The 212,551-nt window shown below is 53.9% G+C and overlaps 3 protein-coding genes across 3 annotated transcripts; 2 read left to right on the top strand and 1 right to left on the bottom strand.

The window, feature by feature from the left end:
• Positions 1-13,743: 13,743 nt before the first annotated feature.
• On the top strand, positions 13,744-83,475 carry PPP2R5C (protein phosphatase 2 regulatory subunit B'gamma; the record flags this gene model as incomplete). Its single annotated transcript, XM_084240816.1, is given in 15 exon segments — positions 13,744-13,837; positions 35,022-35,221; positions 58,695-58,805; positions 60,032-60,333; positions 63,415-63,474; positions 65,075-65,183; positions 65,686-65,739; positions 70,072-70,242; positions 71,392-71,519; positions 72,823-72,924; positions 74,036-74,108; positions 78,042-78,164; positions 81,415-81,464; positions 81,466-81,487; positions 83,344-83,475. Coding segments are annotated over 15 exon segments (1,731 nt in total).
• A 15,317-nt stretch (positions 83,476-98,792) lies between these two features.
• DYNC1H1 (dynein cytoplasmic 1 heavy chain 1) lies at positions 98,793-160,152 on the top strand (the record flags this gene model as incomplete). The annotated part of the gene is made up of 78 exons (XM_084239855.1): positions 98,793-99,048; positions 106,058-106,145; positions 108,247-108,420; positions 108,659-108,914; positions 109,579-109,765; positions 111,246-111,517; positions 111,609-111,836; positions 115,716-116,792; positions 117,197-117,376; positions 118,344-118,493; positions 120,213-120,359; positions 122,410-122,550; positions 122,813-122,989; positions 123,130-123,240; positions 123,318-123,437; positions 123,824-124,063; positions 125,307-125,462; positions 125,583-125,696; positions 125,907-126,017; positions 126,095-126,304; positions 126,429-126,575; positions 126,718-126,884; positions 126,974-127,147; positions 127,614-127,779; positions 127,861-128,049; positions 128,130-128,324; positions 128,932-129,214; positions 129,430-129,530; positions 132,947-133,106; positions 134,047-134,290; positions 134,751-134,934; positions 135,096-135,308; positions 135,772-136,010; positions 136,143-136,299; positions 138,569-138,796; positions 139,246-139,476; positions 139,670-139,810; positions 140,002-140,235; positions 140,324-140,530; positions 140,616-140,737; positions 141,086-141,251; positions 141,838-142,001; positions 143,828-143,957; positions 145,157-145,290; positions 145,752-145,866; positions 145,959-146,120; positions 146,210-146,424; positions 146,502-146,706; positions 147,566-147,739; positions 147,834-147,953; positions 148,084-148,204; positions 149,145-149,340; positions 149,565-149,682; positions 149,766-149,981; positions 150,594-150,806; positions 150,926-151,053; positions 152,701-152,854; positions 153,232-153,378; positions 153,464-153,614; positions 153,731-153,984; positions 154,061-154,195; positions 154,282-154,376; positions 154,538-154,712; positions 154,866-154,941; positions 155,448-155,608; positions 155,769-155,880; positions 155,979-156,039; positions 156,123-156,246; positions 156,344-156,457; positions 157,018-157,188; positions 157,301-157,518; positions 157,607-157,710; positions 158,184-158,395; positions 158,623-158,776; positions 159,060-159,202; positions 159,321-159,489; positions 159,639-159,766; positions 159,898-160,152. The coding sequence occupies 78 exons, from the start codon at positions 98,793-98,795 to the stop codon at positions 160,024-160,026; spliced, it is 13,941 nt and encodes a 4,646-aa protein (XP_084095981.1). The 3' UTR covers positions 160,027-160,152.
• Positions 160,153-179,721: 19,569 nt separating this feature from the next.
• Positions 179,722-184,799, bottom strand: HSP90AA1 (heat shock protein 90 alpha family class A member 1). The gene is made up of 11 exons (XM_084241104.1): positions 184,685-184,799; positions 184,254-184,415; positions 183,775-184,141; positions 183,323-183,456; positions 182,713-183,033; positions 182,420-182,585; positions 182,038-182,228; positions 181,788-181,935; positions 181,339-181,607; positions 180,430-180,763; positions 179,722-179,937 (listed from the first exon to the last, which is right to left on the bottom strand). Exons 2-11 carry the CDS (start codon positions 184,413-184,415, stop codon positions 179,828-179,830), a joined length of 2,202 nt encoding a protein of 733 aa, XP_084097230.1. The 5' UTR covers positions 184,685-184,799; the 3' UTR covers positions 179,722-179,827.
• Between the last annotated feature and the right edge of the window lie 27,752 nt (positions 184,800-212,551).

Below are 212,551 nucleotides of genomic sequence, written 5' to 3'. Positions count from 1 at the left end.
CAGGGAGGCAGGGTGAACCCCCAGAGGCCCATTCTCCACCTTTGGCAGTCCTTCCTACGTGGCCAGTGTGGTTTTATACAAACACACATACTCACACTCTCCTTTCCTCACATGTGGTTATTTTGAAGCAAATCTCAGTCTCTCATCTTGTTTGTAAATCTCGGCCGTGCTGTGTCCTTCAACAGACCTGCCCGGCACACCCGAGGCAGCTGCCCTCCCTCCTCATACCTGCCGTCCCGGGGCCAGTGCGCAGCTCCTGTGTGGTCCTAACTCCCCGCTGGTCTGGAGGGGCCCCTTGAGTTTGAGTGGGCATGTGTATGAAGGGTGTGGCTACCAACTGAGGCCAGATTCCCCAGGGGACATTGGGCAACCTGTGGGTTGACACTCCTGGGGGCGCGGGACCTGCGGGCGGAGTGGGCCAGGCTGGGCGTGCTGCTCCACCCCTGCACAGGCCTGCACTCCAGGTCCGCAGGGCTGCAGGTGGGAACTGCCGTCATTTCCCCCAGTTCTGTGTCTTGTGGTTACACCCCTGAAGGTTAGCGCAGTCCCCTCTCCCCGGCATTGCCAGGAAACAGGTGGTTAGACCTCAAGGCTTGTCCGGTCACGGACAAGCAGCCTCCCTTGCCACAGGCTCTCCCCACCTGCTTCCCCTCAGCCCTGCTCACCTCTCCCCACCTTCCCCAGGTGCTCTTTCTAGAACCCCAGTGGGCACGGGGGTCTTCCTGACCAGGGGCTGGCGACCTGCTAGAGAAGGCTTGCAGACAGTAACCAGGAAAACCAGAGAACAAGTGTTGGTGAGAGTCACGGAAGAAGAAAAGGGTCAGCATGGAGAAGAGGGAAGAGGCGGCACCAAATGCCATCTGCCTGGACCAGGTTGCCCTCTGGGCACTCAGGCTAGGGGCACATCCAGCTCATCCTGTCCTCAAGCCCGGAGGCTCCTTGGTGGCTGTCAGCGAGATCCCTGCACTCCAGGGCTGTTGCCTAGCCCCTATCCTGTCCATCTCAGAGCAGGCAAGTGGGAGAGGATTCTCCCCACCCCTTCAGCCTCCACTGTTCCCCTCGGCTCTTGTCGTCCACTTGGCCTGCAGGCCCATGCCATGGTCCCCCACGACTCTCCCTTGGCTTCCAGCTACCCTTCAGACTCTCACTAAGACTAGCGGGCTCTGAGGCAGCTCCAGCCTCACTGGGCTGCAGCCGCCTTTCTTGGGGGCATCCAGCCTTGGGGAATTCGTGGAAGACAGGCGTTATAGTGGGGTTTAGGGAAGCAGGGTTCATGCATTCATGATCAGGTGGGAAGAGTGACAATGCCCCAGTCAGAGCCCAGGAAACCCCTGGCTTTTTGAGGAAGAAGCTGCAGACTGATGAAACGGAGCCCCGCCCTCCTGGCTCAGACACCACCTGCTGGGCTGTGTCTGGCCTCTTGGGAAGTCTGCCCAGCCCCCTGAAGCACCTTATTAGAAAGCAAGCAGCTCTTGTTTCTTAGTGAAAGTTGCGCTCAGGTATGAGCATGTGAATGGGGGGCTTGGGTTGGTGCTCGGGGAACCCTGCATGCCTGAGGAGGCCTGGCCCGGTTGTTTTCTGGACCAGGTGGGCAGTGGGCGCTGGCCCTGTGGGCAGACCCGAGGATCTGCCGGTGCCCTGTCTGCGGGTGGCTAGCTGACAGGCGGGCGAGCACAGCCTGTCTAAGGCCCGTGAGGCTCCGGGGTTCTGCTCAGCCGCTTCTACTCCAGCTGCTGCTGCTCTGCTTGCAAGTCGGCGCAGAGGGTAGGCGTGTGTGTGGTCGGTGCCATGCACAGGGGTGCACCCAGGTGGTGATGAGAGAGCACAAGCGGAGATGCCAGAGCCGAGGTTCTGGCAGCCTTCACTGAGGGCGAGGGCTGTGGTGGGGCAATCCCAAGTTCTCTGAGGTAGCCGCCGTGTTCGTGTCCTGTGCCTCCAAATTTAGTGGCTTAAAAGAACACAAACTTATGTCTGTAATCTGGGGGCCACAGTCTAAAGGGAGGCTGTGGCTGCACCATGTGGGCAGGCTGGTTCCTTTGGAGCCTCTGCAAGAAAGTGCCTTTCCAGCTTCTGGACGCCACACACTCCTTGGCTGGGGCTCTCCCTGCTGCTCCAGGCCAGCTCCAACTCCAGGCTCTGCGGCCTTGGCCTGTGCTGTCGAGACCCGCACTGCTGCAGCATCCTAATGCCCCTGTTGTCGGCCCTGCGCAGGGCCCCGAATCTCTTCACTTCAGGGAATTAAGGAACCGGCAGGCTCCGGCACTAGGACGTGACCACCTCTGGGTCGCTGCTGAGCTGACAGCATCGGCCTGTTTGGTGGATATTTATAAGTCAGAAGTTTGGTGGAAAACATGAGGTGTGTCTGTGTCCAGCGTTTTGTGGGGCGTGCTGTCTGGAACCGGGGAGAACAGGAGTCAACGTCACGTGGAGACTGGCCTGGAGTGAAAGGGGTGTGTTTTCTCCATCCTCTACTTGGGCCGTGGCGACGACTGCTCGGCATATTCACGTGTGTGTTTTTATTTGGAAGCAGAGTCCCAGCAGGAAGAACAGCCTCGCTGCGCCCCCGCCCGCAGTGTCCAGTAAGATAAAAGTGCCGCTGGCCCAGCCCATCTTGAAGAAGGAGAAGCGGCAGAACTCCTCCCGGTTCAGCATCAGCAATAACAGAGAGCTCCAGAAGCTGCCGTCCTTGAAAGGTAACCGCTCAGTTTGCCTCTTAGTGTTGGATTTCCGCTCGGGGAGGTGGCACTGCGGTGGCGAGCCTGCGGCGTCTCTCCTCCCTCACTGAGATGCCTGGGTTGCCTCAGCTTACCCAGCTGACGGTGTCAGCGCCAGCGCCACTCAAGATAAGATCTGATCGTGAGTGTGATACAGGTATACACTGAAAAGAAAGAGGGAAGCCTTGAAATCAGTCTTGTTAGTTGTCATTATGTAGTCAGTCGTGCATGGTCCCCCCTCTCCTCGCTCCATCCACGACTGGGAAGCAGTCACCATGCGGAGCCTGGGCCTAGCAGAACCATGACCTGGTCCTTCACTGACGTCCTCCATGGGCGGCCGGGTGATCTCACCAGGTGTTCACTGGAGTCCAGTCAGGAGATGACGCTCCATGCATCATCCCCCGCAACAGAACAGACGCCCCTTTCCTTCTGCAGGTGTTCAACCCCTGAGTCTCCAGTTGGAGATTTTGAAATTGAAGGAAAATAGGGTAAGGACCCTAAAGTCAAGTGGGATCCCTGAAAACTTTGTTTGCTAAATTAACACTAGTTTTACTAAATAAAGAAAACGTCATATGTTTTTGTGCCTTACGGTCATCACCACAGTCTTTGAGGTGAGCCGTCAGGGTGAGTGAACTCAGGCGGAGCCCTGCCGCCCACGCAGGGGGCCAGGCACAGGTGGCTGTGCCTGCGGGCCGGGAGGCTCGGGTCCAGGGAGGCACTACTGCCCCTGGCTCACGGGAGCCCAGCCCACCGCTTGCTGCTGCCTCGGGCTTGAGCTTGGCCTTCAGTCGGCGAAGCTTTGTGGCAGGCGGCACACACCCGGGCATTCTGATGGGCCTGTCTCCCCTTCCCCCCTTTCCTCCACCTGGAGTGGCAGTGCCTTCCAGGCGCACTGCCCACCGTCTCCTAGGCCCTGCTTAGGGCCGCAGGGCTTGGCATCAGACAAACCAAGCCCCACTCTGCCGGAGCCCACATCCCAGGCCGAAGGTGCAGTGGGTGAGTGAAGGGAGGTGCATGGGGCCCCTCCTGCCAGCACCCCGGTGGCCACTGGGTGGGCCAGGCTTCTCTTAACCATTGCTGAGCCCCCAACAGCTCCCCCAGCATGGCTCCCTCCCCTGAGGGTGAGTGCCCCAGGCCCCACCACATCCATGATCTCCTCCTTCATCTCCTCCCAGGTGGCCACGCGGCCTCCCTCCAGGTCTGAGCCTATTCCCAACCTCGTCCCTTCCCTCCTTAGCCCTGGTGAGGGTGCCACCTGCTCACCTCGGGGGGGGGGGGGGGGTGAGCATTGTGAGAAGTGTGAGACACTCAATGTGAGTGTGAGAAGAAGTGTGAGACACTGAGAAGTATCTCGTCCATGCCTGGGGAGCAGCACGTGCCTTGGTCACCCCGGCTCTTCTGAAGTATCCTTAGATGCTTTGTGTAGTTCAGAAAAAAGGAGGAATTGGCTGGAATTATACTGCAGTTATGTATTAGTTTGGGCAGACTGACCCCTTCGTGACACTTCCCATCTGCGAGGCTGATACAGCTCCTTTATTTTCCTCAGTCTTGTTTTCTGGCTTTTTTATAAGATTGTATTTTCTTACAAGTCTCTGCCTTTCCACTAAATTTATTCCTCAGTATGTCGTTTCTCTCACTCTTGTGACTGGGTTATGTATTTTCCATATCTGCTTCGAATTAGCTCTTGTTAATCTAATGAAAAGCTGTCTGTTTTTTAAGACTTTCTTATGCTCTCACTCACCGCACTACCACTCGCAGTCACTTTCTTACCGGAGTCGAGTCTTGCCATTTTTCTTCTGAGACTTTTATCTCTCTGCTAGCGTTTATGCCAGTACATCTCGGTATTTTCATTGTATGATGTCACTAGGCAAAACCAGTAAAATGGCACAGCAGGCCTCCCCGTTTTCTCCGTTTCAGTGAAAGGTGTGGCATTTCCTCAGCTAATGTGAGAACGGCCCTTGGGTTCGGGTAGACAGCCCCGCCTGCTCTGGCCTGGTTCTTTGCTGCCCCAGCTCTGCCCCCTTGTACAGGGCTGTGCCGTATCAGGCACCTGCGCTCTCCCCTCATGGTGAAATAGCACGTGTGCCAAGTGCAGCAGTCGCTGCTGGCCAGACAGGTGGTCGTGGGCCCTGCCTGCTGGGCGAGCTCAGCGCGGTCAGTCTGCGCTGCTCTGCACGAGGCCTGCAGTGGGCACTGCTGGGCTTTCCCCCTTGGTTGGGCTTCCCCCTTCTATCTGGTGCGCTCTGCTGGGGGGCGCAGTTCTCTCTGCTGGCAGAGAACTCTGGAGGCCCTCGGGGTCCAGCAGTCGGCAGGGGCAGAATGACATGCATCTCATCCGCGGTGGGGCTGAGGCTGGCCCAGCGGGCCAGTGCTGGTCCCAGGGGTGGGTCTGAGGCCTCCTTCTGCGCAGGGTCTGCTCATAGGTGTGTTCTGCCCAAGCCTTTTCTTTCCTACGTCTCTACTGGTGAGGGCTCCTTTGAGGTCAGTTTTTCTCTTGATTATTTTGTTTGTTTGCACTATCATTCATTTCCGCTTTGATCGGTAATCAACCTATTTTATTTGTTCTTGTATTTTGTCCTTTTCTCATTAAGTTCAATACAGAGTTACTGTCAGTTTGTTTTAATAATAGAAGAATTTAAAGCCCTGTATTCCTCAGAGTAGAACTTCAGTTCTAGCCATAGATTTTTTTGCTTTTTTTTAAATGATGAACTTTTTAAAGGAATTTTATTGACAGATAATTTGCATATATAAAGTTCACTTGTTTGGAACTGGAAACTTAATTTTAATAAATGTATAAAGTCATACCTATATAACCACAATCCAGTTTTAGACTTTTATCCCCCCCCAAAAAACATCATTTGCACCCATTTCCCAGCCCACCCCCAACCCCCAGCTCCTGCGGCTCCAGGTGCTTCGTCCCAGCCTCGGTGGGTGTTGAGTGGGATGGTGGGTGCGTGCTTGCTCACATCTGGGGCTTTCGCTTGGTAGGGTGATTTGGAAGTTCTTCCACCTGGAGGAGTTCATTTCTTTTTCATGCCAAACAATACTCTGTTCTGAGAACGTCCCACACGTTGTTCACACAGTCACGGGTAGATGGACGTTTGAGCTGGTTTTTGGTGCCTGCTGCTCTGACCAGTCGTGTAAAGTCTCTGTCTGAGCAGGGGTTTTCCTCTTTTGGGTAGACGCCTCAGAGCAGAATCACTGACTTACACGGTAAGTTGAGCTTTTTCCAGAAGCTGCTGAATTCCTTCTGAAGCGCCTTGCTCCACCTCCCTCTCACACCAGCCCTGCCCGAAGGTGCCGGTGCTGGGTCTCGCCCACCCTTGTTACATCTGTGCTCGCAGCCTTCCTGGCGGTTTGTGGGGCGTCTCCTTAGGGGCCTCCTGTGTCTCTCACACGACTGCAGAAGAGCCGGGGTTGCAGAACGGCCACCATTGCCCGGTGCGTCCCCATGCACGGCAGCAGGGGCAGCTCAGGCAAGGGCTGCCAGCGAGCCTGCATTGGGGCCCAGCCCAGCCTCTGCCCAGGCCCAGGACACATGCATTTCCCCAAGGAATGACAAGGGCTTGCCAGGTTCCTTCCTATGCCTTCGGTGTCACCAGAACCTGGCAGGCCAGATAGGCCCGGTGTGCTCTAGAGGTTTTCTCAGAGCAGAGCAGGGCTGAGGCCTGGCTGGGGCATTAAAGGTTTTCCCGTCCAGCTGTTGGGGGGATCAAGCCAGCTTGGGCCTCTGTCCCTCCACTTCTCTCCGCCTACCCTTCGTGGGGAGAAGCCGCCCCACCCCATCGTCATCACCCACAGGACTCACTCAGCATCAGGTTGCAGCGGGCAGCAGCACTCCCTGGCAGCCTCTGAACACAGCCGAGTGCTCGGTGCCTTTCCTGCAGGAGCCTATTAAACTGTACGCAAAGCCCGATTTTTTTTTTTTTTAAAGATTTATTTATTTATTTATACAAGCACTGGGCACAGTCAAAAGCACTGGAGGGTGAGAGAACCCACCAGAGCCAGAGTGGGGAACAGAACAGGCAGACTGATGAAATACACTGCTGAGGGGAGCAGCGGGCAGCAGGAGAGGTCTGTGCACCATGTGGGACCCTCACCGGTGGCCAGGGATTGAACCGGCACTACAGAAGGCGCGGACAGCTTTGCAGCCCAGCGCTCAACCGCTGCGCCACCAAGGGAGGCCCCAAAGCCCGATTTTTTAGGTGAGATTTCTCACAGGGCATCACTCCTGCCCTTCAGGCTTCTGGCTGTGGAAGGGGCGTGGGCACATGCCCTTGGGGCGCCGCATGCTCTGCTCTCCCAGAAGCCTCAGGCACTGCACCGACCAGCCTGTTGGGTGTGCCTGCAGGGCTGCCGGGGAGAGGACAGGCAAGGCCTTTGGCTGAGTTTAGAAATGAACATTTGAAAGTTTTTTTCAGAATTTCTACCTCAATTCAAACCAGTGGGCTCATGTTTACAAGAAGTTTGTTTTTAAATAAAGAGCACACAGCCCGGGAGCAACCGAAGAGCAAAGCCTCGTCCCTGGCGCCTGCGTCTTTGCGGTGCGACACGCACATCTTCGTGCCACTTGGTGGGAGGGCACCGAGGTCTGTGATCTGCCTGCCCATTTTTGGTCTGGAAGGCTTGCTGGGACCAGGAAGGCAGCTGCCCTGGGAATGAGCTCTACCGTTCACCGCGGCCACGCACAGGAAGGGAGCAAGGAGCAGGGGTCCTAGTGAGGCTGGTCACAGGTGGCAGTGGGGACTGGGGGCTGGAAAGGGGTTGTGTGTCCAGGGGGGTGTTGGTACCCAGCAGTTGGCAGCATGTCCCGCTTAGCTGCTACAGGGAAGGGGTTAACACATAGGTACACTTGGACCAGACGTTACTGCCAGCTCATCCTTGGTTCGCACTGGCTGAGTGCCAGGCGCAGTAGAGGGGCTGGGCCCAGAGGAAGAGGACTTCCCGGAGGGGCGAGCAAGTGGAGACCCCTTGGGTGGCCCCACTACACCCCGCACTGCCATCGAGGGATCGTGTGTCTCTGATACTCTTGTTCCTTGACGTAGCATCTCACCCCAGTCCTGCTTGGGCCCCACTGCCTCCTCCTGAGTGCCACACTGCCCCTAGGGTGGCACCTGTGCATTTCCCTGACACCCGGGGAGGGGGAGTTCATTGGCGCCCACTTGACCAGGTATCCCAAGCGGCCTCTGTCCAGTGCTGACTGGCCCCACCCCCAGAGAAGATGACAGCCAGCCCTGCACCACTGACCTGGCTGCCCTGTGTGCCTCCTCTGGCTCACCTTGCTCCTCAGTGCAGGTGCCAGAGAGCTGGTGGGACACGGGGAGGGGTGCGTGGACCAGAGCCATGAACAGGTTAGTCCATCACTGGCTCCTTCAGACAGGGAGTCAACAGCCTCTAGTTTGTTGGTTCAGTTTGTTGGGCCCGATTCAGGCTGATTTTTGTTTGTGTGCTTTTATGTACATGATTTCATTGATGCCCCACAATCTGTCTTTTGTGTCATAGTTTTTCCCATCACGACCCTTTGTTCTTAGCCTTTGCCTGAGAGGCAGCCTTCATTAAGGGATTCTCCCTGCAGAGCTTATTCTAGATGTCTTCTTAAAAATTGTTACTTTAAATTGCCATGAAAGTAGCATGTTTATCTTAGCAATATTGAACATCCCTGAGAAGTTTCTGAAAGAAGAAATGCCCGTGACCATAAGCACTCAGCAGTGGCTACTCTTGACGTTTGCTGAGTATTTCTTGTTATGCTCACGCTGCTTCTGGAAAACTACATACTGCCCTCTTCATTTATATTTTCGTTTCATAAATGTATTTTGATGCATGTATTTCATGTGGGATAATCCCTTTGACATTAAGGTAGTTTTTGGCATTGTAAACTCATAAATAAAAATGTGATGCTCTCAAAAAGAACATGTCCCTGTTAGGCATAAACTTAACCAAAGAGATAAAAGACTGATAACACTGAAAACTATAAAATTCTGCTCAAAGAAATTAAAGAAGTTATCAATAAATGGAACAGTATGCTCATGGAGTCAAAGACTTAAACTGTTAAGAAATTCCCAAGGCCATCTGTACATTCAGTGCAATCCCTGTCAAAATCCTAATGAAATTGTTTTCCCTTCTGCTTCGCCCGCTGCTCCCCTCAGCAGTATCTTCGGTCCGTCTGCCTGTTCTGCTCCCCACTCTGTCTCTGGTGAATCCTCTCACCCTCCCGCGCCTCTAACCTGTACCCTGGCTCTTGTATAAATAAATAAATCTTTAAAAAAAAAAAAAAAAAAGAAAGAAATTGTTTTCCAGAAAAAAAGAAATCCATTCTAAAATTCACATGGACTGTGAAAGGACCCTTGATAGCCAAAGCGATCTTGAAGAAGACAACCAAAATCAGAAATCGTGGATTTCCTGGTTTTAAATTGACTGCAAAGCTGCAGTACTCAAAACACCATGGTACTGGTATACAAGCCAACAGATTATGGAGAAGAATTTCTGTAACTCAAGACCCACGTGCATGAGCGCCAGAGGACAGCTTCACACTAGATCTGTAGGGATTTCCTGGAGATGACACCAGCTCAGGCAGCAAAAGTCAGTTGATCTCATCAGAACTTAAAAATATCTCTGCATCAAGGACAAAATCAGCAGAGGAAAAAGACAGCCCAGAGAATGGGAAACAAATCTGCAACTCATATCTGACAAGGATTCACATGCAGAACATGGAAGGAGCTCCTCCAACATAACAAGTAAACAAGCACCCCAATTTAAAAAGGAGTGAAGGTGGGCCTCCCTGGTGGCGCAGTGGTTGAGCGCTGGGTTGCGAAGCTGCCCGCGGCCTCTGAGGCGCCGGTTCAATCCCCGGCTGCTCCCCGGCCACCAGAGGAGGGTCCCACATGGCGCGTAGACCTCTCCTGCCGCCCGCTGCTCCCCTCAGCAGTGTACTTCGGTCCTTCTGCCTGCTCTGCTCCCTGCTCTGGCTCTGGTGAATTCTCTCACCCTCCCGCGCTTCTGACTGTACCCAGTGCATGTGTAAACAAAACAAACAAACAAACAAACAAATAAATAAACATGCCTCTATTAAAAAAAAAAAAGATTAAAAAAAAAAAAAAAAAAAAAAAAAAAAAAAAAAAAAATTTAAAAAATTTAAAAAGGAGTGAAGGAACAGAGTAGATATTGCTTCAATGACAATATACCAGTGGTCAGTAAGCCCATGCAAACATGTTCATGTCACCAGTCATGGGAAAATGCAAATGGAAACCACAGCAAGAGACCACCTCACCCTGTTAGGACATTGGTTATCCAGCAACCAGAGGGCAACAAGTTGGCAAGGATGTGGAAAATCTTGGACACCTCATGCCCCATGGGAATGTGATGATGCAACCACTGTAGAAAACAGCATGGCAGTTCCTCAGAAAATTAAAAATAGAATCCCCACATTGTTCCGCAATTCCACTTCTGGGCATATTCTCAGAAGACCTGAAAGCAGGGACTCAGATACTGCGCACCTCCCCCCGCCCCAACTTCAGCATGGCTTTACTCACCGCAGCCAGAAGGCAGAAGTTCCCCAAGTGCCCATCAACAGAGTGGACAAAGCAACATGGTCTGTACTGGAGTGGAATATTACTCAGCCTTGAAAAGGACAGAAATCCTGACACAGGCTGCAACATAACTGAACATGAAGGACACTGTGCTGAGTGAAATAAGCCAATCACAAAAAGTCTAATACCACTGATTACAATTCTGTGAGGTCCCTAAAGCTGTCACATTCAAGGAGACAGAAAGTAGACGGGCTAGGGGAGGCAAGGGTAGAGGAGGGGGTGTCTAACGGAACAGTGTCAGCTTTGCAAGATGAAAGGGGCTCCGGCGCCGATGTTGGGGTAGCTTTCCCAGTAGTGTGGATGAGCTTGATGCCACTGAGCTGAGCCCTAAAAATGGCCAACATGGTCAATTTTATATTATGTATATTTTAGCTCACTTTAAAAAAATAAATATTTTTAATGCGATGCTCACTCGCAGCTGCTACATTTTTAGAATGGGTTCCCGGAAGCACGATTACTTAAGCAAAGAATCGACACATATTGCCAGGTTCTTTTCCGAAAGGCTCGCATGGTTGGTAGGTTGGCTAGCAAAGCTCCACGTCTTCTCCAATATTGAGCAGTTGCCATTTTTTTTTTAAATGATTGTGGAATTGACCGGAGAAAAAAGACCTTTCCATGCAGTTACTGATCAGTTACAATTGTCTTGTGAACTGAACCATTTAAATAGTAGAAGCTCTTGTTTTTTCCTAATCAGTTATGATATCAACTTATACTTGTGGCATTTGTACTTGCTTTGCTTTTCTGGAAGGAAAATACAGAAATTTGTAAATCTTTAAACGTGAGCAGTATCCCTCAGAGGTTCATTCAGTATTTTTAAATATCCTTTTTTAGCTTGAAAATTTATATTCCCGTTCCTTTTCTTCTAACACTCTGGCAGGGGGAGGCTCCTTGGATTTTTCTATTTAACGACTTAACTAACCATCTCAGCCAGCTTTTATTTTGGTCTCAGGTGAAGACTAGAACTGATTTTTCCCCACATACACCCAGTCACGTACACCCAGCTAGCAAATCTTCCACCCCTTTCCACTGGTTCAAGACGGTTCTTCACCGCGACCCTCACCTGTTAGAAGTGTGTGTTGGCTTGGGGCTGCACTTGGCGCCGTCGGCCTCCTGAGCTGTCAGTGGCCTAAACTCACAAGCTCTGTCGTCCGCAGGAGGAGCCCTTCTTGTTAGAAGTTTTCTTCTTACCTTTCATTCTTCCAGGTGAACTGAGAATCATTTTGTCAAGTGCCCAGAAAAATAGGGAGGCTTGTCTGCATTTTGACTAGAATTGTTTTAGATCTATAAACCAACTTGGGGGAAAATTAACATCTGCTTATTTCTAGTACTTATGCTTCCAGTTGAGAAATAGACCTTATCTTTAATGTGTTCAGGTCTTTTATTTCTCTCCCCGTGTTGCTTATTTGTTTATACTTTAAGGGTTTTTTCCCTCAGTGATTTCCAAATTACAGTCTTTGCATTCTTTAAAGAACTACTTTATATGCATAAGGCTTCAAAAGCGTGGGGGGAATCACACCTAAAGTTGAGATCCTTTGACCTGAGATCATCAGGAAAGATACATCAGCAGGCGTCTTCGCTTTTTCTTTGGCTTCTAGTCTGTTTCATATAAAGATTCCGGCTTTCCCCCTTATTGCTGCTTTCCAGCTTGGCAGCACCGTCTCGGGAAGGGCACATTTCCCTGTCCCAGGAGAAACACAGAATTGCCTGAGAGCAGAGCACTCTCTATCTGAAAGCACAGGTCTGTGGTCAGCACCTGCTGCTGGGCCCCATGCAGGCCCCCTGCCCGCCGCATGCCTAGTTGCACTGAGTCGATCTGTGTCCCTCCTGAGGGGGCAACCCCCAGGAGAGCCACCCCGTCCGGAGCTGACCCAACCCAAGGGTCATCAGCCAGAACCTGATGCTCAAGACAGACCGGAAGCCAGGGCTGGTGCACAGCAGCAGTCTCATGTGGGCACCCCCTCAGGAAGGGGAGCCCCTTGGCCTGTTACAGATGTGTGTTCCCCCCCAACCCCAGCCTCCAGCCCTGCAGGACCCGCGCATGTAGGGAGGGTTCCGGGTCACTTTCATTTTCTTAATGGCTATTTTAAGAATTACATTCCTGCTAGTAAGGGAGGACTCACCAAGCACCCCGGTTCTGTGCTAGTGGTTCGCTCGTTCCCTGAAATGTGCAGGGTGCCAGGCCCACAGATGAGCTGCTGACCCCAGTGGCTTTGGTGGTTCCTGCTATTGTGAATCATCTTTCCCAACCAAAGGGCTTTTGCTTTTGCTCCTAAGTGGGGCAAATGGAGAGGGGGAGTTTTGTGAAGAATTATGAAGATGGACATGGTTTGGACAAGTCTAGATGTGTGTGTGAAGGAGTGAGGAGATTTTTCATGCACTTCAATCTTTGGTAGCTGTGGACACTGCTGAGGTGGGAAGGGGCCGCACCTCCAGGCACTCCAGCGCAGAACCCGCCTCTCCTGGGGCAGCTGCGTTCCTTTCCCTTCTCTAAAGCTAAGAGGTTGAGATCTGAGTAATAGTCTTAGTCCCCATAAAATGTAGTTTTTAATTTTTTTAACTTGAAACAAAATACCTGAACTTAAATATCAAATGTTTTCATCTGTGAAATGCAAAAATAAACACTGCATTTCACTTGATAGCTTTTTTAAAACTCGCCCCTTGCCAGGTGCTGTGAGTACCTTTAATCAGTAGCACTTTCTGTCTATTGAAGATAAAGCAGCTTTCCTCGCAGTATTATGTTTCAGCAAAGGTTTTCCAAGAAAAAGCCTGCATGTGGCATGCCGTGAGAGCCTGACTGGTAGAGGACGGTAGCCGGAGTCCACACTAGAGAATCAGTCGTGGACTATTTGAATAGTTATTTGCCTTTTAAAATAATAAATAAAACTGGGTTGCCCAACAGCTAAATATGATGCATATGTTGAGGTCACTGGAACTGGAAGGTGAGGCTGCCCATGTTGGGGCACGATGCCTGAGAGGGGTCCACGTCGCGAGAGGCTGACATATGCAGCTGGCGTGGAGCATCCGCACACTTGGGGGGCAGCCCCCAGGCTCACTGCTGCTGCCTGGTGGGGCTTTGGCGTCATCCTGTCGTCCCCCCTCCCAGTGGGAGCGTCCAGGGGCTTCACCCTGAGGTGCTAGGCCCTGAGCCCCAGCCCGCCCGCCCTTCCCTGACACGTCCCGCCCCTCCCCACCTGCCCCTCCGACCCCCCGCGCGCCGGCCCTCCCCCTCCCCCGCCGACCCTCCGGGTCCCCGCCGGCCCGGCCCTCCCTTCCCCTCCCCTCCCCCGCCGGCCTCCGGGTTTGAAGCCGCCGCTCGGGCCAATGGGCGCCGCCGACGTCACGCGCAGCCGCCCGCCCGCCGCAGCGCTCGGGGAGCCTCTTTTAACTAAAATGGAGGCTGGTTTCTCGCCTTGAGGAGCGCGCCGCTCTCCGCGGACGGCTAGATGTTGACATGTAACAAGGCGGGCAGCAGGATGGTGGTGGACGCGGCCAGCTCCAACGGGCCCTTCCCGCCCGCGGCCCTGCTGCACATCCGAGGTAAGCGCCCGCCGGCGCGCCATTGTGCTTCCGACGGGGCCGGGCCGCGGGCGCCCTGCCCGGCCCGGCGCGCCGGCCCCGGCCCCGGCCCCGATGCCGGCCCCGGCCCCACCCCGCCGCGGCCCGGGGCCGGTCCGCGCCCGCCCCGCCGCCCGCCAGCTGGAAGCGGCGCCCGCCCCGCCGCCCCCTCCCCGCGCTGACGTCAGAGGACGTGACGTCACGCGGCGCGGGCCGGCGGGGGGCCCGGGCGGCCGGGGGTCGCGGGGCCGGGGGGCCGGGCGCCCCCGCCCTGCCCGGGGCGGCCGGCGGGGCGAGGGCGCGCGGGCTCTGGCGGGGCGGCCTCAGCGCGAGCGGCAACAAGTTTGCAAACTGCGGGGATCACTTCTGGGAACCGAGGGCCTCGCGGCCCGGCTGCCCCTCCCCGTAGTCGGGCTTTGACAGGCTTGTTCCGTAGAGTTTTTGTCATAATGGGGTGAAGCAGAACATGGACGCTGAGTTTCGTCAGGTACAAACGCATCATCTCGCAGCTCTGCCCCAGCCGTCAGGCGCGCCTTCCCGGCCGCCGGGCCAGGGTGGGAGCCGGCTCTGCAGGTGACTAAGTGCATGACTAAAATGCCCGACAAGATTCTTCAGATCCTAGGGTGTACCCGGGGAGACAAAAGCCCGAGCACCCGGGTCTGTTGGAACAAAATGGGGCTTGCTTCTCTCCGTGGCCTCATTACCGAAACTGGGGACAACGAATGCCCGCAGTGACCAGCCTGCAGGTCGTGCACCCAGGAAACAGCACATGTTGGCCCCTGGCGCCTCAATATTCCAGCCCCTGCCGAGGAGCAGAAAGACCCCAATTAGTTCTTACACAGCACTGGTTAGCAGGAGAGCCCTTTCCTGCGTATAAAAATGTATATTTTTATACTTTCAAGGTGTCTTTTTCTGAACTAAGAGTTGTTTTGGCTTGTGAGTTTCCAGGTTTATTGACACTTCATGCACTTGTTAATTGTCAAGCTAGGACTCTATTCTGATAGGTCTTTGGTTTTATGTCTTTTATTGCGCTGCCATTTTTTTTAAATGTCAAGACCTTATGACCCCTTTGGATTTTTTTTTTTTTTTTTTTTTTGCTGTGGGTTGAGTGGTTGGTGGTTTGCCACCCAGTCAGGGAGGGGAAAGGTAATGCAGGGTATTAACCTGCCAAAGACCCGAGTTTTTAAGAAGGAGTAACCTTTAGGGGCCTAAAACTAACTTCTGATTCATACAGAGTACTTTTGAATTTCAAGACTTGGCAAATGCTTGATTTACTCACCAGGGGCTCTTAGAGCCTGAAGGACAATGTGAAGCTTAGCAAAACTGGTTTTATTTAGATTGGCTTGTAGATTCCTGACCAGCTTCACCTCCAGTCAGCAGCTCTGCAGCGTGTGGCTGACTCGCCCAAGAGCGCGTTGGTGGAGAGACCCAGGCCGGGCAGGTGAGGGTGCACGCCCTCCCAGCAGGGACACATCCCAGCCCAGGCCCAGAGGTGTGAGGGTGGCCCCAGCCGCTTTCAGCCCCAGCAGGTGTTGTGTTTCCTTCAGAAGCTTTTCTTAAAAAACCTCATTTGAAAATAAAAATCGTGACTGTTAGAACCTTTGACCACAGGATTACAGTAGTGGTTTTTCACAAAGTCCGTCTGTTTCAGTGGTCTCTTTTGTATGACAGTTGGGTGCCCGGAGTGCATGTCTTCATTCATTTCACCAGCCCCTGCCCAGCCCCTGCCCCCACCTGCCCAGCACTGTCCTGACTGGGCACCTGGAGCAGGTGGGTCCCGGCCGCCTCCCATGGAGTCTGCAGTGGACACTGTCCACCACCAGAGCAACTCGGAGCCCCGGCTGGCTTGACAGCTATTTTCTACTACCGGTCTAGAGTCTGTGATTGATGAGTGAACTGGCATGTTCTGAAGAAGTTCAAGTGTGGGAAGGACTTTCGTTTGAAACTTAGTGCGAGCTTTTCTGTCTGTGGAAGGCCAGCGTCATGGAACTTGATGGCTGTAAATTTAGCTCGATGACTTAAATCCTGCACTTGCAGCGCTGTCCAAGAGAGCCGTCTGCTGTGGAGGGGATGTTCCCTGTGCTGTCCGCTGCTGGCCCAGCCTCTGTGGCCACTGAGCACTTCTCGTGTGGCTGAGCACCGAAGACCTGGGGTTCTAGGTCTGTAGCGTCGGGCAGCGGGGTTCAGGCTGGGAGGGACAGGCATTTTAGACCAGAGCTGGGAGTAAATATTTGGGATGGCAAAGGCAAAGGCAAAGGCAGCCATGGTCAGCAAGTAAAGGACAAGTCATGACCGCCTCGGGTTAAGTCTCTTTAGAAAGCAGGTAGCAGCCAGACCTGGCCCAGGGGCACTTTGCCCACCCCTGTTCAGACTTGTCCTATGAGTGGGCTTCACAGCAGCTTTCCCTCCTCTCCGTGGCTTGGGTGTGGGCACTAGCTCCCCACCGCCCACCCCCGCCACAGAGAGCTCTCAAGCAGGTGCAGCCAAGCCCAAAAGATGTTAATGGCAGAGCAGGGAGCAAAAACTTGTCTTTTCCTAAACCCATTTTCTTCCTGGGAAATGGAGGACTGATCTCAAAAAGTCTCCCACAAGTACTTCCTGAGTCACAGTTCGCAGTTTGCCTTCCTGATTAGAAACGCGCAGGTGCTGGAGGATATGAGTTCACACCCCTGCCTGGGGGTACCATTTGCCCCCACTGCTTGGTGGTGGCATTTACCATCACCCACACATGGTGAAGCTGGCCGGCTGGGACTACTCAGTGAGGCCCCGAATAAGACTGTCTGCCCCCCCTCCAAATCCTCTGTGCCCCCGGTCCTCTGTGCCCCCAGTGCTCTGGGCGCCTAATCCTCTGGACCCCCCAGTGTTGTGGGTGCCCGGCCTTCCAGGCCCCCCAGTCCTCAGGGCACTAGCGGGCAGACTTTGCCCTCACCTCCCAGCCTGCAGACTGTGGCTGTCTGCAGGGTGGAGCTGGACACCTGCCCTGGAAGCTGCTCCTGTGATCCTCTGAGCAGAGGAGTTTCTTTTGTGTTTCTGAGGGTGGGCGTGTCACCAGAGTAAGGGGAGGGAGCCCGTGCCCCTTTCTGTTCATTTCTCTTCTCTCAAACTTGGGCATGACATTTGCAGAGGCTCTTGTCTGGCAGCAAAAGTTAAACTCCTAGAATTTTTTTTCATTGAAACGTGTGATCAGCAAAGAAGGGACAAATAAAGGGGGAAGTTAATAGCCCAGGACAGGGCGTGTGCTTTTGAGACCCAGGAAGAGGACAGGCCTGCGCACTGCACCGGGTGGAGCTGCTCCATCCTGCCTCAGGCCACTCCATCCTGTCTTGGGCTGGCACTGGTCTTCTGCCCACAGGGCTGACTGGGGTGGACCCCCTGGGCCTAGTGCTGGAGCCTGGTGCCAGCCCAACAGGGCCTGGGGTTCTCCTCTGGTGCCCTGCCTGCCAGCCCAGGCTCCAGAGCTACAGCTGGGGACTGCCCCACAGGCGAGGCATCTGTGCAGGTGGCCCCACAGGTCTGGAAGAGGAGGGAACCCTTTGCCTTGAGCCAGGGTGGCCAGCATCCGAGCCAGGAGCAGAGACAGTGGGCTCCAGGGCTCTCTAGAGGCCACAGCTGCCTCCTGACTGAGCTCAGCGCTGCCAGGGAGAGGAGTGTCGCTGTCCAGACTCAGGTGTGGTTTGAGGGCGCTGGTTGGCCACACGTGCACATTTCTGGTGTGGGAGAACGTGCCCCTTTCTTGAGCCTCCCCGAGCTGGGTCCACCTTTCCATTCCTTCCAGGCTTCCAGGGCCTCTCAGCAAGGTGCTCCCGCCGCGGTGAAGATGGAGCTGTTGCCCCAGCCACTCTGGCAGTGACTGGGCGTCTGTTGCCTTCCCCACCATCAGTCAGAGGTCGGGATAGGTTGCAGGAGGACTGGCTGAAGCCAGGGCCCTGGGCTCACTCTGTGCTGCCTCCCCTTCCCTTCAGGGGACCCCGGAGAACTCGGAAAAGTCTTGAAAAGACTTCAGCTGAAGGTGATAGGCCCAAGTAAAGTCTAGTTTTGTTTTAGGCTTAAGTTGTCGCAGAGTTACTGATGGGAAGTTATCACCGAGTGAGTCCAAAATCAACCCCCTTCTAGTGCTGCTTTTTAACCGCGGGGTTGGAAGAAGTGAATGCTGTGAATGAATCCCTGTTGGATCGTTACTCTAAAAAACAAAACAGAGCCTGTGGAGACTTTCCTGAGGCCGCTGGAAAGCACTGACCCGGGTGCCAGGGGTGCTGTGGGGTCTCTGCAGCCCTCTGTGTGCAGGAAGGTGCCGCAGCCTGGGGGTGTCCAGTTCTTGTGCCAGGCAGGGTGACTCCTCGGGGGCAGGTCCTTCTGCCCCGCCCACCCGAATGAACTGACCAGGTAAGGGAAGGTTGGCCCCTCAGCACCAGCCTGCAGGTCTCTTTCTTGATAACTCCCTGTGGCTGCTCCATCTTACCAAACGGTTCTTTTGGGGTGGATACCTTTTTGGATGTTTATTGTCATTTTTTATTGGTCTTAAATTGTAACAGCCTTTACGGCACATTCAAAGTTAAAACTCAGGTTCCCTCAGCTCGAGTCTAGCTGGCAGGCACTTCGTGGGCAGGGATCTGAAACCCCTGAGAGGTCTCCGCCCTACTCTGCCCACCATCACTCCCTCTGGAACCCAGCCTGTGGCAGCTGCTTGCGCCTGGGGCCTGGAAAGGGGAGGGAGTGGGAGGAAGCGGACCTGCCTCTGTGGGCTTGGGAGGTTCCATGAGTGACTGTAGCTGCCGTGGTGGCAGGAGCAGGTGTGCATAGTGTGGCCCGCGTCTCACTGGGATGCGTGGGGGCTCCACGCTGGTGTGTGAACCACGACCTGCGTGTGCTCTGGAGGCGGAGCTACCCTGCTTGTCCACTTGACGCTCACCTCTCTGCCTCTCAGCCACTTGCCAGGCCTTGCCCCCCACCCCGTGCAGTTGGCTTGTCACTTCTCCCCACCTCGAGAAGCTAGCGTGCGTGACCCTGGGGTGGGTGCTGGGTTGTGTGTGTGGGTTGTGTGTGTGGGTTGTGTGTAAAGTAGCAGCCGCGAAGACTGTGCCCAGGTGGTCTCCAGGCCTCCAGTCAGAGTGGTCTTCCTTATGTAGCCCCTTCCCTTCACCTGGGGCCCAGCAGTCAGCATTTGCAGCCTTTGCTCCCTCTCCCCATTTCTAACTCTTGAAAGAAAGTTCTAGCATGACGCTCATAAGGCATTCTATTTCTAGAAGTTGGGGATATTATTATCTGTGATTGGCTTCACATGTCTTCCCTTTAGTTATTTTTACTTTGTTACCCTTTTTTTGTTTTTAATGTATTTTTTTTAGTTTTTGTTTCTTTTTTTAATTTGTGGTGTTATTTTGTTGTTGTTTCTTTTCTCCTTTAAATGTGAATGCAGCTCTTGGTGCTTTCAGCACTTTAACTTCCAAAAATTCAAGAAGCTAGTATCAGATCGCGTTACATTAAACTCCACCGAATTCCTTTTTGACGCTGGGATTTTTAAATCGAGATAGTATTTGTGGGATAGTATCGAGATAGTATTAAGTGGGATCGCAACTGTAAACTCAAAATCTTAGTGTTCAAAGGTTTAATATTATGTCAGCTATAGTCTCAATGACAAACCTCGATGTGTGAAGTTCTAATATCGTGGGATTTTCAACAGAAGGTGGGCTGGTCGCGTTGTCTGGTTAGGTTCTCTGGCTGTGGTCGCCGATGGACATGAACCGTCTCTACCCGCCCGGGCTCGAGTCAGCCGCCATGATGCGCGCCGGTGCTGTCTGCACGGCCTGTGTGTCTGCAGCAGCAAGCTGGTGGCTGCCCTCTCCGCGCAGTAGAACACTCGCAGGAGAGAAGCGTGTCCCCAACTTCACAGCACGGGGTCCATGGGCCCTGCAGTCGCCCAGAGACTGTCCTTGTGAGTCTGCCTCTCTTTCCCTGTCATGGGGCCACTGTGGGCAGCCGCAGGGTGCGAGCCTCCTGCACAGAGCCAGGCCTTGTGGCCACTGCTGCTGGCTGGTCTGACGGAAAGCAGCCTTGTGAGTGAGGCATGTTGGTCCCCTGCTCTCTCGCCCTTGCTCGTCTACCTCTCGACCCGGCTGGGAGATGCCAGTTCCGTGCCAGAGCAGACCTGCTGAGGGGAAGCGGCACCTCTGTCTCTGGGAGCAGTGTGGTCACCGGAGAGGACAGGAGGCAGGCAACCTGGCTTACTGAGCCAGAGGTGTTCCAGACAGCTCTCTTTGCCGCTCAGCTCCCCTTCTGGCGTGGGGCAGGGAACCTGAACCCCCCCCCCTTCCCATGAACGTGGCACTCGTAATGCCTTCAGCGAATGTGAGCACAACTCGAAGAAGATACCCCACGTGTGGAGGGCTGTGGGGACCCCCTCTTCCCATGCATGCCCGCACACCCGAGCAGTGCACTCAGCGAGGCAGCTGGCGGCCCCCCCTGTCTTCAGGGAGGTCAGACATCGGAGAGAAAAGCCAAAGGTGACAGTGCCATTGCTCCTGCTCATTTGGGGGGAAAATAGTCATTCTCGTGATGCTGATGACTGTGAGATGAGCCTGCTGTCATTTTAAATGAATTAAAAAGTAGGCGCCATCACCTGCAGCCTGGGGACACAGAGCGTTCACCCCCCTTCTCTGACCTGCAGGCCCTCGCAGCACCATTCACACCTGGGCCATCTCTCCCACTGGAGGTGTCATTGGCCCTGCTTTCTGTCTGTTCTCTTCTTCCTCTAAAAAAACAAGTAGAAAATGCCGCGTTAGCTAGTCAGTGAGCAGTGGCGTCAACAGCCTCTTGGGCCACAGTGGGGCCATGGGGCCGCAGGCCGCCGTCTCTGGAGCCCGCGCTCCCTTCCACCTCTGTCCGCTTCCTTTGTTCTTTTTCTATTTTTTTTCTTTGTTTTTTTTTTAATTTTTTTTTTTTGTTTCCTTTGCTCTTTCTCTAATCTTTTTTCAAAAGCTGATGCGCATCCAGCCAGCTTTACTCTTTTTTTTTTTTCTTTTTTTTTTTCTTTTTTTTTTTTCTTTTTTTTTTTCTTTTTTTTTTTCTTTTTTTTTTTCTTTTTTTTTTTCTTTTTTTTTTTTCTTTTTTTTTTCTTTTTTTTTTTTCTTTTTTTTTTTTCTTTTTTTTTTTCTTTTTTTTTTTTCTTTTTTTTTTTTCTTTTTTTTTTTACAAATAAAGCTAAATTTTCTCCCTGGCCTTATCCACCAAATCAGGTGTTCTGGATTCTGCCCTGTGTTCCCACATGTTCACACGGCCTGTGAGCAGACTGTGGCATAAATGACACTGTTTAGTCACAGAGACTATGGGGTTTTTTTCTTTATTGCTTAGAAAATATTGACATGAGAGCAGTTTTAGAAGCTTAGGCATTGGACAAGTTCTCAGTATCTGGACAACTGTCTAGTCTGCGTTCAGAGCGCCTGTGGGTACTCGCGTCACCCTGTGTCCCGCTGCTGTCTGTGCTGAGCACTCAGCATGGGCTCCTGCCACTGGCACCCCCTTCGGGACGAGGCGGCATCTAGAGGTGGTGGGGCCGGGCGCCGGGGCCATCCTGACAATGCTGCCACGCTGCACCCGCTTCACAGGTGTGACAAGTGGTTGCCAGCTGCGTGGCTGCCGGGAGACCCGTGTGTTGCCTGTTGGGGCCAGGCCCTTCCTGTTGCACCAGCTGCCTGAAAGTGGGCTTGCCTCTTGGGCTTGACAGCCTCACTGGCTCTTCTGTGCCTGCTTTTTATTTTTTTTATTTTTTTATTTTAAAGATTTATTTATTTATTTATTTATTTATACACGCACTGGGTACAGTCAGAAGCATGGGAGGGCGAAAGAATTCACCAGAGCGGGGAACAGAACAGGCAGAGTGACGAAATACACTGCTGAGAGGAGCAGCGGGCGGCAGGAGAGGTCTGCACACCATGTGGGACCCTCACCCGGTGGCCGGGAATCGAACCAGCGCTGCAGAGGCTGCGGGCAGCTTCTCAGCCCAGTGCTCAACTGCTGCACCACCAGAGGAGGCCCTGTGCCTGCTTATAAAACATCTTACTAGATGTTGTTGATTTAGCTGGCCAGGCCTTCGCCCCTCCTCCACACCCCTTCCGCATCGGGCCCCATCGTACAAGCGTCTAGAGCTGTCAGGCCCGGTCTTCCCGACTGGGTCCTGAATTAGTACCTAAACCTTCTAGGACCTGTGGATCCTTCATGGTTTTAAATGCATTTGATTAAATTACTTATTTTTAAGGGAATTAAGGGAAAGGAGTAGGTTCCCATCCCAATCCAATATTCCTAAGGACAAAAAGCACATCATGAGAACAAGCAATTTCCTCCTTGTATTTCACCCTCCGTTCGGAGAGACGCTGTGTGGGTGGAGAGTGGGAGTGACTGTCCAGGGAGCTGTGGTTTGTTTTTTTTTTTTTAAGAACCTCATCAGTGCAGCTGCTTCTTTTTCTTTGCAGTAGAGGCATAAATGTCTTATTGAAAAGGTGTTATCTTAATCTTAAAGTTTAACTTAAATTTATACTTTAAGTCAAAGTTAAAGATGATGTCCCAAAATTTCTAGATCTACCTTCCTGCTTTCAAGAGCTCTTCTTACTTCATTTCTTTGCAGGTGAGGCCTTCTGGTGTTGGAACGCACCTTTTCGGAGGCACATAGACTTTCTTCTGTAGGGTGAAACTTTTTTTCCCCAATCGTGCGCAACCACTGTTTGCAAATCCTGCATTTGATTTTTGTGTCAGTTAAATGTAAACTTTCAAAATATTGATCTTAATCTTTGGTGTTAATTTTGATATGAGCTGCAGTTACCAGTGGCCAGTAAAATGGACAGCAACTGTCCTGCCTGCCAGACTGGAAAGGCACCGTGCGGGGCGTTTGTGTACAGCAGACTGTACCCCGTGGGGCCAGTGCCTTCCTACGGTCTTGCTGTTTGCTGTCACGTAAGAGTTTCAACATTTGCTCATGTGAGCCTTTTCTCTATTTTGAAAATGTAAGAGAGCCTTGAAGTGAAATGTTAGCTAAACTTGGAGGGGCAGGGAACCAAATAATTTTTAATATCATGCTTCACATTTAAATGTTAAAAAGCATGTTCATCAAGTGTTCTTTGGCAGGAAACAGGGACTTACCAGCCTTCACTGCAGCCTCCACAGGTCAGAGGGCTGGCCCAGCACCCCTGCTCGTGCCACTGCTTGGGACTCATCTGGGGTCCTAGGCGGTGCCTCATTCATTCTTCCCGAGGGTTTCAGAACTATGGATCCTGAGGAAGCCTTCAGAAGGCCAGTCTACAGGGCACTGCGGCCCTCCCCTTGCACGGCTGGGCCTGCCCCGAATGGGGGGACTGTCGTTGTTTGTCATTAGTGCCCCGGGACCTTCTTCATCTTCAAAGCTCCTTGCAAGTGCTTATTAACTGTCTCTGTCCTAGGAGGTGGTGCACGGGTGTTATTAGTCCCGTTTTTACAGTGTGGAAACCGAAGCAGAGCAGTGCCCGGGGTTCCAGAGGCACTGGTGGCAGACTGGACGGGCCTCGGGTGCTCTGACGCAGCTCTGCTGTTGGTGTGCGTGGGGCTGCACTGGCAGGTCCCTTTATCGCCCAGATCTGCCTGCCCGTCCTCTGCTCTGGCTTGCTGACAGAGGTGGAGCGTGCCGCTGGAACCAGGTTAGTTGGTCTTATGGTATCATCTAGAAAAGCAAGAGATGCAGATTCTGGGTCATGGAGGTAAGGCTATACCTCGGGGGTTTGTGGTCAGGGTTGAAATGAACTCAGTGGGGCCTTAAACTGGGCTTGAGGGCCTGGCCTGCCTTGAGGGCGTCACGTTGAAGCTGCTTTTTCAGCAGAGCTGGCGAGAATCTTTCAGCACTGACCAGAAATGTGCTGCTGGTTAAGATTCCTCGTGAGTGATTCTTAGAATTTAGTACCATCGCCACAGATCGCCTTCCCCGTGGCACCGGGCGGGCTTGGCGGGGAGGGGCTTTGTTCATCTGAAAACTGCCTATTTGGGCACAAACATTTGTCCCAGGGAAGCAGAAGTGACCAGGACCATTTGTTGATGGTGGGTGCAGCGCAGGGATGTTTATCCTGCAGTAAGGTGAAGGTGCGGGAGTTCGTGTTTCTGCTCTCTGCAGAGCTCTGCCCGCGTTTCCTTCCTCATGCTTCGCTTCAGGCACTCGCATGCTGTCATTGCTGTGGCGCTGGTCACATGGCAGCAGCCTTTGTTGTGCCAAATAAGGTTAAAATTAAAACTAAAATATTGTACTTAATTATGTTCATTTCAAAAAGAAGGAAAGCTCTATGGAATATACCAGACACAGAAGGAGGAACGAACTCTAGCTTTGACTTTCTATCTCAGGCCTTCCTATGACTTTGTTTCATCCCTTTGACAAATTTTCAGAAACGCCTACACTGGTGGTAGGCGGTGGGGCGGTAAGGAGGAGATAGCCCCCAGGGACAGGGGCCGAGTCCCACTAGGCAGCTGCCAGGTGGGTCCTTGGTGGCCCCAGAGAGCCCTGGTCTGGTGGGAGAAGCAGGAAAGAATCCCGGGAAGGGCTGATGTAGTGAGCGGTAGTGTCTCTCCCTGGACAGCCGACAGCGTCAGAGAGCTGTGGTTACAGGTTGCCAGGCAGTGGTGCCGCCTGCCACCCTGGTCACTCAACAGGGTGGGGGCGGGTGGACGGCAGGTGCAGCCAGCTCAGACTGCTGTGGTGGTCCCACAGTGAAGCCCAAAGAGAGCTGAGAGGCCGTGAGCGATGCCACTGGTGGAGGTTGGGGGTCACCAGGGGTGTCTGAACCAAGTGGAGATGCCCTCTAATTACAAAGTTAAAGAAAAGTAAGGGGCTGCCTTAAAAGTGGGGTGGGGACATAAACTCCTTCCTGATTCTCACTGCCAGACCAGTGGTCGGTCTCTTCCTGTGTTTGAGGTGAATGTCCTGCTTTCAGCCACTGTGGCCTGATCATTCGATTGTAAAGGCCGGGTCACTGCCTTGGGCTTGAGATTGGCCAAGTCCTCCTCCGCGCATGCATGCTCTCGGCATTCTGGCTGCAGTGGGGGGACAGGCGGGTCATTGCTGACTGCCTGGCAAGAAGGACCTCGCTCGGGTGGTGTGGTTCTGCCCAGCTGACCTGTCGCACTTGGGTTTGTGTCTTCAGTGAGCCAGTTTCACTGTATTCGGAGCACTGTCGCCGTGGGTGACTGGTGGCTGCTTCTCATGCGTGAATTGGTCAAAACCAGGTCAGCAGGTCAGCATGTGCAGTGTTGTGGTCGTGGCGGTGGGAGGGTTTCAGAAACCTCTGGAGCAGGAGGAAGGTGGAGGAAGGCGAGGGGATGTCTAGTGGCTCTGGTTTTCCTGGTGGTGCAGGTGGGGAGGCCCCTGAAGAAAACCCAGGGAGAGCCAGAAGGTGGAATACAGGGTGCCAGCCGAGCTAAGGTCGGGCGTGGCCAGTGTGGCCCTCTGACCAGGCCCCAGCAGAGGCCTTGGCAGTCTAGGGACCAGCCCTTTCCCACCAGGTATGTGCCAGACCTGCAGGTTTTTTCTCCCAGTCTGGGTTGCCTCCACGCTCTTGAAGTATCATTTGCAACACAAGAGTTTTTTAATTAATTTGGTTGACGGCCACTGTCCCTAATTTGCCCTTTGCTGCTCATGGGTTTGGTGTCATAGCTGAGAAACCATTTCCTAACACAGAGATTCACTCCTGTGTTCTTCTGTGAGTGTCATAGATTGAGCATCTATGTTCGGTCCGTGGTCCATTTCAAGTTCAGTTTCATGCTTGGTGGCAGGCCCAGCTCCCGCGTCATTCTTCTGCGTGTCGGGATCCAGCTTCCCATCGCCACTGGTTGAGGAGGCCGCTGTCCCTGCAGAACCGACCCGGCGCGCTCTGGACAAACAGCGCAGAAAATGCGTGCGCTTCCGACGCTGCTTCCTCGGACAGTGTGTCTGCGCCGTGGCCTTGACTGCTGTAGCTGAGTCAAAAATGTTAAAACTGGGAGGTGCGAGTCTTCCAGGTTGTTGTTCTTTCTCCAAGTAGTTTTGGTGTCCAGGGCCAGCTCATCAGTGCTTCTGCCACTTCCCGCAGCAGAACAGTGCTGCCCAGGCTCTCCTGGCCGCCCCCCCAATCCAGGGGGAACCTGAGGCCTTGGCCCGTGGGGTCTACTAAGTACCCCCAAAATGAAATGCCCAGATTTCTCATAAAAAGCTACTTGATGGGCCTCCCAGGTGGCGCAGCGGTTGAGCGCTGGGTTGCGAAGCTGCCCGCGGCCTCTGCGGCGCCGGTTCGATCCCCGGCTGCTCCCCGGCCACCGGAGGAGGGTCCCACATGGCGTGCAGACCTCTCCTGCCGCCCGCTGCTCCCCTCAGCAGTGTGCTTCGGTCCTTCTGCCTGCTCTGCTCCCCGCTCTGGCTCTGGTGAATTCTCTCACCCTCCCGGCTTCTGACTGTACCCAGTGCATGTATAAACCAAACAAACAAACAAACAAATAGATAAATAAATAAGACATGCCTCTAGAAAATTAAAAAAAAAAAAAAAAAGCTACTTGAATTTTGTTTTCTGTTCTACAGGTATTACAGTTTGATATAAATGTTTAACCTGATTTAGCTGCATTTGCAAAACTGCTATTTCAAGAAGCATATCTTGTTTATCCTGTGGTTTCATGTACCCCCAGAACACATACCGCAGGTTAAAAGGCCAGATTGGGGACCAGCCTGCCTGCTAGAGTGCTTGTCTTTGTAAAGCCATGTCTGCGACAGCTGCCAGCCTCTGAGACCCCAGGAGATTGTCCGTGGGGCGGGGTGGCTGTCCCTAGTGGGCTGCACCCTTCCCTGCCGTAGAGATCCCACCCCGGAGTTCAGATCTGGTCCGTCTTCACCTTCAGAGGTTCAATTCTTACGGGATGAAATCCATTTTGTTGTGTACATTTTTTTTCAATCGTGTTCTTGGCCAGGGGCACGTGTCCCCTTTGTGTGCCAGAGGCGGCCCAGAGTCAGGGTTTCCCAAGCACCTGTGCTGCCCTGTGAAGGGCTGTTCCTTGTCTGAGGAGGACGGTGATGTCGCGTGGGCATTGGGTAAAGTAAGATTCTCCAGTTTGCAGGACTAGCCTTTATTCCAAGGTCACCCTTTTGATCTCAGAATCCCTTTCCCTCCGGAATATTTTTTTTTTTTTTTAAGATTTATTTAGGGGCCTTCCTGCTGGCGCAGGTAGTTGAGCGCCATGCTGTGAAGCTGTCCGCAACCTCTGCAGAACAGATTCAATCCTGGCTGGCTGGCGGGAATCCCACATGGCGAAGCAGACCTCTCCTGTCTCGCCCGCTGCTCCCCTCAGCAGTATATTTCGTCAGTCTGCCTGTTCTGTTCCCCTCTCTGTCTCTGGTGAATCCTCTCACCCTCCCACGCATCTGGCCTGTACCCCAGTTCTTGTATCAAAATAAATCTTTAAAAATATATATTTATTTATTTATGCATACAAGATCTGGGGCACAGGCCAGAGATGCAGGGAGGGGGAGGGGAGTGAAAGGATTCACCAGAGACAGAGTGGGGAACAGAACAGGCATTGACCAAAGTACACTGCTGAGGGGAGCAGCCGACGAGTCAGGAAAGGTCTGCTGCGCCATGTGGGTAGCTCCCTGGCTGGCCAGGGATCAAACTCGTGCTACATCGGCTGCGGACAGCTTCATAGTGCAGTGCTTGCGCCTCCAAGGAGGGCCCCCCAGAATCTTTTTTTAATGTCTACATGGGTTGTGAAGGGCCGGAAATGCATGTCAGTGTGCAAGGCTGTGGGAAGTCTTACTGGTGTGCAAAACCCTAAGTCTGGAACATCATTTTTAAGCACAAACCTTGTGGGCATTTATAATTACAACATGACATTTCAGATAATTTGTGTAACTTAAAAGTACATTTTTTATTTGAATTGTCCAGAATAGACAAGTCTGTTGGGACCGAAAGTAGATTGGAGGTTTCCAGGGACTGGGGGAGTGGGGAAGGGGAAGTGATTACTTAGAGGGTACAGCATGCTCCTCTGGAATATGAAAAAGTTTGGAAACTAGAGTTGGCAGGATTGCACAACATCATGAACACACCAAATGCCGCTGAGCTGTCCATGTAAAATGGCTAATTGTACACTGCGTGGCTTTTCCCTCGGCCTCTTTAAGAAGCCCATTTTATTCTGTGGTGTAATTATACGTATAAGACTAGGAGGTGGGAGGGGAGTGTTTTCCCAGGTTATATAAATCCAGGTGAGCACACTGAGCTTGCATACACGCGTGCACAGGAAGGCATATATTATGTTTGCATCTCTATGCATAATCATCAGACTGATTAGGTAAATAAGTGTTCTGCTCCGGATCGCAGATAAGTATGTTAAACACTCCACTGAGACTCAAAAACATTCTTGGTTCTCGTCTCAGAAACAAAATGCATTCACCATGTTCTGTAAGCTCTTACCCTAGAGAGCTAGAGTTTGAAATCTCCTTCGGGAGAAGCCCGCAGTGCTCTGCTGGCCGGCCTGGTCAAGTCATGGCAGCAGCCTTGCGGGAGGCAGCCAAGCGGGGTCTGTCTGCAAACCTTCCTAGAGGAGAAAGACCCTGCATTGTTTCTGGATGAGTGAGAATCCCTACAGTGAGTGCTGAGTGCAGCCTTCTTGTAGACTTCCTCTCAACTTCCAGGCCCACAGCAGATGTCGGGTTGGGGCCCCTCTTGGATTTGAGGTTCAGTGTCGACCTGACCCCTCACTGCTGCTCAGGATTCTTCGTTTCCTGAAGTCACCAAACTCGTCACCTTAACTTCAGTTAATACCCCGATGGTGCTTCGCTTTTAACGGAACATTAAATCTCCTGTGCTCTGTAAGATTGGATTGTTTAAGAAAGATGATTTTTCCACTTAAGTTTGGCTCTGTTTGTAAATGCTTGTTCACTCATGGACCCTGATCACAAGGGACAGGCAGACTTGAACGCACAGGTGGTAGAGTGCGAGGATGTTGACGTGTGCCTCTCCCATCCCCACCCCATTACCCTTCCGTGGGGCCTTCCAGTTACATTTCTTCACTAGGGAGCAGCTCCGTGCCGGTGTTGATGCTGCTGGTGGTGTTACTGGTGGGGGTGGAGGGGAGGTGGAGGTGGTGATAGTGGTGTTACTGGTGGTGGAAATGGTGGTGGTGGTGATAGTGATGGAGGTAGCAGTGGTGATGGTGGAGGTGGAGATAGAGGTGATGATGGAAGTGGAGGTGATGGTGGTCGTGGAGGCAGAGGTGATGGTGATGGAGGTGTCATTGACGGCGCCGTTTCCTTGTTTGCAGTATTGAATTGTGTTCTAGAAACTGAGCCCCAGTCTAGTGCCCACAGTGGCCAACAAAGAGTTGTTTCTGTTTAGTTCACGCAACCTTGTAAGCACTAGAACTGGAATTAGGACATATGTGGTGTTAGCTGAATCCCAGATTCTATGACTGTCATTTTTGTAAAGATAAAATCTGCTTTATTCTGCCCCATTCTCCAAGTAGCAGATCTTAATTAGAAAGGTTTAGGATTCAAAGAAAAAACGAAGTGTGATCCCTGAAACTGCGCTGTTTCTCCTGCTCGTTCTCTGAGACTCAGTATACCATACGTCCCGGAAGAGAGAGAACTTCTGCATCCCTAATTCTGTTTCCTGTTATAAAACTAATGTTTTACGCCCCTTGTGGCATGTATTTCAAGTAAGTCCATTGTCCAAGTAGAATTGTGTCAGATTTAGGTACTAGCAAAGGATAATCTGTGTCAGATCTGTACAGATTTGCATTGTGGTTTAGTAAGTTTTGACCTGATTTGTCCCTGCTTTGAGGCTGAGGACAGCTTGGGGTCAGCCCCCATTAGAGCAAATTGGGGCAACAGAAAACTCACCTGGAGCGGGGCTCCAAGCGGGACAGACTTCGGTCTTTGCCCAAAACATATGTCGAAGACATGAATCATTTCTAGCATAAGTATTTAGATTTAACCTACATGTGTCATTCTATTAAAAGAAAAAGGGTTTCTGTTCAGTTAGGTCAAATTACAGCTCCCATATCAGATACTTGCATTTAAAGGTGTCAGTGGAAAATTCAGGTCTATAAAGCAAGGACTGCGAAGACAGGAGAGCCTGCCCTTGGCGAGCGCAGGGTCTGCAGCTGACTGGGACGGGCAGGAAGGGCACAGCAGCAGGTGGAGGGAGAGCACGGCAGAGGTGCGGTGCTGGGAGAGACCACCAGCCCAACGGCAGGATCCTGGCAGCCGGGGTGGGCTTGGGGTCGGTGGGAGGCCGGACCCTGGTGGGGCCTTTCTGTAAATGTGTCCATTCAGCAAACACAGCTGAGCACCTTTGTGTCCCATACCTGCCTAGGACACACAGGAGGAAATAAAGAGGTGAAAAATCTGTGCAGGTACCAGCAGTGTGGTGCATGCGTGGACAGCAGCGGTGAGGGGAGCTGGTCAGCCCGGGGGACGGGCAGTGGCCCAGCCGGGGGAGAGGCGCGTGGTAGTTTTATGTCACTAATGAAGCTCCTTGGCCCTTCCTCTTGGCATCTGTGGTTCCCTAATGCATGAGGCCTGCTTCCCTTTGTGTCTCAGACATTAGTTATTTACATTGGAGTCTTCAAGAAAGAATTTGATAGGTTATAAAATAACTGGGCACTCCAGACTTTGCACTTTGTTGAGCAGTAAGTCATCAGCATGGACGTCTGTAATAAGGAAGTGGGTGGGCTCTGGATCCTGGCTTTGCTTCGTGCTGTGAGGTGGCCTAGGCCTCTGGGTATACTGGGCGCCCAGCCCCGGTGGCATAGCGGGGGCCTCATGCCATCAGAGTGGGCTGTTGTTTGCTGCATCACTGCGAGCCACAAATTGTAGGAATGTGTAACTGGTGTGTCAAATGCATGAGTTGCTACTGCTCAGGACAGGACTTAGTAAAAAGTTTATCCATTTCAAGAAAAACACCAGTGAAGAGTAGCACAGATCAGCCAAAGCAGGCCCGGCTCATGGTCCCAAGGTTGGGCCCGGGTGGCCCTGGGCATTCATCTCCACATCCTCCTCTTCGTCCTGAAGAGCCCGCGCTGTCTGCTGTGCTTGCCCCAACCCAGGTATCAGCGTGGAGCTGGACTTCGAAGACAGTGCGGAATCTGGGGGAAGGGTATCCACGCCCGTCTTGGCGTGGGCCCTCACTCCCCCATCGTTCTCGGCACATCTCTTGGGTACAGCTCCAGTGACTCTCTTCACCTCCCGAGTAGCGTTTCTTCATCTGCAGAGTGGAACAGTGGCATCCCCCGACCCCAAGGCCTGGCTGTGGTATTGGGTGGCACCGGGTGAGCCCTGGCACTCCGCGGGGAACACACTGAATCAGCAGAGCAGTGCTGGCGGCAGCTGCCCTGGCACCCCATTCTCCCCAGGCCAAATTCAGGTCCCAGTTAGTGGAAACTCCTTGCTGGCAGCTTCATTTCCAGGAGAAAGGCCACGTATGACTCAGCTAAAACCTTGCCAGGTCACGCGGTTTTCTCAGAGGCCCCCAGTGCCCAGCATGGGGTCCGGGCATTGCCAGAGCTGCCCTCGTCTGACCCCTGGCCACTACTGCAGGCCAGCTGGTGTGGGGGTCCAGTCTGTGTGAGCAGGCGGCGGCCCCGCCCTGACAACACGTGTCAGCCTGGCGTGGGCTGACTGGAGCACATGTTCTAAGAAGACAGGGTCAGCTCGGTGTTCCCTCGACTCCCCGAATTGTCAATGGTTTTACAGGGGCACAGTCGCCCCAGTTGTCTGCTTTCAGGATGTGGCTCGATACTGACCCGGAAGCCGCCGCCATGGGTGAGCCCTGCTCTCGCTCCCACTGCTTCCTGGCTCGGCCTGTCTGGGCCGGAGACCTGCCTGCCTTCCCTGGGTTTCCTTCTGGGGCACAGGGCGAGGGCGCAGGTCTGCAGGCTCAATCTGACTGCGCACCCCTGCACCTCCTGGCCTGTCGGGCAGAGCGGAGCCTGCGCCGTGCTGCTGTGGGCTTGTCCTGAGTCTGCTCTCCGCCCCATCAGGCTTTGGTCCTTTGCAGCGTCGTCGAATATGAAGGCTCCAAGTGGGCTCTTCTGTGGTTGGCCAGCCTTGGCCCAGTCAGGACAGATCCTGGCCGTGAGAAGGGCCACCTCAGGCTGGAGGGGCTACCCTAGACCTCGTGCGTCTCCACAGTGGCTTGTGAGGTCAGGGAGGCACCAGCCAGGCCGAGCCCCCTGTCAGCAGCAGGAAGAGTCTCCTAAAGGGCTCTGACCTTTCTAACAGGAGCCAGAGAAAGACAGTGCCAGGATGGGGCCCGGCGTACAGCTCCCTGCCAGCTGCCCCCCACGGGCGTACTCTGTGGCTCAGGCCAGGTTCCAGGAGAAGTCACCCCCCAGCCTCCGTGTCTTTGTATGAGACTTCATGACCCACCCTGGCCAGCGCCGAGGGCTCTCACACTGAGCCCAGGGTGCTGGAGACACTCACACACGGACTTAGGCAGTAAGACACTAATTTGGCCTTATCAGGAATCTGGATGGGATTAGAGGAGAGAATCTCTATTACATGCTGGGAAAACCAGAAGCTAAACCTCTAATTGACTGCCCTGTCTTCTCCCAAGATGACTTTGCCAACAGCGATGAGAAGTCGTCGCGTCATTGGAGGCTCGCTTTCTGAAATCCCACGCTCCGTGGCAGGTGACAGAGAGCCTCAGAGAAAGGCGCCCCGCCTGGCAGGCCCTGCTTCCCTTTCTCGCCAGATGCCTGGAGAAGCTCTGCTTTTGGGGCATTTTCAAACCAATCAGAGTTGGGGGAAAATCCAGCCCCTGTCTCTGGGCGCTCCAGTTCCAGTGATGGCCTAATCATCCCAGAACTGGTCCTTAGAGCTGGGGGGCGGGGGGGCTTCTGGCCTGGCCATCTAAGGAAGGCAGCTGCAGAAACGGCGATGTTGTGTGGTGCGGAATGGGAAGAGGGGGACTGGGCCTCGGGGTGGCCCTCGGCCCAACGCTGTGGGCCCGACCCTGATACATTCCTAAGCCACGGCCATTCTGGCTTGGGGCACGCTCTCCTGTCCACTGCGTGGCCAACAGAATGAAGCAGATGGGAAAGGTGAAGATTTGGATTTTGGGCCTTACAGGAAGGCCCCATCCCGGCTGGGCTGTTGGGGGGCTGCTTTGTGCTCCCTGTTCCCGGCGCTATTGGGGATGGACACAGGCCTCGTCTGAGTCTCTGCATTTGGGACCATGGATCCTGGGACCCAGCTTGTCTTCGTGAGCCTCAAGGTCTCGGAAGTGCCACTTCTGTGGAGGTTTCTGAGGCTTCCTGGGGAAGTAACACAGCCTTGTGCCCTGGAACCCTGACCACACTTATCTTAGGAAGCGCAGGCAGCGTGGGGGCCAGGGCGCCTGCTAGGCTCCTGGAAGGCAGAACAGTGGCAAAGCCAGACAGCCCCTCTAGGGGCTTGCCCCAGGGCCTCCGAGCCACCCACTGGATAGGGAACTTGCCTGTCCTGCCATATCGCCGCCCCGTGCAGTTTGTGGCAGGACTCTGTCCCAGGAGGTCCTTGAGGGACCACAGGGTGAAAATAGTGCGAAGACCAGTCAGATAAATGCAGGGGGAAAGGAGGTCTTCAGAATTGCTTAGAGTCTCAATCCCCCCAGGCAAAAATAAACAGGCGGCTGAGCCTCCCAGCTGGAAATACCTACTGTGCTCTGCCAGTGAGGCCTAGGCCAGTCGGAGTGGGGGCGGGGCGGCCGCCACTGACCTCCCTCCTGCCTGCCCGGCTGCTCCTGACCCCAGTCTCGGCTCCGAGGCTCACACACACATACCTGCCCTTAGTTTCTGTGATGTTCAGTTGTTATTGTGACCACAACGTTCTGTTGTTATGGAAGTATCTCGAGGACTCTACCTCAAGGATCTGGACATAGTTCTGCTCCAGTAGCTGCTAAATGAGTTTATCTCCCCCCAGTATCTCACTGTTAACAGTCTCTCTGGGTGTTGGATATATTTTTCTCAGCAAAACTTAACATTATTTCCATAATGTAGGAAGTTATGTCGCCCTCTTTACACACTGTGTATAGATATGACAGACGTGGTTCTTCTGCCTTTGACTTTAAATCCTGGGTCCTGTGGAGGTTCAGGTCTCGGGGCCCTGCTGCCAGCCCCGGTCACATCCTCCCTGGGGGCCTCCTGCACTGGGCTGAGGGCCAGGGACCAGCAACAGGACAGAGCCGAGGCTCAGGGTTTCCAACTTAACGTGAAAGTTGCAATGAGAACCCCCTGCCCAGAAGGCGCCAGTGGAAACCATCGCAATTCAGTAAATGGTGCTAAATGCAAAGGGAGCCCAGGGTCATCTGGTGGGTCACTTTGGGGGTTTAGTGGGTGCTTGTGCACCTCCCCACTCTTCTGAGGCCCCCCACTAAAGCAGGGGTCCTGGCACTCGGGCTGAACAACAGAGGCAACGAGGAGTTCCCCGTGGTCCCGCGGCGACCGTAGTGAGCACATGGCATCTCATCTCAGCACCCCACACCCGCCCTCAGAGGCTCCCTCAGTGCCCACACCTCTCAGAGTTCTGGAAAGCCTCCAGGTCCACCACTTTCCAGCCCTGCAGGGCATGTGTGCTGTGTGCGTGGAGCTGCCAGCGCTGCGCTGGGCCAGGTGACGCGTGCTCGCTCTGTGCCTTTGGTCATAGGTCACCTGCTGACTGCGCAGGTGAGGGATGATGGTGCTTTGGGCAGCCAGGGTGAGTGTGACTTGGGGATGGAGGGGGCACAGTGAGGTGGGTCTGCTGTGTGTGTGAATGACAGCTCGCCTTGGCAAGGTCACGCTGGGGCCTGGTGCTCTTTGCATGCCTATGCTCCCTTGTGGTCCTTGCAGGCCACAGTGGCGGCCTGAGGAAGCTCCTTTTAGCGCCCCTCCCTGCCTCTTCCTATTACATCACCAGCGGGAGTATCCGAGTCCAGGGCCTTGTCCCAAGGCCCATGTGGCCCAAACAGCATTTGCTGAGTGATGCATTCAGTGGGGTCTCTTGGACAGCACCTGATGGGGCAGAGGGCAAGGTGTGGCCACCCCACCAGGCCGCACGAGGTCAGAGCACCGACAGACTGGGCCTCGCTGTCTGAGGACGGACCTCTGCTCACTGCTGCCCCGAACTTCTGTTAGTGGAAAGGGCGACTTGGAGTCTTGTGATCAGTGACCTCTGCTCTCTGCTTTTCAGATGTTCCTCCTGCCGATCAAGAGAAGCTTTTCATCCAGAAGCTGCGTCAGTGTTGCGTCCTCTTCGACTTTGTTTCCGATCCGCTGAGCGACCTGAAGTGGAAGGAGGTGAAGCGCGCGGCCCTGAGTGAGATGGTGGAGTACATCACCCACAGCCGCAGCGTGGTCACGGAGCCCGTCTACCCGGAGGTGGTGCACATGGTGAGCGCAGTGGCCTCCACACAGCCCTGCACACGTGGGGCCAGGCGTCTCTGGGGCTGCCCGAGGCTGCGGCAGCCATGGGCGCTCCTGGGACCGCGTGCCCTGTGTTAGCGCACTTAATCCTCACGGCGCCTGCGGGCAGACAGGCTTAGTGCCCAGCATCTGTTCATCTTAAATGTTTCATGTTTCTTCTAATGTTGAACACGAGCACATGTAGCACATGCAAAACTGAGATATGACACTTGTCTGCATGTGTGCAGGACAATTCTGGCGATGGGGCAGAGCCCAGCCTGCCAGCCAGACACCCAGCCCTAGTGGTGGCAGCGCGGCGGCAGCTGCACTCACCCCAGAGCTGCAGTCCTCTGTGGGCTCACTCTCCCAGCTCGGCTCCAGGTCCCGCCCTGCTGCCGCTGCCAGAGGCATCTCACACCATGTTGTCACCGAAACCTTGTTCATCGTTCCCTACGGCGACTCCGGGTCTGTTGGGTCTTGTGGCCACCTTAGCACTTGTGCTCCCAGTCCTGGGTCTAGCCTCAGTCCCGGGCTTCGTTTCCCTGCCCCTCACATCCCTGGTTTTCCCCAGAATCGCGCCTCAGAGTTTGTTGGCTGTGTCTGACTGGCCTGTTGACCTGAAGTCTGCTCGTGGCTTCCTGTCGTGTGTGCACTTTGGAAAAGGAAAGTGAGGGGTTCTCAGGACTTGTCGCCTCATAAGCTGAGGTCAGCTCCAGTGTGCTCTTTGACCTTCAGGCTCAGCACTAGCAGCCTGGAACCAGCGGGCTGCCAGGCTGCGCTGCTCCCCATCGCCGCGGGGCCACAGGCCCAGCTTAGCCGTGCGCGGCCACGGCAGCGGGCAGGCCTGTCCCCTCTCTTTCATCTCACCCGCCTTGCTCTGGAAGGCTCCCAAGCCCCAGAATCACAAGACAGAGCCTGTAATGTCTTTGGTCCTTTCCCAGCACTTTTTACACCCGCTTGGATCTTTTTGTGCTGCAGGGTGAGGATGTAATTTAACTTCCTTCCAAAATAGTTGAAAAAATCATTTCTGCTATATCATGTATTGAATATTCTGTTTTCCCCACTGATTTTTCCCCCCACTGATTTTAAATGTTTCATTTTTTTTTATTTTCAAGCTGTGTGCATCAGTGCAGCACGTTGCACTCCCTGTGTAGGTTTACTGTATATTAATATCCATGTTTCAGACTCCTTGGCAGCCAGCCGTCCCCAGTCTGCCTCTTCACCGAGGGAAGGCTCATGCAGAGCATCCGGGGCCGCCAGGGTCTGGGGGCCTGGTCCAGAGCATGGCCAAGGTTCTGGACTCGGCTCTCATTTGCTTCTCATGGTAGCAGTGCACGGCCAGGTCCACAGAAGACAGAGAGCCCCAGAGACCCCTTTTGGCCAGGCCTCGCCGCCCCTCTCCCTGGTACCGCCGTCTCTGCGTCAACTCCCATCCCGACGACTCTGTCCAGGGCATCAGCAGCTTGCTCTCTGATGCTCTTGACACACACCTTCTGAGTGTCCGCAGCAGCCGGCGAGCAAGTTCAGTCGCCAGCCAGGCTCTGCCCACCCAAGGCTGCCCTCTTGGCAGGGGCAGGCCTGGTGTGCGCCCACCAGTGCAGCACTTGAGCAGATAGGAGGCTGTGAAGGGCGGGCCACAGGGGAGTGGACAGCATGCAAGGCATCGCAGGCAGGCAGGAGGCACAGACTATCCCAACGTGAGTTTCTGCTCCGTCAGAGGCAGAGGGGTAGGGCCCTTTAGGCTTGGGGTTCTCTTTGTAGTTGTTCTGCTGGCAGGTCAGGGAATTGCCAGAAGCCACATGGAAAGGAGTGTGGTGGGGCGGCCTTAGCAGTGGCTCTGACCTCTCAACAGAACTGGACCCCATCCCTGGACGCATCTGGGCCCACAGTGGCCGGTGGGAAGACCTGGCCTAGGTAGTTCCACTTGGACGTGATGCTCTGCGCCCAGTGCCCCGGGGTGCTCGCCACCCAAGCCGCCAGCTTGGCATTTTCTCTCAGCGTTCTTCAAAGACGTGCGTTTCTGTGCCGAAGAATCCAGCACCCTGCAGATGTTGTGCTGCTGATGCTCCTTCTTTCAATATATTACCTGTTAGACAGGCTGGGCAGCTCTGTGGTTCATAACAGCTGTGTCCAGAAATAATTCACATTCTGTACAACTCACCCACTCAGAATGGACAGTTCCATCATTATATGTTATGAGGCGTGGGTTTCCATCACCACATCTCGAGTGATAGCATGTTCATCCCCCAGAAAGAAGCCCGATAATCCCATACCCACGGACGGCCACTGCCCACTTCCTGGCCTGCCCAGCCCCACTCACCTGCTTCTCTGTCCTGCCTGCTCTGGGGTTGAAATGGTATCATGGGGGCCGACTCCTTCCATTCAGCATCACATTCCAGGTTTGTCTGCGTACCAGCACATGTCAGTACTGTGTATCCCTGAGCAGATCCCCATGTTGCGTGGCTCTCTACCCCCCACTTCCCACTGTCCTTTGGCAGCGTGTGCACCTTCTGCTCCCTGGCAGTCGTGAATCACGCTGCCAGCATTCACAGCGTCTGTGCGGACACGTGTTTTTGCTTCTCTTGAGCATCTAGAAGTGAACAGCTGGGTCTCAGTCAGCTCTGCTCTTGAGGTTTTGAAGGCCCTCCAGGCGGTTTCAAGAAGCAGCTTGCCTTGGGACAGCCACAGCTGCCAGCCTCAGGGCCCTGTCTTCACTCCGACCTTTGTCACATCCCTCTGTGGTGCCGCCTCCGGTGGGTGTGAGGGTGTCTGGTGCCCGTGGGGCAGCCTGCCCTACACCATGCACCTTGCACAATGCCCCCGGTGCTTGATGTGGCAGAGCCTAGCAGAGCAGCTGCCTGCCCTCTCGTTAAAGCAGAACAGCTGGGGTTCAGCGGGATGAGGACGGAAGGGAGCAGCACCCAGCAGGGAAGCTCTGACCTCTAGATTCTCAGGCCTGAGTTATGTAAGCACCATTATCTCTTAATTTCCACCGTATTTTAAATATAACTAGCCGTCTGCTTTTTTCCATTAAATTATCTAGGTAGCCTGACTCTTAGAGTCAAGCCACTGAGTGCAAAACCAAGGCATCATGTGGGCGCCTATCTTAGAGGAGTGCCCTGGGCTCGACGACAGAGCCCAGGCTGGTTATTCAGAGCAGTCCTTTGCAATCATTTTCTCAAAAACTGGAGAAAATGAGAATGTCAGGTTAAGGAAAATAACTGACAGCCTTCAGGGATTTGTGGCCGGCGGTGGGGGCGCCAGCCCTCCTGTTGATGGCGGCAGTGAGTGGACGGGGCTTAATGCACAGTAGCAGGCGTCTGCACTGGAAGGTCAGCACCGTCCAGGGACCAGCCTCTTCCAGGGGGGAGCAGTTTCTGGTGCCACCGGACCACCCCAGAGCAGGAGCACACACACCGTGCAGATACCGGGCTGAGCAGGCAGCGCCCCCAGGGATTCAGGCTCCACTTGCCGGTCTCGGTGCAGCATCAGGAAGCCACAGCCGCCCGCAAAGGCTGTTTGCTCCCTCCCTTTCCAGTGCCACTGCAGGGCTGCTGTGCGGGGCCTGCATCCCCCCGAGGGGATGGTAACGAGAGTTGCCAGAGTACAGAGTGGTGCCACTCCTGCTGGGTGTGGTTTTGTTTTGAGAAATGTTATTTGAGTTATTTTATGAAATAATATTGTTTTTAAAAATTAGTTATTTTTAATAAATGTCCTTTATTAAAATACAGTGAACTTAATGAATTAACATTTTTTAATTTCTTTGGCTTAATTTCCAATATAGTCAGTACAAATAGATGTTAACTCTCATAAACAAAAGCCATTCTGGATCCTCAATAATTTTTAGGTGTTTACAGGTGTCCAGTGACCAGAAAGCCCGAGAACCGCTTTTCCCAAAGAGCTGCTCGAAGGCCATGGCCTCGCTCCGTCAGGGGCTTGTTGGAAAGGCCTGGTCTGGGGCCACAGCCGCCTTCACCCCTGCCCAGGTCATACTTAACGTGCCAGAGGGTCAAGGGTAAATGCTTGGAGTCACCTTCCTGCACTGAGCTGAAAGCCCATGGGCACTGGCGCCTTCCCGGTGGGCGCTCCTGAGATGGCACCGCCATGGCCGGTGCACGTCCACTGCATGCCCAGTTGTGTGCAGAGACAAGGACGCAGACAGGCCTTTGTCCTGGGTGGGCATGACCCACACGCCGCAAGAGGAGCTGGCCGCGAACAAGCCACATCTGTGTGTGGTGGCTGAGTAGGGACAGTGGCCCTCAAGAGGCTGGCTTGTCAGGAGGGACTGGTCAGGCTGTGACAAGTAGCCACCCTGGGGTGGCTGGGTTGTGTGGCTTTTCCCTTGTCACGTTCCATTCTTATCATTGCAGAAGAAGTTTTTAATGGTCATGTACCATGTTTGTCATAGACAAGCCCTGAGGGCAACAGCTTGTCGCCTGACACTTACCCACCTGCTGCAGCGCGAGCCAGGCACTTGCGAGGCTTCGTTCAAGCCAGCATTCTCTAGTGAGGGCTGAGGGGCTTTTCTGGGTCCTTGGGGACAGTCTCCCCAGAGCCGGCATGCGTGCCCTGTGCCCAGTGACTTGGGACACCGCCCTGTTCTTGTGCCTGTCCCTACTGAGGGCGTGGGATAGTGCTGCTGTGGCAGCCAAGACGGCCTTTTTGAGGGAGAGGACGGGATGCCTGACACTCGGGTAGGCATGAGAGTCAGGGAGCCTCGGTGGGCTGCACCTTTACTTCAAGTAACGCTTCAGACCTGGCAGTCCCCTTCGCTGGAGCTCTCACTGGCCTAGCACATCAGTCCTTGGGGAGGAGAGCACAGACTGTCACAGGTGCAGCTTCCGGCCATGCGGAGGTGGCTCGCAGGAGCGCAGCCCGCGCGACTTGAGAGCGCGACTTGAGAGCTCATCCCTTCGTCTTGTTTGATGTTTTAAATTGTGAAAGCAGAGTGAGAGGCATCAACAAAGAAAGCCCCTCCCCACTTCTACCTACACTTCCAAACAGCCAGCTTCTGTGTATGTTTGTTTTTCCAAAAAGCTTCAGAGAAGCTGGGGTGACTGAGGTGTCCGCTGTCCAGATGGTGATGTCTCCACAGATGTCACATTGTTGAAATATGCACTTAATTTTTCTTAAAGATTTATTTACACATGTGTACAAGAGCTGGGGTGCAGGCCAGACATGTGGGAGTGAGAGGACTCTGCAGAGACAAGAGTGGCGAGCAGAATAGGCGGATCCACTGAAACCTACTGCTGAGAGGAGCAGCGGGAAGACAGGAGAGGTCTGCTGTGCCCTGTGGGTCAGCTCCCTGGTGGGGGATCGAACTCAGGCCACAGTGATTGGCACTAGCTTGATAGTGCTGAGACATAACCCCTTGCACCACCAGGGAGGCCCAAAACATGCACTTTAAATCACGCCTCAGTGGTGCTGGTTTGTTTTGTTTTGTTTTCCTAAGCTGACAGGTATTTCTATTCAGAGGGCACAATGGAGAAATTACTTCAAAGCAAAGAACTTTGTGAATGAGGTTTGGAAAATTATGACCTACTGAATATCTTTCCCCATCATTTTTAATTAATTTTGAATTTGCAGACAGCAGAATTCACCCTTTGCTTACCAAGCCTCTATGAGACATGTGGCTACCACCATGGTGAAAACCTCAGACCGTTTCATGCCCCACAACTTCCGCTCCATGGTACCCCCAGCTGGGCCCCTGCGCCCCTGGATGCACCAGCCATTGGCTGTAGTCGCCGTGGACACCTAGGTGTCCCCCTGTTCCCTTAGGGAGGTGTCAGAGCCGCCTGTGGTTGGCCCCGGTTCAGGTTTTGAAATAAAGCTGCTACCAGCGTTCGCTCAGAGCTTGAGGACAGGGGTTTTTGTTTGGTCCCTGTAGGCACACCCGTTGGGCAAGTTTCCTAAAGCCCCGTACCCAACAGGCTCTGCCCCCGCAGCGCCCGAGGGCCCCTGCACCTCTGCCCCGAGCATCCATTCAGGTGAGATGCGCAGAGGAGTTCCATCTTGTCTACCATCGGCGTGTCCTCCTCGGGAAGCGCCTGTCCATGTCATTGCCCATTTTAAGCTGGGTTATCTGTGTTCCTGTTACTGAGTCTGTGGCTCCTGTGCACGCTCTGGCCCGCGTGGTGTGTGAACATTTTCTCTGTGGCTTATCTTTTCTGACAGTGTCTCTGCTAGTTGTTTGCTGAGATGAAGTGTAATTTACAAGGGTTTCTTTGAAGAATGCTGCTTTTGGTGTCATGCCTAAGAAGCCTTTGCCCCCCACCTCCATTCAGGTCTCTGACCCGTGGCCGAGTATCAATTCTCGGTACGTGGGTCTCTGTCCTCACACCCTGCTCGCTAGAAGCCACTTGCTAAAAATGCTGACCATCTCCCCTGGGCTGCCCGGGCACCTTGGTGGGCACCGGCTGGCCTGTCTGGGCCTGAGCCTGGACTGCAGGCTCCATGCACCAGCACCACACTGTCCTTGTCGCTTCATGCTGATTTTGAGGTGAGCAGGGGTCCCAGGCCTGCTCTGTCTCAGGACCATGCGGCTCTTGTGTCAGCGCCCGGACCTGCAGGGGCGTCGGGCCTGGGGATGGCTGTTGCCTTAGCAGCCTCTCCACCCATGAGCACAGCATCGTGGCTCCTTCACTTCCACTCTGTTATATTTTTTAGAGCCTATGCCTGTATTTTTAGACTCATAAGTTTAAATTACTTCCATGTCTGGTGCTGTTGTAACTAGAGCCGTTTGTGTATTTTTTACTCCTAATTGTTTATTGTCTCTCCTTGCAGTTGTCAGGTTTTGCTTCGCACTGTTTTTGCATCAATATTGGTGTGATTTATTCATTGATGGTGCCTTTATCGCTGTGGAATGGCCCGCACCTGTGACGGGCTGTGCCGTGGGCCCGCCCTGGCAGAGGCCCGGTAGCCGCGGGTCTCTCTCCTGCCCATGCCCTAGATCCACAGCATCTCTGTCGAAGATGGCACGTAGGCGGCATGTAGCTGGGTCTTGCTTTCTGTTCCGTCACAGGCTCTGCCTTTTGAAGGGGTGTTCAGGCTGCGCACCTGTGACGCAAGTGCCGGCGCCTTTGGGCTTGATTGGGCCATTTTGCTGGTTTTTTCTTCCTCCCACCTGGTCTTGTTTCCTTTCCTTCTCTTCCTGCTGCCTTTTGGCTCAGTTGGATTTTTATGATTCCACTTCATCTCCTTTGTTGATTTTTAATAACTATTGTTTGATCTCATTTATTGAGCTTTTCTAGAACACATCTTCAACTCTCTGGGTCTGGTGTGCTTCACCTCAGGCCTGCCACCAGCGGGCACCAGTCACCTTCTCTGGCCTCCTGTTCTTGTCAGGCATTTACTTCTTCCTGTGTAACAAGCCCCACAGCGTACTGGGTTTTTTCCAAGTTATCTTTAAAAAGATAAGTTTTAAAATTAAAAATGTGAAGCCTTTTGTACTTATCCAGGTAGGTAACATGCTGCTATCCCCGCTGACCGTGCAGACGTGCGCGCTCTGGGTCGGCCGCCCTCCCGCTCGCACGGGCTACTGCCGGCGCGGTTTTCCTGTGTCTGCACAGAGCGTCTTCTTGCCTCTGACTTTGGAAGATGCGCTTGCTGAGCATAGACTCCATCGCCAGCCTTACCCGTTAAAGAGGCTGCTCCACTGCCTTCTATCTCCCCTCCTGCGCGTGCGCCTGTGTCCGCCTGGCGTGGCCGCTCCCCTGGCGGCTGCTGGGGTTGCTTTTCTCTCCTTGTTCTTTCTCAGCAGGCTGATGAGGGCGTGACTGTGCACAGCCTTCTTTGGCTCATATTTGGAGTTTGTTTATAGTTTTCATCACATTTGGGGAAGCGTTTGTCTTGTAGATTTGTTCTGCCCCCGCCCCTCACCCTTAGAGGCTCAGCCTCGGGCACTCCTGCCCCAGCTCTGTCCCTTCTTGGCCTTGTTTCCTTCCTTCCTTTTCCTTCAGTGTCGTTTGCTCTCCCTGCGTCCACAGGCCCTTCCTGCACTTTCTCATCTGGTGGTAATGTCCTTCCAGTAGCTTCCATCTCACACATGGTAGTCTGCTTGTATCTTATGTCCTCGTGTGTCACCTGACTTCTGAACCCAGAATATGTCTGATGCCCTTGTCACTCATGTTAACATTGTGTGGGTTCCAGGTCAGCTCAACTGATTGTTTTTGCTTCTTATATTAAAGCATATTTTCCAACAGGGCCCCTGAGTCAGCACACTCCCCTCATTGGGTAGTTGCATACTTATGTATTTTTATTAGTTCTTGAGATTGTTTTGAGGTGCAGTTCAGTTACCTGCAAACACAGTGTGGTCCTTTTGGTTCTTGCTTTTAAGACGTGCTCCGGGGGGCCAGATGCTAGTAAGTCTCCCCTCCCTGCACTCACCCGCTGGCCACTCAGCTTCCAAGCCTGGCGTGTTCAGGGTGGTCTGGACCGTGGCCCAGAGCCACAGGGACTCTGGCTCTTTACTCCCCACTGCTCGGACAGGCTGCTCCCCATCATGCCCAGTGCCCAGGGAATCGGGGTTTCTGGCTGAGTTGGTAGTGGCAGGGCGAGAGCTCGGCCTGGCCACTCTGGCCTTTCCCTGGTTGTTCCCATGGCCTCTTGCAGTCCCCTCACACAATCATGCTGCTCGCTGTTCCGTGGAATAGTTGGGGTCTCCGCAGTCTCTGGAGTTCTCTCTCTGGGCAGCTCCCTCCTCTTCGTGACCTTGCCTTGACAGTCCTTCCACTTTTCTGCGGGCTCCCCCAGCCTCTCCCTGGGCGTCCCACCCAGGCTGTGGGTGGAGGCAATGGTGGGGCTCACCATGATCGTTTCCCATCACCCAAGGACCTCCACGCTTCACTGCCTGGAATCCAGGATCTCAAAACCATAGTTCCCTGTTTTTGCAGCTTGGGGTTGTTTCAGGAAAGGTCAGTTCCATCCATCACTTCATCTTGTCTGTGAACATTAAGTCTCTGCTTTGTTTGTAAGAGGCACGCATCCACGCAGGTGGTCCAGCGCGATCCTAGCAGGTGCTGGGTGGGGGCGACCATGTCCACACGGCTGTGCGTGTCTTGGCAGTGTGAGGCGGCCCTGGTGCTTGACCGTATATGTGACTATGAGTGACAGGTACCTGACTCTGAAACGTTCCTTTCCAATTTTTTATATCATGTGGGCTGCAGAATATATAGTTTTGCTATTCTAAAGCAATCTTAAACTTTCTCACATTTTACTGCAAAAAAGGATCTCACATTTTACTGCAAATATCTTGGAATGTAAGTGGTAAAATCTGCCAGCAGCTGTACAGTTATTCACTGTAAACTTCAACTTCTTTGCTTTGAGGGTTTACATAACAAATTATCGGGGAAACTTCATTCAGCATCTATGTCAGCCCCTCCAGCACAGAGTGAACAACTTGAGAGAAGCCTCCAGAGCCACTGTTGCCTTTAATCTTTAATGACACTGATGAACTGAATGTCCTGTATCCCCGTACTGCTTAGCTAGTATCAGTGAATGTTCCATTCTTGAATTCAAAAATAAAAATTAAAAACTGATAATGATTATAAATGACTAGCATATTTTATGCTAAGATGGTACTGTCCATTTAGTTGTGAAATAGTGATAAAGCATTCTTTGTTTGAAAACTTGAGAGTAAATTTCCTTTACTAACTATTCTACAGATATTTGTAGGATTTTATTTCCACGATATCTTTTAACTGTTATGAACATATTTGAATGATTGCAAAAATAGCAAGCTATTCAAAATAAGAATTTAATTTATAGCTCTTTTTTAAATATCATATCTATTTTGGAGTTAAAGCTGCAATCTTTGAAAGCAGTGCTGGAGAGGAGCCCACCTCCCTGGCGTGCGTGTTCCCCAGAGCCTCATTCTGTGCCTGGCATGCGATGGGGCCTGAGAGGGGGCCCCCAGGAGGAAGACCTTAACCCAGGGCCCCCCCCTCAGCCACCCAGATATATTGGAAGCAAATGCCACTGGGGAAAGGAACATCATGATAGAATATCCTGAAATTGGGGAGACTGCCCCTGAAATTACAGTACCACTGAGAGCTAAGGTTGATTTTAAGTGTTCAGGTAATTTCTTGGTTTTGCAGTTACTGAAGTCACTAATGGGAGCTTTCCCAGAGGAGCCACTTACTCTCTGCAGGGTTTGTGTACCTACTGTGTGCAGGTGCGAGACATTCAGTGGTGAGTGGATCGGGCCTCTCAGCCCAGGTGACAGGGACAGGACTCTGTCCCCAAAGCCGATTTGAACTCACCTCACATATAAGGGGGGACCATTTTTTTCCCTTGAAGATTGTTGCTAGGATTTTTATTACTCCCCTATGTTTTGTTACATTCATTGATTTCAGGAAAAGCCTGATTAAAGTGTTTCAGACTGTATTCAACATGTAATTGCTTTGCAGCAGAGAAATCGCACCTCTGTAGAACGATGGCTATGGCCTCCCACGCTGGAGACCAGAAGCTTCTGCAGCTATTCGGTGCCTTTGCCAGGGTCTTGGTGGGCTACGTTGAGGCCCGTAGCTGTGCCCGAGGGCCCCCTGCACCCCTTAATGAAGGGCTGCTTCTGAGAAAAACACTTTGCCAGACCAGTGTCTGAGAAGCACTTACTGAGCTCCAGGCTCCCACACACCTGGGCCCCACCAGCCCTTGTAGGTGCCGGCCGCCCTTCCCCAGCTTCAGTGCCTGCCCGAGTTCTCAGTTGTTCAGTTGGGGCATGGGGGTGGTGCGGCTTTTTACGTTGATGGCAGCTGTGGTGTGTGGCCTGTGTTGGTTTTTTCAGGTATATCATTTTCAAACAAATAACAATTTTTATTTAAAAAAATGTAGATCAAATTAAAGAGTTTTGGCACAGCAAAAGAGACAATAACCAAAACAAAGAGAAACCCCACCAACTGGGAGAAAATTTTTGCATCCAACACTAATGATAAAGGACTGATCACAAAAATCTACAAAGAGCTGATGAGACTCAACAAAAACAAAGAAAATAATCCAGTCAAAAAATGGGCAGAAGAGCTAAAAAGAAACTTCTCCAAAGAGGAAATACAAATGGCCACCAGGCATATGAAAAAATGTTCAACGTCACTTGCAATCAGGGCAGTGCAAATCAAATCTATAATGAGATACCATCTCACACCAGTGAGAATGGCACATATTTAAAAAAACTAGCAACAACAAATGTTGGCAAGGATGTGAAGAGAAAGGAACTCTCCTGCCCTGCTGGTAGGAGTGCAAACTGGTCCAACCACTATGGAAAGCTGTGTGGAGATTCCTCAAACTCCTAAAGATAGAGCTTCCATATGATCCAGCAATTCCACTCCTAGGTATTTACCCAAAGGACACAGAAACAGTAATTCCAAAGAGCACCTGCACCCCTATGTTTATAGCAGCACTGTTTACAATAGCTAAGCTTTGGAAACAACCTAAATGCCCAAAAATAGATGACTGGATCAAGAAGATGTGGTGCATATACACCATGGAATATTACTCAGCATTCAAAAAAGATAAACACATGCAATTTGCAGCAACATGGATGGAGCTGGAAGGGATCATGCTCAGTGAAATAAGTCAGAAAGAAAAAGAAAAATACTGGATGGTCTCACTCATAGCAGGAATCTAGAAAACCTAAATAAGGGACCAGGAAAAAGAATAACTATAAGAAAGAAAAAAATCAAAATCAACAAACAACTATGAACCAGAGACACACTTTGGGGGGGTGGCGGGGAAAGGAGAGATTGGGGTCAAAATCAGGGGGTTGCAATTGTATGGGGAATATAAAAATTTAAAAAAATTAAAAAATAAAATGTTACATTACTCTGGGGAAAAAAGTCAATAAACTGCTTGCCAGTTAAAAAAAAAAAATTTTAAAAATGTGGATACACTTAAACCCCCAGCTCCCAGGAATTCAAATCTTAGCTACGCAGCTCTGGAACCTACTGTTCTGTTACTGGAGCGTGACCTGGGTGGGCTCAGCTTTATAAATTTTATTCACGTGAATAAATAGCAGTAGACAAACGTGTGTGGTTTTGTCCCTTTTATATCAGAAAGAAGGAAACTGCCCACACCAGCGCCTCCCACCCTCCGGTGCCCCTACCTCTTTCAGGTTTGGCTTTGTTAGTTCATCTGCTTTGAGTCCCTTGTATTCCCCACATATGTGAAATCATCCAATATCTGTCCTTGTCTTCCTGGCTAGTTTTGCCTTGCATAACCCCCACGAGATCCTTCCATTTTGCTGCAAATGACAATATTTCAAGTTTCCTTGCAGCTGAACAGTATATCATGGGTATAGACCATGTTTGCGTGATTCAGTCTTCTGTCAGCAGGGACTTCGGTTGTTTCCGTGTCTTAGCTGTTGTGAATGATTCTGCATATAGTTCTTCGAGTTGGTGGTTTCTGGCCCAAGAGCAGGGTCAAATAGCGTGTATATCTCCCCGCTTTCAAGAACAGTCCTGGCCGCTTCCAGAATAGCTGGACCAGTTTACATCCCCGGCAGTGGGAGGGCTCCTCTCTGCCCACATCCTCTGACACTCGTTCTGCCTCGCAGCCATGCGGCTCTCCAGACCCTGAACTGGCTGAAGGGCCCTCGTTCTCCTTGTCACTGGTCTGGAGTGTGTCCCATGCATGCACCCACGCCGCTGCTCTGTCCCACACGGTGGTCTCCCCTCTGCGCCTTGGCCATGATGGCCATGGTGAGGGGTGGCTCATGAGCACACTGAACCCAAGATGAGAAGGCGGTGAGGGCAGGTCCTCCTGGCGGCAGGCATCCTGCATGGTGCCCCGGTGCAGAGAGGTGGCTTTACAGTCCAGGCTCCTGCTTCTTGCTGAGAAGGGGTCCTGAGGTTGGGGACGGTCCCCCAAAGCCAGGCAGCTTTCCGCCCGGAACTTGAGTCTGGCTGTGTCCATGCACCAGGGCAGTGCATCTGCGATTTCAGCACCTCGTATCAGACACTCCTGGACTGCAGAGACCTGTGGCTCTGGCTCTGTGGCACCAGGGTGGCCGCGCAGCATGCTCCCCCTCAGCACCGACATGGGCACCATGGCTCCTGGCTAAGGTAGCCCCCAGCACTTTTGAGCCAAGGAGTGTTGCTAGACTGGAACCAAGGAGCAGTGTGAGGTGCCTGCTGTTTGCCTTCTCTTCTTTTTCCCAAATTCTGGCTCTTGGCGTGTGTGGCCCGGTCTTACTTAACTGCCGCCATCTGCGTGCTGAGAAGGGTGCAAGGAGACTGCAGTGCAGCGCTTCATAGCCGCAAAAGAGATGGCTGGCCGGTAGCAAGGCCCCTGGACGTTGGGTGAGGCCCCTCCCCGTATGGCGACAGGACCTTGTGTGACAGCACAGGGAGCCGTGCCCAGCCAGCTCCTGGCTGGGTGCTGGGGACCGGCCCTCGCTGACCCAGGGCTGGGCAGCGGCTGGGCTTGCTCAGCCCGATTACTGGGGATCCCAGCAGTCCTGCCAGACGACTGAGCCACTAGCAGGGAGACTAGCCGATGAGCTCACCAAAGCCCCAGTCGCAGGCCCTGCAGAAGCTCTGCTGTTCCTGTCCACAGCGGAGCTCTTCCTCGAGGAAGCTGCAGCTTTGTTCTTAGGACTTCTCAGCTGACTGGACAAAGCCCCCCACACTCTGCAGGTGACTCCATTCCTTAAAGTCAGCTGATTATGGGAGTTAACCACCCTCGGGGGCTGAACCCCGCGGGCTGCCATGCACATCTCCTAGCCTTTGCCTGTAACCGTCAACTGGGAAATCCTGCCCTCCCCCCGGCCCCCACTGTCACCTGTGTTTGTGGCTTCCCCACGGGCAGCACTTTAGCCCCAGACACTGAGAACCTGCCCCTTTGCCCCCAGAGGCAGCCTGGCCAGTGAGGGCCTAAAGTACAAAGGAGGGGAAAGCCCCAACAGAGGAGGGCAGCCACCGTGCATCTGCCCCGTGCTTCCTGGGCCCACCTGTGTGGCATGGCCACTGGGCAGTGGTCAGTGCCACGATGGCCCCTCCAGAAGGTGATTGTGCCTTCTGTCCAAGTGTCCAGCGCCATCTCTGAGCCGCCCCCTTGGGTGACCCCACAGCATGTCTCACCTGCACTACCTCGTGTAGCCAGGGGGGCACTGTGCCCACATCACAGGCTGCTCCCACATACCCCTGCCCCCACCCCCCAGGCTTCCAGGAGAGCCGTGCTCTGTGTGTGGTCACATATGTGTGACCTGGGGACACCCTGGACCCTCACCTCCCAGAGAGCAAAATCCCCCCCCCCCTTTAAAAGAAACAACCCCGTCCACTGGACCCTCCCTTCCTGCACCCTCTTCCCTCCTGGTGACCCCAGTTCTATTGTCAGAGGCCACTGGTTTATTTTCATTTTGTGTTGTCCATGCATCTGCTTTGTTTCCTTTTTATTTGAGCACCTGTACATAGGTGAACTCATCCAGTATTTGTCTTTTGCTTCCTGATATACCTCCTCATGTACTTCATGTACCACACACATACACACACACACAAGCTCCTCCACTGGGCTGTCAAGGGTGATCTCATTTCATCCTGTTGCTGAGCGGTGCACCCCCACGCAGGCCATCTCCGCCACCCCCCGCCCCGTAGGGTTACTTGGTTTCCACAGCTCAGCTGCTGCAAGCATCGCTGTGTGATTCTGTGACTTGATGGTGCGTCTTCTTTGGCTGGGTACCCAGAAGTGGGATTGCTGGATCACATGGTAGATTTTAATTTATGGAGGAAGAGCCACACGGTGTTCTGGACAGTTCCCCCGGTTACCTCCCCAGCGGTGCCTGGGCTGTTCGCTCCACATCCCTGGCAGCACCTGTTTTCAGGGACCTTTTGATGACAGTTCTCACAACCCCCACCCCTACCACCCACCCCATGTGTCGACTGGCATTTCCCCAAGGAGGAGGAGCACATTTCCATGGGCCTGCCGGCCTCTGTATGTCCTCTTTGGAGAGGTGTCGATTCAGATTGTCTGCTCTTTTCATTTGGCGGGAGGCTGGATGGGGCGGGGTGCGCGGGCATTGAGTTAGGTGAGCTCTTTATGAGCCTTGGATTTAAGCCCTATGACGACATGTGCTATGTGCAAGCACCTTCTCTCACTCGGTAGACTTTTTTTTTTTTTTTTTTTTTTTACTCTTTTTAGAAAAAAAAATTCTCTTGAAAGTTTCGGATCCTCTTCCTGGGAAACCACACACTTTCTCATTGGGTTCAAAGGCTTAGATATCCCAGGGCCATTCCAGGGTCTCTGCTCACAATCTGCTCTCAGTTCCTCAGCAGCAGCTGAACTCCTACTTGCTCAGAGGCCTGGATCAGGGTCCTGTCCTTGCAGCCGCCACGGCCTTCTCCTGGCAGAACTGAGCACTTGCTCAGTTTCCAGCCAGGCTGACCTCAATTGTGCGCCCACAGGCCCCAAGGGGCCACTCAGAAGGAGGCTCTCCCCCAAGCCTTATACAGCCGCAGTCCGCAGGAGGTGGCCCCAGAAGGGCTCCCTGCGCTAGAAGCTCGACAAACACCAGCTGAGTGTGAATTTGGCCACAGCTCAAATCACTTGGAGACAGGGTTGCTTTTTTTTTTTTTTTTTTTATTTTATTTATACAAGCACTGGGTACAGTCAAAAGCACAGGAGGGCGAGAGAATTCACCAGAGTCAGAGCGGAGCGCAGAGAAGGCAGACTGACGAAATACACTGCTGAGGGGATCAGCGGGCGGCAGGAGAGGTCTGCGTGCCATGTGGGACCCTCGCCCGGTGGCCGGGGATCAAACCGACGCTGCAGAGGCTGCAGGCAGCTTCACAACCCAGCGCTCAACCGCTGCGCCACTGGGGAGGCCCCAGAGAGAGGGTTGCTTTTAAGGACACTTGAACCAGCCTCAGTTTAAGCTTGGAACCTGGTGGAACCCGTGGCACCTGGAGCTGTTAGCACAGCCTGGGAGAACCAGCTGCTCCCCTGGGGACCCGCTGGGCCCTGCCCCTTTCCTCTACATGGGCCCTGCCTATTTTCTCTTTCTCTTTCCATTTTTTTTCTGCTTTCCTTTCCCTTTATCCCTCAACCTTGCTGGTCCTGAGTGTTTCCTATGTGAATTTTAAAATTTGATTTCTCATTTCTCTTTTTAACTTTAAAAAGAAGAGTTTCTCTTCCAAATCTCCCATGAGGCGGGGAGGCACAGCTGACCAGCGGCTGAGTCCATTGCACTCTCTGCCAGGAGTGCCGCCTGGGGGGCGGCTGCCCACTGCTCAATGGGCCAAGGGGTCAGCTGGGGAGGGCAGCAGCCAGCATTAGCCCAGGCATTCAGATTTTCACCTCTCTTCCAGCTCCAAGGATCCTGGGAACCTCAGCTGGTAACTGGGCTTCCTGACTTGGCAGTTTAGCCTCACGTACCCCCATTTCTGGGAACACTGTGGGGGCAGAGGGTACAGAGTCTGGCCTGGGGCATACTGGATTTTCCCTGGTGGCCGGCCCACGTCTGGGTGGTTGCCCCAGTAACACAAAACCAGAAGCCTTGGCCACCAGGAAGAAGGCCATGGTCACCTGGGCAAGCTAACTAGTCAGCCACATGGTGGGCATCCTGCGCAGTTCACTGACCAGGTGGATAGTGCACTCCACATCTGGCTTCTGGCAGGGCCACCTGCAGTGCTTTCGGATTCTTAGATTGGGCTCCAGGAGCTCTGACTATCCCTGCTGCCCCTGCTTAATGGCCAGCCCACTGCACTGGGCCAGCACATTGTGCCCAAGTCAACTGTTGATTCTTTCACAGCGCAGAAGCTTTAATCTGACATCATTGGTTTTGCTTTCATTTCCCTTTCCATCGGGGTGGAGTCACCAAAGCCGTCTCTAAGGCTGATAACGTGGAAAATATATGTTTTTGTCTATGTATTTTATGGTTGGGTCTTACTTTCAGGTCTTTCATCCATTTTGAATTTATCTTTGTGTCTTGAGTTAAGAGTGATCCAGTCTCATTCTTTTACATGTGTCCAGTTTTCCCCACACCATTTGTTGAAGAAATTACTCCACTGTATGGTCATGACACCTTTGTCTTAGATTAAGTGTTGATATGTGTGTGGGGGGTTATTTCTGAGCCCTTGATTCTGTTCCATTGAACCATGTGTCTTTTTATTACAGTGCCCTACTGTTTCAATTACTGTCACTTTGTAATATTGTTCAGAGTTGGGTAACAGATGTTTCTGTTTTGTTGTTTTTTTTTTTTCCTCAAGAGTGCCTTAGCTATTTATGGTTACATATAAATTTTATTATTTTTCTATTTCCTTAAAAGATGTGATTAGAATTTTGATAAGGATTACATTGACTCTATATATTGCTTTAGATCATATGGCCATTTTAACTGTTAATTCTCCCCATCCATGAACATGGAATTTCTTCCCATCTCTTTGTGTCTTCTACTTTTAACAATGTCATAGTTTTTGTTGTATGGGTTTTTCACCTTTGTCAAATTTATTCATATACTTCAATTCTTCAATTCTTTTTGATGGATTTGTTAATTTTCCTTTCCCTCTAGCTCATTTACATAGAGAAGTGCAACAGATCTTTGTCTATTGAATTTGTGACAGCATTTATTGTCTCTCGTCATTTTTTGGGGTTTCTATGATTTTATGTGGTCTGCAAATAGTAATAGTTTCATTTCTTTTCCAGTTCCGAGTCTTTTTATTTTTTAGTGTTCTCTAATTGCTCTAAGAGCTTTAATTTTAAATAAAGTTGCTCCTAATCTTATTTTTTTTAAGATTTATCTATTTTATGCATATAAGAGCTGGGGTACAGGCCAGAGGTGTGAGGGGTGAGAAGATTCTCCAGAGACAGAGTGGGGAAATAACACTGCTGAGAGGAGCAGCAAGCGAGTCAGGAGAGGTCTGCTGCACCATGTGGGTAGCTCCTTAGCTGGTCGGGGATCAAACTGGTGCTGCAGAGGCTGCGAACAGCTTCATAGTTGTGTCTTAACCCCTTGCGACACCAGGGAAGCCCCCTGCTCCTAATCTTAAAAGAAGAACTTTCAGGGCCTCCCTGGTGGCACAGCGGTTGAGCGCTGGGTTGCGAAGCTGCCCGCAGCCTCTGCAGCACCGGTTTGATCCCCGGCCACCGGGTGAGGGTCCCACATGGCACGCAGACCTCTCCTGCCGCCCGCTGCTCCCCTCAGCAGTGTACTTTGTCACTCTGCCTGTTCTACTCTCCGCTCTGGCTCTGGTGAATTCTCTCACCCTCCCACGCTTCTGACTGTACCCAGTGCTTGTATAAATAAATAAATCTTCGGAAAAAAAAAAGTTCACTAATTATAGTTCTGCTTTTAAAAAAAAAAGAAGAAAAACTTTCAGTTTTTCACCATTGAGTATGAGAGTCATTGTGGGTTTGTACAATACAGTCTTTATTTTGTTGAGATATGTTCTTTCTTATCCCCATTTTGAGTTTTTATCATAATGGGTACTGAATCTTAAAGTGGTTTCTCTACATCTGTTGATATGATCATATGTCCTTCCTCTTGTTGATGTGATAAATTACATTAATTGACTTGTATATGTGAACCATCTTTACATACTTGGAATAAATCACATTTGGTCATGGCATATTATCTTTTCAACATATTTTGTTGGTTTTCTAGTATTTTGCTGAGAACTTATGTGTGTGTGTGTGTTTTGTTTTTTTTTTTTTTAAGATTTTTTTATTTATACAAGCACTGGGTACAGTCAGAAGCGCGGGAGGGTGAGAGAATTCACCAGAGCAGGGAACAGAACAGGCAGACTGATGAAATACACTGCTGAGGGGAGCAGCAGGCGCAGCAGGAGAGGTTGCGCGCCATGTGGGACCCTCGCCGGTTGCCGGGGATCGAACCAGTGCTGCAGAGGCTGTGGGCAGCTTCGCAGCCCAGCGCCCAACAACTGCGCCACCAGGGGAGGCCCAATTTTTGCATGAGTTTTCATCAGCAATGCTGGTCTGTAATTTCTCTCGTGTGTGTGCGCACGCAGGTGCATGTACATATGTGACGTCCTTGACTAGTTTTATTATTAATGTTGCCTTCGTAGAATGCATTTGCAAGTATACCCTCAATTTTTTTGGAGGAGTTTGAGACCTTAGTTCCTCTTTGAAGGTTTGGTAGACTTCACTGGCAAAACCATCTGGTCCTAGACTTTGTTTTTGGGAGATTTTTTTTATTACTGTTTCAGTATCCATAATTGTGATTGTTCTGTTCAAGTTTTCTATTTCTTCCTGGTTTGGTCTTGGTAGGCTATATTCTAAAAATGTGTCCTTTCTTCCAGGTAGTGGAATGTACTAGCGTATAGCCCATCACTGTCTCTCCCAGTCCCAAATGTCTCTGTAGTGGCCATTGTAATCTCTGCTCTTTCATTTCGGAGTTTGAGCTTCTCTTTTCTTTCTAAGTGTAAGTAAGTTTGGCCATTTTTTTTCTCTTCGGTGCAATCCTCTTGGTTTCGTTGATTTTTTTTTTTTAACTTCATCTTTTTGGTTTCAGTTTCATTTATTTCTGCTCTGTCCTTCATTATTTCCTTCCTCCTAACTTTTGGTTTCATTTGTTGTTCTTTTTCAAGATCCTTTAGGTGTAGGGTTAAATTGGTTTTTGAGATTTTTCCTATTTCTTGCTGTAAACCTGTATAGCTACTAACTTTCCTCTGAGCATCACTTTTGCTGTATTCCATAAGTGCTGATAACTCATACCGTCATTTTTGCCTCCATATTTTTTTTTTTTACAAGTAGAAAGGCACTTTATTGATTTGTTTGTTTGTTTGTTTATACAAGCACTGGGTGCAGTCAGAAGCGCGGGAGGGTGAGAGAATTCACCAGAGCCAGAGCGGGGAGCAGAGCAGGCAGAAGGACCGAAGTACACTGCTGAGGGGAGCAGCGGGCGGCAGGAGAGGTCTGCGCACCATGTGGGACTCTCCTCTGGTGGCCGGGGAGCAGCCTGGGATCGAACCGGCGCCGCAGAGGCCGCGGGCAGCGCGCGCGCAACCCAGCGCTCAACCGCTGCGCCACCGGGGAGGCCCCGCCTCCATATTTTTTTGATTTCTGCTTTAATTTCCTCATTGACCCAATGATTATTGAGAAGCATGTTGCTTAATCTCCACATGTTTGAGGTTTTTCCAGTTTTCTTCTTGTGGTTGATTTCTAGTTTTAGAGCATTATATCAGAGAAGATGTTTAGTATGATTTCACTCTTCATACGTTTGTTGACATTTGATTTCTGTCTCAACATAGAGCCTGTTCTTGAGAATGTTCCATGTGTGCTTGAGAGAGTAAATTCTGCTGTTAAGGTAAATTCTGTAAATTCTCTGTTAAGGTGGGATGTTCTATAAATGTCTATTGAGCCCATCTGGTCTAGTTTGTCATTTAGGGTTCTTGTTTCCTAATTTATTCTTTTGTTGATCTGTCCCTGGTTGTAAGTGGGGTGTGAAAATCCCCTACTATTGATGTGTTGTCTTCAGTATTCCTTTTTAGTTCTATTAAGAATTGCTTGATTTTGGGCCTCCCCTGGTGGCGCAGGCAGTTGAGCGCCATACTGTGAAGCTGTCCGCAGCCTCTGCAGCACTGGTTCGATCCAGGCCGGCTAGCGAGGGTCCCACATGGCGCAGCAGACCTCTCCTGTCTCACCCGCTGCTCCCCTCAGCAGTGTACTTAGTCAGTCTGCCTGTTCTGTTCCCTGCTCTGTCTCTGGTGAATCCTCTCACCCTCCCGCGCATCTGGCCTGTACCCCAGTTCTTGAATAAATAAATAAAAATAAATCTTTAAAAAAAATAATAATAAAGAATTGCTTGATTTTGATGCTTCACCATTTGGCTCATATATATTAATAAGTGTTATATCATCTTGGTGTATTAAGCCCTTAATAATTATATAATGTTCATTCCTGTCTCTTATTATCTCTTTTAGCTGGAAGTCTCATATAAGTATGCCTATATGCCTTTTTTAGGTTACCATTTGCCTGTAGGGTTAGCTTCTTTTAATTTGAGCCTATATTTGTCTTTAGAGCTAAAATGAGTTTCCTATAGGAAATAAAAAGTTGGTTTTGTTTCCTTGATCCATTCAGCCACTATATACATTTTAATTGGTGATTTTAGACCATTAATATTTTGGGTAATTATTGAAATGTACGTATTCATTATCATTTTTTAATTATTTTTTGCCCTTTAAGCCACCCCCAATCTCTGGGTGACTCTCTTGCCCACATAAAGACCCCAGATTCAACTCTGACTACCCCCTCCACATTTCCATAGCCCAGGAAGGGACTAGTTCTGCTGCCCCCACAGCCCTGGAGAAATTGAGGCCCATTCAGGGTATGACCTTTGCTTAGTGGGTGGACTCACAGCGTCTCCTCGCTTTCGTCAGTGGACTTTGGGGCAAGAGGGCAGGAAAAGGCCCTCACTACTCCAGCCCCTGAGACATGGGAGCATGACTGAGGAGGTGTCCTGTCCTCCTGGCAACACCTGGCACAGCCTCACCAGAGCCTGCACACACACACCATTCAGAGGTTCCAAACCTTTTTTCCTTCTCGTTATGTCCTAGGAACAGTACTCATATTTTTACTAAAAGATTTTCTGGATTACTTGTTTCTGAATTTCCCCACTATTTTCATTCCTTCCACCCCTGTATCTTCTACATCTGTCTGTAGTTACCAGCATGTCAGCTCATCTCAGGCGGCACAGAGAACATGTTACACTCAGGGCTTTTGTAGCTGGTGGATGGAAGAGTGAAAGCGTTAAAAAAGGATGCTGAAGTTTGCAGTTCAATATCAACAGCAAAGACAGGAAGAAGCAAAGTGGGTGATGTGGCACTTGAGCTTGGTCCTTGCCAGCATGGAGACCTGAGCGTCTGGTTTGCCCTGGACTCCCGCTGACAACTGGACCCTGTTGTGGGGCTGGATTTTACCTCTCCTGTCGGGCATTCTGATTGTGCGCTTTGGGTTGTGGAGGAATGGGGAGCCATTTCTGTAACTGGAACTTGCGAGGTTCCAAGATTCACTAAGGTAACTAATTATACTAAAATCTACTATGAAGGAAAAGTGAGTTATAAACTGATGGTACCAGAAACAAACTTTTTTTTTTAACTTTTTTTTTAATACTTTTTTTTTAATAGAGGCATGTTTTTATTTATTTGTTTGTTTGTTTTATACAAGCACTGGGTACAGTCAGAAGCGCGGGAGGGTGAGAGAATTCACCAGAGCCAGAGCGGGGAGCAGAGCAGGCAGAAGGACCAAAGTACACTGCTGAGGGGAGCAGCGGGCGGCAGGAGAGGTCTGCGCGCCATGTGGGACCCTCCTCCGGTGGCCGGGGAGCAGCTGGGGATCGAACTGGCGCCGCAGAGGCCGCGGGCAGCTTCGCAACCCAGCGCTCAACCGCTGTGCCACCGGGGAGGCCCCAGAAACAAACTTTTTTTATATATCACTAATCTGTCAGTGTTTATGGTGCTTTATTTAGAAGTTTAACTTTCCATATTAACCATATGGGCATTAAAATGGACCGTGCTCTAAAGAGTTTTAGGTATTACTAGAAAACACGTGTTGTTAAAACACAGATTTTTATGACGTTGAAAATAAATGGAGCCTGGAGAGGTGACAGGCACATGAAAGTGGAAATCGGGGCCTCCCTGGTGGCGCAGGGGTTGAAGACAGCGCTGTCAAGCTCTCGGCAGCCACTGCAGCACGAGTTTGATCCCTGGCCTGCCAGGGAGGTGACCCACACGGTGGAGCAGACCTCTCCTCTCTCCCTGCTGCTCCCCTCAGCAGTGTGTATTTCAGTAGATCTGCCTGTTCTGTTCCCCACCCTGGTCTCTGGTAAATCCTCTCACCACCACCCCGCCCCCGCATCTCTGACCTGTACCCCAGTTCTTGTATGCATAAATAAATCTTTTTTAAAAAAAAAGTGGAAATCAGAGGAAAAGGTGGGTCAGACGAGGGACTTAGCCACTCCCTGAGAATTGCTCCTTACTCAGGTTTTTGTAAGTCCAGACAACTCAGAGAAATTGCAGTGTCCAGTCCTGGGCTCACAGCCGGCCATCCTTGCTAACATGCTGCCCTCTCTCTGGAAATGGCCCCTGTTCTCTCCCCGTTGCGTGCAGGGGTGTTGAGGAGCCCGGCGTCAGGTGTTACCCAGCATGGGGCAGCAATGCCTGTCCATCGTTTCCAGTTCTTTCATCCCCGTGTCTCCTTCGCAATCACACCCTTCTCTTGCTGGCCCTTGGGACATGCTCCCTGGCTTACGGGTCTCCCATCCTGCAGAGACCCTGGCCTGCCCACCTGTCGTCGGAGAGGTAGACGGCTGGGGGCAAGCAGCTCGCAGTGGCCGTCTGTCTGTGACCAAGTGCAGTTTTGAGCCGTCGTCTCCTTGGGCCCCACCCTGCTTCTGGGGATGAGAAAAGGAGCCTGATAATCTCTGGAAGCAGCTATTCCTAGAATTACTTAAGTTTTTTCAAATGTTCTCTGTAAATATTTTTCATGTCCTGGTTATAATTATAGAATATGTGGATTTTAGTTTGCAGTTAACATGTTTCGAACGTTACCACCTTCCTCCAATCCTACGGGAGCAGAATTTGACCCAGAGGAAGATGAGCCGACGTTAGAAGCAGCCTGGCCTCACCTGCAGGTACCAACCCTGGGAGGGCCCGAGTCGGGCGGGACCAGGTATGGCTATCTGCAGTGGGCCTCGGTGCCAGTGGCCAAGACCCTGCAGATCCCGCCTGCCAGGACCGTATGTAGCAGCAGGAGAGTTCTTGCTCCTTTGATGTGGGATGCCGACACAGACTTAAGATACACAAGGTTGGCATGTTCCCATGGAAGCGACTGCCTCACTGCTGCTGTGGAATCGAGGCTGGAAGTTGGCAAACCTTTCCCCCATCTGCACACATCGATTGATGGTGTGCCCCCCGTGGCCCCAAGCATGCGGGCACATTTGTGGGAGAAGGGTTGATGGGCGAGGCTGACCCTGAGGCCATGGGCCAAGCGTGAGCAGAGAGTGAGCAGTGCTCAGTGGGGAGGTCTCAGCTGGTTCTGGAGTGGGTTGTGGAGAGGGGAGGCCTGAGAAGGAGCTCCGTGAGGGAGAAGGCAAGGGAGGGATATCCTGGCATAAACCCCCTCCCTGCCCTGGGTGTCTGCATGACCACCACAGCATGCGGCCCTAGGCAGGGGAGGCAGGCCGGACTCTGCCGGGGCCCCCAGCAGCGTGATTGAGACATGGTGACATCAGCCATGGAAACTTGTGTTGCAAGGCCGTCCCGGGATAAAGATGTCCAGTTTAAGTAGGAAAGACATAAATCTTGTTTGGACATGCCCAATGGAGTAAAAGTGATGATTGTATAAATAAGGGTGAAACTTGCACAGCCGACCACGCTCCAGTACCCACATGGCATGGCCCGCTGCAAACCAGACAGCAGCTGCCTGTCAGGCCCTCATGGCTAGGAAAGCCGGCAGGTGGGGTGAGTGAGCAGGCAGCCAAGCTGTGCCCCTGACAGCTGTCAGCCAAGAGCCGGCCGGTGGCCTCACCACAGTGGAGGGCACAAGCAGCGGCTGAAGCGAGTGGCCACTTTTCTGCCCGGCAAGGTGGGCTGTGGCCAGCAGACAGGCCCCGTGCCCAGGGAAGGAGTGGTGGGTGGGGGGTTCGTCCAGATTGGGGGGTTGTCTCTGGTTCTTAGTTAAATAAAAAAATCACCATCATCAGTTGTAACAAAGCCACATTGATTTGTGTTAATTCTATGGATTCCTGACTTTTTAAGAGGTTAGTATTTACAGACAGCAGATTCCACTCACGGGGTGTTTTTGTCTTTGTAAAAATACCAGGATATTTGACTCATTGTTGTTTTTCCTTCTTCCTAGCTTGTTTATGAATTTTTCTTAAGATTTTTAGAGTCTCCAGATTTCCAACCTAATATAGCGAAGAAATATATTGATCAGAAGTTTGTATTGCAGGTAAGGCGCCAACTAGCTAAGCACGAAGCCCCAATCTGCAGCAATGCGGAGTCACTGAGTGTCTTTTTCTTCTTGAAGCTTTTAGAGCTCTTTGACAGTGAAGATCCTCGAGAGAGAGATTTTCTTAAAACCACCCTTCACAGAATCTATGGAAAATTCTTAGGCTTAAGAGCTTACATCAGAAAACAGATAAATAATATATTTTATAGGTAAGTCAGTGCGCGCGGCCCACCCTGCTGCCCGGCAGCCTCGTCCTCGGCGTTCCTGGGATGCGGTGCGAGGGCCCGTGAGGCTGGTTACGCGGCCTGCTGGGTGGGCATGGGTGGCCTGGTCTACACCCGACTCTTGAGCCGGCAGGCCCAGCCCCTGCCCTCACTAAGCATGGTCTCAGGACGGGTGGGAGAACCAGCCTGCCCAGAGCTGCTGCCTCTTTCCCCGCCCACTCATCTCCCCACTGAGTGTCAGGCACCTGTCCTGGGGTGGCAGCACCCCGTGTGCCCTAGAAGAGGGGCGCTGGCCAGAGCAGCCCAAGGCAGGACCACGGGCGCCAGTGACTGGGGAGCTGGCCCAGAAGTGACCCTGTCTGAGCTCACAGGATGGAGGGGCTGCCCCACAGCTCATGGAAGAACATTCCAGAGGCACCTCAAGTGCAGCGCTTACTGAGGTCCTCCTTCATCTGGTTGGCTGCTGCCTCTCGACAATTCTTGTGATCCTAACGCCCTCCAGCCTGCCCCTGGGTGGCATGGGTGCAGGTGCTCTTTGGTGAGGTGTCAGGCCCAGCTCCCAATCCCTCTTTCCCTCTCAGCTTCCTCCCACGCCAGCACTTTAGCTACCCGGTTGTGGTCCTCCTGGAATTTTCTTTTCCGCCAGCCCTTCTCCCAGACTTCCAGAAATACCCCTCCACCAGGACAGTCCCCAGTGTGGGGACATGCTGCCTCCTGTGAGGCGGTGTGAGGGGCTGTCCCATGCCCTGGGCCAGCCTGGGTCCAGGCCTCGTGGTGCACCAGATAAATACCCATTAGTGTAGTGTCTGCCAGCCCCAGAAAGCTCACCAGCAGAGCACATGCTACAGAGGTTGGACTCGGTGCTCTAGTCCAGGGAGCTCATGGTGTCACATCTGGCACTGACATTCCCCTGTGACGTAAGAAAACGGCAGGTGCCACGCTATCTGGCTGCACAGCCTGAGTGAGGGCAACTGCCACCACCTGGATGAAGCACTAACCAGAGACCCATTGAGAGGGCAAGGAAGAGGAGGGGCAAGGTGGGTAGGCAGGAGCTCAGCGGGCAGTCTAGGTCCCAGCGCCAGACCCTCTCGCTGCCCACCCCCCCCGCCGCCCCACCTGCAACCCTTAAAGCCACCCCACCTGCCCTTCTGTGTCATCTTCTGTCTGTCTGCACCTTCACACCTGGCGCAGCATTTCTGTGTGGTCGAGCGGTGTGTGTGGCATTTCTGTGATCCCAACCCATGTTGCCCACACCCCACTGTATCGTGGAGCAGGGCTAGCTAGGCACATGATTGAACCCCGAGAAAGACATGGTGTTGGCTACAGCGTTAACACTCCTGTCTCGTGAAGCATTTCACGCAAGGTCACTGGAGGGCTTAGCTGTGGAAACACACGGTGTGTTGTCTGAATAGCACAGAGCAGGTGCAGTCTAAATTCAGTCTCAAATTAATTGGGTGTGTTCTCAGCACATGGGTTATGTTCAGGAAGCAGAACCATAGACTGGCTGCACTGGTGGGGCGGGGAGCAACTCCAGCCCAAAACTGCCCAATTTAATAACTGAGATACTGAAGTAAATGGTTATTCAGAAATTATTAGTAATTGGTTCAGTTCTCACTCAGTGTTCAGAGCCAGGCAGGGCATTTAGTTCTGTTTTCTGGCCGTCTTTTCTCTTGCTGGACAGTCACGGTGAGCATGTTGCTGAGGCCCCATGCAGCTCTGTGACTCACGCCACCCCTCCCCACCTCACCTGGGCTCCGTGGACACGGTGCTCTGGCTTCGAGGCGGGCGGGGTGTCCTGGGCTCTCCGAGCTCCACCCTGCCTGCACCTGTGACTGACTTGGGCCTGTACACACATGGGCTTCCCTGCCAGGCCACAGACCACAACCTGCTTTCCCCTTCTTGTCAGTCAGAGCCACTGGCCAATGAAAGCCCAGACCACAGAGGAGCGGGGATGCAGGCCACCACCCACCATCCCAGTGAGGCCCTCCAGGACACCGCATAGGCAGCCACAGCCTGGCTCCACCTCCCACTTGGCCCTTTTGCCTCCTGCTACCATAAGGAGAACCATGCTCCTGCTCTTGGTCAGCCCCGCTTCACATCAGGTTAAAAGGATTCGCAGTAAGGAGTGCACAGAGCAGTGTCGACAGAGGATGCAAGCTAGCTTTGCCCCTGGAGCCGTCCCTGCACGCCTGTCACGGCTGGTGGCGTGCCGCCACTGCTCAGCCTTGGCCCGCGGCGCGACATGGTCCTTCTGGGTTCCCAAGGCCCGGGGCTGACCACCCTTAAGTTCTGCAAATAAAACGAGCAGTTGGGGACTCAGACAGCATTTTGTCACAGCTGCATCCACGTGGCAGGACCACGAGAGCCTGGCTGCCCTCAGGCGCATTTGGCCCCGGCTGCAGTAGCATAGGGCGTGAGGGGCACGGGGAGCCCACGCCCGGCCTCACCAGCACGTTCTTGACCCCTGAGGCTGCCAGGCTGAGTGGGACTGTCTCAGTGTGCCCGCCTCTGCTCCTGCCCCATTTCACAGGCCATGTTCTGGCCTCTCCATGCTCCCATTTTTCAAGACCTGTGGAAACTTTCCCTTGGGATAACTTGGGCCCAGCCACAATGACTGGTCACTTGCAATATGGGGCTGTGATTCCAGGCCTTCAGGACATTTCATGTCTGTGCTGTCAGCAACTGCCCCACTGTCCCAGGAGGACTGTGGACCTGCCATCAGGCTTCCTACCAGCCATACTCTGTTCTGGGCCGAGAACTGTCTCTGAGCTAACCACGTCCTTCCCACAGGCAGGAAGGGGGCAGGCAGAGCTGGCGGTGGCTTTCCTGGAGTCCTTGGAGGAGACCTTTTCCTTTCCCTGTCCCAGTTTATTCACCAGATGTGTTTCAAGCATGAGACAGATACCAGGCTCAGTCCCAGCACTGGGGACACAGTGGCAATGGGACCTGGTCCCTACCCTCAGCCAGGCCAGGTGGCCACCTTAAAGCACTTCCCTTATTGAGAGGATTTTGCCCTTTGCAGCTGCTATTTCAGCACCTAATTCTCAATGCCATTGCTTCCTCCAGGTTTATTTATGAAACAGAGCATCACAACGGCATAGCAGAGCTGCTGGAGATACTGGGAAGGTGAGTCCTCTCTGCTCTCGCTGCCAAGGGCCTGGCACAGAAGTCACAGCAGGAGCCCCCGGGCTGAGCCCAGCCACTCTCTGGAGCAGGGTCACTAGCCCATCCTGTGAGGGCTCAAGTGCAACAGCACGGGGTGGGGCAGTCACCGGGCCCCAGGGTCTCACCAGGCGCCCCCACCCGCTGGCGGTGCTATACTTGTCGGCGGTGGCAATCCTGTGGAAACACAACTGCGATTCTTTTCTCAAGGGCAGTGTTAAAAATAGTTACGTGAGGAAGGTTTCCCATTCAGCCAAGAGGAGCAGGTCTTTTATTACACATTCTGGGTTTTGAATAGTAAAAGCTCATTCTACTTTGCTTTGACTTCTTAAAGTTTTCATCACACTTGCAAAGTAGTTAACACTTTGAAAATTTCATCTTAATCCAAGTAAAGTTCTTGTTTGCTGTCTTTTTTTCTCAAATCAGTGACCTACAGGTTTTTATCAGGCCTCCTACACGTTCCCCAGACAGGACTCCCCAGCTGCTAAGCTGGGAAGTGCTTATTGCCCCCGCCAGCCTGCCACTGACCTTCTGCGCTTCTTAGCAGCCTGGGGTCCTGGGTCCTGCGGGAGTCACATACTCAGTGATTCCCAGAGAGTGTGCCTGGAGGACCCCTTTGTGGTCTGGTTGATCTGGCCAGCAGTTCTGGGGAACCCCCCTCACTGTTCTAGATGTGACTTGAGAAGCTGTTAGTCCTCGTGGAGACATCTTCACCCAGCCCCACGTGCCAGCAGGCCATCTCCGCCAGTGCACGCTGAGTGGCCCACCTGCTGGCCGCGCCATTCGGCGGTGCCCCAAGTTTGCTCCTGCTCCCCTGTCCTGGTGCAGAAGGGGCTATAGTAGTCACCCCCAAGGCTGTCTCCTGTCAGCCTCCCTGCCACGTGTCTCCCCTGGCCTCAGCGCCCCCCACTGGACCCATGCCTCACCCTTGCAGAAGAGGCCTGGCCTTGAGGGTGGCCCAAGTGGGTGAGTGTTCTCGATGGGCGCCGGAGGCCACGTGCCTGAGGCCCAGGACCACAGAGGAGTCCAAGGGCTGCTCTGACTCCCCCGCAGCTCCCAGGAGCTCTGTCTGCACCTGCCTGATGAGAGGCCCTTGATGCTGGAGGTGACACTGCAGGTTGGGAGTGATGGGTCCTCCTTTCTCTGTGGGGGAAGCAGCTCTCACTGATCTTAAGTGCGTGCGCACACACACACACACTCACTGATCTTCAACACACACACAGAGTCAAGAGCAAGAATTTCTCAGAGAAAGTGTGAATTGCTAAAGACAGGTGCAGGCTGAGGGAAGGTGGTGTGTGTGAGTAGTCCTGGCATGGGGTCCCCACCTTAAGCAGCCCAGTCCTTGTGACGCACTCCCTGGGTGGCACTGTGTGACGCAGTCACAGAAGTGCAGGTGACTGCTCGGGAAGGTGTTTCATGCTCTTTGCAACCTGTCTCTACCTTCTTCTCTGCAACCCCTTCGCTCCCTGGCTCCCACACTGGGAACAGAAACAAAGCAAAACACCAAGTTTTTATTATTTTCATTTGTAAATATTCAAACTTTGAGTCATTTCTGTTTTCACAGCATAATCAATGGATTTGCCTTACCACTCAAAGAAGAACACAAGATTTTTTTATTGAAGGTGTTGCTGCCTTTGCACAAAGTGAAGTCTCTGAGTGTCTACCATCCCCAGGTAAGGGCCACCCCCACTCCACCTGGAGCACGTCTTCTCCAGGTCGCCTCCCGGCTGGCATCCAACCCTGGAACCACTGAGGGCTGAGGAGGTAGAGTTCTCTTGAGGGAGTCATAATAGCCTCTGGAGTGGGGAATTAGAGGTGAGAATTAAGCGTAGGGAAGAGCATGAAGAAGCATTGGGGAGGCCCCTTGGTGGGAGCCCCGTGAGTAAATGTGACACCCGTCTTGGGGTGAGGGCACATCGTGTCTGAGACTGGGAGCCGGCCAGGGTGGGGTTGTGCCTTTTGAGAGCTGCGGCTTTTTAACCTTTCATGGCCATCTGATCACAGTTACGTGTGTGGCAGAGAGACAACGTTGTCACAGAGACAACGACCCATGGAGAGTGGTCCCCGGGCAGGCCCCAGGTCCTGGTCTCCCCAGAGAAAGGTCTGTCAGGACCGCAGGGACGCCCAGCAGCTCACAGATCCTGCGGGTGGTGACACTGTTCTTTGGCTTCACAGCTGGCGTACTGCGTGGTGCAGTTCCTCGAGAAGGACAGCACTCTCACGGAGCCGGTGAGCACCCATCAGGCAGGCCTGGGCCGTGGGGATGGTGGGACGTGGGGTGGCGGGTCTGGGAGCAGTGCCTCGAGGACATGCCCTCTGGGGTCGGAGGTGGGGGTTGGTAGGGGGGACAGCCACTCGTGCTCCACAGCGCCGGGAGGCCAGGATGTCCATCATGTTTAGCTTTCTGGATTTCTTGGAACTTTATCTTCAACTTTATCTTCATTAAACATGAAAAGGCCATGTGGCCTAGATTTAAAAGCCAGGCATGTCAGGTGCAGATCAAGCCTCTGAGGATACTATTTCTTAATCCGACCTGCAGGAAGATATACCAGGTAGGCCGCCCAGCCAAGGTAGAGCACGGTGGGTTTGGCATATTCTTGATTCATTTTTTAATTGTGGTAAATATGTATAACTTACAACTGGCTGGTTTGGGCCGCTTGAACTATATGATTCAGTGGCATTCTCCACTCCAGCCTGGCACGGCCACCACAGGGACACTGTTGCTCCAGTAAAGGCCCCGCGCCCAGCACCCCATGCATCCTGCCCTACACCCCGGCCCCTCCCAGTGCCCCATCCCCAGCACCCCCAGCTTCTCCTGCCCCGCACCCTACTAGCCGGCTCTGTCCCCAGGGGCCTGGAGGAAAGGGCGATGGGTGCGTGTCCCACATCCCGGCTCATTTCACCCAATGCAGTGCCCACAGCTGCGGCCGGCAGGGCCCGTGCCACGCCTTTCCCTTGTGCCCATGGGTGTCCCTCATGTAGCTGTGCACGGAGCTGCCCTGTGTGGCTGCTGTGATGGGGCCTGCAGGTCTCTGCTCAGGTCCTGCTTTCAGTCCCTGCGGGCACCCCCAAAACACAGAACTGCCGGCGGCGGCAGCCACACCGGGCACAACCCGCAGCCACACACTTGGCGTCCAGGGTCCCCACACCAGGCGGTGTCTAGCCCGTGCTCACTTTCCGCTTTCTGGTTCCAGCCTCCTATGGGCGGGAGGTGGGACCTCCTGCAGGCTTCGGGTCGCGTTTCCAGCAAGTGCTGCTGGTTGCTGTCCCGCAGCTGCTTTGGCGACATCTCTAGGTTCGTTTCCTCTTGGTTAAACAAAGACGTATTAGGAGCCAGTCTAGATGTTAGAATACTCTTTTTCTAAAAGCTGCTACTTAGATAGAAAAAATAAATACTGTAATTCCTGAGTCTTTTCTGTCCCTTTACCTCTTTCATGGTTTTCTTACGAGATCATAAAAGTGAAAGTGCAGGAGGAGCAAGCTGCATGTGCCCTCCTGCCATGCTGTCTGCTGAGGCCGCGTCCTGTCCTGCTGGGGCACCGGTGGGCAGACCTGTCTTACCCTCAGTTGCAAGATGAGCCCTTCAGGATGTGGCCCTTAGCTGCAGCCCAGAGTACCCCTTCCCGCACTTGCCCCCAGGAGTCTCCACACACCTCCAGCTGGGCTCTGTCTGACATTCTGGAAGCCTCCCAGGAAGTGGATCAAATCCACAGAGTTCAGCATCACCAAAGTACTTACTCCAGTCCAGCCTGGAACATGCTGCTTCCATCCCCCTTAGCTAGAGTGAGGGCATGGTTAGGGGAGAGAGACGGGCCAGCACTCCCAGGAAGACGCCTCATAGCTTTGTTCTCTGCAGCGGCAACACTGTCCTGATTTCTCCGTCTATGTTTGACAGCCTCCACGCTGGAGGGTGCACGCTTTCCTGGAGAAGGCGTAAAGAATTCTCACACACACCCGGTCTTGTCCACTTCAGGGATAAAGAGGGAAACAAAAAGTGTCCCAAGTCGTCCTCTCTGGTTTTTCTTCGTGTGTGCTCCCATGCACACTGCAGATGCTGCAGGGTGCCCGGCCTCTTCTGGGACCAGGCACCTCCCAGGCCCTCCATGGCCCCTAGTCCTCCCGGTGTCCGCAGAGCCCCAACCCTGAGCCCACCCTAGCAAGCCTCAGCCAGCAGGCTTCTGACCTGCAGGTGGCGTGAAAATGACAAAGGTGGTTCGTGTCTACAGCCCCCACTCATGACAACTGGGCCCTCGCCTCCAGCGCAGCCCAAACTGCCTCGCCCCACAGGCCCAGAGCCCGCAGACACCACATTTCCCAGCTCCCATAGTGCAGCAGACAGTGCGCCTGCCACAAAGAACGCAGTCCATTCCCCACGCTGAAGCTGCCTCCCCTGCCTTGCACATCCTTAAGCCCCGCATCTCACAAAGACATGGAGGTGTCTGGGCTCCCTTCAGCCTTCAAAGCCTGTCAGCAAGGGGCAGCGCTGCGGGGGGCTGTGCAGGCGGGGGACCATGCCTCTCCCCACAGAGACCTAGAGGACTCCAAAGTCAGCATTTGTCCAGACGTGGGATATTTTGATGTATAATCCACTTCAAAGACTTTGTTGCTACCTCTTGTGACTGTAACTGAGACATCACTGCAGAGGGCACGGCACTGAAGGCCTGCAGCATTGTGGCGCAGCTGTTGGTGGCAGGAGGGAGGGCAGCCCTTGAAGAAGAACCCCCTCGGTGGGCGCCACCCATCTCCTCAGACCGGTTGGGTTTGGCTCTGTGGCGTGGTGGGGCCAAATCCTGCTGTGCTAAGGCAGGACAGGTGCCCAGGACTTCAGGCCGCAGCCTACCAGGCTCACCAGCCTCTGCAGGGTGAGGGCTGCCACGCAGGTCGCTGAGAGCTAGCGTCCGGAGGCTGCAAGCAGCGTGCAGTAAGACGCATATGCGCCAGCACCCTCCCCAGCCTCGCCCTGTGAGACAGCCAGCAAGGTTAGCCAGGTCTGGGCGCCAGATGACCCGAAACCTGAGCCTCCTGAGACGGACCCACAGGCCACAAGCCTCCAGAGGCACTGAGTGGCCAGGTCAGCTGCCTCTTAGCACACAGTTCCCGCCGTCTGGTGAGACGCCTCTTCAGCTCAGCCAGAGCGCTGGGCTTAGAGGGTGTTCTGCGTCTGTCATCTTCCTGACAGTGGCTCCAACACGGACACAGTCGCAGCTCAGTAGAAGTCTGTTCAGTGCCTTTAAGCTAAAAGGAGGAGAAAATCACCACATAATGCATTTGTTTTTTTTTTTTTTTTTTTTTTTTTTTTTTTTTTTTAAAGATTTATTTATTTATACAAGCACTGGGTACAGTCAGAAGTGTGGGAGGGTGAGAGAATTCACCAGAGCCAGAGTGGGAAGCAGAACAGGCAGAAGGACCGAAGTACACTGCTGAGGGGAGCAGCGGGCGGCAGGAGAGGTCTGCGCGCCATGTGGGACCCTCCTCCGTTGGCCGGGGAGCAGCTGGGGATCGAACCGGCGCTGCAGAGGCTGCGGGCAGCTTCGCAACCCAGCGCTCAACCGTTGCGCCACCGGGGAGGCCCATAATGCATTTGTAAAAAGAATTCCTTTTAGAGACGATTATGCTAGGAGCATGTTCTTTTTTATATAAATTCTGGATTTCCATGGGGTGTCATCCAGGAGCCAGAAGCACCAAAGCAGAACTGTCCTAAGTGGACGCTGCTCAGATGGGCACCTCCCCTTTCCGCCCTGTCCGTGCTGCCATGGCAGGTACAGCTGTGAGTGGGGGTGGCCCCCGCCCCACCAGCCCCGGGGTCTTGCATGCATACTCCTGCGTCCCTGCATGTAGGGGCATGCCTTGTAAGAGAGTCAGACCATAGGAATGTTAGTAATCCATGTTGAGTCAAATCCGGTGCTGTGGGTGGGCCGTCTGCGTGGGCTGGACGGTGTAGGCAGTGTGGACACAGCAGGAGAAGAACCACTGCCCAGTGGGAACTTGCTCCCCATCTGACCTGGGCCTGGAGTATCACCCCCATACCACAAATCAGGGTGCCATGGGGCTCAACTGAGGGCACGCTTGCCCTACCGTGCCCAACTTGGGCGTTCACAGGCCCTGGCCACACAGTCCTCACGGCAGCCTCCCGGGCTAGGATCGTGGGGTCCTCACCTGTGACGAAGACCTTTGCATGTGCATGTGCGCACTTGGCAAGGCGTGGATGTGCATCTACATGCACGTACTTACGTGTAAGTAAACATCAAATACCTGCAGGAAATGGACATTCCACCTATGCCCGTGTGGCCAGGCCTCCTGGGCAGCCTCCCTGGCACCAGGCTCTTGCACAGTTCACACTCTGCACTCCTCTGTGGGTCTTAATCGCTCTGAATGCCCATAATTTGTTATTTTTAAAGGAACCTATTGAAATGTGGTTAATCCAAGAGTGAGTCACGTAAATTAAAAGTGTGATTCTGCAGTGTATAAAAGTAGATCTACAGTTATTTTTGGAAAGATCAGCGCTGGCCTTCTCCGGGGAGAGGCTGGGTGGAGGGCTCACCGTGGGCTGTTTGTCCCTAGGTGGTGATGGCCCTCCTCAAATACTGGCCAAAGACCCACAGTCCAAAAGAAGTGATGTTCTTGAATGAACTGGAGGAGATCCTGGACGTCATCGAGCCGTCGGAGTTCGTGAAGATCATGGAGCCGCTCTTCCGGCAGCTGGCGAAATGTGTCTCCAGCCCGCACTTCCAGGTATGGGGCTGGGCGGAGCGTTAAGCTCCCGGTGTTGGCTGTGCTGTGGAACAAGCTGCTGGGGCTTGTCTGCTATGAGATGCCTTCACAGCTGGTCCCCATCACTGAAAATGTCTTTCTCAGTGAGTAAAGTTGGCTTTCCGGGGTGAAACTTCCTGCCTGTGTCCGCTGTGCCCAGCGCATGCCAGTATTCTCAGCAGCAAGTGACATGTCTGGAAGCTGGTGGGAGGCAGCTCCGCTCCAAGCCGCTCCCTGCACCAGCTCCTGCTCTGGCATGGACGTTCATCTCACTCTGCTCCTCTGAAAAGAGCTGGTGGTTCTGACAGTCGTCACCACCCACTTCCATACGAGTCACTTTCTATCCCCTCTTCCTAGCCTCCTCAGACCCTTCACACCACTTCCAGTGGGCCCCCAACCCGCCCAGCCCCCATCCGCCTCCACTCAGCCAGCCACCCTACCCCTGTATCATTGAGCAGATGTTTGCTGTCACTTCACCTGAACAAGGCACAAATCTGTGTGGGAATAGTACAGCTGAGTGGGGGACTGGACAGCAGGGCCAGGTCAGGTCTGGGGTGCCACAAAGGAGTGGCACCCCCACAAGGCTGCAAGACCTCCAGGCCCTCAGGATGGGAATGAAAACAGGTCACTGAACCCCACAAGGGTAAGGGCAAACAGCCCAGCAAGTGACAGGGCAGGCTCTATGTGGCGGGTAGTGACGGTCCAGTGAAGCCCAGTCATGTCCACGACCACGGGTTTAAGCTAAAGCCCCTCCCCCCACCGGCCCGCTCACCCCATCCCAGCTCTGCCATGGTGCATGATTTCCCTCAGGTAAATTCAGTAGCTCCCCAGGGTGCGTCCCATCCCCATCAGAAGTCCCAGAGAGGCAGGGAATGTCTGCCCTGGTCATGCACGCTGATAAGCCCCTGGAGGGATGAGTCCCTCCCAGGCCTTCATCTGCCCAGACGCTGCAGGAGTGTGGAGCGAGGCCATGCTCTTGTGGATGAGAAATCCTTGCGAAAGGCTCTCAGGGCTGCGGTCTGGAGTGACACACTTGTGGGAACCATAGTCTCCTACCCAGCGTCACTTCTCCCGGTGCAGGGTCTGGGAGGCTGCTGCCGAGCGGCTCCACAGCCCGCTGATGTCTTGCAGGTGGCTGAGCGGGCGCTGTACTACTGGAACAACGAGTACATCATGAGCCTGATCAGCGACAACGCGGCCAAGATCCTACCCATCATGTTCCCGTCCCTGTACCGCAATTCCAAGACCCACTGGAACAAGTGAGCGGTAGCGTGTGCGCAGGCGTGTCTGCGGACGCTGCGCCCATCAGCCTGAGCTCCGGCTTTGAGGCATCAGTTAGATGTAGATGCTGCCCTGATGCCCCCTACCGAGTCCACAGTGCAGTATGCGATAGTGCCTGGACGTGAGGGTCAGCACTCAAAGGAGCGCGAGTGGGGGTGCACGCAGACACCAAACCACGCTGGCTCCCGCGGGCCTGGCCTCAGCAGCCATGCAGGGCCCCAGCTCTGCCCACCCAGTGTAGGGCTTGGGGATGCCGAATGGTCCCACCGTAGCTTGGGGGCACCTTCCAGCCTCCCTCTGGGAGCTGTAGGTCACCACGGTGCTCGGGCTCAGTGCCCACAGGGGGCGCTACATAGTAGGGACCCAGAGCCAGGATGAGCCCCCTGAGAGGCTGGGAAGTGCCCGCTGGAGAGTGGAGATGAGTAGGTGGCCCCGACACTGCCTGAGCCTCAGCCGCAGGCCCTGCAGGGGTCTGACCGTGTTTCTCCTTTTGCGTCTTTCCTGTCTGTGCTATAACCATGGGTTGGAGCTGAAAGCGGTGGAAGCAGTGCTGGGTCTGGCCCACACCCTGTCCTGCAGACGGGGAAGGCAGCCCTTCCCCTTCGTGAGCGCGAGTCTACGGGGCCTCGGCTTCAGGCGGGTGCTGGCAGCAGTGCTGACAGTAGAGAAGGGGCCACTGTGGGGGACCCCACAGCCATGGTCGAGTGGGCCTCATTGGAACACCGCTTCTCACAGCCTGTTCTTTGTGAGGTGCTTTTACTGAGCCGAGCAGGAGATGACAGAGGCTGAAGTCCCTGTGTGACTTCGTGTGACATGTGTGACCGGCAGGGGCGACGGGCCGACAGTCTTTGCCCATGGTGTCAACCACCATTTGGCTGCTCGCAGTCCTGGGGTGCTTGTCCCTCTGGGGCAGCGGTCAGGGGGCTGCTAGGGCCTGTGCCAGGCTGGTCAGCTGGCCTGCATGGTACTTTCCTGCTTCATAGTGGTGCCCTGGCACGGTTGAAAGTCAGATGTTTGTGCCCTCAGGGAATAAGATTGAAAGTCAGACGTTTACCTCATTTTATCTTGATGACTGAGTTTGTCTTGATCTCATTTGTCCGAGCTACAACATACCTTACTCGGTGTCCGAGCTAGCGGGGGGCTCTTGGCTGCTGTTAGCCAGGGACGCCGAGGCCCCCAGGCCAGAAGTACAGGGAAGCCCGGTCTTGACAGCACAGGCAGGAGCCATGGCCGGGGGCAGGACGCAGGGCAGCCAGGTCTCACGCCGGGTCTCGCTTGCAGGACGATACACGGCTTGATCTACAACGCACTGAAGCTCTTCATGGAAATGAACCAGAAGCTCTTTGATGACTGCACCCAGCAGTTCAAAGCAGAGAAACTGAAGTAAGTCGTGCCTTTGAGCCACTGCTTCTCTTAGCCCTCAGCCCTGGGAACCATCCCGCCCCCTGCCCTAGACCGGTGTATCCACAGAGTCACTCTTCACGTAAGCAGAACCAGGCCCTGGTGATTCGTTGTGATTCGTCCTCCTGGGGCTGGAGTGTGGAGTCAGCCTTTGTGCTGACTGTCACGCTGCGCTGTCGCAGGGCATGGGGGCTTCCCCCAACCCCGGCAGGCATGTCTCACGCCCAGAGGCAGGTTTCGGTGGAGAACCAGCATCCTTACCTCACCCAGCCTGATGTGGCTGCCGTGGTGATGCACAGGTGCAGGGTCTGTAGAACCCAGCCCGCATCCTCCACATGGCCCAGGGACTTCAGAGCCACGTGTGTGCAGGCACAGAGTAGGCGTGTGGTTATTCAGATCATGTGTGCAGAGTCCGGCAGGGACAGTGGCAGGCTTTATTCTTTGCTTGTCCCTTGAAGCTGCTGGTTTCAAATTACCATGAACTGTGTGGCCAGGGTCAGGCTCACTCTTCAGACCACTGCGTCTGCCTGAAGGCCAGGCTCCATTTCAGGTTCTGGCAACAGCAGTGAGTAGAACAGGCACAGCCCCTGGCCCTTAAGAAGCTTACGTTGGGAGCAGACTGGCGGGAGAAAGAGGGGAATACAAATAAGTGAAATCCGCGTGTGGGATTTCACAGGAGGAGGAGGAGGACAGTGGCCCGTCCTGACCTCGGGCCAGAGCACATGTCCTCCAGCAGCCTCGGGGCTCTCAGAAGCCATCACTCGAAAGGGAGGGTGGCCCAGGCAACGCCTGGGGGGGGTGCCCTGGGGTGGAGCCATCTCCCTTCCCAGCGTTTGGTCACAGACTTGGGTTCTGGGAAGAGCCAGCCAAGCAGGGGCCACGTAGATCCCCCACAACTGTCTTAGACATATCATGGGTTTAGCATGTTACGACTCTTCCTCTTGGTGCTGTCCGAGCTCCAGGCTGGGCTTGCCTCTGAGGTGCGAGGCGCAGGCACAGAGTGATGGAGGGAAACAACTGATCGTGTCCTACCCTTTGACCCTTTTTATTTGATTTACTTCTCTAATACCAATGACATTTTGCTGTTTTTCAGAGAGAAGCTAAAAATGAAAGAACGAGAAGAAGCATGGGTTAAAATAGAAAATCTAGCCAAAGCAAACCCCCAGGTACTAAAAAGAGTAACATGAATGTGTCCAGGGTGTTCTAGAATGTTTTTATAAGGCAGGGACGTGGCTTTATCTTAGAGACTGCACTAACATTGTATATGGAAATACCTGCAATAAAATTACTTTTCAACTTTTGTACAAGTACTTATTTTGCCCCACAAAATTTTTACCACAGAATTGCTTTTTTTTCTTCTTTGAAATAAGATAGTGAATCTTACGAACATACTGTGGTAAAAAGAAAACCAAGGTTTAACCTCTGCTTTGGGCACAGACTGTAATTTGCTCGCTCTCTCGTGTCGGGAGTGGGGCGCATGCATTGCTCAGCCTGACAGGACCTTCAGGAGATGGGGTGCCTTTCCCGGGGCAGTTCTCTAGATCTGCCTCTGGTGCTGACCTGGACACCTCCCAGGGCTGCACTGACCTTTCTCAGTGACCTACCTGTGGCGTTGCCTGTGCTTGAAATAGGCCCCACATGGCACTATCTCTGGGCTCTGGGCAGTGTGGTCAGGGCGCCTGAGTTGAGTCCAGTGTTTTCAGGGTAACGTCCAGGTGGCCGGCACCTCGTCATGATGCCCTCGTGCCCAGGGTGTAGTCCACTTCCTGAGAGTCACTTGTGTGAATTGCTGCCGCCAAGGATGCTCAGAGCAGACGAGAGCCCCCCTTCATGGGGCAGCTGCCCTTGCTGTCCCAGGAAGTTGTGTGATTAGGTCTGAAGCCCTGGGCTGGTTTGGTGAGGAAAGCGTAAGTAAGTATTCCCTACATTGCCGTGTGGGCTTCAAACCTGACGGTAGACGTAGCATGTGGCTACAAGGTAAACGTGACCACGTAGTAACTGATTTGTGTTTCCTTTGAGAAAACTGCCATCAGGAGCCTTAAGCATAAAGAGACTTAAAGCCCAGGGAAGTTGACTGGCATCTTGAATGCGTGCCCGATTCTGAAACAAGTAACCAGCGTTTTTCTAGCAGTGTTTGTCTGTGCCCTTGTGAAGCCCCATTGTAAAGCTGCTGTGAGCCCGAGTTGTCTCTCCCTCGGGCGGGTAACAGTGGGTGTCTGCGTCAAAGCGTAGACTGTGTGTCGAGAATGAGGTTAAAATGCTGGTGTTTGTCTTAACCCGCACATCTGGGTCAGGTTTATTCGGATGGGCCTTGCTCCTCCTGCCTCTGCTCGGAGTGGCCCTGTTGGGTGGGGGTCCCTTAGTGCTGCAAGGCCCCGTCCGCACACTGACCAGAGGGAGAGGGTCTGCCTCGGCGGGTCCCACCAAGACAGCACGTGGCCCGGGAGGCGCAGCAGGTGAGCACAGATGTGGGTGGCTGTCTTCTCAGACTCGTCTTCCACTCCAACCCTCCCGAGCCTGTCCTGGGTTTCCTAAGTCGCGTTCTTTCTTCCTTTCGGCTTCTCTCTTTCAAACGGTTGTGGTGGCAGCCTGAATGTCATGGAGCACCTGCCTGTGCTGTGGGGGCCCATCTCTGTGAATCCCGTGTCCGGCCCCACGTGTCCGTCTGCATGCCCCCTTCACTCACCTGTCTGTGGAACGGAAAATACTTCATGGTGAACCTCAGCTGGGCAGCAGGGCCTCGACAGTCCGGGAGATTCTAGTGGACGCCTGTGTGGGTTTGCAGTGTGTTTCTGTAGCTGAGGTCGTGGGTTTTAGAGCTTGCTCTATGCTCTCTGAGAATCCGCGCAGTAGGTGTGCTGTCACAGGGAGACTCGAGAGCTGTTCTTGGGCATGTTTCTAGAAGCTTCTTGGTGCTTCCCCCTGACTTTTTTTTTAAGATTTGTTTTATTTTTCTGCATACAAGAGCTGGGGTACAAGCCAGAGTTCCGGGGGGTGAGAGGATTTACCAGAGACAGAGTGGGAGCAAAACAGGTAGATCTACTGAACTACACTGCTGAGGGGAGCAGTGGGCGAGACAAGAGGGGTCTGCTGCACCATGTGGGTTGTTCCCTGGCCGGGGATCAAACTCATGCTGCAGAGGCTGTGAGTAGCTTCATAGGTTGCGTCTTAAGCCCTTGCACCACCAGGGAGGCCCTAAATCATGAAATATTGAAGGCTTCTACATCAGTGAGTTTTTCTGACACACCAGAAGAGGCCCGGTGGCTGCGCCACCTACTCCCTCAACCGCGGTGGGTGGTATGAAGCAGGGACGTCCATGAAGCCCTGCGGGCGCTGACCCTCTGGGGGCCAAGGCCAGGCTGGCTGCTCTCCAGAGTTGCGCCCTGGGGGCTGCCTGTCCTGAACCCCACCTCAGCTCCCTCCCGAGCCCCTTCCCCCACAGTGTGCTTGCCTGCTGCCCCCTGGCACGTGTGTCCTGTGGGCACTTTCCTCTGTCAGGAGCCCGAGCACCTTTGGGCCTGCCTGGCTCTCATGGCCATTGGAGGACTCCACAAAAAACACTCCCTTTTTTTTTTCTAGTAGCCAAAGGCTGAAGCGGCTAAAAACAGCCCTGCACCCACCGGGCTCTGTCCGTCCCGCCGGACCAGATGCCCTGCCCCCAGGGGTGCCAGATGGGTGCCAGCTGCCTCTCCCCAATACTGGGACTTGCCTGGAACCCAAAGATAGGACAAGACCCAGCTAATCTGGCCGTAGCTACCTGGGGATGTGCTAGAAATGTCAGGAGGGGCCTGGGTGAGGCCTCATGGCCAGGGCAAGAGGACAGGGCCATGCCCTGGGTCTTGACTAAGGGATTCACCTTCCTCAGATGGGGAGAGGCTCGTGGCAGAGAGATGAGTCTAGGAAGCAAGTTGTTGGCACCGTCGTTATGGTCGGGGACTATGCTGGCGTGAGGTCTCCCCAGCCGCAGGTGGGGTTGATGGCCCCAGAGTGTGGGGCGCCTGGGCAGACTTGCATCTCAGGAAGCTCTCCAGGAGCAGAGCAGCAGCCTTTGAGGGCTCGTGTGGAACTGGTGGTACCAGGTGGGGTTAGTGGGTGCAGGCTAAGCACAGAAGGTGCCCCATGGGTGTTGGGAGGAGGAACAAAGTGAGGTCAGAGTGGGGGGAGGCGAGGGACGTGGACAGCCAGGCAAAGCCGCCTGGAAGCTGTGGTAGCACATCTAGTGGGGGGACCCCAGTGGAGTGGGTGGGGCCGGGCACATGTGCCCAGGAGGGTGAGGTTTGGGAGCTGACTGCACTCTATCCGCCACACCCCAGGGGGCGCCAGGAGGATGGAAACTGAACCAGCACAGGGCCCAGAGGAGAAGGTGGGACACAGGGCTGGGCGGCTGCTCCCAAGGCCCTGTCGGTGGGTGGGGAGGGGTGGGGGTCAGTTCCAGGGGCAGGGAATGTGATAGACTGTAGCCTGGAACCCCAGTCCCTTTGAACTGCCCGTGTCAGACGGGGTAACTGGACCCCATCTGGCTCACTGCGTGCAACTTGACTCACCCAGAGCCCAGCAGGGTGGGAGGCAGCCAAGGGTCCAGGTCTGGACGGGGGCACCTGCCCACCCCAGCAGGGCCCGCATGGGGCTGCAGCATGAAGTGTGAGCTGTTGCTTCGGCAGGGACGGTGAGGACGTGGGTCAGAGGGTGCAGTCGAGACGGGCGACTCAGCATGGTAGGAAAGAGACAAGAAAATGGGATCAAAGGGAGCAAGGATTGGCCAACTGCCTCAGAGAGAGCGAGGAGAGGCCAGGGAGAGGTGAGGCTGGGCACAGAGATTGTGCCTGGCAGGGCTGGAATCCAGGACAGGCGGCGGCCTTGCCCGCACCTGGTCAGCCCCAGCCTGAGGTCTCTGGCTGTCCTCAGTGCCTGGGGGGTGGGGGGAGTTGGAAGCAATCTCCAGAGCCTCCTTCCCCCCCACCCCCCAGAGTGACCTGGTGGCAGGAAGGTCAGCACTCTGTGGGGTGGGGACACTGCAGGCCCTGGGGGCAGAGGGGGGCCTGTCCCTGCTGGGCAAGGCCCCTGGAGCCAGCCCAGTGACCGCCCACTTTGCATTGCAGTACACAGTGTATAGTCAAGCCAACAGCGTGAGCGTCCCGGTGGCAATGGAGACAGATGGGCCTTTTTTGGAAGATGTGCAGATGCTGAGAAAGACAGTGAACGAAGAGGCTCACCAGGTAAAGGTGCGCCGAGCTCAGCCAGGACGCACTCGCTGAAGACTCAGTCAGTGACGGGACCGAGAGCCGCGCGCCTCCTCCCACGCCCCGCGGACTGGCCCCAGAGCTCAGCCTCGCAGGCACCCAGCATCGGGCAGTGCTGGGGTCCAGTATGTGCTGGGGTGCCTTCCTTTATTTTAACAGTGATAACCTTGCTCTTAACTCCTCTTTAAGTGGGAACTTGGGCAAAAAGCTGGAAGCATCGCAAAGCGTCTTGCTGGCCCCTCTGTGCCTACAGAGGCAGCCCCTCTGGAGCTCCCGGGCGGGCGGGGGACGCCACGCCGGGCCTGGTGTCCTCTCTGGACAGCAGAGCTGCAGGCTCTGGGAAATGTGTAGGACCTGGGGCTGTCTGGACCCCCTGAGGTTAGCTTCCACTGTGGTGGGAACGTGTGTTTAGAGCCCCCAATCCAGAGAGACTGAGTTCCAGGGACAGGAGAGGCAGCGGCTCAGCCCCAAAGTGGGGATTGGGCCAGGAGCCTGCCTGTATGCTGGAGCCGGCCCCCGCTTTCAGCCCATGTAAGCAAGAGTGGTCCAGAGCAGACGTGGGCATGGGTTAAAGCAAGAGTGACTAAAAGCACCCTGTGAGCTGCACCAACTGGCAGCGTATGGGGCTCGGTTCAACAGGGGTGGGGGGCCCTATTTATTTTTAATTAAAGTCAGTTCTGGGCCTCCCCGGTGGCGCAGCGGTTGAGTGCTGGGTTGCGAAGCTGCCGGCAGCCTCTGCACGCCAGTTCGATTCCCAGCCACCGGGCGAGGGTCCCACATGGCGCGCAGACCTCTCCTGCCGCCCGCTGCTCCCCTCAGCAGTGTACCGCGTCAGTCTGCCTGCTCTGCTCTCCCCTCTGGCTCTGGTGAATTCTCTCACCCTCCCACGCTTCTGACTGTACCCAGTGCTTGTATAAATAAATAAATAAATCTTTAAAAAAAAAAAAATAATAAAGTCAGTTCTATTCCCCACCTAACCTGATGGTGTTAGCATCTAGACCCCCATGGCGGTGTCCCCGGCGGCAGCCTAGGGCCACAGGGACTAGTGAGCGCTGAACCGTGGCAGCCTGCTCGGGCCAGGCCATCCGCCCGCAGCGCTCAGGAGTAGCAGGCTCAGAACCAAGATGAAAATTGAAAACATCTCATTTGTTACATCTTTATTGTTGATTTAGGTTGAAACTATAATACTTTGAATATACAGGTTAAATTTGAGATGTCACTAAAATTAATTTCACCTGCTTTTTTTTGTTTGTTTGTTTGTTTGTTTGTTTTGAGAGGATTCACCAGAGACAGAGTGGGGAACAGAACAGGCAGATGGACTGGAATACACTGCTGAGGGGCGCAGTGAGGAGACAGGAGAGGTCTGCTGTGCCATGTGGGCAGCTCCCTGGCCGGCTGGGGATCGAACTCATATAGCAGAGACTGCAGATAGCTTCACAGTGCTGTGCTTAACCCCTTGCACCACCAGGGAGGCCCCTCATCTGTGGTTTCTTATACTTTTAACGTGGCTCCTAGACTATGTGAGCTCCTGGCATTTCCCCGCTGACTGGTCTCATGTGCTGGGAAGGAAAGGGCCCCTCACCCGCCCTCTGCTGCCCCGTATGACCTAGTCCAGCCACCTCCTGTCCAGCTCGCTTCTGCCCTTGGATTAGGATAAAAAGCAGGTGAATCTGTGCTGCTTTCAGCTCAGGAAAGTTCAAAAATATTAAAAATGCAGTGGACAGACTCAGGGCACTCCTGCTAACCGTCAGTGATGCGTTTTTCTTAATCCAGTCAGACTGCATAATTTCCTCACAATGGATGTGCTTAGCCATGGTCTATTTTTAAAAGCATGAAGATCCTCCTATTCTCTAGCCTATCCAGGGAGGTGTTCATCTTCCTACTTCTTGGGTTTTTTAAACTCAGAAAGGAATTTGAGGGTTCCTTCCCCATGGGCATAGCTGAGAGTCATGAGCTGGGGGCACAAGGCCTGCCCCCCTCCCCCCCCACGAGCCCCACACCTGCCAGGGGCAGGGAGCACGAGTTAGTTTTTCAGTTTTTAAGCCAAAGTTGAAAAGGAAGCAGATGATTACAAGTTGGTTGTCGGGCATTCGATCTTTCCAGGCTAAAGGACTTTTCTTTTTGGCATATCCCTTTAACGTAGCTCGTAATTAAAGCTGGGAAAGAGCAGCTCTTCCCAGGGTGTTGGGTGTGTCCGTGAGACCCAAACCAGAGTGGGGCAGCCTTGGAGGGGGTCTGGGCCAGGCCCACAAGCAGCCCGCACCTGCCCCTGAGGACGGGAGGAAGCCGCCTCTGGCCTCTGCTGAAGGTTCCCTGGGATGGCCACGGGAGGACAGGTGTGGGGGCTTCCAGAGCCCTAGCCTTTTGTTTCTGTGACCCTTGAAGTCTGATCACCGGACCAAGTTTTCTGTACAATTCACCCTGATCTTTACATTCATCTGGATCAAATTCCTGGGTCACAAGACTCAGTGCCATTTACAGGCGGGTTCTCCCCAGAGTCACCTCAGTCAGAATCCCAGCAGGCTTTTTAAAAATAAATTGACAAGCCGATTCATCTGGAACTGAACATGCAAAGGACCTAGAATAACAAAAACAACTCTGAAAGCAATAAAGTTAGGAAACTAACACTGTCCCAATTTTAGGGCATCATAGGTTTCTGTGAAGCAATTAAAATGTGCTCCTGGCTTAGCCTGCCTGGCTGGAGATACACTGTGTGGGGCTCGGGTGTGATTTCTGACGTGACCAACTAATCTTTGAGTATTCTAAGTCCAGAGTCCTGAAACTCCCCACAATGCAGCTTAAGCAAAAAGAAGACACCAAGATGGGGGGAAATTCATGTGCATGGTTTGGAGGCCAGGCTGACATATGCTATAGCTAAAAGTTAAGCTTTTGTTTTTCATATTTAGTAATTTGAATATTTTAATTTTTTAAGTTTACTCTCAGCCAATTGTACTTTGCTGAATAATTACACACTCCTTTGAGCTGAGTGCCACTGGCTGAGCGCACATGATGATGGTGTCTGGGGACGCAGGGGTGGGAGGGGGGTGTCTTGCTGCTGGGGAGCGGTGCCGGTTGGGATTTTGGCAGAGATTTCAACTCCATGTTTGCCTTGAGGTCCTTTTAAGAGCCTTGCGTAGCCCTGTATAGAATGCCTACAGAAAACTAGTGAACTTCATGTGAACGACGTTTGCATCAGAGACATTTAAAATGTTTACAATTCTCATTTTTGACAGTCGGTCGGGAGAAAAGCAGTGTCAACCACGCAGATAAGGAAGGTGTAGAAAGACGGAAGGTGGGCAGAGAAGGTATTGCTTACTCAGTACATTGAGTGTGTTCAAGACTTTTAAATTCGGGAAGAGAAATGACAAGAATGTCACATACATGAAGTATTTTCTCTTGTTTCCTTGTCATTCCAGCTTGTGGTAAAAACAAAGCAGTGTGGTCCCCCTGAGAAATTTCGATTCGCTCTGTCCTGAATTAAGTAGTGAAAGCATGCACAATTAAGTGGGCCTGGCCCAGCAGTCTCTGTCCACTGACTATTGAAATGCAGCTCTTGCTGGCATCCCTGAAGCCCAGACCTCAGCCATGCTGTCTGTCTGTCCTGTCTGCTTTTCCCCCTGCCAAGGGCTCCCCGCAGCCTTCCCGCAGGCCTTGCCCACTTGGGGTGACCATCTGCACACGCCTGTCTGTCCTGCCTCCTGTTTTTCCAGTCCCCGCCTGCCCCCTGTGTTTTGCTCTCCAGCCACTCAGCTGGAGCTGGAGCACCCGCACTTAGAGGGGCGCCCGTGTGTCCGTCTGCCTATCCCCTCAGCAGCCCGGGCTGCTCGTTGTGTGTCTCCACTTGTGCTGACTGATGCCACTCAGGGGCCTGCTGCCTTTTCTATTAAAATCTCTCTTCTCTTTGGAATGCCTGTTTTAGCAGTAATTAAATATTTCAAGTATATGAAAGTCTTGGTTTTATTTTGCTTCGCTTTGTCTTTACGCTCAACATAGAAGGAACAAAAGTCAGGGTGGAATTTCTGAGTGTGTCCACCCCAGGAGGGTCCCAGCACAGTGGCTGGCGCAGACATGGCCAGCACGGTCCCCTGAGCCATCCTGCCCTCGTGTCTGGGGAGGAGAAATAAAAAGTCCTGCCTTTACCACCAATGAATAATGCTATTCAAGTCACATTTCCAGAAATAATCCTAGAACAATATCCCCAGAATTCTTTGTAAACAAAGAATATCATTGCCATTTTCATAGATTTGCAAAGAACCAGAGGAAATAGTAGCTCTGCAGAAATGTCAGCTTTCCGGGTGCGGGCTTCAGTGAATCCTTGATTCTCACTAAGGCCCAATGCACTTTGCACCCCACCACTGTTAGCTGCCTGGAAACTGAGGCTCTGCTCTTTCTGTCATCAGGAGGCTGATGGGGCCGGAACAGAAAGAGAGGCCTCCGAGCCTGTTGTGCCTCCACAGCGCAGTCATCACCTGGCCTCACACGGGGTGAGGGTGCTGGGTATGCACCCCCAGCACCTGCCCACCTTCTTTGCAGACAAGTCTCTAAATCCTCATGCAAAAGTGGCATTCATTTAATTTTTTGGCAGTAAGACTAAAATTTCCTAAACCTTCAGAAGCAAATGGGAGAAGAGACTCTTAACAGGCTGCCCTTACGTTAGGGTTCTTAAGTAAACAGTTTTTTCTAAGTTCAGAAGTTTCTTTTCCTCCCCATGTGACCCACTCAATACCTTTCATTTCAAGTATCTTTTTTTCAAACTTGTTAGACGTTTCAGATTTTTTCATTGGCTCTCAATCCAGTTTAAATATATTTTTTAATCATTTTATTTATCTGCAAAGGAGGCTGCAGATTTGTAAAATGCTTCTGTGGCAAACACATGCTCTGGTAACATTTCACGAAACAGGAGGGTTTTATTAAAACCCTGAATCCCCAACACAGGGGCGCTGGCACGGCCCCTCCCCTGCACACTCTTGTCTACCCCCAGCCCCCTCTGGCCCCGGGGGCTTCTGTCTGTCCCTGCCCCCCTCCCAGCTCATTCCTAGGCAGCCTTAGAATGTAGGGCCCGGCCCTCTGCACCTGCCCTTGACCTATAGTGTAGAATCAGGTGCCCCCCCTAAGGGGGGAGCTCAGCCTAGAGCCAATGCCACTCCCTTTGTGATTCCAGGCCCAGAAAGACCCGAAGAAGGAGCGCCCTCTCCTGCGCCGCAAGTCCGAGCTGCCTCAGGACCTCCACACCAAGAGCGCCTTGGAGGCCCACTGCCGAGCTGGCGAGCTGCTGCCCCAGGATGGGCGCTAGCCCCTCGGTGCCGGGGCCCACCCGGGTTCTGTAGAAAACACCCACTTTCTGTGCCATACGAATCAGTTCCACTCAAAGTCAAATGCTTTCCGCACCCCATTCCGTAGGCAATAAGGCACTGCGCTCAGCTGAGATTAGGAGTTCAAACAATGGTGACTTCCTGGAGGCCCCAGAGCCGGCAGGCCGGGGCCCAGCCCAGGCCCCACCCCTGCCCCATGTCAGCGCTAAGGAAAGCACCCTGCTGCCCGCCCCCGTCCCCCACGCAGGCAGCCTGTGACGGGCGCTCTTCAGATCAGAGGGGCCCTGTCCAAAGTCTTGCCTGTTTTTTTAAGACTTGACAACCGTGGTGATGGTTTTCTCCTGCTTGTTTTGCCAACACTTCTTTTCGTCTCACTGACGTGGTTCATTGCTTTCAGAGGCCCTGACCAACTTCCAGGGAAAGCGCCTAGAGGCCCGGCCTCCCCAGGCCTGACTGGCCACACTTCTCTCCCCCTAGCGAAAGCCATACTGGAGTCCGGCAGGCACCGGCCGCTGAGAAGCCCCAGAGCGGTTTCCCGTCAAAGGCGCTCCCTGTCTTACCTCGACTGGAATGAAATCTTAAAATTATGTGTTCGCTTTTCTGTTTGCAGGATTTCCTTGACTTACACATCGCTGTCCTTTCACAGGCTCCTGAGTTAATAAGCGAGAGTCCCTGAGAATTCCACATTTGGAAGAAAGTGAGGAGATCCTTTGGGGGAAAGCCAGGGCTCGGCCTGGCGCAGGCCTCCCATGTGGTGTAGCCCAACCCCTCGCCACCGCCTGCGGGCCCAGGGCCCAGAGGAACCGTGGCTGAGCCCTGCCCTCCTGCCGAGCAGACACATGTAGAGCGCTCCAGTGGGGCTGGAACAGCCCTGCTCCTGGGGGCCCCGCATGCAGACCCACACGCTCTGAGCTCTGGCTCTGACAGAGAAACCCTCCCCTCAGCGCTTTGCCTGACCTTTTCTCGCGGTGGCCAGTGCTCTGCTGCTCCGTCCCGCCTGAGAGCTGCCGCGGTGTGCGCGCCTGCCAGCCGCTCGGTTTCCGCTTTCTGTGGCGTGCGATCCCGAGCCCACGGCCAACGGTCCTCGCACGGAGAAGGTAAAGTGTGGCTTCTCGGGGTCTGTTTTTCCTCGAGGTGTCGGGGCCACGTTCCCACCGAGAAAAGCAGATGTCCCCACAGCTGGTCCCCTGCTGCCCGCGGTGTCCATGTGGACCCCTGGGCTGCATGGGTGTTGCCGTGCGTCTTGGAGGAAACTCAGGGGAGGGGATGCCTGCGTGCAGAGTGAGTTCTAGGTTAAAAGGTTGCTCTTGGTGAACAGAAACACTTCCTGAGAAACTTGACAAGTGTCTACCCATTTTATGAAATTTATCATTTAAAAAATGTTCAGATGCCTTCTCCTTTTGAGGGAAAAAGGGTGCTTTTTACTGTATAAAGCAGCGTCTCATGTATTTTGATATACCATTGTTTGAACTTCCATCTTCAGCTGACAGTCTCAGCTATCCTGGATTTGGGGTGTTTGGTGTGTCTGAGAGAGTTTTCTGGGAAGACCCTCTTGTGCCCTAAGGGAAAAGCAGAATATCCATGTGTGGGTGACTGTGTAAAGCTCCACGTCCAAGAACATCTTTTTTGTCTAGGTTTTATTTCCGCTTTTTATGGAAGACAAACATTCACCAAAAAGGAGGGGAAAAAAGTTGGGAGAGAAACTCATTTTTCATTGATGAGAGTATCATTTCATATTTTGGCTATTCAAGTTTTCCTGGTTAAAACTCGGATTCCCTGTGCTAATTGTTCCACTTATACATTGCTGTATAGATACACTGATTATCTGTATCCAGCTGAGCTCAGAAGTACGACGTTGAAAATAAACTGGTGACTGTTTTTCTTCATACGGTTCTGCGTTTGGCATTTTCACTCTCCCCACAATGCATCTGTACACCAGAATTGTCACTATTCCCAATGTCTTTTTAGTGTGGCTTTAGTATGGCTTCCTTTTAATATTGTACATACATTGTATCTTTGTTTTATGGTAATAAGTAATAAAAATGTAGACTTCATATTTTGTACAAAATGTCCTATGTACAGAAAAAAATTCATAGAAACAGCAAAAATAGGTAAGTGGCACAATTATTTTTCTTTAGAAGATATCTGTAACTTTATGCTTCAGTGAAATGTTAAGTACCTACATATTTTTTAACATTTTGTAATTCAGAACTTTTTGTTTTGACATTGTTTATGAAGAGAAACTTCACACACTTGCCATTTAATATGCTCTTTTATCTAATTTTAAAGAAACTCTAAAAATGGTGTATTATATGGACTAAATAAAGAACATGTGAATTTTATTGCTCATCATGAAACTAAATGTAGCCGTGGTGTGGGCTCCCAGCGCCGGCACCCTCAGGCCTAGGGGCACTGCCACCCTGTCCCAACACCGGCGAGCGGCTGGTGCTGCACCCACCCTCTCTTCCAGCCGAGTCCACCAGGTTTTCGGTGATGGACTCTCTAGTGGAGAAGCAAAGGTGGCTGTTCCCGGGCCACATGTGACCACCTCAGGTGTCTTGAGTTGGCAAACGTGAATCAGAACACAACTTCTAGAAATGGTGTAACTTGAGCCCTGAATATGATGTTTAGAGTAATTCTTCAAGAGAAACTCGTGTCTTGAGAGTAGAATCCCTGAGAACATGCACTTAGGACCTTAATCACACCCTTCTTCACTGAGAGCTCCCTGGCCTCACCCAAAAGCCACGCTTGGAGTAGTTACTTCCTCAGGCCTCTGCAGACTCCCATGGCCTTGTGCTCCTGGCCAGCCCCCGCAGCAGGGGTGTAGGAGCTAGGAGCTGCTACCGAGGCCCATGAGCTTCCTCCCCTATCAGGTGGTCTCTGTGACCCCGGTGGTGGTTTGGGGGCCACGCCCAGGCAGCCCGGGGCCACGGGACACCCTCTCTGCCTGGGAGCAGGCACACTGGTCTATTTGCTTTAAATCCGGTGCTGCCACCAACATAGCCAGTGCTCTGAGCTCCCAGCCTCCTGCCAGGAATTCCCCAGAGAACTTGTCAGACAGGCGTGCTCTGGTGCAGCCCAGCCTCGGGCCCCTCTTTCAGGGAGCAGCTCGGGCCTGCCTGTCCTTACGGGACAGCTCTCGGTAATGATACTGTCTGCAGCAGCGCCTTGGCGAGTGCCTCATGCCCACGTGCTTGCCACTGTCCTCACCGACAGATGAGGAACTATGGCACACAAAGGCTGGGTCACTCATCCGGGTCGCACGAGGACCAAGGGGAGCCAGGTTGTGACCCAGGCAGTGTGGCCCCGGAGTCCAGGCCCCTCATCTGTCACATGGCAGAAACTCCTAGACCATTTGAGAGACACCTTGGACACACTGTGGGCCCAGCAACCCAGGAGAGACCTAGGGGCACGAGGTGGAGGTCGGCCATGGGCACGGCGGGGATGGGGGTGCTTGACCATCTGGAACTAGACCCTCAGAAGCCATCCGGCCCTAGGGCCTCCACACCTAGTGCAGAAGCTCCTGTTTCATGTCAACTGAGACTTCCTAATAGTCCAACTACTTTTTAAAAAGCCCTCAAACGTTCTGTACCACGTTTCAACACTCTGTAGAAGACCAGCTCATTAGCTTCTGTGCTCACTAACTTTGTTTCCTTAGGAACCTATAAATTTGTCAAAAATTCAGCTCATTTAGTAGATGTGCTTTAACATGAGATTTCATTTGGGGGAAAAGGGGTTCCACTACCACAAAGCCTGAAATCCACTAAGATAATCGTACGTTCTAGAGGAGATGGCCCTTTGAGGTGAAGAGCCCACGCTAGCCCTGGGCCAGTGGCAGGCGGTATGCCCATCCCCGCTCAGCTGTCTCACCTGATCCTGTGAGCAGTGCTGTGAGCTCAACAGGCCGGGCTTCTTGACATGTTCTCCCAGCATTACCCATTCTAAAACATTTAAACTCAAAAACAGATGGCAACGAATTAGTTACGTTTCTCCAGCGGAACAGCCCTGGGCTCTTCAAAACTGGAAGAGAAAGAATGGAAGTAGCACTTCCTGAGCAGCTACATGCTGGCTGGCCCTTCGTGCAGAGCATCAAATGCTCACCACAATTAGGGTGCTGTGGATCCCCAGCCTTGAGAAGTGCGCGCAGAGGTTCTGAGTGATCACTTGGTTCATCCAAGCTGGTACAGCTAGTACATGGTACAGTCAGAACCCAGCCACAGGCCAGGGTCCAGCCACCTTGCGTTTTCCTCTTCACTCTCCCCAGATGGAGGAATAAACGAAGCCCACCGTGCTTTGGTGGCAGACCCTAGATCAGAACTTAGATCACACTCATGCTAAGGTCCCCACTGCCTCGAGTCCTCATCAACCCCCTGGCATGTGCCCCACTGACACATCTCTGTGACTTGCCATGTTGTTTAAAATACAAAAAGAAGGGGCCTCCCTGGTGTCGCAAGACGCAGCAACCTATGAAGATGTCTGCAGCCTCTGCAGCACTGGTTCGATCCCCGGCCAGGAAGCAACCCGCATGGCACAGCAGACCTCTCCTGTCTTGCCTGCTGCTCCCACATGGCATGGCCGATCTCTCCTGTCTCACCCACTGCTCCCCTCAGCAGTGTATTTCGGTCAGTCTGCCTGTTCTGTTCCCCACTCTGTCTCTGGTGGATCCTCTCACCCCCCACGCCTCTGACCTGTACCCCAGTTCTTGTATGCATAATTATGTAAATCTTTAAAAATAAAATACAAAAAGAACAGGAGCTGACATCCTGAACATGGTCAAATAAGCAGCTGCTGGCAGCCCTTCCCTCTAAAGCACCAGAAATCAACTAACTCATAGAAATCTCAGCCCCTTATCTCCTTTGCCTGGTTGACCTCGCATCTGTGGTTTGAGACTTTGGAAATATGACATAAAACACTGCGTGAGATGCACAACGTCCAGATGTGATAAATGTGTACATGCAAAATCATTATCACAGGATAGTTAACACAAATCCCAACCCCAAAAAACCTAAAAATTTCTAAAAATTTCCCTTCTAATCCTGTGGTCTCTTCCACATCCGCAGCCCTTCTCCTACCCAGTTACCCACTTGTATAGTCTCCAGAGATGATTTTATCAGGATATGAGTCCACATGTATTTTTTCCCGAGTTGCAGAACCCTGGTTGTGACCCCTAAAATCCAAAGACAATTTAGCCTGACGTTTTTACTGTAATCTCCTACTAGAAGTAGACTCACACCCAGAGGGCTGGTGTGAGCTGCCCAAGTTCACACCATAGGACAAAGGAGAGTATAGTCAAAGAATGGCACTGACCTGGGCTGGCCTCTAGATCCTGCCCTCCCCCTTGAAACCATGTTCTTCTCAGAGACCCTTTTGTGTTTCACTTTCTCCCCCACCACCACACCTCACTCCCTTTCCTCTTTTCTATCCCTGCTATAATCATTTACAATTCTCACCTACCTCCAGCATTGCTAAATTGGGACCAGAGGGGGCAGAACCTTAAAGATGAGTCCAACTCCAACACTTTACAGATGAGCCAACTGAGGCCCATAAAGATGCCTGCACATGTTCAGATTTCCACCTCATCTTGGCTCAGCTGTTCCATTTTCTAACCAACTCTCTCCTGTCCTTGTATCCCTTACTGAGGGGCCAGCTGACTGTAGCCAGGGGGATCATCAAAAACACGCGGCCCACCATCTACTGACCTTTTGTTAAAGATCAAGTGCAAAAACACTGGACTGATCTGCTCACACCCCAGGTCCTGCCACCTTCTTTACTACCTCCTGTGACAAACTGAATTTTACCCATGAGCCTTTCAACGTGCTGGTCCCTTCTCACCCAAACTTATCAGCTACTTATCCTTCATGTTCAGCTCCCCGGGTTCCCTATCCAAGGTGCTCACAACTCATCTCTCACCTCTACATCCCTGCAGCCACTGCCTGGGCCTGTCTTGTTCATCACTCTCCAGTGTCGCGCTGTGTTCCACCCCTCCACTCGCTATTTCATAGGCTCAATCAAACTTTAATGGAAGAACGAATGGATGCTCCAGCAGAAAGAAGAGGATAGGCACCAGCAACTATTTTGTGGGAAGTCAGGCTGAGAGGTGTTCAGGGAGTAACTGGGAGGAATTAGGCTGAGACATTCCCTTACGTCTAACAGGCTCCTGTGAACATCTGTGCCCGGCACAGTGCAGACAACGCGCACAGAGACCGACCAGGCAGGGCCCCGTCAGTCCTGTGCTCAGCCCCACAGAAGCACCTGCACACCGCCTACTGTGCATATGGGGGAACGGGGGTCTCCAGAGACCCAGTCAAGGACGCGCCTGCAGGGTGCCCAGTAGGGCTGGGAGATGGACACCAAAGGCTGGGAGAGGGACATGGAGCTTGGATGCTCGATGCCAGCCCGGCCATTCGGAAGCAACCGAAGACTTCGGAGGAGATCACGAGAACATGAGCTCGCGGGCATGGGAGGGACGGCGGTGGGAAACCCTGGGGTCCGCGTTAAGAAATCTGTGCCCTCCCTAGCAAGCAGAAAGCCCAGCACAAGAGTCCGAGCGAGAACCGCCGCCTTCCCGCGCTGGGCTCAGGAGGATGACGTTAGCAGCGCGCAAGCTCGCTCCTGCCGCGCGGGGTATGCTGGGGCTTAGAGTGCCCGCATGACGCCGGGTCTCGCGAGCGGACGAGATTCACGCGCATGTCCGCGATTGGAGAGGGAGAGGTTGATCATCTGCCTTCTCAGCACAAAGTTCCGCCCCCTGGCCGGAACGAGCCAATCCCAAGGCCTACCCGTCCAAGCCGCGGAGGTCGGTGGGAGTGCTCACGTGACCGTCTCGGGCACGTGACTTGGCAGTCTGTGCACGTGATGCGGCGCCCGCGGCTTTTACAGTCAGCTCGGCTCCCGGCGTGCTCGGTTGCCGTCGCGCGTCCGCTGCGTGCCGGGCGGCGCGTCTGCTCTGTGCTGCCGTCTGTGCGGCGCCCCCCGCGGCCGTTTCTCGCGACCGCCCTCGCGAGGGGGCGTGGCGGCGCTGCGGCGCAGGGGAATGGCCGCGAGGGGCCGAAGCGCCGGTGCCAGGCGGGAAGCTGTCAGGGCGCGGTCGCGGGGCCAAGGAGAAAGCCGCTGGGCCTTCGACGGAGGCGCGACCCGAGGGGCCGAAGCGGGCCGGGCGGCGGCGAGGGGCGGCGTCCTCGGAAGCAGCGCCGCAGGAACCCCGGGCGAAGTGCCTATGGCCCGCTTGGCGGCTGCGCCTAAAGGGAAAATATATTATTGAGCAAATGAATATAATAAAGATTCCAGCAGAACTTCCAGCCCAGGTGCAGTGAACACGCCAGTGCAGGCATAATCAATACGTCAGCTCACTTACAGCTCTTATCCTTCCAAGATTCATGGGGGCCGGGGCCAGAGCACTCTTATCTACAAGGTCGGGCGGCCAACCAGCTGGTCTAGCTCTCCAAGGCCATACCCAAATGCCTGCAGCTTGCCCCCTTTGCTGTGCCCCCCGCCCCTTCTCTGGGGCCTTTGCCACAAATGGTTGTGCCTGCTGGGAAATGATGCTATCAATGTAACATGGAGACAGTTGTGTATAAAAGGAACCCTTGGTCTTTAAGCCAGTGCTCAGACCTTAACGGGGCTACCCAGGTCTGGGCCCTCATGCATGAGTAATAAAGCTTCTCCTGACCTCACCATTCCTGAAGTACCGCTTGTTCTTCCTCTGCCTGGGTAAAAGGCTAGAATTTATTTCTACAACATTTGGGTGCATTGACAGGGAACAACAAGCACGTTGGCCCTTTGAGCCGTCAGCTTGGGTGGACACGTGGTGTGGGAGGGTATGGAGAGCCAAGGAAGGGGAAGCCCGCTAGGCTGAGGACTTTCTGTAGTCTCTAACTTGGTTGCTCCTGCCTAGCCCCCACGGCACCTTCCTGGCCTGACTTCCAAAGGGCTGAGTGAAGCCAGGACTTGGTGCTGACATCAGATCAGGTAAGGTCCCGGAACCCTGGTGCCCATGTGGCCTATCCTGAGTGGTAGGAGGAGAGGCTGATCACCTCTCATGGAGACCTCGAGGGTCTCATTTGGTTTGGGTAGGGAACCTTGGAACTCCCAGAAAGGGAGGGATTGTATGGTTATAACCTTCGGTGTGTGTGTGAGAGAGTGGTATGAGTATGAAATCTTCACAGCTGCAGCTGTGGAGATAGATTGGGCTTTACTTGTGGTTTTGTCGACAAGTCATATGGCTGAAAGGTGACTGGACTTGTCAACATCTCTGAGAGGGGGACAGCCAGGAAAGCATCTTTGTGCTCCCCCTAGCCTTGCTGCAACAAGGAATACAATGGGAGGGAATTGGAGCAGACAGATGGACCTCCTTTCCCCATTGTGGCTGCTTTATCATGAATTGTGTTGACACATACATGAATCTATTTCTGAGATTTGATTCTAGCCCATCGATCCATGCGTCCATTGTTATTCCATTACTGTGTTATTTTAATTACTATTACTTTATAGTATAGTTTTTTTAAGATTTATTTATTTATACAAGAACCGGGGTACAGGCCAGATGTGCGAGAGGGTGAGAGGATTCACCAGAGATAGAGTGGGGAACAGAACAGGCAGGCTGACGAAATACACTGCTGAGGGGAGCAGTGGGCGAGACAGGAGAGATTGGCCACGCCATGTGGGATGCTCGCAGGCTGGCCGGGATCAAACCGACGCTGCAGAGGCTGTGGACAGCTTCACAGCGCTGCACTCAATCTCCTGCGCCACCAGGGGAGGCCCTTTATAGTAGAGTTTAAAGCCAGGTAACACAATGCCTCCAATTTTTCCCTTCCTTCTCAGGATTGCTTTAGCTACTCAAGGACTTATGGCTGCATATACATTTTAATTTTTTTTCCAATTTCTTTGAAGAATATCATTGGTATTTTAATGAGAATTGCGTTAAATGTATGTTGCTTTTGATAGAATAGTCATTTTGTCTATGTTGATTCTCCCCCCTCATGCAGCATGGAATGTCACATCAATACCCTCAAGAATATCTTAGTTTTTGTTGTATGCCCTTCACCTCCTTGGTGAGGTGAACTCCTGGATATTTGAGTCTTTTAATGAGATTGTGAATGGAATTGTCTTTTTAATTTCTTCTCATTCATTATTTGCATATAAAAAGGTAAACAGGGGCCTCCCAGGATTGAGCACAGCACTGTGAAACTGTCTGCAGCCTCTGCAGCATGGGTTCGATTCCCGGCCGGCCAGGGAGATTCCCACATGGCTTGGCAGACCTCACCTGTCGCTCCCGCTGCTCCCCTCAGCAGTGTATTTCAGTTGTCTGCCTGTTCTGCTCCCCACTCTGTCTCTGGTGAATCCTCTCACCCCCCTACACCTCTGGCCTGTACCCCAGCTCTTGTATAAAAATAAATAAATCTTTTAAAAAATAAATAAAAATGCAAACAGATTTTTGTATGTTGATTTGGTAAACTGCCACTTTGCTATGTTCACTTATTGTTTCTAGTAGCTTTTGGCAGCATCTTTAAGGTTTCTATAGACAGTCATATCATTTTCAAAGAATGATAGTCTCACTTCTTTCCCACCCTGGATTCCTTTCATTTCTTGTTGCTGTCTGATTGTTCTTGGTAAAACCTCTAACACTAAATCAAACAGAGGTGGTGGCAGATCCGGGAGCTCTGGGGAAGGAAGGGGCTTGAAAAGAACCAATAGTCCATTCTGGACAAAGGCCAGGAGAGATAAATAGAAAACCTGCAGGATGGTGACTCAACCCAGACACTTCAATCATCTCTCAAAAGAAAAGACAGAGAGGGCCTCCCCAGTGGCGCAGCGGTTGAGCGCTAGGTTGCGAAGCTGCCCGCAGCCTCCGCAGCGCCCGTTCAATCCCCGGCTGCTCCCCGGCCACCGGAGGAGGGTCCCACATGGCGCACAGATCTCTCCTGCCGCCCGCTGCTCCCCTCAGCAGTGTGCTTCGGTCCTTCTGCCTGTTCTGCTCCCCGCTCTGACTCTGGTGAATTCTCTCACCCTCCCGTTCTTCTGACTGTACCCAGTGCTTGTATAAATAAATAAAAATAAATCTTTAAAAAGGAAAAGAAAAGACAGAGATGGTAAGATAGGATTTTTTTTAAGATTATTTATTTATACAAGTACTGGGTATAGTCAGAAGCATGGGAGGGTGAGAGAATTCACTAGAGCCAGAGCAGGGAACAGAACAGCCAGAGTGACGAAATACACTGCTGGGGGGGAGCAGCAGGCGCGGCAGGAGAGGTCTGTGCGCCATGTGGGACACTCACCGGTGGCCGGGGATCAAACCAGCGCTGCAGAGGCTGCGGGCAGCTTCACAGCCCAGCGCTCAACCGCTGCGCCACCAGGGGAGGCCCAAGATAGGATTTTTTAAAAACAGGTGACAACTATATGCTGCCTAGAAAAACCCCACTGTAATTAGGAAAGAGAGAGGGGAAAAGAAAAGGTATGCATAGGTTAAAAGTAAAGGATGGGAAAAGACACACCACACCAACGCTGGTCAATAGAAATCTGGAGGGATCATGCTTAAGTCAAAATGAATTTCAGAGCAAATCAGGGACATTTCCAAATTACAAAGGCATCTGTGAAAAAGACACAACATTGCTGTAACAGATCGTCCAGATACATGAGGCAAATACAGTCTGAAGCACAAGAAAAAGAAGACAAAGCACAATTACAACCCAAAAGCTCAAACCCTCGCTCCCTAAGGGATAGAATAAGTAGCTAGAAAATCTGTAAGAAGATTGAGCAGCACTTTCAAACAACTCGGCCTGGTCGACATGTCCTAGAACATGCCCCTCAACCATGGCATCATGGGCCTTCAAAGTTGGGGTGTTACCTGGGTCCAGATGGGTGGAATGTCAAGGGCAGGGGAGGAGCCTGGGGAGGAAGCATCGACAGACACCAAGCCTTCCAAGGGTTGCGCATGCAGCCACTCCAACCTTTAGGGGTTGGGAAGAGGAGAAGGATCCAGCAAAAGGGGACAGAGAAGGAGTGAGGCTATGAGGAGGGCCAGGAGAGGCCACCAAAAGTCAGGTAAAGGGAGGGTGTGCCTGCGGTCACAATGCTGTCCAGTGGTCAAGCAAGATGAGGATTCGGATAGGTGTCTGCCCCAGAAGTACAAAAACACTAAAACAAAGGGAAACCTGGACTCCGTATTTACTGCAACTCAATAGCCAAGATGTGGAAACAACCTAAGTGCTCCCAAACAGATGAATGGATCAGGAAGATGTGGTATTACACAACAATGGAATATTACTCAGCGACCAAAAAAAGATGAACTCATGCTATTTGCAGGAACATGGAGTTGGAAGGAATTATGCTTGGTGAAATAAGCCAGGAGGAGAAAGATGAATACAGGATGGTGTTGCATGAGGATTCCAGAGAAACCGAAGAGTCAGACAAAGGCAACCTTTAAATTGAACCTTTGAAAATGTACCTAAGAACTGGGGCTTGTGAGGGATGCAAAGGGAACCCTGTGGACTGCTGGAGGACCCTGGTGACTGCGCCTAAAGAGGGGAATCCTATACTGTCAAAATTAACAAGGATGTAAAATATGGTACTTGAATTAAAAAAAAAAAGACGAGGATGGAGAACTGGTCCCTGGACTTGACCACGTGGCGGCCTCAGTGGCCTGGACAGGAGCACGCGCCCTGGAATGTGGAGGTCAGTATGTGCAAGGCCTGGATGCAGGGCAGTCCCCGTGCACACTGATTTTCAAGGAATTTTGCAACAAAGGGCAGGGAAGTGCTGGAGAGGCACTGACAGGGACAGTCCACGAGGGAAAATTTGAGAGCATGGGGAGAATTTCAGAGGTGATGTCCTTATGGGCAGGGAGCGGTAGCCTTGCTGGGGACACTGTCCTTAGACAAGAGGAAGAGCCAGGTATCTCCAGGGTGTACCCAGGAGAGAGGCCATGACTTGTCTGTCCTTCTGAGGACAGACTTCTGCCCCTTTCTGGGGGGGGGGCGGTGGAATGGCTGTTCCTCCGGGCACCGCCACTGCTTGCTCTGTGACCCAGGACAGGCACCCCGGTGACCTTGGGAAGGTGCGTCTGGTGGAAGCAAAGAGATGGTGGGGCAGTGGGCTGGGGAGGGGTCCTCCCTGCAGAGGGAGGAGGTTTCCCCTGAGTGTGCACACCTGCGGGTGTGTGTGGTGGGGTGTGTGCATGTGTGCCTGCCTCTCACCCCTAGACGGCGCCAAGAGCCTGCTCTGTCCCTGAGGTGCCCTTGGGCCCTGTGCGCTCCCCTCCCCACTGCACATCCCCCCTCCCCCGCACCCAGCCAGTCTCAAAACCTCCAGGAGCAGGATTTGGACCCAACCTCACCCTGAGCCCACTTAGCAAGGAACCCAGACAGCAAACAAGGTGGGACTTGGGAGAAGCTTGGTCTGAAAGCGCCGGGAGGGGTATTGGGTGGAGGCGGGTAGCCCAGGCGGAAGTGGCCTGCACTGGCTGCCGTAGCGCGATCTGAACCCATGATGTGGCCTGTGCAGTGACAGGCCACCGCTGGCCCCTTCAGCACCCCGTTCCCGGGTGAGGCTTTGGAGTCACAGGCATTAACTGAGCATCCCTCGGGTACAGGCCCTGCGGGCGCTAGGAAAGAGCCAGTGCAATGAAGGATGGGGGCACAGATGAGTAGGAGAGTTCTGTGTGGAATTTGGAGGGAGAAGAGGGGGTCGCAGGTGCAGAGCCTGAAGGAGGGGGCCAGGGGCCTTCTGCTGAGTGACTCGGCCAGGACAGGGTCAGGAAAGGGAGCAGAAGAGGGAGGACGGGATGAGGCCTCATGCGTGGCTCCCAGCTCCAGACACAGAAGCCATCCAGGGCGGAGGGGTGGGGCATGTACAGCACCTCCTCCCTTTGGACAGTCATCAGCACTTTCTGCAAAACGACAAGTGCCCTAGCAGCCATCAGCCCCCCTCAACTTGCAACCAGTTCCTCTCCGTCCACCCACACACACCAGTGGGAAGCAGATTCTCCTGTGGACAGGAGGGAGCTGAGAGCCAAGCCAAGCGAGGGTGGGAGAGGCCAGGTTTGGGGGGCCCTCACCTGTACCTAGATCAGCTTGGGGAGCAGAGTCCTGTGGCAGGAGACCAAAGTGGCATCTCACAAGAAGCCCCCTTGCTTTTAGCCTGGGGCAGTGTAGCCAGCCCCACCAGGTAAGAGCTGAGAACACCACACACAGCCACCATCCGGCTGCGCGTGTTAAGCCCTTCAAGCGTCAGGACAGATGACCAGGGAACAGATGTGCGAGTACTTTGGGCCAAGGGCCTTGGAGACTGGCTGTTCAGGTCCTTCTGCCGTCTACCCTCTCGGGAATAACAGACATTTTTAAATTTCAAGCCTAGATCATGAGTCTGCTTTCTGGTGCTCCTGGCTGGGTGCCAGGTGCGGATGTCTGCGTGGCTTGGATCCCTGCATGGCTGCATTTCCAGGCGGTGCTGACTCACGGTGCAGCCTGCAGGAAGCCTCCCCACCCCCAAAGCTGCTGCAAGTATGGTCCATGCAGAGTGCGCCAAACTGCACCTAGTACATTTCATTTCCATCTATTCCTGCCCCTAGGACTTCGGTGGATCCCTTAGCTCAGCATCCAGTATTAAAAAGGCACTTGATGGGCCTCCCCGGTGGTGCAGCAGTTGAGCTGTAAGGCTGCCAGCAGCCTCTGCAGCACCGGTTTGTCCCCCCGCTGCCAGCGAGAGTCCCACAAAAAAAAAAAAAAAAAAAAAAGCTCTTGGTGTCACTCTCGGTGGTGTTATTATTCATTACTGTTAGGATCAAGCCCGACCTCATTACTTTATATTTTTCCAGGAAGAAGAGTTAGAGCTGTCTGGGCATGTCACACACAGGTGGGCTGCTGGAGAGCAGGAGGGGGGTATTGATCTATTGCCTCCTCCATTAGTTCCTTAAAGACAGAGTCATCTGATTAGTCTCCTCATCCCAAAGCCCTTGGGGCTGGCATCCGGTGGCTGAGCTAAGATAAGCATATTGTATGTTTCAAAGTTTTCCAGAGATGATTTGGGGGAATCAAATCATACCATCATCCCATCCACCAATCAGGACTTGGCTCTCTGACTGTGCACTTTGATACAAAAATAACACCTTTGGTTTCCCTTCCTCCAGTCAGTTTAAGAAGCAAGTTGTGATTTTCAAAGTTTTTTTATTAAAAAAAAAAAACAAAAAAAAAAACCTGCCGTTTCTAAACCAACAAGGGGGGCAGCCTGGGCCTGTCCTTATGCTGCCTCCCGGGGGGGGGGGGGGGGGTTGGTCCCATCAGGTGGGAGCTGGGGGGAGCCTTGGCGGTAAGGTGCCCCACCTTGCTGGGCATCCAGGGAGCGAGGCCCACAGAAGGACAGTGCCAGCCCTAGCTGCTACTGTTCTAGGTGGGTGGTCTCACGTAGGTCTCCCCCCTGGTCCTCCAGTGACCTTGGGGGCAATGACTTTTGCCATTAGCAGCCTGGACCCACAGCAGCGTGGCCTTACCCTTCCCTTCGGCGCCATCTCCTGACTTTGCTTCTCGCAGGCCCTGCAGTCAGGGCAGAGGCCACCACGCTCAGGCCCCTCTGCCCTTGCAGAGGCCATTTCCTCTGATGGGAACGTCCCTGCCCACCTCCCTCTTACCAGCCTAGCAAGTGCTTCCCCCAGGTGCCTGGACACGTCCCTCGTCTCCTCACCCCCAGGCCTCATTTCCCTGTGTATATATCTCACAGCACATGCGTCATCACCGCACGGCAATCATTCATTCATTCATTCATTCAGGGCGAGAGCACAGGTACAGTGCTTAGCACAACGGTGGGCACAGATAAGTGCTTAAAAAAGTTCCCCCTTTATCACGAATATCATTCATTCACTCGATGTTTACTGAGTGTCTCAGGCTTTATGCAGTTCGCTGAGACCCCAGCGGTGAACTAGACGTTCGCAGCCCCTGACCATCCCCACTCCCACCCGCGCCTGAAGTCAAGCTCTCATCTCCAGCGTGGGCGGTGCGGCGGCTGCGGGCGCCGCCCAGCGCTGGGACTACAAGTCCCAGAGGGCGCCGCGGCGGCGGCGGCGGCGGCGGCGGGAGGCCTGCGCGCATGCGCGACGTGGGGGCGCCAGTGCGGCGGCGGGCGGGGCCGGCGGGGCGCTGCCTTTAGGGCGGAGCCGGCGCCCGCTCGCCTCAGTCGGCCGTGGGCAGCGGACGGTCCGGCTTCGGCTCTCGCGTCCCTCGCGCCCTTCTCGCCCCTCTCGCCCCTCTCGCCCGCCCGCTCTCGCGCCTTCGCGGTCTCCTCGCGTCGCCTGCGGCCCGAGCGCGGCGCCATGTCGGAGCCCGGCGGCGGCGGCGGCGAGGACGGCTCGGCCGGCCTGGAGGTGTCGGCCGTGCAGAACGTGGCGGACGTGGCGGTGCTGCAGAAGCACCTGCGCAAGCTGGTGCCGCTGCTGCTGGAGGACGGCGGCGACGCGCCCGCCGCGCTGGAGGCGGCGCTGGAGGAGAAGAGCGCGCTGGAGCAGATGCGCAAGTTCCTGTCGGACCCGCAGGTCCACACGGTGCTGGTGGAGCGCTCCACGCTCAAAGGTGCGCGGCGGGCCGCTTTGTCCGCGCCCAAGATGGCCGGGCGGGCGGCGGCCGCGCCGGTCACATGAGCGCGCGCTTTCGCTTCGCCGCGGCCGGCCGCGGGCAGGGTCGGGCGCGGCCGCGCCCGGGGGATGCGGGCCCGGCCCCGAGCGGCCGCGCCAAGGTCACGGCCGGACCCCCGCCCCGCCCCGACCCGCCCCGACCCGCGCGTCCGGCCCCGCAGGCCCCGGCCCGGGCGCGGGTGACAGCTGCCCGCTGGGTGTGGCCGCGACGGCCCAGCCGCCCCCGGGGCTGCCGGGGCCTCGCCGCAGCCGCCGGCTCCTGCTGGGCTGTTGGCAGGGCCGCGAGTGGCCGGGCTGCTCGGCCCCGCAGACCCTCCTTCCTGGGCCCGAGAGGCCCCTGCCGCCGAGGCCGCTTCTCTCTCACTCCGGGCCCTGGAAGCCCCTCGCTGTGCTTTTCGCTCGCCGGCTCGCAGGGTGTGGTCGTGACCCGCGGGGTACAGTGCAGGCTGGATGGAAGCCCCGGGCTGCCTCCGTCCAGGCGCCGCTCGGTGGCCTTTTGCCATCTCGTTGCGGTCATTTTCAATGAAAGGGCCTGTGTTTGTCATGTGCCCATGTTCTTACAGCGTGGGTCATCGGCCCAGGGCTTTGTCCTTTTCCTGGGCGGGGACCGGGCTCCTGGACTGCAGCAGACCGGCTGCTCTAGTCCCCAGAGCAGCGGTGAGGCAGGCGGCCGGGGCGCGGTCAGGGAGCCCTTGGAGGGCAGGTGTGGGGAGTGGTTCCCGGCTCTGCGATTCTGGAGCGTCCTGCGGGGTGGGAGATGGTCCGTCTTGTGGAAAGGGCCCGCGGTCAAGCTGTGTCTCAGTCTGCCTTGTTTGTGTGCTTGAGTGGTCTGACCTTGGCTGTACGTGTTCGTTTTTTAATTGTGCAGTTTAGGCACCGAAAATAGGTGGTTTCCACCTTAGGTTTTAATTTTTTTATGGAAAAGCTTGGTAAGTTTCGTTTTTGTTTCCAGAGCACCCATTGGTATTCATCTTTCAGAAATCTTAGAATTTGAACTTCATTAAAATTACCGGGGCTAATTATTATTAGCATGCTTTCTAGAACAAACCATCTCTCCTTTTCTTTGTGGTCAGATTATTTTCTCAGCACGTGAATGTGCAGGCATCTGGATCCTGGCTCCATAATGACTTGCACTTTTGAAAGTTGTCTGAGGAATGAGACAATCTAAAACTGAAATCCTACCTCATTCTTGTATTTATAAACTGGTGTGTGTCTGAATCCTTCAACGTGTCATATATTCCTCGTGCAGAAGTCTAAGGGGAGACTGACTTGTAAGCACCTGCTGCATGAGCATGAATTGGGCGTAAGTCCCAGCCCAGGTCACTTGGTAGGAGGGCTTGCTTCCGAGTGATTATTAGGAGTTAATTTGACATATGTTTGTTTATTTATTTTATTTTATTTTATTTTTTTTTTTTTAAAGATTTATTTATTTATTTATACAAGCACTGGGTACAGTCAGAAGCGCGGGAGGGTGAGAGAATTCACCAGAGCCAGAGCGGGGAGCAGAGCAGGCAGAAGGACCGAAGTACACTGCTGAGGGGAGCAGCGGGCGGCAGGAGAGGTCTGCGCGCCATGTGGGACCCTCCTCCGGTGGCCGGGGAGCAGCCGGGGATCGAACCGGCGCGGCAGAGGCTGCGGGCAGCTTCGCAACCCAGCGCTCAACCGCTGCGCCACCGGGGAGACCTGTTTATTTATTTTAAAGATTTATGTATGCATCCAAGAGCTGGAGTGTAGGCCAGAGATGCGGGGGCGTGAGAGGATTCATCAGAGACAGAGTGAGGAGCAGAACAGGCAGATCCACTGAAATTCATTGCTGAGGGGAGCAGCAGGGAAACAGGAGAGGTCTACTGCGCCATGTGGGTCAACTCCTTGGGGGGGGTGTCGAACTCATGCCTCAGTGGCTGCCTATGTTGGCTAAACTTAACCCCTTGCGCCACCAGGGAGGCCGACATTTGTATATTTAATCAGTTATGATCATCTAGTAAATTAAAGTGAAAAGGTAGAATTGCATGTTAATATGGAAAACAAATCTAAATTATTTAAGCTGAATAAGGACCACAGGCAACAGTGAAGTTGTATAATTTATCTAATGAACAGGGGAAAGTGCTTCAGTTTTCTCCCCCTCTTTTTTTAAGAAAGAATTTTCTGTGCTTGTTTCAGCAGCACAAATACTAAAATCAGAACAATATATTCATAGAAAGAATTTTCCAAAATCTTGTAATTGAATTCAGAATTCTCTTTAAACATGAAGGTCAATCTTTTTATCAATTTTTGATTATCTCAGCTAATACAGACCCTTTTTTTTTTTTTTTTTTGGTCAAAGTATAACAGTCCTTAAAGTATAAAATAAAGGTTGCAAATTTAGCAGTGTATTTTGATGGTGAAGAATTGAAGAGTTGGCAGAAAGGGGAATGTTAAATTATTGCTCCTCATTGTAAAAAGAGAATGCCCCTTTTCTGTAATCCTTGGCCTAAAGGGAATTAATTTCTTCACGGTGTACTTGTGGAATCATGCCCAGTAGATGCTGGTCACAGGCATTTTGCTGATGGTTTTTTTGGTACTGCATTTTATGCACCAAAAGTGCGTTTGGGGCTGTTGAGTCCCCTGGAGAGGTTGGTGGGAAGCGGGAATGGGCCGGGTGCTCCTGTGCTGCTGTTGGGGCTGGAGGTCCTGGGACTTGACTCTGAGCCCCAGCTAGTGACCTCTCGGTCGCTCTGGCCAGTTGGGATTGGATGCTTTTTGTTTTTTTTCACACCCTGGTCTCATAGCCTGGGCATTTGTCTCCAAGACTGAAGACAACCACTGCCTTTAGTCAATGGCTTCATTTAATCCCGCCTTCTAGCCTTTCCTGAGATTTGGGGTGTAGGCAATAGAGATAGCACGAGACCAGGATGGGAAAGAAAGCTGGGGTTTGCCATGGGACTCAGCTTACTGGAGAGAGTCACGGGGAATGTTTTTGTGGATTTAAAACTCTTTTCTGAGGATGAAGAAACATAAAGGGTTGATGGCTAAAATGTATTCATCTGTCTTTGGCTTAGGGCCCCCCGCGCGCGCGCCCCCCCCCCCCCCCAGTGGTTCACAAAATGGTTAATGAGTGAATGGGAAGAGTTTTGTGACCTGGCACTATCTTGATGGTCTTGGAACACAAGACCAGGAGTCCCTGAACCTGGGTTCTGACGTCCTGTTGTGGCGCTCTGGGCAGGACAGCCCATCGCACCCGGGAGCCAGCCTGGCGCAGAAGTGTGGCTTTTGCTCAGGGAGGAAAGCAGCCAAGGCTTATTAATTAAAAAGTAAAGGTGGGAGGAGATTCTGTTCATCAGCATCATAGAGTATCAGGCTGGGAGCAGTGGGCAGGATAGAGTTAGTCTCGCCACCTCTGCTGTGAGGAAGTCTGAAGGACCCAGTCAGTCAGGAAAAAAAAATGTTTTAAGGAAGAGCCTGAAATCTGAAAACGAATTTCTCTCTTCAACTCCTTGGTATCTGGGAAAAGAGTATTTGTTTTCATTTCATATCAGTTAAATCTTTTGTATTTGTACCAACCTTAAACAGTATTAAGTTCCTTGGCATTAATAACTTTAGTTTTTTAATTCATTTTTTCCCCCTAAAGTAGCACAATGTGGCATTGACTGACTGTCTTCATGTTCCTAACAGTGTTGCAATTGGAAATCTTCAGGTTGCAGAGAAAACTGGGACTTTGTCCCCAAGGTCTCAGCTTTGCACTGGAGCAGGGAGTGGCCAAGGCAGAGAAGTCAGTTCTCCCTCAGAAGGCTGGAGAATGGACATGGGGATGGCAGGGGAAAAACTAAATAAAGCACTGCATGAGGTGACGGAGGCAGCAGTAGAGTGCTCTGCCAGGATGATGTGTTAGGGTGGTAGGGGTTTGAAAGGCCAAGATGAAAGCTAAGAGTCAGGAACATGTAATGAGCGACTTAATGGTGTGTGGGGGCTAAAGGACAGGGCCTGCGGCCTTTGCTGGACTCGCAGTGACCTGCCCCGGCTGGGAGTGTGGCTAGACAAGCCTCTGGAGGGCGGGCGAGGGCGCGGCCATGGAGCAGGCGCAGGGTGGCCTCCCGCTCCCATTTGCCAGTTTACCAGACGAATGAGAAAACTCCATCTAGTGAGGCCAGGAGGTGAGTCTTGGGGTAACTGAACGTGCATCCGTTATTTTAATACTTCATTAAACAAAGCATAACGCTCTAATTCACAGTGCAGCAGTGAGATCACCCAGAGCCTGAACTACGTCCAAGTCCTTAAACAGAAGTAGACAAAGATTAGTGCTAGATGACATTTTGAACATCTCTGGAAATTTGTTAAACTCTAGCGTCTACCCCAGAAGTGCCCACAGGCTGCAGCCATGTGCAGGGGGACTTGCGGCAGCTGAGCTCCCAGGCCTCGGAGCCCTGCTCTGGGTGCTGCCTTTAGTGGACACTGTCAGCCACTTGTGACCAGGCGCTTTGGCAGCATCAGGACACTGATTCACACCTCACTGAAAGTGATAACCCCTGATAAAACACTCACTGTGTTGGATGTGGCTTCTAACTAGACAGGATTCCTAGCCTCTATTATTAAATTCCTCTGAAAATTTTTAAATGTTTCTGCAGAAGTAGACTGTTAAAATATTGTTATTTGGAAGATATTTGTTGTTTATAACAATATACAGAGTGGCCAAAAGGTTAACTCATTTGATGGCAGTTTGTAAAGCAGTGTCTTGGCTTCCTTAACTTCATAACGGGGTGGGGGGGGGGCGGAGGGGGCGGGGGTGATGCTCAAACTTCAATCCAAGATGTAGTCTGTGACTGATAATAACGACTTCCGTAGTCTTCCAAGGAAGTTAGAATCTGGCAGAGCAGCAGAGGGCACATCCCGCCTGCCTCCGTGTCGAGGGTTCCGTCATGGGGTGTGCCTTCCTCAGCCCCAGCCTCTGCTGCATTGCAGTGTCCCTGGCGCAGCCTGGAACCCAGCCAGTCCCTGGGCTGCCCGCCTTAGCAAGAGCAGGCACCGTGGCTGGATGCTGCTGTGGTTGCCGTATTTTCTGTGTGATTTTATTTGTAGAGATGACTGAATCTACCTGAGTGGAAGAAATTATTCTGTTAGCATACCACATTTTGTTAATGTCAGTAATTTCCTTTGGTGATTTTAGAATGGTACTTTTATTTCCTATGTAGTGTTTGGGTGTTTTTTCATGACATACTTTATATAAATCGTCAGCAGCATTATGGCCTCTTCAGAAAATTGAGACACGAGCCCTGCTAGGCCCCCGCCCTGCTAGCAGTGTTAGTTTGGGAATATTTCCTTGTGCCTCTTGTCCATGTGCTTGCAGTGGCAGATCGCAGCTGTGTGTGCTTGGTTCTGGGCAGTGTGACTTAGCTTGTGCTAAATCCTTGTTTCTGTTAGAAAGCAGTTGATTCATTTGTATCTCTGTGTTTTAGTTATTTTTTAAAAAACAGCTAGAAAGTAGCTGGCATTCTAGAATGAATGCCTCCCTAAAATTATGCCAGTTTTGGAAGTTACATTCTTGATAGAAGTACCAACCTTTTATACTTCTAGAATGAATTTTGTATTCGTCTCATCAAATATAAAATACTAATTAAAACGAATGAGGCAAATAGCTTTTGATCTAACCCTGTACTCGCAGACTTCATAATTTCTGGTATTTAAAGAAACCTTATAGACCTAATTCAGTGTCCTACCTGTTTTACATATCACGAATTTTACATATCCCAGAGGAAGAAAAATGAATTTCCCAGGGTCTCTCTGTAAGTCTGCTGTCTTCAAGGGAAGCAGCTGCACCTAGTGTTTTCGGGCAGCCCTCAGTCATTTTTGCGAATGCAGCTATTCCATGTGATGTGACACTGCAAAGACAATCTGAGTAGGTTTTGGCATCTAGTGGGTTAGTACTAGATCTAGAAATTTGCATTATTTCCCATTCTCGCAACATTTTTGTTTGAAATTTTCAATTTTGATTTTTAACTCTTTGGAAACTTGGTTTGTTTGCACCCTGCGCTTCCTGGCTGTTACGCGCCAGCGAGCTTTCAAAGACTACTGCGCAGGGGCTTGCTGCATGGACACCACAGGGCCCGCCTCCGAGGGTTCAGTGGGGTGGTTGCTGCCGTCCTACAGGCCGCTGGTGCTGGGAGAGCAGACGGAGGCCGCGACCTTTGGATCACAGGCTTCCGAATCCTCCCTTGAACCTTTTCCACCTCCTGTCTGGGGGCTGTTTCTCACCTTCCTTACCTGGGAAAGTAGGGACTTAGTGGCGCCAAGCCCTTAGCGCTGTCCTCAGGGCCAGAGGAATGAATGACAAATTCTTAGTAAAATGCCTATCTCATGCTAAGACTTCTGTGCTTGGAGCAGAGGTTCCTCCTGGGATGGAGCGGGGAGTACTGGCTACGGGGCACTGCGCTGCACCTTCTGGGCTGGGCCCTGGCTGTGCCGGTGCATTCTGACTTGCAGACCGGGAAATGAGACACAGACGCTAAGGACTTTGCCCAGGACCACGTGGCAGACAAGTGCCTCATCACAGGTCAGGGGAAATGGTCGGAGGACAAACTAGATGGGCCACGTGGCAGGAGTTTCAGTGTCAGATTGGAGTGGGCTGAGGCCAGTCTCTTACACTTGGTTTATTAAAAATGCCATGAATTTGTTTTTTTTTAATTATTTATACAAGAACCGGGGTACAGGCCAGATGTGTGGGCGGATGAGAGGATTCACCACAGTTAGAGCAGGAAGCAGAACAGGCAGACTGATGAAATACACTGCTGAGGGGAGCAGCGGGTGAGACAGGAGAGTTCTGCTCACCATGTGGGTAGCTCCGAGGTTGACAGGAATCGAACTGGCACTGCAGAGGCTGTGGACAGCTTCACAGTGTGGTGCTCAACCGCCTACGCCACCACCAGGGAGGCCCAGCACCGCTGTGAATTTGATCAAGTATTTATTATGATTTGTAGAGGACGTTGGTGATGAAGGAGAAGAGGAGAAGGAATTCATTTCCTATAACATCAACATCGACATTCACTATGGAGTGAAGTCCAACAGGTGAGTGTGCAAGTGCGTAGTCCCACCACTCCCCTGTGGGGATCCACTGGCAGTCGCGGCCCTTCAGCCCAAACATTAAGAAAACACTCAAAAGATGTCTGCTCTTTAAATTCAGTATGTTATCTTTGATTTCATGTGTTCAAATTAAAAGGATTCTGAGTCGATGTAAAATGTAAAGTATGTTTATTGCCACACCACAGCAACCTTGTTGGATTTGAGTCCGTGTACTTGACATGGCTGATGGTGCTGGCAGGTTGGTCTGGATTTCTACTACTCTCATAACGGGAAGCCTTCTTAGCATTCTTTTCAGGATAAATCCCGGAAGGTAGTGGTACTGGTTCAGAGACAGTGCAGCATTAAAGCTTTTAATGTATATTACCACTTCCCCACCTTCCAGAAAAGTTGTGCCAGTTTACACTCCTGTGACATATCTGAATTTAAATACTTGTAAATGTTATCATTGAATCTGCATTGGCTTTCTTACACTTTATAATAAGTAGGTTTGCGTTTACAAGAGTTGCCTGAATAGCAAATAGAACTCCCAGGTATCAATTAGCATTTGCTACATTCACATAATATTTTTCCTGAATCATTTGAGTGTTGGTTATGACAGCACACCCCTTTGCCCAAAATACTTCAGTATCTTTCTTTAGAACAAGAACATTCCTGTTGATGGCCTCAGAATAATTTTCAGATGCAGGAAGCAGTGGGGTATGTTGCTATAGGCGTAGATGTGCTTGATTATTTCAGTAGTGTCACTGATAGTCATCACACGTGACCGGCACCCAGCGGTCACTGCTGGTTTCCTGTCTCTACTTCAGCCTTTCTGTGTCTGTCATGGCGTTGCTCGATAAGTTCAGACCAGTAATCTTAGGCAACATCCTTCGATTGGGTTTGTCTGGTATTTTTCCTTGATTAGATTCAGCTGTGCATTCTGGGCAGCACTGCTGTTGGGACTGTTCCTTCTCAGCGTAGTTCATCAGTAAGCTCCATCACTCTCTAGAAAATATGAAGTATTGTGTATAAAGTACTCGCCTGGGAATTAGAAAATCCAAACACTAGTTTTCTGCACCTGTTCTGTGTGAGAAATGGCAGTAGGTATGCAGAGAAGTAAAACCAGGCAAAGAAGCTTGTGGCCTTGGGGGAAGGAAGACCAGCAGATAGGCAACTAAGTATAATACTTGGCAAAATTCTAAAGGTGTGACCTACTATGAAACATGGAGCTTGGGAGGATTGCTTGAGATCAGGGAAGTGCCTGTGCAAGAAGTGTGCTGGTGCTGGGCTTGAGGGTCACTGGAACTTCTCAAGCAGAGACACAAAAGCTCATGGCACCTTTAGAGAAAGGGGCATGCATCTTACTGATTGCGTGTGGGGAGAGGGTATAGGGTGGGTGATGAAACTGGAGGAGTTGGTTAGGCCAGGCTGTGGGGAGCCTGGTGTACCCTCTTGTCACTTTAACCTGTAGGTGACTTGTGTTTATTCAAGCTGGTTGTGACTGAGTGCCATAAGTGCTGCGCAGATGAGTATAGGGTTGGAGTGCCTCACAGCTGTAACTCACGGTTGCTGAGGAGGTTAGCTTTCGTGAGGCCAGAATTATGAGCTCAATCTGCGTATGAGATAAATGAGCTAGCCTGTTGCATGGGCCACGTGCTGTGGCTGTAACCTGGGCCCCATAACTCTCACGAGTGAGTAAAAGAAAGGTACAAAATATATTTCACTAATAGAAAGCAACTCTTCAGTAATATGATCTTTAAATTAAAACATTCAAACATTATATATTCATGTGCAACACAGAAAAAGCTACAGTTACTAAGATTGATTAGGAATGAGACGCTAATTTCTTCTTTTTTTAAAGATTTATTTATTATGCATACAAGAACTGGGGTATAGACCAGAGATGCGGGGGTGAGAGGATTCACCAGAGACAGAGTGGGGAGCACAGCAGGTGGAGCCATTGAAATCCACTGCTGAGGGGAGCAGCAGGGAGACGGGAGGTCTGCTGTGGCCTGTTGCACTGACTGCCAATACCTTGATAGCACTGTGTCTTTAACCCCTGCGCCACCAGGGAGGCCCTCTAATTTCTTCTTTTGCTTTCTTTTAGCTTGGCATTCATTAAGCGGACTCCAGTAATTGATGCAGACAAACCAGTATCTTCTCAGCTCCGAGTTCTCACTCTCAGTGAAGACTCGCCTTATGAAACCCTGCATTCTTTCATTAGCAATGCGGTGGCTCCTTTTTTCAAGTCCTATATCAGAGAGTCTGGCAAGGCAGACAGGTAAAATCCATTTTTCCCTGCATTGATCTGAATGTTATATTTCATTTAATGTTCACAAGGAGGAAGACGGAAGATGATGTAAAATTCAGGATTCAGAAGGGTAAAGCTGAGAAACCAAGTCTTTAAATCTTTTGTGTTAATCAGATGTATATTAACAATATTTGATAAACCTGAAATAATGGATCCTCTTTGGGGGCCACTTGTACGCTAATATTTGAGGTTTTCCTTATCTCTTTAGGGATGGTGATAAAATGGCTCCTTCAGTTGAGAAAAAGATCGCAGAACTTGAAATGGGGCTCCTTCACTTGCAGCAGAATATTGAAATCCCAGAGATCAGCCTGCCCATCCATCCAATTATTACAAACGTGGCAAAGCAGTGTTACGAGCGTGGAGAAAAGCCAAAAGTCACAGACTTTGGAGATAAGGTTGAAGACCCAACTTTTCTCAATCAGTTACAGTCTGGAGTTAACCGCTGGATCCGGGAAATTCAGAAAGTAAGAGGGCGGCCTTGGCATCCTGGTGGGGAACACCTTGCCCCAGACTCCGCGAGGAGGCTGCCTGAGAGGTGTGGGTGGGGAGGATGAGTGGTGGCAGCTACAGCCCCTCCCTGTGGGCGTGGGATGTCAACAGAGAACTCCAGTGTGAGCCTAGGTGGGAAGTCAGGGTGTCAGGGGGTTGCTTAGTGTTAGCCCCGGGGGGAGTGTTCATATCAGCTGTTTTATACTTTGGTTTCAGATTAAATCACTCAGAACTTACAGGGAAGGAAATCTACTGGAACATGGGCATTACACTGTAATGCATGTGTTGTGGTTCATGATACTCTGTCTTGGTTTAGATAGCGAACACTCTTAAATGTTATTTTATCTTTTTTTTTTTTAAGATTATTTATGTATATAAGAGCTGGGGTACAGGCCAGAGATGTGGGGGGTGAGAGGATTCACCCGAGACAGAGTGGGGAACAGAACAGGCAGATTGACTGAAGTACACTGCTAAGGGGAGCAGCGGGCATGACAGGAGAGGTCTGCTGTGCCATGTGGGTTGCTCCCTGGCTGCTGGGGACTGAACTCGTGCTGCAGAGGCTGCGATTGCTTCATGGTGTGGTGCTTAACCCCTTGCGCCACCTGGGAGGCCCCCTTAAATGTTATTTTATCTTTCAAGGTGACCAAACTTGATCGCGATCCTGCATCAGGAACTGCCTTACAGGAAATTAGCTTTTGGCTAAACTTGGAACGTGCATTATACCGCATCCAGGAGAAACGAGAGAGCCCAGAAGTTCTCCTCACTCTGGATATCTTGAAGCACGGCAAGCGTTTCCACGCCACCGTCAGCTTCGACACGGACACAGGTGACTACTCGGACTAATAGTCTGTCGGTGATCTGACCTTGCTTTTGTGTGGTCTTACTGATAATTTAGATGCAAATTACCAGATGCAGTCTTTCCTCTCTCCTCCCGTGCACCTTGTCTCCTCTTTCCCTCTGTTTTAGGTAATGAAATGATTTTCCCATAAACCTGCCTTTCCCTTCAAGGGCTTTAAGACCATAAGTCAGTTTCTAGGCCTGGTAGAGAGGCCTGGAGTTCCTCCCGGCTCTCAGTGGCTTAGTTCCTTCAGCAGGTTGTGCTCTTTTACTCAAAGTCAAGTGTTTGTTTGAGAATCCAGGCAGGAATATGGTATTGAGTAAAGCAGAAGTTGTTTGCCCATAAGACTGGGGGTGGAAGCTGGTAGATACTCTCTCTTCCCTTTATACCTGCTGTTGCCCCCCATTCTTGGCCAGCCTGCCTGTTTTGGAAAGTGGTCAAAATAAATGCCGTTTTCTGAATGGGCAAGTGTGAATGGTGTCACCTTTAAACATACTAGGCACACGTGTGCTTGACTGAGCCATTGTGGTTGCACATCGGTCCCCACAGGAAGCGTGAGTCCTTCAGGCTGCAGTGGGGGATTGTGTTCTCTCCTTCCCCGTCCAAAAAAGATGTGCCACAGTGTGGACATCGGAGGAGACTCCAGGTTGCTTTGCATTCACTAATGCCGATGTGTATACCTTGGTTTGTTTTTCTTTTTAATAACTTTGAAATCTTTCCTAGTACTTTTTTTTTTTTTTTAAGATTTTATTTATTTATACAACCACTGGGTACAGTCAGAAGTGCAGGGGGGTGAGAGAATTATCCAGAGCCAGAGCGGGAAGCAGAACAGGCAGAGTGACAAAATACACTGCTGAGGGGAGCAGCAGGCAGCAGGAGAGGTCTGTGAGCCATGTGGGACCCTCACCCGGCAGCCAGGGATCGAACCGGCGCTGCAGAGGCTGCGGGCAGCTTCGCAACCCAGCACTCAACCGCTGCACCACCAAGGAGGCCCCTACTTCTTTTTTTTTTTTTTTAAATAATGCCAGAGAAAGTAAAAAAGAAAAATAGCTCTCAGGTGTGTGCGTGATTCCATGTCCATAACATTCTCTGCTAACTTGATCCCTGGGAATAAAAATTGAATTTTCTAAAAGACAATAGAATTTCTGTTTTTCTAAGCTTCACTGTTAACCACTGGCCACTTTAGATAATAGGCAAAGCAAAATATGGACTCTGGGCCCGCCATCCACATCCATTGGACTGTGTAGGGTGACTCATGTCCTTAGAACAGCAAAAATGAGACCCCACTAGAGCCTTCCTGTTAATATGTTTGTTTTTTCAAATGTCATAAACATTTTTCTGTTGCTGAATCTTTTGCAACATCGAAATGTCCCATTGTGAGGGTGTATTTCCTTTGCTTATACATTACTGGCCTGTAAGATCCCCTTCGGTTGTGCACCTGCTGTGAAATCTGTTTCTCTTGGTCTAGGGCTCAAACAGGCCTTGGAAACGGTGAATGACTACAACCCTCTGATGAAGGATTTTCCTCTCAACGACCTGCTGTCTGCCACTGAGCTGGACAAGATAAGGCAGGCACTGGTTGCGATTTTCACCCATTTGAGAAAGATCCGAAACACAAAATATCCCATTCAGAGAGCATTACGTTTGGTGGAGGCAATTTCCAGAGACTTGAGTTCTCAGTTACTCAAAGTGTTGGGCACTAGAAAGTTGATGCATGTTGCTTATGAAGAATTTGAAAAAGTAAGTTTCAATATATCAGAAAACCAACCTTGGGTCCTTGGGGTGAGAATATGCTTTAATAATAAGCTTTCTTTCTTAAATTGTATCCTAGGTTATGGTAGCATGCTTTGAAGTTTTTCAGACTTGGGATGACGAATATGAGAAACTTCAGGTGTTACTGAGAGACATTGTCAAAAGAAAAAGGGAAGAAAACCTGAAGATGGTGTGGCGGATCAACCCTGCCCACAGGAAGCTGCAGGCTCGCCTCGACCAGATGAGGAAATTCAGACGCCAGCACGAGCAGCTGAGAGCTGTCATTGTCAGGGTCCTGAGGCCTCAGGTGTGACTCTGGGCAGGAGAGGCCCAGATGCGGGGTTTCTTTTTTTTTTTTTTTTCCTTTCTTTTTAAAGATTTATTTATTTATTTATTTATTTAAACATACATACATACATACAAGCACTGGGTACAGTCAGAAGGGCGGGAGGGTGAGAGAATTCACCAGAGCCAGAGCGGGGAACAGAACAGGCAGAAGGACCGAAGTACACTGCTGAGGGGATCAGTGGCGCGGCAGGAGAGGTCTGTGTACCATGTGGGGCCCTCACCGGCGGCCAGGGATTGAACCAGCACTGCAGAGGCCGTGGGCAGCTTCGCAGCCCAGTGCTCAACTGCTGCGCCACTGGGGAGGCCCCCAGATGCAGGGTTTCTGTGCCTGTACCCCTCCCCCCTTTTTAGAGTTGGAATTAACCTTTCATTTTGTACTATTACAGTGCTCCATCTTCTTCCTGTTGCTGTCATCTTTAAGATCGGACAGCTCTGTTCTATTATGTCACTCCAAATCTTGTTTTACACCCATTCTTCCCTGCCCCCCAATTTCATGATCCCTAGAGCCAGACTCCCTGGGTTTTGAATCCTAATTCTACCATTTAACTAGTTATGTGACATACACACATTCCATAATCTATTGCATATGCCTGAGATTTACTGAAAGAATTAAACGACTCCTTTTTTTCCTTAGTTCACCTTTCTCTTTCTTATTGGTGCTTTTCTTCCCTTAAAAAACCCAGTCCAGGAATAAAAGGTGGATTGATGTACGCAGGTAGAGGAATTGATAAATGGATAAATAGATAATAAAGCCAATATATGGCAGGTATTGATACTAGCATTGGCTGAATATTATTCATGGGCTCACGGTGGGGTGTGTGGGTGTTCAGTCTATGATCTTCCAAACTTCTGTAGTTTGGAATTTTCTATCAAAGTGTGTTAGATCCGGGGGATAAGGCAGGGTAGGAACCTGCTCTCTGGTGGTTTCCCTCCCTGGGTGCCTGCCATTGGGGTCAGTTGTAGTGACTCGAGGGAGTCTTTGGACTTGGCGTGTACTTTATTAATCAGGGGTGTGTGCGTTCGCGTGCCCTAAATGTTGGCCTGCCCTATCACACGTGAGGCATTTGGGACTAGTGCTGATTCCTCTAGCTTTCCTTAACTCTTCCTGCTTTGATAGCATTTTTTAAAAGATCATTGTGTGTTTTCCTTTGTTTGTAAATCATGTGGCATGCAGCTTTTATATTAGTACATTTTTTTAAATTAAACTTTTATTTTCTAACACTGTTGTTCATTTTTGTACGATAGTTGGTGTCTCCGCACAGGAGTAGTCGCATAAATCGCCCCTGGCCACAGCACCTGTGAGCCATCACCACAGTCCCTTGTGTGCTTCCCTCCTGCTTTGACCCCCCCACCCCTGCATTCCCCCTCTGGGTGCCCCCGATCTTTATTTGCCTGCAAAGTTTGTCCCTTCTTTACCCTTTGTTCAGTTTCCCTGTATTCCTCCTATAAATGAAACCACCCGATGTTTTTCTTTTTCCTTCTGAATTCTTTCATGGTAGCAGTAACATCTGCACTGGACTTGTGTGTCCTCACGGTGCTCTGTCTGCGTGGGGGCCACTCCGCCTTCACGGAATTGCTGCCGCAGCTGGACACAGGGCTGCCACTTGCTGTTTGTGTCCTGCTGACCTCACTTTCCTCTGTGCCTCTGCTGCCTTCTTCCGTGTCAGTTTTAGTGTTATTCTGATTCCTCTCTAGGCTAGTGGCTGTGTCTGCTGACTTCTGATAAAATGGGAGGCCCTCATAGCAGCATCGCTCTGTGTCCCCCTGCTTGCACATGCAGCCAGGGAAAACATGCTGGTTAGCTGTCCACACACGTATGTGTGTGTTATAAATCTAATGCCATGTTGTAAGTTCTGTTGTGTATTTTTTTAATTTTGATTTCTCCCATAACCATAGGCTCTTGTTCTCACTAATTGGGACCACCATACATCCTGGCTAGCCCAGGAGAGCTTTGTTATGGGGAAAAATCAGGCTGTAGGCCAGAGGAGCAGGGATGAAAGAATTCATCAGAGAGTGGAGTGCAGGAAAGGCAGATTTATTGAAAATCTGCACAGGAGCAAAGGGTGAGATTGGAGATAGCATCTGTGCCTGTAAGTTCTATATAAAACACAAAAATATATTTTTGTAAATTTTCTAGTTCTTCCCATTCTTTCCTATGGATCTGAGTTACTGTCTGGTGTCTTCTCCCTTTAAGGGGATTTTTTTTTAGTATTTCTTGTCCCATAGGTTGGCTGGCAACGTATTACTTCATTTTTTAATCAGAAAATATGTTTTGCTTTCCTATTTGAGGGAGAGTTTCAATAAATAGAGAATTCTTGGTTGATAGCAAGTTGTAAGTCTCCCCAGACTTCATTTTTGCAGGGCTCCTTGGGGTCTTCTGTGTGTGTCTAGTTTCTCAGTTTCTCTCTCATTTCCAGATACTCCCCTTGGAAATGTTCTGCTCCCACAGCAACACTGCAGGTTTTTGCAGGTGTGAGTTGGAGGTGGGGGCACCTCGAGGCCAGAAGGGCCATCAGTTGGCCATCCTCACTGGACAGTAGTACTTTGTGGGAAGTAAAGATGTCTCAAGTCCCGGCTGGTTTTGTTTTCCATTGTGGTGAAATTTGTTAAGTTGTAACCAGCACGCTTTCCCCGGTTGCATGTGCTGTTCGTTAATCATTTTATCTAGTTTTTGTCTTCAGAATGTTTTTAATGAATAAAATGCACAGGCTTGCAGAGAAAGTTGTTAGCAATTTTGATGTTATGATATAATCTATGTGTTCTCCAGAAACACATAAAATAGCAAGATCACACACTGGGCCTGATGCCAGCATTCTGAAGCAGCGATATGTATAAACATGCTCTCGAGATAGGCATCTCACAGCTGCAAAGTAGGGGTGTGTGCTGGGGCAGAGTCATGGAATTGCAGAAAACTGACTGTTCTGCGTGCTCATAATTGCAAGAAATGCTAAGTTTCAGTTAGGGGTTAGTGAAAATGATTATTTCCTCCAAACAAATCCACCCACTGTTGGAATTTCACCCAAGGCACCTGTGTACCCCACGTCACCCTGCCTAGCTTTGTAACTGGGGTGTGGGCCCGAGGTGCCGTGGACTATAACTCTTCCTGGGACACAGGTCCCACGTCTGCTCCATTCTTCCCCGGTAGCGTGTAGAGAACTGAACGGTTGTTTCTTCTTTATATTTCTTCTTTGTTGTAGCTCTTGTCCCTCTGGTGTGGCGCTTCCATGGTTACAACCTAAAGTTTTAAAAAATCAAAAGGGAAGATCACTCTGCTGGCTACTAAGTTACAGCTAGCACCTCTGAGAAATACCTGAGAACCCAGGTTTTAACACATAATTTTAACTTTTTTTTTTTTTAAGATTTATTTATTTATTTATACAAGCACTGGGTACAATCAGAAGCACAGGAGGGTGAGAGAATTCACCAGAGCCAGAGTGGGGAACAGAACAGGCAAACCGATGAAATACACTGCTGAGGGGAGCAGCGGGCACGGCAGGAGAGGTCTGTCGCTCCATGTGGGACCCTCACTGGCGGCCGGGGATCGCACCAGTGCTACAGAGGCTGCGGGCAGCCCCGTAGCCCAGCACTCAACTGCTGCACCGCCAGGGGAGGCCCTATTCTAACTTCTTAAGCAATGAAGCCGGATTGTCAGATCTTTACGGTGCGCAGTGAAAATAGACACCATAGTATTTCACTTGGTTTTACTGAGTTGTGGTTTATAACTAAAAGTTACAGACCTAATTAGCTGAGTCCTAATTTGTGTGGCACGTGCTGCTGGTGTGCAGCAAAATAAAAATACCTGCTTGGTTCGCCTTTTTTACAAATCCTTCTCTTCTAGGTCACGGCTGTTGCACAGCAGAACCAGGGGGAGGTACCTGAGCCCCAGGACATGAAAGTAGCTGAGGTTCTCTTTGATGCTGCTGACGCTAATGCTATCGAGGAAGTGAACCTTGCTTACGAGAACGTCAAGGAGGTGGATGGGCTCGACGTTTCCAAAGAAGGCACAGAAGCGTGGGAGGCTGCGATGAAGAGGTACGACGAGAGGATTGACAGGGTGGAGACCCGCATCACCGCCCGCCTTCGAGACCAGCTGGGCACAGCCAAGAATGCCAACGAGATGTTCAGGATCTTCTCCAGGTTCAATGCCCTATTTGTCAGGCCTCACATCCGTGGGGCCATCCGTGAATACCAGACCCAGCTCATCCAGCGTGTGAAAGACGACATCGAGTCTCTTCACGACAAGTTCAAGGTCCAGTACCCACAAAGCCAGGCGTGTAAGATGAGCCATGTGCGGGACCTGCCGCCTGTGTCGGGGTCCATCATCTGGGCAAAGCAGATTGACAGGCAGCTGACTGCCTACATGAAGCGTGTGGAGGACGTTTTGGGCAAGGGCTGGGAGAACCATGTGGAAGGGCAGAAGCTGAAGCAGGACGGAGACAGTTTCCGCATGAAGCTCAACACTCAGGAGATATTCGACGACTGGGCCAGGAAGGTGCAGCAGCGCAACCTTGGCGTCTCGGGGCGCATCTTCACCATCGAGAGCACGCGGGTTCGGGGCCGCACGGGAAATGTCCTGAAGCTGAAAGTGAACTTCCTGCCCGAGATCATCACACTTTCCAAAGAAGTACGGAACCTCAAGTGGCTTGGTTTCCGCGTCCCGCTGGCGATTGTGAACAAGGCGCACCAGGCCAACCAGCTGTACCCGTTCGCCATCTCACTGATCGAAAGTGTGCGCACTTATGAGCGGACCTGCGAGAAGGTGGAGGAGCGAAACACCATTTCCCTTCTGGTGGCTGGCTTGAAGAAGGAAGTGCAGGCACTGATCGCCGAGGGCATTGCCTTGGTGTGGGAGTCCTACAAACTCGACCCCTATGTGCAGCGCTTAGCAGAGACTGTTTTCAACTTCCAGGAGAAGGTGAGTTGCATCCTGGCGCGCAGCGGCAGTGAGTTGAATAGATGGTGGTGGGCTCAGCGATGCCTTCGTCCTCCGGTTGGAGTCCCAAGTAGCTGATGCTGCCAAAGGCCCGTCGGCTGAGTGCTTCACACTCTGGGCTCTTTGGTGGCATTGGGGCTTCTGGGAGATCGTGCACTGTCACCGAGGCAGAAACCTAGGAAGAGGCGGCCGGTGTACCTGCCATACCCAGAGGTGGGAGGAGAGCCTTGTTGCTCAAAACCACGGTGTAGTGTGAGCTCAGGGACATCTGGAAGTCACGGGACTTGTTTTGTTGCAGTGTTCTCGAACCGGTAATGCCTCCGAGGTGTGCTTCCGTATAAAAATAGGGAGTGGGCATCTTAACTGTTAAGCATATCTTTGTTTAGGTGGATGACCTGCTGATCATTGAGGAGAAAATAGATCTGGAGGTCCGTTCCCTGGAAACGTGCATGTATGACCATAAGACCTTCTCAGAGATACTGAACCGAGTCCAGAAAGCGGTGGACGACTTAAACCTGCACTCCTACTCCAACCTGCCCATCTGGGTCAACAAGCTGGATATGGAGGTGAGGGGGCGGTGTGCGAGTAGTGCGCTTCCTTCTCCTGGCAGTGGAGGGCGCTCCCTGTTGCATAAGTTTGTCTGTCTCTGAAATGCATTTTCTATAGAAACCACCAGTGATGACCAGTTTCCCCTCCTGAAATCCCACTTAACCAGCAGGAGAGTGACTTGGGCCTCACTTATGCTCCAGGCTGGCGGCAGATAGTGTGGAGGGGGAATGAGCACCTCATTTCTGGGCATTTGACTACCTCCTACTTGCCCTGGCCTGTTCTCCAGTGATTTAGGCTGTCTCTCTTGGGCCTCCCCTCCAGGAATGGACCCTCTCTGATAAGCCTGCTCTCTCTACCCACAGACCCCCCACCTTTAAAAAGGAAGAGCCTACAGTAACATCCCTGTTCTTCCTGGTGTGGAGGAACCTGGCTCTGTGGGAGTACGGGGGAGCACGTGCCTGGCCTGAAGTGCACTTGGCCCCCCATGTGGCGTGTGCAAGTGGGACTGCAGGATAGCTGGCAAGAGCTCAGTTAGCCTTACCAGGGCTTGACAGCGAGAGTCAACAAGCTCTCCCTGCCAGTTCCACGAGGGCTGGGGTTTTCTTCCCACCCCCTGGTTGCTTCCCCTGGCGATTGTGCAGCCTGAGACAGACCCTGAGGAGTGACCAGATGTCACAGAAATGTACACACCTCATTCTGGATCAGAGAAGGCTCTCTTCTTTCTCTGTCAAAAGAAGATGGTTTAATCTCCAAATTCTACAGTTTTTTAGTTTTATCTCTGAGGTTGCCAGGGAAACACTCTGGTAAATTTTCTGATTTCTGCTATACACATTCAAGACCGTCGGGGCGTGGTGCTTCACCCACAGACCAGGAACACAGCCAGCCCAGCAGTTGAGGATGTGACCACATGACTGCTGTGGCAGGCGACTGTATCCTTAACCTGAAACAAACTTTGTTCAGCAGTTTCTTAACTGTTCTTTCTAGATTGAAAGGATATTGGGTGTTCGCCTACAAGCTGGCCTTAGAGCGTGGACCCAGGTGCTTCTTGGACAAGCTGAAGATAAAGCAGAAGTCGACATGGACACAGACGCACCACAAGTTAGCCACAAGCCTGGCGGAGAGCCCAAGATCAAAGTGAGTATGCCATGGCCTGGTTGGGTAGTAAGTACAACAGAGCCCTCCCCTTGAACGAACAGTCACTTCATAATGGACGAAAGGCTGCTTACCCAAGACCCGGGTCTCATCATGGGGGCTGCTATGTGGGCACCGCTGACCCCAGCCTTCCTGTACCACGCTTATGGGCACTGCCCTGGGAGGTCTTCTCCCCATGTCTCTCGGCCTCATTCTGATCACGAGAAAGAAGCCCTTATGAGGTTCATGCCACACAACATCGGAGCCCTATTCTGCCCGGGCGTTCAGGGTCATGGGGGGGGGGGGAATCGAGAAAATGTCATGTGTCAGAAGACGAAGGAGATGGGACGACTGCCTTGCGTCCTGGGTTCGCCCGAGAGCCTGGAGGAAGCCGGTGTCAGGAGTGTTGTCCTGTTCAAGCTGTTTTGGTGACTGTGTCACATTAGAGGGTAAGGCTGGATGGAGCTGGTGAAGGTGTAGGGAAGGCTGTCATACTTTCGTGGCAGTTCTATAAATCTAGAATAATTTCAAAAACAAAAATTTTTTTAATGAAAAATATGTCTTAGGGAAAAATCTGTAGTGGGAAAAGAAAACCTTTGCTTGCCAGACACGTGCAAGGTTATATTTTAAGACCTGAATGTCATCTACAAGTAAAAGTTCATGCTGTGATGCCAGTCACTGATTTCACAAAACTCCGAACTAGAGTCTTGGGGGAGCGCAGGAGCAGGGCAGACCTCTCGGCGGGGACACTCCAGTACTGCCAAGCGCCTGTCGCGTGTCTGTGAAGGAATGTCAGTGGGAGCCTAGCACGGTTTCTAGAAAATCCTGTTAATTCAAGCTGTGCAAGTAGGTTTTGCCTATAAAGGTCCACTCTGCAGTGGTTCGTTGAGCTACATGTGTGTTGTAAATAGTTACAGTGTTTGTGTTCCTTGCACTTACAAGGTCCCGCATGGTGGAAGCCCGTGAGAACGGTGCATGTGTCAGCTCTGAGCTGAGAACAGAGAGCTTGCTTCCCTGCCAGACCTGGCTTTTCACTTTCCCCTCATGTTTGGAAAACACACTTTGGATTCGTGGATATGCCTCCCCAGAGCTTGCTTTTTAAAACTCTGAGATGCAGAGCAGCAAGTGAGCATGTCTAAGCTCATGAAACCACCCAGTGGAGAGTGTCAGGGTTCCTGCTTGGCTTCGAGCCCTGGCTGCTGGCCGTCTGTCAGTGAGGGCTTGTGCCAGCCTCCTACCATCAGTGCCTCGGGCTTAGAGTCACATGCAGAGAGGCCATCGCACACCTACTCCCGCTGTCTCCCCAGTGCCTGTTGTGTGTTTGGTGTCTGCCCTCTGACGTGATGGGGGGACGACAACACAGGAAATTGTGAAAGGGCATGTCTAATGCCAGAAGCTCAGAAGTTCATAGGAAGTGCTGTGTACCGAGACATTGCGTTTTTTTATTAAAGGTTTATTTATGCATATAAAAACTGGGGTGCAGGCCAGAGACAGTGGGGAGTAAGACCGGCAGAGCCACTGAAACTCTGCTGAGGGGAGCAGCGGGGAACAGGAGAGGTCTGCTGCGCCCTGTGGGTCAGCTCCCTGGCCGGGGATCATACTCAGGCCGCAGTGGCTGCTCATAGCTTGGCGGCACTGAGACTAACCCCTGCGCCACCAGGGAGGCCCATAACAAGACGGTTTATCAGGACAGATGGCTGAAATGAAATCTTTCATTCACAGAACGTTGTTCATGAGCTAAGAATAACCAACCAGGTCATCTATTTGAATCCGCCCATTGAGGAGTGCAGGTACAAGCTGTACCAAGAAATGTTTGCCTGGAAGATGATCGTACTGTCTCTTCCCAGGATCCAGAGTCAGAGGTACCAGGTGAGCCTCCCTGACTCAGGGACACCTGCACCCCGCTTGTTGCTTCTTTCCACATAACTTTAGTTACTCAGGTCACATTGCTTTATGACACTGTGTCTCCGAACTGCTTCTTTCCACACACAGCTCCTCCAGTGGCCTTCCACACTCCAGACTTCAGGCTCAGAGTCCTAAGGGAAAGGGAAGGTCAACCTCGTGTGGCCTGGCCCTTTCCGACACTTTCCGAGGCTGCAGCTGTGCTCACAGTGGTCTCTCAGGGATTCCCTCCATGAACTGCTGTGGGAATTTTTACTTCCAGCTGCTCCCTACTCCCCACTATTTATGATGGAACTTTGCAAACAAATGTGAAAATAGAGGGGCTGGCTTGCGCAGCCCATCTTTGTAAGCCTTTGGTCAGTTTTGCTTTTTCATATTCTCTTCCCCACCTCTCACCGCTGGGCTATTTTGAAGGAAACCCCAGGTAAAACATGCTTCTATTAGTAACTTCTAGAGCACAGGGAAAACTCAAAAGACGCTTTGGTCCCTGGGCTCTAGGTAATGTTACTTCTAAACAGAACCAGTGTTTTTCAAATAAACCTATTGCATGACCTCTGTATTAACAGGCTTCCACGAAGATAGGAATCTTGTTAGAAAGTTTATCTATGAACACAGACTCAGTACTTTCTAGAACTTTCTGAGGTAACAACCACCCAGAGGTTGGCCACTGTGGCAGTGCTTGACCAAAACCTGGCCCCTCCAACCCATCCAAACCAGGCTGAGGCCTGGCCGCTGCCTGGGGACCCGAGTGCAGCAAGGACGAGTGCATCTGTCACACATCTCCTGCTTCACCAGAGAACTCTGTCCGCAGTGTTCCCCCATGTACCCCAAGTACCAGCCGACACCTCTGTCCACTGACCCCCAGTCCTCCCCTTTCTCCTGAGTTCCTGTCGGCAGCCAGTCTTGACTCCTGTGCCTAGCCGTCTGCTTCCCTGTGCGTCTTGGTGGCACAGGCGCCCTCTGCTCAGGCACCCGTGGGGCGTCTCTGCCAGCACTGTCTGCCCTTCCCGGGGCACCACCTTGTGGCTGCTTAGTTCGGGACTGGGCAGGGGTGTGCTCTCCTGCTGTGCCTCCCACCTTGCTGGCCAGTCTCCTCAGCTTCCTCTGAGCAGTCACTCTCCACGCTCTCTGTCTCATCCTGTCTATACAGGAGTCAGATTAAATGCTGACTCTGTGCTTGTGACTCGTGCCTTTCTTGTCTCCACCTTCAAAACCAAACCTGATCTTTCTTTCCACGTCCATCGCCAGCAGCTCAGTCTCAATCCAGTCACACCTCACTCTGGTCACCAGCTCTCCCCCCTTGCTGACTCTGCCTCCGCCTTTGCCCCTAAGGTCTGTGCTCAGCACAGCAGCTAGTCAGCCTTCAATTGTGCCATGACCTTGAGTCGGTTCTTTTCTGAGCTGTTACTGGCTTCCCGGCATGAGGTAGCTTGCTGGGCCATATGTGAAAAACTGCTTGTTCCGCTCCTGCTCCTCCCCTCGTGGCTTCTCCAGCCACACCAGACTTGTGCTCACCCACAGGCAGAATCTTGGCCCTGGGCCTCTGCTCTCGCTGTCTCTCCGCTTGGCAATCCCACTGAAGAAGAATCACAGGGCTCCGCCCCTCTCTCCTCCAGCCTCCGCTCAGATGTTGCCCTCACTGAGCTCTTCCCGACCTCCCTATTTCAAACACAGCTGCCCCCGCACTCCTGTTCTCTATTTTCTTGGTTTTTCTCTGTTGTACTTCTTAGCGTTTGCATCCTGCATGTTTTGCTGTTGTACTATCTCCACCACAGAAAGGAATTGACTCTGTGAGCAGGGTTTGTATTCGTAGCGCCTATCACATCACAGGCCTACAGGGGGTAAAACAAACAAATGACCACTTCATCAGGTCCGTCTCGCTCCGTCTGCACTCTCATTTGAGAGTTCAGGTCTGGGCCCTGCTCCTTAGGCCGTGAGCTGTCACTTATTGTGAGCTGTTCTAATCAAGTGGACACAGGTGCACACTTCCTGCGTTCATTTCGGCCTCTGTTGGCAGGTGGGTGTGCATTACGAATTGACCGAGGAGGAGAAGTTCTACCGGAATGCTCTGACACGCATGCCTGACGGCCCTGTGGCCCTGGAGGAGTCCTACTCCGCGGTCATGGGCATTGTGACCGAGGTGGAGCAGTATGTCAAGGTGAGGCACCTCGCCCTACTCAGTGCTTTTGCATATGGGAGAATGATGTGGGTGTGAAAGGGTTTTGACTATCAGTTTGATTCACTGGATGTTTATTTAAAAAAATCAATAGGACAGATCTTCTGGGATACTGTTATTTTGGAGAACAGTAAATTTTATTTTTTGATAGGGAAATTCTGCGCTTTTGAAGTGGGAACTTCCCTGTGTGGCATAGACACTGACCTCACAAGGGGTGCCTGACGGCTGCTCTCTGCTTCCTCAGGTCTGGCTGCAGTACCAGTGTCTGTGGGACATGCAAGCTGAGAACATCTACAACAGGCTTGGGGAGGACCTCAACAAGTGGCAGGCACTCCTGGTTCAGATAAGGAAGGCCAGAGGCACATTTGACAACGCGGAAACCAAGAAAGAGTTTGGGCCTGTCGTCATAGATTATGGCAAGGTGCGCACGCGCTTGTGGGTTGGTGCGGGGCCTCTGGCGGCAGCAGGTGCAGGGGCCCTCCAACAGCAGCGGGGGCAGCAATTGCTGCAGCGAGAGCGCTCGGCTGAGGGCTGGTGGCCTTGTGTGTTCGTGCCGCGCAGGTCCAGTCCAAGGTGAACCTCAAGTACGACTCCTGGCACAAGGAGGTTCTCAGCAAGTTTGGGCAGATGCTTGGATCAAACATGACAGAATTCCACTCCCAGATCTCAAAGGTGAGGCGGCAGCGCCCTGGGGACACTGCTTCCCGCGAGCGCGTTTCTGAACTACATCCCTGCCTCCACCCCGACAGTCCCGCCAGGAGCTGGAGCAGCACTCCGTGGACACGGCCAGCACCTCTGACGCCGTGACCTTCATCACCTACGTGCAGTCTCTGAAGCGAAAGATCAAGCAGTTCGAGAAACAAGTGGAGGTAAGCGCAGCAAATGTGGCGGCCCTCTGCGGTGGCCCTCCAGTGCCCCTTGTTCTTCTCAGGTTTCATATCCTGAGAGGGTGTCCGCCTACCGCCTCCCCTCAGGCACCTCCCTGGGTGCTCGTGGGGTATAGGGCCTGGCATCCAGAAATCTGTGCTTTGGAATGCTCTGCGGGTGATTCCTAACCACATCAAGGCTTGGGAGCCTTGGCGAACTTGCAGGGGGCTTCCCCCTAGGACTGTCAGTGTGAAAGTTTCTGGAGAACAGCAAGTGTTTTCCTCCTACATGTTCTGTAGCCACAGCCTGTCGTCTTCTGTGGGGACCTGGCCATTGTTCTAGTAACCTTACAGGAGAAAAATGCTGTGTTTGCTTCTAACTCTCAAAGCTCTACCGCAATGGTCAGCGTTTGCTGGAAAAGCAGAGGTTCCAGTTTCCTCCATCTTGGCTCTACATCGACAACATCGAGGGAGAGTGGGGGGCCTTCAACGACATCATGCGGAGGAAGGACTCTGCCATTCAGCAGCAGGTAGCCAACCTGCAAATGAAGATCGTGCAGGAGGACCGGGCTGTGGAGAGCCGCACCACGGACCTGCTGACGGATTGGGAGAGGACCAAACCCGTCACGGTGAGTCCCCGTGGTGGCTGGAGAGCTCCTCACCCAATGCGTCTGCTGCCTTCAAGCATCAGAGGCTTTGCGATGGCCTAGCTTTCCTCCAACAAAGACTCTGTCCTTAGACAAGCATTACTTGCAGGCACAAGTCCTTAGACAAGGCATTACTTTCTTATTTCTGAAAATAAGAAAGCTAGCTTGCTAGCCTCTTTCACCCAGAACTCCTAATGGCCACTGAAGTGAGGAGGTGGTTTTAAAGGTTAAAGTTTCTCCTCAGAAACTTTGTCGGGAAAACGCAGAAATCAGACTTTGCTTTCTCTCAGCACCAGCCAGTCCTCAGGTTGCTGCTGCTAAGTGTCAAGCTGTGTCCTTAGTAGCAGTGGGCGAAAAGAAGGGTCCTTGCCCTTGTTGAGCCTCTCCTCTGAGAAGGGATCAAGAACCCAAGTGAGTTGGGTTGGGCGGAGCCTGGGAGGAAGCTGACAGTCTCTGTGGCGCAGGGGCAGAGGGGGCCTCCTCGGCTTCCCTGGTGGAGTGCGGACTTCACTGACGGGCACCTGTCGACATCGGGGAGAGGTAGGGGAAGGTATTTCACACCAGGTCTGGTGGCAGATTTGGCCTGCACTGAGAGACTGCTTAGGGCCCTTCCTGCCCTCAGCCTGTCCGTGCTGATCAGCCCAGAGGTTCTATGTTGTACTTAATTTTGTTCCTAGATCCTTGTTTTATAACAGGTCCCAGTAGTACCCATACAGGTAGTGTTAGCCCCTCATTGCCGGCTATCAGGACGCTGGCCTTGGCGGGCGTGAGTGGTGGTCAGCAGGCACAACCCTATCAGGATTTGAGTATCTCTTGCCTAGCCTTGCTAGTAATGTGTTAGAATTTTAATTGATTGTCTTTGGTAGAAAACTGACAAATAGTTGTCATCAAAAGCTATTGGAAAAGGAAGCGTGTAAGTTGTAGTGGCAGAGCTGCAGTAGAGGCCATTTCCAGAGAGCCCTTTCTCGGTGACCTATCTGCTCATTGAGGGCCAAGGCTGGCAGGCCCCAAGAGCCTGGTCCCCTCAAAAAAAGTGTCTGCCCTCATGCTTCTTTCCACCTCCTGAGCCCTTAGGAAGATGTGCAGCGAGGAGAGGGGGGCGCCACCTCAGCACAGGGTGCCGCGTGCGTCACCTGACTGTGTGTGTGGACAGAGCCACAGGCTCCCTCCCCATTTCAGGGCAGAGGCCTCTAACCATAGTTCTCTGCACTTTGACTGCTTTCAGGGCAATCTCCGCCCAGAGGAGGCGCTGCAGGCCCTCACCATTTACGAGGGCAAGTTCGGCAGGCTGAAGGACGACCGGGAGAAGTGTGCGAAGGCCAAGGAGGCCCTGGAGTTGACCGACACTGGGCTCCTCAGCGGTAGTGAAGAGCGCGTCCAGGTACAGCTGCTGTGTGCACATGGGTCCCCTGACTGCAGTGACAAAGCCTCTCCCACCCTGCTAGACTTGGAGACACTTTCCCTCTCCTAAGTGTATTTGCTTCGCTGTTCTTGCTCACAGGTGGCCTTGGAAGAATTACAGGACCTCAAAGGTGTTTGGTCAGAACTTTCTAAGGTCTGGGAGCAGATTGACCAGATGAAGGAGCAACCCTGGGTTTCAGTACAGCCTCGAAAGGTACACATACTTCGAGTGGGTGTCTGTGCGCACCTTGCCATATCAGGAGTCAGATGCGGATGCTCTGCAAGTCAGGCGCCGTGGGGCCCGCTAATGAATGGCACTCAGTGTCCCGCATGAGTCTGCGTTCTCCGTCCAGACTGGGGCTTTTTGTCTCACCATGTAAAGAAACTTTAGTGAGTGGAACCTCACCTGTGTCTCTCCTGACAGCTTCGGCAAAGTCTGGATGGCCTCTTGAACCAGCTGAAAAACTTCCCGGCACGACTGCGGCAGTACGCCTCCTACGAGTTTGTCCAGCGGCTCCTGAAGGGCTACCTGAAGGTAGGTGACTGGCCCCTGCCAGCTCCAGGTGGCCATGGGAGCCCAGCTCCACAGGTAACCATGCACTCTCCCCGCAGATCAACATGCTGGTGATCGAGCTGAAGTCCGAGGCGCTCAAGGACCGCCACTGGAAGCAGCTGATGAAGAGGCTACATGTGAACTGGGTTGTTTCTGAGCTGACCCTTGGCCAGATCTGGGATGTTGACTTGCAGAAAAACGAGGCTGTCGTTAAGGATGTGCTGCTCGTGGCCCAAGGGGAAATGGCCTTGGAAGAGTTTTTGAAGCAGGTAAGTCACAGGACCAACGGCCACCATCTGACCGATGTGAAGACCCTCCAGCCTCCCGATGCCTGCATGGCCCGTGGCTGAGCTGCTAGCGCCGCACATTGACAGCACGCCTTTCTGGTTTCAGATACGAGAAGTGTGGAACACTTATGAACTGGACTTGGTCAACTATCAGAACAAGTGTCGCCTCATCCGCGGCTGGGACGACCTCTTCAACAAGGTCAAGGAGCACATCAACAGTGTCTCCGCCATGAAGCTCTCTCCATACTATAAGGTGCTTTGTCTGGAGTGTCTCCTGCCCCTTGCTTTTTTAAACATGTGTAGAGCTTGATCTTAATCTGTGTTGTTTTTTTAATGAGTTTTGTTATATCTGCGAGTGAAAAGCTTAGCCGCTGGCTCTCCTGTCCACCCACTAGGTTTTCGAAGAGGATGCCCTGAGCTGGGAAGACAAACTGAACCGGATCATGGCTCTGTTTGACGTGTGGATTGACGTGCAGCGGCGCTGGGTCTACCTGGAAGGCATCTTTACGGGCAGTGCGGATATCAAGCACCTCCTGCCAGTGGAAACCCAGCGCTTCCAGAGGTACAGCTTCTAGCCTGAGCAGAGCACCGATTTCAACTGATTGGTCACCGTGGCACAAAGGCTAACTCTGGTTTTAATTTGGTTGGCAGTATCAGCATGGAGTTTTTGGCTCTCATGAAAAAAGTCTCCAAGTCTCCCCTTGTTATGGATGTTCTGAACATCCAGGGGGTGCAAAGGTCTCTGGAGAGATTGGCAGACTTGCTTGGGAAGATCCAGAAGGCTTTGGGGGAGTATCTGGAAAGAGAGCGCTCGTCTTTCCCCAGGTAAGCGAGCCACGGGACTGTGCTGAATGACGTCAGCCATAGGCATGCCTCCAGCCTCCTCTCCCGTCCGGGCCCTCGGGGTGGTCACTTGGCCCACCAGGGTCTTGTTACCAGCAGTCCACCTAACGAATGCCGTTTCTTTCTCGCGCGCTGCTTGGATTTGTTTATGAAGCTTCATTTATATCATCACCACCCACCCAGGGAAGACTGCATGCAGTGCAGCTGTTTCCGGAGTGGCTTCTCTTTCTCTCTGTACAGTTTGCTTAGTGTAGATGGAGTAGGTTTTTTAAAAAAGGAACTCATAAAGTAAGGAGAATGACATGAAATCCCTGAATTCCTCTTCAATGTCTCATTAGATAAACAAGCGTCTTGCTGGAGTGTTGGGAGAACTGTGAGTGTGACGTGACTCGCCCCATGTGTGTGCACCTGTGACATCTTAGCAACTTGTACATTATTTTGATTTTAGGTTCTATTTTGTGGGTGATGAAGATTTGCTTGAAATTATTGGAAACAGCAAAAATGTGGCGAAGTTACAGAAACATTTCAAGAAAATGTTTGCTGGCGTGTCAAGCATCATCCTGAATGAGGATAACTCTGTTGTCCTGGGCATTTCCTCCCGCGAAGGAGAGGAGGTAGTTAAATGCGTGACTGTAGCCTAGAAAATGTCTCTACTGGTTTTGCCCATCATAACTCTTGCATTTTATTTCTTTCAGGTCATGTTTAAAACTCCTGTGTCCATTACCGAACACCCCAAAATCAACGAGTGGCTCACGCTGGTGGAAAAGGAGATGAGAGTCACCTTGGCCAAACTGCTTGCCGAGTCTGTCACAGAAGTGGAGATTTTTGGTAAAGCGACTTCCATTGACCCGAACACCTACATCACTTGGATCGATAAATACCAGGTAGTGGATAGCAGAGGCGGGTGGTTTGAAGACGAACGCCTGGGACCCCAAAGTGACCCTGTAGATGGTGTGTCTTTCAGGCCCAGCTTGTGGTCTTGTCAGCCCAGATAGCCTGGTCTGAAAATGTGGAGACGGCTCTGGGCAGCATTGGGGGCAGTGGCGATGCGGCACCCTTGCACTCTGTGCTGAGCAACGTGGAGGTCACCCTCAATGTGCTGGCTGACTCGGTCCTCATGGAGCAGCCCCCACTCCGCAGACGCAAGCTGGAGCACCTGGTCAGTCCCTGCCTGCTCGTCCTCACCGTCTGTCTCGCCCCTTCAGCTCTAGCAGCTAAAGAAATCAAGCTTAAAAACCATGTCACTGGGGCCAGGAGGAAAGCAGGTGGCCCTTGCTCTCCTCCGGGGTGGGGATTTGGCCACATTCCTGTTGAGAGGTAATCTTGGTGTGACCTGGGGGTTACCCAACTTCCTGGTAAAAAGGAAGCGATCAACCTTGGTCAGGGTCTCGCTTGCTTTCTCTCCATCTATCTCCTTCCCAGAGAGACACTCTCAGAGCAGGGCACACCCAGCCAGCTGAGCCTGGACTCCGTGCAGGAGACAGACCCGCAGGCAGAGCAGCTGTTTTCTCGCTTTTTGCTGCTTAAAGTCTGTCCAGAGTGTGAGGTGTTTTTGTTAACTGTTTCCTGGGTCTTGCCACAGTTCTTGATTCTATCATTCCATTGTGTGGATAACAGGTCTGTTGTTTTTTGAAAGTGAATTTGCAGTCTAGAACTTGTGCCTAAAGCCACTGTAACTGGCCCCATAATTGAAGTCTAGCACAGCCAGAGAACGTGCACTGCACACCCTTCGTTCACAACAAGCTCTCAGCGTGCCTCTTCTTCAGATTACAGAGCTAGTTCACCAGAGAGATGTCACAAGGTCCTTGATCAAAAGCAAGATCGACAATGCCAAGTCTTTTGAATGGCTCAGCCAGATGCGGTTCTACTTTGACCCTAAGCAGACTGACGTGTTACAGCAATTGTCGATTCAGATGGCCAATGCCAAATTTAACTATGGCTTTGAGTACCTGGGTGTTCAGGACAAGCTGGTCCAGACTCCCCTCACCGACCGCTGCTACTTGACCATGACACAAGCCTTGGAGGCCAGGCTCGGAGGGTCCCCATTCGGTGAGTTACTCCATGAACCTGGGCCATGCTGTCAGGTGGTGAGTGGGGACTTCTCAGGTTGAGAGAATGACTCAGATGTATTTCTCGGTCACCTGGCTAGCATGTTACAAAGTCTTCAATTTGAGTTTTTTGCATTTACTCTGATTTTTAAATTGTAAAGCTAAAGGTATATTCTTAATTGAACAATAGACTCAATTGCTTTTGTCTTGTAACAGGGCCTGCCGGGACGGGGAAAACAGAGTCCGTTAAAGCTCTTGGCCATCAGCTGGGCCGGTTTGTTTTAGTTTTCAACTGCGATGAGACCTTTGATTTCCAGGTGAGAAGTCTTCTGGGGTCACCTAAGATCTAGTGGCTTGGGGAGGGCCAGGGGGTCTTGAGCTCACACCTCTCTCAAAGTTTGTCACCGGCTATTTCAGTGTTTTTTGTCTGCCTCTTGGTCATTTTGAACTGGTCGTGTTACCTACCATATGTGCTTTGATGTTGTCTTAAGCTTCATGTTCTCAAAAGTAAGGTTTTTGAGAAAAACCAAAAATGTGCCCACCATCACCCATTGCACCCCCACCATCCCACCCTTTCCACCTCTTGTCACCTCAGTTCAGTTATTGGTGTCCACGTTTTTTGTTCTGCTTTGTTCATTGTTTTATCTCCTTGCGTTGCACATGTCAGTGAAATCATTCCGTATTTGTCTTTCTCTTTCTGACTAATTTCCTTTCACATAATTGCCTTGGGTTCCTCCCATTAGGTAGCAAATGGCAAGATCTCATCTTTCATTACAACTGTGTAGTGTTTCATGTGTCACGAGTGCTTCATCTGGTCCTCTGTCAATGGACGCTAAGGTTACTTCCATGTCTCAGCTATTGTCAGGAGCCCTGCAGTAAACGTCATGGTGCATGTGGTTCTTCAAGCCTGTGGCTTGCTGCTCCTTGGGTAGATACCCGGTAGCTCGGCCACATGGTAACTCACTTTCTAGAACAGTTGTACCAGCTTCCACTCCCACCAGCAGTGCACTAGTGTGCTCTCCACCCCTCGCCGGCACTGTCGCCAGTGACCTTCCCACGTGTTTTCCTGATGGGAACACCTTACATTGTTGTTAGAAGTGTCTTCAAATCTGCCCATTTTTCGTTGGGTAGCTGTGGGTTGGTTCTGCAACTCCCTGTATCAAGTATATGGCGGGCAGATTCTGCCGCCAGCTTGGCTGATACTTTTTTCCATGTGCAGGAAGAAGACTTTCAGCTGTATTTTGTGGTTTCAGATCTTACGTATTAAACTTTAAATCTGTTTTGAGTTTATTTCTGTGTGTGGAATCAGAGAGAGTGGCCCAGTTTCATTCTTTTGTGTGTGTCTGTACAGTCTTCCCAGCACCATTGTTGAAGAGATTTTCCTTTCTGCATTGTGTGATCATGACTCCTGTCATAGATTTGGCTTTGATGTGTGTGTGGGTTTATTTCTGGGCTATTTCTCACCCCCAGAGATGTGGGGGTGAGAGGACTTACCAGAGACAGAGTGGGGAGCAGAACAGGTGGATCCACTGAAATCCACTGCTATGAGCAGCAGTGGGGAGACAGGAGAGGTCAGCTGAGCCCTGTGGGTCAGCTCCTTACCAGGGATGGAACGTGTGTTGCCGTGGTCAGTGAGGATAGCTTCATGGTGCTGAGACTGACCCCTGCGCCCCCAGGGAGGCCTGACTGTTTCATTGATGCATGTGTCTGTTTTCCCATAGCAATACAGTTTATTTCTGCGACTATTGTTGGACATGCTGTTTTAATTACTTTTGATTTATAATTTAAATTTGGGTAACCCAGTGCCTCCATTTTTCTTCTTGAAAATTATACAATTTCAAAGTATAATTTTGAGATTATACAGAAGTCTTTGGTGGAACATACCATTTTTCTTTTCTTTTCTTTTTTTTTTTTTTATAAATTTTATTGTTATATTCCCCATACAATTGCAGCCCCCCCATTCTGACCCCAATCCCTCCCCTCCCGCCCCCGCCCCCCTAAAAGTGTCTCTGGTTCATAGTTTTTTGTTGATTTTGATTTTCACTTTCTTATATTCATTTTCCTGGTCCCTTATTTAAGTTTTCTAGATTCCTGCTATGAGTGAGACCATCCGGTATTTTTCTTTTTCTTTTTGGCTTATTTCACTGAGCATGATCCCTTCCAGCGCCATCCATGTTGCTGCAAATTGCATGTGTTTATCTTTTTTGAATGCTGAGTAATATTCCATGGTATATATGTACCACATCTTCTTGATCCAGTCATCTATTTTTGGGCATTTGGGTTGTTTCCAAAGCTTAGCTATTGTAAACAGTGCTGCTATAAACATAGGGGTGCAGGTGCTCTTTGGAATTGATGTTTCTGTGTCCTTTGGGTAAATACCTAGGAGTGGAATTGCTGGATCATATGGAAGCTCTATGTTTAGTAGGTCCAGAAATCTCCACACAGCTCTCCACAGTGGTTGGACCAGTTTGCACTCCCACCAACAGTGCAGAAGAGTTCCTTTTTCTCCACACCCTCGCCAACATTTGTTGTTGCTAGTTTTTTTAATATGTGCCATTCTCACTGGTGTAAGATGGTATCTCATGGTAGTTTTGATTTGCATTTCCCTGATGACAAGTGATGTTGAACATTTTTTCATATGCCTGTTGGCCATTTGCATTTCCTCTTCAGAGAAGTTTCTTTTTAGCTCTTCTGCCCATTTTTTGACTGGATTATTTTCTTTGTTGTTGTTGAGTCTCATCAGCTCTTTGCAGATTTTTGTGATCAGTCCTTTATCATTAGTGTTGGGTGCAAAAATGTTCTCCCAGTTGGTGGGGTTTCTCTTTGTTTTTGTTATTGTCTCTTTTGCTGTGCAAAAGCTCTTTAATTTGATGTAGTCCCAGCTGTTTATCTTTGCCTTCACTATCACTGCTTTGGGTGATGTGTCTGTAAAGATGTCTTTGATGTGCAAATCACGTAGTGTTTCGCCTATATTTCCTTCTATATATTTTATGGTTTCAGGTCTTATGTCTAGTTCTTTAATCCATTTTGAGTTGATTTTTGTGTATGGTGTGAGGTAGTGGTCAAGCTTCATTCTTTTGCATGTAGCGACCCAGTTTTCCCAGCACCATTTATTGAACAAACTTTCTTTGCTCCAATGCATATTCTTTGCTCCTTTGTCAAAGATTAGTTGACCATAAATCTGTGGGTTTATTTCTGGATTTTCTATTCGATTCCATTGGTCTGTATGTCTGTTCTTGTTCCAATACCATGCAGTTTTGATGATTATGGCTTTGTAGTATAGTTTGAAGTCTGGGAGTGTGATGCCTCCATTCCCTTCTTTTATTTTTCAGGAGAGCTTTGGCTATTCGGGTTTTTTTGTGATTCCATATGAATTTCATCAATAATTGGAACATACCATTTTTCTAAAAGGGGGGGTTTCTTAAAAAATGGTTCGTGCCTGTTTCTGGAAATGAATATTGTGAAAAGGGTGGTAAGCAACAAAGAGTAGTAGAACAGAAATGAGCACAGGAGGGCATGGAGCACCCATCTGTACTAGTGATTGCTGCAGCTCATACAGGACTTGCTGTGTGTGCTTCTGGGCCCTTGGTCTCACGTGTGGCTCTGGTTGCACCTGCGCAGCCCGACGGAGTGGTATGACGCCTGCTTCAGAGACAGGCAAACCGAGATGTGATTGGCCAGGGTCAGCCCGAACCCAAGTTGGACCCTGACAGCGGCTTGCTTTCTGTTCTAGGCCATGGGAAGGATCTTTGTGGGGCTGTGCCAGGTGGGTGCGTGGGGCTGCTTTGACGAGTTCAACCGCCTGGAGGAGCGGATGCTGTCGGCCGTGTCCCAGCAGGTGCAGTGCATCCAGGAGGCACTGCGCGAGCACTCCAACCCCAACTACGACAAGGGTGAGGCCCGTCTGTTCTCGCACTGTCATTAGGAACGCAGTGGGAAAGTCCGTGGTGGGCCAAGTAGCCCCCTCTTAGCTGGGACTCCCCGCTGTGGGTAGGGGAGGGAGCTGTGGGAGAGGGGTCCCATGGTGAGCGGCAGCAACATTTGGGACGCCTTGTCCCTGCACAGGTCTCCTTCTGGAGCTCCTCCCAGTGCGTCTATGGCCCTCTTCCTGCAGCTCCAAAGAGCCCACATTCCTAGCCACTTTTGGGCTGGAGTGTTCTCGTTTGGGGCTGTGCGGAGGCAACCACAGGACAGGTGTGCGTGTTCTGAGCAGCTCTGGAACTTTGTTCAACACAAAGTGTACAGATTGGGGCGGAGTAGGGTCTAGGGGAGGCGACACATCGCTGTGCCCATGTACCTTTCAGCATTGCCTTTGAGCCCACCACAGTGGTCACTTGTGTTGCCACAGAATTTGCCAGACCTATGAAATCAAACAAATAGCGTGTTAAGGAAAGCAGTACCGGATAGTCTATTGCGGCCTAAATGGACCTCTCCCATTTAGCGTTCAGAGCTGTGGGGCTTGGGGTATTTTGGGTGATGTAGGAAAGGGGAATTCTGAAGATCTCAGCCAGTCACTATGTTGCAGTCTGCGTTCAGTTTCACTTCTGCAGCTATTGTTGGACTGAGTTTCTACTCTTGAGCTGATGTTGTGCCAAGTCCTGTTGCACAGGCTAGGGCTTGCTGCCTCTCATGAGTTGTCTGCTTGCTACACATGGACAGAAGAGGTGAAGAGTGGGTCTCCCTGGGCAGGTGGTGGTGCCTGCAAAAAGACCATGGCATGGCTCCCCTGGAGTCCTGGACTTTGGGCTTTAGTGGCCAGCAGGGAGGTGGAACTTTGTAGTTTTAGAGAAGTTTTGAACATCGTGATTCTTAATGCCATCATCTGATTTTCAGCCTCTGCCCCCATTACCTGTGAGCTGCTAAACAAGCAAGTCAAGGTGAGCCCAGACATGGCCATCTTCATCACCATGAATCCTGGCTACGCGGGCAGGTCGAATCTCCCGGACAACTTGAAAAAGCTGTTCCGGAGCCTGGCCATGACCAAGCCAGACCGGCAGCTCATCGCCCAGGTCATGCTGTACTCTCAGGGCTTCCGCACGGCCGAGATCCTTGCCAACAAAATCGTCCCCTTCTTTAAGTGAGTAGCCATGGGTAGCGGGGCTAGGTTTGTCAGTGTCGAGTTGACCTGAGCATCATGGCACATCTTTCAAAGTTTCCATTGATTTCTAGACACTGGGCACACTGGGCACTCATGTTAAAGTGTATTGTTCTTTTTTTGTTGTTTTTTTTTTTTAAGATTTATTTATGTATGCGTACAAGAACTGGGGTGTAAGCCAGAGGTGCCAGGGGTGAGAGGATTCACCAGAGACAGAGTGGGGAGCAGAACAGGCAGATCTACTGAAATATACTGCTGAGGGGAGCAGCAGGCAAGGCAGGAGAGGTCTGCTGTGCCATGTGGGTCAGCACCCTGGCCGCCCATGGACCGAACTTGTGCTGCAGTGGCTGACAGTAGCTTGACAGCATTGTCTTTAACCCCAGTACCACCAGGGAGGCCCCGAAAGTGTATTGTTCTGAAAGAAAACCTTTCTCACTTCTAGACTATGCGATGAGCAGCTCTCCTCTCAAAGCCACTATGACTTTGGGCTGCGAGCTTTGAAGAGTGTGCTGGTAAGTGCAGGTAACGTGAAGAGGGAGAGAATTCAGAAGATAAAGAGGGAGAAAGAAGAACGAGGCGAAGCAGTTGATGAAGGAGAAATTGCAGAAAATCTACCTGAGCAAGAGGTGTGTGCTTTTACTCACTCCAACCTCAAACACGATTTACGTTTACCTCTTCACCTTTTAAGTCATGACTGAAGAGAGTCCTCAGTGCACCTCGCGTGTACTGGGGTGGTGGAGCAGGCTGCATGCGCCTAGCCCCTGACTCAGTCCTTGTCCCTCCGTAGATCCTCATACAGAGCGTCTGTGAGACGATGGTGCCAAAGCTGGTGGCCGAGGACATCCCGTTGCTCTTCAGTCTCCTGTCGGATGTGTTCCCTGGGGTGCAGTACCACCGTGGGGAGATGACCGCGCTGCGAGAAGAGCTGCGGAAGGTGTGTCAGGAAATGTACCTGACCTACGGCGATGGGGAAGAAGTTGGCGGCATGTGGGTTGAGAAGGTAAGCAGGGCCCTATGAGCCGGCCAGCACGGTGGCTTCACTGCAGGCATCTGCACTTCAGTACGCGCTTCCTTCGCTTTTCTTCCTCTGAGATTCTTTTAAGAAAAAATGCATGTTTTCCTTGAGCTGTGTGTGCCGAGCCACGTGCACGCTCCCACGCTCCTGCTTAAACACGCTTCCCCTTTGGTCGCCTCTCCCTGGAGGGGTCGACCCTTCTGCGTCTTTTTGAGTCAGCTGGGTGAGCATCTCGTGTTCCCCTGACTCTGACCTTCCCAGCTTACCAGGGGATGCCCCACAACTTGCTTCTTGAAATGCTTGCTTAGATGTGACCAGGCACTGCTGCTCTGGCTGTCAAGCCCTGGTGCTTGCTGCAGGGGCGGCTGCCCAGCTTGGCGCGGGTGGCTCTGAGACTTAACTGAGGCCCCGTCTCCGAGCGGTGCTGATACTGGGGGTGGGCCCGCAGGTGCTGCAGCTCTACCAGATCACCCAGATCAACCACGGCCTGATGATGGTGGGGCCCTCGGGCAGCGGGAAGAGCATGGCCTGGCGCGTCCTTCTGAAGGCCTTGGAGCGACTGGAGGGCGTCGAGGGTGTGGCCCATATCATTGACCCCAAGGCCATCAGCAAAGACCACCTCTATGGTACCCTGGACCCCAACACCAGGGAGTGGACAGACGGGCTCTTCACACACGTTCTGAGGAAGTAAGTCCCCCTCGATTGGTGCAGGGCCTGGAGCTCGGGCCTTGGATGATGGTCAGCCTTGTTCCCTGCCGGATCAGGCAAGTTGAAAGCTGTTCCGGGGCGCACACATTCAGTCTTAACCACCCCTGCCAGGATCATCGACAATGTGCGGGGCGAGCTACAGAAGCGCCAGTGGATCGTCTTCGACGGCGACGTGGACCCCGAGTGGGTGGAGAACCTCAACTCCGTGCTGGACGACAACAAGCTCCTCACCCTGCCCAACGGGGAGCGCCTCAGCCTGCCCCCCAATGTAAGCTGCACTCCCATACTCTGGGTGGCTCTGGAGGCCAGGCCAGGGTCCTGCCGAGGGGCCTCTTGTGCCAGCAGCTCCCCACGGTGCGGCCTCTGCACCAGGGCTTAGCGGTAAATGGTCTCAGAGTCAGTCAGTTACACTGCCGCCCCGCCCCGGCAAGCTCAGGCTGGCGCCTCATGTGCCTTGACTGTGAAATCAGGGCTGGCCGCCAGACAGCACCTAAACCTCAGCCCCCACGATATCCATGTTCCTGCTCCCTCTGGCTTTCCCCGGCTTCTCTCGGCCTCCCGCTCTCGGCCCAGGTGTCCATGCTTGTCCTCCCAGGCGCTTCTCATCACAACACGTCACCATGCGTGGGCCACGAAACCTGGGGTAGATCGAGGCTTTAGGCAGCAGCCATAGAGGCCAGCAGTGGGAAGCCAATTCCTTTCCCTACCATGTCCCGCTGCTGACTGATACCATGCACACACCATAATGCTCAGCCTCGTGACTCCATGATGCATATTGTGGTTGGGGTTTCTGACATCGTTACACCTCAGAGAGGTGGCAAGATGCAGGGGTAGACACAGGGACTTTAAGGCTACTCCTCTGGAAACGAGCATCTGGTGCAGGTCCTGAACATGGTCCCGCTACGTTGGGTCATGTGGGCACACCAAGCACGGATTTGCATTCATAGAGACTCGAGTGTTGGGGTGCTGTCATCTGCAAGCTCTGTTCCATGCACTAGATACAAGCTCTGTTCCATGCGCTGGAAGAGCAGCAGTCGGCCCTGGGCCCACCCTACTCTCCTGGGACTGCCTTCTGCAGTGGGAGGCAAATAGACAGGTAGAAGGTGCTGAGGAAAAACATGGAGGGAGGCGGGTGGGTGCTGGTGAGAGGCGGTGGCTTCTTGGGAGGTGGGTTTGGGTAGAAGTTGAGGAGTGAGAGAGCAAGTCCTCTGGGCCCCCCGGAAATCCAGGCAAAGCAGCGAAGAGCAGAAAGAGATGTCTGAGTGTGTCAAGAGTGCGGAAGGGAATGGGGCACAGTGGGTGGGCACGGGAAAGTAGAGGAAGAAATTTGGTGCGAGACCAGGCCAGGCTCGCATCCCTGGGAGGACTGGAGCTTGCCTACAGGGGAGTCAGGAGTCTAGGGTGAGTCCAAATCAGGGCCAGGGAGGCGTTTGCAGAAATGTGAAATGAGGGGCGTGAGCTGTTGGCAGAGACCCCTCTGGCTGTCCGGAGGGCAGTTGAAGGCAGCATGGGGTGCCTGGTGCCTGGGCACAACCCCGGAGCTGATGTAGACAATGTGGAGCAGCGAAGTGCTGAGAAGTGCTGGGCTGTGGGTGCTGCTGCAGGACCCCGACAGGCTAGACTGTGAGACGGGCGGTGCCAGCCTGGTCCTGGCTTTCGGCCAGAGCAGCTGTTGAGTGCAAGCCTCTGTCCCGAGGGCTCGGCACTGGTGGCTCCACATTCAGAAGCGACGCCAGGGACTTGGGTGCCAGGCTCATGTTCCCTCACCGAGGCCCGTCTCTTGACTGGACGTGGCAGCTTCTTTCCTTTGGGCTCCTTTCCAGCAGGTTCTGACAGTGCCAGAAAGCGATTGCCTTGCATGGTGCTAGCTCTGAAGCAAGTCTCAGGCGTCAGCCCTGTGGAGTGAGCTGAGCCTGCTGCCTCCTCACAGAGCCCGCCTACCAAGTGGAGGCCCCCTGGGGGGGCAGGGGCGGCAGCACCCAGCAAATGAGCGTGCAGGCACCCCTGCTGACCCTCCTGTGGGAGTGAGGCGCCCCTGGTGGACCCCCCTGCACTGCTCCCTGCCCTGCCTGATTGTTGTTGAGACAGGATGGTGGGTATTGGAGCGGCATAGACAGCAGATGCTTTTACTTTTAAAGTAGAGGAATTGTAGTTTCCTGTTGGCTGCGTCTATAGGACAAAGAATCTTTTTTTTTTTTTTTTAAAGATTTATTTATTTATTTATTTATACAAGCACTGGGTATAGTCAGAGGCATGGGAGGGTGAAGGAATTCACCAGAGCCAGAGAGGGGAACAGAACAGGCAGACTGACGAAATACACCGCTGAGGGGAGCAGCGGGTGTGGCAGGAGAGGTCTGTCGCACCATGTGGGACCCTCGCCGGCGGCCAGGGACCGAACCAGCGCTGCAGAGGCTGCGGGCAGCTCTGCAGCCCAGCGCTCAACCACTGCGCCACCAGGGGAGGCCCAGGACAAAGAATCTTAATGCCCAGATATTTACCAACCCTAGGTCACTAAATCCACGTGCTATTGCCTGCAGGTGCGGATAATGTTTGAAGTGCAGGACCTGAAGTACGCCACCCTGGCCACCGTGTCGCGCTGCGGCATGGTCTGGTTCAGCGAGGACGTGCTGAGCACAGACATGATCTTCAACAACTTCCTAGCTAGGCTGCGCAGCATCCCCCTGGACGAAGGGGAGGAGGAGGCGCAGCGTCGGCGCAAGGGCAAGGAAGACGAGGGAGAGGAGGCAGCTTCCCCGATGCTGCAGGTGAGGCCGAGGCCATAGGTCAGGGTGCTGGCCCTGCCCCCACGCTGAGGGTGGCTGTCCCACCCAGGTATCTGAATTCCAGGTGCTTTTCAGGGTAGTCACTGCCCATCTGGCGCTGGGCTCTCCCGGGGTATGCGGTCAGTCCAGCTTCTAAGGGTGCTGCAGAGGCCAGGACAGTACAGAAAAGCCCAGGCTACTCCGCTTACGTATTTTCCCTGCAAATTGGTGAAGGCCTGCCCTTTTCCGGTTTGTTCCCCAGAAGCATGATTTTTGAGAGCTGCCAGGGTGAAGGTGTGAGGATGTGTCGATGCTTCGTCCGTCCCTCGATTTTGTCAATCCAAATTTGTTTTCAGAGGCCACATGACTCTCCCCCAGGCCTCGGTTAGAGTAATTGAAGCTCTCCCAGATGTTGGGCATGGGAGTTAAACGTTCTATGCCCCCTCCTGCAGATCCAGAGGGACGCGGCTACCATCATGCAGCCGTACTTCACATCTAACGGCCTGGTCACCAAGGCCCTGGAGCACGCCTTCAAGCTGGAGCACATCATGGACCTGACGCGGCTGCGCTGCCTGGGCTCGCTCTTCTCTATGCTGCACCAGGCCTGCCGCAATGTGGCCCAGTACAATGCCAACCACCCTGACTTCCCCATGCAGATCGAGCAGCTGGAGCGCTACATCCAGGTCAGGGCACCTGGGCCCGCACCGCCCCACTCTCTGCCCACCGGGGTGTGCGCTGCCTGGGGAGGGCAGGCCCTCACGAGGGGTGGGGACGGTGCCCAACAACGCCGGGAGCCCCTCTCTTAAAGGGTCACTGTGCTGCCGGAGTCTCGTTGGAATTCTGGGGGACAATGGGATTTTTCTCCTCTTTCAATAGCGGTATCTGGTTTATGCCATACTCTGGTCCTTGTCTGGAGATAGTCGACTGAAAATGAGAGCGGAGCTGGGTGAATACATCAGGAGAATCACCACGGTGCCACTGCCTGCTGCCCCCAACATTCCCATCATCGATTACGAAGTAAGTGCCCGAAGTCAGCCTCCCGCCCGCTCGTCCCCCCACCTTGGCTTTGACTTACTCTTCCATTCACACTCCGACCCTGTCCTCCGAGTTTGTGTGGACTGGTTGGAAGGTTCTGGTGTGTGTCAAAGTGAGCGAGTCTTTAGTGAGAGGCTCTAGGTCTCGGGCTGACCCGGCTGTCCTGCATGCAGGTGTCCATCAGCGGGGAGTGGTCGCCATGGCAGGCCAAGGTGCCACAGATTGAGGTGGAGACGCACAAGGTGGCTGCCCCCGATGTCGTCGTGCCCACCTTGGACACGGTCCGCCACGAAGCCCTCTTGTACACCTGGCTGGCCGAGCACAAGCCACTGGTTCTTTGTGGGCCCCCAGGGTCCGGGAAGACCATGACGCTCTTCAGCGCTCTGCGGGCCCTGCCCGACATGGAGGTAAAGCAGCTTGCCTGGGCAAGGGAGCCTTGGATGTCCCCTGGGAACCAGGCCTCGTAGGACCTCGCTTGTTTTCTCCCTTGAAAAGGTCGTGGGCCTTAACTTCTCAAGTGCCACCACCCCAGAGCTCCTGCTGAAGACTTTCGATCACTATTGCGAGTACAGACGCACACCCAACGGGGTGGTTCTGGCGCCTGTTCAACTTGGAAAATGGCTGGTCTTGTTCTGTGATGAAATCAACTTGCCAGACATGGACAAATATGGGACACAGAGGGTCATATCCTTCATCAGACAGGTTGGCTTTTGTCCCGACCCCCCACGACCCCCACTGCGATGCCTGTTCATAGCTGCTCCTAACACGTTCCTTCTGCTCCCCACAGATGGTGGAACATGGAGGCTTTTACCGAACCTCAGACCAAACCTGGGTGAAGCTGGAGAGAATCCAGTTTGTCGGGGCGTGTAACCCCCCCACTGATCCCGGAAGAAAGCCCCTCTCACACAGGTAACACATCTCAGACTTCCCATGTGCTCAGGCACCAGTGCCAGGAGAGCTCTGGATGCAGCATGGCTACAGCCTTGTTTGAAATACCACTCCGGCTTCCTCGGCCCTGCTGCAGAGCCAGGAACCCAGAACTGAAAGTGCTTGACCGGGGTTGGGGGGGCATGTCCCCGCCGTGCCCCATCTGCAGGGCCGAGCTCTTTGCCCACCTTTGCTTGCTTTTTTTTTTTGCATCCGCTGTTGTGTTGTCCTCCATTTCCGGTGATGGGGCCAGTTGGCTGTTGGGAAGCACCTGGGCCTGCTGGTGGCCTGCACCGCGCCACAGTGGCTAAGCTGACTGTCCCTGCACAGGTTCTTGCGGCACGTGCCAGTCGTGTATGTGGACTACCCCGGCCCCGCCTCCCTGACGCAGATCTACGGCACCTTCAACCGGGCCATGCTGAGGCTCATCCCGTCCCTGCGCACGTACGCGGAGCCACTCACTGCGGCCATGGTGGAGTTCTACACCATGTCTCAGGTACGCGGCGCTGCCCCCCAGGGCTCAAGAGCATTTGGGGGGCGAGCTGCAGTTGGTTCTCAGTTCTATGATCTGCATTAGGGTCATCCTGTTTCCTAGCACCGTGACAGCGCTTTCTTGCTCATTGCTCATTCTTGCCGTCCTCAGGCTGTGTACATCATGTGTGTCGTCTCCTGTGTGAGCTTGACTCCACTTCCAGGGGCCAACAGTGCCTCCACACCTCAGCTTTAACAGCACACATGGCGCATGTGGGCAGTCTCCTCCACAGTGTCTGTGGTTCCCCCGTTAGCTATGAGCAGACCCAGAGCAATCTGCCTGCTCCCTGGCCACGTCCCTGCTGTGCCCCATGCTGTGAGGCTCAGGCTCTGCGGTGGCCTGAGTAGTTGTGCCTGCTGTCTCGTTTATTTAGACATCTAAACCTGTAACTTGGATGACAATGTTCTGGACCGTTGTCCAGCTGGTCCGATGTTGTTTATGGATTTATCCTTGAATATCCCAGGCTTTGACCTGTAGTGCAAAAATGTTATTCGACATTCGATCTCTCATGTCTTAAGATGTTTGCATGTGATTTGCATCTCCCCCACAGGAGCGCTTCACTCAGGACACTCAGCCCCACTATATCTACTCACCCCGAGAAATGACTCGTTGGGTGAGGGGCATCTTTGAGGCTCTGAGGCCTCTGGAGACTTTGCCCGTCGAAGGCCTCATCCGGATTTGGGCACACGAAGCCCTCCGTCTCTTCCAAGACAGGTAGTGCTAAAGAGCCAGCAAGCCCCGTGCTCCCTTGCTTTGATTTCTTGGGGTGCTCCGAGTCAGGACCTATGTCAGGCCACGCTGCACCAGCTGTGCTGGCTATGTGCAGGAGCAGAGGACGTGGGGCAGCCTCGTGTCTGGAAATTGATCTCGTCCAGTGTAGCCGGTTGAGCCTGCTCATTGTCCACCACTGGTCACCTTGGGACTTAGCAAGCAAGCCCTTTCACTTCCTGACCTGTCCAGAGCACGGGGTCCCTGCGATGGCCTATGTCAGCTCACAGTGCGTGTGGACGGTTTCCACAGCCAGTATGCCTCTCTTGCTGGGTCCTCATTCTCACCCAAGGCCTGCACTGAGTCTCTGCCTGTGGGCCACGTGCACTTGTGAGCTTGCCTCAAAGCTTTTAGAATTAGTACCGGCTGCCGTGACTCAAAGCACAGTGCCTTTGACGGTCAGTGCTGGTCACGACAGCGCGTAGTAATTCCTTCCCATTAAGTGCTGGCCACTTATTAGAAAAACCCAAAATTTTTTTCCACAAGGAATCTTGAAAGTGATTGACCATTTGGGTAATGAACTATAAAACGATCCCTCCCTGAAGTCAACCTTTTAAAATCAGGACCTTCTCCTCACATTCTTAGGTTCTGTGCAGTCTTTGTCTGTGGTGGAGCCTCACTTTCCTAGCTCTGCCCTGTAAACACATAGGTGTTTACTTTGTGTAGTTTACCACTGAAGTCCTGCTTAGCCTTTCAGGCTCATTTCAGGTGAGAAAAAGTTAAATTTTTGTTGGTTTAACGCTGAACATCAAGTAAATAATAATTTCATCTGATATATGCCACACCGCCACCCCCACTGCAGATCATCTGGGCAAATACATGCTCCACCCCTGAACAAGGTTATATAGAGCAGAGGCCAGAGTCACAGGCAGGGCAGGCCCCTCGCTATAGAGTGAGCATGAGTCTCCCAAGTGACCCCGCAGTGGCCTCGCGTCATCTGAGGTGCAGGTGGTTGGCAGCAGTAAGTCCATCGGCGTTCTCTTGGGCGGACCCAGGGCAGAGAAATACTTGCGTTGGCAGCTGCGCCTCGATCTCCAGGCAGCTTTTCTGGTTCACACTTTCCTGGGTGCTAGAATAGCATGTCGCTGCAAGTGACTCACGCCAGCTCCATGGAGTTCAGTGTCCACGGAGCCCCTGTGGAGAGCTGGGCAGAGAATGCATGGCCCTGGCAGCCCTGGTTTCTCTTGAATTGAGGTTCTGCCACTGTGTAAGCTACAGTCACTCTCCCTTTTTTAATCAGAAGAGAAACTAAGTTGCCATGTCATTTTCAGATTTCCCAGAATAGCAGAGATGTTTTGCTAGAGTCAGTGTAGCACACGTGCTTCTGAATCTGACTGGCTTCAGCAACAGGACATGCTTCACCTGCTTTCTCCGCACCTGGTGTGGCCATGCGCTGTGTCCCAGGGGCCCCTGCCCGCCAGGACAGGGGTGGTCTCACCTCATGGCTTGGCAGGAGTCTTGAAAGCACCATGCCTCTATAGCCACACAACTGTCCCTCCAGCTTCTGTTCCCATAACGCCACCTGAGACGTTTCTACTAAACAAGCTTAGGAACTAGAATCAAACTTCACTTTTTAAGTCAATTGTAATGAACCATTTTTAGAGGAGGATTTCAGATGGCTATAGATTCCTGGAATCTTTCCTTTGTAGAAAATGAATATTTGTGAGGAAGACTAATTCAGCCTTAGGCTAGTTCAGTCCACAACACCCGCAGAACTGGGGGTTTCTCACCACAGCCTTTATCTGGACATGAACACTTTCTTCCTCCCCCAGGCTTGTGGAAGACGAGGAGAGGCGCTGGACTGACGAGAACATTGACATGGTTGCCCTGAAGCACTTCCCAAACATAGACAAAGAGAAGGCGGCAAGCCGGCCCATCTTGTACAGCAACTGGCTGTCAAAGGTTAGTGCTCCCTGCCACTACGGCAGTCCTTTTCATTAGAGCTTGTCCAGTCAGCAGTCCTGTCTTGAAGGGCACTGCCAGTGAAGCTGGGGTTACGTAGGAGTTGTGTGTGGCAGTGGATGGTTGGGGTGGGACCCCAGAGTGTGGCTGGCTGGCTGCCAGCTGTGTGCTGCTCGCCCACAAGAGGGCACTGCAGAGGTGATGAGTTTGTAAGCACAGGAGTCACCACCGCCTGAAGCCAGTTTCAGCTTTGCTTTCAATTCTCACTGAAAACAGGGCAGTTGTGACTGATTTATGTGAAAATGGCTCATGCACAAACATACTAACAGAGGTGACATTTCCAGAGTGGCTGTGAATTGTCCTTTTCTCTGAAAAAGAGAGAAGGACGGGGCTTCCCCGGTGGCGAAGTGGTTGAGCGCTGGGTTGTGTAGCTGCCCGCAGCCTCTGCAGCGCCAGTTCCATACCCGGCTGCTCCCAGGCCACCGGAGGAGGGTCCCACATGGCGCGCAGACCTCTCCTGCCGCCCGCTGCTCCCCTCAGCAGTGTACTTCGGTCCTTCTGCCTGCTCTGCTCCCCGCTCTGGCTCTGGTGAATTCTCTCACCCTCCCGCGCTTCTGACTGTACCCAGTGCTTGTATAAATAAATAAATAGATAAATAAATAAATAAATAAATCTTTAAAAAAAAAAAGAGAGAAAGAAGGACGTTTGAGCAGATCTCACTCTCCATGCATTTCACACACAGGCCCTACTGGTGCCAGGTCTTAAGGGTATCACAGGCCTTTCATTGTCAGCAAGGGCCCGTCAGAGGCAGGACATCATGAGGTAGGTTTTTTTAGGAGGTGCTAGAATTTTCTGTTGCTAGACTCTATATACTCTTTCACTCACAGGCGGCACCTGCCCATGGCTTGCCTTGACACTGTGTATGGCTTCTTGAAGAACAAACATTCCTAACCACAGTCACGGAACAGCTCTTTGTTTAGTTAGGTCTTCTGCGATGTCTTCCAGTGAAGTTCAGTTTGTATCGAAATTTTGCATGTTTTTTAGGTCAAGTTAAATTACACTTTGTTGGTATGTTGTAAATGACATCCGGTAGCATTTAAAAACCACTTAATAAGCATATGTAGAAATGTAATAGACTTTGGTGTAATAACTAAGATGGTTTCATCTTAGTAACTAGGGTCCTACCTTTCTCCCTATAGGATTACATTCCAGTAGATCAAGAAGAGCTGAGGGATTATGTCAAAGCTCGGCTGAAAGTCTTTTACGAGGAGGAACTCGATGTCCCTCTGGTCCTGTTCAATGAGGTGTTAGACCATGTGCTCAGGATTGACCGGTAGGTTCTGTTGTTACGGCCTCGCCGTGTGCTCTGAGTGTGGTTGGGAAGCATGTTCATGCCAGGCCCTGTGCCACGCTCCTGACTGACCCCCGCCTCCAGCCCTGCCAAGTGACTGCCCTCTTCCACCAAGTCTGGCTTAACTGCCCTAGACTTACCCTGCTGCGCAGAATTCCTCTGCTCCTCCTCACACCTTCTGACCGCGTGATCACAGTCCTTTTAGCCTCAGCGGGTCCTGGGACTATCTCGTGTCATCTCAGTAGCTGGAGGCAAGGTCATGTCTTATGATCTTTGTGTCTCCACTGGACTCCAGATAACAATTATTCAAGAGCTGTTTAATGTAGCAAGTTAAAGCATATTCGAAATGTTGTAGACAAAATACTTAAGTAGCTTAGGACATGACTGTCTAAGGGGGTAGAGCCTAAACACCTTCAAAGGTTTCCTTTCTGACAATGTTGTAGAATATTCCGTCAGCCTCAAGGCCACCTGCTTCTGATTGGTGTCAGTGGAGCAGGAAAAACCACCCTCTCGCGCTTCGTGGCCTGGATGAATGGCTTGAGTGTGTACCAGATCAAGGTGAGTTTTGGCCTCACGCTCCCAGCCCCCATGTGGACTCTGGCACGTTGCTCCCTGTGTGGGCCAAGCCTGATGTTCGGCTGCTCCTCTAGGTCCACAGGAAGTACACCGGGGAAGACTTCGACGAGGACCTCCGGACGGTGTTGAGGCGTTCTGGGTGTAAGAATGAGAAGATAGCCTTCATCATGGACGAATCCAACGTGCTGGACTCTGGCTTCCTGGAGCGGATGAACACCCTCCTGGCCAACGGAGAGGTACGACTGGGCACCCTCCCCCTGCGCACTGCACCCCGCAGTCGTGGGCTGTGGGCACCTGCGAGTGACAGTGCCATTTGGCTTCCTAGGTGCCCGGTCTCTTTGAGGGAGACGAGTATGCCACCCTGATGACCCAGTGCAAGGAGGGAGCCCAGAAGGAGGGCCTGATGCTGGACTCGCACGAGGAGCTGTACAAGTGGTTCACCAGCCAGGTCATCCGCAACCTGCACGTCGTCTTCACCATGAACCCCTCCTCGGAGGGGCTCAAGGACCGCGCCGCCACGTCCCCAGCGCTGTTCAATAGGTACCCCCCTCACACGGCTCCTCCCAAGTGCTGCCCTACCCCCAGTAGCTGTTGCAAGACACAGGCCTCTCTTTCAGGTGTGTGTTGAATTGGTTTGGGGATTGGTCCACTGAGGCGCTGTACCAAGTCGGCAAAGAATTCACAAGTAAAATGGACCTGGAGAAGCCCAACTACATCGTACCCGACTACATGCCGGTCGTGTACGACAAGCTGCCACAGCCGCCCACACACCGGGAGGCCATCGTGAACAGCTGCGTGTTTGTGCACCAGACGCTTCACCAGGTAGGTCCCTCGTGACAGCGCGGAAAAGGCGAAACCCACCATCTCAGTAACACTGCTGTTGGCAGACCCTCGCTCTCCCGACCCCACACTTCACCGCTCCTACAGGCAGCTCTCTGCGCCTCACCTGCCTCATTACCTCCATTAATGTCATTTTGCCCAGCCCTTCCATCCCCCACTGCTGGCCTCTGTAAAGAGCCTCTGCTGTTCCCTTCTCGGCCCACTGTGCATCCAGGCCCTTGTTCTCACTGGACTTGGGGTCTAGAAACACTTTCCTCACAGGTCCAGGCCACCGCTCTGCCCTGCCTGGTACGCTGGCGTTGCCTCAGCCTGCACGCAGAAGACTGACATGCCAGTGCCCTGCAGAATCTCTGCTGGCAAGGCGTGTGAGGGCGTGCAGGGGCAGGCCTCCACCTACTGCCAGGCTTGAGACTCTGATAGAAGAGTCCATTGTCTGTTCCCCAAAGGCTTTATAATAACCACTTTGAGATTGGGGTGGTTTTGTGGGCCTCTGTCCTCTTTCTCTCCCCCCACTGCACGTGCAGGCACCCCTGTAGCTTCCGGAATCTAGTTCAGCCTTGGCCTTGCTAATCTCATCCCCCCACTGGCCAGAGGGGACCAGAGTCCCATCTTTTTTGAGGGGCACCTCTGCGGAGGCCACACTCGCCTTCCTCACCTTGGAGGGGTCAGAGAAAAAGTAGGTTTCAGGGGCTTCCTGCAATGTCACATGGTGACCCCGGGGCTGGGTCCGAGCCCCCATGTGCATTGCGATGCCACAGGCAGGGCAGTGGTTAGGGGCTTCTGAGGGTGAATTGCAAGAATGCTCTGAAAAGTGAAGAGATCGGGCTTTCTTCTTTGAAAGGCGAATGCCCGGCTGGCCAAGCGAGGTGGCAGAACCATGGCCATCACGCCCCGCCACTACCTGGACTTCATAAACCACTATGCCAACCTGTTTCACGAGAAGCGCAGTGAGCTGGAAGAGCAGCAGATGCACCTGAACGTGGGACTCAGGAAGATCAAGGAGACCGTCGACCAGGTGCACTGCTGGCACTGGCCTCGCTTGCTGGGGCCTGGGGTGGAGATGACCCTTGCAAGGTAATCTGCTCTCTGATGTGGCTTTTGTCCTTCAGGTGGAAGAGCTGCGTCGTGACCTGAGGATAAAGAGCCAAGAGCTAGAGGTCAAAAATGCGGCCGCCAATGACAAGCTGAAGAAGATGGTGAAAGACCAGCAAGAGGCTGAGAAAAAAAAGGTGCTTTTTTGTTCCAGGGACTGCAGGGGGCTGTGGGGGAAGGGGTGCAGCATGGTGTGAGGGCTGCTGTTCAGGCCTCACACCGCTGGTTAACCAGTGCCCCCAGAGCTGAGTCACCCCTGTCTTCTAGGTCATGAGCCAAGAAATTCAGGAGCAGCTGCATAAGCAGCAGGAAGTCATTGCAGACAAGCAGATGAGTGTGAAAGAGGACCTCGACAAGGTGGAGCCAGCCGTCATCGAGGCCCAGAATGGTATGTGAGTGCTCCCTGGAGGAGCAGTGAGGCTGCAGTGTCGGGGTCCAGCACCCATGTCAGTAAATGAGGCTTTCCTAAGTGCTTAGGGTCACTGTGTTGCCAAAGCCAAGCTCCTTTCTGAAAGCTAGTCTGCTCATCCTAGTTAAACCCTCACGAGGGAAAGCTGGCAAAAGCAGCTTTTACATCAGTACAGTTTTTAAGAATCTGGTCTGGTGGTGATGACGTCAGCATTACAAGCCCAACATGATTTTCACCAACACATGCTGGGACGTTGCAGCACGTCCTGGCCATGCTGTGTAGGGCCAGTTCCAGTGCTGACATCAGCCACTTCTGGGTCCTCACGCGCTGTAGAAGAGCAGCGGCCCTTGCGTCACACGGTCCTCGGTGCCTCTGCCCATGCGCCTTCCTGCCCACCGTGTGTCACTGTTCCAGGTGACCGCGTTACCAGTAGCTTTCCCGTTAACAGCACAAGCTGAATCCAGATGCACCATGCAAACTGCAGAGTGCTGTTCACAGCCGAATTCAGACAGGAATCTGATTTCTCACCTGCTGAGTAATTACTGAACAGGTGCTTGAATCAAGCTTCAGGCTGGAAAACTCCACATTTCCATGTGTGGCAGGCATTGGCCATTTTTTTGCAACTGCTAATTCCATGTCTTTACCAGGCCAAGCACAATGTCTTTGTTGAAAAATTTTAGAAATGTATTATTAAATTTTTTTCCATATTCATGGAGGTAAGGATAAGGTTAAGGAGAAATTGGGTGGCTAAATATCTTGCTGTTTACCCAACTTGTTAGCCACAGAACTTTCATATTTAAAAGATCGGCTATTATATTAAAAAATAAATAAGGAAAAAGTAAAAGATGTGCTATTTAAAGACAGTCCATTTGGGCCTCCCTTCTGGCGGCCCCTCCCCGCTGCCCTTGCTCCTCCGCAGCTGTCAAGTCCATTAAGAAGCAGCACCTGGTGGAGGTGCGCTCCATGGCCAACCCCCCTGCCGCCGTGAAGCTGGCGCTCGAGTCCATCTGCCTGCTGCTGGGGGAGAGCACGGCGGACTGGAAGCAGATCCGCTCCATCATCATGCGGGAGAACTTCATCCCCACCATCGTGAACTTCTCTGCTGAGGAGATCAGGTCAGTGGGGGGTGTGGGGACTGTGGCCAAGGGCCTCTGCTGGCATCTGCTGGGCGGACCAGTGACCGCAGAGTCCTCACACCAGGGCCCACTGTCCCCTGGGGTCAGGCTTATCCCCGTGGCCATCAGCGTGCCAGTTGGGGACTGACCTTTACATTTTAAATTCCTAAGAACTCTGCTTTACTTTGCGCTGCACGCACTTCTAAACAATCCCTCTCTTGCAGTGATGCCATCCGGGAGAAGATGAAGAAAAACTACATGTCCAACCCCAGTTATAACTACGAAATTGTCAATCGGGCTTCCCTGGCCTGCGGCCCTATGGTTAAATGGGCAATCGCACAGGTAACTGCGCGGCCTGGCATTCCTGCACGTGGGGCCCGCCTGTTGGGTCACTCCTGGACAGTGGTGCCAACTTGCCCCCTCAGCTCAACTACGCGGACATGCTGAAGCGGGTGGAGCCCCTGCGCAACGAGCTGCAGAAGCTGGAGGATGACGCCAAGGACAACCAGCAGAAGGCCAACGAGGTGGAGCAGATGATCCGCGACCTGGAGGCCAGCATCGCCCGCTACAAAGAGGAGTACGCAGTGCTGATCTCCGAGGCCCAGGCCATCAAAGCGGACCTGGCTGCTGTTGAAGCAAAAGTAAGATTGTCCTCCCGGGTGCACACTGCCTGCTCCTCTGAGACACCACCGCTGAGTGGTTTGATAGTCGCTCTTTGGCCTTGGCGGGCAGAGCCGAGGGGCGCGCACCTGACCTGTGCTGCGTGTGCTCCGTGCCTCCTTGCGAGCAGCTCTGGGGGCCCCCACTGCCTGCATGCCAGGGTGTGAATTAGGACACACCCAAGCTGGGCCTCCAAAGCCACTGACCCCTGTAGCCAGCTTGTCCCACCTTAAGCTCCTGTTCAGGCCCCTACCACTGCCGCCCCCTCGGTCACACGCACGCCTCTTGGATCAGCCTCAGTCTCCCGCCACTGGTGCTGCCTCCTGTCGCATCCTTCACCCCACTGTTCCTCTTCCCTGCAGCTTCTCCTTACTGCCCCCTGTTCACACACAGTCGAGTCTGCGCTTCCTTCAGCCTGACTGTTCTAAGGTTTACTTGTCCTCCGTCACCTGTGTTCCGGGTCCTGCCCATGATCGTAAACAACTGGGGCGCTTCTGTTTCTAGCCCAGCCAGACCCTGCCCCAGCTCGTGCTTCCAGTGTCTGTCCTGGAAGCGCTGCCCAGCCTCTGAGCGCCGTCTGGCCTTCCTCATAGGTGAACAGGAGCACCGCCCTTCTGAAGAGCCTGTCTGCGGAACGGGAGCGGTGGGAGAAAACAAGTGAGACTTTCAAAAACCAGATGTCCACCATCGCCGGGGACTGCCTCTTGTCGGCCGCGTTCATCGCTTACGCGGGCTACTTTGACCAGCAGATGCGCCAGAACTTGTTCACCACCTGGTCCCATCACCTGCAGCAGGCCAACATCCAGGTACCCTCCAAGGCTCCAAACCGCGCGTGGACATGTGGGCCGGAGTTGCCGGCGCCCAGCAGCCCTCCCTTGTGCTGCCTATGGCTCTGCAGAGGGAGGGTAACGCCCTGGCCTTTCAGTTCCGCACAGACATTGCCAGGACGGAGTACTTGTCCAATGCCGACGAGCGCCTGCGGTGGCAAGCCAGCTCCCTGCCCGCAGACGACCTGTGCACGGAGAACGCCATCATGCTGAAGCGGTTCAACAGGTGCGTCCTGCACGGGGCAAGGGGCCAGTGTCCGGGTGCTCCAAGCCAGCGGCCCCACTTTGTTCAAAACACTTTGATCTGCGACCTGACCAAGACTGGGAAAGGGCACACAATGCTGCCCGCCTGGGACTCGCCACTGGTCAGGGCACACGGGGACCATGCGTCCCCATTGACAGACTCAAGGCCGGAGTAAGACAGACGTTTTTCAGACCTGAAAGCAGAGTTGAGGGGAAATTGCTGCCGGCTTTTCTAAGGAGCCAGGGCAGCAGGATGTGGCACGGACAGTAAGGTGGCTGCAGGTGGCGGGAGTGGTGCTGACCTGTGACCAAGGTTGCCCCCTTAGGGCTTGACTCTCCTCAGGAGCAGCTCTGAAATCCAAAGGTGTTTCCTGTCTTCATTCAAAAACCCTATCCCTAGATTTGTTTTGGTCCCCATAAACACCGTGAATTTCTTTTTTTTTTTTTTTAATGTTACTTTAACAACACTGTATACACTTCACGTGCCTGTTGGCATCTGTCTGTCCTGTGCTTCTGCCCATTTTTGACTGGGCGTTGCGCTGAGCTATAGTGCACTCTGGGCTGTCCGCCATCTGTCAGGTGTGTGTGTCTGCAAACACCCCACTCAGCAAGTGGGTATTTGAGTGACACCCTCTTTTGCTGTGCAGAACCTTTTTACTTTGAACCTTTGAATCATCGTGGCACCCATGTCCCAGGGACAGTGTGGGAGGCTCCACTAGGTGTCATCCTTGACGCCCAAGCCCTGGGGTCCCAGAGCATGTGTCCAGGTGGTGCTGCTCCCTGTGCAGAGTTGGGCTTGTCCAGTGGGAGCTGTGCTTGCTGCAGGTATTACTCAGCAGCTGCCTGGCACATAGGTGACGTGTCCAACCACACATGAAGGTAGAGTGTGTGCCCGCTGACGGCTGGGAACCCCTCAGCTGGGCCGGTTAACAAATGGCCTTGGGTCACCACCTGAGAGCCAGGGGCCCTTTGGAGCCCTGCAGAGGGCGCTGCGACAGCCAGAGGAAAGCAGATGCCGGCAAATGTGGGGTGTGCCCCCCAGGCCACGTGTATGTTTCACATGTGCCCAGAAATGGAGACAGCACCCACCTGGGGCTACTCTAGTGACCAGAGCATTATGGGGGAGGGGCTTCTTTTTTGATCTGTGTCCAGTTTCACCCAGTCTTAAGTTTTAAATTTTTTTAACGGTAGCTCTGGACAACAGCTGGTTATATTTCCATACCTCTGGTTCCTCATTTGTGGAAGGGATCTATAGCAGTGCCTCCCACTGGGCTGTTGAGAGGAAGAAGTGACATTGAGTTACTTTCTCTCCGGTGCTGCTGCAGGGCAGGTGGTGAAACCCCCCGTCCAGGGGTGGCGCTCTAGATGGACGCACATACGCGCATGGCAGTTGCCTTGGCAGCACACGCTTAGTGCTGGGAGGAAGCGCACAGGAAGCTAAGCACTGCTGGCCCCAGAGTCCATTCCTAGAGCGGCCTGTGACAGGGCTGCCTCACCACAGATGCGCTCCTGGGAGGCTCTTGGCACTTGGAGACTGGGAACCGTGCCTGCGTGGGGGGCAGCTTCCTGCTCTCCCAGGCTCCAGGGCTGGGCCCGGGTGCCTCAGCCCGCTCCTCCGCCTTCCCTGCAGGTACCCGCTTATCATCGACCCCTCCGGGCAGGCCACCGAGTTCATCATGAATGAGTACAAGGACCGCAAGATCACACGCACCAGCTTTCTGGACGATGCCTTCCGGAAGAACCTGGAGAGCGCCCTGCGCTTCGGGAACCCCCTCCTGGTCCAGGTGCGCATGTGGCCCCCAGTGCACTTGCAAGGGCTGCTTGGGATTGTTCACACACGGCTGATGTGGAATAAGGCTAGGCGTACCACAGAAACTGGCCATCCCGATTTTAGAGCAAGGAAAAGGCTTTGAGGTAGTTCTATAAAAAGTGAACCCAATGAGCACAGCGTAAGCACCAGTTCACCTCATGTCCAGGGCCACTCTCGCAGGTGGCTGTGCCGGGGCCTGAGCTGCAGTCAGCACCACGTGTAGCCCATGGCTGCTGCCTGACGGTGTGGGTCGGGGTGTCTAGGTTTGTCGGGAGTGCAGTGTCACCATCAGCACAGTGTTGCTGAGGCCAAACACTGCAAGGCTGAATCTCGGGCTCCGCATGTGTGCAGGATGTGGAGAGCTACGACCCGGTCTTGAATCCGGTGCTGAACCGCGAGGTCCGGCGCACAGGGGGCCGGGTGCTTATCACCCTCGGGGACCAGGACATAGACTTGTCACCGTCGTTTGTCATCTTCCTGTCCACCCGGGACCCAACGGTAAGTGCGGGGCCTGCTGCGTGGATGCGTGGTACAGCCACGGAGGCACAGAGGGGACAGGCTGACTTCCCAAGGCCCTTGGCAGGTTGAGTTCCCACCGGACCTCTGTTCCCGGGTCACTTTTGTCAACTTCACGGTCACCCGTAGCAGCTTACAGAGCCAGTGCCTGAATGAGGTGCTCAAAGCAGAAAGGCCCGATGTGGACGAGAAACGCTCTGATCTTCTCAAGCTCCAAGGTAAGTTCCAGGCAGGCAACTTCTGTAGGCTCACGGGCCGGGAGGCGGGGCCTTTGAGGGTGCAGCCGGCCAGGTTGTGCAGGCGCCCCAGTGACCCTGGGCCTTTGTCCTTCAAGGGGAGTTCCAGCTCCGGCTGCGCCAGCTGGAAAAATCTCTGCTGCAAGCCCTGAACGAGGTGAAGGGGCGCATCCTAGATGACGACACCATCATCACTACGCTGGAGAACCTCAAGAGAGAGGCGGCCGAGGTGACGCGCAAGGTGGAGGAGACCGACATCGTGATGCAGGAGGTGGAAACCGTATCCCAGCAGTACCTGCCACTCTCCACCGCCTGCAGTAGCATCTACTTCACCATGGAGTCTCTGAAGCAGGTGGGCCCTCCCCCTCCCTGGGGCCCAGAGCCCAGCCGGGGCCTGTGCCCACCTCACACCCCCTCTGCCTCTTCAGATCCACTTCCTGTACCAGTACTCCCTCCAGTTCTTCCTGGACATCTACCACAATGTCCTATACGAGAACCCAAACCTGAAGGGCGTCACCGACCACACACAGCGACTCTGCATCATCACGAAGGACCTCTTCCAGGTACAGTGGGGCCTGCGCCCATGCCCGGAGGGAGCAGCCCCGGCGAGTTCCTGGGGGTCAGCGGCGTCTCCTGTCTTTGTCCCCAGGTGGCGTTCAACCGGGTGGCGCGAGGCATGCTACACCAGGACCACATCACCTTTGCCATGCTGCTCGCCAGGATCAAGCTCAAGGGCACGGTCGGGTAAGGCCAGCCACCCCCTCCTTCCACTGAGCGCCATTGCGCTCCCCTCCCCTCCAAACCCACTGCCATGAGCACTGTGGGACCATGAGCTTTCATTAGAGCTCTGGTGACGGTGAGGGATGACCAAAGAGACCTTCTCTAACCCGTGGCCTCCTTCCTAGCGAGCCCACCTACGATGCTGAATTCCAGCACTTCTTGAGGGGGAAGGAAATCGTCTTGACTGCTGGCTCGACCCCCAAGGTCCAGGGCCTGACCGTTGAGCAGGCTGAAGCAGTGGTGAGGCTGAGCTGTCTCCCTGCGTTTAAGGATCTGATCGCAAAGGTTCAGGCAGATGACGTAAGTATCCAAACACTCCTGGTATAAAGTTGGCCTTCCTCAGGAAATTGGCAACAAGGAGTAGAAGTTGTGTGTCGTGTTTGTCACTCTCAAGTCACATCCACCCTCTCTGCCCCCTGCACCATGGTGATGCTGTCCCTCTTGTCTCCTCAGCAATTTGGCATCTGGCTGGACAGCAGCTCCCCAGAGCAGACGGTGCCCTACCTCTGGAGCGAGGACACCCCTGCCAGTAAGCCCACCAGCGCCCCTGGCATCCTGTGCCCCCGGGTGAGGGTGGGCTCTGCTGCCTGAGAAAATGTACATGTCCCCCAGATCACAAGCTGCCAGCCTACAGATAAGTTCAGTGTTGCAATGCCAGGCGTTGGCTTGGAAGCGGGAGAGCAGCAAAGTTGTAATCCAAGACCAGAGAGGGTGGGGTTGTCCCTTGCCCAACACCAGGGCAAACTGGCTGTTTCTGCGTGCATCACTGAGGCCCAGGCAGTGGGGGAGGCGTGCTCCCAGCTCCCATAGAGAGGCCTGGGAGGCATGTGATGTCATAGGAGGGCTCGCAGAAGACACAGGAGGTGGTCACCGTTCTCCTGGGTGACCTGGGCAGAGAGCAACAGAGCTGCGGTGTGGTTTCTGAGGACTTGGACTCTGGAGACTTTGCAAAGCCAGGTTGTGGCATGAACAGTCCAGTGGGGGCATCTCAGGGTCTGCTTCACCGGCCACCAACCCTTCTCGGCCCCCTTGCAGCACCCATCGGACAAGCCATTCACCGCCTGCTCCTGATTCAGGCCTTCCGGCCCGACCGCCTGCTAGCCATGGCCCACATGTTTGTTTCAACGAACCTCGGGGAGTCCTTCATGTCCATCATGGAGCAGCCGCTGGACCTGACCCACATCGTGGACACAGAGGTACTGCGCTGGACCCCGCAGACGCCCAGCCGCAAGCTCCAAAGGCCAAGTGCCTGCTGTAGACTCGGCCCTTGCCAACTGCCAGCACACCGCTGCAGGCCTTCCCCCTGGGGCGTGCCATGTGAGGCACGGAACTGAGCCCTGTCTCCTCCCACCTCAGGTGAAGCCAAACACACCTGTGTTGATGTGTTCTGTGCCTGGTTATGACGCCAGCGGGCACGTGGAAGACCTGGCAGCGGAGCAGAACACTCAGATCACCTCGATTGCCATCGGTAAGTGGCTGGTCTGTCCGGTGGGCTGAAGCCCCACAGGACTCGTGGGCACAGACCCCCTGAGACCACCATGCTGACACTGAGCTTTCTGGCACCAGGCTCGGCAGAAGGCTTCAACCAAGCAGATAAGGCCATCAATACCGCTGTGAAGTCCGGCAGGTAGGCCTGTGTGTCTTAGAAAGCCCAGTCCCTGCGGACTCAGGCCAGAGGCCTGCAGCGTCGCTGTGGCTTTGCCTATGCAGGTGGGTGATGCTGAAGAACGTGCACCTGGCCCCGGGGTGGCTGATGCAGCTGGAAAAGAAGCTGCACTCCCTGCAGCCGCACGCCTGCTTCAGACTCTTCCTCACAATGGAGATTAACCCCAAGGTGGGCAGCGGGCACGAGATGTTGATGTTAGGGCTGGTGTGGCAGCTGTTGGAGGGGGGCGTGCTGAAGCAGAGTGACGGGACCCTGTCCCCCACAGGTGCCCGTGAACTTGCTCCGCGCAGGCCGCATTTTCGTGTTCGAGCCGCCCCCTGGGGTGAAGGCCAACATGCTGAGGACCTTCAGCAGCATCCCCGTCTCACGCATCTGCAAGGTAAGGAAGGCCTCCTCCTGGGGTCTGGGGCCACCATAGAGGGGGCCACGACCTCCCCAGAGGCCAGTGTCTGCTCTAGCCTCTGACCCCACTTGCACAAGCCCTGTGGCGGGCCCTATTCCTGAGAGGGATGGCGGCATGGGGTTTGGCTACAGTGGGTGATGGTCAGGCTCCCACAGGAGCAGACGCCCCACTCTCGCTGGAACCTCGGTCATCCTCCCAGACGCCTGGGAACCGGAGGCCACACTGTGTGCCCCGGGCACTGAGCAGAGGCTGAGGCTGGCAGCAGGGGTGGAAGGGCGTGGCGGGCACTCCCATTTCTGCCATGAGCCATCTTTTCTGATGTTCTTAGAAATTTCGTTTTTAGTGTAGTTTTCTGTGAACTGAATAGCAGCAATACCCACCTTGGCGCCTGCCCGGCTGCTCCCTGGTCAGGCAGGCCAGGCTCGGTACGTGATTGGCTCCGCTCAGAACTTCAATTTCAATGCGGGGTCCACACCTCCCTCGCCCCCAACGTGATGCTTGCTGCCCTGGTGACTCTGCCCTCTGATCCCGTGCAGTCTCCCAACGAACGCGCCCGCTTGTACTTCCTGCTGGCCTGGTTCCACGCCATCATCCAGGAGCGTCTGCGTTACGCACCCCTGGGGTGGTCCAAGAAGTACGAGTTTGGGGAGTCTGACCTGCGGTCGGCCTGCGACACAGTGGACACCTGGCTGGACGACACAGCGAAGGTGCGTGCAGCTGCACCCAGGAGGGTGGGTGCTGGCTCCACCTGCCCAGCAGGTGGTGGGGTCCTGCCCTCTAAGAGCTGCCCCTCCCGCCCCTGACTGCTCTTCCCCCCAGGGAAGGCAGAACATCTCTCCAGACAAGATCCCCTGGTCAGCCCTAAAGACGCTGATGGCCCAGTCTATCTACGGTGGCCGTGTGGACAACGAGTTCGACCAGCGCCTGCTCAGCACCTTCCTGGAGCGCCTCTTCACCACCAAGAGCTTCGACAGCGAGTTCAAGCTGGCCTGCAAGGTGGACGGGCACAAAGACATCCAGATGCCGGATGGCATCAGGTGGGGCCTGCTGCCCGTGACAACCTGGTTCGGGACGCTGGGCCATGGGGCGATACCCGTGACGCATTTCCTGGTGCTGGTTTTCCAGGCGAGAAGAGTTCGTGCAGTGGGTGGAGCTGCTCCCTGACACCCAGACGCCCTCCTGGCTGGGCCTGCCCAACAATGCCGAGCGAGTCCTCCTCACCACCCAGGGTGGGTGCGCGCCTGGCCCCTGGGCACCTCCCCTCCCTGGACACCATGGTGGGGGGGGCGGGCAGAGAACATATTTAGCCTGGGGGTGTCTTTTCTGTGCCAGAAGCTAAGTTTTTGGCCAAAGGCTTCATATTTTTAAGTGACTTGCAGCCTCTGGCGCCGGCTGTGGGGGTGTGGGGATGTGAGACTGAGGCCTGGTGGGCACTGAGGGGTGGGCAGAGCCAGCAGCTCTCAGGGCAGCTCCTGCCCACCGGCTCTTCCGCCTCGCTCTTGGGCTTCACAGTGGCCTCCAAGTGAGGAGGAAGTGGCTTCTCCGGCCGGCAGCTCCTCTGGGCGCCTCCCCACACTTCTGACTAAACTGTTTCCTGTGCTTCTGAGCGTGTCCCATGTCCCTCGGGACACCTTTAACCTGTCAGCATGTCGCGTGGCCTTTACATTCAAGTTTTCTGGTCCCCACCCCCTGTGGCACCCAGGCGTGGACATGATCAGTAAGATGCTGAAGATGCAGATGCTGGAGGACGAGGACGACCTGGCCTACGCCGAGACAGAGAAGAAGGCCCGGACGGACTCCACATCCGACGGCCGCCCCACCTGGATGAGGACGCTGCACACCACCGCCTCCAACTGGCTGCACCTCATCCCCCAGACGCTCAGCCACCTCAAGCGGACGGTGGAGAACATCAAGGTACGGTGGGGGAGTGGGGGGGAGCCAGGCAGAACACAGTGCACCTGCAGCAGTCAGAGGGTCGTGCCTGGGGCCGGCCCATGTGAGCCAGACTGATGAAAGCCCCTGCCCGCAGAGACTGCCCAGAGCTGCCCTCGGGCTGGGCCAGGCGGGCTGTGAGGGGCAGCCCTGAAGGCCAAGTGCCTTCTTCTGACCGGGGGCCTTCTCCCTTCTCTCAACAACCGCAGGACCCTCTATTCAGATTCTTCGAGAGGGAAGTGAAGATGGGTGCTAAGCTCCTGCAGGATGTGCGCCAGGACCTCGCGGACGTCGTGCAAGTGTGTGAGGGGAAGAAGAAACAGACCAACTACCTGCGCACGCTCATCAACGAGCTGGTGAAAGGTGTGGCGCTTGGCGGGTGGGGCGGCCACGTCCTCCTGCACAGAGCAGGATGTGGGCAGGCCTGGAGGTGCTGTTCCTGTAGTTCGGGTAGGGCAGGGGGGCAGGTAGGAAGGGCTGGGGAACCTGTGTCCGCCATCAGCCTGCTGTGCCACAGTTGGTGGCTGCATCCTCAGCATCACCCACACCCGCCTGGGCATAGCATGTGGGGCCGGGCCAGCGGAGGCCTGTCCCCCGTCCTGGTGGGGACTGGCCATGATTGAGACCGGGTCTTCCCTGCTCGCAGGCATCTTGCCTCGAAGCTGGTCCCACTACACGGTGCCCGCTGGCATGACCGTCATCCAGTGGGTGGCCGACTTCAGTGAGAGGATCAAGCAGCTACAGAACATCTCACAGGCGGCAGCGTCAGGTGGCGCCAAGGAGCTGAAGGTGCGAGGCCAGGGGCAGGGGAGCTGTCCGGGGCTTGGGGGCCAGGGTGGGGGACAAGCCCAGCCCAGGGTCGGCGGAGGCAGGTGGGCTCCCTCATGCAGGCCGCTTCCTCCCTCAGAACATCCACGTGTGCCTGGGGGGCCTGTTTGTGCCTGAGGCCTACATCACAGCCACGAGGCAGTACGTGGCCCAGGCCAACAGCTGGTCCCTGGAGGAGCTCTGCCTGGAGGTCAATGTTACCACCTCCCAGAACACCACCCTCGACGCCTGCAGCTTCGGAGTCACAGGTGAGGAGGGTCACAGCAGGGCTGCCCTGGCCTCTGGCCTGCCCCCGGGGCCTGCCCTCGGGGGCCAGGGGGTGCCCACAGAGCTGGGGGGGGGCACCGAGCCAGTGCTTGGTGGGCCGTCTGCGTCCAGCGCTGGGCTTCTCCCCCAGGTCTGAAGCTGCAGGGGGCCACGTGCACCAACAACAAGCTGTCGCTCTCCAACGCCATCTCCACCGTCCTCCCGCTGACGCAGCTGCGCTGGGTCAAGCAGACTAACGCTGAGAAAAAGGCGAACGTGGTGAGTGGCTGCCCCCTCCCGGCTCTCACCCCTCCCCTTCCCTCTCAGGGCCCCCTGTGAGGCAAGCCCCCCACACACACTCCCCACCAGCCTTCCCTCCAGATCACCAGCCAGCTCTCGCCCTTCCCCAGGTGACCCTGCCTGTGTACCTGAACTTCACCCGGGCCGACCTCATCTTCACGGTCGACTTCGAAATCGCCACCAAGGAAGACCCACGCAGCTTCTACGAACGTGGCGTGGCCGTCCTCTGCACCGAGTGAGCTGGCCCGGCCGTGTCTGACGCGTGGTCACAGTGCACCAGATGGCATGGCCGGTCTGAGGCGGGAGGGAACGAGGGAAGCCCGAGGGTGGGCAGCGCGGCCCAGCTGACACGGGAATAAAACACTACGCACGAGCCGGCTCTGCTCTTCTGTCCCAGAGGTCGCGCCGGAAGCCCTGTACCCGCAGAGCGGCTGCGCGCTCCACACCATTTGGAACTTGGATCCATCCCATGACCCCCGAGGCCTGGCCGGGATCCAGGGTGGAGGCTGGGGAGCTTTCCTGTCATGCTGGGGGATGGCGGGCTCACCCTAGCCCCCACATCCACCGCCACCACCCGTCCCGCCGTGTCCCTGGCACATTCACACCCAGTTCTGGGGCAGCTGGTGGAGTGACCGCTGTCCACTCAGACGTGAACAGCGCGTCCCCAGCCAGCCTACCCCTGCCCAGAGGCACTGCCCCTGGCTGGGACAGGCACACATGAGGGCCAGACTTGGGGAGCAGGGCACCTGCCTGGGATGATGCTGGTTTACTGCAGCCACCGCTCGCTCTGGGAGCTCCTTCCCACCTGATTCTGGAGTGTCCATCGGGGTCCCCAGGTGGCCGGGCTGCAGCCCACACCTGAAGACTGGGGCCCGCTCTTTTTTTTTTTTTAATTCACCTGTTGAGATTTATTTTTATTTCTGCATACAAGACTGGGGTGTAGGCCAGAGATGCTGGGGTGGGGGGGTGAGAGGATTCACCAGAGACAGAGCAGTGAGCAGAACAGACGGATCCACTGAGATACACTGCTGAGGGGAGCAGCGGGGAGGCAGGAGAGGTCTGCTGCACCCTGTGGGTCAGGGCCCTGGTGGGGGATGGAGCTCAGGCCACAGGGGTCGTGACCGCTTGGTAGTGCTGAAACTGACCCCTGTGCCACCAGGGAGGCCCTGGGGCCCTCTGGAACCAGTAACAAGCATTTCTAGAATGGAAGCTGGGCGCACTCTAGCAATGTGGGGTGCATCCACAGGAGCCCTGGGTCATTCACATGAGTTCCAAGCACAGGCCAGCAGAGTCCCAGGTGAGGGTTCTGGGGCCCCAAGAGAGCAAAGAGCTGTACCCTGAGGCCCAGCTGCGAGGAAAAAGCAAGAGACGCCATTGTCCAGCAGAGCAGACACTGCTGAATGGGCGTCACTGGGACCCACAAATCAAGGGCCCCACTCGGTGGCCATGTCCCTCGTCTTCCGCCTGAAGGGCGGGGCAGGTTAAGAGTGAAGCCCCCACGGAGGGCCTGAGGCTCCCACTTGCCACCCCCACCTGACACCCCACTCCCACCTCTGGGACCACCCACTGGCCCTGCAGCAGGGGGACAGGCTGGACGGTGGCACAGCCCTGTCCCTCCAGGTAGAGCAGGCGGGGTTGGGGTCGGCCCTGTTGCGGGTGTCCCTCCCCGAGGCAGGGCGAGCGCGCCTGGGTGATCTGCTTTTATTGGTGTTTGGACAGCGAGTCCCAGGCCTGCGACGTGGCCCCAGCAGAGGGGCTGGCCCCGGCACTGGCCCCACACTCCGCTCGGTCTGTGCCTGTGAGGAGACACACGGGGAAGGATAAAGGGCCCGGCAGGCAGGCCACAGGCCGGACCGCGACGCAGCTGGCAGGCTGAGCCTGCCCTGTCCCCGGACACTGCCCTGGCCGGGACGGGGACCCAGTGGGTCTGGTGGTCACCAGGGCGGCCGAGGCGCCTGTGCAGCCGGTAGCCTGACCCTGCCCTCAGCCCGAGTGACCCTCACGGCCTCGCCCGCCACCTTGGCCCGTGGTTTGGTCCATGTGTTTGAATGTTCTTGGAGAAGGGTCTTGTCGGGCCAGCGCGGGACGCTTGCTGGGGACGAGGGGTAAGGGCAGCCATGGAAACCCCAGCGAAGAGGTGGCAAGTTGGGAGAAGAGGATCCCGGGGCCCAGCTCGGACGAAAGGGCTGGTCCTCAGGGCACACGTTCCCGGAGCGAGAACTTCCTTGACTCAGCGAGGGCCCCGCAGCCCCTCCCCAGGGGGACCCGCTGTGCAGCCGGGGAGGGGACCTGGCGCCCAGCACAGCCTCCCATGCGCAGGCGCCTCCGCAGGCCGCTCACCTGCTCTAGCTCACATGCTGCTTCCGCCTCTTATGTTTCTCAGGCTCCGCAAGTAGCAGCTCTAGCTTCCTCTTGGAGAGGGACAGCTTGGGCATCCTGTCCCGCTCACTCCCGAGTCTGGGGGCCCGGGCCGCCCTGGCTCGGCCCCGCGTGTGTCTGGCGGGGTCGGGGTGCTCCGCTGCCCTGGGACCCCACTCTCCCCCCAGCCTCCTCAAGTCCACTGGAGCCCCAGGAAACCCGGCCGGCCCCATGGGCACCTCAGGGCCACTGGCCTCCACCGGCTGCATGTCCACGTCTGTGGCCCCCAGGGAGGCAGAGGCCCAGCCAGCATCTGGAAGTTTCCACGGTGGCCCTTCTAAGCAGCCTTCTTCCGGGCTCCTGGGCTTGGGTGCGTGGGGAGGCCCAGTGCCACCTGCAGCGCAGCCAGGGCCGCGGCAGGCCCATTGCCAGGGGGCAGCGTCCAGCTCCCCGTCAGAGGGATCTAGAAGCTGAGACAGAGGAGCCTGCACCGGCAATATCCAGGGAGGCAGACGCTGAGCAGGCCAGGAGCTGTCCTGCCCCCATAGGGGGCGCCCCAGGGCCTGGGTCCCCCCACTGCCAGGTCTGCCACCCCCACCTCTGGGTCCCTCTGCCCGAGCAGGCCCAGCCGCCTCCCATGCCACCCCACGCCAGGCCTCGTCCAGAGCTGCGGGGAGGACCAAGCCAGGCATCCCCAGTCCCGAAGGGACCTGTCCCCCAGGGCGGCGCGTCACCCCAAGAAGCCGGGTGGCCCAAACGCCTCTTAGCTGCGTGGCCAGGGGCAGAGGGGCCTGGTGGAGTGTTCTGGAAGTCTAGGAGCTCCCTCCCAACCTTTCTACCCCAAGCTCTAGTCTTCTGTCCCATCTACCTCCTGCCCCCTTTTCCTGACTGGACAGTCAAAGCCTCCAGAGTCGTCTCCTGAGACTAATCGCTGTCACCTCCGAGCCGACAGCAGGCAGGAGCTCTGTCCAGTCCAGCTGCGGCGGCTCATCCTTCCAGACATGCTGACAGGACGTGATGGCCGGTGAGCACCAGGCGGGTCAGGCCCAGGAAGCACACGCCCCCCTTGTCATCCGCTCACACACCCAGGCTCCCGCCACACGCACACGCCACGCACCCCACACACATCACGCACCCGCACACCCGCCACGTACACATCACACACTCTAACGGTCCCCAGGGGACGGGGAGGGCCCAGGCCCCTGCCCCGCCCAGGGAGGGTGAGCACAGCGGAAGAGGAGCTGCAGGAGACGGGAGGGAGGAGCAGGATGGGAGCAGGAGGAGCCTGAGGAGGCGCGTGGAGCAGCAGTCGTGTGAAGAAGGCGCGCTGGCCTCTCGCCCGGACTGGACAGGGGCCTGGGGGACGGGGAGGGACACTTGGGAGAGACAGACGCGGGTGAGAGACGCGTGGGGAGGTTAACGATGGCAGCCTTGATTCTGATTTTGATTTCACTTTTTCCCTCCCAGAGTTGTCTGCCTGTTTCTGACCCTTTTCTGTGGGTCCCCGCTGGAAGGTGCTTTGGCAGCTTTTGGGCCTTGCTCTGGGCCAATCCCGTTTGGCTGGACTTTTACCCACGAGGGACGGGTAACTTCAGGTGCTCGACTTGGAAACTGTGTTCTTTGCCTTCTCTGTACTGCACACTAACTACTAAAGTTCCTTTCCATTAAAGCTCTGTGTGCTTGTCTATATGCGGCGGATGGCAGAGCCTATTTCGAGTAGGCGGGTTTGGGGGTTCTGGGTGCCCCTCTCCCTGCCCTGTAACAACAGCACACACACCACAGCCCTGCAGGCCCCTATGTGGTCATCTCACTGGGGGGTCTAACTGTGGGGACACACACACACACACACACCCCACCCCACCCCCACCCCCCAGGGTAAAGTAAAAAGTATCAGGCTTTTCTGCCCTCCGGGAACCCTGCGGTCCTGAATGCATGCCTGATGGCGGCACCTGGAGTAGGGTGTGGGCATACGTAGATGGGATTCACCTGGGCTGAGAGTGGGCTTTTAAGGATGGCGTCACAGGGACGCCAGTAGAAGCAGAGAAGCCGAGAGAAGAAGAGAAGCAGAGGGAAGGCCAGAGAGCCCAGACAGAGTGAGGATTGGCTGGGGGCTGGGAGGTCTGCCAGCCTCCCGGCCCCCCAGCACCCCTGCCTGCCATATGCCTGGTAAATCTAAATAAAAAGCCTGCAAAACCCACCAAGGACTCTCTAGGACGCCTTCTTTACCTGGTCTGCTGGATCAGAAAACCTGCACTGTGTCCTTCCTATCCTGACAATACAATACACCCCCCCCCCTTTAAATCTCAGATTCAGAAGCCGAGCAGGCCCGCTGACTCCAGAAGCCACTTCCTTCTCGTGACCCCACCAGAGCCTTCATCCCCGCAAGCCCCCAACCCAGGCAGGGCGCTGGGGAGGGGGCGGCAGAAGTCGCGTCACAGAGCAAATAAAGTGACAGTGTGAACCCAACTCGGGGGCGCCGGCCAGCCGACCGGCCTCCCAGGCCTACCTCTCTCCAGGAGCTGTCCGCGAAGTCCAGGTGGTGCTTGTTGAGACCGGCCTGGGGAGAAGGAGGCTGACTGGCCTTTCCACGAACTAAACATCAGCAGCTGTGCCCATAGCCAGCCCGAGGGCGCCTACCCCCCATGCCAGCGGCCACTGTCAGGCCGGTCATAGTGGCTGGGCGGGTGGGGTGGACATGGAGAAGATGGAAATGCTCCCAGTCGCTGCCAGCGGGAGGGCGGAAACACCCGTCCCCACAGCACCCTGGACACCTGTCCTGGGCTGAGGCCGGGGGCCTGGAAGACGCCAGGTCATCCGCCCCAAGCCCTCCCCTTACAGCTGCGGGTCTGAGGCCCCAAAGAGGCGTCTCAAAGAACCTGGGGTGCCTCAGGAGACCGCCCCACCCTCCAGACTCTGGAAAAGCAACTCTAGCTTTTTCCTCATCAAGAGAAAGGGTGGGGCCTTGGCTGCCTCTGGCCTGGGGAGGGCGAGGCCGTGAGTCCTCACAGGGCTGGGCCTGGCCTGCTCTTCCCGCCCGTCTCCCGGAGGGCAGGCCTGGAGCACCTTGAGGCGATGGAGCGGGCGCCTCTGTCCCTTCCGGAAGTTGGTCCTGGTGCTGGGGGTGCTGAGTGCAGCCCTGATGCAGGTAGGTCGGCCACACCTCGGCCCAGCCATGGCTTGGGGTCCACCTCCCTGGAAAACACCAGGGTCGGGCGAGGAGGGCGTGAGGGCGGCCCCAGAAGCCAGAGGTGCCAGGGGTGGGCGCAGCTGGGGCAGCAGCCAGGTGGGTGCCTGGCATGTCGGTCCACAGGAGCGCTGGCAGAAATTAGCCGCTCGGGAAGGCAAAGCCTGGGGCCTGCAGGACTTCCTGTCGCAAAGAGCCGATGGGCAGCGTGGGGGCAGCCCCCGCCCCAGACCCAGTCTTCCCTCTCGTCTTCTCACAGAAGCGCATTGGGAAACATGACACGTTCATTGATACAGAAAGTTCCAGAATGTTGGGGGGAGGGGTCCGTGCAACTCAAATGCCCCCCTTTGTTTCGTTTTGTGAAAGATGAAGACAAACCCACACGGGGGCCTGACGCCCCCAGAGTGACACTAAAATCCCAGATTTTCCTACAAAGTTGCTAAAAACATGAAGAAAAACCCACACACCCAAAGATGCAGAGGCAGCGTCGCCCAGAGACCACCGGGCGAGCGCAGGCCTCTCGCGCCCCTGGTGACCCCCAGGGCGGGCTTCAGTCGCCACCGGCCCCACTTTCCAGGAGTAACTCGCTTTCCCCGCCAGCTCTCGGGCCTGGAGGCTGGGGTCGCCGGGGCTGCTCTCCCGGACCCCCCACACCCCGCACCTCCGCCGCACACCTCTGGCCGCGCTGGCCACTCGCACGCGTATCTCAAGTCCCCAGCAAAAGCCAGAATCTGCTGCTGGTCTCCTGCCCTGCACGAGGTCTGCGCCTCGCTTGGGGTCTGCGTCTTCACCCGCTCTCCTCTTCCTGTCCTGGGAGGCCCCCGGGCCACAGACCCGTGCAAGGAAGTCCTCAATCTGAGACCCCAGACGGTACGCGGGGTGACTGGAAAGCCAGCGCCCATCCGCCAAGTCACCACGGCCCTGCACCCCGCAGAGCAAGGGTGAGCCCGAGGCAGGGCAGGGCCCGGGTCCAGGGCGTGGCCTCACCGGGCGCAGCGGCTGAGCTTGATGTGCTCGCCCCAGGGGCCGTGGGGTCAGCATGTCCGAGGGGGGCTCAGACCCGGCACAGGAGCTGCGAGGGGCTGTGGCTTCTCAGTCACACCCTCCAGAGGGTCCACTTCCTCCCCAGAGGCTGCCCTCCGTCCCTGCCCCGGACGCAGACTCCTGCCAGCCGCTCGCTCTCGTAACGACGGCACCGCCTCTCCCGAGAGCCACACATCTCAACCTCCAAGCCAGTCCTGCCCGTTAAACTCAATCCCTGAGTGGCCCCCAACACCAGAGGCCGCTGGCCCCCGCCTCAGGGGACCCCGCTCTTCCTCCAGCTCTATGCTCGGCCTGGCCGGGAGGCGCTGCAGGTGGCTGGTTCACGTCAGCTGGACTCACCATCCTGGCAGATGTCCCGGCAGCCTCCCCGGCGAGGGCGTCCAGAGCAGGTGGCTCCAGGAGAAGGGGTGGGCCCACATCCACCCCCCAGAGGCGCGGCTGCCCCTAGAGCCGCCCCAGGCTGGGCCTACCTGGAGTCAGGAGAAAGGTGGGGATTCGGAGCAGAGGCCAGGTGGTCTTCCACAAAGATGAGCTTAGCGTCTCCTCTCAAGACCTGGAAAACAGGAGAGAAGTACCATGAGCGCCCCGCCCTCCAGCCACCCAGGGGAAAAGCGGCAGCCGGTCCTGCCCCAGGGAACAGGCACTGGGGTGCGGGTGGGGGACGCTGGTTACCTTCAAGGGCCCTCTGCTTCGGCCTCCAGGTCAGACCAGGAGGTTAAGTCAGCTTTGCTGCTCTGCTATGAGGGGAAAACACGTTTCAAGAGTTTTCAACAAATTCCACACCTAAGCAGGGTCTCGCTCAAGAGCAGGGACCCTGCCTTGTTGCAACTTTGGTTCTGGAAGGGTTCTCCAGCTCCGCGTCCCCAGTCACGCGGGCATGGAGACAGGCACGGGCCCAGTGCTTCCTTCTCTAACTCAAGGCTGAGCTGGTGGGCCTCCCTGGTGGCGCAAGGGGTTCAGCACTGCACTATGAAGCAATCCACAGCCTCTGTAGCACGAGTTCGATCCCTGGCCAGGGAGCAACTGACATGGCGCAGCAGACCTCTCCTGTCTCGCAGCGCAGCAGACCTCTCCCATCTCGCCTGCTGCTCCCCTCAGCAGTGTATTTCATCAGTCTGCCTGTTCTGTTCCCCACTCTGTCTCTGGTGAATCCTCTCACCCCCCGCATCTCTGGTCTGTACCCCAGCTCTTGTGTGCATAAATAAATCAATCTTAAAAAAAAAAAAAAAAGACCGAACTGGCTCAGGCTCAGACCTCTGAGGCCGCTCACATTCTGACCATGCCGGCCCGGGTCCCCTGCCCGACCTGCCCTCACAGGGATGCCCGATCGGCCGCATCCCTGCCCCGGGCCAGGGCAGGCTCAGGGGATAACAGTTTACCTGAAACAGGTTAAGGGGGGAGTCGGGAGGCTTCAAGCCCGCCCCCTCCAGACTGAGCTAGGACAGAAGAACGCGACAAAGCAGGTTCCAGCAGGAACTGGGACGCACTGGCCCAGCTGCGTGGCTCCAGCTCCAGAGCAGGAAGACAGCTGAGAAAGCGCAGCCCCTGGAAGGCCGGGCCCCAAGTCAAGGCCCTGCGGGGCAGAAGACACCAGCTGGGGCTTCTGAAGGCCGGACTTGAGGGGTGGAAACAAACCCAAGCCCTCAGACGGTCGCTTTACGCCACGGATGTAGAGCAAAGGGCCATGTCTGGTGGGGCTTGTTCCGAGGGGGCGGCGCTCATTCCTGTGGGACGTGGGGTCTGGATTGGGGCGACCAATGATGGGCCTGTTCTCTCCTCCCGCCAGTTAATTCTTCAGACACCTTCACACCACACTTGGCCACTCGCTCGGCCATAGCAGCACAGGAACGCAAGGGCTTGGCTTGTTCTTGCCTCCTGGGACTCTCCCGCCCCTTACGCCGCTTCAGAAAAGGTCCAAACTCTTGGCTCAAGTTCCAGGCAATGGCGACTAAACTTTTGAGGGCAGGACACACTCCCGCGGCCCCACGTACCTCGTATTCTGAGTTGGCCCCCTGCAGCACGGGCTCTCGCCAGACCCCATGGGCTCACCCAGCTCTAGGACAGAAAAACGCAGCAGCGTCAGGGGCAGGAGGCGAACCCCAGGCCCTGAGGCCCATCTCATTCATTTGACTTCACTGTGCTTGAGCGGAAATCACGGCCTTACTTTGGAGAAGTCCGGCCTGGCGTGGCTGCAGACCCTCACTAGCCCAGGTTAACTGCAGGCGTCCTAGACGCCCCCTGTGGTGGTGGGGGGAGCTGGAGGGGGTCCCCATTCCCCAAGCACAGGCAGTTACTGAGGACAAAGCAGTGTGAACCCCCGCCCCTCCCCCACCCCCAGGCCACCCCACCTAGGAAGGTGACAGGGGTTTCCTCTCAATCCCTCACTCCTCACACCAGGGGGAAACGCAGGCCCCCACAGCAGCCGCTCCCCACCAAGCAGGCCTGACTCCTGGGGAGCGAGGGTCCCCCGTAAGTGGGGCACGGAAGAGGGGTGAGGCCACTCCTGGGGTGGGGCATCATCCCTTCTGTAGGGCAGGGCCCCCACCCTCTTGAGGGTGCCTGCTCACTCGCCGGGTCTCAGTTCTGGGCCCTGGCAGCTCTGGATCCTCCAGCTAAAGCAAGACCCATGTCCTGCCCGGCCCTGCAGGGGGGCTTCCAGCAGGCAGCCCCTCGGGGTGCATCTGACCAGCCCTCACCTCCCCCCACTTCCATGCACCTGCCCAAGATCAGACCCTGGCGCGGTGGCCGCCTGGGCTCCCAGAAAAGACGCCCCCAGGGTCCCAGGGCCTGGGGAGTCAGGTCTCCAGTCTGGCCCGCCCAGTAGTGAGCAGCTCCTCAAGGGGGGGTCCCGGGATTCTGACCCAAGGGGTGGGCCTGGGGCCAGGCTCCGGCGGAGCAGTAGGAACTCTGGGGCGCTCGCTCTGGGGCGCGGGACAAGGCAGTCCTACCTCCTGAACGGCACGTCCATTTCGTTCCCGGAGTGAGCATTGCGGGGTCTGCAAGGAAGGTCCTGGGGTGGACCTGTGTGACGTCATAGGGACCCCCGCTTCACCGCCACTGCACCCCACCCCCGCGCACAGGCCCCGCCCACTGCCCCAGGTGCGCCCCGCCCCTCGTGCCCGCGCCCTGTGCGGGGCCTCCGCCCGCTCGCCGGGCCCCTCCCCCGGCCCCGCCCGCGCCGCGCAGCCTGTCGGAGGACGTCGTTGTGCCCCACTCTGCGCGCCCCCGAGCCCCGGGGGGACGACCTGGCCCGCCAGCGCGGCGTCCCGCGGCCCTCGCGAGGACCAGCCCCCGCCACTCCCGCCCCCGGCCGACTCGGGAGGCGGCCCCTGCGCCCCACCGCCCGCTGCTCAGCCAGGGGTGCTCACCACGCCCCCTCTGGCTTGTTTAACCCCAACCCCCCCCCCGCGCTTAGTGTGGCACCTCTTCCAGGAAGCCCTCCTGGTTAGCAGCGCCCGGCTGAGCTCTCACAGGCGGCCAGACCCGCTGTGGGGTTGCCTGACCAATGCACGGCCCCAGGCTGTCATCCTCTGAGCCCAGGGATTTTCACCCCTCACCCCCATGGTACCGGGCACTGTAACTCCCCAAAGTATATTTTGAACAATGAAAGGAGCTGGTGACTGCGCCGCGAAGTCTGTGAGCTGCTCGGCCACTTACGGCACCATCATTTTTGAAGTCAGGACGTGTGGCTGCGCCAACCTGCCCTCCTAGATCAAGGCCTCCCTGGTCCCCTGCATTTCTGGGTGGACATTAGGCTCAGCTTGTCAGTTTCTGGTACCCCTGGGGTTGTGACAGGAGCTGCCCAGAATGGGGGCAGTGTGGGGAATGGGGGGCAGTGTGGGGGCAAACTAGGGAAGACCATTTCTGAGGTCTTGGTCTTCCATTTCTTTGTCCCATGTTTTAAACTTCTCAGTGTGCAAGCCTTCATTCTTTCCTTAAGTTTATTTTTTTTTAAGATTTATTTATTTATGCATATAAGAGCTGGGGTGGAGGCCAGAGGCACAGGGGTGAGAGGATTCGCCAGAGACAGAGTGGGGAGCAGAACAGTCAGATCCACTGAAATGCACTGCTGAGGGGAGCAGCGGGGAGACAGGAGAGGTCTGCTGCGCCCTGTGGGTTGCTCCCTGGCCGGGGATAGAACTCGTGCTGCAGAGGCTGCAATAGCTCCACAGTGCGGTGCTTAACCCCTGCGCCACCAGGGACGCCCCTAAAACAGTTTTTTAATGGTACTAATTTATGGAAAAAACAAACATCTTGTAGGAGCTTCTCGGCTTGTCTGGTCGCATCCTCTTTGGGTCCTTCTGGCCCCCGCCCCTCTTCCCCATGAACTAGAACCACCTGCTAGTTTCAAATCTTCCTCACTAAGTTCTCGCGAAGAACATTCTTGAGCCTTTCTCCTTGTGCAGGTGGGCGAGTGTAGGGTAGATGAATTAATCAGGCTCTTTACGCCGCTGGTCTCTGTGGCCACCACCTGCTGCCTTGAACGTGTTGCTGCAGAGGGTGCGGGGACGGGGGCGGGCCTGACTGTGGGCACCTGGAGCCTGGAGTGTAGGTGCACGTGGCGCCTGGAGGCTGCAGAGCAGCGAGCACGAGCAGCGTGAGGGAGACCCCGACGACAGGAGAGAGCCTAGAGAAGGAATGTAGAGATTGTGGGGGGCTGGCTACCTGCCTGCTCCTGCCCCCACCAGGGGTGCCCATGCACCTGGTCCCTGAGGGCACTAGAGGCCAGTGAGGTCCACCAAGGGCTCTGGACTGTGAGCCCAGCCTATGCCTGCCGGCCCGGAGCCAAGCTCTGCCTGGTGCAGCCAAGGGACGGTCTCCAGGGACCCCTGATCACCCACTGCCCTGGAGCGGCTGTCCCAGGCAGGCCTCCCTGCAGGCGGAGAGTTACTTCTGCCAGACACCCCCCAAAACTGGAGGTGATGGACATAGGCTTCTGCCACTCTTTTTATCCACATTGAGATGTTTTTATCAGGACAGGCCGTGTCCTGGGGTTTACTCCCTGCCAGGAGCGTACTTGTTGGGGTGTTGTCTTCTTTTCCTGCCCATGAATTGCTCCCAGGCCCCAGACACAGTTTGGGGGCAAAGGTTCCACTGGGACCACCCAACTGGGTCCCCCCAGCTCCCCCAAAGTGGCCTCACCTCTGGCGCAGCTTGGCCTCACAGGTGCCAGACCTGCCTCTGGGGGCGGAGGGGTCTGAGCCCTCCAAGGCCTTGCCCAGCTCATCAAGCACAGGAGGAGCCTCCAGGAGGTTGGGGGGGCGGAGGCCGAGGCCAGAACCCTGCCCCCCTCGGCAGCCAGGCGTTTTCACCGTCCTCCTCGACTTTTCTCATCACACGGCCAGGTAAGGTATTGTCCCTGCAGTGTGCCCAGCCCAGGGACACAGTGGCCTGCAGAGGCGGCGCCCCCTCTGCACCAAGGACGCCGCTCCCCTGCCTACTGCAGTCTCCTGATGCTGTCCCCCTGCTCCGTGGCTGAGCCGCCTCTGCTGCTCATCTGCCAGGTGGAACAGGCATGGGCCACAACTTCGGGGGTAACAGTCAGTATTTATAGAAACGGAAAATGCAGCCTGAAAGGTTTAATTTTTTAAAAAGATTTATTTATGCATACAAGAGCTGGGGTGCAGGCCAGAGGTGTGGGGGTGAGAGGACTCCCCAGAGACAGAGTGGGGAGCAGAGCAGGTGGATCCACTGAAATATACTGCTGAGGGGAGCAGCGGGTGAGACAGGAGAGGTCTGCCGCACCATGTGGGTATCTTGCGGCCGGCCAGGAATCAAACCTGTGTTGCAGAGGCTGCAACAGCTTCACAGCACTGCGCTCAACCCCCTGGGCCACCGGGGAGGCCCTAAATTCTGATTTTTTAAAAAAGATTTATTTATTTATTTATACAAGCACTGGGTACAGTCAGAAGCGCGGGAGGATGAAGAATTCACCAGAGCCAGAGCGGGGAGCAGAACAGGCAGAAGGACCAAAGTACACTGCTGAGGGGAGCAGCGGGTGCTGCAGGAAAGGTCTGCGCGCCATGTGGGACCCTCACCAGTGGCCGGGGATCAAACCAGCACTGCAGAGGCTGCGGGCAGCTTCTCAGCCCAGCACTCAACAGCTGTGCCACTGGGGAGGCCCTTTAAATTCTGATTTTTAAAAATACAAACTTAAAAACACACAGTGCTGCTTGGGAGCACATGTTAGCCCCAGAACCTTCCACTGCTGTGAGTCTGGAGGCTGGCAGCAGCCCAGCAGAAGGCGGTGTGTTCCCTGCAATCTGCTTGACTCCTTGGCTCGTGGGATCTTTGTTCAGATTTCGATGGTGCTATTAATACACCGTGACTCACTGGAAGCCCCGCTTCCTGGAATGTTCTTCCCGGGAGGTGAAGAGATGCTCCCTCCTATAGAAGAAGAATCTGCAATCCTGCTTTCAAAGGTCTGAGCCAATCTGAAAGGCTTAGAAAAGGGAACAGAAGCTTCCAAAATTACACAAAAGGACTTAAGCAAATTGCCACCCCCCTCCCCAGGAGGGGGAGGGAGCCTGGCTTATGCCTCCTGTGCAGTCCATGCAGGTAGCAGGGCCCCGCTGGCCTGGAGCAGGGCGCGCAGACAGAGGGAGGCAGATCTCAGACCCTCTGCTGGGGAGGCGAGAAACCTGCAGCTTGGTGAGGGGCGCAGCAAGCAGAGTGGGGGCCGTGGTGCGCCAGGAGGGCGTCATGTGGTCAGGCCAGACACCAAGGGAATTTAGGCCGGTGCAGAGGGGCCCAGAGGCCACTGCTTAGTGGGCACAGTTGCTGTGTGAGGGAGGTGTTGGAAGCAGCTGGTGGCTTTGACCACGGGACATGGGTCTGGCCGTGAGCGGGCCCTGGCGGTGTGAGTTGCGTGTCCTCGAGATCCACCGCTGCGGGGTGTAAGGTCTTGGGCAGGGGTGCCCATCAGCTCAGGGCCACTGACCTGCAGTGACCCCTCATCCAGAGGCTAGAGGAGAGGACAACGGGGGCAAAAGGGCTGCCCTTGCAGCTGGGACACAGCTTCGGGACAGGCTGGGCTGACCACAATTTTATTTTTAAAAAGATTTATTTATTTATTTATGCATACAAGAGCGGGGATACAGGCCAGACGTTCGGGGATGAGAGGACTCCCCAGAGACAGAGTGGAAAGCAGAGCAGGTGGAGCCACTGAAATCCACTGCTGAGGGGAGCAGCGGGGAGACAGGAGAGGTCTGCTGTGCCCTGTGGGTAGCTGCCTGGCTGGGGGATCAGATTTGTGCTGCAGACGCTGCAGATAGCTTCATAGCACTGTGCTTAACCCCTGCACCACCAGGGAGGCCCCGATCACATACTTAAAATGGGGACGCTTGTGGGGAAAGCCAGGGCTCCAAGATGGATGGGAGGGGTTGGGCGCTTCGTGGCTCTGCCCTGTCCTTGCTGGGTGACTGCTCTGAGTCTGGATTCTTCATCTATCATGAGGGATCGATATCAATACTTTATGAAACTCCAAACTCAGGTGAGGTCCCGTGACCATCACTGTTGCAGCTGGAGGGCAGGTGTGTGGCGGTGTGTTGTGTTCAACTCTAGGTGACAGGAAATTTTTATTATTTATTTATGCATACAACAGCTGGGGTGTAGGCCAGAGGTGCGGGGTTGAGAGGATTCACAGAGACAGAGTGGGGAGCAGAACAGGCAGACCGACTGAAAAACACTCTTGAGGAAAGCAGCGGGGAGACAGGAGAGGTCTGCTGCGCCCTGTGGGTAGCTCCCTGGCAGGGGCTCGAACTCGTGCTACAGTGGCTGCTGATAGCGTCATAGTGCTGAGACTTAACCCCTGCATCACCAGGGAGGTCCAGTAATGTGAAATTGACAGTTTGCCTGGCGTGAACCATGTGGTTCAGTGGCCATAAGTGCATTCACACTGAGCCCATGCCCAGCAATCAGCCCCAGAGCTTCGTCATCTCACACTGCATCTCTGTCCCATGAAACATCTCCCTCTTCTGCCTCCCAGCCCAGCCCCTGATGCTCTGTCTGGGTTCTACTCACAGAAGTAGAACCACAGGTAGTGACTTTCTGTGTCTGGCTTATTTCACTCAGCATAATGTCCTCAAGGTGCCATCAAGCTGTAGAAGGTGTCAGAAGGTTCCTTTTGAAGGCTGAATAATATTCCACTACATGATAATAATATAATATAAGGTCTCTGCCACACTGCCTAACCCATGCACTTGTGAATGAACATGGGGGCTGTTTTGTCTGATGTCATCAATTTTGCTATGGACATGGGGGTGCGGTGTCTCTGAGCCCCTGCATGGGGGCAGCTCCCTGGCCAGGGATCGAACTCAGGCTGTAGCAGTGAAAGTGTTGAGACTTAGTCCCTATGCCCCAGGGGAGGCCCCAGAAGAGATTCTGTACTCACTCAGCAGTGGCTCCTGCGCTCCCCCTGACCCCCCGACCTCGGCAGCATGACTCAGTGGCTGGGCAGTGTGGACATTCCTGGGCGAGGATTCCTGTAAGACATAGGACTGGCTCATTTCACCTACCATGTTTACAAGGTTCTTTTACATGTGGCTCGAGTCAGCGCTTCCTTCCTTAATTTTACGGCAATAAAATATTCAAAACTGCATCCCACAGCGGGGCTGCCATGCCTTGTCTCCGTCCAGCGTCCATGGACGTCTGGCCTGTGGCCCCTGCTGAGGTGCCCTGCTCTGGGTAGCATGCAGCGGGTGCTGGGAAGGGCGGGTGGGAACGACTGGGCCCCCTCCCTGAGGTTGTCCGGGAAGCGCCGGCCACGAGCATCCACTGCTCCGGCAGCCGTCGCCGTCTGCCTCCCTCTATTTTGGAAATCTCCAAAGTGAAAAGTTAAAAGATGGAAGAAGTGACGAGAAGCTGCAAGGTGCCGTGTTTGTCAGCTGCGGGCGCCAGGCTGGTTGATCTGTTCACAAATGAGGGCCCCGGGCCGGAGGCTGCTGGAGCGTCTCACGAGGAGCAGGACATGGACACCTGCTCTCAGACCCCGCCGCCCTGCCGCGCTCTGTCCCGGTCGGGCTGGCCCGGAGGTGCGGGCGGAGCCCAGAGAGCAAGTGGGCGGGCTCCGTGTGGCCAGATGGCCTCGTCCACCCGGGGGGGCTTGTTTTCCCCTGTCTGTCCGATGGGTGGGCTGGACGGGAGGAGGACAAGACGGTGGCTGACTCCCCGAGTGCCTCAGTGTGCCTGGTGTCGAGGACGTCTCTCTGCTTTAAGAGGCTCCTTGCAGGCGGCCCGTGGGCCTGGGTTACCTCCAGGAAAGTGGCTGCCTCCAGCCTGGCCCCAAGGCCGCGGCTAATGGCTAAGCTCAAAGCCCACCCAGTTGGTCCCTGAGCCCTCGGTTCTCTCTCTGGCCACTCAGAACACCCGGGAACCCCCTCCCAAGGCGGACGGCGTCTTGTCCTGGGACGCCCCCACCCCCGCCGTGGAAATCAGGTCAGCTCCTGCCCAGAGCCGCCCCCGGCCTGCCCCCACCCGGGGCCCTCCCGCCAAGCACTCAGTGACCCTCACCGCAGCGCCTGGCCTCCCTCGCTGGCCACCACCTCCCACGATGCCAAGTCGCACGGGACCCGGCTGCAAGGGCCAGTTCCCAGAGCCCAGCGGGAACTGGAGTCCAGGTGGGGCCGGGATTGCTGAGCACACAGAGGCCCGAGACTGGGTGAGGGCTGGTCTGGGAAGCTCGGGGAGGGGACGAGGCCCAGGCAGGGGCTCTGTAGGGGTGAGCCTGGGGAGCTGCCCCCAGAGTAGATGAGTCCAGGAAGGCCCTGCTCAGCCGCCACCCAGTGCCCCTGCTGGGAGAGGAGCCCAGCCGCCAGCTCTCGGCCACTGCCAAAGGCCCCGCAGACTGCCCTCCGCCCTCGCTAGGTCTAGCACACTCTAGGTACACCTGGACGGCAGCCGAGCTTCTGGACACTCTGCGCCCAAGGTCCCCTTCACCCCTTCTCCACTCGGTCTCCTGCCCCCCCACCCCCTCTGCCACCCGCCGCTCTGCTTTCCCTTCTTTTTGCCCTTTTTATAATTTTTATTTTAATATTTCATTTTATATAATTTTTAAAAAAGATTTATTTATTTACACAAGCACTGGGCACAATCAGAAGCGCGGGAGGGCGAGAGAATCCACCAGAGCCAGAGCGGGGAGCAGAGCAGGCAGAAGGACCGAAGTACACTGCTGAGGGGAGCAGCGGGCGGCAGGAGAGGTCTGTGCGCCATGTGGGACCCTTGCCCGGCAGCTGGGGATAGAACTGGCGCTGCAGAGGCTGCGGGCAGCTTCCCAGCCCAACGCTCAACTACTGCGCCACCGGGGAGGCCCTTATATAATTCTTACATCATTTTTCATTTTTGCACAACGTATGCATTTTCATTTTGGTTATATTCCCCATACAATTGCACCCCCCCTTATTTTGACCCTAATCCTTCCTCTCCCCATCCTTCCCCCCCATAGTGTGTCTCTGGTTTATAGTTACTTATTGATTTTCATTTTTACTTTGTATTAATTAGTCTTTTTCCTGGTCCCTTATTTAAGTTTTCTAGATTCCTGCTATGAGTGAGACCATCCGGTATTTTTCTTTTTCTTTCTGGCTTATTTCGCTGAGCATGATCCCTTCCAGCGCCATCCATGTTGCTGCAAATTGCATGTGTTTATCTTTTTTGAATGCTGAGTAATATTCCATGGTGTATATGCACCACATCTTCTTGATCCAGTCATCTATTTTTGGGCATTTGAGTTGTTTCCATAGCTTAGCTATTGTAAATTGTGCTGCTATAAACATAGGGGTGCCTTTTAGAATTTTTTTTTAAAGATTTATTTATTCAGGGCCTCCCCTAGTGGTGCAGCGGTTGAGTGCTGGGTTGCGAGGCTGCCCGCAGCCTCTGCAGCGCCAGTTCGATTCCCGGCCACCGGCGAGGGTCCCACCAAAAAAAAAAAAAAAAAAAAAGATTTATGCATACAAGAGCTGGGGTACAGGCCAGAGGTGTGGGGGGGCGGTGAGAGGATTCACCAGAGACAGAGTGGGGAGCAGAACAGGCAGATGATCCACTGAAACACACTGCTGAGGGGAGCAGTGGGTGAGTCAGGAGAGGGCTGCTGTGCCATGTGGGTAGCTCCCTGGCCGGGAATTGAACTCATGCTGCAGAGTTTCATAGTTGCGTCTTAACCCTTTGTGCCACCAGGGAGGCCTCCTTTTTAGAATTGTATGCAGTTGGACTGTGTGGTGGTCCCTTCGCAATTGGCTGCCTTCTTGGTACTGAGGAGAGCCTGCTGCTGACGCTGCCTTGCAGCGCCCCGGCCCTCCAGACTTCCCAGTGCTCCTTAGTCTCGTGCAGGCCTTGCAAAGCTTTTGCAGAATTTCTACTTAGCATGAGTGTAAACGATTGTTAGTTCAATAGATGAGCTATTGCTACCAACAGTCAAGTGCCTTCTGTGCAGGTCCGGGCCCCACCCCACCCCAGCCTGGCGTCACAAGCTGTGCTCACACCGTTTTTGTAGGTTCCTCCCTCTCTGGCTTCTACAGACAACCGTGCACTTGGACAGGCACCATGTCTGCTTGTGTCTCGGCACCGCCCTCTCCGGACAGGTCACAAGCAGCTGGTGAAAGGCAGGAGCAACAGTCGAGGGGCTCCCCAGATGAGCCTTAATTGCACCCCAGGGTGGGGCTCACATGCCTGGTCCAACGGGGCACCTAGATGTCCCATTTTGGGGGTTACTTTCTGGCTGAGAGGGCCAGATTCACCAGCACCAGCTCTCGGGTGCTCAAGAGGGTTTCGTGGGGAGTCTTATGGAGGTGCTCAGGTTGATTCCCTCAAATGCCTGCTGCTTTTGATTTTTTTTCTTTAAAGACTTATGCATACAAGAGCTGGGGTATAGGCCAGAGGTGCGGGGTGGTGAGAGGACTCACCATCAACAGAGTGGGGAACAGAACAGGCAGACTGAAACCACTGCTGAGGGGAGCAGCAGGGAAGACAGGAGAGGTCTGCTGCGCCCTGTGCGTCGGCTCCCTGGCTGAGGCTGCAGACAGCTTCACAGTGCTGTGCTTAACCACACGCCACCAGGAAGGCCCTGCTTTTCATTTCAATGGCTGTTTAATCTCAGAAAAGGTAAAGTAGAAGAAATTTGCCCTTTGCCATTGGAGTCCTGGACTTACCAAGGAAACCTCAGCCTCCACCTGCCGGCCCCTCAGGGGCAGGCGCGCTCACTCGCCTCGGGGGTCTGAGGGCAGTTGCTGTGATCGTCCATTGGGCCCTGCACCTACCGGGCACTGGGGGGACCTTTCACAGCAGAGAACCCCAGGCCTGTCACCCCGCTACTGACCACTTTGTCATCTCACATGTGGTCTCAGGGCGCAGGATTCAAATCCTGTCCAGACCTGTGGCCACCCAGTTTTCTAAGCCTTTCAGGACCTGAAAATCTGTTCAGCCGGATCCTCACCTTGCCTCACCCATAGTTTCTTCTTGCCTGAGACCGAATAAAGAAGCAGAGAACAGGGAAAGATTGGGGTGGGGGCGCTGGGTGGTATTAAGCAGACTTGGTGCAGAGCTCTGAGGCACCAGGCCACAGTACTGAGGGTCAGACTTAGAGCAGGGCTCATAGAGGCCATCAAAGGCAGGTTGGACACGAAGCCCCAGAGGAGGGCAGCTGTTCACTCGGTGGTGAGAGGCGGACACACGTGGCCGGACAGTCCCTGCCCTCATCTCTGACACCTCACGTGCCGCCCCGCACGCCGGCACCCGGGAGCCCATCCTAAGTCCCGGAGCATCCGCGTGCCCCGCCCATCCCACCTCCCCACATGTGCCCACCCAGAGGCCCCCCCACTGCCATCTGTTACCCCACAGGAGTCTTCACACACTTATTTAATTCACTGTATTTGAAAGCAGAACGTGACTTGAGCATTACATTCCCGTACACAAAACTTGCTTGAGTTACTTGTGAACAGCTTTACAACCTGCCTGGGTGGGCGGAGAATTTTGCTACTAAACATTACTTTTCTTTGGAAAATCAGCCCCACGGACAGTTACTCCTGTGGAGTTGCTTCAGCTCAACGTGCTCTTTTCTAGAGGCCTGGTACATGCAGCTGTAACTACGGAGGAGGAAGGTTCAGAAAGCAGACCTAGAAGATGAAGTCGTTCTGACACATTTCCCCTTAGACGTCAGGGCTGGCTTCAGAACACTTCAGTGACAAAGTCTCATCTACTAAAGGACCCGCTGACAACGAAACACTTCAGACCACAGTGAATGCCAGGTCACGCACACCTGTTAAAACGAGGCAACATAAAACTGGGAAACAGCTAGCTCTGCCTGAGAGTCACAGTATCACACAGGTAGAAAGAAACCTTATCTTCCCCACAAGCAGTTATGGTCATGCCAAAAATGTTAACAAAAATAAAGTAAGTCCTTGAAAACATATCAGAGGGAACGAGGACGAAGCACTGTACGCGCAGATGCGGCTCCCCGGCCGGGCCTAGTCTACTTCCTCCATGCGCGACGTGTCGTCATCCCCCTCGAGGGGCGGCATCTCCTCGGTCACCGTGGCGCTGCTGTCGTCGGCCGTGGGGTCATCCTCATCAATACCTTTCGGGAACAAACCCACAGGTTAGCTCTCTTCAAGATGCCCATTCTCAGGCCTCCCTGGTGGCGTAAGGGGTTAAGCACTGCACTATGAAGCAAGTCACAGTTCAATCCCCAGCCGGCCAAGGAGCAACCCACATGACGCAGCAGACCTCTCCTGTCTTGCCCCGCTGCTCCCCTCAGCAGTGTACTTCGGTCAACCTGCCTGCTGTTCTCCACTCTGTCTCTGCTGAATATTCTCTATCCCCACACCTCTGGCCTGTACCCCAGCTCTTATATGCATAAATCTTAAAAAAAAAAAAAAAAAAAAAAAAGACACCCACTCTCTCAAAGCAGAGTGACAGGGGCCTCCACCTCAACTGGCCAGCGCTGAGCTTGGGGCTGGTCACCCCACACTGGCCGTGTATGCTCAGGCAGCTGGGAGTCACCACTTCCACCCCCCCCCCCGCACCAGCCCAAGTTCCCGCCTCTCCTGAAGGCCCTTGCCAGGCGTACCAAGCCCCAGCTTGATCATCCTGTAGATGCGGTTGGCATGTGTCTGGGGGTCCTCCAGGCTGAAGCCGGAAGACAAAAGCGCGGTCTCGTACAGCAGGATGACCAGGTCCTTCACTGACTTGTCATTCTTGTCGGCCTCTGCCTTCTGCCGCAGGGTCTCGATGATGGAGTGGTCAGGGTTGATCTCCAGGTGCTTCTTGGCTGCCATGTAGCCCATGGTCGAGTTGTCGCGCAGGGCCTGCGCCTTCATGATCCTCTCCATGTTGGCTGTCCAGCCATAGGTGCTCGTGACGATGCAGCACGGGGACGTCACCAAGCGGTTGGACACGACCACCTGCAACCACCATGCGAGTGATCCCATGACCCCACCTGCTCAGCCTCACAGTGGAGTGAAATCTAAGGTGCCCCAGGTGGGTGAGGCAGAACTACCGGCAAACTCGGGTCCCAACCTCCCTCTCATCCCCCAGATGCCCTCGAGCCCGAGAGGCTTTAACATAATGTGCCGCCCCAAAGGGAGGCTCCGGACCCTACTCGGGAACTGGGAGAATGCGAGCAGACTGACTAAAACCCTCAACAGGGCCTCCCTGGGGGCGCAGGGGTTAAGTCTCACGCTATCCACCTATCGCCAGCCCCTGCAGCCTGAGTTCGATTCCCGACCAGGGAGCTGACCCATAGGGCATATCCGACCTCTCCTGTCTCCCCGCTGCTCCCCATTCAGCAGTGGGTTTCAATGGATCCGCCTATTCTGCTCCCCACTCTGTCTCTGGTGAGTCCTCTCACCCACTGCACCTCTGGCCTGCACTCCAGCTCTTGCATGCAATAAAAATAAATCTTTCAAAAAAAACCCCACCGAACACCCTAACACTGTTTTCTAAAAGTATAGACATTTAGGAAACAGCATGCACACACCTTTTCTACTTTTTTCTCCAAGATGTCCTTCATGATTTTGCAGAGGTTTTCAAATTTCGTTTTCTTCTCTTCTTGTTTCTTTTTCTCCTCTTCGTCTTCTGGAAGTTCCAAGCCCTCTTTGGTGACTGACACCAAAGTCTTGCCCTCAAACTCCTTCAGCTGCTGGACGCAGTACTCGTCGATGGGCTCGATCATGTAGATCACCTCCAGGCCATGCTTCCGCAGGCGCTCCACGAAGGCCGAGTTGGCCACCTGGTCCTTGGTTTCACCTGCAGCATGGAATGGGCTGCTCAGAGTGGCCCGCCAGGGCCTACTATCCCTCCCTTAGCCAGACCTCAGTGCACAGGTGTCTCCCATGGCCTGCCGAGGCCCCTGACACACAGTGCCCATGGGAGAACACGCACAGCAATCACAGGACAGAGACATAATCACCGCCTCGCGCCCAGCACCTGTGATGTAATAGATGTGCTTCTGGTTCTCCTTCATTCTTGTGCAGTAGTCCTTGAGAGACACCATCTCGTCCCCGGAAGCAGACGTGTAGTAGCGCAGCAGCTCGGAGAGCTTCTTCCGGTTCTGAGAGTCCTCGTGTATTCCCAGCTGAAAGACAACACACGCATCAAGGCTTTCTGTGCTAAAAAACCATCTGAAAATCAAGACGTTGCTGGGATTACTGCTAGTGGATAGATGGTCTATACCAACCTTAATATTTTTAGAAAACTGCTCATAGAACTTTTTGTAGTTCTCTTTATCTTCTGCCAGTTCAGTAAAGAGCTCTAAGCATTTTTTGACCAAATTCTTTCTGATAACTTTCAGGATTTTGCTCTGCTGCAACATCTCACGGGAAATGTTCAGGGGCAGATCCTCGGAGTCCACCACACCTCTAATGAAATCTGGAAAAACGTAGAAGCCAAATAGTGTTTATCAAAAACTCACTCACGGCCAAACACCTACCTGTAATCCATGTGCCGCTACCCAAAACAAAAGACCCTGAGATGCTAGCCTCCCTCTCCACCACGCTTGGAACTTTCGGAGATGACAGCGTGAGCCGGGCTGGGACGAGGCCGGCGCCCCGCGCACTCACTCAGGTACTCTGGGATCAGCTCCTCGCAGTTGTCCATGATGAAGACACGGCGAACGTACAACTTTATGTTGTTCTTTTTCTTTCTGTTTTCAAACAGGTCAAAAGGAGCACGTCTTGGGACAAAAAGAAGGGCGCGGAACTCCAGCTGTCCTTCCACTGAGAAGTGCTGTATGGTGACAGACACAGCAGCTTTCGCTGGCACCGCTCACCGCATACACCTGCAGTTGCGCGACCCCCAGCCCTGTGGGGAGGAGGGCGAGGCCAGCCAGCCAGCCCGAGCACGCAGCACCCACCTTCACCGCCAAGTGGTCCTCCCAGTCATTGGTCAGGCTCTTGTAGAACTCGCCATACTCCTCGTTAGTGATGTCGTCGGGGTTTCTGGTCCAGATGGGCTTGGTTTTGTTCAGCTCTTCTTGATCGATGTACTTCTCCTTAATCTTCTTTTTCTTCTTCTTATCTCCATCTTTCTTTTCTTCCTCTTCTTCGTCAGAGCCCACATCTTCTATTTCAGGCTTGTCGTCCGACTCCTTCTCTTCTCTTTCCTTCTCTTCCTCTTTGTCTTCCTTTTCTTCCGCCTCATCATCACTCACTTCCTTGTCACGTTCCTTCTCCACCTGCAAGACACAAACCCGACACCTCTGCCTTCTTGACCCAGAACGCAAGCTAAGGGGCATGAAACGGCACAATTACGGAGCCTGTCAGCCAAGGTGAGCGGCAGGAGCTGCCAGGAAACTCATCAACGTCTGATGTCTCTAATTAAACACCCCGGGCACCCCCCACAGCCACTTCACACCAGAGCAGGAAACACTGCAAGCGCAGGTCCCTTCCTACCAGTATGTTCAAGGACTAAGAACCCGAGCTCCAGCCGTTTAGTCACCTACACAGAAAACGCAGGAAACTCACAAAGAGAGTAATGGGGTAGCCAATAAACTGCGAGTGTTTCTTCACAATCTCCTTGATCCTCCTCTCCTCCAAGTACTCAGTCTGGTCTTCCTTCAGGTGCAAGATCACCTTTGTTCCGCGGCCCATTGGTTCCCCTGGAAGCGAAGTGGGGGAGTGCACTCACCACCAGTGGCCGATGCTGATTAAAAAGAAACCACCACCCACCTATTCTACTCCCACTGCCTTATCTAAGACTTTCCTTCACAACAGCTGCCCTTCGAGGCAGACAGAGAAAGTCCCAGAGCAGCTGCCTTGCTCAAAACAAACATCCACAAGGTCACGCCAACAGAGCAGAACCTGAAGGGTGGACAAACTAGCCCCCCGCCCCAACCTCCCCTAGCCCTCAGGGGTGCAGGCAGGCGACCCCCCCCACCCCACGCAGCCCGTCTGCCGCTGGGTCGCTGGGTACCCACCTGTGTCAGTCCTGACGGTGAAGGAGCCACCTGCAGAGGACTCCCAGGCGTACTGCTCGTCGTCATTGTGTTTGGTGATGACCGTCACCTTCTCGGCCACCAGGTAAGCCGAGTAGAAGCCGACGCCAAACTGGCCGATCATGGAGATGTCGGCGCCTGCCTGCAGCGCCTCCATGAAGGCTTTGGTGCCAGACTTGGCAATGGTGCCCAGGTTGTTGATCAGGTCGGCCTTGGTCATCCCGATGCCGGTGTCCACAATCGTCAGGCTGCGGTCCTGCTTGTTGGGGATGAGGTTGATGTGCAGCTCCTTCCCGGAGTCGAGCTTACTGGGGTCCGTCAAGCTCTCGTATCTGATTTTGTCCAGCGCCTGTTCAAAGACATCACAGGAAAAAAACCCACCCGGCTGGTCAGGCGCCGGCCCTCAGGTGCAGAAACTCCCGCAGAAACCACCCCAAAGCCGGGGTGCCCAGGGCACTCACATCTGACGAATTGGAAATCAGCTCCCTCAAAAAGATCTCTTTGTTCGAGTAGAAAGTGTTGATGATCAAGGACATCAACTGGGCGATTTCCGCCTGGAAAGCGAACGTCTCCACCTCCTCCTCCTCCATGGGCTGGTCGCGGGTCTGGGTCTCCTCGGGCATCTGCAAGGACGCCGCGGGCCGTCAGCCCCGGGCCCGAACCGGGCGGGCCGACAAAGGGATGACCTCATCCGGCGCGGCCGCGGCCCCCTCCCCGCCCGCCCGCCCCCCGCCCGGCCCGGCCGCCGCCGCCCCCCGCTTCTCCAGCGCCTTCGCCGGGCCCCGGCCCGTCCCTGCGGCAGGCCCGAGGCCTCCGGGGAAGCAGGGGCCGCGGCCGCGCCAACGCGCGCAACGGGGGCCTCCAGCCCGACCCCGGCCCCAACCGCCCGCACCTCGGCTCCGGGACGCGCGGGCTCCGCGGCGACGGGAAGCAGGACGCAGAAGCAACTGGCGCACCGCCCCCGCGCCGCCCTTATATAGCGGCGGGCCCGCCCAGCGCGCGGCGCCCGTTCCAGAAGCCTCCCGAACCTTCCGGAAGAACCCTCCCCAACCGCCGCCGCGGCCGCGCGCCTGCGCCTGCGCCCTGCCGCGCGCGCCCCCGCCGCCACGCGCCCCGCCACCGAGTTCCTGAGCCTGCGCCCTGCCCCGCGCGCCCCCGCCGCCGGTCTCCTGCGCCTGCGTCTTGCCGCGCGCGCCCCCGCCGCCAGGCTCCCGCGCCTGCGCCCTGCTTCGCGCGCCCCGCCGCCGGCCGCCTGCGCTTGCGCACTGCCCCGCGCGCCTGCCGCCTCGCTTCCCCCAAGCCCCGCGGCGTCTTCCCGCGCCTGCGCAGCCTGTAGTCCTGGGCGGGGGCGGGAGGGGGCTCCCCCGCACCTGGTCCTGGAGCCGCCGAGGCAGGCTCCGCCCCAGAAGCGCGTCCCGCGTGGGGTGCGCCGCCGCGCCGCGTGGGACTTTAATAGTCGTGGGGCGATGTGGGGTCCAGCGCTAGGCGGGGGAGCGCGTCACGGCTGCTCCCCAGGCAGTTCTTGCAAATTCGGGGCCCTGGAGCCGGGCAGCAGGTGCCGAGTGCTCCCGGCCCGGTCGGCGGGGTGCGGCGGCGCCCCTCGATGGAGGGGGGTTAGGGGTGACCACGCCGGGCGCGGGGCGAGGCCCGCCCCTGGGTTCTGCTTGCAGGGGAAGGAGTCCTCGGAGGGAGGGGGTCAGGTTTAGACTAGGGGAGCCCGGGGGACCAGCACCGAGAGCGAGGGGCTGACCAAGCACCATCCTCTGCTGGGGTTTCCGGGCCGGTGGCGCCCCGACTCGCCATGGGCAGCGCCGGAAGGAGGCTGAGTTCTCCAAGCCCGAGGTGAGGCCTTGGGGTGTCTCCCGTCCTTAAGCCGTGGTCTTCATTGGGAGAAGGAGTCTTGCTCACCCCGCTGCACCCAAGAGTGATTTTGAAAAGTCCACCTTGTGTATCAGGTGAAGTGAGGCCTCCAGCTGGAGTGGCACATTCCCAGCTCCTTTCTGCACAGGGGTTCTGAGCATCCCCGCGCCTGGGGGTCGCTGCAGGCCCTGAGGAAGGGGTCTTCACACTGCCGCCAGCCCTGTCTCTCCACCTCCTCCCATTCTGCCCTCGGGAACAATCTGGGAGCTCCTTAGGTGTAAACAAACTTGAGTGAACGCTCCCTAGTCTCCAGGGAAACCCAGCTTTTCCTGGACTGGTTTTCAAACTGGGCCTTGCGACCCCCAGGAGTGTGAAATTGCCGAAAGGACAGGAGCGTGGGGACAAGCGGTTGAGGGGGTCGCAGGCTCTGCGACCCAGGCTGGGGCCGGCATCAGCGCAACTGGGCCCTGTCCCCACCGTCACCCCTGCACATGGTCTCCAGGGCCGTGACACCACGACCACCTGACCTCGATGTTCAGTTTCCAGGAAGGATTTGGTTTCTTGAGCCTCTGAAGGGGCCTGGCTGTGAAAATTGCAATCTTTACCTCTCCTTCCCTGTGGAGAACTTGCCCCAAGTTCTGCCAGACCCCCCTCCCAGCAAGCTCCAGGGCCTAGCCCTCCCTCCCCCCATCCTTGGGCTCATGCTGGGCACCCCTCCGGTGTGGGCTTTAGCACTGCAGACACTCCCTCTCCCCGCTTGTCCGGGAGGCCTGGCAGCTACCTGTGTGCAGGAAACTCACAGACAAGCCCCAGACCTGGATGCTGAGCTCCGGGCCCCTTCTGGGCTCAGGAGCCCTGTGACCATCCACCACTTTCTGGAAGCCCCAGCGTCCCCGCTGGAGGCTGGAGATCTGGCCTGAGTTAGTGCCTCCTAAGTGCCCTTTCAATAGGTGCTCGTTCTCCACACCCCCATCCCAGCCGGGGTGTGGGGGCTTGAGGCTCCTCTCTGTCCCCAGGGATCTGACCCTGTCAACTCCCTCCTCCCACTCTCCCTCCCCGGCTGATAGCCCTTCCTCCCAGAGAAGAGCCAGCCTGCTGGGGCACCCCTACCTCATCCACCACTCACCTCCCCCCAGGGGCTGTGCCGAGTGGTGGGATTGTTTCCTTCCCTTTTGCTGCAGGAGCTTGTTTCTTTAGGGACACCCACCTTGCTTTCTTGCCAGGCCCCACACAATCCCCTGGCTTAAATGGGTTCTGAGAATGTGGGGTGTTGTTCCCTCTTCCCCAAACCACAGCATGCTCCCCACTTGATGGAGCCACCGCCCTTACTGCCTGCTCTCCCTGCCCCGGGTCCACGCCTCTGGCCTGGCCGCCCAGTTATGTGGGCGGAGCTTTCCGCCCCTCCTTTCAGCTGGACTCGGCATCCAGGTGCCCTGCTCTCAGCCCAGCTCTGCTGAAGCCTGCTGTGTACCCCGCAAGTTGCTTCTCCTTTCTGTGCCTCTCCTTACGCATCTGGAAAGGGCATGAAGATGGCTTCCTATGGGTTTCCTGCACTTACAGGTGCCCATCCTGCTCCTGGGAGCCACCTGCTGGGCCCACACACAGTCCTGCTGTGACCACGTGTCCACAGTGTGCAGTCTGTCTGGGCCCTGAGGCCGCCACACCGGAGCCTGGAGCATCCTGCAGCCCAGATAATTCTCTTCAAACTCTGAAGCAGGCGGCTTGGTTTCCCCTAAACAGATGAGCACCCTGAGTGCAGTGCAGGGGGGGAGCCGTGCGCAGGCCTGGCTCACAAGTCTGGACATGCTGAGTTTTCATTTTTATTCAGTTTTATTCAGCTGAGAGACATGTGAAGAAACTACACTTGCCTTCTGGTCGTGGACTGGGTGACACAGATGTGGGTGAGAAACCTGTGGGGAGGTGCCAATGGCGGTTTTTGTCTGTATCTTAATTTTGCTCTTTTCCTTCCAGACTTGTCTGGTTGTTTCTGATCCTTTTCTGTGGGTCCCCACTGGAAGATGCTTTAGACTTGTGGCAGGCTTTGGGGCCTTGCTCTGGGCCAATCCCATTTGGATGGACTTTTACCCACGAGGGGACGGGTAACTGGGCGCTTGATTTAGAAACTAGATTCTTTGCCTTTCCAGTATTGTTTCCTAATTGTATTAAAGTTCCTTTTCATTCAAGTACCATATGTTTTATGTTGATGCAGCGGGTGGCAGAACTAATTAGAGCAGGCAGGTTTGTGGGGTCTAGGCTGCCCCTCTCTCTGCCCTGTAATGGGGAGGGAGGCAGGGGACCGTGGAGCTGGAGCACCATGTAGGGGTACAGCAGTGCGCCAGGCCAGGAGACTCGACTGTGGCCAAGAAGTATCGGCCATTGGGGGCTCCTGGAAGCCAGCTGCCCTTGCACTCTGACCGTGGTGTGGATGACAGTGGAGGCAGTGACCCCTGAAGGGGGCCACACCCACAGAGCTGCGGGGGGGAGGGGTTGGGGGGGAGAGAGGGTGAGCTATGGAGACCAAGGTGAGCAAGGTAACGGGCTTGGTGAGGACAGGAAGCCTGTAGGATCCTAAGAGTCGGGTGTGGGCAACTGGGGGGGGGAGGGCAGGCACACCCAGGTGGATGGGCATCCAGTCAACAGGAGGCTGGCAGTGTGGTAGAGGGATGTGGGGGGAGGAAGGGAACCTGGGGACTGAAGGCTGCTCCTTCAAAAGGGATTCAGAGTGGGGGGGTGTTGGGACTCCCCCAATCCTCCCTCACCAAAGCCCCAGGCTGTGTCTCCTGGCACCTGCTGTGGGTCAGGCTGTGGACAGGTATGCCACAGGCAGCCCCACCCCAGCTGACATGTGCTGTATGTGTGTTGGGGATACAGGAATGGGACAGGTTCCTGCCTGGTTTTTTTTTTAAATATTTATTTATACAAGAATTTTAAATATTTATTTATTTATTTATACAAGGCCGATGTGCAGGGGTGGGGCATGAGATGTGTGTGTGAAAGGATTCACCAGAGACAGAGTGGGGAACAGAGCAGGCAGACTGACGAAGTACACTGCTGAGGGGAGCAGTGGGCGAGACAGGAGCGGTCTGCTGAACAATGTGGGACTCTTGCTGGCCGGCCGGGATCGAACCTGCGCTGCAGAGGCTGCAGACAGCTTCACAGTGCAGCGCTCAACCACCTGCGCCACTAGGGAGGCCCCCTGCCCAGTTCTTAAGTGCTAAAAGAAGCAGCAGTCCTGGGCGTGAACTTGAACTCCCCTGAAGCACTGTCATTTTCCCTTGAACTCACCTTCAAACCTTCTGAGTCATCTTTGACTCATCCCTCCCATTCAGCCCCCATGTTCCAACAGCTGCCAAGCCTGCTGGATTTTTCCTTTAGAATTTCCTTTCTCCCCTGCTCAGGGACCCACGCTGAAGCAGCTCCCCAGCCGGCTCGTGGCTGCGCAGCCGGCCCTGCTCTGTCTTCCTGCCCTCCTCTGCATGCCCAGGGCTCTGGGGGCGCCAGCCTTTGGCACGCACCCCCCCCCAACCCCTGGGGCACCCTCTTGGCTGGGGCCTCCTGAGCCGGGAATGTAGAACAATAAGGGAGGGAAAAAGAACTGTGTGTGTGTGTGTGTGTGTGTGTGTGTACTCCAAGTCCAGCCCTCCAGCCCTTCCTCCATCCTCTTGCAACAGGGTGGTCCCCAGGAAAGGGGGAGGTTCCCTGCCCCACCCAAGGGAGGGTGGAGCTGAGCAGGAAGAGGAAAAGCTGCAGAAGAGACTGAGGAAGGAGGCAGGATGGAGGCAGGAGACCTGGAGGAGGCGCATGGAGCCTAGAGACACGTAAAGAAACTGCGCTTGTCTTTTGGTCGTGGACTGGGTGACACAGATGTGGGTGAGACCTGTGGGGAAGTGACCATGGCAGCTTTTATCTTGATGTTGATTTTGCTCTTTTCCTTCCTGGCTTGTCCGGTTGTTTGTGACCCTTTGCTGTGGGTCCCCACTGGAAGATGCTTTAGACTTGTAGCAGGCTTTGGGGCCTTGTTCTGGGCCGATCCCATATGGATGGACTTTTACCCACGAGGGGACGGGTAACTTTGGGTGCTTCATTTAGAAACTAGACTCTTTGCCTTACCTGTATTGTTTCCTAGTTTTATTAAAGTTCCTTCCCATTAAAGTCTCCTATGTTTTGTGTTGATGCGGCGGATGGCAGAACCCATGTAGAATAGGCAGGTTTGCGGGTTTGGGCTGCCCCTCTCCCTGTCCTATAACACTCTCAGCCTCCCTCCCCAGGCAGCGGAGATGACCCCCATAAATGCACGTGACGCTCACCCCCCACACACAGTGAAACTCTACCTTCACTGCCCCGCTGAAAGGATTCCTGGGGCAGCGCGAGCATCCACCGCGGCACAGCCTCCCTCCCACACCGGCTCTGTCCACTCCCAGGTGCCCGCAGGTGTGCTGAACCCCGGCTTCTGGGACGCCCCTCCAGCGCTTCAGCCTGGCCTCCCAGCCTCAGCAGGAAATCACCTCCTCTGGCTGCTTCCCCCTGGTTGTCTGCTCCACCGCGCTCGCCTTCAGGCCGGATTGAAATTGGCCTTTGACCTGCCCTCTTTACCCCCCACCTGGCCCAGCCCGCGGAGACCCGGCTCAGGGAGCACCCACGTGGCTGAAGCGCCAGGCTGGACCCGGCGGGCCTTTGGCGCCACCTGCCGGCCAGCGGCTGCCGCGTTTAGCCGCGTTTGTGGGGAAACGTCTTGCTCAGTGATTGATAAGCCACGCAATTAAAACGCTGCTTTCTAACAACAACAACAAATCATAATAAATAAAAGGGAAAAAAAGATGTCCAATTGGAAACGGCTCTGATGTTTACTATTATTTAATTTCTCGTATGGGAAAATTAAGAAGAGCCCCAGCTCGCTCCAGGTCACCGTCCTTCACGCTCGCCCTGAAAAGTCCCGGGGGCTTCTGCGCTCACTGGGCTGGAGGGAAAACTGTCTCCCGGGACAACAGGAGGTAATTTTCTGAAATTAAAAATGCAATATATTTATTATATAAAATAGATGCTATTAAATTTTGTTTTCTAGTTTACATTAATGTATATACTGATTATAAACTTAGATTTACTGTATTGTGCATATTTAATATATAAAACAAAGATGTTAAATATATTAAAATATATAAATATAAAAATATACTCACGTATTTCACTACTAAAACCCTATGCACAGGGGCCTCCCCGGTGGTGCAGCGGTTGAGCGCTGGGCTGCGAAGCTGCCCGCAGCCTCCGGCAGCGCTGGTTCGATCCCCGGCCACTGGGGAGGGTCCCACATGGCGCGCAGACCTCTCCTGCCGCCCGCTGCTCCCCTCAGCAGTGCATTTCGGGCCTTCTGCCTGCTCTGCTCCCCTCTCTGGCTCTGGTGAATTCTCTCACCCTCCCGCGCTTCTGACTGTACCCAGTGCTTGTATAAATAAATAAATAAATCTTTAAAAAAAATAAAATAAAATAAAACCCTATGCACAAAGAAAGACTGGAGGACAAAGAAATGTGAAATTCAAATGGTCTCAGTTTAACGGACAGTAGGAGTGTCCAGTCCCTCTGGTCCTCCCCGCCCCCTGGGATCTCTGGGATGCCCGGGTGTGGGGCATCACGGGGTGGGTGGACCAGCGGGAGGCTCCACCCTCAGGCTCCCTTCCAGGTCTGCTGCCCACAGGACGAGGCCTGCTTGCTGACCACCCACAGGCAGCCTCTCCCTAGCCAATGGAGGACCTGCTTGGTCCGCCTGGGCCCAAACTCGAACACCCCCATTAGGGTAGGGTGCATCAGTTACTGGAACTTGGGGAGGGGCGTGAGCAGGTGCGTGGGGGACTGGCCAGGAGCTGCTGGTCCCTTCCTGTCTGCACTGAGCCAGGTACCTCCTGTCAGGTAGGACTCTGGCCCCACAGGCTGTTCATTTTCAGCACCATTTTCAGCACCAACTCCTAGCAGCCCTGCCATAACGGGCATTGCTGTTTCTCTCTGGTACCCCTGAACCCTGTTGCAGCCCCCCACTCATGAGCTCTCCATCTGTACCGGGCAATGCCCTGCCTTTCCCTCTGGCCCTGCCTGGACACCCATTCTCCCTGGACAGGGCCAGGTGGGCACTGTCTTCCCCGCTGCCCCAGACTCCTCTGTGCCCTAGGTGGTGCCTTCTCTGCTGACTTGGGCCAAACCTCAGCGTCCTGGTCTGGGGAGTGGGGGAGGCCCTGGCTGCTCCAGTGGGCCTGGGCCATGTGGTTCTCAGCGCTGGCGCCCGACGGCAGTCACTGGACAGACATGCATGAGGCACCGATGCCAGCGTGATCCGGCTCCCAACAGTAACACTGTCCTGGAACTCAAAGCCCCTTCAACACTTTGCCTTTGGAAACACAGGTGGTAAATGCCCCCCTCCCCCAGCTCACTGTGCAGATTAAATCGAGTATTGAACCCCACGAGGGCATGAAGAACACCAAGTTCTTCAAGCCCTGGGTCTCCCTTCACAGGGACCTCTGAGCCCCCAGCCCTGTAGCCCGCCTGACCCTGGCTGTCACCACCCACCTGTGGGCACTCACAGGAGCTCTTTTTTGTTGAGGTCGTGGGTCCTCACTGTCATGTGTCACCCTCAGCACAGCATCATGGCCACCCGCCACCGGCACAGCCTCCTCAGACAGCACAGCCCAGGCCCCGCCCGGCCCATGCCTGGTGGCCCCAGCTCTGCGATGGGGTGTCTGGGTCTTGTCGTGGGCTTGGCTACGTCTGACCCTGTGCTGGGTTCCCCTGCTCCCCGTGTAATGGACACCACCGCCTGTCTGTCCTGCTCACGTGCTCGCCTTCTCCTTTCCATTTTTTTTTAAGATTTATTTGTTTATTTACACAAGAGCTGGGGTGCAGGCCAGAGGTGCAGGGGTGAGAGAATTCACCAGAGCCAGAGCGGGGAGCAGAGCAGGCAGACTGACAAAGTGCTGCACCTCCCCCTGCAGTGACCTTTAGGGCTAACCGTCCCTAGGTCCGGCTGGGCAACCAGCGTGCAGGGGGAGAACAGCAAAACCCCCTGAAGACATACCTGCTGCACCTCCCCCTGCAGTGACCTTTAGGAATGGCTTTCGCCACAGTCCCTAGGTCCGGCTGGGCGACCAGCCCGCAAGGGGGAGAACAGCAAAACACCCTGAAGCAGGGGAAGTACAGCAAAGTTCCCTGAAAACATAGATAAGACAGAAGCTTATCAAAAGATAAGGACCACCAGGAACCACTACAAGAATGCTAAAAATCTTATCCTTCTTTCTGGAACTACAAACTTTAATCCCTTATTGTCTTTCTAAACTTCCTTCTTTCTTCTATAAAGGTCATTGCTTGTTATGTAGATCACCTCCCTGATGGTGATAGGCTGAGCCCATGAGCAAGCTGATTTCATTGATATTCATTGTTCCTGTGCTTTTGGAAAACATATATATACTGGTCACAAACTCAAAGAAAATTACACTCAGATTTTCACTCTTGAAGTGTGTCTGTTTGTCATTTCTTTCACCGACGCCCTGACCACCCTGCACACTTCTCTCAACCTTGAGGTGGCCTCATCGTCTACTGCTGTGCTGGTCCGCGGCACAAAGTACACTGCTGAGGGGAGCAGTGGGCGGCAGGAGAGGTCTGCGCGCTATGTGGGACCCTCGCCAGCAGCCGGAGATCGAACTGGCGCTGCAGAGGCTGCGGGTAGCTTCACAGCCCAGCGCTCAACCGCTGCGCCACCGGGGAGGCCCGAAAATTCCTTTATTATTATTATTATCTTTGCTGCTGCTGCTCTTGTTATTATCCTTTCTCCATCTTCTCCTTAACTGTCCACAGTCCCCTCCTGCTGGCCACCCCTGGTCCTGGCCCACCCCACCCTTCCTCAACCCCCTCCTCCAGCTGGCTCAGCGCTGCTCCCTCTGCCCAGGAGTCTCCCTCTGCCCCGAAGTCTCTCTCTGCAGATTTCTGTAGCAGAGGACTCAACTTCCCTCCCCACTGGCTCCAGTGTAAGTCCCTGTCCCCCTGGGGAAATGTACTGCCTTATTTGGGAAGGTTTTGAGGCTTTTGGGGTTTTGTTTCTCTGCTTTCTCCCCTCTTTTATTTGGAGGGAAGGGGAGGAGGTGGAAACAGGGTGGAAGGTAGATTTTGTTTGAATTTTTAGGTCATTTCCAGGGGGAGAGAGTCTTTGTTTTAAAATATATGTCATGAATAAAGTGGCTTTTGAAAAAAGAAATTTCCCTTTAAAACAGAAGCGCTGCTCCCCAGCGCCTCCCTCTGAGGCAGGAGAGTTCAGGGTGCCCTCCGCCTGTAGACCAGCCATGGAGAAGGCAGATGGGACCTGCTGGGGCGGCGGGACCTTCCCAATAGTGGGGAGTGCCCTGATCTACCGTATACACACAGCCCTGCATCATTTTTTTAAAGAATTATTTATTTATGCATACAAGAGCTGGGGTACAGGCCAGAGATGCGGGGGGTAAAGGATTCACCAGAGACAGAGTGGGGAACAGAACAGGCAGACTGACTGAAACACACTGCTGAGGGGAGCAGCAGGCGAGACAGGAGAGGTCTGCTGCGCCATGTGGGTTTCTCCCTAGTCGGCCTGGAATCGAGTTCGTGCTGCAGAGGCTGCGGGTTGCTTTATAGTGCGGTGCTTAACCCCTTGCGCCACCAGGTAGGCCCCATTGTTCATTTTTAAACAATATTTGCTTCCCTCCTCCCCCTCAGGTGTGGTCCCCATAGTTTCCTTCCCCAAGCACCCGTGCACCATCACCTGAGTCCCCTGTGCTCCTCCCTCCCTCCCTCTAATCCCTCTCCGGCCACCTCCCCTGCAGGACGTCTCTGGTTTATAATTGTCTGTTTTTGCTTTGTGTTTCTTTTTTTTTTCCAGGCTTTTATTGTCATTTTACCAGGTTCACAGCAGGCAGGGTTGTTGGGGGGCCGGGAGCCTGGCAGGCCTCCCAGCCCCTGGCGAATCTTCACTCTTTCTGGGCTCTCCGGCGTTCTCTCGTGGTCTCATTCTCTCCTGCTCGTTCTCTTTCTGGTGGTTCTGTTCCTCTGGCATCTCCTGATGCTGCCCTATATGAGCCCAGTCTCTCGGCCCAGGTGTACCCACCTATGTATGCCCACACCCCACTCCAGGTGCCCGCCATCAGGCATGCATTCAGGACTGCAGGGATCCATCATCAATGCTAATGGAGGAGGGCAGAAAAGCCTGACAATTATTTATCCTACCTGGGCCCTCAGCCCAAAGGGCTGGGCTAGTGGGTGGCCCTGACCTCAGCAGCAACAGCTCTCCTTGCCCCTGCAACTCCAGTCGCCACAGCTCCACTTTGCATGGCTGCTCAGCCTCTGGACCTCCTCTCTCTCCCTCGACCATGTTGGTTAAGAGAATCGCTTCTCTGCTTTTTCCGCACCACAGGCCTTTTGTTTCCATTTGGGTGGGTGGCCAGAGCCAGCATCGCAGGAGGTTCTGGCCTGGTCACAATTTTTAGACCCTTTGCTGGTAAAATAAAGAAGAGCAGCTGGTGGGATGGAGAGCTGCGGGAGACGCTGTGAGGAGGCAGCCTGTGCAGGGAGGCCCAGCACTGTGGGGGCCAGGGCACATGGTCTCCCTCTGCAAGGAGAGTGGAGGGGCTCAGGCTCTTTTTCACCTCCTGCTGTGCCCTCCTGGCAGGTTTCTTCACCCAGGCACGCTACTGTGTCATTGCAGAGAGGCCTGGGAGCGCAAGCCCGGGGCAGGCACACCTGACTGTGGCACCAGGGACGAGAAGCCGGAGAGCACGGGCTCGTGCAAATAATAGTGCAAGAGGTGAGAGCAGCCGAGGGCGAGCATGGAGATGGAGGGGCCCGGGGCTGAGGGCTCGGCTGCTGCCTGCCTCCCTGCATGCAGGCCTGCTTATTTCTGGCGCCTGCTTCAGCACTAAAGGTTTGTCACATGTATGGAGAGCGCTAGGATCCTTATCCGTCTGCCTGATCAACAGTAAACCTACCTGGGCTGGACGGCTGCACGCCGCCGCCCTTCATGAGACCCAGGAGAAGAGAGAGCTTCATCCAGGAGCAAGGAGGGTTTCCTGAGATCTGTTTTCTGTCCAGCTTGGTGGCTCGGTGGAGTTTGGACTTGAGGGTCTTGAGCCTGGGCAGAAGAGGCAATTGAGAGCTGCCGCAGGGGGTCCCGGTGAGGCCTGGCAGGGCTGTCTGTGTGACATTGTGGGCTCAGCGCCGAGCCTGGTTGCTCCAGCTCCTCCTTCAAAAACAGACCTCAGATCAGGGATTCTTGACCTCTAAAAGCATCTGTCCACACTTCAATTGCTCCTTCAATTGCTCCTGCAAGCTTTTTGCTATCTTCATAGCAATGGATGTCAAAATTCATTTGACCAAAGAATTTCATTAGCTTTTGACTTTCCATGATAGTTTCAGAGCCATTTAATCAAGAACCTTTTGTTCTGTCAGCTGATGTGAAATAGGGAGCTTCTTTAAAAAGAAACCCTGATGACACAATCATGAATAATCAGGATGAAGACGCAAAGAGGGGAGCAATAACAGAGCCAGGGTGCCAGCCTGCGCTCTGTAGCTGCAGGACATGGGCACAGAGCAGGTTTTCTGATCCAGCAGACCCGGTAAAGGAGGAGACAGAGTCCTCAGTGGCTTTTGCAGGTCTTTTATTTAGATTTACCAGGTATATGGCAGGCAGGGATGCTGGGGGGCTGGGAGGCTGGCAGGCCCCCAGCAAGTCTTTACTCTTTCTGGGCTCTCTCGTAGTTCTGCTTCTTTTTCTCTGCTTCTCCTTCTCTCGGCTACTGCTGACGTCCCCTTGACGCAACCCTTAAAAATCTAGTCTTAGCCCAGGTGAATCCCATCTACCTATGCCCACACCCTACTCCAGGTGCCGCCATCAGGCATGCATTCAGGACCGCAAGGATCCATCATCAATCCTGATGGCGGGAGGGCAGAAAAGCCTGATTTTTTACCTTACCCCACAACTCCCATTGAGCTAATTTTTTTGAGAGGATGGAAAATATAAAGGGGGTGTGACCAGAGGTGGGCCCTGGAAGGCGACACAGCCCTGGAAACACTGTCGAGGGTGTGTTGTGTTTTGTCAGAAACCACAAGGAAAGCAGAAGCTCTTTAAAGTTATTCTTTTTAAAAAAAAATTATTTATTTTATACAAGAACTGGGGTACAGGCCAGGTGCGCGGGATCCACCAGAGACAGAGGGTGAGAGGATCCACCAGAGATAGAGTGGGGAATAGAACAGGCAGACTGACCAAAATTCACTGCCGAGGGGAGCAGCGGGCGCGACAGGAGAGGTTTGCCATGCCATGTGGTACCCTCGCTGGCTGGCCAGGATCAAACCGGTGCTACAGAAGCTGCGGACAGCTTCACAGCGCGGCGCTCAACTGCCTGCCCAGGTTACTCTTTTTTTTTTAAAGATTATTTATGCATACAAGAACTGGGGTACAGGCCAGAGGTGTGGGGGTGAGAGGACTCACCAAAGACAGAGTAGGGAGCAGAACAGGCAGATCTACTGAAACACTGCTGAGGGGAGCAGCAGGGAGACAGGAGAGGTCTGCTGTGCCTCTGGGTCAGCTCCCTGGCCAGGGGATCGAACTCATGCTGCAGATAGCATCATAGTGCTGTGCTTAACCCCTTGCGCCACCAGGGAGGCCCAAGAGTTACTCTTAGAGCAAGAACAAGGGGGATAGATTCCTCTCTGGGTAGGCGCTAGGGCAATCCGTGCCTCCAGGGTTCCTGCAGGCTGGCGAATAAACAAGGTTGGCAGGAGAAAAAGTCTAAAAGAAGTTAAATGATAACAGGTGAATACCTGGGCACACAGGAGAGACCAAGCTGGACTGAGAAACTCACCCGGATACTGCAGATGCCACCTCCAGCAGCTGGGAGGAGGGGCGGGGTTAGGGTCAGGCACTTCCTGCATGGAAGGCACAGCTAGGTTCTGGCTTCTCCACTGAAAAGAGGCGAGGAGCTGAAGTCAGGGAGAAGCCCTGACTGAGGGAAGTTTGTGTGTAACTGTAAAAAGCAACTTCCATTCAGTCTTCAGAGTCCTCCCAGGCATATTTTGGGATGGTGGGTTTTCTCCCCTATAATACAAAGTAGAGGGTCCTAAGAGAAGGCAGAACTACACCTTCACAGATGGAAGAGCTGTCATGTAGTGATTCAATAAAGAACAGGCCATCCAGGGGGCTCTGGGAGCTGCAGCGATGCAGGGGAGGTGAGGGGGAGCATGACCTCTCCTTGTCCACAAGTTTCAAGAACTATAAGGAATTCCTTTTTTAAATTTTTTGAAAAAAGATTTATTTATTTATTTATTTATTTATTTATTTATTTTATAGAGGCATGCTTTTATTTATTTGTTTGCTGGTTTGTTTGTTTGTTTTGTTTATACATGCACTGGGTACAGTCAGAAGCGCGGGAGGGTGAGAGAATTCACCAGAGCCAGAGCGGGGAGCAGAGCAGGCAGAAGGACCGAAGTACACTGCTGAGGGGAGCAGCGGGCGGCAGGAGAGGTCTGCACGCCATGTGGGACCCTCCTCTGGTGGCCGGGGAGCAGCCGGGGATCGAACCGGCGCCGCAGAGGCCGCGGGCAGCTTCGCAACCCAGCGCTCAACCGCTGCGCCACCGGGGAGGCCCAAGATTTATTTATATATGCATACAAGAACTTGGGTGTAGGCCAGAGGTATGTGTGTGTGTGGAGGGGCAGTGTGAGAGGATCCACTAGAGACAGAGTGGGGAAGAGAACAGGCAGAGCCACTGAAATCCACTGTTGAGGGGAGCAGCGGGGAGACAGGAGAGGTCTGCTGGGCATGTGGGTAGCTCCCTGGCCAGGGATTGAACTCGTGCTGCAGAGGCTGTGGATATCTTCATAGTGCTGTGTCTTAACCCTTTGTGCCACCAGGGAGGCCCTATAAGGGTATTATTTGGAGGTATTATTTTCTGTAACAGATTACCACAAGCTGAGTGTTTAACAAACCAGCAGTGTGTTGTCTCACCACTCTGAATTATCGAAGTGTCAGCAGAAACTTGCCCCAGCAAGGCAGAGGACTGGTCTGTGCTGGGCTCTCCCAGCCTCTGGTGGCCCCAGTGTCCTTGGCTTGTGGCCCTCTCCGCCCCACCTCCCCCATCTCCACATTGCTGCTTCCCATGCCTGTCTCTCCTCTGCCTGTCCCTTTAGGGAGTCATGGGGGCTTAGGGTCCACCTGGAGAACCCAAATGACCTCATCTGGAGATCTCAACTCAATCACCTCTGCAAGACTTTTATTCAGTAACATTCTGACTTTTATTCAGAAACCCGTGGTGGGTTTCAAGGACTGGCATGTGGACCTAAGTTTTGGGGGCCACCATTCAACCCACCACGGGACCAGAGCCACTTTCAGATTCTGAAGACAGCTGATGAAGGTGGCCTAGGTCAAGTTCCTGGAAGCAGAGCCAGAGGCAGGGGCCAGAGTACAAGGCCTTCTGCAGGAGTCCTCTGACCAGGGGGTTAGGGAAGTTGGCAGAGAAGAGTTGATCAAGACTAGCAGCGGGAAAGTGGCTTCCTCTGTCCTGAGGTGCTCCAGAGCAGGAGTCGCCCTGGAGGGCAAAGAGGGGCAGGCACAGCCTCTCTGGTTAGGGGTTCTCTTGGGGTCAAGGAAAGTTCGTCAAGGGAGGGGCAGCTGTGGGCTATCAGCTAACACTCATAGCAATGGAGGGGGGGCTAAGGACTCTTGTCATGGTACCTACAACTGCACATGTGCTCACACACACACACACTCCACACACACTGTACACTGTTGGGGCTTCCCAGATCCCCGGTGCCGCAGCCGGTCTGGGGAACCACCCACGACTGCAAACCTGACACTCTGGTCTCACTTCGCACCTCCCACTCACTAGGGGAAATGTCGGGGTGTTCGGGTGAGGCTGGAGGTAAGCGGGGTAAGCAAGGTCTGTTCTCAGGCTTCAGGGGTAAGGATGGGGACATGTTGCCCCAGGACCTCTTGGACTGAGGCCTGGGCAACCTAACCGTCCTGTTATGGGGCCTCCTTTCTGGCCGGCCGATGTGGGGGGAGACGTGGACCCCCACTGGCAGAGGCTTCGTGCTCAGAACGGGGCTCTAGAACCCATTGAAGCCGATGACGTCATGGATGGGTGTAGGAGGACACCAGGGAACAGGATGTGGGTCTCATCAGCCCGCTAAAACACCCCCTGCGTGCGACGGGCACAGTCCAGCCCCAAACAGTCTGTCATGATGCTGCCTAAACCCCCGCATGGTAACCAACCCCATCACCCACAGAAGCAGGACCCACGCTCGGGTTGAGGGGCTCAGGGCACTTGCTGCCCCTCTTGGGGGTGACCCACAATGCTGCACCTCCCCCTGCAGTGACCCTTAGGGCTAATGGCTTTCGCCAGGGTCCCTAGGTCCTGCTGGGCAAGGAACCAGCATGCAGGGGGAGAACAGCAAAACTCCCTGAAGCAGGGGAAGTACAGCAGAGTTCCCTGAAAACATAGATAAGACAGATGCTTATCAAAAGATAAGACCACCAGGAACCACTACAAGAATGCTAAAAAACCTTTTCTCCTCTTTCTAGAACTACAAACTTACTCCCTTATTGTCTTTCTAAACTTCCTTCTTTCTTCTATAAAGGTCATTGGTTGTTAATTAAAAAATCATATAAAATCCTTAACACAAGGCTGACTCAAATGAAACGTTACTAAACCCTGTAATAATTAAAATATAGTTTAGGTAAAAAAGTAGTTAAACAAAAAACGCGATTATATAGTTTAAAAACAAAACTAATGGTCTATCTACTTAGGAATGAGGCTGGGTCCAGATGTAAATCACTGCCCTGTCAATGATAAGCTAAACCCATGAGCAAGCTGATTTCGTTGATATTCATTGTTCCTATGCTTTTAGAAAACATATATATACTGGTCACAAACTCAAAGAAAATTACACTCAGATTTACACTCTCTCTTGAAGTGTGTCTGTTTGTCATTTCTTTCGCCGAATCCCTGACCACCCTGCGCAGTCTCTCAACCCCAAGACGGCCTGATTCACTGCTGTGCTGGTCTGCGGCACCACAATACTGCTCCTTGCTGGATACCTGTTAGTGGCTTTTCAAACCTGGGGTGGGGAGGTAAAGACAGGCGGTAATGATCTTTTGGGGGTCACCATTCAGTGCCCTCTAGGATCGTAAGCCACTCTTGGAATCTGATGAGGGATCAGGAACTTTGAGGCAGCCGTCTTCTATCACGACCCATAGACAGCACGGCTTTGACTGGGCGCTGCCCAGGGACGGCCTGCCTCCGCCTGCCTGACCGTGACAACCGTGAGAGGAATTCAAAGGGAAAGGCCTCGGTCACGTGTGCATAACTGTGGAGGTTGTCGGGAGGTCATGACTTTGCTTGACCACCGTGAAGGTTCTGGGCAGGTAGCGGGTAAGTGAAGTTAAAAACCAGGCTTCCTTATGCCCGCCTGCCACCAGCCTCTATGGCCGCCCCCTGCCGTCTTGCACGCCGAGGTTGTGGGTGCCTGGGGCTGAGGTGCATGGGCGTGGGGCATGCTCACCTCTAACTATGGACACCTGAGCCCAGGTGCGCGGGGCGTGCTGTGCGAGCTCAGCCAGTGCCTGGGGGGTGGGGGGGGAGACGGCAGCAGTGGGCGAGAAGACCATTCAGAGGCCAGACTGTTAGGGGGAAATGATGTCCTGAGTTAATCCCATACAGGTTTTGTGGACCCCACCCCCACTCCAGACTAAAGCCATCAAGACCGGACCCACAGTCAGGCACCCCGTTTTGTATCGGGGTTGCTCTACAACAAGACCATGAGACCATGGAGACTGAGAACGCCAGAGAGGCTGTTGTAGAGCAACCCCGATACAAAACGGGGTGCCTGACTGTGGGTCCTCACCCACGCTTAAAAGGACTTATCAATGCTCTACTGCAGGCACACGTGAAAGGTTAATAAAAGGTTTATTACAAGGGAAGGGGAAATGAGGAAATGTACAGCTCTGGGAGAAAAGTGGGAGACAAAGTTTTAAATGAGTCCTACCTGATCCGCCGATCAGGAATCCCAAAATGGCGCTCTCAGAGTTGGCCGCCAGCCAGGAGCGGTGAAGCCAGGAGGGGAGTGATCGCGAGCCAGAGAGAGCCCAAGGCCCACGTGTTTGGTTTTTATATCCAACCTGGCTGCCCAACTCCACCCTCAGGTCCCAGCCACCCTCCCTTGGTGGTGATGGGATTTGTCTTTCCCAATGTCTTGACAGCTTTAGTCTGGAGTGGGGGTGGGGTCCACAAAGCCTGTATGGGATTAACTCAGGACATCATTTCCCCCTAACAAGGCCACTCTCTCTTTGGGGGCTGGGGTCCCCCCTGTCTGGTCGTGCCTGCCTCCTTGCCTGCCAGCCCCCCTGCCCGGGGTGCCTGTGCGCCTGGTCCCCATGACCTAAAGGCCTGTGAAGTCCACCGAGGGCTCCAGACACTTAGTCCGGGAATCCACACTGAGCCCGCCCTGCACCCACCGGCCAAGAGCAGGGTATTGAGTGGGCAGAAGACTCGCCAACCAGACAGCTCGAACATCGGCGCTTTCTCTGGGGTAAGGGCACATACAGGGGTATCTGAGGACCTCTGGGGGCGTGTTAGACGTAATTTAGATGTTTTCCGGTTGTGCAAAGACAAAAACTAATAATACGCCTCCATTACCAACGTCATATTAAAAAGTAAGGGTGGTTTTTAGTTCCCTGGGGTCTGTAACGTTCTGGGTGGGTTATCTAGTGTGAGTCTGGCTGTGGAGCATTGTCTCAGGATGTGCACATTTAAACTGCTATATTGGGGTGGGGTGGGGCGGTTAACGGGAGTGGCCTGGCCAAGGCCCACAATGCCAGTCCGTGTCAGGCCAACGATGGACACCTCACCTCACCTCATGGGGTTTTCAAAGGGATGTTACTCCCTTTACAAACCAAGAAGATAAAAAAAGTTATAAAATTAAGTTTAAAAAGAATGATTATAGGTCTGTTAGTTTCTTTTTTTTTTTTTAGAATTATTTATGCATGCAAGTACTGGCGTACAGGCCACAGGTGTAGGGGGTGAGAGGACTCACCAGAGACAGAGCAGGGAACAGAACAGGCAGATCGACCGAAATATACTGCTGAGGGGAGCAGCAGGCGAGACAGGAGAGATCTGCTGCGCCATGTGGGTTGCTCCCTGGCTGGGGATCGAACTTGTGCTGCAGTGACTGTGGACAGTTTCATAGATTGTGCCTTAACCCCTTGCGCTACAAGGGAGGCCCCCAGGTCTGTTAGTTTCATTAGAAAAAGATAGTCGTGAGTGTCATCGGCAGTTAACGACATTTTGTCTGATTTCCATATGCTTCTACAGGGCACTACCACTTACCAAGAGCTTTTATTTTTTATTTTTTATTTTTTTCCCAAGAGCTTTTATATGCATTTTGTCTTTTGGGCCTTTTAACATAAATGATATAATACATAGTACCATATAATATATAATACTCTAGTTTGAGGCACAAGAAAAATAGACAATCTCTAAAGTAGAAAAGTAATAAAGTTAAAAAACACTTACTCAGATGTAAGTTACTTTTTTTTTTTTAAAGATTTATTTATTTATTTTATACAAGCACTGGGTACAGTTAGAAGCGCGGGAGGGTGAGAGCAGCGCAGGCAGACTGATGAAGTACACTGCTGAGGGGAGCAGCGGGCGGCAGGAGAGGTCTGCGCGCCATGTGGGACCCTCACCAGCGGCCGGGGATCAAACCGGCGCTGCAGAGGCTGTGGGCAGCTTCGCAACTCAGTGCTCAACCGCTGAGCCACTGGGGAGGCCCTGTAAGTTACTTCTTTTAGAAGCAGGTTCATATCATACAGACCCATTGGCAGCTAGTTTCCATTTACTGGTCTTCGGACATCTCTCCATGTCAGTACAGATGGCTTTATATATTTAGTTTTTAACAGCTGCAATGTATGGCCGATCCAAAATTAATTTAGGTAATTGTCTATGGATGGGTATTTAGGTAATTTCCAAGTTTTCACTGTTAATCATAAATGCTTCATGAAAACCCTTGTCAACATCATCTCCACATTTGTGGGGGTCAAAGCCTAGAGCAGGAACTGTTGAGTCAGGTCCAATAACTTCAATAAATATTTCCGCAGCAAGAATCCAAATAATAGCGATTTATATCCCTACCGGTGGGGAGAGTAACAGTGCCTGTGTCTTCGTACTTTTGCCAGCGTAAACATGGGTGACACTACCATCTCAAGTTTATATGGATGACTGACATTTCCTGATGTGAGAGTAAATGTTTGATTTTGGTTTGCTTTTTTTTTCATTACTAGAAATGCTGGGCGGGTGTGGATGAGGGGGCTGGCGGCTCTTCCTGGCTGACCCTACCTGGGGTGGGGGGCATGGTGGGGGAGTCCCCAGGGGCCTTTGAGCTTGCTTAGACCCTTACACCCTTTGCCTATTTTCCCCACTGGATTATTTTTCCTTCCTAACTGGTTTAAAGAAGTGTTTTTATTTTTAGGGATATTATCCCCCTGTCACATGCGTTACAAATATTTTTTCCAAGTGTGCTGTTTTTTTTAAGTAGGTTGTGTGCCGGAGAGAATAAAAATAGCCTCGGGCTTCTGAGTTTTGGGCGATGTTTAGAAAAGTCTTCCCCATTCCAAGATCACAAGTGTGTTTTTCAAGTATTTTTTTTTTTTATTGACTCAGTGTTAATTTTTATATTTAAATATTTGACCTGGGGCCTCTCTGGTGGCACAGGTGGTTGAGCTCAGCGCTATGAAGCTGTCCGCAGCCTCTGCAGAGCCGGTTTGATCCCACCGGCTGTGGAGCAACCCACATGGCACCGCAGACCTCTCCTGACTCACCCGCTGCTCCCCTCAGCAGTGTATTTCAGTCAGTCTGCCTGTTCTGTTTCCCACTCTGTCTCCGGTGAGTCCTCTCGCTCTCCCACACCTCTGACCTGTACCCTGGGTCTTGCATAAATAAATCTTTTAAATAAATAAATAAATGACCCATCTGGAGTTTATTTTGAAATGAAGAGAGAAAAGGGCATCCATATTGATTTCATCATAAACCGCTAGTTGGTTATTTCCATACCTTTCACTACACTACCGCTGCCCTCCTTAGTATAGGTTTGTTTTTATTGGGGTCCAATTCTGTGCTCTATTGTATTCCATTGGTGTTTTAACTAAGGAGGTGTTATACTATGTGTTAGCATTATACACCTGGGAGCAAAGTCCTCCTTCAGCATTGCTTTTGTTTGTCAAACATTTCCACAGTGATTCTTTTTTATTTATTTATTTATTTATATTTTTTATACAGGCATGTTTTATTTATTTATTTGTTTGTTTGTTTTGTTTATACATGCACTGGGTACAGTCAGAAGCGCGGGAGGGTGAGAGAATTCACCAGAGCCAGAGCGGGGAGCAGAGCAGGCAGAAGGACCGAAGTACACTGCTGAGGGGAGCAGCGGGCGGCAGGAGAGGTCTGCGCGCCATGTGGGGACCCTCCTCCGGTGGCCGGGGAGCAGCCGGGGATCGAACCGGCGCCGCAGAGGCTGCGGGCAGCTTCGCAACCCAGCGCTCAACCGCTGCGCCACCGGGAGGCCCTCCACAGTGATTCTTAAACAGACCTTCTTCCAAATGAAATTTAGAACCATTTTGACAAGTTCTAAAGAAAATTCTGTTGATTAAGCTCTTGACATTCAGTTGATATATTGGTCCAGAAACGGCCAGCGCTTTCCCGCACGAGTCTTCTCACCCAGCAGAGGGGTTTCCACCTCATTCTCTTCACTCCAGTCGGCCTTAGGGACCTTCAAGTGGCTGCACCCGCGCGCCCACCCGCAGCTCCACCCGCCTCCTCGCGCACCCGCAGGCGGCTCCCACGCCCCCAGGCCGCCCCCCTCCCCACTCCCTCTCCCCCCCGCAGCACCGCTTCCTCCGCAGCTCCAATACCCCTCACCCCGCCCCCTGCAGGCCCCCCAGCTCTCCCCGCAGCCCGCCCCCCTCGGCCGCAGGTCCCTACAGCTTTGCGGCCACCGGCCTACTCCCGCCTGCTGCTGGGGTGTCACCCTCTCCGGCTGCACTCGGACCCGACCGGTTAGGGCTGTGCGGGAGAGTCGCGGGGTCCGATCTCCGGCTTCCCGACCTGGGCGGCCTGGGGGTTCCCAGCTGCTCCCTCAGGCTCCCCAGCACGCGCGCGATTCCACCTAAGCCACCACGGTTCTCTGGGACTGCGCCTGCCGCTGCGGGCCGGGCTGACCTGAGCCCGCGCCCCATTTGGGCACAGCCCAGGAGCGCCCCGGAGCGCCCCGGAAAGCCAGCTCCACCCCAGAGGGCCGTGGAGGGGAGAGGGCTGCTCCTCACTCCCGTCCATTCACCACCTTTTCTGGGCCCGTCGCGGTGGGGGGAAGGGGCGGGGAGAGGGGCCTGGACTCAGGCGTGGGGCTCGGGAGATCTGGACCTGAAAGCCCAGCACAGCGTGACCAAGGGACTATTCCCCCTCCCCACGCCCCCCAAAAGCTAAGGCAGCGCTATCTGAACACAGGAGTGAGGTCACCCCACGGCAGAGCTGAACCCCCAGCCAGGAGTATGGAGAGGGCAGTGAAGATGCCCCCAGGCCCTGGCCTGCAGTTGTTGCTTAGGGCAGTGACCGGCAGCTGTGCCCGCAACAGCCCAATAACTCGAGTGTTCACACAAGGCCGGAAAAGTGAGAGGCTCTTCTCCAGGGAGGGGCTATCCATTCGGGGTTCCTGTTGAATGAAGATGGGGGAGTCGCTGCAGAGGATACCGGATCTTCCTTTCTCAGCCTGGGTCTCGGCCCCTAAAGACTGGCCCAGAGGACAGGAGGGGCCGTGCAGGCCGGCCTGGTGCTCTCTCCCCAACAGCTGTGCCTGGAAATGCTGGTGTGAGCTGGGGCTGCCGAGACAACGCTGGGAGAGCAGGTGTATTCCGACTTGGGGTTTGGGGAAGGCCTCTCATCTCCGGTCAAGGGCACAGAGGCAGGGGCTGAGTCAGGGCTGGAGGGAGGCGCAGCCTGTCCCGGAAGCACCAGAGGCAGGGGAGGCCCAGGTGGGCCCTAAGGGAAGGCCTGCGGGAGGCAGTGAGGGGGCGCGGCAGACAGCGACAGGCCCAAGTGCCAAGCTCGGCCCCTCGGGCCACCATAGCACATTCTCCCCTAAAGGTGCCCTTTCGGCGCTGCCCACCTGTGCTCCCCTTTTCAAGGTCAGCACCTGCGCTTTTGCTTCCCCAACAGCAGCTCCTAAGCTGAGTTTTCAGAAGAGCAAAGGCACCTGGCTACATAGCCTCAGCCAGAAGCCCGCCCTGCCGCCTGCTGTGCCGGCTCTCCCGGAGAGCCGGGGGAGCCCTGCAAAGTGGGGCGCAGCAGCTCCCTTGCTCTCTGCCCCCCGGCTGCCCAGGCTTTTTGTTCAACATCCTTTCCCCTCTGAGTGTTTCTGACTCTCCAACAGAAGGAGGGCGCGGTGGGGGTGGGGTGGGGCAGCAGAGCGGTGCTCTGGTCTCCAGCGAGAAACCCACAGTGTGCAGGCCTGGGGCAGGGGTCATTGACCTCTCGCTGGAAGGGCACAGTGGGCTGTGGATGTCAGGTCCTCATTGCGGGCAGTTCTGAAAACATTCCTTTTAAAAATTTCCTTAGACGAGAACACATCCGCTTTTATTGGTTAGCTTTTTTAAATAAGTTTAAATCCTCGAGGGCACAGCAGCACATGGTGGTGTCCAGTGGCCTCAGCGGGAAGGTGGCTTCAGAACTGGCTGCAGACAGCTTTGTAGCGCTGAGACTTAACCCCTTGCACCACCAGGGAGGCCCCACGTTTAAAAAGAGTTGTACGGGCCTCCCCGGTGGCGCAGCGGTTGAGCACTAGGTTGCGAAGCTGCCTGCAGCCTCTGCAGTGCCAGTTCGATCCCCGGCTGCTCCCCAGCCACCGGAGGAGGGTCCCACATGGCGTGCAGACCTCTCCTGCCGCCCGCTGCTCCCCTCAGCAGTGTACTTCGGTCCTTCTGCCTGCTCTGCTCCCTGCTCTGGCTCTGGTGAATTCTCTCACCCTCCCGCGCTTCTGACTGTACCCAGTGCTTGTATAAACAAAACAAACAAACAAATAAATAAAACATGCTTCTATTAAAAGAAAAAAAAGATAAAAAGAGTTGTACGCTCTCTTTGTTTCCAGAGGCCCTGCTTGGAGCCAGCGAACGTGGCCTTCCACCCTATTTAGATGCCCATTTCTTAGCAGGCCTAGTCATTTGCCCCCAAAGTTCACCAACAGAAATTTCCAGTTTTAGGAACATGCCAAGCACTTGCTCAGCTGGCTCTGTATCGCTCAGATTCTGTGACAGCTGATTCTCTCACTTTCTTCCATATTTTCCCTCCAAACTGTGGCCTGGAACCCACATTTTTATTCTGATCCTAGAGTCCAAGACCATTAAAAACACATGTGGGGGGTGTATTTACTTGAGGGGCTGGGCGACAGCTATGGATCTCAAGGCTGGGCCTGGAGAGACCAACAATGGGTCTCTTGCTCAGTGAGTCTAGCCTGCAGGGGAGGAGAGCTGTGTGGGAGCGTGTCCTGGGCAATGGGGGCATCAAGCAGGACTTTTTATTACAGGAGCCTGTGGGAGAAATTAGTTTTGAAAAGAACTACCTCTTCAAGCCTAGAGAAAAGGAGTGAGCACAGGTTCTGATAGAGTAAAAGTGTGACTGGCAGGTGAGGCAGGTTCAGGCCTACGTTCTCACTTCTTAGTGTCTCGGTCATTTCATCATGTCAGCCCTAGAAGCAAAGAACAGTTAACAGTTTTGTTTAATATATATATAATATTATATATCTATACATATCTATATCTATATATCTATATAGCTGTTTTATGTCTGGCCTAACAATTAAGTAGCTGTCTGAAAAGCCAACTGAGTCTCTTGTTCATCTTTTAACAGTCCATGTCATTCACCCACGTAAGTGTCTCATGTTATAATTCAGTGGTTTTGGTATGATTGAATTGTGTAACCACCACCCTGATCAATATTAGAACATTTTTTAAAAAGATTTTAATTATTTATACAAGAGCTGGGGTGCATGCCAGAGATGCGGGAGGGTGAGCGCACTCACCATAGACAGAGTGGGGAGAACAGGCAGACGGACCGAAAGCACTGTTGAGGGGAGCAGTGGGGAGACAGGAGAGGTCTGCCACGCCATGTGGATATCTCCCTGGCTGGGAATCAAACCTGCACTGCAGAGGCTGCGCACAGCTTCACAGCGCTGCGCTCAACCCGCTGCGCCAGCGGGGAGGCTCCAGAACATTTTTTAAAAATATTAGAACATTTTCGACACTTCAAGAAGAAACCCTGTTGCTCACTAGCAGTAGCTCCTCTTCACCCCCCACCCCCATTTCAAGGCAACCACTAACCTATTTTCTGGTATTATAGATTTGCCTCCTTTCGACATTTCATACAAGTGGAATGGAATCATGCATGGAATCATGCATGGAATCAACATGGAATCATGCACCGTGTGGCCTCTATCTGTGGCTTCTCTCACCAAGGCTCTTCCATGTTGTAGCAGGCATCAGCACTTTATTCCTTTTAACAGCTGAGTAGTATTCCATTGCAGAGATAGACCACATTTTCATCCATGAATGGACATTTGATTTGTTTCTACTTCAGACCTCAAGTTTCTGTTTGGATGTGTTTTCATATCTCTTGGGCAAACACCTAAGAGTGGAATAGCTGGGTCATATGGTAACTGCTTAAACTTTTGAGGAACTACCAGACTGTGTTCCAAAGTGGCCCCACCTTAGTACATTCCTACCAGCAGGACTTGAGGGTTTCACTTTTTTAACATCCTCACCAACTCTAGCTATTATGTTTTTGATTATAGCTATCTAATGTTTTTGATTATAGCTATCTAATATCCTAGTGGGTATGAAATGATATCTCATTGTAGTTTAATTTGTATTTCAAATGCAAAGGTGCCGTTTTCCTGTGCATATCAGCCATTTGTGTATCTTCTTTGGAGAGATCTCTATTCAGATTCTTTGTCAAACTAGGTCATACTTCTTGAGTTGCAGTTATTCACATAGTCCAGACACAAGTACCTCATCAGATACTGTTGCATCAGCAATGCCACACTGATAAAGAAATGGGAGTCTGGAGCAGGCTGCACAGTGCAGGACGGTGCTGAAGAGCAAGATCCTGGCCTTTTTATTCCTAGAGTAATCATACAGCAACACTTGTGTGGGGTAGGAATACAAAAGAAAAAGAGAGGGGTGAAACTAGAAAATGTGCTCTGTCATGTATAGTTTTAGGGGTCATGAGTCTGCCCCTCCCCAGGCACTTCTTCTCTTTTTTTAATTTATGCATACAAGAACTGGGGTACAGGCCAGAGGTGGGGTGTGTGTGAGAGGATTCACCAGAGACAGAGTGGGGAACAGAACAGGCAGACTGACTGAAATACACTGCTGAGGGGAGCAGCGGGGAGACAGAAGTCTGCTGCACTATGTGGGTAACTCCCTGGCTGGCCGGGGATTGGAGATCGAACATGCTGCAGAGGCTGTGGATAGCTTCACAGTGCTGTGCTTAACCCCTTGTGCCACCAGGGAGGCCTAAGTACTATCTTAAGAAAATTAATTTGGGGCCTTCCTGGTGTTGCAGGGGTTAAAGTCAGTGCTGTCAAGCTATAGCCAGCCACTGCTATTGCCAGCCAGGGAGTTAACCCACAGGGAGCAGCAGACCTCTCTTGTTTCACCTACTGCTCTCCTCAGCAGTGTATTTTGGTGGCAACGCTTGTTCTGCTCCCCACTGTGTCTCTGGTGAATCCTCTCACCCCCCACACCTCTGGCCTACACCCAATTCTTGTATGTGTAACTAAAAACAAATCTTTAAAAAAAAGAAAATCTGGTAGTTGTTAATTGGAGCAAAGTTGAGAGAAAAAGGCAGTTAAGGAAACCATGAAAAAGTGATTCAAGTTAAAGAAATTGAATGAGAACTCACAAGGTTAAGAGATGATGAATTTGGGCCTCCCTGGTGGCGCAGTGGTTGAGCGCTGGGTTGCGAAGCTGCTCGAAGCCTCTGCAGCGACGGTTTGATTCCCGGCCACTGGGTGAGGGTGCCACATGGCCCCCAGACCTCTCCTGCCGCCCACTGCTCCCCTCAGCAGTGTATTTCATCAGTCTGCCTGTTCTGTTCCCCACTCTGGCTCTGGTGAATTCTCTCACCCTCCCATGCTTCGGACTGTACCCAGTGCTTGTATAAATAAATAAATCTTTTTTTTTTTTTAAAGAGATGATGAATTTGTGGTATGAATCCATTTATAAATGTTTAGTTTGAAACTGAAAATCAGAAATGAACTTTTTTTTTTTTGTGGGACCCTCATCCGCGGCTGGGGAACAAACCGGCGCTGCTGAGGCTGCAGGCAGCCTCACAACCCAGCACACAACCGCTGCGCCTCCAGGGGAGGCCCCAGAAATGAACTTTAGCCTAGGTCCAGTTATATAGATGTGGGTGTAATTTACTGAATCCTTGAGTGTGGGGGAGATAATGACAAAAGAACTAATAGAAAAATTTCAAAGACTTGGGATGAGTCAAATGAATGGCCTAATACCGTGATCACAATGAAATGCTGGCTACGTAGAATAAAGCCTTAATGGAGCGCTTGCGGTATTCTACAGGTATTATCGGTAATTCCAACTTGTGGGCGAGCGCTAGTAAAATTTTTGTTTTAATTTTTGCTCACTGAGATTCTTTTCTTCAAAATTTATTATGCTTCTTCCTCCTCCTCCCCCCATAACTAGGGAACACACTGAATTATTCCCAGATGATTCAGATGTCACTATCCTTCTAGGCGAACATTATGAACACATTTTCAATGTAAAGAGATAGTTACAGGAAATCTGATAAAATTCATGGTGACCACAGACACATCGGGTATTTTAAAAGAACTTCTTGTTTGAAACTATCTATTTGAAACAAGATTCAAAGCAATTGTAATAAAAGTTTTCGTTATCTCGGGAACCTGGTAGGCAGGATTTTACTGCAGTGCTTTTTTGCCAACGCGGACAAAGGACAGAGGGTGTTGCTGGCAACTGCACTATTACATCACCGGCAGTTTCCACCTGCGTCTGCTTTTGCCACGTTCGTGACTTAGAGCCTCCTAGGATCTAGCACAAACCTCTACCCTCTCCTTTCGTGACCCTCCAGTTATGATTTGAACTTGAACGAAAAGCTCGTTCTTGGTGTAACCAAAGTTGACTTTTTTCGTCCCTGAAATTCTATCAGAATGTTCTGGTCATCTTAGAAAACTTTCTCACTCTGGCGCCAGGTGCCCAGAAACCCAGGTAGAAAGCGGGCGTCCCCCGCCCTCCACCCGCAGACCCGACAGCACGTGCACGCTGCCCAGCGGGCGATTCGGACCCCCCGGGCCTCCGCCCCGCCCCCGCCAGCCTGCTCCAGAGCCGGCGCGGAGCCACCCCGCGCGAGAGGGCTCGGCCAGCCTCCCGGTGCCGCCCCTCGCCGCCCCCTTTTCTCCACACGCCCGGCGGAGGCCGGCTCGGGAAACTGCAGGCCCCACACCCACCTCCCCGCGGCGCGGCCAGGCGCAGCACTGGGCGGCCTGCGGCGCCAGCACATGCCGCGCGCGCGTCCCCTCGGCGCTCCCCGCGCCGCCCCAAGACAGACGGTGAGGCGCGGAGGCAGGGTCCCCGGGACCTTCCGGGGGCGGCCCCCGGAGATGCAGAGCGCCTGCCCGACCCGGCCCCCAAACCGGCGCCCGCGCGCAGACTCTGAGGGCGGCGGCCGCCCCGGCGCTCTCCAGGGTCGGGGCCAGCAGAGCAGGTCCCTGCGCGACCCCACCCGGCCCGGCCGCCGCCTCACCTGCACAGCGCCGGGGGCGGGGCGGG

The sequence above is a fragment of the Talpa europaea genome, assembly GCF_964194135.1.
Source record: "Talpa europaea genome assembly, chromosome: 8".
NCBI lineage: Eukaryota > Metazoa > Chordata > Mammalia > Eulipotyphla > Talpidae > Talpa > Talpa europaea.
This window is presented reverse-complemented; position numbering and strand designations above follow the sequence as displayed.

What these genes read in the sequence shown, in the direction of transcription:
- HSP90AA1 (XM_084241104.1), bottom strand. Translation starts at nt 184,415, where the DNA reads ATGCCCGAGGAGACCCAGACCCGCGACCAGCCCATGGAGGAGGAGGAG. An exon ending in AGTTTTCTAAAAATATTAAG is followed by an intron (nt 181,936 to 182,037) that starts GTTGGTATAGAC and finishes GTTGTCTTTCAG; the next exon opens with CTGGGAATACACGAGGACTC. An exon ending in TGGAGAAAAAAGTAGAAAAG is followed by an intron (nt 180,764 to 181,338) that starts GTGTGTGCATGC and finishes TGGTGGTTGCAG; the next exon opens with GTGGTCGTGTCCAACCGCTT.